General features: G+C 41.6%; 4 protein-coding genes and 1 long non-coding RNA gene across 8 annotated transcripts; 1 reads left to right on the top strand and 4 right to left on the bottom strand.

Annotated features, from left to right (window-relative positions):
- Window positions 1-3163: 3163 nt before the first annotated feature.
- On the bottom strand, window positions 3164-93689 carry LOC132380455 (protein mab-21-like 4). Its single transcript, XM_059949264.1, has 6 exons — window positions 93555-93689; window positions 20890-21460; window positions 13070-13292; window positions 10939-11092; window positions 9138-9503; window positions 3164-5390 (listed from the first exon to the last, which is right to left on the bottom strand). Exons 2-6 carry the CDS (start codon window positions 21401-21403, stop codon window positions 5298-5300), a joined length of 1350 nt encoding a protein of 449 aa, XP_059805247.1. The 5' UTR covers window positions 21404-21460; window positions 93555-93689; the 3' UTR covers window positions 3164-5297.
- A 17764-nt stretch (window positions 93690-111453) lies between these two features.
- Window positions 111454-117875, bottom strand: LOC132380462 (uncharacterized). Of its 2 annotated transcripts, none has more exons than XR_009507779.1 (2): window positions 117834-117875; window positions 111454-112454 (listed from the first exon to the last, which is right to left on the bottom strand). It is a non-coding gene; the product is annotated as an uncharacterized LOC132380462 (long non-coding RNA). The 2 variants fall into 2 exon arrangements; XR_009507778.1 differs by lacking the exon at window positions 117834-117875 and adding an exon at window positions 113059-114891.
- A 44-nt stretch (window positions 117876-117919) lies between these two features.
- LOC132380441 (protein IWS1 homolog) lies at window positions 117920-181919 on the top strand. Of its 3 annotated transcripts, XM_059949240.1 has the most exons (16): window positions 117920-118093; window positions 136249-136364; window positions 141099-141456; window positions 143360-143419; window positions 143686-144298; window positions 154730-154796; window positions 159184-159296; window positions 160058-160208; window positions 165570-165652; window positions 167362-167491; window positions 168347-168464; window positions 169097-169208; window positions 172205-172276; window positions 178776-178832; window positions 179079-179190; window positions 181139-181919. In XM_059949240.1, exons 1-16 carry the CDS (start codon window positions 118057-118059, stop codon window positions 181262-181264), a joined length of 2325 nt encoding a protein of 774 aa, XP_059805223.1. In that variant the 5' UTR covers window positions 117920-118056; the 3' UTR covers window positions 181265-181919. The 3 variants fall into 3 exon arrangements, with proteins under 3 accessions (XP_059805223.1, XP_059805229.1, XP_059805237.1); XM_059949246.1 differs by lacking the exon at window positions 172205-172276 and having other exon boundaries at window positions 117922-118093; XM_059949254.1 differs by lacking the exon at window positions 136249-136364 and having other exon boundaries at window positions 117925-118093.
- Window positions 181920-182062: 143 nt separating this feature from the next.
- LOC132380432 (coagulation factor IX) lies at window positions 182063-221231 on the bottom strand. Its single transcript, XM_059949229.1, has 9 exons — window positions 221192-221231; window positions 203679-203766; window positions 201291-201451; window positions 198702-198726; window positions 197957-198070; window positions 195730-195864; window positions 190008-190195; window positions 187841-187958; window positions 182063-183938 (listed from the first exon to the last, which is right to left on the bottom strand). The coding sequence occupies exons 1-9, from the start codon at window positions 221192-221194 to the stop codon at window positions 183388-183390; spliced, it is 1383 nt and encodes a 460-aa protein (XP_059805212.1). The 5' UTR covers window positions 221195-221231; the 3' UTR covers window positions 182063-183387.
- A 26773-nt stretch (window positions 221232-248004) lies between these two features.
- On the bottom strand, window positions 248005-276407 carry proca (protein C (inactivator of coagulation factors Va and VIIIa), a). The gene is made up of 8 exons (XM_059987257.1): window positions 276341-276407; window positions 275275-275435; window positions 272723-272747; window positions 261947-262060; window positions 258569-258709; window positions 255161-255285; window positions 250581-250698; window positions 248005-249360 (listed from the first exon to the last, which is right to left on the bottom strand). The coding sequence occupies exons 1-8, from the start codon at window positions 276405-276407 to the stop codon at window positions 248810-248812; spliced, it is 1302 nt and encodes a 433-aa protein (XP_059843240.1). The 3' UTR covers window positions 248005-248809.
- Between the last annotated feature and the right edge of the window lie 7277 nt (window positions 276408-283684).

Genomic DNA, 283684 nt, shown 5'->3' with positions numbered 1-283684 from the left:
AGCCCACAGAATTACAGGGGAGTTACTGGTGTGGGTGGAGCATTGGCTGATCAGCAGAAAACAAAGAGTGGGAATAAAGGGATCCTATTCTGCCTGGCTGCCGGTTACCAGTGGAGTTCCACAGGGATCGGTGTTGGGACCGCTGCTATATGTCAATGATTTGGACAATGGGATTAATGGATTTGTGGCTAAATTTGCCGATGATACAGATAGGTGGAGAAGTGGGTAGTGCTGAGGAAACAGAGAGCCTGCAGAGAGACTTAGGTAGTTTAGGGGAATGAGCAAAGAAGTGGCAAATGAAATATAATGTTAGTGTATGGTCATGCACTTTGGTGGAAAAAATAAACAGACAGACTATTATTTAGATGGGGAGAGAACTCAAAATGTGAGTGCAAAGGGACTTGGAAGTACTTGTGCAAGATACCCTAAAGATTAACCTCCAGGTTGAGTCAGTTAAAAAGGTGAATGCGATGTTGGCATTCATTTCTAGAGGTATAGAATATAAGAGCAGGAATGTGATGTTGAGGCTCCATAAGGCATTTGTGAGACCACACTTGGAGTGTGCAGTTTTGGCCTTATTTTAGAAAGGGTATACTGACATTGGAGAGGGATCAGACAAGATTCACGAGAATGATTCCAGGAGTGCAAGGATTACAGTATGAGGAACGTCTGGCAGCTCTTGGGCTGTATTCCCTGGAGTTCAGGAGAATGAGGAGGGATCTCACTGAAACATTCCAAATGTTAAAAGGCCTGAACAGATTAGATCTGGCAAAGTTATTTCCCATGGTAGGGGAGTGTAGCACAAAAGAGCACGACTTCAGGATTGAAGGACGTCCATTTAAAACAGAGATGCAGAGAAATAACTTTAGTCAGAGGGTGATAAATCTGTGGAATTTGTTGCCATGAGTGGCTGTGGGGGCCAAGTCATTGGGTGCATTTAAGGCAGAGATAGATAGGTTCTTGATTAGCCAGGGCATCAAAGGGTACGCGAGAAGGCAGGAGAGTTGGGTGACTGCAAGAATTGGATCAACCATGATTGAATAGTGGAACAGACTCAATGGGCCAAATGGCCTGCTTCTGCTCCTATACCTTATGGTCTTAAGAGAGTGGGAAGAGGGAAAGGAGTACAAGCTGGCAGGTGACACCACCTGAAGGGGAAGGTGGGATGAAGTAAGAAGCTGGGAGGGAACAGCTTAAAGAAGTAGAGGGCTGAAGAAGAAGGAATCTAATAGGAAAGTGGACCATGGGAGAGAGGGAAGGAGGAGGTGAACCAAAGAGAAATGATAGGCAGGTGAGGATGGAGAGGGTTGAGAGGGTAACTAGAATGGGGAGTAGAAAAAAGGGGAGGGGCAGGGGGAGAAATGTCTGAAGTTAGAGTAATCAATGCTCAGGCCATCAGGTTAGAGATTACCCAGACAGAATATAAGTTGTTGTTCCTTCAACCTGATTTTGGCTTCATCATAGCTGTAGAGAAGGCCATGGACAGACATATCAAAATGGGAATGGGAAGTCAAAATGAAATGGCTAGTGAGAAACTATGTATGTAATCCTGGAGTCTTTATTAACTTATAACCTTTGTACCCGACAGTGGCCAATGCAGTGGATTGGTCTTTTGCAGTGGATGGAATGAAGGTGCCCCAGTGTGTGTCGGGCCTTAGCAATGCAGAGGAGGCTGCATTGAGAGACTCAGATACAATCACAAGTGAAATGTTGCCTCACTTGAAAGCTGTAGACATAGACGATGCATTTGTCAGACTTGTAGGGAGAAGTACCAGGAGGGAAATCAGAGAAGATGGACAAGTGGTCAACAGAGTTATGCAGAAAGTGATCTCTATGGAAAGCAGTGGGGAGGGGGGGCGGTGAAGGGAGTGAAATATGTACCAACTGGTAGGAATTGTGTTGGAGATGGCAGAAGTTACAGAGAACAATGTATTGGATTCAGAGGCTCATGAGTTGGTAGGACAAGATAAAAAGAATACTATCCCTGTTCTTACAGCAGGAGGATGGGGTGAGGCAGATGTGAGGGAAATGGAGGAGATGCAGGTGAGGGCAGTATTGATAGTGGTGGAAGGTAAACCCTGTTCTTTGAAAAAAGGAGGACATCTCAGATGTTGTAGAATGGAAAGCCTCATCCTGAGAACAAATGCGGCGAATATGGAGGAACTGAGAGAGGAGATTTTTACAAATGACAGGGTGGAAAGATGTCAGTGGATTGCCAATCTCCAGAGATGGAAACAGTGAAATCAAGAAAGGGGGAGAGGGGTCAGAGATGGACCAAGTAAATCTGAGGGCAGGGTGGAAGTTGGAGGCAAAGTTGAAATTGGGCGCAGGAAGCAGCACCAATGCCGTCGTCAATGTAAGCTATTGGCTCTGCTCTCTCAAAAATGCTAAGTGCACTCGGTTAAGCTCAGAAATTGAGCAATGAATCTCCCTGCCAGGTTTTGCAAAGCAATTATTGGAAAGATTTTGTTATGAATTCAGCAAAGTGACTTTGTTTATGGCTTCAACATTTACAATAGCTGACTTTCTGGTGATCGTGGCACTCCCAGCACTCCCATCCTAAACAGATACATTTAGCTCCAGTTAATGGAATGAAGGAGAGTTATTTAGCATACCAACTATTTGTTCCGCCCTACCTGCACTGTTCACTATGTACGGAGATCAGATTACAAAGAACTATTCTAGGAAGGCAGTGAATCTTTTGAAAATAGTTGCTAGAGATTTGGCTACCTGAAAACATGTTAAATGGGTGATGTTTAATGAGTTTATCAAGGAAATCTAGGAATAAGCTCTGAGATAAAATGCTTATAGTGGATCAGTGGTTATATTGCATTGAGGAGTAGACCAAAGGGGTATCCACAGCCGATTCCTGCTTAGTTTCTTACAGTTTCCAGTTTGTGACGTTAAACAGTCCTGTAATGGCTCTTAGCATTGACTTTGGTATAGTTTATTTAATACATGATATTATATTTATAAAAAATTGCTAGGAAAACCCAAGGACATAAAGAAAGTCACAAAAAAGAACTTCCTACCAATGTGAATTGATATAAGATTCAACTTGTTCTTTTTAGTTCACTCCAGTTACATTTGTTAACTTCGGAATCTTAATGCAAAAATGGCAACATATATTAATACAATATCTTTAATGCGATAAAATGTTTTAAGTTACATGCAGGGCTCAATCTTGTCATTTCTAACCATAGACTAACTGCTAATCATCCAAGAACATTGAAGGTGTTAATACTGCAAGGAATGAGATCGATGTTCCATCTAATCATCAATAAGTTTAATAATGCGCACCAAACTTCAGCCAACAGATTCCAAACTGGAGCAGCTCTCCTCATTCTCACAGCTCTCCTTGTGTGATTCCAAGGATCAAAGCAATGAAGCTTTAATCATTACATTTAGGACACAATAATACATAAGACATAAAAAATAACAAGGAACAGTTTATTTCTACCTGATGCCATACAGATTGTGAGAGTCATAGGGATGGCTTCTCAATATATACAGTGTAATCAGCTTAAAGGAAACGTTTCATTCTATCATCATGATGTGCAACAGGACGGAAGACAGTTCTTACATACATATGTACAATATACACAAAAGAGGTACCAGATAGTTTATGTTTCACGGCGACGGCACCTGTATATGTACAGTAACTACAGAGAAGAGAAATAACTTAAGCCTGCCTGGCAATAGTTACCTTTCCCCTGAATGTCAATTCTTGTACAGTTACATACAAAGCAGGTCCAAAAACTTCAAATAAAAAAAGCTATAAATACTAGAAATACAAAACAAATACCAAAATAAGATTGCTAGAAACAACAGATCCGGCAGCACCTAAGAGAAAGAGATTTAATATTTCAGGTCAAAGACGCTTCATCAGCACTGGGAAAGAAAAAAATACAGAGGAGGTGGGAAAGCAATGGATAGGTCACAAGGAATATCTGCGATAGGATGAGGCCAAGTAACATGGATAGATGAGGACTGTTATTGATGTCCAACAAGTCAAGCCGTGCCAGTGAAGAGAGAAAGAGACTGAGCCAATATCACAGGTGTATGGCTTAGAGCAGAAATGGCCAATCCTGATACAGGCAGAGAATATGAGCTACCTGAAGGTGGAGAATTGGATACTGAGTCCCGCAGTCTGCAATATGACTAGATGATAAACCAGTTTTCCCTCAAGTTTGTTTTAACAGTATAGGAGGCTATAGACAGGTTAGAGTGAGAATAGGGCGGAGGATTAAAATGGCAGGGACACAAACAGTGTCACTCCTGGGAATTGAATGCATCTGTTCCACAAACTGATGGCCCAGTCTGTGACGCAGGGACCCCATTAAGAACATGGAATGCAGTGCACCGGATAAAATAAATGCAAGTGAACCACTGCTTCACTCAGAAAGCCTGCCTGGCCCCTTAATGATGGGAAGGAAAGAGGGGAAAGGATTGATATCTCGCATCCCCTGCAACATAACACTAGAAAGTGGTGGGTAAGAAGAAGATGATTGAGGTTTTGCAAGGGAAACTGTTCCTTTGGAACTCTGGTGATGGTGTGAGGCTGGGGAAAATGGTGAAGGATGAACTGTTGAATGCGGAGGCGGAATTAGTGGCAGGTCGTTACTCGGTCCAGGAGGAGAGAGGGTAAAGGCAGAATTGTGGGGAATAGATGGAATGTGATTAAGAGCTCTGTCCACTATGCTAGATGGGGAACCATGGTTTAGGATGAAGGGACATTTTTTTAGAGGAACCCATTTGGCAAATACGTACTTCTCTGTTCCTCAACAATGCAAGTCATGGATTTGTTTAAGGTACTCTTGGGCGTTTTATAAACTGAGTGTAGATACTCAAACTGATCGATGTCAAATTTCACATGTACAAGCCAGGCCATTATACAAAGAATTTGCAGTATGCTTTTCAAAGGCTGGACATAACTACAGAGTTTGGATTTATCAGCATGAGTATAAACTATGTAGTGAAGGAACAGGGATTGGATGAACAGTCATCATACCTCTTGATATCTTTAATCATTTGTTCAAATATAGTAAGCATTGTTTTAAGAGCTTTTGTGATTCATTGTATAGTAGGAGTGGCCATAGGAATGTGGTATGTTCCACGTGGGGTGCATTCTGTTGTAACTATGGCTGTGGGTAAGTGGTGCAGACTGTAGTAATGTGCCTTGTTTTTAATCTGATCTGTAAAATATGCAGACATGTGGCCTTCTGTAATCAGTTAAATTGAACCACCTTCTTGGGTCGTGATGAACTTTGTTCCTGGCTGACGAAGGTCGATCGTGGCTATGATGAATCATTCACCAGTTTGGTAGTTTTGGACCAGACAAGTTGCATGGCTCCAATTCTGTCAGGATCCTGGACATGGTAAACCTGAAACTAGAGATAGAGAGAGAAAATTAACATTTGAGGTACTCTTTTTTTTCTCACCTGGTAGAAATGAAAACAAATACAGATGACATGTACTGCTCTTGATTCCGGCAAAATGGCCAGAAGGCCTGAAAAGATCCAAAGTACTTCTTTGACACATATTTGTTCTAAGCTCTTTATTCTCAGAGTGAGAGGCAGATTTTAAAAGAGGTGAGTGTCGGGACTCTGTGTTTAGCTTCAGCTTGCAGGAACTGAGAAAAGGCAGGAGAGCAAATTGTTAGCTGAAATTGATGGGTTAATTGGCAGCAGCTGAGGCATTGCACAGATAGAGCAGTGGGAATGGTAGTTAGGGCAGTGGGTTCAACTGAATGGGGTGAGCATGTTGGGCTGTTGCCAGCTCGATCTCTAAATAAACAATGTGTTCGGCTGCAGCACTGTATGGACAACATTTGAACTGAAGCTGGATGACCGACAGATCATTCCAGAGACTGGGGGGGCGGGGGGGGGTTGATAAACAGAATCAGAATTCTGTTACCGGGAGGCAAGCACACCTAGGCTGCAGGAGGTAGCCATCAGGGAAGAGAAAGTCAATAGGCAGACGGTGCGGAGTACTCCTGTGGCCATTCCTCTCAAATCCAAGTATGCTGCTTTATATACCATTGGTGGGGGTGGCCTATTGGGGAAATCTGCATCAGCCAGGCCTCTGGCACTGGCTCTGCGGCTCAGAGGGAAAGGAGGAGTGCGGTAGTGGTAAGGGAGTCACTGGGGGATCAGAGAGGAGATTCTACAGATGTGAAGGAGCCTCCTGGCTGCCTCCCAGGTGCTGGGGTCACAGACATCACAGGCTATAGCATTCTGAAGGGGGGGGGGGAGCAGCTAGAAGCTGTGGTCCACGTCATTACCAATGACATAGACAGGAAGGATGGCAATGTCCTGCAAAGTGAGTCAGGGAGTTAACTGCTAAATTAAAAGACTGGACCTCCGGGGTGGTGATCTCAGGATTGCTATCCATGCCACATGCTAGTGAGGCAAAAATAGGAAGAGAGTGCGACTTAACGTGGTAAAGGAGATGGTGTAGCAGGGAAGGCTACACTGGGATTTTTCAGTCACCGGGCTCTCCTCCAGGCACAAACGGGATGGTTCACAGCTGAACCGGAGGTAGACCATTATCAGGCACACAGCACGAAAACAGACTCTCTTCATTGAATGGCTCACATTCCAAAGCACCTGTTATCTCTAACTGTAACCCAAGCACTGATTTGCTTGTGCTGTTCTGGGAGGGGTAAGCAAGAGATGCAGAGGGGTGGGAGGACAGCAAGTTGAGTGGCTGTGAGAAAAGTAGATGTTAAGCCAACAAGCAAAGGTGGAAATTGAAAGGTTGAGCATGGTGTGACTGATGGCCTCAGGCGTACCTGTTTCAATACGAGGAGTAACATAGGCAAAGCATGGATTAGCATGTGAAATTGTGATGTTGTGGCCATTAACGAGACTCGGCTGTGAGAGGGAAGGGTGAATTAATGGAAAGTGGTGAGGGATCCAGCCAGGAAAGAGTAGGAGCTGTTACTTCAACAATAAGGAATAGATGAGGAGTATAGACACATAGAAAACCTACAGCACAATACAGGCCTCCCAGCCCACAAAGTTGTGCCAAACATGTCCCTACCTTAGAAATTACTAGGTTCACCTATAGCCCCCTTTTTCTAAGCTGCATGTATCTATCCAAAAGTCTCTTAAAAGACCCTATCGTATCCACCTCCGCCACTGTAGCTGGCACCCATTCCATGCACTCACCATTCTCTGCGTAAAAAAAACTTACCCCTGACATCTCCTCTGTACCTACTCCCCTGCACCTTGAACCTGTGTCCTCTTGTGGCAACCATTTCAGCCCTGGGAAAAAGCCTCTGACTGTCCACACGATCAGTATCAGAAATGAAAACCCGTACAATGGAATAGAATGAGTTTGGAATTTCAAAACAATTCTCTGAATAAACTCATCAGCTTTACAACACAGATTTGAATGTTGGTACCCTTCTCAGGGCAGCCAGTGAACAAATGGCATAAACTAATACCACGCTGGCTCTTACTTCATGCACTTTTGTTAATATTGCAATGATTGCTGTATGATCCAGCTAGGTATTAGAATCCTATTTACTGTACCTATCAAGTGGGTAAGAACTACGGAGAAAAAGTTGGGAGAATAATTATAACCCTTTCCGTTTAGCAGAGCCCAGGCAGTTAAAATTGTAAAGGTTGGTTACCCAACAGACTTCTATAGTCTGCATTCTCAAACTGCTCTTTTCCATTAGCAGAAATGACACTTGGCCAGAGCTGGCAGGGCTGTGCTTTACACACACAAGTTCTGATTCTGTTATGTGGTCCCAAAAGCAGTTTTAACTGAGAACTGAGCAGGAAAGTTCAAACCATCCATACACGTCCTTCAATGATGTGAATGCAGGACTTAAAACCTATTTCTGTCTACATCACTGGCTTCAGTATGGACATCTCACACAGAGGACTGTGTAAACCTGCTATCAGGAACAGCCCAATTTCTATCTTTGATCTCTCTTTTTTCCCCTTTCAAGGTTCTTTTGAAGACCCTGACCAGGAGTAAAACGCCGACTTCAGTTCTTTGCGGGAATGGGACCCGCTCTCGGGGCATCACGACCGGCTTCTTTTCGATGTGCCAAGGACTAGTGTGGAAGACTAGTGTGGCTTCAGGGTGCCGGATTTCCATGGCCCCGGAAGCAGGTGGATTTGAGGCTTTGCTGCACGCTCGAGGGCTCGGTGAGGGAGGGGTGCTGATGCTTTTTTGTTGGTGGGGGAGGGGGATCGTCGTTTTGCTGCTGCTTGTGTGTGGGAGGGGGCAGTTGGAGGGTCTTTGGGGCTCTAACATTTAACTGTCATTCATTCTTCGGGGTACTTCTCTGTTTTTGTGGATGCTTGCAAAGAAAAAGAATTTCAGTATGTATATTGTATACATTTCTCTGACATTAAATAACCTATTGAAACCTATTCATGTCCTGTAAGCTATGATGTGTTCAGAAGCTTCTGACATTGATCACTGAATGTTGTTCAGTACCAGCACCTTAAATCATCCATGAATAGCTGAAATTGCTTTTTCCCTCAGCTCTGTCTACCAAAGGACAAATTCCAAATTTAGTGAAGAAGTAATTGTGCTAGAAGGGCTATGCTATTCTGTATGAGGCCCCCACTTTACCCTCCACGGGAATGCAAGGCCAATAGATGAGCTTTACCTTGTTTAATGGTGTTGTGCCTGACTGGGAATGCATGATTGAGTCTAGTGGAGGGAATTTTATTCTGTACCAAGCCTTACAATCTCTGATCTACAAGAGCTTTGATAAAGCATGCATGTTGACAAGAGACAAAGGACTGCTGATACTGGAATATGGACAACAAATGAGAAACTCGAGGAACTCATAAACATGAGATTCCACAGATGCTGGAAATCCAGAGTAACACCCACAAAAGGCTGGCAGAACTCATCAGGTCAGGCAGCATCCTATGGAGAGGAATAAAGAGCTGACATTTCAGGCTGAGACCCTTCATCATTTATGGAAAGAAATGGACAGTTAATATTTTGTGTAGAGACCTTTCAGCTTGGCTTCTCCATATTATCGTCCAGGAGTATCAGCATTCCTTCTCCTCCACCCCCCCCCCCCCACAGAACAACTGAGCTCTCCAGCTTCACATATGTCAATCTACCGGATTATCACCTCAGACTTTTGAAAGACTTACCTTGTTCAGAATAATGTCAAAGTAAGCTGTGTCCCAGTAAAGACCTTCAGTGTCCTGGATTTGCAGCAACTTTTTAACATAACTGTCGACATGCCAGTGCTGCACGGGGAGGAGGTGGGTCAAATGTATCTGGAGGCTTTTCTCAGGGAAGCCAGCAAACTCCTCTACCTTCTTATAGATGGTGTCAAAATCAAGCTGTGGCTGATACTCTTCATAGAAAACGTCGATCTCAGGTATGAAGTAATTGGGGAGTTTCCTGAGCACAAGGCACCGTAACAACACCACCAACATCCGATAAACAGAAGATTCCAGGTCAACCCAATCTTTTGACGATGGAAAAAACTTCATGGCCCAGAGTAGCACCATCTAGCAAAATTAAACAGATAGATGATAACCAGAAAGTGATTCATCTAGGACACTATCATTCGCTGAATTCAGAACGTCCTTGACAAGCATGGGTTTCCTACACGCATGCTGTTCTTCACTGAAAAAGCCATGGCATGATTCCCCTCCTTCTCTCGTTGAGATGGTTTACATTTAAAAAGATTCCCAATAGCAAGTTGAATGGACACCTTCTCTTATGGGCCACGCTAGCAGAATTGGTCACTCTGCTCTCTGCCTTTTCCACAACTATTTTATGCTCAGAGACTACAGTTTCATTTGCCTGACTGACATCCTCCAGCATTTCAGAGATTGATGGGAGAAGCTGGAGAACTGACAGGCCTATGTGTACTTCCTCTCTGCCTCTCCGCTGGAATGGCACGGTAGTGTGGTGGTTAGCACAACACTTTGCAGTACAGGGGATCAATTCCCATCGCTGCTGGTATGGAGTTGGTGTGTTCTCCCTGTGACCGCGTGAACTTCCTCCCACAGTCCAAAGCCCAAATGGTTGGTAGGTTGATTGCTCCAGTGATTAGGCCAGCATTAAATCAGGGATTGCTGGGTAGCATGGCTGGAAGGGCAGAAGGGCATACTCCTCACTGTATCTCAGTGAATAAACAATATAACCAACATGGTATCATCAGGGATCCGCTATCACCGTAATCCTCCTGAGAGCCATCTGAGTTCTTCAGCCAGACCATCCATTAACCCGAGTATCTTTCTGACTTTGTTAGCGGGCTGACCTTGATCACACCTCTGTGATTTGTTATTGACTGCACACCCAAGTTCAAAAGACAGAACTCGGCTGCTTATTGCAATACTGTTTTAAATACGTTAACGTTTTAGCCAGCTCTGCTCAGGTTGTGCATCAAGGCTTTGAATCAGGACTCCATTGTTCCTTCTTCAGCCTGCGCATCTGAGCACAACGTGTTGGCTAAATGAAACATCAAACTTTCTAATAAAATGAAAAAGTGTGAATTTTGTTCTCAGAAAATAGACAGGATTACTTTTCTCCTCCTTGGTTGAAAACCAGCTGTTCTCTGTGCTGGGATCCGGGTGGTCCAGGCTGCTTTGCAAAGGAAATAAGCCTGTGGGTTATGTTGCAATGCTAAGGATCTGAAATGCAGCGATCCCAGCGGTGAGCAAGTGCACACAACCCTGTCAATTCTCCAGCTTCTTCCATCAATCCATGAAATACTGGAAGCAGGACTTAAATCTCCAAGCCTCTTGTCACATGGTTGTGCACAGATAAAGACATCAAACAATTTCACAGGACAAAAACAAGTGACACATCTGGAATTACAGCTGCCATTCTGTGTTTAATCTATGTTTAAGTCCTGGATAATTACGATGGATTTAATTTCAAAGAACTCTTATCACAGAATTGATAAGCACTGCCATGCTGAAGGCAGGCACTCACCTGAAGCTGTTTAAACGTGAGTCCTCTCTTGAATTTCTCTGGAAACCAATGATCGGACTTAATTCTGTCCAGAAGACACAGGCTTTCAAGACGATGCCCTCCGTCGTCATCTGCTTTCTCAAGCAACTTCTTCATTGGTCGCTCAAAACAAAACCTGAATTTGAAATAGATAACAAGTGTTCCTTTTATGGAAACAGCACAGTCTTTCCAAGCCAACAGAGATTGATCTTAAAGTCTATTGGGTCTATGCAGGCAAACAGATGGTACAGCCTGTGGTTACTCAGCATGGCTGTAGACGTTCACTACCACTATTCAGAGTGGCATTGGATACCAACACTACTTTTACTAAATGTGATCTTGGAAATTACTGTTGCTTCACGCTGAGCAGTCGGGAGATGAATAAAGTTCAAAGTACGTAGCCCACAGGAAGTCGGCATGTTTCACTAGCACCATCTTGCACGTTCCACACATTGTGGCACCGGATGTTTCCCCTACGGTTCCTCACAACCAGACAATTACCATGAGTATGGTACTGAACAGCAAGGCAACTTTTCACTACAGTAGTTTTGGAAATCAACATTCCTGATTTGGGCTACAACACTGCAGATCAAAATTTGTTTTGTCTTTGCTTTTTAGCAACATAGAAGAAGCATTGGGAGCGCAAATAATTCCTGAAATCATAGAAATCTTTAGACCAAATGGTGATGAATGGGGTTAGTCGAGATAAGTGGTCTGCATAGATGCTGTGGGCAGAAGACCATGTTTACCTCCTGTATGACTCCACTCACAGTGGTATTGGACATCAACACTGCTATTACTGACTGCAATATTCACTGCAGAACTAGATATCAACACCACAGCTACTCACTAGTACTGGCACTCTACTCACACTCCACTCACCGTTGTCACTGGAATTTTAGACACTGTACAGTGTTTTACAGCAGTACTGTAGAATTGGACATTACCACAACTGTTGCACACTGTGGTTTTGGAAAGTAAATCTATTTTATTCACCAGGAAATTGAACAGCAACACAATTGTTACCCAATGTAGTATTGGACTTCAGATGATCTGTTCATCTTTAAGATAGATTCCATCTGTAACAGTTTATTAGACTACCATGTCATTTCTGAGATTACCTTCAATGTAGCTCTTTGCCATTTCTTGGACTAACTATACCAAGGGATGAAATATGGTCCTTGTAAATGCAAATAACCAGGGTGTATGGATGGAGAACTATTCAAAGTGGAAAGTCCTTCCTGTTAAACACTTAAGGACCTAAGGGAACTCACAATGTTATCAGCATTGATGTCTTTAACCACATCCCATATAACCGTATAACAATTACAGCACAGAAACAGACCATCTTGGCCCTTCTAGTCCATGCCGAATGCTTACTCCCACCTAGTTCCCTTATCTTTCTCACCTCACTTCAAGTCCAAGTAACTCAGCAGATGATGAATTGTTGGGATTGAGTTCAAGGGCTAACCTATATCCAAAATTCTGTTTTCCAGGAAAGAGTTTATGTTTCTGTGGCAATACTGAACTTGAATCATCAAACTCAGGTCAATGTCCCAAAGTGGAGAGCTCTCTGATTGGTTGCATCACAGTTTGGTATGGAGGTCCCAAAGCTGTAAGGACAGTAAGAGATTTCAGAGGGTCCTCTCCATCACGGGCACGTCTCCCCACTACTGAGGACATCTTCAAACGGCAGTGCCACAAGAAAGCAGTGGCCGTCATTAAGAACCCTCACCATCTGGACATGTCATCTTCTTATTACTATCATCAGGAGCCTGAATACCCACACTCAGTGCTCTTACTACCAGCTTCTTCCACTCTGCCACCAGATTCTAAATCGTCCATGAACACTACCTCGCGAATCCTCTTTCAGACTACTTCAGACTTAGGTTTATTATCACCGGCACATGATGTGAAATTTGTTAACTTAGTGGGTTTACTTATTTGTGTTGTAATTTATAGTACTTGTTATGCCTGCAGAGTACTGCTGCCACAAAACAACAGATCTCATGATTAATGTCAGTGACAGTAAGCCTGATTCTGACTCTGACATCTAGATAACTTGACGAACCGATCACTGTAAATCAGTTGCTCTAATTATAGTCACATTTACCTCCAGTGATAGTAAGTTGCATTGCTGATGTCAATGTTCGCGAGTGTTGCCCGACTAAGTGACTCTGGAAAGATTTTCTCAAGCTGGTTTCCATTCCCCAAAAATGTCTCCACGGCTCTCCGAACTATTGGAATGATATTAACTCGCAAGGGCTTTATTAAGTTTCTTAGAAGCAGAGTTATCCGGGGACCATCAATATTTAACAAAGAAGCATCCAGATCTCCTGTGGAGGCAAAAGGTGTACTGAGGTGAGAAGTTACTCTAAACCAAGCAAGGCATTGGAATAAACTTGCTACATTTTCTTAGTCACTCAAACAAAGAGCCATGATATCAAGCCATATTACTACTATAAATTCCTATTAGCTGAATAAAAGACCTAGATTTCACGATAGTTAAGCATTTAAGTTCTAAGGAAAAAATTAGTAAATTTGACCCAAATAAATCTTTATTTTGATAACTGATATAATTTTAAAAATGCTGGAAACATTCAGAAGATCAGGCAGTATTTATGGAAAGAGAAACAGAATTGATATTTAAAGTCAAAGAACCTTTGTCAGAGTTAACTCTGTTTCTTAGGCAACATTTCTATTGTTCTATCAATAGTAAAATGTAATGAATGGCAAATGTCCACAGACACAAATTGAATGATCCCAATGCTAGGAAGTTTTGGCTGTTAGTGATCGTCATGTAGAGTGCAACATTCAGATAAGTTATTATATTCTTCCTCTTGTGCTTTGTGGTGCATCAGGCAGCAACCTTGCCACTTATTTAGCATTTTGTCTGCTTTTGTTTTATGAGACTGAGTTGTTAATTCAATGCTCAACCCAGCATGGATGGAAAGTGTGCAAGGAGCTGGCTGGATTTGAACCCAGGACCACTCGTCATGAAACCCATTGCCCATTGCTGATGCCACTACACTACCAGCTGGCAAGATCATTGCATGGTTTAAGGTAATCCATTTGAGACTCTAAGCATACAAATTTGTTGCTTGTTGGAAAGATTGAGGTAAAAGCCTGGATCGTAGAAAACTTTTTCTGTGTGAAATCATTACCTATGTGAGTCCAGATGCCTTCTGCCCTGAGGTCGTCTGAATTTCCAGCAACATTGAACTTGAAGATTCCATTCAAAAAGTGTTGCCATCAGTATTAACACTGATACACCTACTTACTTCTAAAAGCACAAAATGTTAATTTGGAAATACTTCTGGGAAGTATGTGAATGGTGTCGAAGGAGCTTTGGAACTGCCTTCTAAAGTGCCTATTATTAGCCCAGTGGTTCTTCAAAAGGTGTCCTTCAGAAGGATACCATGGGTTGTGTTTTTTTTGTAGCTGCTGAGCAGAATTCACTTCCTAAAGCCGAGAACTCTAGTTTATATCAAGAATGTATCAGGTGCACATCTGACATAAGGTTTAACTTCCAGTTAAATATACCCAATCCAACTTTGCATTTGACATATTTTCTCCTGGAATGATCATTAATGCTTTTTTGGCTATTAAACTGAATCTTGAATTAATAACACTGGAAAAATAGAGCAAAATAATCCAATTTCTAATTCCTACTCACCTAACTTAGCAGAAAGGAACTTGCTGATGTAATCAATGTAGGCTCTTTAGACTGAAAGTATTTGCCTCAAGTGGAAAGAGGTACTGGAACCAGAAGATACCTCAGAAAGCAAGAGTTTTACTTTTTATTGTTCATTGTTGTTCAGAATAATCAGCAGTATTCCTCTCAGGCTCACAACAAAACTTTTGATTCCCTTTCTCTGATGTTAATTCTCTTCTCTTCTTTCTTGACACCTCATTCTTTGAGACAACACCAATCTTCCACCTCCACCTCCACAAACTCCTGCTAGATTCATGCAGGGTGATGAGGTAGCACAAGGCAGGTATGTATAGTTTCCAAAATTGAAAAACAAAACTGCAGATTTGTAAATCCCAAATAAATACAGAAAATGCTAGAAAAACTCAGCAAGTCAGGCTGTACATATGGAAAGATAAACCTTCAATGTGAATATATCATCAGAATATATGTATGGTTTGTGGCTTCAAAATATGCCCAAAGCAGCCCGTAAGACTAGGTACACAAATAACCCACAAAAAGCAGACACAGAGCAGCATTAACTACCGGTAACTTACAACATAGGTCACTGAGAGTTCCGTGGAGGTAGCCCAGGGCAATATGTACTGAATTTAAAATATGCAGTAAATGGTAAAACCCTTAAAACCACGAATGATCTTGGGTTTCTGTAAAAGTAGCAAAAGTCAGTAAGTAGAAGGTGTTTGGGCCTTGTGGATAAGAGTGACGTTGCAGCTGTATTATGTGCAGTGCTGGTTGCCCTGTACTGGAAGGATGAGGATGCTTTGAGAAGTTCAGGTTGCTGTCTGGATTAGCAAGTATTAGCTTTACAGAGAGGTTGGACAAACTCAGATTGTTTTCTCTAGAGCTTCATAGGCTGAGGATTTATAAAATCCCAAGATGCCTAGATGGGGTAGATAGATTATTTTTCTCAGGATTTAAATGTCAAAAGCTTTGAAGTGAGGGGGAAAGATGATTTACACACAGAGTGGTAGGTGCCTTGAATAAGCTGGTTGGGATAGTGCTGTTTAAGAGTCATTCATAGAGGCATATGAAGACTCAGGGATTGAGGGATATGAAAAATGTGCAGATAGATTTGGTTTAATTTGGCATCGTGAATACTGGGCAGCAAACAAATTATATTGTTAATCAGCACACACGTGCAATGATGACATCACTTCAGGATCACATTTTGTTGTTAGATTTTTACAGGTGGAATTATTTATGAATGAGTTATCTTTCACACCCAGAATGGTGCGTAATCTTTGCGTCACCCTATGTGAAATTCAGTACAGCTGAGTAAGGAGAAATGAATTTCATTACGAGCCATTTCTTAGAACAAAGTTCTTTGTAAGCAGAGTGAAACCGCAGAGCTGATCCTTAGTCAATTTAATCACACCCTGAAAATGGGTTGGTAAGTAGGAAATGACATACATACTCGTTGGCTGAAGAACTCAGTGGTTTGAAGTAAAAGATGATGTGGGGGCGGGGAGAGAAAGAGAAAAAGAGAGAGAGAGAACATAGGAACACTCAATGTCAGTAAGACAAAAGAGCTGATTGTGGACTTAAGGAAGGGTAAGATGAAGGAACACATACCAATCTTCATAGAGGGATCAAAAGAGGAGAGAGTAAGCAGCTTCAAGTGTCTGGGTGTCAAGATCTCTGAGGATCTAACCTGGTCCCAACATATCAATGTAGTTATAAAGAAGGCAAGTCAGTAGCTATACTTTATTAGGAGTTCGAAGAGATTTGGCATGTCAACAAGTACACTCAAAAACTTTTATAGTTGTACTGTGGTGAGCATTCTGACAACAGTCTCTTTTCTGTCTGGTTTGGAGGGGCTACTGCACAGGACCAAAAGAAGCTACAGAAGGTTCTAAATCTAGTCAGCTCTATCTTGGGCACTAGCCTACAAAGTATCCAGGACATCTTCAAGGAGCGGTATCTCGGAAAGGCAGCGTCCATTATTAAGGACCTCCAGCACCCAGTGCATGCCCTTTTCTCACTGTTGCCATCAGGTAGGAGGTACAGAAGCCTGAAGGCAAACAGAAGGCAAACACTCAGTGATTCAGGAACAGCTTCTTCCCCTCTGCCATCCAATTCATTAATGGACATTGAATCTTCGGAGAATACCTCACTTTTTTAATATACAGTATTTCTGTTTTTTGCACTTTTTAAAATCTATTCAATATACGTAATCGACATTTATTTATTTATTATTACTTTTTAATTTTATTTATTACTATTATTATTATTGTTTTTCTTTTCTCTGCTAGGTTATATATTGCACTGAGCTGCTGCTGCTCAGTTTCACGTCACATGCCGATGATAATAAACCTGGTCCTGATTCTGACACACTGACCGCTAAGTGATATAAAGGGTGACGATCCTCGGCGTCTTAAGGTGATAACTTGGATAACCACGGAAACAAAGCATGCATTCAGAGCAGCCATTACAAAATATCTACTAAAAAGTGGGAGTACCAGTAAAAATTTAAAATTGTTACAGATTTACTACCACAATTCTGAAAAGTAACTCCTGAATAAACAATTGCTTTTCCTTGTGCTTAGTTTGAGCTTCGTTACTCAGAGTGCATTACCTCGTTTTGTAAAGTTGAGGAGCTAATAGTTATTCTCAATGAAAGTAAACTTAGAATATTACAGGTCCTTCAGTTCATGATGTTGGCTGACCTTTGAACTTGATCCAAAATCAATTTAACCCTTCCTTCCTACATCCTCTCTAAAGCTTCCATTTCCTTCCTATAATGAGGTGACCAGGACTGAGCACAATATTCTAAGAGAGGTCTAACCAGAGTTTTACTGAGCTGCCACAGTATCTCAAGGCTTTTGAACTCAATCCTTTGATTAACGAAGGCCAACACTTTATACACCTTCTAAACAACCCTATCAGTTTGTGAAGCTATTGGTTAAAAGAAATTTGACTTGGGGTTATTTATTTTAAATGACTTGGAAGCTGTCGTCAGCTTCAACCATATGGATCATAACGCAAATCAAAACAAGTTTGTTAGCTGCCAGTGGTGTAAAAACTTGTTTCAGTAGTTAGACCAGTTTTATGGAGTTGTAGCAACATCTACTGACAGAACATTGATCAGAAAACAATGAGGAGATCCAGAAAAGTTCAGGAGGAAGGGCAAGCCAGAGGGTGTATGTGCTGCAAAATGAAAGAAATGTGCAAATGAATTCACGTGAATGATTAAAAGCAAAAGAAGGTTCTAAGTTTGAAGATGTATTGTCCTCTAAAGCTGTTTAAAATAAGTACCAGGAACCTTTTCATGAAGTGGATCTTGGAGTACACCAGTGAACTGAGTGAAATATTTGGTTAGAGTGTAATTGTACACTATGTGATGTTCCATTGTTTTAGAGGTGGGTGTAGAGCATAAACTCATCAGAAATGTTGGCTGTGGTAGATTAATGATTAGTTAACTATATTTATGGAGGAAATTCATTTACTGGCACTATTTCCCCTAAGGCACAAATGGAAACAGCTGCAGATGGTTGTAAACTCAACTGGCTCCATCACAGGCACTAGCCACCCACATCTTCAAAAGGCGAAGCCTCAGGAATGCGGCATCCGTCATTAAGGACCCTTGTCATCCAGGTCATGTTCTCCTCTCATTATTACCATCAGGGAGGAGGTACAGGTGCCTGAAGACCCACACTCAAAGTTTTAGGAATAGCTTCTTGCCCTCCGCTACCAGATTTCTGAACAGTCCATGAACCCATAAACACTACCTTACATTTTACCCTCTTTGTGCACTGCCTTCTTATTTTTTTTATATTTCTTAATGAAACCGATAGTCCTTTTTAAAGTATTGCACTATACTGCTGCCACCAAACAACAAATTTCAAAATGTGAAAAGCCGGTGGAAGAGGTAAAGGGCTGGAGAAGAAGGAACCTGATAGGAGAGGACCAGAAGACCATAAGACATAGGGGAAGAACTAGGCTATTCTGCTCCATCGAGTTTGCTCTGTCATTCAGTGTATGATCCCTATCAACCCGTTCCTCTGCCTTCTTCCCGTAACCTTTGACACTTGAATCTAACAGCCTTTGCTTTAAATATACCCAATGACTTGGCCTGCACTACCATCTGTGGCAATGCATTCCACAGATTCACCACGATACGGCTAAAAGAATTCTTCCACATCTCTGTTCTAAAGGAATGTCCTTCTATTCTAAAATTGTTCCCTCTGGTCCAAGACCCGCCCACTATAGGAGGCATCCTCTCCAGATCTTTTCTATCTAGGCTTTTCAATATTTGATAGGTTTCAATGACCGTGGACAATGGAATAAAGGAATTTGATGGCAGGTCATTAGGGTGGGGGAAGAGAAGAGAAAGGGTGAGAGTGCCACCAGAATGGGGGGGGAGATGGAAAAAATGTGGGGGGGGGGGGAGTCAGAGGGGAGTGGTTACCATGAGTTAGAGAAATCAACATTTTTGCCAACAGATTGAGAGACTACGCAGATAGAATATGAGGTGTTGCTCCTCCAACCTCACTGTGGCTGTAGAAGTGACCATGGACAGACAAGTTGTTCTGGGTTTGAAAACTCAAATTGAATTGTGGCCAACACGAGGAAATCTGCAGATGCTGGAAATTCAAACAGCAACACACACAAAATGCTGGTGGAACACAGCAGGCCAGGCAGCATCAATAGGGAGAAGCGCTGTCGATGTTTTGGGCCGAGACCCTTCGTCAGGACACTGAATTGAATTGCGGCCTCTCGGAGATCCTGCCTGTTGTACAGACAAAACAAAGGTGCTCAACAAAGTGGACCTCCCGTTTGCGTTGGGTCTCACTGAAGTATAGGAAGCCGTAACGGGAGTACAGATACAGTAAATGACCTTGAGAGACTCACAGGTAAAGTGCTACCTCACCTGTTTAGGGTCCTGAATGGTGATGGAGGTAAGGGCAGATGTAGCATTTCTCACGTTAAGTGCCAGGAGGAAGGTCAGTGCAGAAGGACAAGTGGACAAGAGATTTGCGTAGAGAGAAATCCCTGTGGAAAGCAGACGGAGGGGGAAGCCAAGGTGAACCTGGTTGTTGGATTTTGCTGGAGATGACAAACGTTGTGGAGAATGGATATGGAGATCCACGGCATACTAGGTGAGGACAAGGTGAGGGCAGATGTGCGGGAAACGGAGGAGATGCTGGGGAGAGCAGCGCCGATAGTGGTGGAATGGAAACTCCATTTTCTGACTAAAAGAACCCACCCCAAATGTTCTCAGGCAGTGGAACCTGGGAGTACAATTACTTAGTTCCCTGAAAGTGGAGTCACAGGTAGACAGGGTGGTGATGAAAACTTGAGACAGGGTGGTCTTCGTAAGTCAAGGCGTTAAATATAAAAGTTGGGAGGTTGTGATGCAGTAGTGGAGGACACTCGTGTTCAGATCTGGTCACCCTGCTATAGGAAAGATGTATTAAACTGGAAAGGGTGCAGAAAAGATTTACAAGGATGCTGCCAGCACTTGAGGGACTGAGTTATAAGGAGAGTTTGGTCAATCTAGGACCTATTCCTAAGAGCATAGAAGACTGAGATGGTGATTTTATAGAGGTACATCAAATCATGAGGGGCATAACTAGAGTGAATTCCAGAGCTGAGGTCTCAAGAACTAGGGGGTGTTGGTTTAAGGTGAGAAAAGAAAGACTTAAGAGGAATGTGAGGGCAACTTTTTTACTGATTCTATTTAAGTGGAATGAGCTGACAGAGGAAGCAGCTGAGGCAGGACAAAAAACAACCTTTAAAAGACAGTGGGACAGATACATGGATTAGAAAGGTTCAGAAGGTTATGGGCTAAACACTGGCAAATGACTGTAACTTGGATGGGGCATCTTGGTTGCTATGGATCAGCTGGGTCAAAGGTCCCATCTCCATGCTGTATGACTCTATGACTCTATTTACAGTAACTCTCATGATATATTTACAATCAGGTAATGTAACAGATAACACAAATTAAATAAGGGACGGTGAACGGATGATACATCGTTCTATTAAATAAAGTACACGTGGACGACATAAATAAGGTGACACTTCACAACTCATGGGGTGGTAGCCATTATTATAACATCAAAACTTGGATCGTTGTCCTTCATTCCACTGCCTGTATCCACCAGCACCTTGTACATTATCTAAACCATGGTAAGTCTCAAAGCTCGTTCAAGCCTTTGGCCAGTATTCAGCCAACAATCTGGTAATGTAATTTAAAGTAGAATTCATAAGCTCCTTACCTGGTTTAAGAAATAGGTTCTGCTCACAGTAAACAATGGCTCCTTTAAGAAGTTCTTTCAAGATACTTATGACTTTTCCTGGAAGAATATGCCCACTGTACTGGGATGATTTAGAAAACTGGTAGAATATGTCACTTCCAAGCCAGTTGCTTTCACTTTCCTTTGGTACAGCCAGGTAAACTGACCCCTTTCTTGTATGGGTCTGATGAATGATTCCATCCACAGAATAGGGGGTGTCGCAGCTCTCTTCAATTCTCAAGGACGAATCATTGAATCTCAGAGGCACCTCCATGTCTAATTCATCAAAGTCTGTCCTAAGAGTGTATTCAAAGCAGGCAAGCTCCCTGGAATAGTCTACCTGGAACCTGCTGTCTTGTTGATGAACTCTGTCAAGTATTGTGAAGAGAATATCTTCACATTTCTGTATTTCAATAATCTTCATGTCCTGGTGGGATTTTATCCCTAATAAATATCTCTGGTACCAACCCAAACTATCCCGGTTTGACAGCAACATGTTGACGATCTTTTTGCAGTCTTGATAATGCTTCTGTTCCTGACTTATAAAGTGAGCCTGTGAAATAAATAAAGGAGGAAATTTGTGTGATTCTGGGAGTGGTGTAGGCGTGTTGCAGCTCAACCTGAGTACCGTAATACCTGTAAATTATGCCCAGTCTATTTTGGTGGACAAACAGCTGATCAACAGGAAAAGCAAAGAATGGGTGAATGCAGAAGAACTTTCACATTAATGGATAGACTGGCCTTCCATCTCTAAAATCCAGACCAGATTGCTGGGGATCAAACTCTGTTTTATATGTCTGATGTAATAAGGTAGGGGTCAGAGTTTAAGCATATATTGACAGCCATCACTTTCTTGTAACTGGATTCAGTTTCCTAACACCAAATTAATCCTGCTTCACAACAAATCAAAAATAAATGGTACAGCTTCAGAGGACATTGGAAGCAGATTCAAAATTTGCAAAAAATAGTTGACTATATAATTTACATAAAAATTTGCATGTTATTAAGAAAGAAAAGCTCAGTGGTATAACTTTATAATTCCTTCAAAAAGTCACGACGATGTAAGTGTGAAGTAACATTTTTTGTCCGTCTCAATGAAAGGGGCAAGATGATGCCCGGTATGGGAAATAGGAAGCGTCATGGAGAGATTTTGCTGTACTTATTAAGTAAGACTGAGGAGACAGTAGGGATGGATATCAGGTGCTGCTGGAAGATCATCAGCTTGAAGGACACTGGATTGTCTGACCGAAGCTTGTTGGTTTTTCCACCGCAGTGAGGCGACCGTCGGGGAATGCTGTCCACTGACACAATCAAGACTGCAGGACTACATCTGACCAATGCACTGGAGTTTGATACAGACAACGTAAAGACTCTGTGGGGAATGACCACAGTTCAGGGTCCTTCCACTACTAAATATTGAGAGATTGTTTCTGGCGAGGAAGTTTCTCAGACACTGCAATGGTACATCACCCACTGAGCAACAAGAGGGCCCCAGGCCACTCCATTCAGGACAATGTCCACATAGTACAGTACATGATCCACTGCTCCAGGAGATTGGGTCCCCAGCAGCATTTCTCTCTCTTGGCCAGGAGAAAGCATTTGACCGGGTAGACCACAGTTTCCTGGTGGGTACTCTGCAGGCATTTGGGCTCGGACAATACTTTGTAGCCTGAGTTTAGCTTCTATACTCTGCCACAGTGTGCCTTATTAAGATCCATGGATCATTGACAGTGCCCATTTCCTTTGGAAGAGGAGTAGGTCAGGGGTACCCCATGTCTGGCCAGTTGTATGCGATCTGTGTCGAGCCATTCCTGAGCCTTCTTCTGCAAAGGCTGAAGGGTCTGGTTCTGTGTGACCCAGACATGGAGGTCGTCCTCTTGGCCTACGCCGACGACGTACTCCTCATGGTGACAGACCCCAGTGACCTGCGGAGGATGCGCGAGTCCCAGGAAGATTTCTCGTCAGCGTCCTCCACTAAGATCAACTGGGCAAAATGTTCCAGACTCTCGGTGGGTCAGTGGCAGGTGAACTCCCTGCCAGAGGAGATGAGAGCTTTTGAGTGGAGCATCTCCTCTATCTGGGAGTCTACCTGAGTCCTTCTGGGGAGACCCGGCTGGTGAGCTGGCAGGACCTGGAGACAAAAGTCATGGAATGGCTGCTGCACTGGTCAGGCCTTCTCAGGGCGCTTTCCTATCGAGGCAGGGTGGTGGCCATAAACCAGCTAGTGGTGGCCTCCATGTTATGGTACTGGATGTTCACCTTGGCCCCACCTGCCCCCTTTGTCATGAGAATGCAGAAGAAATTTGTGGACTTCTGGGGTAACAGGAAATTCTGGGTCTCTGCAGCGGTCTTGAGTCTCCCAGTGGGAGAGGGCGGTCGGTCACTGGTATGCGTATGTACGCGACTGGCTCTGTACCTCATTGGGGGGAGGGGTTAAGGGGAGGGGGTATGGGTTATATACATTGTTTTTTCATACTTTGTAACCATTTAAAAATGCAATAAAAAAAAGTTTTAAAAAAAAAAGAACACTGCAGAGATTCCTGTACGCCGAGCACACTCCCAGGTGGCACGTGTTGGCGACATTCTTCCTTCGGAGGGGCTGCTGCCTTCACGAAGAGATGCGGCTACCAGCGAGCGTCAGCCGTGCTGCTTTGCAGAGTTTGCCCGGCTTCTATCTGGACCTACTAAGAGTCTGGAACATGGTTGTCTCAGGCCAGGAATCCCCTCCGCTGGCAGAGGGTGGGGTCCTGACCAACCCTTGCCCTACCTCAACGGATATCAGTGCAGTTCAGGAGTGCACAAGCCACTCAGGCTGAGCTGCTTGTCAGGCCCAGGCCTCAAAACCTTATCCGAGAGCCGAGTCCACACAACTTGAACCTTTTCTCCTCAACACCCACAATCTCATTCAGGATGCAAGTAGGAGGTACCTGTATGGGCTGCTGCTCCACACCCTCCACTTCCTTGCCCTTGTCCACCATCCCGACATGCCATAGCGGGCTGTCTTTCCACCTGGAGGTGAGGGAGGTCCCCAATGGAAGTCCCTTTACGAAGGAGTTCTTCCCATGCACCTGGGGGATCTGAGGTGGAGGCTGCTGCATAGAGCGGTGCCTTGTAATACATTCTTTAGTTTGTACACGGATCTCCCGCCTGCATGTCACTTCTGCGGGCTGGAGGAGACCGTGTATCACATGTACATGGAGTGTGTGAGGCTGAAGCCCCTCTTTTGCGTATCTGTGTGGGCTGCCTCTCACCTTCTGGTTGCATTTTAGCCCCACTCTATTTATATATGGTCATCTAGTAAGGAGGGGTCATGGAGGAATGAGTATGTCCTTGTCAACTTGCTCCTGGGGATAGCACAATCCGCCATCCATGGGTCTTGGAAAAGGGTGGCGGGAGGATCTGCCCGGGTAGACTGCTTGGCAACATTTAGGGAGTATGTTCGTTCCCAGGTAAATATCGAAAAGGAATACACGCAGTCCACGGCGACCTTCGAGGCGTTCCGGGACCGCTGGGCACTGTGGGGGGTTATTGCCATCATTGACAGAGACGGAAACATTTTAGTTTAATGTGCATTGTCTATTTGTAGTGTAGTAATTGTGTTAGTCACTGTTTGTATATATTGTAGCATTGAATTTGTAATAAAGATTTGTATGTACCACAAAGTGAGCAACCAGAGTGACAAAGCTTCTCTGTACAAGGAGTGCTGACAGTATTATGTGCAGAACCATCAGCAATGAATGTACTCCACTCTGCTTTCAAATATATATTTTAAGAATTATGATTGACTTTTTTTTGAAATATGAGCAGAAGTGACAGCAAGAAACTGCAGAGAGTTGTAACTACAGCTCAGCACATCACAGAAACCAGTCTCTTCTCCACAGACTTTGTCTATAATAAATACACAATATTCCTAACCATTCCCGCCCACCTGGCTTCACCTGTCATCTTCCGGCTAGCCTATTTCCCCTTCCCCTTTCTATTCCGGCATCTTCCCCCTACCGTCTCAGTCCAAAGAAGGGTCCCGACCTAAAACATTGACTATTCATTTCCATAAATGCAGTGTGACCTGCTGAGTTCCTCCAGCATTTTGTGTGTGTTGCTTTAGATTTCCAGTGCGGAGGTAAGGGATGTGTCTGGATGTGGAGTTGACAGGTGTGACAGGTAGGGGATCCAATTGGTGATGGAGTTGACGGGTATAAAGTGTGACAGGAAGGGGATGTGACAGGTGATGGAGTTGACAGATATACAGTGTGACAGGTAGGGGATGTGACCGGAGTGGAGTAGACAGGTATACAGTGTGACAGGTAGGGGATGTGACTGGTGATGGAGTAGACAGATATACAGTGTGACTGGTAGGGGATGTGACCAGAGTGGAGTAGACAGGTATACAGTGTGACAGGTAGGGGATGTGACCGGAGTGGAGTAGACAGGTATACAGTGTGACAGGTAGGGGATGTGACCGGTGATGGAGTTGACAGGTATACAGTGTGACAGGTAGTGGATGTGACCGGAGTGGAGTAGACAGGTATACAGTGTGACAGGTAGGGGATGTGACCCGTGATGGAGTTGACAGGTATACAGTGTGACAGGTAGGGGATGTGACCGGTGAAGGAGTAGACAGGTATACAGTGTGACGGGTAGAGGATGTGACCGGTGAAGGAGTAGACAGATATACAGTGTGACAGGTAGGGGATGTGACCGGAGTGGAGTAGACAGGTATACAGTGTGACAGGTTGGGGATGTGACTGGTGATGGAGTAGACAGGTATACAGTGTGACAGGTAGGGGATGTGACCGGTGAAGGAGTAGACAGGTATACAGTGTGACAGGTAGGGGATGTGACCGGTGAAGGAGTAGACAGGTATACAGTGTGACAGGTAGAGGATGTGACCGGTGAAGGAGTAGACAAATATACAGTGTGACAGGTAGGGGATGTGATTGGGGAGGTGGAGTTGACACATGAGGGATGTGATTTGTGTGGATTTGGTAGACTGTGGTAGGTAAATGACAAATGGAGGCAGACAGGAACGGGGGTCAAAGCGAAATAACAGAGCAATGTGTGGGGAAGACAATGTGAAGATGAAAGAAAGCTGGAGGAGGAAGATAAGCAAGAACATAGAGTATTGCCAGAGCTGGATTTGGATAAGTACAGGAAGTGAGAATAGGAGCCATTGTAGGTAGAAGGGAGGGGTGCACAAGTTACTCTGTCTGTCATTGTGTCAGATAGCAGCCAACATTATCAAAGAACCCTCCCCCACCGAAAAAAATCTGTCCATGGCCCCTCCACTGCCCTGTGAGGGCAAACTTGGGCAAGAGGAGAAACTCCTCATATTCTATCTGACCAGCCTTCATCCACATCATGAATATTGATTTCTTCAGCTCCGGTCATTTCTCCCCCTCCCCCTTCTCACATTTTCCATATCCTATTCTGGTTACCCTCTTGACCCTTCTCTTTTACTCATCTGCCCATCAACTCTCTGGTTTTCTTCCTCCTTTCATTTCTTCCAGGATTCACTGCAATGTCCAATCAGCCCTTTATCTCTTCTATCTACCCCCTCTCTGCTTCTTAATTCATCCCCACCTGCAGAACTAAAACGTTGACTGTTGGAGAAGGAAGCCAGTCCTCATCAGAGAATCAGAGGTTGAGAGGGTCAGCAACTTTAAACTCCTCAGTGTAGTATTGAGGAAGACCTGTCCTCAGCTCAGCACGTAAGTACAATTACAAAGGAAGCTCAGCATTTCCTCTACTTCCTTCAAAGTTTGCAATGATTTGACATGACATCTAAAACTTCGACAGAACTCTATAGTTGTGTGGTGGAGAGTATATTGATTGGCTATATCACAGACTGGTATCGAAACACCAATGCCCTTAAACAGAAAATACTATGAAAAGTAGCGGATACGGCCCAGTCCATTATGGGTAAAGCCCTCCCCACTATTGAGCACATCTGCATGAAATGCTGTCGCAGGAAAGTCACAACCATCATAAGGGACACCCACAACCCAGGACAGGCTCTCCTCTCACTGATATCATCAGGAAGAAGGCACAGGAGCCTCTGGACTCACACCATCAGGTTCAGGAACAGTTACTACCCCTCAATCATCAGGCTCTTGAACCAAAGGGGAAAACTTCACTTGCCCCATCATTGAAGTGTTCCCACAACCTCTGGACTCACTTTCACAGATTCTTTTTCTCATGTTGTTGACATTTATTACTTATTATTATTATTATTATTATTATTTATTTCTTTTGTGTTTGCACATCTTCTGCACTCTGGTTGAAAACTCAAGTTGGGCGGTCTTTCATTGACTTTGTTACTGTTATTATTTTGTAGATTTATTGAGTATGCCGACAAGAAAGATGAATCTCAGGGTTGTATATTGTGATGTATATGTACTTTGATATTAAATTTACTTTGAACTTTAAACTTCATCACAACTAGGTTTAGCATTTTGTTCAATAGGGCGTTATTAAATCAAGTCCTGACTAAGTCCTTGCTAGCTTCAGGAATCTACTCACAAGGAATACAGAGAATTTTAATATTAATTCATGAACAAGATATGAAGATGTCCCTGCTCCAGTGCTGTTCACCTTGAAAGGAAATTAACCAAATGTTGTAGAAATCAAATTAGACAAACAAATAATGGGGTAGTTTTTACATTTGAGATCAAAGTACCAAGAGGGAGCTGGAACAATGTATTGAAAAATTTACATTGTACTTAAGCCATGCATGTATCCATAAACTCTTTTATTGTTTCTCTTTTGTATTGCTTCTCTCTTTTATTTCATTTTTCCTCAAGATAGCCAAACTTGTTCCTATATTACATAGAAAGTGACTTTAGTTTGTATTATTCACCCAAAGATTGTCATACACTCCTTTCAGTAAGCTCCAAGACCCTAGCCTCAGCACCTCCTTGTGCAATTGGATATGGGATTTCCTCACTTACAGACCCCAGTCAATTCTGATTGGCAACAACATCCCCTCCACGATCTCCATCGGCACAGGTGCACCACTGGACTGTGTACTTATCTCCCTGCTCTACCTATGACTGTGTGGCTAAGCACAGCTCCAATGCCACATTCAAGTTTGCTGATGACACCACTGATGTGGGCTGAATCAAAGGTGGAGATGAATCAGTGTACAGGAGGAAGACTGAAAATCTGGCTGAGTGGTGTCTCAACAACAACCTCTCACTCAATTTCAGCAAGACCAAGGAACTGATTGTAGACTTCAGGAGAGAGAAAAACCAGAGGTCAGTGAGCCAGTCTTCATCAGAGGATGGAGAGGGTTAGCGACTTTAAATTCCTGAGTGTTACCATATCAGAGGTCCTGTCCTGGACCCATCAGGTAAGTACAGTTGTGAAGAAAGCATGGCAGCATCTCTACTTTCTTATAAGTTTGTGAAGATTTGGCATGACATTTAAAACCTTGACAAACTTCTACAGATGTGTAGTTGAAAGTATATTGACTGGCTGCATCGCAACCTGGTATGGAAACACCAACGCCCTCGAATGGAAAATCCTACAAAAGATAGTGGATTCCACCCAGTACAGTATGGGTAAAGACTTCCCAACCATTGTGCACATCTACATGAAACATTGCTGTAGAAAAGGAGTATCCACTATCAAAGATCCTCATCACCCATCAAGTAGAAGATATGGGAGCCTCAGGACTTGCACCTCAAGGTTCAAAATAGTTACTACACCTCAACCATCAGGCTCTTGAATAAAAAGAGATAACTTCACTCACACATCATTGAAATATTCCTACAACCAATGAACTCACTTTTAAGGACTCTCTATCTCATTATCTCATTACTTATTGCTACTTATTTATATTTGCATTTGCACATTTTATTGTCTTCTGCACTCTGATTGATATTTCATTGATCCCATTATAATTACTATTCCATAGATTTGCTGCGTATGCCTACAAGAAAATGAACCTCCAAGTTGTATATGGTGATATATATACTTAAAGTTATTAAAATTTAATATATTAAAACTTACTTTAAACTTTGAAGCTTCATTTTCAATTTACAGTTCTCTATACATGTATTACGTCAGCACCAAAGCTGAAGGTGGGAAGTTGTGTCAGTTTTCAGATGAAAATTTACAGTAAGGAGCTGAATTTGAGAATCAAACGTACATTTTTGGATGAACAGAGAATCATAAAATTACAGCGTGACAGCGATAACATATAAAAGAGGTTGACAAATATGCACGATAAGCTGTTAAATAGGTTCACGGACTACAAAATGAGTTAATGCACTTAGGTGCAAGGAATAAAGAGCCCTTATAATTCTTTAAAAATGGTGTGAAGAGCCAAAAGAATATAAGGTTACAGAATTAAAAATCAATCAAAGTAGGTCACAGGTTAACAAAGCCTTAAAAAGGCTTACAAAGCATTGCAATTCATTTCTAGATGAATAGAATTCAAAGGCAGGATAATTGTGTTAAATTTGTAGAGAACTGTGGGTGGATGAACTGCTCTGGTCTCCAGAATAGAAAGAAAAGGCTGGAGTAGGGCATAAAGGATTCATATTTTATTTTATGTGACTAGGTGATTACTATCAGGAAAGACTGAGGCTTTTCTCAAAAGAGGGGACTGAGGGGGTGACTTGATTTTTCAAATTATTAAGGAGTTTGTAAAGTGTGAGGAAAAACACAATTAGGTGGCTTAAATATAAAACACTTGGTTGAAGTATGGAATTCAGGGAAAAAACTTCTTTATTTAGAGCAACACACACAAAATGCTAGAGGAACTCAGCAGGTTAGGCAGCGTCTATGGAAAGGAATAAACAGTCGACTTTTCAGGCTGAGACCCTTCTTCAGTACTCATTTTATTTACACAGTGGAAACCAGTTGAGAACATGGAGACAAAAGTGCTACAGGGATAGGATGAAATGAGATCATATTACTGCCATATAACCATATAACCATATAACAATCACAGCACGGAAACAGGCCATCTTGGCCCTCCTAGTCCGTGCCGAACTCTTAATCTCACCTGGTCCCACCTACCTGCACTCAGCCCATAACCCTCCACTCCTTTCCTGTCCATATACCTATCCAATTTTACCTTAAATGACACAACTGAACTGCCCTCTACTACTTCTACAGGAAGCTCATTCCACACAGCTATCACTCTCTGAGTAAAGAAATACCCCCTCGAGTTTCCCTTAAACTTCTGCCCCCTAACTCTCAAATCATGTCCTCTCATTTGAATCTCCCCTACTCTCAATGGAAACAGCCTATTCACGTCAACACTATCTATTCCTCTCAAAAGTTTAAATACCTCAATCAAATCCCCCCTCAACCTTCTACGCTCCAATGAATAGAGACCTAACTTGTTCAACCTTTCTCTGTAACTTAAGTGCTGAAACCCAGGTAATATCCTAGTAAATCGTCTCTGCACTCTCTCTAATTTATTGATATCTTTCCTATAATTCGGTGACCAGAACTGCACACAATATTCTAAATTTGGCCTTACCAATGCCTTGTACAATTTTAACATTACATCCCAACTTCTGTACTCAATGCTTTGATTTATAAAGGCCAGCATTCCAAAAGCCTTCTTCACCACCCTATCTACATGAGACTCCACCTTCAGGGAACTATACACAAAGGTGCAATGAAATTCCACGCTGACAGAGTAAATATGGTAATAGTAAATACTACGATGAGTGCAGAACAGCAGAGTGGTGCAAAGTATAGAGGTGCAATCTGAATCAGTGCAAAAAAATGCTCAAGCATCAATAGAGAATAACGGACAGAGCTCGAATGGGAGTAGCAGCATGTGTGGAAGAAATGGTTCAGAAGTCAGAGGGTAGTGGGGAAGAAGCTGTTTTTAATTCTGTACACACAGACTTTCAAGCTGCTTTCCTGTCATTCCTGCCTGTGGCCATCAAACTTTACAAATCCTCCCTCGGAGTGTCAGACACCCTGTGGTCCTGGACTTATTTCCACTTGGCATAATTTACTTATTATTTAATTATTTATGGTTTTATATTGCTATATTTCTACAGTATTCTTGGATGGTGCGATTGTAACGAAACCAAATTTCCCTCGGGATCAATAAAGTATATCTGTCTGTCTGTCTTTATCTTCTGCTGGAAGGTAGAAGGAGGGAAAGGGAATGGCCAATGTGGCAGGTATTCTTGCCAATGCTATTAGCCTTCCCGAAGAAACCCACATCATGGAGACAAGCAGAATGGAAGGGAGTGATGAGTTTGTGATGGACTGGGCTGTGTTGACCACTCTCTGCAGGTTCAGTCAGGCAAGAGCAGAGCAATTGCCTTGCCAGGCAGAAATGCATCCTGTCGAAACACTTTCTATAGCAACGTCTGTGGAAATTCCAAGAGAATCCTCATGAACATGCCAAATCTTCTTAGGTACTAGGAGGTACATATACTGTGTGCTCCATCAGAGTGGTCAAGATCATGATCATTGCATGAAATGGGATGAGGGAGGACTCACTTCAAGCACAATCACTGGAACTGTTGGACAATATGCCCTGTTTTTTTTACTGTAAGTTTGATGCCTTCTTTATGAACTCACTTTTCTGCTTGTAATGATGTTGCAGAATTTGCATTATAATCAAGCATTCAGATCAATCTATTTCAAAATGTGCCATTTTCCATTCCACTCCCCACTTCCTCATCTGAAGCTTTTCTTTCCAATTTACCTGTGCATTTTGCCTTCAATTCATTTTGACTTTGGACTATTTGCCAAGATGATTATTGAATACTCAAGTTTTTTCTAAACATTTAAATATTATTGTGGTCTTTCTTTCTGAGATACTACAATCAAATGGCACTGGTATGAACTAAGTCTGTTCTTTTCTTGTCAAAAATGTTGAGTTAAAATCAGTAAGAAACAATAATCAGTTCTCTCTCTGGGATATGTGATTTAATTGAGGGCAAGGCAGTGTTTAGTTCACTAAAGTGAGCCTTGTGTTCCTGCAATAGGAAAAGGAACTATCAATAAAATCATGTTGCTGTCATAATTCAGCTCCTTTTACTGAGAAATGAATATGCATCATCGGAGGATAGAATCAAGTCTGGTTGTAATGGTTTGTTGAATGTGCATCCAACACTTCCTGTCCTCTGCTATTCAAGTACTTTAATCTTTGATGGCAATGCTCAATCTGAACAGTGAAACATCAACCCTAAATTCCACCATCTCACTACTCTTCACCTTTAGAGAGGATTTCAAAACTTATACCTTTCAAGTTTGGTTCCTTTGGCTATTTATTCAATCAATCTTATTTCTATATGCATGTCACCCTGAGGTGATGGTGGCAGGTCTTCACTTTAAACCATTGGAATCCATATGATCTTACACCATAGGTTTGAAGGTCCACAACATTGCCCCAGTAATAATGAAAGTACAGTGGCCCATGTCCAAACCAGGAAAGAAAACAAATGTAACTTAATGTGTGAATGAGGAAGTACGGTTCACACTACACACTTAGGCAAAGGTTGATGATCTCGCTTGTCAAATTCCCAAATCATCTGCCCCTCAGCACCCAAGAAGTCAGCTTAAGCTATGGATGTCATGGTTTATCTTATGTCTGCCTCATAGTTGTCCTAGTACAATTTCAACAGATCAAAAATTTACAATTAAGTTATTTTAAGTAACAGGTTGGGTATCACTGTATGTCATCCAACACTTCACCATCTTTATCCAGTCCATTGATTTCATGAATTGGTTGACTTAGTGAAGCAGTCCATGTCATTTCGAAAATATTGTTCCATTTCAGTACTTTGATGGGTGAATTTACAAGTCCACCCTAAGTGGAACTGTAGGTGTTATTGACAGCCAATGCAGTTCAATGAAGGAAACACACAGTTAAACTTTAACAACAGATGTCAGCTCTTTCAGTATTTCCTTCAGCCCACTGACTGCTCCCTTTATTGTCCAATATAGATCCTCTTAATCCCTTGTGGTATGCTGCATTAAATTTAGTCACATTATGCATGAGGGCCACAAAACTGCCTATACATTACAGAGCACTGACCCCTTTAACGTACATTTCATTCATTGTGTTTTTGCTGCAATTGTGGTTAAAGGTTTCATTAAACTGTAAGATAGTATTTATCAGATTTATAGAACTCACTACCATTTGGAGGAGGCATGTGAATACAGTACTGTGCAAAAATCCTTGGCACCCTAGTTTTTTATATAAATTTTGTTCTAGATTATTATTTCTGTCTTCTGCATTATTGTGTCAGTAGAAAAGCAAATATTAGATTTCTAAACATTCATTTTCCAAAAAATTAAATGTTAGAGAATTTTTTGTATTTTGTTAAAGTAACATATTAAGTAATCTTGATTACTTTGAGGGCATTTAGCCCAGTGCACGATTAAACACAGATAACAAACAGGTGCTAATGATCAATGACATTATGAGTTGAATGAACTAAGTTGATTAACTGAAACAGAAATGGGTGTAGAAGGAATCAAACTGGACAAAGGACAACAAAACTGCAAGGTGAGGGTATGGCAGATGTGAGAGTTTAACCTTCAAATAATCAACTCTCACACCATGGCAAGGGTGACCATAGTAACAAGAAACAAGATGGTCAACTTGCATCAGCAAGGTGTCTCCCAGGCAGAAAATTTTGCAGCAGACAGGAGGTTCAAAATGTGGTGTCCTTGCTCTTCTGAAAAAGCACAAAGAAACAGGAAAGGCTGAGGATCAGAAATGCAGAGGACACCCACAGAAACTGAGTGCAGCAGATGAGGGATACATCAAGCTGACATCCCTTCTAAATTGGAAGTCCAGCTCTGCTATCAGCTCTGAACGCACGGAAACCACTGGAACCCAGATATACCGCTCTACAGTCTGGAGAACTCTTGTCAGAAGTGGTCTCCATGGAAAAAGTAATGCCAAAAGCCATTCCTTTGAAGTAGAAAAAAAGCCAAGAGACTCATCTATGTACAAAAACTATACTACTGAATAATGGCATCAAGCGCTCTGGACTGGCGAGTCAAAATTTGAAGTATTTGTCTCAAACAGGAGGTAGCTTATCTGCAGAAAAGCTGGAGAGCACTACACGGATGAGTGTCTGCAGCCAACAGTGAAGCATGGTGGAGATCCCCTGCAGGTTTGGTGCTGCTTTTCAACAAAAGGAGTTGATGATCTGATCAGAATTAATGGAATCCTCAATGCTGAGAAGTACAAGCAGATTCTCATCCATCATACAATACCATCAGGGAAGTGTCTGATTGGTCCCAACGTCATTCTGCAGGAGGGCAATGACTGACGACTAAGGCCATAAAGAACTATCTTCAGTGAAAAGAAAAACAAGGAGTTCTGCACAGGTGCTATTGCCTCCACAGAGCCCTGATCTCAACATCTTTGAAGGTGTCTGGGATAATCTGGAGATCAGAAGCAGGGGAGGCAACCAAAGTATGCAGAACTGTGGCAAGTTTCCCAATGCCTGGAGGAACCTACAAGCCAATTTTCTCATAAAACTCAACAAATATTGATTTGATTTAGTTTTTTAGTTTAATGCTCTTTATAGTAATTTATTGATAAAACATCTTCACTTTACAGAATTTTACTTTACATGTGCCTAAGATTTTTACACAGTACTGTATGTCTGGCAGCATTTCATACTTATGCTCCTTCTCCCATCAGAACGCTATTTATCTGGCTCTTCTAGTCCAAGGTCCATCAAAGTTGAAAGTAAATTTAATATCAAAGTACACATATGTAACCATATACAACCCTGAGATCAATCTTCTTGAAGACATTCACAGAAGAATAAAAAGTACAATAGAATCAAAGAAAAGCTATACAAAAAGTCTTACAAATAATCAATTTGCAAAAGAAGAAGATCTGTGCAAATACAAAACAAATAATAATAAATAAACGATACTGAGAACTTGAATTGTAGAGTCCTGATAAATGAATCCATAGGTTATGGAATCAGTTCAGAGTTAAAGTGAGTAAAGTTATCCACACTGGTTCACGAGACCCACTGTTCCTGAGCTGCTGGTGTGAGATCTCAGGCTCCTGTAAGTCCTTCCCTTTGGCAGCAGCAAGAAGTGTAGCCTCAAAGGTGTTGTGGGCGGGGATGGCTTTGCTGATAGATTCTGCTTTGTTGTTGTAGCGCTCCATGTAAATGTGCTCAATGGTGGCAAGAGCTTTTCCCGTAACGAGCCAGATTGTATGCTTCACTTTTCACAGACTTTTCCATTCTTGGACGTTGGTGCTTCCAGACAAGGCTGTGGTGCAACCGGTCTTGATACTCTCCACTGTGCATCTATAGAAGTTTGCCAAAGATTTCTGATAAAGTAGAGGCACTGTTGTGTCTTCCTTGTAATGGCACTCATGATATGATAACACCAAGGAATTTAAAGTGACTGACCCCATCTACCTCTGATCTCCTATCAAGGACTGGTTCACAGATATCTGGTTTCTTCTTCCTGAGGTCAATAATCAGCTGTTTGGTTTTGCTGAGGGAGATGTTGTTGTGCCACCATTCAAACAGATTTTCAGTCTTCCTCCTATATCCCAATTCGTTACCACCTTTGGTTCGGCCAATGGCAGTGGTGTTATTAGCAAATCTAAATATGGCATTAGAATTGTACTTAGCCTCACAGTCATAAAAAATAAAGTGAGTAGAGCAGGGGGCTAAGCACACAGCCTCGTGGTGCACCTGTGCTGATGGTGATTGTGGAGGAGATATTGCCAATCCCAATTGACTGGAGTCTATAAGTGAAGAAATTGAGGATCCAGTTGCACAAGGAGGTATCAAGGCCCAGGTCTTGGAGCTTATTGAGTAGTTTCGAGGAGATGATAATGTTCAGTGAGAAGCTGTAGTCAATGAAGAGCATCCTGATGTATTCATCTTCACCGTCCAGATGTTTCAGAGCTGAGTGAAGAGCTAATGAAATGGCATTTTCTGTTGACCTGGTGTGATTGTAGGCAAGTAGAGCGGGTACAAGTCACTCCTCGGGTAGGAGTTGATACACGCCATGACCAACCTCTTGAAGTCCATCAGGGTGGACGTAACTGCTACTGGAAGTCAGTCATTGAGGCAGGTTGCTACTTTCTTCTCGGGCATGACTGAAGCCTGCTTGAAGCAACTGAGCACCCAGGAATGCAGAAACGAGAGTTTGAAGATGTCAGAGGGGTAGGGATTGAAGTAAGTTCACTTGGATTGAAATTGCATCAAAGCCATTTGTATCTATATGAATAACCCTGAAAACATACTAATTCTATCAGCCTAATCACCATTTAGTCAATTTTAAAGAATTTACAAGGTGCAGGAATGCTGACGTTCTCCACAGCTTCCATTCATATGTCTTTGCTTCCAGTAGTATGTTGTTGGATCACCTCTGTCACGTGAAGTTACTGTGCAGCAGGTAGCACGAGAATACAGGTATGAGAGCCGCAGTAAATGTTGGAAGATCAAAGGTATTTCTGATGTTGCTCAGCGGGGGTGTGGAGTACACTACTCTCAAATTCCACTGATGTAATGCTGATTGTCATCTTGAGAATGAGCTGGATGAATCCGGTTCTGAACTGCTTGAAGGTTATAATTAGCAGCATACACAGCTTAACCGAACTGGCAGACTGATTATGGAATGAGGGCAAGCAAGTTCAGAGATTCTTGCTAACCCAGCTCTTTAATCATCACTTTAATAGAGAAGTGACACATATTCAATCATCTGGAACTCTAGTTTCTGATATCCCCTTCTCTTCTGACCCTCCTGGTAGTGTGGTTACTGATGCCTGTTTGTGAAACAACAAGATATTTGGCAAAATCTTCTACACAATAGTAACTTAGCAGGAATGTAATAAGTTGTGAAATATTGCATAGCACTGCAGATTAGAAAAGAATTTGCTAGTCAATGTCTCATTGAGGCGCAAGAGATTGCAGATGCTGAAAATTTGAGAAACTCATAAAGACGGAGATACAAGAGATTCTGTAGATGCTGGAAATCTTAAGCAACCCCACATGAAATGCTGGAGGAACTCAGCAAGTCAGGCAGCCTCTATAGAGGGAAATGAGCAGTTGAGATTTCAAGCCAAGACCCTTCATGAGGACAAGAAATGGGCAGTCAATATTTCGTGTCATCTTGACAGACCCAGTCTATATGAAGGGTCTTAACCCAATATAATGCAGTCCATCTCTCTCCCTGAATGCAGCCTGACACATTGAATTCCACCAGTGCTTTTGTGTGTTGCTCTCACTGAACATTGTAGTATTGTCCATTTCTTCAAAACAGTTTTGATCATTGTTACTGATCACTACACTGTTTAGTTCTCAGTGATATTGTTCTTAATACCGACTATTCATTCATCCCTCATGTAGAAATGAACAAAAATTATCTGAGACTACTTCTGAAATGCCATGAGATAAGACAATGGATCTCATTTCTTTCATGGTATGGTCTATTAGTGTTTGGAATACAAAATGTTTCACCTCATTTTGAATGACTATGAACACTAGGAATTTATCGATTTCTTTCTCAGAGTAATCAATGAGTAACTCTTGGAAATGTTACATGGCTCTGCAATTGCCAGATTGGACCTCTGTCTATAAAATCCCTGTTTAACTCTTCACTCAGTTTGTTCCTGACTTTAAACAAATATGAGCATTTAAATCTGTCATAGCAAAGTTGTCTTTGTAAGTCTTTGTAAACTCTTCCATTTGCATCTCTAAGCATGTTTTAATTAACACTACTGAACACCTTTTTCCAAAGGAGCTTCAATTCACAGAGTCAGTTTGTGTCTATTAGTCGTTAGTCATTAGTGAAATCAGACGCAACCACTGGAAGTGTTTTTTTCTGTAAGCACTAAATATTTCATGTGACATTAAGTCTTTAATCATTCATTTCAATCTTTTCACCTAAGAGACTCTAAAGTCACCCAGTTACTTGAAAGTACATAAAATTTGACCAGTAATCTGTATTACCTATCACCCTATGAGCTTCCGCATCTATCACCCCATTTTCCGCCACTCCCGTCATCTTCATCAGGATCCTACCACCAAACACCCCTGCCGACTCACCCACCACTCACCCAACACTCCATTTTCACAGGGATTGCTGTCTCTGTCATTCCCTTGTCTATTCATCCCTCCTCACTGATCTTCCTGGCAACTTATCCCGATGAGTGGAAGAAGAGCTACACCTCCCCATTCGTCTCCTCCCTCGCCTCCATTCAGGGCCCCAAACAGTTCTTTTAGGTAAGTGAGGCAACACTTTGCCTGCAATCTAAACACTTGTCTGCTGGTGCGGCTGATGCAGCCTCCTGTAAATTGGTGAGAGCTGATGTAGAATGGGGGGGGGGGGCCGCTTTATCAAGCTCCCTCGCTCCAACTACAGCAATCAGGATTTCCCGGTGGCCAACCATTTTAATCCCAATCCCTATTCCCATTCTGACACATTGGTCCAGGGCCTCCCTTTCTGTCATAATGAGGTAACTCTCGGGTTAGAGGAGCAACACCCATATTCAGTGTGGAGAGCCTCCAACATGATGGCATAAACATTGATTTCTCTAATGATTATCCCCATCCTCTTTCCTTTTTCTATCCCTCACTTTGGCTCCTCTCATCTCTTTTCTTCTCCTCACCTGACTATCATCTCCCCTGGTGCCCCTCCTCCTTCCTTTTCTCCCGTGGTCCACTCTCCTCTCCAATAAGATTCCTTTTTTTCAGTCTTTTACCTTTCCATCTATCACTGCCCAGCTTCTTACTAAATCCGCCTCCCCCACCCACCTGGCTTCACCTATCACCTTCTAGCTTGTCATCCCTCCCCTCGCCCTGCCTTTCGGCTGGCTTTGGCAATCACTGCTCTGGGCCACGGAACCTACAGAGGGTGGTTAATGTGGCCCAGTCCATTTCAGGCGCATCACTTCCTTTCATCCCATTTATCCTCATGGTGTGCTCCCTCCTGGTTCCATTGACCCACTGTCCCTGTGTAGAGCATTCTAACTGGTTGAATCACTGCCTGGTATGAACATATAGGACTGTAGAAGGCTTCAGAGGGCAGCCAACTCCATCAAAGACGCAAGCCTCCCCAGTCCCACCATTGATCTCACCTTTAGAAGCCAGTGCCTCCCGGTGAGGGCATCCAGCATTAAGGTCCCACACCATCCACAACATGCCCTCTTCTCATTAATGCCAGAGTGGAGCTACGTCAGCTGAAAGCTCACTCTTTTAGGACCAGCTCTTCCCCTCTGTCATCAGATTTCTGAATGGGTTAAAAACCATTGTACACTGCCTTACTATTCCTCTTTTGCACTGTTTATTTATTTTTATAAGACCATAAAACATAGAAACAGAATTAAGCCAATCATCTCATTGACTCTTCTCCATCAATTCATCATGGCTGATTTATTATCCCTCTCAACCCCATTCTCCTGGCTTCTCCCTGTAACCTTTGATGCCCTGATTAATCAAGAACATGTCGATATCCATCTTAAATATGTCCAACGATGGCCTGCACAGCCACCTGTGGCAATGAATTCTGTAGGTTCACCACCTGCTGGCTAAAGAACTTTTCCTCAACTCTGTTCTAAATGGACGTCCCTCTATTCTGAGGCTGTGCCCTTTTGTTCTAGACTCTATCCACTGTATGAAACATCCTCTCCACTCTATCTTGGCCTTTCAATATTCGATAGGTTCAATGAGATCCCCCCCCCCCCTCATTCTACTAAACTCCAGTGAGAACTGGCCCAAAGACTTCAGACAATCCTCATATGTTAACCCTTTCATCCCTGGGATCATTCTCCGGAATCTCATCCGGACGCTCTCCACTGCCAGCACATCTTTTCTTAAATAAGGGACCCAGAACTGCTGACAATACTCCAAGTGTGCTCTGACCAATGCCTTATAAAGTCTCAGCATTACATCCTTGCTTTTATAGTCCAGGTTTCTCAAAATGAATACCAACATTGTATTTGTCTTCCTTGCCTTGCATTTATTACAATGTAGAGTAACTTGTTATGCCAGCACTGTACATCTGCCACAAAGAAAAACAAATTTCATGACTAATGTCAGTGACAATAAACCTGATTCCAATTCTGATTCTGATTCCTCACCTGATTCCATCTTTTTATGCTGGCCAGCTTCTCTCTACACTCCCAGTCCTAGTGCGGTGTCTTGACCCAAAACATGAACCAGTCTCCTGTTGCCTAATCCTGTTCATTTCCTCCAGCAGATTATTGTTCTTTGTGCACAAGATTATAGTAGTTGCAATCCCTTGTTTCTCCAAGAAAATGACCCCAATGCAGTTTCTGTGGAGTGTATTTATCCCAAGCACCTGATTTTCTAACGATGTTCTCCCTGGTCGCTAAACTGTGGACCTGCTACTTTTGATCTAGATAATGAAGTAATTATTTCTCACAGCGAAGTAATGAGCACTCAAGGTATCTATCATAAAGCAAGATAATCAGTCCCCACAACAGCATCCTTGAGGTAATTAGTAGTCAATATCTGGAACACACTGCTAAAGGAGGTGGTGCAATCAGAAACTATTACCATTTTTCAAGAGGCATTTAGACCAACACTTAAGAAGTGAAGGTATAGAAGGATGTGGTCCTAATGTGGCCAAATGCGATTAGTGTGTATGGTTAAAAGCATGGATCTAGTGGGCCATACAACTCTATGACTATATTGTAATAACCCCTGCTGTAACGAGTGGGCAATAAGCCCCCCTCCAGTTCAATACTCAGAATTGACAGAAAAGTTACACATTTCTCACTTTATTACTCAGGATATGAAATAAATACCTTATTTACCCCATTCTTCTTATGCCCTTACCTCCCTGTGGAGCATAGGCCATCGATGACCTCCCATCTCCATCGTTCTCGGCAGGGGATGGTGTGGTTGGAGTTCATCAATATTTCTGCAATCCATTGCATCAGCCTATACAGCTTTACCAGAGCCCTGTCAGCTGGCCCTACCCATTTCCACCTCTCACAACGGGGACATAGCATTGAACTTCCAGAGGCACAAAGTGAGATTTAGAAACTTGGGAGGTGAGGTAACAGCCCCTAAGGTGGTATTGCGTACTTGAGAAGTGAGGTGCTAAAAAGCAGTATGGAATAAATAAATAAAACTCTATTTTGTAAACAGAGACCACAGGTGCCAAGCTGTTATAAGTCTGTCTGACTTTGCTATGGAAAAGTATCCTGTGGTCCCATGTCTCAGAAGTAGGAAGGGCTGGACAAAGTGCTCCATTGTAGTGGTGTGGTGCAACACAGCCTCAGGGAATCTTCAACTCTCTGATTTGCCTACTCTGCCTACTCCTCAAGATAAAGCCGTTACGTATAAGCTAAGTTAGGGGTTCCTAATCTATTTTATGCATGGGCCCCGGGTTGGGAACTCCTGATAAGTGAACAATTACAAATTGGATGGTTGCTTAAACCAAGTCAAATCCAACAAGTTACCAATAATCCAATGGCTGGAATTATTAAAGGTATTATCTCACTGTACGTGTTTAATATACCTCAGATCTGATTTTCCAAACAATTTGGAATGGACCATTGCCCTGGTTTTGGCAGTCTAGAAAGATACGGATAGCACCTCCAATTCTTGAGAGAAGTCTCTGTGACTCTCTTGCTATAACTGTGATTTTCACTCATCTGCAACAGAGCCTGTACCCTCTCCTCACTTACCTTTAGTAAGTGCTCAGTGATGGATGATCTGCTGAGGGCCAGATGAGTTGTGTTTAGGGCTGATGACCTAGAGTTATATTAGAGGCCCAGGTATGACCTCGAAGGCCATTTTGAGAGTGAAGGGCCACTTGCAGACTAAATTGGAATTACTGTTGGACACTTGACAGCTTGCACGATACAACTTCCCAGAAGGTGAGATTGGGCTGCATAAGCAGCAAGGAACCATCACCCCTAGGTGGATGACACATCCATACAAGCCCTCACTCCTCCCGATGTCTCTGTAATTTCAACCTCTGAGGCTAACATCCAGGCATCCTTCAAGATTCCAGATTATTTAGTGTCACTTCCAGTACGCACGTGTAAAGGGGGACAAAGTAATTGTTACTCTGGATCCGATGCAGTACAAAAAAAACACAATAAAATAAACATATAAAATGCTGGAGGAGCATCAGCAGGTTAAGCAGCATCCATGGAAATGAACAGTCAACATTTTGGGCCAAGACCCTTTCTCAGGACTGGAAAGGAAGGGGTAAGACTCTAGAATGAAAAAGTGGGGGTAGGGGGAAGGTGGATAGCTAGAAAATGATGGGTGAAGCCAGCTGGGTAGGAAAGGTAAAGGGCTGGAGATGAAGGAATCTGATAGGACAGTGGACCAGAGGAGAAAAGAAAAGAGGAGGGCACCAGAGGGAGGTGATAGGTAGGTGAGAAGAGGCAAGAGGCCAGAGTGGGGAATAGAAGAAGAGGGTAGGGAAGGGATTTTTTTTACTGGAAGGACAAATAAATACTCATTGTATTTATTGTGGCACAAGAGAAGGCCAAAGACCAGGGAAGTACCATGGACATGTTAGAACAGGAATGGGAGTCAGAATTAAAATGGTCAGTAAACGGGGACTTGTCATTTTGGCAGATGGAGCAGTCCCCCAATTTACGACGGGTCTCACCAATGTGGAGGAGGCTGCATCAGGAGCACCAGACACAATAGACAACCCCAGCAGATCTGCTGCTGAAGCATTGCCTCACCTGGAAGGACTGCTTGGAGCCCTGAATGGAGGTGAGGGAGGAGGTGAATGAGCAGGTGTAGCAATTTGGCCACTTGATGCCAAGAGGAAGATTAGTGGAAGGAACGAATGGACAAGGGAACTACGGAGGGAGCGATCCCTGCAGAATACAGAGAGTGGGGTAAACGTAAAGATCAGTTTGGTGGTAGGATTAATAAAATAACAATATAATAAACAACACATTAAATATACATAAGATATTGATTTATGTACTGTACATAAGTGACGGTAGGTATGGGGGTGTCTGTACATAAGGTGACTGACAGGAAATTGTAATGTATTAGTGGAGGGCTGGATTAGTGGGTGGGGGTGTTGATCAGCCGTACTGCTTAGGGGAATTAAGTGCTTTTGAGTCTGGTTGTCCTGGTGTGGATGCTATGTAGCCTCCTTCCTGATGGGAGTGGGACAAACAGTCCATGGGCAGGGTAGGTTGGATCCTTCGTGATGTTACTGGCCCTTTTCTGGCACCTTTCTGTATACGTGTCCTTGGTGGTGGATAGGCTGTTGCTGGTGATATGTTTGGCAGTTTTGACTACGTATTGTGGAGCTTTCTGTCCACTACGGTGCAATTTCCGTACCAAACTATGATGAAGCATCTGAGGATGCTCTCTACTGCTTATCTGAAGAAGGTGGTAATCATTGGTGTATATATCCCTTTCTCTTCAGCCTCCTCAGAGGGAGGTGCTGCTGAGCTTTACTGACTGTGTTCTGGGACTGTGAGAGGTTGTGTGAGATGTGCACTCACAGGAGTTTGAAATTGCTTACAGTTTTCACCGCTGTGTCACCGATCTAAGGAGGGGTGTGAGTAATGCGAGTTCTCCTGAAGTCAATAACCATCTCCTTTGTCTTGTTGACATTAAGGAAGAGGTTACTTACCCAGCACCAGACCTTGAGCTCTCCACTGTCATGTCATCAGCGAACTTGACAACGTGATTACTCGACTGTTTGGCCGTGTGGTCATTGTGTGAGCAGAGTGTGCACAGCCCTGAGGGGCCCCTGTGTTGAGGATGATGAGGAGGGAGGAGTGGTTGTGCATCCTATCTGTTGCTTAGGAAGTCCAACAATCAGATGCACAGTGATATATTTATGCCGAGGAGTAGGAGTTTGTTGTCCAGGGTCTGTGGGACAATTGTGAAAATGCCAAAATGAATACAGAAACAGCATTCTGACACGAGTGCCCTTGTTTTCTGGGTGCATCAGGAACAAATGCATGACAGCTGCTATGGCATCTTCTGTAAAGTGGTTCTGTCAGAAGCATATTGGTGAGAGTCCAGTGTGGTAGGAATGGAGGTTTTGCTATGTGCCATTACCGGCCATCCAAAACACTTCATGATGATTGGCATCAGTGTGGTGGTCACTTGTTCTGAAGTTGTAGGGATGATGGTGGCTGATTTGAAGCTTGGGTGAGAGAAGTGTTGAAATGTCCATGAAGATGTCAGCGAGCTGGTGTGCACACTCCCTGAGTAATCAGCCTGGGATGTTGTCTAGCCCAGCAGCTTTACAGGGATTGACGCTCTTACACCTGTTGGTGTTCCAGTCGCTGCTCACCTGCGAGGGTGTAGCTTTCATCACTGGTGTTGTGTTGCAAGCCTTGAAGCACGCATCAAAGTTGTTTCGGCAATCAGGGAAGGATATGTCACTGGTACAGTTGATGCTGTTTTGCTTTGTGTAGTCAGTAATGGCCTTGATGAACAGCCACATATGTCAGGGATTGTTATAAGACAGGTATTCCTGAATTTTTTGTGCATAGGTGGTTGCTGCCCTCTTCAATAGCATGAATCAATGAAAGGTGACTATCAGACAGCATAACTAGCTCAGTACTAACGGTCTGTGTAGACCAAGTGGCTGGAGTATTTACGGGCATGTACAGCCTCTCATTTCCCACCTACTTCAAAAAGGCATCTATTGTACCCGTGTCCAAGAAAAGCATGGTGACCTGCCTTAGTGACTACCATCCAGTGCCACTTACACCAACTGTAATGAAGTGCTTCGACAGGTTGGTTACGACACAAATCTGCTCCTGCTTCAAAGGTCACCTTGATCCACTCCACTTTGCTTACCACATCAACTGTCAACAGCAGCTGCAATTTCCCTGGCTCTTCACTCTGCTCTGAACAACAAGAACTTCTACATCTGGCTATTGTTCATCAAACACAGCTTGCCGTTCAACGCAATTATCCCATTCAAACTTATTCAGCTTCAAGACCTGGGCCATCCCCCCCCCCTCTGCAACTGGATGCTTGGCTTCATCAGCAGACCTCAATCATTGAGGACTGGCAACAATGCCTGCTCCTCGCTGACCATCAACACAAGATAGCACCCTGCTCTATTCTCTATGAACACCTGACTGCGCAGTTAAACACAGCTCCAATACCATTTTAAAATTTATTGAGAAAATTATTGTTGTTGGATGAATCACAGGGGTGATGAATCAGCTTACCAGAGTGAGACAGGTAACCTGGTTCAGATGTGCTGTGATAACAGCCTCTTGCTCAATGTCAGCAAAATGAAAGAGCAGATGCTGACTTCAGGAAGGGGAAGGAGGGAGAGCATGAAGCAGTTTACTTGGGGAACTGGTGGTGAAAGAAGTCAGCAGCACTATCTGATGACCTGTGCTAGGCCTAGTATATAGATCCAATCATAAGGAAAGGGGTTAAGAGGATTCAGCTTGACACCAAACACTTAATAGACTTCTATGCATGTGCTGTTGAAAGTAACCTAACTGACTGTACCATGGCCTGGTCCAGCAATTTTAATGTGCAGGAATGCAAGAAGCTACAGAGAGTAGTGGACTCTGACCCATACATCACAGGCACATCTTCCCATCACTGGTCATACGGGGTGTTCCCTCAAGAAGGTGAAGTCCATCATTAAAGTTCCCCAACATTGAGGCCATGCTATTCTTTGAAGGTACAGTTGGGCAGGAGGTTCAGCAGGTTGAAGTCCCATACCACTACGTCCATGAACTAATTCCCTTCGGCTATTCAGCTAGCACAACCATAATCACTATAGTTAGGCAACACTTGTGGCCACTTTGCACTAAAAAGTATTTTTTCTTCCAAAATCGTGTATAATTTATGCTTTTCTTGCGAATGCTGCTCATATGATGCCACATGCCAGAGATGCTGCTTCAAGTAATTTTTCTAATTGCTCATGTGCAACACATACACTTGTGCATATGACAATAAACCCCACTCTGGATAGGAGGAGAAGACTGCTATTTGGGATGAGCACCAATTTCAATGAAGACGGGAGTATCCAAACATCTTGAGAATTTCAGTACATGTCTTTGTAAGAGCTTTCTGGCATGTCTAGAATCTGATTAATTAAAAACATTCATGAGGTACAGTTCTGATATGACAAGAATGGCTGGATTGTCAATGTAACCTCGAAATCTCTTGCTACGGTAACTCAATATGTTCATTCCAAAATGTTCCTTAGAGTACTGCTTCTTTTATAAATTGCTACTTCTTTTAATTGGAGGAAAGCTTTTCAGCTTTCTTTTCTGAATATTACAGTTTCCAAATTCACCAGCTGTGGTTCTGACCCCGAGCAAACAAAGGATTATTGAATTTCATTGTTTGTCTGGTGCTCTCTTCTGTTTATGGATTGCAAACTCTCTGTCCTAGTTGATAAAATACCCTCAGCTGTCAGGCACAGAGGCACAAAGGGAGAATTTCTGGAGTCTTTAGGCATAAATTCATTGAATATGTTTTATCAGTGCAACATAATTACCTGAACATCATAACTATTGATCAGAAAAGAGAATATAAAAGAGAATGCAGTTCCGATGTAATTCTTCATTTATTGCGGGGTACACAGAACAGCAGAGCAGTTGTGGTGGAAAGCAGAAATATATTTAAGGGGGAGTTGGTTAAGCAGGAGGAAATAATATTATACCAATGAAAAATGAGCCATACACACACACTAAATACTGGAGGAACTCAGCAGTCGGGCAGCATCTATGGAGGGAAATAAATAATCAATATTACGGGCTGAGAACCTTTATTGGGACTAAAATGTAAGAGGGCAGAAGTTAGAATAAAATGGAAGGGCACACACTGGCAGGTAATAGGTGAGTCCAGCAAGAGGGGAAGGTAAATGGGTGGGCAGAGGCAGGGGAGGATGAAAAGGAATGATGAGAGAATGGTGGTGCCACATGGAAGAGACAAAGTGCAGCAGGAGAAAAATCTGATATGAGAGGACAGTGGACCACAGAATAAAGGGAGGGAAGTGCAGAGCCAAAGGGAGACGCTGGGTATGTTGTGAGGGTGGTAGAAAGGAAGAGAAGTGGTGAGGGAGCCACAGGAATGAGGAAAACGAAGAGGGGAGGTTAAAGGAAAATAGAAGGGAGTGGTCACTGGAAGTTCAAGAAATTGATGTTGATGCAGTCAGGTTGAAGACTGCATCTGGCCTCGACATGGCAGTAGAGGTGGCCACGTCAGAGAGGGAATGGGAGATCCTGGCTGTTGAAGATCTAGTGAACGTGCTTGACGAAGCAGGTCTCCAATCGGCGGTGGGTCTCACTGATGTAGAGACGCACCAGGAAGGCCAGATGCACCAAATAACACTGGAAAACCTGCAGGTAAAGCATCCCCTCAGCTGGAAGGACCACAGAGTCCCAAATGGTGGTGAGGGAGGAGGCATGGACAGCTACTTAGCACAGTTGCAGGGTTAGGGGCCAGGAGGATGGTCAGTGGAGAGGGATGAGCAGACAGGGAATCGAGGCTAATTCCAGATCTCCAATCACCTGTGTAAACTTTTTTCTGCTAGGCAGAATTTATCTTCACACACTGCAGGAACTATCAACGCTGTTTCCTGATCCTCAAGTCAGAACATACAGTGTGCTGTGTAATTATAGTGACATCTGCTGGAAATCCTCAATAATGATTATACAACATCACAGGTTAGCAGTCTGACCTGTTCAATTAAACGCTCCCTGGGGAAGAGGCCTGAAGCGTTCATCATTTGCTTTCTGTGTATCAATCACCTTGTAGGCTACAGGAGTGAGAAACAACTTTGTTTACAGGTATTCTTCAAATAGAAGCATTTTTTAAAAATATCCTTATAGGATAATAGCCAGTATTGACTGCTTGTTCTTTCTGAGAATAGTGAACATAAGATAATGGAGCAGGAGTGGAGCAGGAGTGGCTGCTCATCTACCTCAGTGCCATTTCTCTTCCCAATTCCCACATCACTTGAACCCATTAATATCCAGAAATCTATTGATCTGGTTTGAATGAATTCAGTAACTGAGCCCAGCCATGTCAGATAGGGAATTCTGCAAGTTCACCATTCCTTAAACATAGAACACAGAAATCTACAGCACATTACAGGCCCTTCGGACAACAATGTTGTGTCGACCATGTAACCTACTCTAGAAACTGCCTAGAGTTTCCCTACCGCATGGCCCTCTATTTTTCTAAGCACCATGTACCAATCCAAGAGTCTGTTTGTATCCATCTCTACCACAGTGGCTGACAGTGCATTTCATCCACCCAGCACTATGTGAAAAACTTACCCCCAACATCCATTCTGTACTTACTTCCAAGAACTTTAAAACTATGCCCCCTCGTGTTAGCCATTTCATCCCTGGGGAAAAAGCCTCTAGCTATCCACACAATCAATGCCCCTCATCATCTTATACACCTCGATCAGGTTTCTTCTCATCCTCCATCGCTCCAAGGAGAAAAGGCCAAGTTCACTCAACCTATTCTCATAAGGCATGCTCTCCAATCCAGGCAGCATCCTTGTAAATCTCCTCTGCACCCTTTCTATAGAATCCACATCCTTCCTGTAGTGAGGTGACCAGAACTGAACACAAGTGGAGTCTGACCAAGGTCTTATATAGCTACAACATTACCCACAGCTCTTGAACTCAATCCCACGGTTGATGAATGCCAACACACCATATGCCTTCTTATCAACACTGTCAACCTGCACAGCAGCTTTGAGCATCCTATGAACATGGATCCCAAGATCTCTCTGATCCTCCACACTGCCAAGAGTCTTGCCATTAATATGTTCTGTCTTCAAATTTGACCTACCAAAATGAACTACCTCACACTTACCTGGGCTGACTCCAGCTGTCAGTTCTGCATCCTATCGATGCCCCACTGTAACCACTGACAATCCTCCAGATTATCTACAACACCCCCAAACTTAGTGTCATCAGCAAACTTACAAACCCACCAGGGGTTTCTTACTTCTTCTTCATCCAGGTCATTTATAAAAATCACAAACAGGAGAGGTCCCAGAACAGATCCCTGTGGAACACCATTGGTCACTGACCCCCATGCAGAATATGACCCACCTACAACCATCCTTTGTCTTCTGTGGGCAAGCCAGTTCCGGATCCATGAAGCAAGGTCTCCGTGGATCCCATGCCTCCTTACTTTCTAAATGAGCCTTACTTGAGGAACCTTATTAAATGCCTTACTGTAATCCATGCCCACTGTTCTACCTTCATTAATGTGTTTTGTTACATCCTCAGAGAATTCAATCAGACTCGTAAGGCATGACCTGCCCTTGACAAAGCCATGCTGACTATCCCTGATCAAATTATGTCTCTACCAATGCTCATAAACCCTACCTCTCAGATTCTTTAATAACTTGGCCCCCACTGAAGTCAGACTCTCTGGTCTACAATTTCCTGGGTTATCTCTACTCCCTTTCATAAACAATAGAACAACATTTACAACCTTCTGCTTAAGGAAGAGATTTCTCCTGTCTGAGTCCTAAAAGGCCTATACTTTATTCTGAGGTAGCGATGTCTAGCTCTAAACCTATCAGTTAGGAAAAGAGCATCCCTGCATCAAGCCATTCAAGTCCTGTAAGAACTTTTAAACTTCAGTGAGGTCTTCCTTCATTCTCCCATTGTCTAGAGAAGACAGGGCAAGTCAATCCAATCCATCCTCAGGGAGGGAACTATCCTCCTTAAAACCAGTTCACTGAATCTTCACTACACTCCTTCAGCTGAATTGAATATGGATTCTTCAATTTTGTGTTTTATGTTCTCTGTTTTTGCTTGTTCTTTCTTTTTGCCATTTGCATGATTTTTTTTGTGCAGGTGTTGATGTTTTTGTTGCTGTTTGTGCAATTTGTTTTTTTGCACATGGGTAGTTGATGTTTTTTTTCTTTGAACAGGTTCCATGCTTTTCTTTATTGGTTCTCTTTGTTTTGTGGAGAAGTTGAGTCTCAGGGTTGTATACTGCATACACATTTTGATAATAAATATATTCAATCCTTGAATCAGTGACAAATAAAGTACATTATTTATTAGGTAAGCAGGTTAAACTTTATATAAAGTACTCTAGGTGCAGTTCCATTAAGGCTGCACACAATTGTAGTAAGATTTCCTTATTCCTGTATTCAGATCCTGTTGTAGCAAAGGCCAACATACCACTTACACCTGCATATTAGATTTTAGTCATGTGTGTACAAGTATATGTAGGTCTCTCTGAACTTCAACACTACCCAATCTTTCATTATATTCTGTTATTTTCACATAGTGGAGGTACAAAGGCTCTGGTTCTGCAACTTCCCAATCAGGATTGTGGGAATGATGGTATTAAATGCTGAGCTATAATCAGTGAACAGCATCCTGACATAACTATTTGTGTTGTCTAGGTGGTCTAAAACCATGTGGAGAGCCATTAAGATTGCATCTGCCGTTGACCTACTATGGTGATAGGCAAATTGCAATGGGTTCAGGTTCTTGCTGAGGCAGGAGTTCAGTCTAGTCATGACCAACCTCTCAAAGTATTTCATCACTGTCGATGTGAGTGCTACCAGGTAATAGTCATTAAGGCAGCTCACATTATTCATCTTAGGCACTGGTATAATTGTTGCCTTTTTGAAGCAAGTGGGAACTTCCACCCATAGCAATGAGGGGTTGAAAATGTCCTTGAATAATCCTGTTAGGTGGTTGGCACAGATTTTCAGAGCCTTACCAGGTACTCCATCGGGACCTTCCGCCTTGCGAAGACAGTCTTTAAAGACAGTCTAACATCAGCCTCTGTTATTAACTATTCATGAAGTTGTATAGCACAGAAAAGGGCTCTTCAGCCCTTCTGTGTCTATATTGAGCAAGGTGTATATTCAAGCCAATCCCATATCCAAACATTTTGCCTACATCTCAAACTCTTGCCTTACCTGTTCATGCACTTGTTAAATGTATCTAATGAACCTGCCTTAATCACTTCCTCTGGAAGCTGGTTCCAAATATCTACTGGCTGCTCTGTATAAAAGTTGCCCCTTAGGTTCTTATTAACCTTTCACTTCTAACCTTAAAACTACATCCTCTCGTTTTCAATTCCCCAGCCATGGAACAAAGTACCGTCATCCTATTTATGCCCCTCATGACGTTATACACTTCTATGAGCTATCCCCTCACTCTGCTGTGTTCCACGGAATAAAGCCCCAGTCTGTTTATATTCTTCCTGCAAGATTCAAAACTGTTTAATGTCATTTGCTGTAACAAGTCTAAGGAGATCAAAATAACTTAATCCAGATACAATGCAGCACAAATAAACCCACAAAAGATAACAAATACAAAAATAATAATAATGACAGAAGATAACTACAAATATAGCTTATATACATAGATATATATGTAGGTCCAAAAAGTTAGTCTCCTGATTCATTGAAAGTCTTTTCTGCAGATTTTCCAGTTTAATCACATCCTTTCTATAACAAAACCAATGCTGAATGAAATGTGGCCTCACACTTGTTCAGTACTAATGTATTGGACAATTACAACTTAACCTCTCAACTTCTATATTCAGTGCCCTGACTGATGAAGGCCAGTATGCCAAAAGCCTTCTTCACTGCCCCATCTACCTGTGATTCCACTTAGAGCCAACTCTGCACCTGAACTCCAGGGTTTCTCTGCTCTGCAATGCTACCAGGGGTCCCTCTGTTCAATGTAAAAATCTGACCTCGATTTGATCGTCCAAAGCATAACACTTCACACTTGTTGTTTCTTTTCGTGACTTGTGGTGCACTGGGCGGCATTTTACAGTTAAATGAATAGAATGCATAGAAAATGAATACATAGAATTTTACCGTTGCTAGCTTGACACTCAACCCAGCATGGATGGAAAACATGCAAGGAGATGGCTGGATTTGAACTCAGGACCATTTGCCTCAAAGTCTGGTGCTGATGCCACTACACCACCTGCCAGCTTACACTTCACACTTACCCAAATTAAATTCCATTTGCCATTCCTTAGCCCACCTACCCAGCCATTCAAGATCCTACTACAATTCTAGATACTCCTCTTCACTGTCAATGTATTTTAATTTCATATGAAAGCTTATTGTCTACTTTTATGTACTCATTCAATTTGCCAACATAGACAACAAATAAAATTGGGTCCAGCACTGAATCCTGGGGCACACCACTAATCCAAGACCTCCAGTCTGAGAGACATCCGTCTGCAAATGTCCTCTGTTTCCTGTCATTCAGTTCATTTCAGATCCAGCTTCCTTGGATGCCATGTGGTCTAACCTTCCATCGAAGCCTACGAGGAACCTTATCAAAACCTTACTAGAAACCATATAAGCTGTAACTATCACTTGCCCCATCAGTTAATCATAAACTCAATTAAATTCATACAAAAGGATCGCCCATACAAATAGCCATGAACTAGCCCTAATGAACCCCTGCCTTTCCAAATCTTACCCTTCAGAAAGCTTTCCAGTGACTTACCTTCCTTATGTCAGGCTAATGGTGGTACAATTACCAGTTCCATCCTTACAGTCCTTCTTAAATAAGCTGCCAACATTTACTATTCTCCAGGCAACTCACCAGAAGATAGTGATGTTGCAAGTATCTTAGCAAAGACTGCCACAATTTCTACTCTACCTTCCGTAGTGCTCTTGGATATTATACCTTATCCAGTCCGGACGATCTGTCTATTTTCATGCATCTTGACACATACAACTCCTCTTCTACTATTACATGAACTGCTGCTAAAACTTCTCATCTTTGTCATGTTCCCGAGTCTTCACATCCCTCTCCATGGTAAAAGCAGTAGAGAAGTAATCACTGAACACTCTGCTCATCTTCAGCATCTCCGCACCTAGATTTCCATTTTGATCTTTGAGAGGCCCTATTCTCAACCCTTAATATACTTTAAAAATCTCTTAGGATTCTCCTTAGTTTTCTCTGCCAAAACTATTTCATGCCTCCTTTTGGCTTTCCTAATTTCCTTCTTGGGTATACTCGAGCATCCTACATATACATCCAGTGATTCGCTTGATCCCAGCTGCCTGGATCTAGCCCAAGCCTCCTTTATCTTTACCAGAGTAACACTATCCCCTGACAGTCAGGGATCCCAACTCCCAACAGGAACATGTAGTCTTTGAATGCTCGGGGCGGTGCCCCGCCAGAAACTATGGCGCTCCCTGCGGTACCCTGCCAGAAGTAGCCTGACAAGCTGAGATTCACTCTGATGACCAATTCTCAGCTCCACATCACAGACAGACAGACATACTTTATTGACCCCGAGGGAAATTGGGTTTTGTTACAGCCACACCAACCAAGAATAGTGAAGAAATATAGCAATATAAAACCATAAATTAAATAATTACTCCATACTCTGTACGTTTAGTGACATCTTTGTGGAGCCTTATTGAAAATTTCTGAAATCCCAAATGCAACACATTCGCTGTACCCCTCCTTACTCACAACTCCTCCTTGCATCCTCAATTAAGTCCAGCAATTTGATTAAATAGATTTTATTTCATAAACTAACTTGTAATAGACTTGAGTCCCTGATTTGGACCTTACTGCCCAATATCACAACTACTACATGGCAGCTTTTAAGTAACTCCTGCCAGTGCTTTCTGCCCTTTTCTTGCTTCTTAGATTCACCTAATCAAACCCTAACTCTACAGTGTGATCTACTAAGCCAAGACTATTTCTTACCACTGTAGTAATTTCCTCTTTTTAATAGTGCTATTCCTTTTTGCCTATCTTTCTCAAAGCTCCCAGCTCTGATCAACCTATTTCCATGATTTTGTGAAGGCATTTTAGTTATACTCATTTACATTGTTTCATTGAATGTTTTGTGAGTGCTGTCAGGATTTAGATTTGCTCTTTAAGTTTCCATGTTCAACAGTAAAGCAAACCTTGATGTCATATACTCCTTGCCTTTGTTTCTGCTGTGAATTTATTTCTACTTCTCATTTCAACTTCAAATTATTTTTTTCCCTTCATGAGTTCCACTTGAGATCCCCACCCTCTCCATATGAAGGTGGTGCATCTGAATGGGTTATCAAAGGCCTGGTCAGCAGGTATTGTCCAAGCTACAGTGTTGGCAGACTGGTGACGGAGTGGGTGTCATGGCGCACACTCACAGGACTGGTCCCAAGCACGGAGAATCTCTCTGTCACGGGGAAGGCTCCGGCTTGACTCAGGAGTGGAGGGTCGACAGAGTCCCCACAAAGAGATAGAAACAAAAGGTTAGGCACAGGAATACCAACGGAGCCTCGGTGAGATGACTGAGCAACACCGTGAGACAAGCCAGTCTCCATAATACAGTAGGACTTGGCTAAAGAGCTACCTACCCTTTAAATACTCATAGAACGTGGGAAACACAGGTCAGTCACAACTAACTTGACCAGATTAAACTGAAAGCAAAAGGGCTTGATGGCTCTAGTTAAGATAAGTTAGTAAATACAGGTGCTTGAGAAACCTAGAAAATGCATGTTCTACAGCAAGCCGTAGAGTCCCGTAGGGCTCACAACTGTGGGTGAATGCTTCCATGTTGAGGGAGAGTAGCTAGTTGGGTTGGGGTTTCCTTGATGCAATTGTGCTTTACTTATGTTAGGGCCATAGAGAGTAACAAAATGAACACAGGCCCTTTAACCCGCTGAGTCTGGACAAATATCAAACACCCATTTACCCTGATACTCAATAATTGCCATGTTATTTCTCCCCACGTTCCCATCAAGTAACCTCAGATTCTAGGGGCAATGTAGAGTCCCCGCCCACCTATACAAGTCTGAGATGTAGGAAGAAATTGGAAACCGCAGGGAAAATATATAAAGAGATGAGCAACACAGGAATTCCAGATCACTGGAGCTGCATTGGAGCAGCTCTACAAGATGTGCACATTGTCACCCCATGTGGCAGTGTGTTCACCCAGAGAAGTCGATGATATTCCGGCATACTCTCGATGTACCTATGGATAGTGGAAAGGCTGGGACAATCAAGAAATGGATCAATTTGGCAGAATGCTCAGTATCTATTCTGCGATTGTATTCATGGTGATTATGTAATTGGGCCAATGAAGTCATTGATCAATGGTGGAGAAGGTGGCGCCCTCCATGCTGTTGGAGAACACTGCTGGAGCACGGTCTAATCGACACAGTTTGAGGATTGGACTCTAGTTCAAGTTATGATGAGTTTTTACTTTTTTAGTCACTCCTTTTTCCTTGCTGCCATTTAGGGTGATTTTAAGTAGGGGTTATCTGCAGATAACATACGCTGAGCTGAACTGAAATATGCCTTTTGTTTCTATGTTTTACATTCTGTGTTTTTTGCTTTTTTTTGTTGCCATTTGTGTGATTTATTTACTTCTGCACAAAAGGGTGGGTTTGATGTTTTTTTCCTTGAACGGGTTAGTTCCACAGTTCTTTGTTTATTGGCTGCCCATGACAAAGTTGAATCTCAGGTCTGTGTATTGCATACATACTTCAATAATAAATATGCTTTAAATACACTCCTTTTTCATATTACAGCAATTAGCTCCACCCAAATATGTCCCCTGTCCACCCACTTTCTGTGATCTGTACAGTATTGCAGGAAATGACTCAGAGTTAAAGCAAGAATTGCTCTTGAGGAATCTAATGTATCCACAAGCAGAAAGGAACCCATGTGCCTGTATAAATGCTGCTGGATTGGATTGTGGTGAACTACATATACCTGTCTGGACATGACTGCTCCTGTGGCTCCTCCCACAGGCCCCGGTATAAAGGCGATTGGAGCCACAGACCATTCCTCAGTCTCCAGGATGTTGTGTGGTGATCACTTGCTGCTTGTGCTTTCTTCCAGCCAATAAAAGCCTACCTTAACCCACGTCTCAGAGTTATTGATGGTGCATCATGGATAAAGGGAGAATAAATATTCCCTATAATATCTCCTTTGTACCTTCTCCAGCAGCACATACACAGCCACACTAGTCCCTTCTGCATGGTGGCACAATGGGAGGGAGTCACTGTTCACAGAGCCAGGTGCTTGGTTTCAGCGATGACACTGGGTGCCTGCATGTTTTCTCTGTGACCACACAGTTTCTCTGGGTGCTCCCCATCCCAAACTCATTTACGGTGACTGATTCATCAGCTGCTTTAAATTGCCCCTGGTGTGGCAGGATCTGGGGAAATTGACGAGTAAGTGAGGAAATATCAAAAAAAGGATTAAAGCAGGATTCGTGTAAAATAGGTGGTTGATGTTTGGTGTAGACATTCAAATGAAGGGCCTTTCCTCAATGATTAATCACAAAAATTTTGGGGCAAATTATTCTAATAAAATATTTTTAATATGTATTTAATCTTTCAACATAATTTGAGTTATCTTGTATATATATTGGCTGATTAAGCATTCTTGTTCACTTAACAGATTAATTACAGGTTATTTGTAAAAATACATTAATTGTATACATCATCACACTATCACATCAACTATTTTGCTTAAGGTAAAGATGAAGTTACACCTGCATTCCTGGGCTCCCATATTTTCATTCGAATTAATCTAATGTTTTGTAGTTACAAAACACAACATTTCCTTTGTCTAGTGTCCTATGGGATTGAAAGTACACCAGGGAAGATATCTGGCACAGGTGACTCATGTACTGATTTTTTTTCTCTGGGAGAAGCAATGGTTATTATTTCACAGTGGAAATTTGATCATGGAACACCTACTGATTCCTTATATGGTAGTAACTATCAATCCTCTGCTCTCTTGTGTTGGCACTTTTAACGATTCACAGTACAGCCCTGTTCATTTTCTAACATTCACAGTTACACATACAGGAGGAATGGGGGCCATTTGGCTTAATCAATTGGCTCTGTATAAGAGCAGCTGAACTAGTTCCATTTCCATCTCCTCAAAGTTCAAAGTAAAACTTATTATTAGAGTACATACATGTCACCACATACAATGCTGAGATTCTCTTTTTGCGGGCATACTTAGCAAATCTATAGAACAGTAACTGTAAACAGGATCAATGGACAACAAGCTGTGCAAATACAAATATAAATAAATAACAAGCATGAAATAACAAGATAAGGAGTTCTTAAAGTGAGATCATTGGTTGTGGGATCACCCGAAATAGAATGAGTGTAGTTATCTCCTTTTGTTCAAGGGCCTGGTGGTGCGAGTCCTGAGCCTCCTGTACCTTCTACCTGATGGCAGCAGTGAAAAAGGAGCAAGGCCTGGGTGGTGAGGATCTTTGATGATGGATGCTGCATTTCTACGGCAATGTTTCATATAGATGTGATCAATGGTTGGGAGGGTTTTATCCGTGATGTACTACGCTGAATTCACTACCTTTTGTAGTATTTTCCACTGAAAGGCATTGGTGTTCCCATACCAGGCCATAATGCAGCCAGTCAGCACACTTTCCACCACACATCTGTAGAAGTCTGCTCAGGTTTTTGATGACATGCCAAATCTCCACAGACTCCTGAGAAAATAGTGGTGCTGTCATGCTTTCTTTGCAATTATATTTATATGAAGTATTCCTCTCCTCTGAATTATCCAGCAGATTAACTTTTAAGGTCCCATTCCCTTTTGAACACTGCAACTATCACTATCACCTCTTCAGTTCTGTTCAAACTCTGTGTGTGCTTTGTTTATTCTTCCTTGTTTACTCTATACACTTATACAGATCAGACTTACAGTTTTATTCATATCTTCCTTATGCTTTTACAGTTCCATAAAGCATAAAACTCCCATAAACCATTGTTTAGAATTCAGTAGTTCAGTATCTGAGGCCCTTTTCTGTCACTTCCTTTAAATCACTGAGCAATGGTTCCAGTGTTCCCTTTAAGGTCACAGGGTACACTAGAAAATGTATAATGTTACTGTCTAACATCAAAAATAAAAGGGAATTAACTGTATATTGGGATATTCAGAGAACTTTAGAAGTTCAGAAAATCTGGCATTTGACAACACCAAAGTGCCAAGGATACATCATTATGGGAATTTTATTGTACCAATGTCCTGTTTATCCTCTCTGTTTATCTCCCTTTTAAAATATTTCCCCTCTCACCTTAAACCTCATGATTTTTAAAAACCTCTAAAAGGTCAGCTCTACGCTTCCTATGCTCGAGGAAAAAAGTCCTAACCTATCCAGTCTCTTTTTATAACTCAAGCCCTCGAGTCCCTACAAAATCCTTGTGAACCTTCTCTGCACCATCTCTAATTTAATCAGTGTAATTTAAGTGTAACAACCAGAAATATGCACAATTCTCCAAGTATGGCTTCACCAACACCTTCTATAGTTGTAATATGACATCCCAACTCTGATAAATGTCCTCACCAATGAAAGCAAGTGTGCCAAATGCTGCCTGCATCACCACTTTCAGGGAACTATGTACTTGTACTCCCAGATCTGTCGGACCTGCACAGAGAGGCACCTTCCAGTCTCCACCCAGCTAACTGGAATTACCTGCCACTTTCCAACTCATCACCTGCAGCCTATTTAAACCCAGCTCTCATCCACAGCTCTCTACATTTCCTGACAGGGTGGGTGAAACAGTAAAGTTTGCTTGCCTAGAGGAAGTCGGTACCAACACGAGACTCATCAGGAAACCATTGATCATCTGCTTTCCACTCTCAGAACACTCCACAGCGGCCAGATCTTCACCAATCTGGATCTATGGAGTGCATACAACCTGATTCACATCTGCCAAGGGAATAAGTGGGAGACAGTGTTCATAACACTCATTGGCCACTTTGAATTCTTGGTGATGCCTTTTGGACTTTCCAAGCCTTCATTAGTGAGATCCTTTGAGACATGCTACATGGCTATGTATTTGTCTGCATCCTCATCTTCTCCACGGACAAACTAGACCACATCTGTCATGTCCATTCAGCCCTTCAGTATCTCCTCAAAAACCAGCTGTACTGCAAGTTAGAGAAATGCCAGTTCCTCACCAGACCCACCAACTCAACCCACATCAAGCTCACTGGGCCCTCTTCTTCAAGCAATTCAACTTCATCATCTCCTCTTGACCTCGCTCCAAGAACACCAAGGCACACACCCTGTCACAACAGTTTGACCCTGCTGAAACAGAGATCAACCTTCAGCCATCATTCCATCCTCACATATCCTTGCTCTGATTATCTGGTATCTTGAGAACCAGATTGACCAGGCCCTACAGCACGAGCCTGCTCCAGCGGTCACACTTGTAGACAGCATGTACCATGCCGGCCACTGTGCACTCTAGTGGGCTCATAACTCCGCCATTCCGGTGCACAATGGACTCTGGATTTTCTGCAATGCCCATCGTGTCGCAGACGTTCATCAGTTCACCACTGCCTGCCCTCAGTACACCCGGCCCAATTCTCCCAAACTGCAGCCCTCTGGGCTCCCGCAGCCCCTACTGGTCCCTTGACACCCCGGTCCCAAATCAGCACTGATTTCATCACAGACAAGTGAAAATCTGCAGATGCTGGAAATCCAAGCAACACACACACACACACACAATACTGGAGGAGTTCAGCAGGCCAGGCAGCATCTATGGGAAAAAGTACAGTCGACATTTCAGCAGGACTGGAGAAAAAAAACTGAGGAGCAGGATTAAAAGGTGGTGGGAGGGGAGAGAAAAAATCACCAGGTGATAGGTGAAACCTGGAGGGAGAGGGATGAAGTAAAGAGCTGGGAAGTTGATTGGTGAAAGAGACAGAAGGCCATGGAAGAAAGAAAAAGGGGGGGTGGGGAGAGCACCAGAGGGAAGCGATGGGCAGGCAAGAAGATAAGGTGAGGGAGGGAAAAGAGGATGGAAAATGGTGAAGGGGGGGCAGTTAGAGATATTACCAGAAGTTTCAGAAATTGATGTTCGTGCCATCAGGTTGGAGGCTACCCAAATAGAATATAAGATGCTGTTCTTCCAACCTAAGTGTGGACTCATCATGACAGTGGAGGAGGCCATGGATGGACATATCAGAATGGCGGAATGGGAAGTGGACTTAAAATGGGTGGCAACTGGAATATCTAGCTAGTTCTGGTTGTTGGAGCGTAGATACTCAACGAAGCAGACTCCCAACCTACATCAGGTCTCACTCACATACAGGAGGCCACACCGTGAGCATTGGACACAGTAAATGACCCCATCAGTAAATATCCCCTCACCTGGAAGGACTGTTTAGGGCCCTGAAAGGTAGCGAGGGAGGAGGTATAGGGGCAGGTGCAGCACTTGTTCTGCTTGCAAGGGTAAGTGCCAGGAGGGAGATCAGTGGGGAGGGATGAATGGACAAGAGAGTTGCATAGGGAGTCATCCTTGTGGAAAGCAGAAAGTGAGGAAGAGGGAAAGATGTGCTTGGTGGTGGGATCCCGTTGGAGGAGGCAGACATTTTGGAGAATTACGTGCTGGATGCGAAGGGTGGTGGGGTGGGAGGCGTGGACAAGAGAAATCCTAAAAATGCCATCCCCTTCTCTCAATCCCTTCATCTCCGCCGCATCTGCTCTCAGGATAAAGCTTTTCATTCTAGAATAAAGGAGATGTCCTTCTTTTTCAAAGAAAGGGGCTTCCCTTCTTCTGCCCTCAACTGCATCTCTTCCAACTCACGCACATTTTCTCTTACCCCATCTTCTCTCCACCCTACCAGAGATAGGGTTCCTCTTGTCCTCACCTACCAGCCCACCAGCTTCACCCCTGCTCCTTCAGGTTTCACCTATCGTCTGGTGTTTCTCTCTCCCCTCACCCCCCACCTTTTAAATATACTTGTCAGCTTTGTTTCTCCAGTCCTACCGAAGGGTTTCATCACCTGTTTGCCACCTTCAGATGGGGCTATGGAGATAGTGACAGTGGTGGACTGGTTCTCCAAGCTGACCCACTTCATTGCCCTCCCTATACTCTCATCAGCCACTGAGACTGTGGACCCGGTTCTCCAAAATGTAGCTTGCCTCCACAGTTTCCCTCAGGACTTTGTGTCAGACTAGAGCACATAGTTCATCTCCCACTTCCAGCAAGCCTTCTGGTCGCTCCATCGCACACCAGTGAGTTTTTCCTCTGGCTCTCATCCGCAGTCAGGAAAAGCCAATCATCCAGCCGTTGCCTTTAACCCTTCCACATGGAAGACGTACTAGCTCTGGGCTGAGCTGTCCCACAGTTCTCACACCTCCTCTGCCACGGGTACGTCACCCTTTAGCTTTCAACCCCCATTGTTCCCCGTTGAGGAGCAACCAGTGGAGGCCCTGTCCACCAGGATCCTGGTTCCCTGCTGCCAGAATGCTTGAAAGAGGGCATGGAAGGTCGTCCTAGCTGCCTACCATGCCTACTGCTGCCAACCCAACTGCTGGTGGTGCCCAGTCAAATAACTCTGGTCTGAGGACTGTGTCTGGCTGTCCACCTGAGATCTGCCCCTGCAAACTGCCCCCAGTTCATTGTCCTTTCAAGATTACCCATTGCATCAACCTACTCCCTTACTGTCCCCAGCTGCCACCATCCCTCAGGATCACTCCTATCTTCCATGTGTCCTGCCTCAAGCCCATTGTTCATGGACCACTTAGCCCACCTGAGCCTGCACCTCCAGATCCCTAGATAGTGGAAGATGATCTAGTGTACACAGTTCACTAGTTGATGAGTTCACATCATCATGGTTGAGCTGGTTGACTGAGTAATGTTCAGCCTGGACGAAAGGAATTTGGTGTCGTCCTGATTCATCTTGGATCCATCATTCACCAAAGAGGTCCACCAGACCCAACCAGATTGTCCTGAGCCAGCTGTAGGTAGGGGGGGGGGTGGGGTTTGGTCCTGTCAGGCACATCCCAGTCTCCACCAGCTAACAGAAGTCACCTGCCACTCGTTTCCAACTCATCACCTGCAGCCTATTTAAACCCTGCTCTTATCCATGGTCTTTTGTCACTCATCGAACCAGGCAGCCTCAACCAGCTTCTGCTAGACTTCAGTGACCTTTTAGCCTGCAAGTATAGTATCTGGCTTTTCACACAGGATCTGTCCCTGCACACCGACTCCTGAAAGCTCTCGCCCCGGTTCATTGGTCCTTTCAAGATTATCCATGTGGCTCCTTGTGGCTTGTTAGTTTTGCAGTTTGTTATTATGCTATAATTCGTCGCTGAATCATCTCCACTGTTCTGCTTTTGTGTCAAGCATCCTCCACATTTCCTGACAAAGTTTCCTGTTCTTCAGCACCGCGCCAGGGCTCTACCATTCACTGTGCATGTCTTCCCCAGTTCCACACTTTGCACTTGTCTGAGTTAGATTCCTTCTGCCATTCTTTGGCCCACATTCAAGGCTGAGCTAGACCCAGTTGTAAACTTCAACCACCATCTTCACTGTCAACAAAACCAACAATTTTGGAGTCATCTGCAAATTCACTAATCATGCCACATACATTCTCATCCAAATGACTATAAATGACAAAAAAATGACAATTGCTATAAATGACAAATAAAGGGGTCATAGCATTGATTCCTGTGATACCCTACCTACAGAGCTCCAATTTGAAAAGAAACCCTCCACTGCCATCCTCTGCCTCCTATCACCAAGCAAATGTTATATCAAAACGGTAAATTTAACTTGGATCCTATGTAATCTAACCTTCCACACCAGCTGGAAAAGCACAAGACTTTGTCAAAGGGATCACAAAAGTCCATATGCACAACATCTACTGCCACCTTACGTTCTCGATAACTTCAAAAAGCTCAGTCAGATTTGGGAGGAACAATGTCCCTTGCCTGAAGCTGTGTTGACTATTTGTAATCAGACCCTGCCTTTCCAAATGCTGATTCATCCATCTATCAAAATCCTCTCCAGTAAATTTCTCAGCACTGATCTTGGACTCACCAACATGTTATTCCCTGGCTTCTCCTTGTAGCCCCACTTAACTAAAGACAGGGCATCAGCCACCCTTAGTCTTCCAGTATCTGCCCCTGACTAACAATGGGACAAAAATTTCTGCCGGGGCCCTGGCAATTTCTTACTTTGCTCCTCCAGCATTCAGGTATACTCTTGGTCAAGCCCCAGCTATTTATGAATCTTTACATGCTTCAAACTACCAACATCTCCTCTTTTATACTGTTGATATGTTTCAGAACATCACTGTGCTCATGAACTTCTGCAACCTCCTCCATGGTAACAAGAGCCACTTCAGACCTTGCCCGTCTCCCCTGGCTCCACACATAGATGACAACACTGATCCTAAATGGAACATTTGTCACCTCTTTGCTCTTAATATTCTGTACTTGTAGAATCTTTTAGGATTCTCCTTTACCTTATCTGCCAAAGACCTATGTCCTCTTTTTGCCTTCCTTAAATCCTCTTTCATTACCTTATCTGCCAAAGACCTATGTCCTCTTTTTGCCTTCCTTAAATCCTCTTTCATTTCTTATAGTCCTGAAGGGATTTGGTTGATCTCAATGCTCCATAGCTGATACATGCCTTCTTCTTTTTCCTGAGCAGAGTTTCAATATCTCTTATCAAGCAAGATTTCCTAATCCTGTCAGTCTTGTACTTCTCTCTATAAGAAACTTGTTAGCCCTGACTTCACTTATTTCATTTTTAAAACCCTCCTAATTGCCAAGTGTCCCTTCACCTGCCAATAGCCTCTCCCAATGTAACTCTGCAAGTTCCTGTCTATTACGAAAATTAGCTTTCCCTTATTGAGAATGCTCAGTTGTAGACCAGTGCTACATTTTTCATAACTACTTTACAGAGTTCTCATCAATGGCTTCAAAGTGTTCTGCCACTAACATATCAGCAGCTTGACCAGACTCATTACTAAAGAGGATGTTGAATGCAGTCCCTTCTCTAGTGGGGTACATATTTCTGAAAAAAAAACTTTCCTGGACACGCTTTAAAAATTCTGCCCTACCTCACTTGTTAGCACTATGGCAGACCAGACAATATTAGGGAAGTTAAAAACACCTTCTGTTACAACCCTACTATTCCTACACTTGTCTGTGATCTCCATTCATATTTGCTCCTATAGTAAAGGCTACTCTTGGAAGCCTGTAGTATTACCCCATCAAAGTGATCACACACTTCTTATTTTTAATTTCTACCCGTATAGCCTTTCTAGATGCTCCCCCAGGAATATCCTTTATAAGTACTTCCCTGATGTTCACCCTAATCAATAATTCAACTTCCCTCTTCTCTTACCTCCATCCCTATCATACCTGTTAGCATCGATATCCTGCAACTATGACAATCCTTCTGATCTCTCAATCATGTTTCTATAATAGCTACAATATCACAATTCCACCTACTCATCCATGTCCTGAATATATCAACTTTAACTGAGAGACCTCTTTTATTAAAATGAATGTTTTAGCCTAACAGACCTTCCTAGCTCCCCATCCTGCTCCATCAATCCTGCCTCCTCTGCTTTCTTGCTTCTATATTTGCTTAATCTTTCTTATCTGTTACGTCCTTGCTCTGGCTATCACCCCTCACCTGTTCCTCCCACTGGTTTAAGTAACCCTAGCAAATCTCTCCACCAGAATATTTGTCTCCCCCAAGTCCAACTCATTCCTTCTTTACAATCACTCCTACTCCAGAGGAGATCCCTATAATCACTTTGATTTGCATCAGTTCTTCAACAGTCATTTGTGCTATCCTCATCTTCTTATCCTTCTCAGTGTGTTGTGTTGCACTGGCAGTAAAACAGAGGTTACGACCCTTGACATCCTGCTTTTTACCCTTTTGCCTAACTCCAAGTTAATACCTTGATCGTTGGCAAGAATATATACAACAACGTCTCACCGCTCATCTCTCCCTTGAGAATGTTCTGCAACCACTCAGAGACACTCTTGGCCCTGGCACATGGGAGGCAACAGCTTCAGAACCCCCTGTCTACCTCCCTAACTGATATTGGATTGTCCCTTGTAGATCAGTAATCATGGGATTTATTACAACACACAGAATATTGCATCAGAAATATTAGACTGTCTTCCATTCTGCCTGCTGACATTGACTATGTGGAAACTATTTTGAGATCCCCACCCTGCCTCTTATCAAACTGGAATAATAGATCCAGGGTGATACTGGGTGCAGCTACCACCTGGAAGTTCCCCACTCAAACAATTAATGTGCAGTACCCTGAGTATTCAAAGATCTTAGTCATGGTGAAAAAAAAACCCTGTGGGATTCAGAATGCACAAAGTTTTCAAAAATTTCCTGGACTGATTTTCAGGTTTATTTTAAGTGGCAAATTACATTTGAGTACCTGTTACTCTGCAGTCTGAAAATGATATGGTTACACACTAAGTAACCCTTACTCTTCCAAAGTAAATTGTGTAGAATTTAACAACTTGTTACCCCAGCAGCAAACTGGCATTATAGATCAGCCACTCAATGTGGAAAATATTGTACAGGAATTGCTGATAGCTATGAACCTCCAGCCCTTGCCACTCATCTCTCAGTTGAAATTTCAAATATTTTCAGTGAATCATATAGGCAATAGCACATTATTGGCAAGAATAAACTTTGACCATAAAAGTGTTAAAACAAAAACTTTAGTGGGTGTCTGAGTCATATCCCTACCAAACATGACTACGAATACATCTGCTCCTCATTAGGTTTTACAAAATTGATAATGTGCCTTTAGGAGATGTGTACTGAGAATACCCAAAAATCTTTTTGCACCTTATGGATTAAAAGGTGACACAATATACATGAAAAGCTGTAGTTAGAGCTGTTGTAACAAAAGCTCTATGGGAGATGCACTATAAAGAAAGGTGAAGGATATGAGGAAACAAGTTGGGTGTATTTCCATGGGGAGTTATTTTACTTCTGCTTTTACAAATTGTTTCTCATCAACGAAAGCTATCTACAGATAAAACAGAGCAGATTATGAGAACAGAACAGCAATCTAAACAGTGACATACACCAAGCTTTAGCTATAGATTGATGCAGGGAATTAAGAATATGAGATGCAGAACACTCCATCGTGTTTAGGAAATACAGTACAACCCTGAGCCTTCATCATGTCTGGGTCAAAATACTGGGAAGCCCAACTACTCAGGATGGGGGTGGGGGGGAATCTTCTGCCACACAAACAGTCAGAGTTCTGAAGTGCGGCTCACCATTGTCATTTAGAGTAATTAAGAATGGGCAAGAAATGAAGACCTTGCTAATAATCCCCACATCCCTTAATTGTTTAAAAATTACTTCTTTAGTCTTGGGCACCCATGCAACATCAAAACAAAAATCACTTACTTAGTCACTTTAAAAACATTACTGTGATGATCAGTTAACAAATGATGCTCAGGATGAGTGGGTAACTTTCTCCTCAGGGCAAAATCCAGAGAGATTGAGCTTTATATAAAGGACATTATTTAATGGTAATTACGGGTGCATTTCAGGGGAAACCAAATAATACTGTATCAGGTTAATTGCACTCACAGTTTAATAGACACTTTGACAGCTCAGTCCAGCCCAACCCAGACCAACCTTGGGGGATGGTGGAGAGGGATGCTGGGTACTAGGGAATACGTATTTGATATCTGTCATAAGAGACTTTTATAAGGACATCTGCCTGAGAACCCAGCTAGATCTGTTCCACGCCTGGTTATAAAATTCCAACTGTGCTTTTTTGTAGATGGTTTCATAAAGAGATTTATTATCCTTCTGTGTTCATTCTACAAACTTCTCAGGGAGTACTCCATTGTAATAAAGGTATGTTCACAATTCTGATAATAGTACTTGAATTTAATATGTTGTTACTCTATTTTTAATACAGTAGCTTATTGGACAATGATCAGTTTGAATAAAGATGATTTATTTTGAAGTATCAACCATATAGCAATACATTTTGTCAGTCTAATGTACATTAATCCACTGGAATGACGGTGTATCACTGTAATCCATTATTATAGCCAGTGGAGTTAGGTAAGCTATGCATTACTTGCAGGCTTTCTCTGTTGGTGTAGTAGAAACAAGCTTCATGCAAGGGCTTTTTTAAAGACAGAAGCTATTGAGCTCAGTTATTACACAGCAAACTTCTTATCAAAAAGCCCTTAGACTGGAGACACTAATAGAAATACATTCGCAACTGCTTCCCAAACAACTTCTGTGGATCTTATTGATGAAGAAAATATTTCAAAATGTTTGACATGGAGTTGAGTGTCAGGGATTCAAATTAGTATAAATGGTGATAATTCCTCTCCAACGTACCAAGAGGCAAAATCCTCTAGAACTGGCTTGAATCAAGATTCATCTATAATGGTCTCTGATGGATAAGACTCCCTCCGTACAAATCACCAATGGATCAGACTCCCAATTCAACTAGGCTTATGAGATAAAACATCATCTGTTTCCCAGGGGAATCAAGTGGCTGGAACTCCTGTCTTAAGAGCAACAAATGGAAAACAGTTTGAAATAGCATGGTTCCTGCTTCTGTGATAGCTCAGCAAATTTCTTCAGCTGTCATACTGTAGATATAAACATAATGGCAAAAAGCTAGAGTGGAAAATCTTTCTTTTTACCTGTGGAATATATATCAGATTATACTGGAATTTTCAAAAAGTTGACTGAACATACTGCATGTTGACTAATTTGTAAGGTAATAGTGAAAAAGCCGAAGTGTAGAAATTAACTGAAGAACAAAGGGTGCCCATGGCCCCTATTTGTTCTAGGATTCTGTGCTTCACAGTCTTATCCTGAATATAATCTTGTTCAAGACTAGTCCATTTTATTTAGAATTTTACAGCACAAAATAAGGCAATTTACCCACAACAGTCAAAATAAATATCTAGGCTATCTGCACCTCTTTAAGTCTTGGCCCATATCCCTGTAGTTGCGCCATTTCTACAACTCATCCAGGCAGATTTTGAACATGACAATGCATTCTGCCTTCACAACTGCTTCAGGGAGCAAGTCCTGGACTCTCACGACAGTGAAAACAATCTTCTCTAATTCCTCTACCACATACCTAAATCAATACTCTGATTGTTGACTTTGCTACTAAAGTAAATAAATTATTCAACTTCTCTTTACCCTCTTCCTTTCAAAGAAAATAACCAGAGTGCAGTCAAAAACTAATATTCTCAAGTCTGAGTAGTTACAATGTAATTCTCTCTTGTACACCCGCCACTGCGATCACTATAACATAGTCCTAGTTTGGGTGAATTTCCAGTTTGTGTTTATGAATGATCTTTGATGCAAACTTCAGATTTTTGTTTTTATTATAGTTTGTGGTCTTGCGTCAGATTCTTGCCTCTGCTTCATTTCAGTTTCACGTACTCAGGATAAAGTCTGTAGTTCTAATTCAGGCATTGCTAGTGTTTTGGGAACAGTTTCTTCTGATTCTTTCAATAGCTTTTGGAACAGCCACATCAGACTACTTGCCTTCCCTCCCTTTATCCACAGAATGTCAGTCTGTGATAAAGCTCCTGAGCTGGATCTCAGGCATATACTGAAGATGAACAGGACAGAGATTTCAATGGCTATTGATGACCTCTTCCCATTTCTACATGGATTGGTGGACCACGACATCATCACAGAGCAAATATTCAAGGTATCAAAATGGTTCATACCCTCCATTTGGTGAAGCTGCTCCATGACAACCTAACTTATTTGTGCAACTTTTGGTACTCATAAGCAAAGCCATATTAGAGCAGATACATGCTATTCAACCTTTGCAGAATGGTAGGTAGAGAAATCAAATTTAGTAACATCCTACATTTATTTACCCTACCGGTTAATCATCAACAGTGCTCACCTTCCATATTTCAATTGCGGCATCTGTCACAGTTTTGACTCAGTTCTATCATCCACTTCCCAGAATATTACCTTCAAGCAGCCCTGACTACAAAGAAATCTTCTGTGAGCTCCACAGCATCTGCAAATGGTGGCTGGGTAGTTGTCAGAAAACATAAACATGGGAGTGAGCCCTCATATATTTTGCAGATATAAAGAATCCTTCATGGCGAGCACACGAAGAAGTCTAACTGAGCAAAGCAGCCCTTCTATTTTGCTGCTTTGCATCCACCTCAGCACAGAACAAACATGGACCATTTCCCATCCAGTGTAACAGACCTGGTTCGTCCATGTTCTTGAGCGTGGCTCTGGAGGAAGATGCATGCCTATTTGAGAAAGCTACTTATTAGTCAACAGCAACTCTTTTACCACCTTACCATAAATTAACTTCATTGCTTAGATCTCCAAATGGGATATGAGAGACAGAAGTTGTGAAAGAGAACATATGTAAGAGAGAGAAAACTCCTGGGGGCAAGAGAATAAGAGTGACAAAGGTGAATAGAAACAAAAAGGAATGATTTAAAAAAAATAAGAACTTGTAAACTTGTAACAGACATAAATAATGCCAAAGAAAATGTATAGGACCAAAGAGAAGGGGGGGGGGGTGTTTTTGTGTGTGTGTGTGTGTGTGTGTGTGTGTGTGTGTGTGTGTGTGTGTGTGTGTGTGTGTGTGTGTGTGTGTGTGAGAGAGAGAGAGAGAGAGAGAGAAATACAAGAATGTGAGAAAGGGGACATTACAGAGCACAATAAAAATAGAAATAATAGAAGATATAGGAGAAAAGGATAGTGAAGATGTGAAAAATGTAGGAGAGGTAGAGTGTGAATTGAATTTTGAGAGAAAAAGTGCAACAAAGAGAAATAACTGAACAGCATAAATTAGGCCATAAGTGGAAGAGCAGTAAGGGAAAAATCAACACACACAAAATGCTGGAGGAACTCAGCAGGCCAGGCAGTATCTATGGAAAAGAGTAAACAGTCAATGTTTCGGGATTAGGCTCTTTATCAGGACTCATCTGAATAGAGTCTTGGCCCAAAACGTTGACTGTTTACTCTTTTCCATAGATGCTGCCTGGCCTGATGAGTTCTTCCAGTATTCTGTACATGCTGCTTGAATTTCCAGCATTTGCAGAATTTTTCATGTAAGTGGAAGAAAATCTTTCATGTTTCAGAAGAATTTACGTATGATTACCAAGAGTAACAGTTTTATCCCTATGCCTATCAGCCCAGATTCTTATTTCTAAGGTTCCCTGAATGGTTTCACTCAGTTAATTCTTCTTCCGCAGGAAACATTACAACTGAAGGAGCAGAAGGGCAGCAACAAGGCCGTGTATGCTGTCCTCACCTGGCTTCTGGAGAAAAGCAATGGCTCCGTCAGTGAGTTCTGGAGGAATCTGTTCAAAGATTATAATTTGGAGCGGTATCCAAAACTCCAGTCAGTCTATCAGAGCTTTTCAAAAGGTAGGTGCAGAAATTCTTCTCCATCATGTGCTTAGCTCATAGAAAACAAGTATGTAATGGGGAGGGTGTGCGGTGGGTAGAGCTAGAAACTCATTACTTGGTTGTTAACACTATGCAAGTAAGGGAGTACTGTCCACCACTATGCTTACTATTTACTGTATCATTCAACTGGCAATCTTTACTCCATGTCCTTATACCACACCATTCCCAGGCTTCTCCTGAGAATTTGCAAAACCTCCCATGGAAATGAATAAATGCTTATATGTGTTGTGACCCATAGTCGCAATAGAATCAGTGACGCGTTATAGTCTCTGACTTCAGCTCCAATAATAATACTGCCTTCCCCTTTTCCTATTCTATGCCCATCAGGATATCAAATATATTGTTCATACTGGTCAAATGATCAACCCACTTGGAACTCTCAAATTCCATGTTTATCTGTTATGTTCAAAGTGAATTTATTATCAAAGTACATATATGTCACCATAAACTATCCTGGGATTCATTCTCTTGTGGGTAGTCACAGTAAATACAAAGAAACACAATAGCGCCAATGAAAAACTGCACACAAAGACAGGAAACACCCAATGTGCAAAGGACAACACATTGTGCAAATACCAAAAGTAAATAAATAAATAAAAGTAAATTAATAAATAAATGAATGAACGAATGAATGACTAGTTAGATATATAAATTATAATGAGAATATGAGTTCTAGAGTCCTAGGAAGGGAGTGCATAGGTTGTGGAATCAGTTCAGAGTTGAGGCAAGTGAAGATATCCACACTGGTTCAGGAGCCTGATGCCTGAAGGATAATAATTGTTCCTGGACAATTTCTCAGGTGTGAGACCTATGGCTCCTGTACCTCCTTCCTGATGGCAGCAGCGAGGAGAGAGCATGACCTGGGTGGTGGGGATCCCTGCTGCTTTCCTGTGACAGTGCTCCTTGTAAATGCGCTCAGTGGTAGGGAAGGCTTTATCTGTGATGGACTGAACTGTAGCTACTACTTTTTGTAGGCTTTCTGTTCAAGGTTGTTGGTATTTCCATACCAGGGCATGATGTGACCAATCAGTATAATCTGCAACGCGCATCTATAGGGTTGTTCACAACCTTGCCTCATCATTCTGATCTGAGGAACTCTATAGCTCTCTCCATTTTCTCTACAGTGGAACCCTTTCTTGTTTCTCCCTCAAGCAGGGACTTGTTAGTGAGAGATCCTCATTGATTAATTTAATTGCATTTTCCTCAAGGTTGTTAAAACTGGGAATGGTAGAGGGGATAAGGTCCCACTACCTATTAAATGCTCCCAATTATATGTGTCTCAAACATGTCCTGCTCCTGGCCTTCACGTGCAGATTAGCTACTAAGTCACTACTGACAGGTGAAGAAGCAAAGGCAGGTTACTGGTGCCTTAAAACCAATTGCTTCAGGCAGGTGGGACTCATCAGGCATGCGTGGCAGCTCATCTAAGGGTAGGAAATCTCTGATCTCAAACCTCTGCTGTCTTGCAATTGTACCCACTCATGACAAAGGCTTTGGGAGTAAACCTTGGAAAAAATCCGGAGCTTGAGTCCAACGCTGACTGGCATGTCCTGTGACACTGCTGGTACCAAACTGTATTGGTCTCTGCTGTTCCTTTGGATTGATCAGCTTCATGAGAAGGTGAGCCTGCTGCGTAGGCAACAGCTTGCTCTCCATATCATATTGCCCTGTCCTGCATTTCATGTAGACAGCTGGGATGCAACATCCATGGTCAACCCTGACTAATGGAAGGACTCAAATTGAGTTTTCTGAAGAGTAGATAAATATATTGATGTAGCGTACATGGCTTCTGCTAAGGTGCCATGTGGAAAATAAATTCATAAGGTTAGAGTTCCTGGAATCCAAGGTAAGTTGGCAAATTGAATGTGGCATGTCCCTGCTGACCTTTCCCAATTTTTATCAATGCACGATAGAAAGAGGCCTGTTGGGATATATTGTGGCTTAGAATGGAAATTGCTCTTCTCATGACTACAGAGTTGTGTGCACAGCCCAGGACATCATCGAACCAGCCACCCCTCCATGGACCCTGCCTATACTTCTTGCTGCCTTAGTAAAGCAGCCAGCTTGATGAAAGGACCCACCCTCTCCGTACATTCTCTCTTCTCCCCACTTCCATTGGACAGAAAATACAACAGCCTAAAAGCACACAGTACAGCTGTTATAAAACTATTGAATGATTCCTTAGTACAATAAGATGGTCACTTGACCTCATAATCCACCTGATTATGATCTTGCACATTATTGTTGACTTACTTGTTTACATAATTGATTTACTTGTTTATTTATTATTATGTTTTATTTTATTTATTATTTTTTTCCTGCTAGATTATGTATTGCATTGAACTGCTGCTGCTAAGTTAACAAATTTCACGTCACATGTCGGTGATAATGAACCTGATTCTGATTCAGACACTGCACGCTCTCACTTTATTCTGCATTCTGTTTCGCACCACCCTGACGTACTGTGTAACGTATTGCTCTGTACAGACAGTCTGCAAAATAAGCTTTGCACTGTGTCTTGTACATGTGACCATAATAAACCAATTCCAATTCGAAGGGAAACTCGGGAGGACAAAAATAAAAAATAAACTCTGCATTGAATTTACAGATCTAGAGCTGAGCAAATTGAGACGGGGAAAGAAGACTCTCAAAGTGTCTCCCGATCAAGTAGCAGCAAAACCGCTGTTGAAACGAAAATCTCCTGAGGAGCTCGCAGAGAGTGCACCCATTACACATGGAAAGTGTGCCAGCAGTAAGATGACAGCAGGTAAGAGAACGTGCAATGTTAGGGGAGAAACGAACTGTGTCTTTCTCTGAGTCACATCAGCTCTACTCAGTCCACAAGTACAAACTTCATAATCCAAGTATTGAACTCATTCCCTAAGGTCTAGCCACACAACTGCGATATTGGTCATGCCATCCCCTAAGGTTTCATACGAAGACCAGTCACTTGCTGAGTGGGGGTTATATGCATATTCTATGACAACAAAGCTGCATTTATAAACAAGAGAAAATCTGCTGCTGCTGGAAATTCAAGCAACACACATGAAATGCTGGAGGAACTCAGCAGGCCAGGCAAGATCCTTAATACGAGGGGTGATTGATAAGTTTGTGGCCTAAGGTAGACGGGGTCAAGTTTAGAAAAGCTAGCGCATTTATTTTTCAACATAGTCCCCTCCTACATTTACACACTTAGTCCAGCGGTCGTGGGGCATACAGATCTTGGACCTCCAGAAAGTGTCCACAGATGGGTGATTGATAAATTCATGACCTAAGGTAGAAGGAGATGAGTTATACAGCTCTTGCTGTATGGACATGCAGGTCAACTCTTTAAGTGATTATGCAGTAAGTTTGAAGTTAATAACTCATCTCCCTCTAACCTTGGGCCACAAACTTATCAATCACCCCTGCTGTGGACACTTTCTGGAGGTCCAAGATCCGTATGTTCCATGACCACTGGACTAATTGTATAAATGCAGGAGGGGACTATGTTGAAAAATAAATGTGCTAGGTTTTCTAAAATTGACTCCTACCTTAGGCCACAAATATATCAATCACCCCTCGTAGATGCTACCTGGCCTTTGAGTTCTCCAGCACTTTATGCTGCATTTATAAATTGCTTAATTTCACTCCCTCCATCCTCCATCCTCACTTCCCCCATTACTCAGCCCCACCTCTGGATGTGCCAAGACACCTGATCCCCAATAACGGGCCTGAAGGTTACCGTTGTACTACACCAAGTGCTCAAACTGCAAATGAGTGTATAGTCTAAATTCCCAGCATGGACGTGATGATTGCAAATATTATTATGCTGGTGTTTGAAGAATGCCATTTTTTTTAACTCTCTATGGAGCTGAAGATCATGGAGTGAGTTGGAGACAGTTCCTTGTGGACTTCACATGCCAGTTTTAAAAAGCAAGTGAGGCTTGTCAGGACTTTTCTGTGGAGCAAGAGATTGCTTGGGTTAGCAAGGGCTAATAAAGAAGCAGGGTTAAAATAGAATGACCATTGTTGGAGTGGCTATTGTAGGAGTGGACAGTGATAGCGTAGTCAGGCTTTGGCTCGAAAGCTTAGGCAAGAACAGGTGCAGGCTAGAACTTAAGTTTGAGAAGTTAGAGGTGTATCCAATGTAGGCTGGATGGTAGTTCAGGCAGTAGAATGCCCCTCTAGTGAGGGGTGGGATTTCAAGGTACCTATCAGTTTCCCTGATGACTACATCTGCAGGAAGAACAGCTCCTGACTGATGAGGTCAAGGGACTGCAGCTGGAGCTGGATGTACTCAGGACCATGCAAGAGACTGAAAACCTCATTGATGAAACTTTTACTGAGGTGGTCACCCACAGAATGCAGACTTCAGACAGTAGAAGGGTGACCACCAGGAGGGGTAAGGGGAGTAAGTAGTCAGTGCAAGGTTTCCCTGTGCCATTCCCCTCAACAACAAGAACAACCCTTTGGATATGGCCGAGGGGGATGACCTATCCGAGCACAGCAGCAGCAGCCAGGCCAGTGGCACTGTGGCCGGCTCTGAGGCTCAGCAGGGAAGGCTAATGTCAGGCAGAGAGATAGTGATAGGAGACTCAGTAGTTAGGAGATTCTATGGCCGTGATAAAAAAGCCAGGATGGTGTGTTCCAACCCAGGTGTTAAGGTCCAGGATGTCGCAGAACAGTTGTAGAAGATTGTCAAGGGGGAGGGTGCGAGGCAGAGGTCACAGTGCACAGTGGTGTCAAAACCATAGGTAGAAGGGGGAGAGGAGGTCCTGCACAGTGAATGTAGGGAATTGGGGAGATGCTGAAGAGCTGGATCTCTAGATTACTCCTGGTACCACATGCTAGTCAGGGCAGGAATATGATAATAGATTAGATAAATGAGTGGCTGAGGAAGTGGTTTCAGATTTCTGGATCACTGGGATCTCTTCTGGGGAAGGTATAAGTTGTACAAAAAGGACGGGCTACACCTGAACCAGAAGGGGAACAATATCCTTGCAAGTAGATTTTCGAGAGGTGCTGGGGAGGTTTTAATCTAAGTTGGCAGGAGGGATGGGAATGAGAGTGATAGGACTGAGGAGGGGGCAGTTGGTATACAAGTGTATAGTGAGACTGTGAGGCAGATGATAGAGCAAGATTGCAGTCAGTGGGATGAGTTAAAAAGTAATGGGCCAAATCAAAAAGGATGATAAATACAGGACTGAAGGTGTTATATTTGAATGCACACTGTATACAGAATAAGGTAGATGATCTTGTAGCGTAGTAAGAAACTGGCAGATATGACATTGTGGGCATCAGATAGTTGTGGTTAATATGAAGCTTAACATCGAAGGATACATATTACATTGAAAGGACAGAGAGATAGCCACTGGTGCTGGGGTGGCTGTGTTGTAAAAACTGAAATCTAATTTTAGAAAGAGGTGACATGGATCGGAAGCTGTTGAATCTTCGTGGGTAAAGACCCTGGTGGGAGTTATATACAGGCTCCCAAAAGTAGCCAGTATTTGGGATATAAATTTCAACAGGAAATATAAAAGGCATATAATAGGGGCAATGTTATAATAGCCATGGGAGATTTCAATACGCAGGTAGTTTGGGAAAATCAGGTTAGTGCTGGATACCAAGAGACGGAATTTGTAGCATGGCTATGAGTTGGCTTTCTTGAGCAGCTTGTAGTTGAGCCCACTAGGGGAAAGGCAATTCTGGATTGAGTGTTGGAGAGGGTTCCGAGGAGGTTCGCGAGAATAATTCAGGGAATGAACGGGTTAACGTATGAGGAGCTTATGATGGTTCTGGGTCTGTACTCGCTGGAATTTAGAAGAATGAGGGGGGATCTCATTGAAGCCTATCCAATATTGAATGGCCTAAACAGAGTGGATGTGGAGAGAATGTTTCCTATAATCTAGGACCAGAGGGTCTTATCTCAGAATAGAGGGACATCCATATAGAAAAGAAATGAGAAGAAATTTCTTTAGCCAGAAGGAGGTGAATATGTTGGTGAAAGAGTGGTAGGAATGTGGAATGAACTGCCAGATGAAGTGGTAAATGCGGGCTTACTTTCAACATGTAAGAAAAACTTGGACAGATACATGGATGAGAGTTGTATGGAGGGATATGGTCCAGGAGTAGGTCAGTGGGACGAGGCAGAAAAATGATTTGGCTCAGCCAAGAAGGGTCAAAGCACAGCTCTTTCTGTGCTGTAATGTTCTATGGTTCTATGTTGAACTCATTGCCAATGGATGGCTGTGGAGGCAAAGTCATTGAGTACATTTAAAGCACAGGCTGAGAGATTCAGGGTGTCAAAGATTTTGGGAGATGTCAGGAGAATGGGGCTGAGAGGGATAATAAATCAGCCATGATGAAATAGTGGAGCAGACTCGGTGGGATAAGTTGCCTAATTCTGTTCCTATGTCGTATGATCTTATGAAGTAGTAGAAAGTCAGTAAATGTAATGTCTTGTCTGACATGCACCAGCACTGCACCATCAACTCATCATTGAGCTGAAGATTACTGAAGCATACAAAATTACTGAAGCATATAAACCTTTTAATCAGAGACTCTAGTGGATATCAGGTGAGTCATCTTGTCGTAATACAGATGCAGAATGTACTTGGCCCTTTCAAGTGATATCACATTAACCTTGCTGTTTTTCAGTGATGCCAGCAAAAGGAAGAATAGCAAGAAAAATGGAGAACACGAACATTCCCAGGTTGCCTCCAAGAAGCGGTATGTGAACTAGTTTTCCAAAACTACCAGACAGGTATACAGAGACACCGTGGGAAATAGGATTATTAGAATTTATTGAGCCCCCAACTATTCACATGCTCATAAGAACCTTTAGTCCTGATGAAGGGTTTTGGCCTGAAAAGTCGACAATACTCTTTTCCATAGATGCTGCCTAACCTGCTGACTTCCTCCAGCATTTTCTGTGTGCTGCTATAAAACCAAAGGAGGAATTCACCCAGTGGACACAGGGGTGTTCTTTTGATTGACTGTAATTGAACAAAATCAGCGTAGACACCTAGTGTAGATAATTGACTGCCGTCAGACAATGTGATCGACGATTGCATCATCCAAATCTTCATTTTCATTGGAACATTCAAGGAGATAACTTCAAATTCTTCATAGTTCCTAACTTGTTAAAGTTGTGAAATCACCTCATTTTTACTCTCGGCTGTTTCTGGCATCTCCAAGACTAAATGCTTGAACCACAGTGAGTAAAGTGGTTCTGAATTGTCTTACTACTTATTTCTCACCAAAAATCTGTGACAAAAATCACTGCTTTTTAAAAACAAACACACACAACTGACACTATTGAAATCTATATGCTCTAAACACAATGTCCTGCCCCATGAAAGCAGCATAGTGTTCCAAATAAATGATGGGAATCCCAGCTATTTTCTTGATTAATCTTTTGTTCTTTAAGAGTTGTCCCAAATAACCAGCTGTCCGGATTAACCAACGGTCCAATTACCAGGAATGCACCGTATTAAAAAAAGTCCAAAAATATTATTGTGTCAGTCAGATGCTACATTGAACTTCCAAAAAATATATTGCTAAAACATATATATATATATATATAGATGAAATGCTCAGAATAAGAATCAGAATCAGGTTTATTATCATTGACATATGTCATGCAATTTGTTGTTTTGTGGCAGCAATATAGTGCAAGACATTAAAATAACTATAAGCTACAAAATAAATAGTGCAAAACTAATGTTCAATGACTCGTGGAATGTTCAGAAATTTAATGACAGAGGAGAAGAAGCTGTTCTTAATATGTTGAGTGTTATCAGAGCTTTTGCCAACATTTGTGCCATTGGCGAACTTATGGATGGCATTTGAGCTGCTTTCAAAGCTGGAGTAGGCTTATTGAGCTATTTCAGTTACTCTGGATCTTGTTTCTTAACTTATTTGCTGTTATGGTAGAAAATTGTTAGTCTAGCTCAGCAAGATATTAGTCAACATTAGCGAGGTATTACTTAGTGTGTTACTGAGATATAAATCTGAACATCAATGACATGTTATTTTGATATGTAATATTGCTCTAACTTTTTACTGTGAATTATGAAAGATGTCTTTTTACATATAATTATACTTGTATTTTCCCTTCTCATAAGGGGCACAATCAACCACTGCCTCAGTTCAGAAAGAAAACAACCATTCAGCGAATGATCCTCCTGTCTCCAGTGCAAAAGGAATTTTCATCAAGCAAGTTTTTGAATCAGGTTACAAGCCAATCAAATTTGACAAATTTGCACATTTAGTAGTATGTTAAAAGAAACCTAAGTTGGGACAAGGAGAAGCTAAAAGCCATTTATTCATGAAATGTAAGAATGACCCAGCAGAGAACGAAAACATTTGGTTCATCTCCATGAGCTCCACGATTAACTCCTTTTCCCTGCTACTTCCTCATAGCCCTCCAAAGTTTTCTCCTTTGTTTTCTATAATTACCAATTTTCTTTTGCAAATTAATATCTCACACCCCACAGGAATTCAGATTATAAGAACTTGTTAGGTAAAAAAATTATAATTTCTTTTGCCTCTGTTTCTTTTTTCAGTATATTATCTTGTTCCCAGCACTCCAACTATTGAAATAGCTTCTGGTTATTAACTCCAATCATTTTTTTCAATATCTTTAACAATGCTAACATAACTCCATTTAACCCATCCTGCTCTAAAAACAGCATCTTTAGTGCTTCACTGTAATAGCAGTCCTGAGTAACTGAGCGTATGATGGTCGGTACAGATTTGGTGGGCTAAAGGGTCTGTTCTATGCTGCACCTTTCCATGTCCTCATGACACGATTGGAAAACAATGAATTTAACACCTTTATTCAAGAAGGAATGCAGACAGAAAGCAGAAAACTATAGGCCAGTTAGCTCAACATCTGCTATTGGAAATTGGTTGGAAACTATCATTTGGAGCACCTAGTAAAATTCAAGGATGTATATAGAGGTTTTGGAAAGGTTGCAGATGAGAATGTTGCCAGGATTAAAGGGCATGTTCGATAAGGAGAGTTTGGGTGAACTTAGGCTAATTCTCTGCAGTGACAGAGGCTGATAAGATTATGAAAGGTATAGATGTAAGGGCAGAGCAGGCCTCTCGGGTTCAAGCCACATTGTCCCACAACCCGAACTAACCCTAACCTAAACATGGGACAATTTACAATTACCAATTAACCTAGCCGGTACGTCTTTGGACTGTGGGAGAAACCTGGAGAACCTGGGGGAAGCTCACACATTCCATGTACAGAGACTTCTTACAGAATTGTGCCGGAATTGAATTCCAAATTCTGGAACGCGCCGAGCTGTAATTATATCAAGCTAAGCTCTACGCTACCGTGGTGCCTGATTTTGCTGCAATAGAAGATTGGCCAGCCAACTGGAAACAGAATAAATCCATCTTTTTGGCAACAAGCAGCAAATGATATCTGGCAAGGATTGGGATGTAGCACTTCAATCTTTTTTTATAATGTAAGAGAGAGAAAAATTACCTGGGAACTATTTGTGAAAATGCTGGCCTCAAGGAACAGTTTGCTGTCAAAATATACATCTTGATCTCATCAGTGTTTGGCACCAGAATGGTAAAACTTTCCAACTCCAACTTGCAGCTTCCTGAGAATTAAGAGGAGCTATCAATTTATTTTATATTCTCCTCAGTAAAGAAACAGTCCTAACCAGCAAACTTGATGCAGCTTTCTTTTTCTGCTTTAAGGTAAACAAATTAGAAAGAGGATATGGAAGTGGGGTGCCCAGGGCATCTGCTGGCCACTTGGACTCTGCTTCAAATATACCAGGCTGGTTTGCATAGAGGATAAGGAAGTGAATTATCTTAAGACAAAGGGATTTGCTGAAGGAAGAGTGACAGGTTTTAAATCAATTCAGATGTTATAAATATGGATAGGCAAAGTACCGTGATCACTACATTTGATGCAAGATAAGTTGTAAACAGGACGTAAGGAAGCTAGTACTTAATATAGATAATCTAAATGAGTGATCAAAGATCAGTCATGTGGGTTAGGAAAATGGACCTCTTCTCTTGTGTTGTGTGTTAATGGCTTGGATCAGAGTATAAAGTATATAATTTGAAAGCTTTATGATCATATGAATCTTGGAAAATGTAGCAACTAGTGCAAAGGATGGTAAGAAACTTCTGTCATATATAGATAGCATGTACAAAAACATAACACAAAGAATTCAATGTGCAAAATGTTCAGTGAAGCGAGGTAGAATTTAAGTGGCGTGTAGGAAGAAGGTGACATAGATTTCAAGCGTTCTGCGAGTTGAATGTGACAGAACAGGTGAAGGAAGCTGTTAAAAAGGCAAAAACTCTGGATTCATAATTGAAGGCATAGAATATGAAACTAAGACAGTCATGTTACATCCTGTATTCCACATTATACAGGCCTCCATGAGTTTGCAAACAAAACAAATGCTCAGAGATGCAGTAGAGGACAAGAATAAAAGATTTCAGGGACATAAAGATAGATTTGTAAATTAGAAGACAAAATTGAACATAAGAAGTGTCCAAATTTGCATTTCGGTAGGAAAGATGACATGAGTTAATAAAATATATTAACTTATATAAACGGTACAATTTTCAGTATCTACGCTTGGTCCGCCAGAGAAAGCAGGATCTCCCAGCGGCCACACATTTTATTACCACGTCCCATTCCCATTCCCATTCTGATTTGTCTATCCATGGCCTCCTCTACAGTCAAGATGAAGCCACACTCAGGTTGGAGGAACAACACCTTATATTCCGTCTGGGTAGCCTCCAACCTGATGGCATGAACATTGATTTCTCTAACTCCATTAATGTCCCTCCTCCCCTTCTTACCCCATCCCTTATTTATTTATTCCCCCCCCCTTTCTCTCCCCTCCTTTTTTCCTTCTCTCTGCCCCTCTCACAATCACTCCTTGCCTATTCTCCATCCCTCTGGTGCTTCCCTCCCCCTTTCTTTCTCCCTAAGCTTCCCGTCCCATGATCCTTTCCCTCCTCCAGCTCTGCATCCCTTTCGCCAATCACTTTTCCAGCTCTTAGCTTCACCCCTCCCCCTCCGGTCTTCTCCTATCATTTCAGATTTCCCCCTCCCCCTCCTGCTTTCAAATCTCTTACTATCTTTTCTTTCAGTTAGTCCTGACGAAGGGTCTCGGCCCGAAACGTCGACTGCACTTCTTCCTATAGCTGCTGCCTGGCCTGCTGTGTTCCACCAGCATTTTGTGTGTGTTGCTTGAATTTCCAGCATCTGCAGATTTCCTCAGGTTTGCGAGTACAATTTTCAGACTGTTTGAAAATGGCAGGACAAGTTAAGAAAACTGGAAAAAATATGGAATTCTTGGTTTTGTTATTAAAGGCATTATTTAGAAAAGCAAGAATATAATACAGAACATTAATATACCTATACCAATATTTAAATCTCAGCGGTTATGTTCTGCCAGTTCCTGGGCTGTAAGAAAGATTTCAAGGCCTTAATAAACTGATATTATCATGACTGTTGCCCATGCAGTCATGTGGAGTTAACTGAGAAGCAGGACTTGCTCTCCCTTATAACAGTGAAGATTAAGAATAGGGCAAAATAGTTTACAGGTGCAATTGGTAACCAGGAGACACAAATATAAGGTGACCAGCGAAGGAACCAGAGACAAGAACAAGCCTTATGATAGAAAAGGATTCTTTAGCAAAGTTTATAAGATTCTCAGGTAACAGATTGAGGGGAAAACATTTCCAAGACTACTTGGCAGGACATGTTATGGGTTACTTACATATTATGACACAGAAAGAGGCCATTCAGCCCATTTGGTCCATGCTGCTGCCTGCACAGCAAAACTATTAGCTCTATTAATGGATTTATTTCTTTAATCCTTTAATATATTCTCTTTGATATACCATCAACTTCCATTAAATCTTTTTTGCTACTTACCTGCACTGAATTATTTACAGTAGCAGATTAATCTACCAGCACAACTTTGAAATGCGTGATAAAATGGGAGCTCTAGGGGACAGCATATATATCGTGACAGAAGAATGTATCAACTTCATATAGATAGTGCCTAAGCAATCTTCTCTCTAACTTGTAATGACCAGTATATGCAAAAATCTTTTGCTTTCCTTTTTATTGCCCAGTTGCAACATGTGCGCACTGAATCTTATATATAGAGGTATTAATTTTAACAGCTAGCAAAAACTAAAATCTGCAGATAAGTCATTGCAAACTCCATATTGTCAACACCGTCCGCATCAGAAACCAGAAAAGGAAATGTGATTGAGTATGATCATGAAATGTACTTTAAATGTCAATGAGGTGGAGGGTGACAACCTTTTGTGCGCAATTTAAATTTTTTTGGGCACTAGTAGTAAAAGATGTGTGCACGTGCATGTGCACACACCTTGGAGGGAACATTGCACCTAAGGTCAGAGTCAAACACGGGTCACTAATCTTGTCAGTCAGCAGCAATAACAGTTGCACCACTGCCTATATTACTGGAGTAGCTAACTTAAAGAGCTGCACGGGCACAATGAACCAAAATACCTTTGAAATTAATGTGATATGTTACATTCCATTCAGGAATTTCAAAAAAAGGTATCAAGGTTGTTGGAGATGCACAAATACTTAACAAGCCCGAGGAACTTGGAGGAAAGAGTAAAAGCAAATCTTGGAAGATGGCTGCACGCTATAGAGGAATAACACTGGGACAACTTATAGGGGTGAGTCAGGTATTACAGAAGGATAGTGACAATTCGGTATATTTAAATCATCTTTAATATTCAAAACAATACAAGGCATGAAACAGAACTATAGGTCACAGAAAGGTGGACACTGAACAAAAAAGACATTGTAAATAACAACAGAGAATACTGGAAACATTCAGCAGGGCCACTGCAACTACGAAGAGAGAAGGAGAATCAGTGATGGCCTACATCAAAAGAAGAGGTTACAGTGAATATGAACTAAGTCAGAAATAACTTTAAAGAGACAGAAATGGGGAGGGTAAGGGGATAGGTACAGCTATAAAAGGTGGGACACCAAACATGAGTCAGAGGAATAGGTGGAGGGGTAAAGCTAAAGAAATTTAAAGGTAATAAGGAATGAGACTATGAGAGTTTAAACATATGGTGAGAAGAACATGAGTTAAAGGAGATTGATAAGGATGGTGGTTAACACAACTGGATGGGTTGTAGGACTCTGGGTGACCTCCCTTTGGAGAATTTAAGCATGACACGCTACTTTGAAGAGCATTCAGATATTTAAGTCTGGAGATGAGAAAGGTTTGGGTGACAGTCTCAAAAGGAAATAACTGGGACTATATTATAACAAAGGAGATGACAGTGCTGAGGTAGAAGTAAGAGACCAATGCCATGTAGAGAAAGCAATGGGATTGTCATTCCAGCTTTTGATAAGGAAAAACATGGAGGATGTGAACAAACTGATATAATCTGAGACAATGGTCTTGGAGAAAGACAGAATCAGTTGGGAGGACCAAAGTGAGTTATTTGTTTACAACTAGATATCAAGATGGCACGTTGAATAAGAAGTTTGATGGCACAAAGGCAGCAGATGCAGAAGGAGAAAGAGTGAAGAGGTAGAAAATAATGTTCAAAGCTGATCTCATTTTCTCAGATGGGGTTGAATAGAGAAGGGCAAGGACCAATCTCAGGATATTAGAAAGAACAAAGCAGTTGCAGAAGAAAAGCCATTGCTGAGATACTTAGGTAGTTAAGAATGGAATCATATGAGTGAAGTCTCAATAAGTTGGACAATGGAGGAAGATGATCTGGATGTAGAGCTGGGGGGGGGGGAGTGAAACCATACTACAGATGTAGTCAGTCATTGACAATATTATTTGTGATTATACTGAGCCTACAAATCTCTGTCATCAACAGAGGGTACACAGGGGCTTGATGCTGCATTGCACTGAATATTTCTAAGATGTAGCAATGCCACAATAATCCATAGAATTATGACTTAAAAGAATCATATTACCAAGGAATCATTGGTTCAACAAGTCCAGCCTTTCATTGTCAAGACATTTGAATTCTAAACCAATCATAACTGGTAATGGATGATGCTATCAACTTAAGACCGTCACAGCCGGGGGAGGAGGTGGATATAAGCTTCCACTTTCTACTAAATGCTTCCAATGGCACGCATCTCAGATAGCCTCTGACAACCAAGTCCAGCTCCTGGCCTTCACATGTGGCTTAGCCTGGCAGAACCATTTCTACTGGCAGGAGAAGGGGCAAAGGGGGATTACTGGCACCTTAAAACCAGCAGCTTCGAGCAGATGGGGCTCATCAGCCGTGGTTGGCAGATCATCGAGGAGAAGGAAAACTCTGATCTCAGACCTCCACTGCCTTGGGGCTACACCCACTCATGGGTAGTCTTCAGGAGTAAACTCCATGGAAAAATCCAGAACTAGAGTCCCTAAGACAGTCTAAGGTTGAATTCAACGTTGAATTGCAGCTCTTGTGATGCAGCTGGTGCCAAATTGTATCAGGCTCTACCGTTCCTTTAGATTCATCAGCTGTGTGGAGAAGGGGAGCCTGTTGCATTGGCAACAGCTTGCTCTCCACATAGTACTGCTCTGACTGGTATACTAGATGGCGTATCACATAGACAACTGGGAAGCAGCATCCATGGACCACTCCAACAAACGGAGATAGTTGTATGATCATTAAACAGGACGGGATGAGAAGAGAAAACTATCATACTTTTCCAACAAAACCAAAGGCAGGGACGGACCCTGCAGTACCAAATTTCCAACGTTCATGTCAGAGCACCAGAGAGTTCACCAGCAACAATGTACTGTTGGAGGAATTCAGTAGGTCGAACAGCATCTGCATTAACTCAGGTGCTACTCAACCCATTGAGTTCATCCAGCAGATTGTTAGTTGGGCCAGATTCAAGCAACTGTGGTCTCTTGTGTCTCCAATACTTCATTAAGTTTGATTTAGTGCAGAGTTAATCAAAACAACTTGGAGATCAAGTTATGGTTGAATAGTTCAATACTAGATTAAAAGATGATGAGCACACGTTTGGTATGAGTGAAACTCTTGAGTTAGTTCAGCTTCAAAGTCTTGGTTTACTCCAACATAATCCTTGCAATATTTTCCTGTTTTCTATTGAAGCAAAAGAACGATGATGAATGTGCGATCTGCAGAGATGGAGGTGAATTAATCTGCTGTGATGGTTGTCCAAGGGCCTTTCACTTAAGTTGCCTTGCTCCCCCTCTTACAGAAATACCCACGTAAGTATAAGGATTGTAGAACCAGCACATCACCTCATAGAATCATTAAATAATAAATGATCAGACAAGGCCATACAGTACTTGTTCCAGGCAACAGAAACAAATTAATTTCTACATCACTTGCTGATTCAGGAATCCTACATCTGATAGAACGAGAAGATGTGGCTTCAACTGATTTTCATATCTAACCAGGGCTTTGTTGATCAGCATCTCTGGAGCATAAGCTACAAAGCCTACCACAGGAACTTAAGCACATAAATTTGACTTCAGTGCAATGCAGCACATGTGTTTCATTGTCAGAGATGTTATCCTTTAGATAAATAAAGGTCATGTCCATTCCCTGAGGTGAATTGAAAAGATCTAACTACTGCAGTTCAAAGCAGTTAATTTCTTCCTCATATGCTGCCTAATTCTTGTCCAATGTTCAGAACATGGCTATCTTGCTAATATATATAGGTTTTCTTCGTGGGATTTTGCTAGGCATGCATCTGTTGCTGTATTTCAGAAGTATATCATTGGTTGAAAATTAATTGTGACTTCTAAAAATGTATTGATAGACACTGTACTAGCCTAGGATTAGGCTATACCAGGGGTGGGCAAACTTTTTGACTTGAGGGCCACAAAGGGTTCTAAAATTTGACAGGGGGGCCGGACCAGGAGCAGATGGACGGAGTGTTTTGGTAATACACCTCATAAGAGAAAATAAAATATCATGGGATATGTAGAAAACATGTGCTTTAATTTCAATTGACAATGAACAAATGCATTACAACAAAATATCTCTTTTAAGTCCCATGGTATTTAGCTATTTATTGAAATGACTTTTAAAACACTGAAAATTAAATGAATAAAATACAGCTTTTTTAAAATAGTAACAGTTATTATTTTAAAGAACTGAAAATTCTGTTATCCTTCAAGATATTATCATCATTACTCTCCTCCTGACTGTCTTTATTTCGAAAACGGTAGGAGATGCAGGTCTACTTGTCCTGCTCCTTCTTATTCAATTGTCCCCTGTGCCAAAACTCAACAACGACCCGCACAATGAGAGCGCGCCAGTATACGGAGCGCGTTTTTTATTTTGAGAACGTACGTGCACCTGCACACTACTCATGTCCATCACTTAACAGAAATGACATGTAACATGTAAGGCTTATTGAAAAAAATATTTTCAAATGCATTTTTTACATTCCACAAACTTATTTTTAATTTCAGTGGGAACAGTGTTGTTGGTCTCCCTTTTTAGCCAGCGCATCAAAGTCTGGATTTAGTTTTGTTGTGGCGATTCTCAGGATGGATCTGAGGTGTTGGTCAGTTAACTTGGATCTGTGGCTGGCTTTGTTGATGTTCATGACGCTGAACGCCTGTTCACACAAATAGGTCGAGCCGAACAACGCCAGCATTTTCTGTGCCGTCCTCCGGAGGTTTGGAAACACCTCTTTACCAAGTGAAGCATAAAAGTCATTCAGTTTAAGAGAGTTGAACTTCTCTTTTAAGACGGGGTCAGACTGAAAGTCGATCAGTTCCAGCCGTAGCTCCTCTGGTGCTGTTTCAGGATCTTGTGACAGGGGACAGGCCACCAACTGAAGTGACTTGTCAATTTTTTCAAAATCAGAAAAGCGACGGCAGAATTCTCTGTGCATCCAGTGACTCGCTGTATTTTTTCACATTTGCGCCGGCCTCTTCCAGCGTGGCTAGTGTGGGAAAATGAGTGAATAACTTATTCGAAATTTGCCTGGAGAAAAAAAGCCAGCTTGGATTTAAAGGCTTTCACGTTTGTGCACATGTCATGCACAAACGGATCCTTCCCCTGTAGCTTCACGTTCAGTTCATTCATGTGTGAAAATATATCTACAGCAAACGCAAAGTCACAAAGCCAGCTCTTGTTGCTCAGCTCAGGAAATTCGCCGGCCTTCCTCAGTAACTCCAAAAATGCACCGATCTCCTCTTTGAGCTCCCATACTCGTTGAAACACTTTGCCCAAACTTAACCAGCGGCCACCGGAGTGATAAAGTAGGTCCTGGTGATCCGCATCAGTTTCCTCCAGGAACGTGATGAACGGACGGTGCTGAAGTCCCCTTGCACGTATAAAGTTGACAAGTTTTACTACAGGATTCACAACATGATTCAGCTGTAATACCGATTGACATAGAGATTCCTGGTGGATGATGCAGTGAAGGAAAATAACATCCTGGTCAGGATTTTCATCTTTCACTTTATTCTGTATTCTCCTCAGCAGGCCGACATTTTCCCCCCGTCAAATTAGGAGATCCATCTGTGGTGACGTTGATAAGTTTACTCCAAGGGAGCTTCATATTTTCGATGACAGCAGACACCCGGTCATACAAGTCCTCTCCCGGTGTTTTTCCTTTCAGAGACTCCATTGTCAAAAACTCCTCCGTTATTTTAAAAGTATTGTTAATTCCTCTGATAAAAATGAGGAGCTGAGCAGTGTCTTTTACATCGTTGCTTTCATCCAGTGCTAATGAATATAACGTGAACGACTCTGCCTTTTTATTTAAGTCACTGGTTATATCTTCATCTATCAGTTCCACACCGCGAGTCACTGTTCTGCGTGATAAACTGATTTTTTCAAATTTGTCTTTGCTCTCCGGACACAATACACCTGCTGTCTCCACCATACATTCTTTTAAAAACTCGCCTTCAGACAGAGGCTTGCTGGCCTTTGCTAATTTGAATGACAGCATAAAACTCGCCTTGGTACTTGACTCATGAATGGCAGTTTGACGGTGAAAAAAATTTTGTTGAGCCTGTAAATTAGCTGCCAACCTCTGAGCATTAGCTTCCCGTTCTTTCGTTGACTGGTTGCTAGCGTAGTTGGCATGTTTTGTGGCAAAGTGACGGCTGATATTATATTCTTTAAAAACCGCCACAGTCTCTTGGCATATCAGGCATACAGCAGTTGATCTGTGTTCGGTAAAAAGATATTTAGTTGTCCACTGCTTATTAAACACCCGACATTTTCTATCCACTTTTCTTTTCTTAGCTCCACTCATCTTTACAGAAGGGGTGAGAGGTTGTAGCGGTGTGCTACACGCAGCGCTAAAATTATGACACGGAGTCAGTAACTGCAGTCAAAGGAAAAAAACTTTATTCGAAATCCCCAGCCTCACTTTTAAGCATCCCTCAACCTGCCCCCCGTGGCGCAGAGGCTCCAAAGCTCTGTGCTCGCAAATCCCCGCAGGCTATTTCCCTTAGCCGGAACGCTGGCTAATTGTGAGCCGGTTCGGATGTGCCAGGAAATGGGTTGCCACAAGGTCACAAAGCAAAGCGCAAATGTGGAGTAATACGCTGCACCTCAACAGAGGTCAATGTATATAGAGTGCGTCATCTATTGGGAAAACGCCAGAATTGCGGGGAAAAAACGTTAACAAGGTTTATTAATATTATTTCATCAAGTTCTGCGGGCCGGATTAAAAAGTTTAACGGGCCGCATATGGCTCGCGGGCCGTAGTTTGCCCATGCCTGGGCTATACTGTTCAATACCATGCAGTTACCACATACAAGGAATGGCCACACAGTAGGGTGCCAGAATAGTACGTAGCTGTACTAGGAAAGTGTGATTTCAGAAAAAGGGTAGAGGTAATCGAAGGAAGATGTGAGATTGCTTTGTTACCTTACAACCATTGAAAAGTCTTTGGTGGGACTTCACAATGAATTTTTCAATGCATTCACTGTTTATAACAGTGTATGCTATTTAAGTTGCTGATAGCGTCACTTAAGTTCCGGTACAGAACCAAAGGATAATTCCCCAAATGGAATCATCGCAGTTCTTGAAGAAAATGTTCAATCTGGTTGAATCCCAGAGACCTCTGTAAGGGATTTGTGTGTCTCCCTCCCCACATGCCCCCCCCTCCCCCTCCACACCCCCCCCCCACCGTGGAATGCTGAGTTTCCTTTGGGTGCTCCAGTTTCCTCCCACAGTCAAAACATGTACCGGTTAGTAAGGTTAAGTTGGTGGGTTGTTGTTGGTGCAGCTCGGAGGGCCAGAAGGGCCTATTCCATCCTGTAAATCTAAATAAATAAACATAGAAACTAATAAACAAACAAATAAATAAAATGAAACAAAGGATCAGTTTAATTGGGCTGAATACAAAAGATAAATAATGACTAGTTTATCAGGAGACATTAGTTTAATCTGAACACTGAGATTATTTACATCAACCTGTAAGGGCAGACAAGGCCTCGTTCTGTCTCATTCACATCTGCCAGAACAGGCAATGAGCCAATTTAAATAATTTCTTGAAGATTCTCATATTTAATCTTTAAAAATGTAATAGATTAAAAACAATGCATTTTGAATAGAGCTGGATCTTCTTAGTTCAGATAGCTTTGGTTTGTCACCTATTGATTTTGGCTTCTTTGTCTGCCCAGAGGTACCTGGAGATGTTTCTCCTGTGCAAAAAAAGATGGTGACACTCGAATCGCATTATCTGCAGGGCCTGAGAAGAGTCAACAATCACAAAGCACAGCTGGAGTCCAAGTAAGTTATCTGGCTGATTGCTGTCATCAGCCCATTCTGTTTTATACTATGAAGTTTTAAAATAAGTAAATAGCAATTATTGCTTGGGTGTCAAGATAAAAAGTATGCTTTGTATTGAAAAAGGAATTACTAACTGAAGAAAACACAGATTGGCCAAGGCCACCCACTTCTGAACAACCCTTCAAGTAAGAGAGTACACTTTTTTTAATGTTTCGCTCCAGATGTTGCTGCAGACCAGTGAAAATGAGATACTCAACCCCAGATGTGGAGTGTGCAAAACCAGTGGAGATCTAAAAGACTGTACTCAGTGCCAGGGAACCTTTCACTCCCACTGCAACTTCTCCCCCACCCCTGATAATATGAGGTAAGTCCATATCGTTAATATTTGGCAACGGGTGCCTAAATTAGCAAAGGCATTCCCTTCAACTGGTCGAACAACTGGGGGCCTTTGGGGTTCTGCGGTTTCTGTCATTTATTCTTTGTGGTTTCTTGTTTTGTGGATGTCTGTGAAGACTAAGCATTTCAGGTTTCATAATGTATACATTCTCTGTTATTAAATTGAACCATTTGTTATTGTCATACTCATGGAACATATCTGTCCCACTCCAACACAATCCTTCAGTGTGACTTATCGCACCAGCAGGACAGACCTACCCAAAGGAGTCACACAGGAGGGAAAGAAACACATATTATATCATTTAGCATAATTATCATACCATAAATTATGGAGGCTTTCCTTAATGTGAAGATGGAATTTTTATCAGCATTTCTACCCGTGCCTTCAAGCACCCAGACATCTCCCTTGGGTAGATTACTGACTAAGAAGTCAGGTGGATTTAACCCTTGTATGATTCACTCTGCTGCAGACCCAGTCTGCTGTCCATATTCCTCGAGATTCATCTAACTCAGAATTGGTGATGATGCCTCCATCATCTAACTCAGAGACTGGTGATGATGCCTCCATCATCTAACTCAGAGATTGGTGATGATGCCTCCATCATCTAACTCAGAGACTGGTGATGGTGCCTCCATCATCTAACTCAGAGACTGTTGATGATGCCTCCATCATCTAACTCAGAGACTGGTGATGATGCCTCCATCATCTAACTCAGAGATTGGTGATGATGCCTCCATCATCTAACTCAGAGACTGGTGATGATGCCTCCATCATCTAACTCAGAATTGGTGATGGTGCCTCCATCATCTAACTCAGAGACTGGTGATGATGCCTCCATCATCTAACTCAGAATTGATGATGGTGCCTCCATCATCTAACTCAGAGACTGGTGATGGTGCCTCCATCATCTAACTCAGAGACTGGTGATGGTGCCTCCATCATCTAACTCAGAATTGGTGATGATGCCTCCATCATCTAATTCAGAATTGGTGATGATGCCTCCATCATCTAACTCAGAGACTGGTGATGATGCCTCCATCATCTAACTCAGAGACTGGTGATGATGCCTCCATCATCTAACTCAGAGACTGGTGATGATGCCTCCATCATCTAACTCAGAGACTGGTGATGATGCCTCCATCATCTAACTCAGAATTGGTGATGGTGCCTCCATCATCTAACTCAGAGACTGGTGATGATGCCTCCATCATCTAACTCAGAATTGATGATGGTGCCTCCATCATCTAACTCAGAGACTGGTGATGGTGCCTCCATCATCTAACTCAGAGACTGGTGATGGTGCCTCCATCATCTAACTCAGAATTGGTGATGATGCCTCCATCATCTAATTCAGAATTGGTGATGATGCCTCCATCATCTAACTCAGAGACTGGTGATGATGCCTCCATCATCTAACTCAGAGACTGGTGATGATGCCTCCATCATCTAACTCAGAGACTGGTGATGATGCCTCCATCATCTAACTCAGAGACTGGTGATGATGCCTCCATCATCTAACTCAGAATTGGTGATGGTGCCTCCATCATCTAACTCAGAGACTGGTGATGATGCCTCCATCATCTAACTCAGAGACTGGTGATGGTGCCTCCATCATCTAACTCAGAATTGGTGATGATGCCTCCATCATCTAACTCAGAGACTGGTGATGATGCCTCCATCATCTAACTCAGAGACTGGTGATGATGCCTCCATCATCTAACTCAGAGACTGGTGATGGTGCCTCCATCATCTAACTCAGAATTGGTGATGATGCCTCCATCATCTAACTCAGAGACTGGTGATGATGCCTCCATCATCTAACTCAGAGACTGGTGATGGTGCCTCCATCATCTAACTCAGAGACTGGTGATGGTGCCTCCAAGGCACATTTGGTGATGCACATTGAAATCCTCAGCCAGAATGCATAGTGCCCCTTGCCAATATTCTTCAACATAGAGAATTCATCAGCTGGATAAAGATGGGAGGTAGTAATTCAGACATTTCCTTGCAATGGTTGACCTGATGCTACGAGACTTTATTGAGTTAAGGACTCATGCAGGTTTGTACTTTTGATGTACGTGTGTGTCTGATGTGCCAATGGTGAAAAGCTATCATCAGTGGGCTTATGACTGAAAACCTTTCAGTCAGAATCCCATCTAAATGCATTACTGTTCAAGTAGCTCAAAATCCATAAGGCTCAGTGGACCAGTAGCAGTAGCAATATACACTACCATAACCTGTCGTCCTTTGGCCCAGCATCTCCATGATCTTACTATTACTGTCAAAGCAGGAGATCAACCCTGGTCAATGAGGAGTGCAGTAGGAGATGCTGAAGAGGCACTAAAAAATGAGGTGCTAGCCTAGAGAAGTTATAGCACAAAACAATGATTGCCAAACAATAAAAACAGCACTCGATAGACAGAATATGATTTCATAATCAACAACCAGATTATAGCCCTGCAGTTTCACCTTGCATAACCATGACAATTAAACAAAAGGATGAATTTCAAGTGTGGCACAAGATCACGAAAGGAAGACAGATATTTCAAAGTTGTAAGCTGGGTTCATTTCTGACCTCCGATGCTATCTGAATGGAAGTTTTACTATCTCTTTGTGACCTTCTGGGCTTTCCCTAGGTGCCCTGGTTTCCTTTCACATTCCAAAGACATTATTTAATCTAACTGTTGACTGCAAGCTGTCCCATGTGCAGGCAACTGGAAAGTTGGGGGTTTTAATGGTCATGTGTAAGAAAACAGTTTTCTCTTCAAGGCAGCATAAGCCTGATAGGCCCAATAGTCCTCTGGTATGTCTCGTGACAAAAAAAACATGACAAAAGAGATGTGTTCATAAGCATGGCTAGCCGGACATGCTGGGTAGATGATCGACCTTGGCTTGCTCCTGAGCTCTCACCGGAGCAGTGAGTACTGCAAAGGGTACAAAAACCTGTAGTAAATCTTTAACCAAGCTATTCCAGTATAAATACAACATTGATACCCACCAAAGAATGTGAAAATCTGCTCAGGGAGGTCCCCTTCACAAAAGCAGGACAAATCTGACAGCTAAATACAGCCAATCAAGCTATTCTCAATCATCAGAAAAGCGATGTAATCAATGGCAACATCAAGCAGCACCTACTCATTTGTTCATTGTTCCCAGACTGGGATTCATTGGGAGTATTCACCTCTAGACCCAACCAGAGTCTTGGTGCCATCATGGGCCAAGGAGCTGAATTGCAGAGATTAGGGTCAATGCTTTTCATATCATGACAGTATTACTAACTGTGACATCAAGGAGTCCTGATTAAACAGGTTAATGGGCAAAGGAAAGTACTCAAGGGTTGAAGCAATACCTTATATTAAGGAGGATGCTGTGGTTGAGATCAGTTATCTCAGTCCCAGGATATCAATGCAGAAATTCTTCAGGGCAGTTTCCTAGGGCCAGCCATCTTTAGCAACACACAAAATGCTGGGAAACTCAGAGAGAATCTATGGAAATAAACAATCAATCAACATTTCAGAATAAGACCCATCTTCAGGACTGGAAAGAAAGGGGGGAGACACCACAGTAAAAAGGTGCGGGGAGGGGAAGGAAGATAGCTAGAAGGAGATAGGTGAAGCAAGAGGGTGAGGAAGGCAAAGGGCTGGAGATGAAGAAATCTGATAGGAGAGGAGAGCGACCATAGGAGAAAGGGAAGAAGGGAGAGCGCCAGGGAGAGATGATAGGCAGGTGAGATGAGGTAAGAGGCCACAGTGGGGAATACAAGAAGAGGAAGGGAAAGGGGGAATCCTGGAAGGAGAAATAAATGTGAGGTGTTGCTTCTCCGCCCTTGAAGTGGCCTCATCATAACAGAAGAGGAAGCCATAGATCAACATGTTGGAATGGAAATGGGAAAAGGAATTAAAATGGTTGGCCACCAGGAAATTCCCCTTTTGGCAGATGAAGTGGAGGTGCTTGACAAAGCAGTCCCATAATTTACCTCGGGTCTCACCAATGTAGAGGAGGCTGGGTGGTAGGTTAGGACAAAAGGAACTCAATCCCTGTTAAAGTGGTAGGAAGATGGGGTGAGTGCAAATGCCTGGGAAATAGAGGAGATGCAGGTAGGACAGCATCAATGGTGGAGGAAGGGAAACACTATTCTTTGAAGAAGGAGGACATCTCTGATGTGCTGGAAAGGAAGGTTCCTCTTGGGAACAGATGCATTGGAGATGAAGGAACTGAAAAAAGGGAACAGCATTTTTACAGGAGACAGAGAGGAAAGAGAAGAGATTGTCAAGATGGCTGCAGGGATTGGTAGGTTTATAAAATATGTCAGTAGGCAGTTTGTCTCCAGAGATGGAGACAGAGAGATCGAGAAAGGGAAGGGAGGTGTCAGAAATTGACCAAGTGAATTTAAGGATGGGGTGGAAGTTGGAGGCAAAGTTGATGAAATTGACAAGCTTTTCATGGGAGCATGAAGCAACACAAATGCATTTGTCAATGTAGCAAAGGAAGCGTGGAGAGCCTTACCAGGGAAGGCTAGGAGCATGGACATTCTGCGTAGCCAATGAAAAGACAGACACAGATGGGGCCCATCTTTAGCTGCTTCCTCAACAATGATGTTCCTTTGCAGACAGGGGTAGAAGTGGGAACGTTTGCTGCTTCACAGCTCAGCAGCACCATCAACATAATTTTCAGGCATTGACAGGCAACAGCTGGGAGCTTAATGTCCAAGGATACAGGTGGTAGGTAATAGTTGCGTTGCTAAATTTGGAGGTAATAACCATGTCCGACAAGAGAGGGTTCTACTATTTATCCATGCTAATCAATAACATTACTATCGCCAAGTGTCCCGCCAAATGTATCTTGGGCGAGGGATAGGGAGAGGCGTTACAAATAATTAGAAATTCCACTGCACTAATCACATAAATACTGAGGTTATGTGTAGATCAGAGTCTTGATTTCATGTGGCAAACAAATCATCTCCTGATATCCCATTGCCTTTCCACCATAAATAAGGCGCAATTCAGAAGCTTGATGCAACCTATTTGCTGGCCAGGAGCAGCACGGTTCCAAAGACACTAAAGCAGCTTGACACCTCTCTGAACGGAGCAGCTTGCTTGACTGGCATCTATCCACCACCTTAAACTCCACCATTAGCACAATGGATTTCTGAACCAGAAGGCCACAATCTGTGCGGATTAGAAATAACATCTCTACCTCGCTGACAATCGACAATGGTGCACCACAGAGGTGTGCGCTTAGCCCACTGCTCTACTCTCTCTACACCCATGACTGTGTGGCTTGGCACAGCTCAAATGTTGTTGGCAGAATCTCAGATGGTGATGAGAGGGCATAGATATACCAGATAGTTGAGTGGTGTTGCAGTAACAAACTTGCACTCAATGTCAGCGAGACCAAAGAGCTGACTGTGGACTTCAGAAAGGGTAAGATGAGGGAACACAAACCAAACCTTATAGAGGGAAGAGAAATGGAGAGAGTGAGCAATTTCAAGTTCCTGGGTGTCAATATCTCTGAGGACCTAACCTGGACGTAACATATTGATGCAGCTATAGAGAGAATGAGATTTCACATATCTAAATTATACTTCATATAATTTATAGTTCTATATTTCATATATTTCATTCAGAGTTTAAGGAGATTTGGTTTGTTAACTAAAACACTCAAAACTTCCGCAGAAGAGAAAATTCTGGCTGGCTGCATCACCATCTGGTATGGGGGGGGGGGGGGGTGGTACTGCACGAGATCGAAGTCAGCTGCAGAAACTTGTAAAATTAGTCAGCCTCTGCAGTATCCAAGACATCTTCAAGGAATGGTTTCTTGGGAAGGTGGCATCCATCATTAAGGATCCCACCACCCTGAACGTGCTCTCTTCACACTGTTACCATCAGGAAGGAGGTACAGAAGCCTGAAGTCACACATTCAATGATTCAGGAACAATGTTTTCCCCTCTGCCATTCGATTTCTAAATGGACATTCAATCCATGAATACTACCTCACTACGTTTTTTTAATTTAGTTTTTTTTGCACTACTTACTTTAACTTTTTAATAGACATATATATACTAAATGTAATTCAAGTTTTTTTCCTATATTTATCATGTATTTCATTAAACTGCTGCTGTAAAGTTAATTAAATTCACGACATATGTCAGTGGTATTAAACCTGATTCTGATTCTGACTATAACTGGAGTGTGCATCTTCTATAAAATACCACCAATGTTAACTAAAATTACTCCATACAAAAGAAAATAATACTCAATGCAGACTGCTTAGCTCAGTGAAATGATGGCTAATGAAGTGAGGACTTCCACTCCAGAGCCTTGATGAGTGAAGATGCTGCTTTTACCTGCATGGCATCCTGCCGACAACATTCACTCATGAAAAGGAGGAAGTTCTTAAATTTTTTGTGGGTTTAGCCTGACCGGCTGCCACTGGCTGCACATTGCCAGTGACGACAAAAATGGTGCCGAGTGAGTAAAGTGAGAGTGAGGAACCTGTTATGTTTGACACTGCTTTTAATTGTTATCCCAATACTTGGAATTACTGGCTGTAATGGTAGAGCGTAATATCCTTTGCTGGCACATTATTAACTTCAATAAAAATGGAAGAGCACAACTGAGTGATCTAACAGCACATGGAGTCACACTTACTTCCACAGATCTGACACTGTTTTCAACACGTTGGAAATCTTGTTAATTTCCCATGCGGTGTGATTCATGCTCCCTTTCCCACTCTCATCCTGCCCGTGGGAAATTGCCAGCGTCCCCACTCCAACAATGGACTGGTTGAAACAGATTGTGTGCTTTGGGAATTGGTGGCAAAAGAGTCTTGGCAGATTGAGAGGAAGTATTCACTGCAAGCATGGTATTCAAATATTGGTGTTATTATTTAAGGATACAAACCATACTGGCAGTTTTGTTTTTGGCTTGTGCTGGTATGCTTCAGTGTACTTATGCAGGAAACTGGAGCATCTGCTATCGCACCCTTGTCCTTTAGGTGGCTAAACCCTCTGGGTCGGAAGATGTGTTACTCGTGGCCTCATTCTGATTCTGCGGTAGCATTTTATATGTTTGTGCCTGGTCGGTGTTGAACCCAGCATGTAGATGATAGCACACTCAACAACAGAGGTATCACAAAAAAAAGAAAATCTGCAGACACTGGAAAACCAAAACAACACACACAAAATGCTAAAGGAACTCAACGGGCCAGGCAGAACCTTCAGAAAAAAAGTAAACAGTGACATTTCAGGCTGAGACCCTTCATCAGAACTGGAAAAACAGAAGAGAAGTCGGAGTAAGAAGGTGAGGGGAGGGGAGGAAAAAGTACAAAGTGATTGGTGATAGGCGAAACTGGGAGAGGAGAGAGGAAAAGAGTGGGGAAGTTGATTAGTGAAAGAGATAAAGTACTGGAGAAGGGAGAACCTATAGGGGGAGGGTAGAAGGAGGGACAGCACTGGAAAGTGACGGGCAGGCAGAGATAAGGTGAGAGAGGGAAATGGGAGTGGAAATGGTGAAAGGGGGTGACAACGACAGTGGTGCTGTCCAGTTTAATGGAAGCAAAAGAAAACAGACAAACTCACAGAGGCAAAGAACGCATTTGTCAGAGAAAAGAATTGTCCTTTCTCTCTGCAGATGATGCTCAACCTGCTGAGTTCCTCCAGCTTTTTGCTTCATATTCTAGCACCTACAGACTCTTGTGTCTCCAAGTCTAATGGAAGGTCAGCCATTAGATGCACTATGTTATCTGACACTCGAAGAGAAATATAAAACCTTTATTCGGTTTTCAGACCTTTACTGAATTCATTACATTAACTGTGCCATAGGTCAGGCAGATGTAACTCGTGTGCAAACGGGGCGATGCTGAATATAACAACTGAGCCTGAAGTGCAACAGAAACCTCCAGCCACACAAATATCCTTGGTGAGTTAATATTACTTCATGAAGCAATGTTACAGGTAACTCAAAGCTCAAAGTAAGTTTTATTATTGAAGTACATATATGTCACCATATACAACCCTGAGATTCATTTTCTTGTGGGCATACTCAGCAAATCTATAGAATAGTAACTGTAACAGGATCTATGAAAGATCAACCAGAGTGCAGAAGACAACAAACTGTGCAAATGCAATTATAAGTAAATAGCAATAAATAAGTAGAACAAGAAATAATGAGATAAAGAGTCCTTTAAGTGAGATCACTGGTTGTTGGAACATCTCAATGGATGGAAAAGTTAGTCTCCGAGGTCCTTGCCACCCTGGTCATGCTCTTTTCTCGCTGCTGCCATCAGGTAAAAGGTACAAGAGCCTCTGGACTTGCACCACCAGGTTCAAGAACACTTAGTACCTGTAACCATGAGGCTCTTTAACAAAGAACTACACTCACTTGCCAATAGAGCCACCCTACCCCTTCTGCCTACCTCCTGTCCTTTCAATGCAATCTGTATCCTTGGACAGTAAGCTCCCAGCTATAATCTTCTTTCAGCCACAATTCAGTGATACCCACAACATCACATGTGCCAGTCTGTAACTGTGTTATAAGTTCATCCACCTTATTCCATATACAGTGGACATTCAAATATAAAATCATCATTTCTGAATTCATCACCCTTTTTGATTCTGTCCCCCTTTTATACTGTTAACTCTTGCCATTGACTGCAATTCTACTCTGTTGTCAGCCTTTCCTTACTAGCAGTTTCACCACATACTACTTCTTTTATAAAACAACTACCCCATCCTCAGCCTTATCACTCCAATTCCCATCCCCTGCTAAATTAACTTCAACTCTCCTGAACAGCTCTAGCAAACCTGTCTCAAGGATATTGGCCCCCTCAGATTTAGATGGAACCATTCCTTTTGTACAGGTCACACCTTCCCCAGAAGAAATCCTGATGATCCAAAATTCTGAACCCTTGCCTCCTGCACCATTTCCTCAGCGACGCATTCATCTTCCAGTGGCGCATGGCACAGGCAGCAATCCAAAGGTTACTACCCTGGAGGTCCTGCTTTCCAGCTTTTTACCTAGCTCCCTAAAATCTCTCTTCAGGACCTCCTTGCCTTTCCTACCTATGTCAGTGGTGTCGATATGTACCAAGAATTCTGGCTGCTCACCCTGCCCCCCCCCCCACCTTTAGAATACCATGGACTCAATCCAAGACAACCCTGACCGCGGCACCTGAGAGGCAACAAACCATCTCGTTGTCTCCGCCGCGTCTGCAGAATCTTGCCTCTGTTCCACTAACTATTGGAAATCTCCTACCACTACTGCAGTCCTCATCATTCCTCTCCTCTTCTGAGCCACAGCTCCATACTCAGTGCCAGCATCCCGGTCACAGCAGTTCCCCCCATTAGGTCTCCCCCTCAATAGTATCCAAAGTAGTTTACTTATTATTGAGCAGAATGGCCACAGTGTACCCTGCACCGGCTGCCCACATCCCTTCCTTCTCCTGTCAGTCATCCAGTTGCCTGCCTCCTGAAACCCAAAGGTGACTACTACCTGCAGCTCCTATCTATCACTTCCTCAGTCAGCTGTAAGAGCCGAAGGTCATCGAGTTGCAGCTCAAGTTCCTTAACAAGTTCTCTGAGGAGCTGCAGTTCGGTGGACCTGGTGCAGATGAAGTTATCTGGAAGGCTGGAGGTCTCCCAGAATTCCCACAGCTCACACAAAGAACACAACACAGCTCCTGGAACCATTCTCACTTCACTAACTGTGCCCTAACAAATGAGGAAAGAAGAAGAAGAAGAAGCCTACCAGATACTTACCTCACCCAAGCCCGATGAACCAAAGCCACTCCACTGGCCCACTCACACAATGGCCACTCCGCTTGCCCCTGCCTAATTTTTATTTGTCCTTTCTAATGAATCCCTATTGTAGTCATGAGCTTAAGTCTTACTCTAGTGACCTAAGGCACTTGATCTGGGCCATGTTTCAGTGCAATGACATTTGTGATAGACATTTTTAAATTGCTCTACAACAGTCTTCCTTCTTCACAAGACAACTATATGCCAACAGAAAACAGGGATGCAACCATTCTCAAACCAGGTGCTGGCATTACACATCTACACATATCAGCTGTTCAACAAGCTGCGCCAGAACTCTTCTTGGAAGGTTTGTTGAATTTGTTAAGTCAGTTTGCGCAAAGGCAAGATGCTGTAATTGGTGTCAGCAATAAGGAGAGAAAATATTTTTGTTCTCTGACCTGTCCAATGAAGGATACTGGAATGAGTTTGATGGGATAGGAGCAGCTGTGACCAATCCCACTATTACATATTCTACTAATATTCACTGACTGCATCCATGCTTGAGAATGAACAGTTGAATGATGTAGCAGCCTGCATCTGTAGATTTCTTTTTAGCAAGAGTTCAGCAACATCGTTAAGAGAGAGAAAGAAAACAGTAGAATTTTTTAAAATGGAAAAGTCAGCTAATTAGCGAAAATATAAGAACTAGATGGATACAGAACCTTAACTATATTACTAGCAATTAACAACTTCAAAGATCTTACTGTGGGAGTTTCCTCTCACAGTCCAAAGATGTACCAATTAAAAGGTTATTTGCTCATTGTATATTGTCCTGTGATTTGGGTTATTTTGGTGGGATGCTGGGTGGCACAGATCGGTGAACCAGAGGGTCTGTTCTGCATGGTATCCTTCAATATAAAAAATAAATAATGTCTACATGTCTGGGAGATAGGTTCATTTCAAGGCAATAAATGGACAGTGTGGACCTAGTGTGTTAGGGATGCACCAATTTCACTGACAGCTCTCTGATATCGAAAACTTGGACTAGGTGAATCAAGCTTGTGGACTGACCCTCACTCACACAAGGAGTAAGAACCCCATCAGCAATTCAGTATTTCAATGATGGTGGTGCTGGTGAAGCACAGTGACATTCTGAGGCAGGAGGGGGAAACTCCAAACCAGGCTGAAACATAGATGAGGTCCCCTCTACCCAGCATCTTGTTAGCAAATGAGTGAAGTTGTTGGAGATTAAAATAGAGGACCTGAGGGCAAGATTGCTGTTTCAAGGGAAATGAGGGATTGTTGTGTTCTATGTCTGAGTGAGACAAGGCTTTCTCCCAGCACACCAGATGCAGTGATCAAACCAGAAGGCATTAAAGTTTACAGAGTGGATTGAACTGCTGATTCGGAAAAGGCAAAAGGTGGAAGTGTGTGTTTTATGATAAACTGTTAGGGGTGCTCTGATGCAGTAGTTTTGTCGAACTCATGATCCCCCAACTTTGAAAACCTAAAGGTCAAATGCTGTCCATTCTATTTTCCTAGAGCATTCTCCTCCATAATCTTAACAGTTTACATACCACCAACGGCCGATTATAATCAAGTGCTTGAAATACTGCATGATGCCATTTCCAAACAAGTCCATTTCGACACATTTCAAATTATAGTTGAGCACTTCAACCAGTCGTTTGAAGAAAACCCTGCCCAATTACCATCAGCATATAACCTGTAGCATCAGAGGTCGCAACACATTAGAATATTGTTATACTAAAATAAGGAATGCATACCATGCCATGCCCAGTTCACATTTCGATAAATTCGATCACTTGGCTGTCCTTCTCCAACCTGCATACAGGCAGAGGCTGAAGAGCAAAGCTCCAAAGATTAGAACAACAAAGAGATGGTCATGGGAGGCAAAGGAGCAGCTAGGGGATTACGTCGTGTTGGTGGATTGGGCCGTGTTCAAGGACTTGTTTGTGGATCTGAATAAATACACCATGGTTGTCGCAGGCTCTATTAAAACAACCATAGACGTGTGTCTCCCCACTGAATCATTCAGTCTTCTCAAACCAGAAGCCCTCAATGATCCATAATCTGCTGAGGGCCATATCGGAGGCATTCAAGTCTGGTGACCAGGGAAGTTACAGGAGGTCCAGGTACGACCTCCGGAAAGCCATCTCACAGGTGAAGTGACAATTCTGGACTAAACCTGAATCAACAAAGGATGCTTGACAATAGTAGTAGGGCTTAGAAAGTTAAATCGAGCAACATAAGTAACAGCAGGGCTTCACTTCCAGCTGAGTGCAATGACTTCTATGTTTACTTTGAGGAACCATCACGAACTCCCAGAGCCCCCGACGATCCTATAATTTGAGTCTCTGATGCTGACATGTGAACATCCCTCAGGAGGGTGAACCCATGAAAAGCATCCGGCCCACACAGGGTACCTGGCTGTACTAAAAACCTGAGCTGATCAACTGGCTGGAGTACTCACTGAGATCTTTAACTGTTTGCTTCAGTAGTCTGAGGTACCCAGCTGTTTCAAACAGGCTTCATTTGTACCAGTGAAAAGCTGCCTCAATGTCTGTCGTCTAGTAGCATTTACATCCACTGTGATGAAGTGTTTTGAGAGGATGGTAATGAAAGATATCGGCTCCAGCTTGAGAGCCAGCTTAGCTCTGCTCCAATTTGTCTTCCAGAGCAACATGTTCACAGCAGATGCCATCTCACTGGCATCTACCCTGGCATCAATGAAACAGATAAAATCCACATTCTGATTTTAAGGCTTCTTCTGATGTCATCAACCCGGGAACATCTACACAGCAAAGTTGCATATGTCAGGACACTATTGACGACAGTTCATCTTTCAATACCATCATCACCTCGACACTAATCAATAAGCTAGAACACCTTGGCCTCAATACCTCCTTGTGCAATTGGATCCTTGACTTCTTACTTGCTGATCCTAGTCAGTTTGGATTGGTAACGATATTGCCACCATGGTTTCCATCAGTTGCACACAAGGATGTGTGCTTAGCTTCCTGCTGTACTCCTGTTACACTTATGACTGTGTGGCTAAGCACAGCTCCAGTGCCATTTTCCAGTTTGCTGACAACACCACTGTCATAGGCCGAAGGTGGTGACCAATCAGCACATCGGAGGGAGATTGAAAAACTTGCTGAGTGGTGCCATAACAACAACCTCTTACTCAGCGTCAGCAAGACCAAGGAGCTGATAATTGACTTCAGGAGGAGGAAATCAGAGGTCCGTAGGGCAGTCCTCATTGGAGGATCAGAGGTGGAGAGGGTCAGCAACTTTTTATTCCTCAGTGCTGTTATTTCAGAGGACCTGTCCTGAGCCTAGCAGATAAGTGCAATTATGAAGAAACTGTGGCAGTACCTCTACTTCCTTAGGGGTTTTTGAAGATTCAGCATGATATCTAAAACTTTGACAAGCTTCCATAGGTGTGTATTCAAAAGTATATTGCATCATAACCTGTTCTGGAAACACCAATGCCCTTGAACATAAAATTCTACAAAAAGTAGTGGATACGGCCCAGTCCATCATGAGTGAAACCCTCCCCACCATTGAACACATCTGCATGAAATGTTGTTGCAGGAAAACAGCATCCATCATCAGGGACCCCCACCACCATCCAGGACATGCTCTCATCTTGCTGCTGCCATCAGGAAGAAAGTACTGGAGCCTCAGGTGTCTCATCACCAGGTTCAGGAATAGTTATTATCCCTCAACCATCAGGCTCTTGAACCAAAAGGGATTACTGCATTCAACTTCTCTTCATCATTGAAATATTCCCACAAGTCTTGGACTCACCTTCAAGGACTCGTCATCTCATGCTCTCAATATTTATCTCTTATTTATTTATAACTATTATTTTGTTCTTTTTCTATTGCAGTGTGTGTCTTTTGCACATCGGTTGAATGCTCAATTTGGTGTGGTCTTTCATTGATTCTATTATGGGTATTATTCTATTATGGGTTTATTGGGTATGCCCAGAAAATTATACAGTGACATATCTGTACCTTGTTAATAAATTTACTTTGAACTCTGCGAGTATTACCAAACTATTAATTCAATATTTCAATTCAGTTGCACTGTCCTTTCCACAACAAAATTCACCTAAAATCAGCCAAGCCAATGTGAAAGATGATTAAAAGGGTTCTTCTGATGAGCTCACCTTCTGTTACGTTAATGGTACCATTTCCATACCTGTTATTCAAATGTTATATAAAATTAAACAGAATCTAAATTACCATGTAATTACATTGGTTCTTGGAAAGTTTCACATTTGGTGAAATCAAAATAAATTGGACATAGAGTAATCTTGACCACCTGGATCAGCATTGCTATATTTTTTGGCCACTAAGTTTAATATTCAGTCTCCTGATTTTTCTGCCTTTACTTTAGATGGCTGTTGATCATGAACCAGAAATAGATTCATTTGTTAATGATCATCTCCTCAACAAGGAAGAATTGGACTCAATTCTCAGAGAGGTAAGCTTAGAAACAACTCCAAAAGTAAAATAAAAATAACAAAATGAATGTAAGAGAGGTGGAGGGTGTAACAATTCTTCACAACTTGTATGATGAACCAAGGCATTGCTCTTTCACACCTCAGGACTAAACAATAGTGTATCAAACTGCTTTTTCACATCGCAGGACTGAATTGGTCAAACACTGTCCTTTCACATTCTGAGATTTGCACAGGTTTATAATATGCCCGTAAATGTATTGTGAATTCTATTCTCTACGTAAAGTTAACAACAGTACAATGAGTATCTCATTAGACAGTAACTTGTAGAGAGGATAGACAATGTGGGAATGAGGTACTATGATTGGTGCCACAGATGCTTAGATAAATGACAGGGACAATAAGATTTTATCTGTGAGTAATGCTAATCCTCATTAGACAATAGACAATAGACAGTAGGTGCAGGAGTAGGCCATTCGGCCCTAGCCAGCACCACCATTCACTGTGATCATGGCTGATCATACACAATCAGTACCCAGTTCCTGCCCTCTCCCCATATCCCTTGACCCCGCTATCTATAAGAGCTCTAACTCTCTCTTGAATGCATCCAGAGACTTGGCCTCCACTGCCCTCTGGGGCAGAGCATTTCACATATCCACCACTCTCTGGGTGAAAAAGTTTTTCCGCATCTCTGTTCTAAATGGCCTAACCCTTATTCTTAAACTGTGGCCTCTAGTTCTGGACTCACCTATCAGCGGGAACATGCTTCCTGCCTCCAGTGTATCCAATCCCTTAATAATCTTATATGTTTCAATCAGATCCCTTCTCATCCTTCTAAATTCCAGCGTATACAAGCCCAGTCGCTCCAATCTTTCAACACATGACAGTCCCGCCATTCCGGGAATTAACCTTGTGAACCTACGCTGCACTCTCTCAATAGCAAGAATGTCCTTCCTCAAATTTGGAGACCAAAACTGCACACAATCCTCAAGGTGGGGTCTCACCGGGGCCCTGTACAGCTGCAGAAGGACCTCTTTACTCCTATACTCAATTCCCCTTGTTATAAAAGCCAGCATGCCATTAGCTTTCTTGGAGAGATATATAGAGAGAAAAAAATCTCCTTCATTCTGAGGTTCTTTTTTTATTTTGCATTTACTATTCTCTTTCATGGGGCTCCTCTGATTCTACCATGGACTTTTCAACACAAATACATTTACAGTGATATACAGTACCTCCCGGCTTGGATTCTATTTATAACTATCATCATGGTTTGTGCAAAGTGAAATATATTGTCTCTAAAACAATCATAACAGAGCATACACCTCACACTTGGGACAGAGATGTCAGCCCACCTAGCACAAGACAGACATTATATTTTGACAAGCTTATCAATTGTACTCAGCGTAGTCTGTGGAGAGTTATCTTGTGCGTGTTCTCCTGCCCCTTCCTTTCTCAACATTTTCCTCACTGAGACACTGGGCTAATGCTGACCCAGTATGACCATATGGTGAGGTGCACCACATCCAAACAGACACTTGTAACTTTGTTCTTTGATTTTGTCACAGGGCTCGATTGACGGCATCTTGCAGTGGGCTCTGCAAAATATCCCCAGGCCCTTGTCTGACAGCCCTGGCCTTATTCATTAAGGAGGCCTTCTTCTGTAGAGAAGCTGACCTAATCTGATCAGAAAGGTGTGGTGTGCAAAATCTTGTAGGTTTATCAATAATTGATAGTGAATCATGCCAGTTAACTGGTTTGACAATGTGTCGCATACTAGGGAAAACAAATCAACATCAGCTTCCCAAAATTCTGAACACCAATATTGAATGGGCCACTGAAAAAAAGTGTAATGGATGATAGTACAAACTGTCTGGAAGTCCGTCTTTCTTTCTTTCTTATCATCATTCAAGGGAGAAGAACAAACAGATCAGACAGCTATGTTCCCGAGTTAAGGGCTGATGAGAAAAACAATTCTGATGGTACCCAATAAGACAGTTGTGGGTTTCCACTTTCATCCTAACCCTACCGTAAAAACATTGAGGGCAGCATAGCAAAGAGACATAAGCTTGTGCGTGCTTGGACCCTGGATCTTACCAGAACAGTAGCAGTGTTTAGGGTGGTAGCTCGGGTTGAGGGGCTTGATGTTGTGGTGTTTGGCGAGCTTGGCAATTAGCTTGCAGACATTTCATCACCAGCCCAGTGACATCCTCAGTGCACTGTTGTTGCTGTTTCTCTCTAGGAGTGTTCACATTTATACAAGCCCCCAGGGCTACCCCTTCAGTTGACCCTTGAATTCTATTGGCTAACTTTTCTTTGGCTCTTAGGGGTACATAGATGGCATCTATTTTGATATGTCTGTTTACGGAGTTAGCAGAAGAGAACCATTCTTCTAAAAATTCTCATCCTTGCTTTGTGTTTACCTGTGCCAGTACCTCCATGATGTCCCAGTAGAAGCGTGGTTCTCTTCTGATAACTCTGTAAACAAACATATTCAAATAGACGTAATCTACAAACCCCTAAGAGCCATAGAAACCTGAGTCAATAGAAATCAAAGGTCAATTGAAGGGGTGGCCAATCAGGACCAAGGCAAGCGAACAGGGGCTATGTACATGTGAGCACTCCCTGGGAGAAATGCCAACAACTGCACACTGAGGATGTCACCTCAAATGGTGATGCTAATTGCCAAATTGCCAAACTCGGCAAACACCACAACATCAGAAGCAGTGTTGCTCACTTTAATTGCCCAGACACACAGGTTAATTCTATGATCAAATGCCTTTGGTGATTGGTATCAATATTACCTTATTCAGTAACTAATGGAAAAGAAAGACAACATGTTGGCATCAAACTAGCAGAATGGAACCTATTAGTTAGATTTCAAAAAGTTTCTGGAGAAGACTGCAAGTTGTATAATGGTCAAAACGGTTACATATCCAGCAGGAAGCAAAATTCTGAGGAAGTGGAAAATGAATATTGGAGAAAGGGCCAGATATTTTGGAAGTTATTGTCTATGGCAGAGAAAGATGAAATTGCTCGCATGGAGATTTCCAAAATTTCAAAAGGATTTGAATGGTCTGTGAATTATCAGTAAAAGAAGAAAAGTGAAGATAAATAATTTATGTCATGCATAAAATTATTGAATACTGGATGCTCTACCTCAAGTAACTTTTCAGGCATTGGTAACAGCATCATTTCAGAGAAAATTGAAGAAATAATTGAAGATATAAATAGTGTAATTTGTTTTACATAGAAAGATTTATTTAGATGTTGTTATCAAATGTACTCTGATCCTAAATTACATGAGGAAGATTATCATAAATGTGAATAAACAATAGGTTTTAAGCAATATCACAAGGGAAAAGCGCAGGGCTAACTGGTGCAAAAGCATGGGTAAGAAACTAAAGAGAGCCAGATTCAACCAGATTGAGATTAACAGCATTTCTTTTGTATGTACTGTAATCCAAATATCTCTAGCAATCTTCCTGGATAGAACAGTGATCTGTCCGATTTTTCCAGCCATCCTTGGAAAATAAATTTCTGTCATACCTGGACTTAGACTGTTATAGTTTTGAGCCTGATGCCTTATACCATCCAATCTCAACATGTGAAAGGATAGTGTCTAATTTACTAATGGTGTCACAGTAGTGTAGCAGTCAGAGTGATGCTACTACAGCTCGGGGCATTCTGGGGTTTGGAGTTTAATTTTGTCTGTAATGAGTTTGTACGTTCTCCTCATAAGTGTGTGGGTTTCCTCTGGGTGCTCCAGTTAACCCCTCTCCGCACCACAGTCCAAAGACATACCTGTTAGTAGGTTAATTGGTCATTGTAACTTGTCCTGAGACTAGGTTAGGGCTAAAAAGCTGGGTTGCTGGATGATGCGGCTCATGGTGTCAGATGGGGCTGTTCTGCGCTGAATTTCAAGAAAAATAAATATATACACACCGAAGAAAATACTGCAGAGATTCTGAAAATATTGTACACAATAGAAGATATTTAAAGTGCATAGATCAGACAGTTTTAGTTTCACTTATTTCCTTAATCAGACAAAATTGTGGTTACAATTGAAAACTGAGAATGTTACAGTCTAACTTTTACCCTTTTTTTTGTCCTGGCATAGGTGCATCTATATTGAAAAGAATTAAAAGACCAAACATTTTTTGACTGATGTGGGGAAAAACTACAGCTCTTGATCAAAGACAGACCATGATTGCTTTGTACTTAGTATTTAATTATCCATCCTGTACACAGTCCTTTAAAGGGAACTATACTGTATTGACATCTGAAGCATCGCCGTGCCTGCCAATTCTGAAATACATTGGTTAGAGGAATGCTAAGAACACATAGACATATAGTACTCAGTTACATCATTAATCTTTGCTCCATTAATGTTGTTGTCTAACTTGTTAATGTATAAAAGAAAATTCTTCCTTTATTAATGCAGTGTTGGTTCTAACATAGAGATAGATTTCAAGGAATTTCTCACAATGAAAATGAGAGTTAAGCTTCCTTAATTAATTATTAACTCAGGGAGGGGTCTCTGCTGGCTCACCTATGACCTGAACCTCACCCAGGTGATGAAGATACAAAACCCCAGTACAAACAATGGGCTTGCATTTGTGTTACCACCAGTGAGATACAGTGATGGGTTGTGATGCAGGAAGTCATCTTGTAGAATGACAGAATGTTGAAATCAAAGCTCAGCAAGTTGTTCCTTGTCAAGCTCAGACTGAACAGGATGAAAAATGGAGACAGAGCCAAGGAAGTGGCATGTATAGCAGACATCTATGTTCCCTCCTTTTTTTTACAGCTGTGCGGACCAACCATTGCTCTGAGCAGGAAATTTTTACATAGCCTGAAAACTGCTCAGCACTTCAGGTGATTTTTTTTTGTAAAATGCATACTATGAATATTTAGAATGAAAATTTTAAAATCACATACTTTTGATTTTATTAATTAAAGAGTATAATAAAATACAGTACAACAAAAAAAATCTCATTTTGTAAACTTTTTGTCATTTGGCTTTATCATAAATTCATTTTCTGTAATTCAGATTAATTTCACGTCCAGATGAAAGATACCTCTTAATCCTCATTAGATTATCCAAATGTTACACTTCTAATTTGTTTGTGGATTGACATTTGATTGAATTCATAAAATTCAATCCATATTTGCAATCAGCACTAGAAGCTTGAAATGTTCCAATAATGTCAGTAAGAATTAACAGTTCTTCAAATTCTTCATTTCTAAGCATGTAGTTCAACATATGCCTTAATTGAATCTGTCTTTTCTTTTATAATTTTAATAAAATTACAACTATGCAAACAATTTTATATAAATGAATTTTTACCTTGTTCTAGCAATTTTTATTTTAAAAGTTCATATTAGGTTATGATTTTTTTGAAAGATGACTTGGAATTTTTCACATCAACCAAACACAAACCACAACGCACACCACAAGTAAATATTAGCAGATAGTCAAACCAACTGACAGGCACAATGACAAAAGTAAAATGTTTTGACTAGATGGCATCACCATTCAGTAGGCTGCTGCTTTATTAATAATGAGCTATCGACTTCCATTCTGTGTTTATTGTTACAATTTATAACACTGTTATAACTTGAAACATTGACAATATAAAAACATTAAAGCCCTTAAACATTTCCAAGTAAAGGTTGTGATACGTTTATTTAGAAAATGTATGGATTATGTTCATTAAGACAAAACTAATTATGTGGTATTTCACTATTATATTAACATAGATTTTGAAATATCATCATTATATAAAAGAACATTGCAGTTGTGTGACAACAAAGACTACTTGCGCAGGAGCAGTTCATTTAGTGCAGGCCACACACCCATGCTGCTTAGAGGGAACAGTGACAGACACTTTGCTTTATACTTCCAAAGTTTGTTTCCATGAAGAAACAAACATGCATAGAAGGAAGGGTCTGAAATAATGTTCTGGTTGGAAGATCCAAGCCTGTAGAGCAAAATGTAATGATATAGTTTGAAATGAATGATTACAGAAAAAAATCCACCTTGTCATTGTTCAAATATCCTGATGTCCACCATTCATTCCACCAAGGCCTTTCTATCCACACTCCTTTTATATTCAGTGATTCCCATCCCACCCATCCTTTAAAATCACCAAAGTCCAGATTTTAGTGCTTCCTGTAAACTCACCAGGGTCTCATTTTCCACAGTCCCATTAAACTTACCAGGAAGACTTCTTGCAGATAGAAAGAATATAACAATATCTGAAGAAAATGAATTGGATATTAATACAGAATCCTATAGTTCAGAAAATCTGTCATTCAGCATTACCAAGTGCTCAATTAATGAAGTTTTAGTGTAATCAATTTTTTGCACTAATTTCACTATATATAAACACAAGAGGTTCTGCAGATGCTGGAAATCCAGAGTAAAACTCAGCAAGGCAGGCAGCATCTATGAAAAGGAATAAACAGTGGACATTTCAGGCTGAAGTCCTGCATCTGCACCAGGGAAATGGACGAGTCCTTGAAGATTGGGTAATGGCCTCTCTTTAGTGAAGGAATCTATAGCTATAGGGCTTAAGGTCTTATTTTTTGAGTTTAGAATTTAGCAGTCAGCAAACCCTGAGGTCATGTTAGACCAAATGTATTATTTTCAAAAGAATTACTATGTAGTAGTAGTCCAATTTGACAAGTGCTGCAACACTCTACCTAGTACTATAAGGCGGAAAAACATCCTGGTTTCTAGCAGTTGCACAGGCAAACGCTAGTCAATATTATGAATGTATTAGTAATGTAGCAGAAATATGGGATACCCTGACTGCTCCTCAGGTTGAACATGACGAATATTTTATTCTTCAAGTCAGAGGCTGGGTGCAGATTAGACAGACCAAACTCCACTGACCGACCTTAACACTTTGATACAGGTGCAGACATTTCAGTGTTAAATCCTGTTATTATTCAAGGTAGTAAACTAGGAGAGATGATAGGGAGAATTAAAACTGTAGCCATATATTGAAACACAGTAGAGACAGACAGACATACTTTATTGATCCCGAGGGAAATTGGGTTTCATTACAGCCGCACCAACCAAGAATGGTGAAGAGCTATAGCAATATAAAACCATAAATAATTAAATAATAATAAGTTAATCATGCCAAGTGGAAATAAGTCCAGTACCAGCCTATTGGCTCAGGGTGTCTGACATTCCGAGGGAGGAGTTGTAAAGTTCGATGGTCACAGGCAGGAATGACTTGCTATGACGCTCAGTGTTACATCTCGGTGGAATGTCTCTGGCTGAATGCACTCCTGTGCCTAACCAATACATTATGAAGTGGATGGGAGTCATTGTCCAAGATGGCATGCAACTTGGACGGCATCCTCTTTTCAGACACCACCATCAGAGAGTCCAGTTCCACCCCCACAACATCACTGGCCTTACGAATGAGTTTGTTGATTCTGTTGGTGTCTGCTACCCTCAGCCTGCTGCCCCAGCACACAACAGCAAACATGATAGCACTGGCCACCACAGCCTTGTAGAACATCCTCAGCATCGTCCGGCAGATGTTAAAGGACCCCAGTCTCCTCAGGAAATAGAGACGGCTCTGACCCTTCTTGTAGACAGCCTCAGTGTTCTTTGACCAGTCCAGTTTATTGTCCATTCGTATCCCCAGGTATTTGTAATCCTCCACCATGTCCACACTTACTCCTTGGATGGAAACAGGGGTGCCTACCTTATAAAGTTCTTGTACAAATATATGGGATTAAATAAACAAAAGAAGTAGCTGTAAAGTTTTTACACTAGCTTGCCCCAGACTGTAGTAGACTAGCGCTTCTAATAGGAACATCGGATGCTTCTTGTTGGATTTGTCAGAAATAATGGCATATTTCTGACCATAGAGGAAAGCAATCCCAAAAAGGAAACTGTAGACAAGGTGCTTTGATAAAAGAACCTTCTTGATTTAACTTGTCAATGTTCAATGTAGCAAAGGCTGACTAGATGATGGTGATTGGTCATCGACTGCACGGTCCTGAATAAACACACACAACCAAAGTCAGCCCAGCAACAAATATTACAAAATATGCAGCAGGATTGACTCATAAATAGTATAAATCTTGCACAGATCTGGCCAATGGCTTGTGGTTACAGCCACTTTTAGAAAGTGACAGGCATTATTCAGCCTTAACAGCTGCGACTCACAGTGGGTCAGACTCACAAGAGTTTCTGGAATAGTCAACAGGTATTTTTTACAGGAGACATTCAGACTCTACAAGGAATGCCAGACATCTATGAGTAAGCTGATGATGTATACTTCACAGTCGACAGACACACTGGATAAGCACTTAACACATATCAGTACAGTACTGTCAAGGTTGAAAGTTTGATAGAGAGAGGCTATGAATGACCAATAAAAAATCTCAATTCCTTTGTACAGAAGTAGATTTCCCAGGCATGACAAATGTCAATCAAGGACCCCTAAGTTTAGACAAAAGTTGCTCAAGTAGGATATCCAAAGGCCTTAAAGCCCTGGGCCTATTGAATTATGTTAGAGCTTTCATACCTGACTATGCTCAATTATCAAAACTAGTATCTGTCAGATGTACACCAAGAAACAAAAAACATTTTGTTTTTACCTCAGATAATCGTGAGGCACTAGATAAATTGATGGATGCAGGTCAGCAAGCAATAGACCTCCAGACAAAAGACCTAACAAAATCTCTTGTTCTGCGAATTCAAGTTTCTCCACAAACTGCTGTGCCACCTGTTATAATGAGGGAGAAGAAACAAAAGCCCCTACACACTATGCCTCAAATAATTTCACCCCAACAGAACAGAAATGTACTGCCTCAGAATGATGTCTCCCTAAGGTATTCCATACATTTATTGCAGTCAGACCACTGCATGGGAACAAAGCAATTATTATACAGTGTATGGGGCTTTGAAAAATGTTAGCAAATTACCAATATTTAGAGCTACCATAATTAGATATGGGAAATGGCAAACACTTTTACAAGACGACACCTTGAAGTGGGAATATGTTCCTGAGCGCTACGACTTACAATCTTTACCTGTCATCGAAGATATATCTTCTCTATGACCGAATCTAGCATGACAGAGCAATTTCTGGAGAAACACGAGTTTGCAGAACAAGAGATTTTGTTAGGTCTGAGGTCCAGGGCTTCATTGCTAGCTGAATGCCATTCATTAACTTCTCTAGTTTCCTTCCGGCAAATCTGTTGAGGAAATAAGAGGAAGGATGGACAAAGGAGAGTCAGTGGAAGTTGTTTACTTGATTTTCAGAAGGCCTTGACAAGGTGCCACACATTAGGCTACTTAACAAGACATTACAGAAAATATACTAGCATGGACAGAAGATTGGCTGACCAGAAAGAGGCAAAAAGTGAGAATAAAGGGGGCCTTTTCTGATTGGCTGCTGGTGACTAGTGGTACAGTATTTCAGAGATTAGTGGTGGGACCATTTCTTTACACATTGTCAGTGATTTGTATGATGGAATTGATGACTTTGTGATCAGATTTGAAGATCAGTGGAGGTGCAGGGAGTATTGAGGAAGTAGGGAGTCTGCAGAAGGACTTAAGACTCCTTGGAGAAACGGCCAAAGAAGTGGCAGATGGAATATGGTGTCGGGAAATATATGGTCATGCACTTTGGTTGAAGGAATAAAAGCATAGACTATGTTCTAAGTGGGATGAAAATTCAAAACACAAAGTTGCAAAGGGATTTGGGAGTCCTTGTGCAGAATTCCCTAAAGGTTATCTTGTAGGTAAGGAAGGCAAATGAAATAGTAGCATTCATTTCGAGGTGACTAAAATATAGGAGCAAGGATGTCATACTGAGGCTTCATAAGGCATTGGTCGGACCACACTGGGGGCATTTTGACCAGTTTGGGGTTGGGTCCCTTATCGAAGGAAAGATATGCTGGCATTGGTGAGGATCCAGAGGATGTTCACGAGAATAATTCTGGGAATGAAAGAATTAATATAAGAGGAATGTTTCACGGTTCTGGACCTGTACTCAAAGGAGTTCAGAAGAATGAGGGGTGATCTCATTGACAGCTATCGAATATTGAAAGGCCTAGGTAGAATGGATGTGTTGGGAGTGTTTCCTATAGTGGGCGAGTCTAGGATCAGAGGGCCCAGTCTCAGAATAGAGGGATGTCCATTAAGAACAGAGGAATCCCTTTAGCCGGGGATGGTGAATCTGTGGCATTCATTGCCAAGTCATTTAAAGTGGAGATTGGTAAGTTGCTTACTAGTCAGGGTGTCAAAGGTTACAGGGAAAAGGCAGGAGAATGGGATTGAGAGGGGTTATAAATCAGCCTTCATGGAATGGCAGAGCAGATTCGATGGACCAAATGGCCAAATTCTGACCCTATATTTTACAGTCTTATGGACATCCTTCAGAGCACTATTCTCAAATACTGTACTGTGATAGATCAATAATTAAAATCCAGAAAGGTAGATCCACTCAAGTATAATTATGTATGTCTAAAACAAGTAAATACAACAGGACCAGTTTTGATAGGTACTGACTCTAATTATTTATTTATTGAGATACAGCATGGATGGGCCTGTAATTTAACCCTAGCCTAATCATGGGTCAATTTACAATGACCAAGTAACCTACCGATCAGTACGTCTTTGGACTGTGGAGGAAAACCAGAGCACCCAGAAGAAACTTATACTGTCACGAGGAGAACGTACAAACTCCTTACAGGCAGCAGTGGGAACTGTACCTGGATCGCTGGTACTGTTAAGCATTGTTCCTATCACTATGGTATGGTAGTAAGAGATCTTCTCATTTGGTCAACTACCGGATGGAGAACACACAGAGGTAAACTGCTTCCATTGTGTCCTGATGAAGAATCTCAGCCCAGAATGCCTGGCCTGCTGGGTTCCTCCAGCATGCAGTGTGTGTTGCTTTGGGCCACGTACACAGCTATGGTAAAACATCAACAACTTGTACAGTTGCAACATAATGTTCCCATTCCTACACTTGGTTCTTTGGCAGTCTGTGAAGACAAGTGTGCCGAACACCTTCTTTACCACTCTATTCACATGTACGGTCATCATACTGTATCTCTGAGCTATAACAATGGTCTTACCATTCACTGTGTAAATCCTGCTGTAGTTTAACTTGTCAAAAAACAACATTGTGCACTTGTCCAAGTTAAACTTCATCTGTCATTCTCTAACCTGCTTCTCTAGTTCACATTGATCCCACTATAATCTTAAATAACCTTCTTCACTGTCCACTACACCTCCAAGTTTGGTGTCAACTGCAAACTTGCTAATCATGTTAACAACATGCTCATCCAAACAGTTAATAAGATTACAAACATTAGGCATTGCTAAGGAAAATCTCAAGTACGATGGAGATATTTGTTTCTTTGTTCTAACCTTCCTCATGTCCGGCCCACAACTCATTTTCCAGGTGTTAATATTTTTCATCTGTATTTAGCATGGAGGCTGAGGAAGTGGACTTAGCATCAACTCCTGTGGCATATCACTGGTCACAGGTCTCTAACCTGAATAACTCTCCAACTACCACCCTGTCTCCTATCCAGCCAGTTTTGTACCCAGTTGATTAGCTCTTCCTGAATCCTATGTGAGCTCTCCATCCAGAATTGCCTAGCATGCAGGAACTTCTTAAAGACCTTGCTAAAGTCCATTTTGACAATATTTACCACCTATTCTTGTCCATCTTCTTTGTTACCTGAATTTTTAAAAATTGGTACAATTTACCTTACATATAGCCATGCATATTATTGGTAGACCTGCGTTCTCACAAGTTCTTCCAATAACATTCTCACCACTTTGATAAGTTCCTTCGCTTTTCTTGCAACCCTTTTTAAATAAAAGCAGAACACTAGTCACCTTCCAACCTTCCAGTATCTCATTCATAGCTAAAGGTGATGCAAAGATCTCTGCAATTTCTCCCCTAGCCTCCCAGGGTCCTAGGATGTAGTTGAAAAGGCCCCATGAATTTATCCACTTTAATATGTCTTAAGACCTTTTGTATCTCCTCTATCTTCATTTAGGTATGGTCCAATAAGTCACTAGTCATTCCCTTAATTCCTTAAGCTTCAATGACCTCTATGAGATATGATCCGTAAAATTGTCATTATACAGAAGCAACCTATCTGAACTGTTTTAGCAAAGGAAAAGTTAATGGGATTCAATGAATGTCAATGGTATAAAATAGTTAAAACCTGTTATATCCTCCAGTTCCGATGAAAGCTATTGACTGTAATTCCCTCTTCTTCAGCCTTTGACTTTTCCCACCCACCTGGCTTCACCTATCCCCCTCCACCATTATATTCTGGCATCTCCCCCCTTCTTGCTCAGTCCTGAAGACAGGTCTCAGCCTAAAGCGTTGACTGTTCACTCTTTTTTATAGATGCTGCCTGACCTGCTGAGTTCAAAATGCAAACCTGCATTTTATAGACAATAGGAGCAGGAGTAGGCCCTTCGAGCCAGCACTGCCATTCAATGTGATCATGGCTGATCATCCACAATCAGTACCCCGTTCCTGCCTTCTCCCCATATCCCTTGACTCCGCTATCTTTAAGAGCTCTATCTAACTCCTTCTTGAAAGCATCCAGAGAATTGGCCTCCACTGCCTTCTGAGGCAGAGCATTCCATAGATCCACAACTCTCTGGGTTAAAAAGTTTTTCCTCAACTCTGTTCTAAATGGCCTACCCCTTATTCTTAAACTGTGGCCTCTGGTTCTGGACTCCCCCAACATCGGGAACATGTTTCCTGTCTCTAGGATGCCCAATCCCTGAATAATCTTACATGTTTCAATCAAATCCCCCTCATCCTTTTAAATTCCAGTGTAAACAAGCCCAGTCGCTCCAATCTTTCAACATATGACAGTCCCGCCATCCCGGGAATTAACCTCGCGATGCACTCCCTCAATAGCAAGAATGTCCTTCCTCAAATTTGGAGACCAAAACTGAACACAATACTCCAGGTGTGGTCTCAACAGGGCCCTGTACAAATGCAGAAGGACCTCTTTGCTCCTGCACTCAACTCCCCTTGTTATGAAGGCCAACATGCCATTAGCTTTCTTCATTGCCTGCTGTGCGTATTGGTTTTGATTAGTTTCTGATTAATCTCTTTCGTGTACACATTACTTCTCTCTCTACGGATATTACCGATATGCCGAACATTTCCAACTTTATCAGTTGCTATCTCTCTCTTCCAGCACGCCCAACGTTTTATTTCTATGAACCCAGAATGCTGACAATTCCCCTAAGAAACTGCAAATACAGTAAAAGTTTAAAAAAAACATTCTGGTTTACTTCACAGAAAATTTGATACCCTAAACGATAGGCCAAAAGATGAAAGGAAAGATATGACTGCAACCGCATTTAAAGAACGTACATTCACCCCGCATCCACGTCCCCGGCCCGCGATAAGTCTGCGCATGCGCCCGCTTGACCTATCATCTCTGGTCACATGACCAGTGACCCCCGAACCTGTGCGCACGCGCAGTATGTTGGAGTATGTAGGCCGGAGGGTCGGTTACCATTTTGCAAATACACATCGGATTAAGGGTGTGTAGGGTTGAGATTGAATTAAAGCGGGCTGATACTTGTCCGTAGGCATGGATTTGGAGGATGAGTACTTTCCAGATGGAGAGGGTAAGAGCTGTGTGGGCTATATCATTGGGTGCTGGGCCACGGGAGATTGCGGAACCATAGTTTCAGCCCCCCTTCCCCCGTGCTTGTTTCTGAGTCTTCTGCTCCAAGATCCCCGCAGTCACAAGTTATACTGGCCTGATGGCTGACATCCCTTATCGGCAAAGGAGACACATTCGAGTGCAGGTGCTGGTATTACACTCAAACTTAGAGGAGTTCGGTCCTAAACGTTGACCGGGCCTTTGCCTCCGCAGCTGCCACTTAACCCGCTGAGTTCCCCGAGTAGTTTGTTTGAATTTTGTTTCAATCATTCGTAGTGTGCATTTTTAACATTACAACTCAGTCATAAGTGGTTAGTCAAGCCATATAAATGAATATCAGGACAAATGATTGGAAGCATGATTTGAGTACCTCGGTTTAAGATGAGTTTAAAAAGGAAGATATTCAGGGGATGCATTGTAAGTCACAATGTTCAGACTACTGAAAGGATGGAGATCTGTTGATTGAAAAGTGATAGAAGAATATGTAAATTCAGAATAGGGCAATAGTGAAACTACATTGGGGATGATGTGTATGTATAGTGTTGCATTCTTGTTTAAAGGTGGTATGTTAATGCATGAGAATCAGTTGTGTGTTGTGGTAGGTGAAGTTACCCATGTTGGTTCAGGAACCTGGTGGTTGAAAGGTAATAATTGTTCCTGAACCTGGGGGTGTGGGACCTAAGGTCTCCTGTGCCTCCTTCCTGATGGCAGCATTGAGAATAGAGTGTGACAGGGCCCTTGATGGATGCTGCTTTCTTGTGGCAGGGTTCCTTGTAGGTGGGAAGGGCCTTTCCTGTGATGGACTGGGCTCTATCCACTACTTTTATTTGTAGTTTTTTCCATTCCGGAACTCTGGTGTTTCCAGATGGGGCAACCAGTCAGGGTACTGTCCACTGTACAGCTCTAATAAAGGCCAAAAATCAGGCCTTTGGTGTTGCTGATGTTGAGTGAGAGGTTATTGTGGCACCATTCAACCAGATTTTCAGTCTCCCTCCTATGTGCCATTTGTCACCATCTTTGATTTGGCCTATGACAGCAAATGGTGCTATCAGCAAATTAAATATGGCATTGGAGCTGTAGTTAGCCTCACAGTCGTGAATATAAATCGAGTAGAATGGGGAACAAGTACGCAGCCTTGTGATGCGCGTATGCTGATGGCGATTGTAGAGGAGATGTTAGTGCCAATCCGTACTCACTGGGGTTTGCAAGTGAGAAAATCAAGCCTCCAGTTGCACAAGGAGGCATTGAGGCCGAGATCTTGGAGCTTAGTTATTAGTGTTGAGGGGATAATAGTATTGAGTTAAGGTGAAATGCCACAACTTGAGGTCAAGAGTTATGATAAAATTAACTGTCAGGAGATTTGTTCAACAGTTTTATTGCAGTAGGATAGGGCTGATCTTGATCCTGGTAGTACATACTTTCTGCTGAATGTCGGGGGGGGGTTTGTGGGAGAAGAAAAGAATGACCAGGATGGTTGAATATGTTGGCTGCTTTCCTGAGGTATTGAGAAATATAGACAGTCCATGAAGAAGAGTTCGGTTTCCACGAGGTGTTGAGTTGTGTCCCTGACCCTTTGTAGTTTCTTGGGGGGGGTCTTCTGTAGTTTCAAGTTCAGTCTATTGTCATTCAACCATACACGTATTAACAGCTAAATGAAACATTGTTCCTTTGGGGCCAGGGTGCAAAACATAATTACATTACAGCACAGTATAGTCACAAAATATTAGCTCAAGACCCTGATTGGTATGGCCTAAAGCAGGGGTGTCAAACTCATTTTAGGTCACGGGCCGGATTGGGCAAAATGCAGCTTCATGCGGGCAGGATCAGTCGGGCGCGTGCGAGCGCAGCTTTCATTGCCTCTGTTTTTTCAGCCTGTTCTCATGTGTCTCAGTCTCTGCTATAACTACAAATTCAGTTTCTTATGAAGAAGACTGCTGAGCAAGCATTATTTTTATGATTGGTATTAACTTTCAATCATAGGCTTCATATCGCCGGGCCATTAATAATTAAAATAATAGATCTATCTAAAATGATCTCGCGGGCCGGATATAATTGTACGCCGGGCCGGATATGGCCCGCAGGCCTTGAGTTTGACACCTATGGCCTAAAGATTGATGGCACACCACTGGGTCAGCTACAGATGAAAGTAATTAAGTTTGTTTTCCAGGGAATGAACATTGGAGAGTAAAATTGACAGGAGATTTCTTGAGGTCTTCTATAGTTTCTTGCAGTCTCAGGCAGAGCAATTCCTTTACCAAGCTGATAACCAACCAATGCCCACTTCAATGCAAAAGCAATTGTAAAACTACCTGTATGGTACTGTTCAAAGATGAGTACAGGATTTTTGTTTTATCCTGACCACCTGATTACTGTTTGCTAGATCTTTCCTTTATCCAGATTGGCTACTGTTTTTTTTTATCTTCCTTTAGAAAAGTATGTAATTGGCACTCGGGTGTTTTAGGATGTGCTAAATTCTTGAAAGTTTTTATGCAAGTACTTTAACTTCTGCTTAAAAAATGCCTTGTGAGTCTAAATATTAGTTGGGTTTGAATTGAAGTGCCCTCTCCTGTGAGGAGCCTTGCTTTCTAGCTTCTTTAGTTGATAATCAGACTGTTTTATAAGCTTGGATACACTAGTAAACTCAGCCACAGTTTGAGTTTTCCATCAATTAATGACTTTTTTACTTAGGTCTTGAATCAAAAACTGTATTTGTTACTAAAAAAAATCTGACAAGTTCTTCTCTGAATCCTTACTGATATTGTGGAGGTAACTGGATAATCCTGTAAAGTTGGCCACCCAGCCTCTTTAAGTGATGGAATTTTCTTAAACAGATGAAAATTGTTCTTTGTGGGCTCAAAGATTCTAGTATAGATTAAAATCATTAAAAAGACACACAGGTTGCTTTATTTATGCAAAGCAAAGAATCTGAAAACAGGAGTTATGCTGGAAATGTAGATAAGACTGGTAGGGTGATGACACACAGTTCTATTCGCCATGTAAGAAATATGTAGTTCTCTTGGCAAGGCTAGGTTTACAAGTACCCGGGTTGGAAAATTCTGCTAGTTGGAAAAGACTGGTTAAGCCAAAGTTGATAGCGTTGTGAAAGTGGTGGGTGAGGAGAGGCTGAATTGCATATAGAAGATCTTGAGATGTCTAGATAAAAGGACCTTCAATCAGTGTAGATAAGAGGACCTTTTCCTTGATAGAAGAGCCTAAACTAAAGAACATACATTTAAATTATGAAAGAGTAAGAAGAAAGATGTGGAAAAAAACTTTTGACCTTGATGACAGTCCAGCTGTAGATGTGGTCAGCTACCTGGGTTTGATTCTGACCTCCAGTGCTGTCTCCCCATGATGTAGGTGCCCAGGTTTCCTCTACATTCTGAAGTTGTATTGGTCGTTAGTTGAATTGTAAACAGTAAATTATCCCTAGTGACATAAGGCATAGGAGACCATTTGGCCCATTGAGTGATTCACTATCTTATGGCTGATATATTTTCACTCTCAATTCCATTCTCTTGCCTTCTTGAAACCTTTGACACCCTTGCTAATCAAGAACTTATTGACCTCTGTTTTAAATATACCCAATGACTTAACTCCACAGCTGTCTATGCCAATGAATTCCATAAATTCACTACCCTCTGACTAAAGAAATTCCTCCTCATCTCTATTCAAAGGGATGCCCTTTTATTCTGAAACTGACAGACATACTTTATTGATCCCAAGGGAAACTGGGTTTTGTTACAGTCGCACCAACCAAGAATAGTGCAGAAATATAGCAATATAAAACCATAAATAATTAAATAATAATAAGTAAATTATTCCAAATGGAAATAAGACCAGCTTATTGGCTCAGGGTGTCTGACTCTGGGGGAGGAGTTGTAAAGTTTGAATGCCACAGGCAGGAATGACTTCCTATGATGCTCAGTGTTACACCTCGGTGGAATGAGTCTCTGGCTGAACGTACTCCTGTGCCTAACCAGTACATTATGGAATGGATGGGAGACAAACTCTGCTCTATGGTGCTAGACCTCCCCACTACGTGAAACATCCTCTCCCCATCCATTGTATCCAGGCCCTTCAATAGTCAGTAGGTTTCAGTGAGAACCCCCTCATCCTTCAGAGTACTTTAGTACAGAACTAGAGCCATCAAACATTCTTCATGCATTAACCCTTACAACCCTAGGATCATTCTTGTAGACCTCCTCTGGGCCCTGTCTAGTGCCAGCATATCCTTTCTTAGACATGGAGCCTTAAACTTCTCATAGTACTCCAAATGTGATCTGGCTAGTGTCATATAAGGATAGGCTTTATAGAATTATATCAGTGCTTTTATATCTTCATCCTCTTTAAATGAATGCTAACATTTATTTCCCTTCCATACTATTGATTCAGTCTGTAAGTTAACCTTTAGAAAATCTTGCACAAGAACTGCTGATTTCCTCCTGCATTTTCTGTTTGTTGCACGGATTTCCAGCATCTGCAGATACTCTCGTTTGTGTTAGGATTCCGAAGTTCCATTTCGCCTCTGATTTCTGAATGCTTTCCCCATTTAGAAAATTGTCTATTGCTTTTACTCCTTTGACCAAAGTGTATGGTTCCCTATGTTGTATTCCATCTGCCACTTTGCCAATTCTGTTAATCTGTCCAGGTCCTTCTGCAGACTCCCTGCTTTCACAACAAAACCTGCCCCTTCACCTATCTTTGTATCATCTGCAAACTGTGAACTTCGTCATCTAGATCACTGGCATATAATATGAAAAGTAATGGACCTAGCAAAGACCCCTGGGTAAAACTACTAGTCACTGACAACCAGCAAGAAAAGGCCACCTTTATTCCCACTGCCTGTCACCTAATCTTCTATCCATCCTAGCAGCTTTCCTTGTTTATCACTTGTGTGTCACCTCATCAAAGGCTTTCTGAAAATCCCGGCAAACATTAGCTGACTCCTTTATTTAACCTGCCTGTTATTTCCTCAAAGAATTCCAACAGATTTGTTAGGCAAGATTTCCCCAACACAAAACCATGCTGACTTTGGCCTATTTTATCATGTGTTTTCAAGTATCTCAAAGCTTTATTCTAAGTAATAGACTCTTACCCTTGCCAACCACTGAGGTCAGGCTAACTGGTCTACAACTTCTGCCTCCATCCCTTAAAAGAGTGGAGTGACACTTAGCAATTTTGCATTCCTCTGAAACAACTCCTGGAGATTATAGTGATTTTTAGAAAGATCACTACTAATGCCTCCACAATCTCTTCAGATTTTCTTTCAGAACCTTAAGATGGAGTCCATTCAGTCCAGGTGACTGATCCATTTTCACATTTCAGCTTCTCTTTAGTAATGGTAACTGCACTCACTTCTCCACCTGATCCTCTGGAACAGCTGGCACTTTTTCTGGTGTCTTCCACAATGTGGTCTCTCGCAATATTATCAGTTTTTCTGTTTCTCTGTTTTCCCCCATTTCTACTTCAGTGTCATTTTCCAGTGCTCTTTATATATCTGAAAAAGATACTTTTGGTATGCTTTATATTATTGGCCAGCTTATTTTCATTTTCATCCTTTCTCCCTTTTTGCTTTGTTTTAGTTTCCTTCTGTTGTTTTTAAAAAGCTTCCCAATCCTTTAGTTTCCTGTTCAGTTTTGAAATGTTGTGTGTCTTCTCTAGATTTTATGCTATCTTTGCCTTCTCTTGTTGGCCACTGTTTCCTTTTACTCTATTTAGAATGCTGCTACTGCTGATTCTTTGGGATGAAATAATTCTACATCTTCTGAATTACGCCTGCTATTGCTGCTCTACTATCATCTTTGCTGGGACCCCCCTTGTAATCAACTTTGGTCGGCTGATCGTTCTTGCCCCTGTAGTTAGCTTTGCTTTACTATACTAATATATCCTCTTCCCTCTGAAATGTAGGGTGAATTCTCTCCTATTATGATCTCTGTCTCTTCAAGCTTTCTTTACCTTAAGCTCCCTGATCAAATCCAGAATTGTTTTTTACCAGGTGGGCATGACCCAAGCTGCCCTAAAAAGTCATCTTGTACTTATTCTATAAATTCTTTCTCTTGGAGTCAAGAACCAACCTGATTTTCCCAGTATACCTTTCCTTTTTCCTATTGTAAGTTGTATCTCACATCCTGGCTACTATTCAAAGTTCAAAGTAAATTTGCAAGAAAAAGTTCATGAACCCTTTGCAATTACCTGGTTTTCTGCATTAATTACTTATAAAATGTGGTCTGGTCTTTATTTGTCACGTTAATAGACAAATTGAATCTGTCTAAATAATAACACAAACAATTGTACATCTCGTCAATACTGAGTGCACCATTTAAACAATCAGTTTAGTTTCAAAAGCAGTATGTGAACCTCTAGGGTAAAGCCTTCTACAAGTCAGGAGCTCCAATCGATGAGATGAAAGTGTGGGTTGTAGAGGCGCTCTGCCCTATAAAAAGGACCCACAGAGCCAGGTTTTTGACAGTGCCTGCTCTCCTCAAGAAAGATCTGTTTATGTGCACCATGCCTTTATCAAAACAACTTTCAGAGAACCTTAGGAGAAGAATTGTAGAGATGTGTGAAGCTGGAAGAGGCTATAAAAGCATTTCTAAGGACCTGAGTGTTAATCAGTCCACAGTAAGAGAAATTGTCTACAAATGGAGGAAATTCAGTGCTATTGCTACTCTCCCTAGGAGTGGGCATCCTGCAAAGATTACACCAAGAGCATAATGTGTAATATTGAATGAGGTGAAAAAGAACCCAAGGGTAACAGCAAAAGACCCACTGAAGTCTCCGTTTTTGTGTCCACTATAAGAAAAACACTGAAAAAGAATGGTGTTCATGGAGGGACACCCCAGAGGAAACCACTGCTCTCCCAGAAAAATTGCTACACTTCTTAAGTTTTTAAAAGTCCACCTGGACGTATCACAATACTTCTGGGGCAACATTCTATGGACAGGTGAGACAAAAGTTAGACTTTTTGACAGAAATGCACAGTGCTATGTTTGGAGGGAAAAGGGCACTGCACTCCAATACCAGAACCTCATCCCAACTGTGAAGCATGGTGGAAGGAGCATCAGGGTTTGGGGCTGCTTTTCTACCTCAGAGCCTGGACAGCTTGCAATCATTAAGGGAACAATGAATTCAAAATTATATCAAGACATTTTTACAGGATAATGTCAGGGTAGTGGTCTGTCACCTGAAGCTTAATAGAATTTGGGTGATGCAACAAGACAATGATCTGAAACACAAGAGTAAGTCAACAACAGAATGGTTTAAAAGGAAGAAAATGCAAGCTTTGGAATGGCCCAGACAGAGTGGACCTTAACCCAATTGAGATGCTGTGGCATGATCTGAAGAGGGTTGTTCATGCAAGGTATCCCAGAAATACTGATGAACTGAAACAAATTTATATGAGGGAATGGTCTAAAATTCCCTTCTGTTGTGCACGTCTGATCAACAGCTACAAGAAATGTTTGGTGGTGGTTATTGCTGCTGAAGGAGGCTCTAGTTAGTAAGTAAAAGGGTCACGTACTTTTTCCAGCCTGGATTGTGAAGGTGTTCAATAAGGATATGAAAAGTATAATTGCTTATGTGTTATTAGTTCAGGCAGATTGTGCCTATTATTGTGACTTATGAAGATCAGAACACATTTTATGAGTAATTAGTGCAGAAAACCAGTTCAGAGACTTTTTTCTTGTAAATAAGTTAAATAACTAGTGCAAAATAAAAATAAAAAAAGTAGGGAGTTAGTGAACAATGTCCATTCAGAAATCAGATGGCAAAGGAAAAGAAGATGTTCCTAAATCATTGAATGTGTGTCTTCAGGCTCCTACACCTCCTTTCTGATGGTAGTAATGAGAACAGAGCCAGCACAAAGATGAGCAAATCCTGTGGAGCAGCGAGCCGAGCCGGACTGGCCATCACCTCCGACACTGACAACCTGACCATTTCAATCTGGCCTGGCGTATGAGTTGTCCAAACCTCATGTTGTTCCTTGCTCTCTGCCACTTTGATATGGCCAATGGGCTTCTGCATAAATCCCAACAGGATCTTTTAATACTTGCAGTTTCTTAACTCATATTTTCATAGTTTCATATTTTACCATAGAAGCACACCATTCCCCTTTGCCAGTCTGCTGCCTGTCTTGAGTGGAGATGGGTGGTATCATAGGGGACAGTCAATGTTGGGTAGAATAGGTTGCATCAAAGAGAGTAGAACTGGGATAAATTTGATAGATTGAGTGGTTTATTTCTGTCTTTTATGGAATATGGGTAGTAGGGATATGAAATCCACTATCTGAAGCTATAGTAGCGGTCAAAACCCTTATCATCTTTTATTGGTACGTGGCTGTGTATCTGAAAAGCTGTGACAAGCAATTTATACACATTGGGCTGATAAATGAGATTGTTTGGCACAGACACTACTGAATGGTAAATTTCCCATGATTTATTTGATTCCAATCCTGCTAGAATATTGATTTAACACAGCTTCAACATAACATAGGTGGAAAGTTGTAAGAAGGGCACCAAGTTTCCAAAGGGAGGAAAGAGGTTAAGTGAGTGAGCAAAAGTAAACCAGATAGATTATAATGAGTACTGTCGCATGAACAACGTCGCAAAGTAAGAGAGAGAGAATTGAGTACATTAATATGAAAATATCAATAGGATTTTGGTGAGGTCACACTTCGAGAATTATCTGTAGTTTAGGGCTACATAATTTAGTGAAAATCTTATTTGCCTTGAAGGCAATACAGCAGAGGTTTACTAAATTGTTTTTGATTTTTCTCATGATTGTAGAGATTTGCACTATTGACTGGATTTTAAAAGAATGAAAATAAAATCTCACAGAGGGATCTGGGAGTACAGATACATAATTCCCTAAAAGTGGCGTCACAAGTAGATAGGGTCGTAAAGAGAGCTTTTAGTACATTGGCCTTTATAAATCAAAGTATTGAGTATAAGGGCTGGAATGTTATGGTGAGGTTGTATAAGGCATTGGTGAGCCCGAATTTGGAATACTGTGTGCAGTTTTGGTCACCTAATTACAGGAAGGATATTAATAAGGTTGAAAGAGTGCAGAGAAGGTTTACAAGGATGTTGCCAGGACTTGAGAAACTGAGTAACAGAGAAATAGGTTAGGACTTTATTCTCTGGAACGTGGGAGAATGAGGGGAGATTTGATAGAGGTGTATAAAATTATGATGGGTATAGATAGAGTGAATGCAAGCAGGATTTTTTCACTGAGGCTAGGGAAGAAAAAAACCAGAGGTCATGCATTAAGGGTGAAGGGGGAAAAGTTTAAAGGGAACATTAGGGGGTGCTTCTTCACGCAGAGAGTGGTGGGAGTGTGGTGTGGAACGAGCTGCCAGATGAAGTGAATGCGGGCTCACTTTTGACATTTAAGAAAAGCTTGGACAGGTCTGTGGCTGAGAGGGGTTTGGAGGGTTATGGCCCAGGTGCAGGTCGGAGGAACTAGGCAGAAAAATGGTTTGGCACAGCCAAGAGGGGCCAAAAGGCCTGTTTCTGTGCTGTGATGTTCTATGAAACAGAAAACTCTGAAGTGGCTTGACGTGAGGTATGCTGTGAAGATAGGTATATGGAGTATTGAATCAGATGCAGAGGCTCAGAGTAGGAGGTAAGCAGTTTAAAACCGAGTTGAGAAAAAAGGTCTTCCATGAATTTTGTGAAACTAAAATTTTTGTCCTGAGAGGTTTGTGGATGCTAAGGTGCTTAAGTCTATCCAAGTCTGACAATTAATGTTTTCGGCAATCATGCAGAAAAATAAAGTCGAGGCCCAAGTTTGGATGAAGCATTATTTTTATTGAGTAGCTAAATGGATTCTATTCCTGCTTCTATTTCTTGTGTTCTGATTTGTAAATAGATATATTGCCTGTAGTAAATTGTTCAAGGCCGATTGTCGGCATCAGAGGCCTACTGAAAGTAGGAGTACAAGTATAAATGGAACAGACTCTGTTAAAAGCTGGTCTTTTTTGGCGGCTCACAGGAGAGGAGTGTGTATTAGGTCGTAGCCCTACAGAAGACAGGAGAAAAGATAAAAGGAGCAGATTTGGGAAAGTCCAGCCTTTTTGGACAGCACAAGTGCGGGAAGTGTGGGTGTCAGAGGCCTAACCTCAGCTGTAAGTCATAGAAGGGAAGCCTCAAGCGGAGTGGCCATTGTCAGTGTGTGCCAGTGATAGTGTGGAGGCTTTGACTTAACAAGCCTTGGCGTGAACAGTCAAGAAAAGGCAAGCCTTTTCCTTTTTTGGTATAAAGTTGTTAAAGATGGAATGTTCTTCCTGTTAGATGTGGGAATTTGGGATACCTAACTATTTCCCTGATGACTACATCTGTGGGAAGTGCACCCAACTTCAGGATCATTCAGGAGGCCAAAGATCCTATAACCGAGCATTATGAAGAGACGGTCACACCCACAGTAAATGGTGACTGTCAGGAAAGGTAAAGGGATTAAGAAGTCAGTGCAGGGTTTCCCTGTGGCTATTTCCCTCAGCAACAGGTATACATACCCCTTTGCCTCTGGGGGGGGTGGGGGGGAGGGTGGAAATGACTCATCAGATCACGGCAGCAGTTGCCAGGCTGGTGACACTGTGTCTGGCTCTGAGACTTGACAAGGAAGGGTAAAGTCAGACAATGTGGTAGTTATAGGGGACTCTGTAGTTAGGGGGGTGGAAAGGAAATTTTGTGACAGCAAAGAAGACACCAGGATGGTGTGTTGCCTCCCTCGTGCTAAGGTGCACAACCTATCGAAGCACCTGTAGGATATTCTCGACGGGGAAAGAGAACAGCTAGAGGTCCTGCTATACATCGGCACCAAAGACCTAGAGGGAAGAGGTCTTGTGCAATGAGTACAGTCGGCCCTCCTTATCTGCGGATTCCGCATGCGTGGATTCAACCAACCGCAGATTGGGAAAACCCGGAAGTTCTCTCTCCAGCCCTCGTTGTTTGAGCATGTACAGACTATTATGTTTACATATTTCCTTAATCTGATCACAGTGGGCATTAAGAGATCTGTACAATTCCACCAGTATGATTGTACCCTTCCCTAGACTTGAGTTCCAGCCAAATGGATTTGGTGTCTGATCTCTCCATTATGACACCTCTGAGTGCAGCTGTGATATTGTCCCTGATTGGAGCAGGGGGCAGGGATTCAGATTTCTAGATCATTGGGACCTCTTTTGGGGCAGGTGTGACCTGTACAAAAAGAATGAGTTGCATGTCAATTCCGGGGAACCAATATCCTAGCGGGGAGGTTTGCTAAGGCTGTTGGGCAGAGTTTAAACTAGAATTGCTGGGGGGTGGGAACCAAACTGATGTGATGGAGGAAAGGGAGGATATGCAGGTTATAGAGAAGGTACGCGCTCAGACCGATGGTTTGAGATGTGTCGATTTTGATGCGAGGAGTATTATGAAGAAAGCAGATGAGCTTAGAGTGTGAATCAACACTTGGAGCCATCACAGAGACTTGGATGGTGCAGGGGCAGGAATGGCTACTTCAAGTGCCAAGCTTTAGATGTTTCAGAATGGACAGGAAAGGAGGCAAAAGAGTGTCATGGCTGCAGAAAAGGAGGAAGTCATGGAGGGGTTCTCTACAGAGTCTCTGTGTGTGCAAATTAGGAATAGAAAGGGGTCAGTAACTCTGCTGGGTGTTCTTATCGACCACCCATTAGTAACATGGACATCGAGGAGCAGATAGGGAGACAGATTCTGCAAAGGTGTAATAATAACAGGGTTACTGTGGTGGGAGATTTTAATTTCCCAAATATTGATTGGCATCTCCCTAGAGTGAGGGTTTTAGATGGAGTGGAGTTGTTAGGTGTGTTCAGGAAGGTCTCTTGACACAATATATAGATAAGCCTACAAGAGGAGAGGCTGTACTTGATCTGGTATTGGGAAATGAACCTGGTCAGTTGTCAGGTCTCTCAGTGGGTGAGTATTTTTGGAGATAGTGATCACAATTCTATCTCCTTTACCATAGCATTGGAGAGGGATAGGAACAGACAAGATAGGGAAACATTTAATTGGAGTAAGGGGAAATATAAGGCTATCAGGCAGCAACTTGGAAGCATAAATTGGAAACAGATGTTCTCAGGGAAACATACGGGAGAAATGTGGCAAATGTTCAGGGGATATTTGTGTGCAGTTCTGCTTAGGTACGTTCCAGTGAGACAAAGGATGGGAGGGTACAGGAACCGTGGTGTACAAAGGGTGTTGTAAATCTAGTCAAGAGGAAAAGAAGAGCTTATGAAAAGTTCAAAAAGCTAGATAATGATAGAGATCTAGAAGGTTATAAGTCTAGCAGGAAGGAGCTTAAGAATGAAATTAGGAAAGCCAGAAGGGGCCACGAGAAGGCCTTGGCAGACAGGATTAAGGAAAACCCCAAGGCATTCTACAAGAATGTGAAGAGCAAGAGGATAAGACGTGAGAAAATAGGACCAATCAAGTGTGACAGTGGAAAAGTGTGTATGGAACTGGAGGAAATAGCAGAGGTACTTAATGAATACTTTCCTTCAATATTCACTGCAGAAAAGGATCTTGGTGATTGTAGGGATGATTTACAGCAGACTGAAAAGCTTGCGCATGTAGATATTAAGGAAGAGAATGTGCTGGAGCTTTTGGAAACCATCAAGTTGGATAAGTCTCTGGGACTGGATGGGGTGTACCCCTGGCTACTGTGGGAAGTGAGGAAAGAGATTACTGAGCCTCTGGCAATGATCTATGCATCATCAATGAGAATGGGAGAGCTTTTGGAGGATTGGAGGGCTGTGGATGTTGTTCCCTTATTCAAGAAAGGGAGTAGGGATAGCCCAGGAAATTATGGGCCAGTGAGTCTTACTTCAGTGGTTGGTAAGTTGATGGAGAAAATCCTGAGAGGCAGGATTTCTGAACATTTGGAGAGGCATAATATGATTAGGAATAGTCAGCATTGCTTTGTCAAAGGCAAGTCATGCCTTACAAGTCCGATTGAAATTTTTGAGGATGTGACTAAACACATTGATGAAGGTAGAGCATTAGATGTAGTGTATGTAGATTTCAGCAAGGCATTTGATAAGGTACCCCATGCGAGGCTTATTGAGGAAAGTAAGGAGGCATGGGATCCAAGGGAACATTGCTTTGTGGATCCAGAACTGGCTTGCCCACAGAAGGCAAAGAGTGGTTGTAGACGGGTTATATTCTGCATGGAGGTCAGTGACCAGTGGTGTGCCTCGGGGATCTGTTTTGGGGCCCCTACTCTTCATAATTTATATAAATTACCTGGATGACTAAGTGGAAGTAAATTTCCTGATGACGCAAAGATTGGAGGTGTTGTGGATAGTGTGGAGGGCTGTCAGAGGTTATAGCAGGACATTGATAGGATGCAAAACTGGGCTGATAAGTGGCAGATGGAGTTCAACCCAGATAAGTGTGAGATGGTTCATTTTGGTAGGTCAAATATGATGGCAGAATATAGCATTAATGGTAAGACTCTTGGCAGTGTGGAGGATCAGAAGGATCTTGGGGTCGGAGTCCATAGGACACGCGAAGCTGCTACGCAGGTTGACTCTGTGGTTAAGAAGGGTTACGGTGCATTGGCCTTCGTCAACTGTGGGATTGAGTTTAAGAGCCGAGCGGTAATGTTGCAGCTCAATTCTGGTCTCGTCACTACAGGAAGGATATGGAAACCATAGAAACGGTGCAGTGGAGATTTACAATGATGTTGTAAATGATTTGTGGATTATCAGAGGCTTTTTCCCAGGGCTGAAATGGCTAGCACGAGAGGGCATAGTTTTAAGGTACTTGGAAGTAGGTACAGAGGAGATGTCGGGGTAAGTGTTTTACGCAGAGAGGGTGAGTGCCTGGAATGGGCTGCCAGCGGCGGCGGTAGAGGCAGATACGATAGGGTCTTTTAAGAGACTCCTGGATAGGTACATGGAGCTTAGAAAAATAGGGGGCTATGGGTAAATCTGGGTAGTTCTAGGGCAGGCATGGGCAAACTACGGCCCGGGGGCCATATGCGGCCCGTTAAGCTTTTTAATCCGGCCTGCAGAACTTGATGAAATTATATTAATAAACCTTGTTAACGTTTTTTCCCCGCAATTCTGGCGTTTTCCCAATAGATGACGCACTCTATATACATTGACCTTTGTTGAGGTGCAGCGTATTACTCCACATTTGCGCTTTACTCTTTGTTCGGCTCGACCTGTTTGTGTGAACAGGTGTTCAGCGTCATGAACATCAACAAAGCCAGCCACAGATCCAAGTTAACTGACCAACACCTCAGATCCATCCTGAGAATCGCTACAACAAAACTAAATCCAGACTTTGATGCGCTGGCTAAAAAGGGAGACCAACAACACTGTTCCCACTGAAATTAAAAATAAGTTTCTTCGTTGTGTTATGTAAAAAATGCATTTGAAAATATTTTTTTTCAATAAGCCTTACATGTTACATGTCATTTCTGTTAAGTGATGGACATGAGTAGTGCGCAGGTGCACGTACGTTCTCAAAATAAAAAATGCGCTCCAGATCAAATAAAGCGCTCCGCATACTGGCGCGCTGTCACTGTTCTGTCCTTGTGCTGGTTGTTGTTGAGTTTTGGCACAGGGGACAATTGAATAAGAAGGAGCAGGACAAGTAGACCTGCATCTCCTACCGTTTTTGAAATAAAGACAGTCAGGAGGAGAGTGATGATGATAATATCTTGAAGGATAACAGAATTTTCAGTGCTTTAAAATAATAACTGTTACTATTAAAAAATATTTTATTCATTTAATTTTCAGTGTTTTAAAAGACATTTCAATAAATAGCTGAATACCGTGGGACTTCAAAGACAGATATTTTGTTGTAATGCATTTGTTCATTTTCAATTGAAATTAAAGCACATGTTTTTTACATATCCCATGATATTTTATTTTCTCTTATGAGGTGTATTACCAAAACACTCCGTCCATCTGCTCCTGGTCTGGCCCCCCTGTCAAATTTTAGAACCCTTTGTGGCCCACAAGTCAAAAAGTTTGCCCACCCCTGTTCTAGGGTAAGGACATGTTCGGCACAGCTTTGTGCGTTGAAGGGTCTGTATTGTGCCGCAGGTTTTCTATGTTTCTACTGTATTTGCTACTATTTTTGATTCTGCATCCCAAATGCATTGATACTCAACCTCTTGGCTGTAATTTTGTCCTGTTATCTGCTGCCCTTCCTGACTGTCTGACTGCATGGTATCTTTGCTTTTTTACCGTACATCCTAACCTGAGTCCCTTCACTCTGGTTCCCATCTCCCGCCAGATTAGTTTAACTCCTCTCCAACAGCTCTAACAAAATGCCTGCAAGAATTTTGGTCCCTCTTGGGTTCAGGTGTAACCTGTCCCTTTTGTACAGGTGATATGTCCCCTAGAAAAGATCCCAATGATCCGAGAACCTGAAACCCTGTCCCCTGCACCAGCTCCTCAGCCGCACATTTATCTGCCAAATCATCCTGTTTGTAGCCTCACTGGTGCATGACACAGGTAGCAATCCATAAATTACTACCCTGGAGGCCCCACTTATCATCTTTCTGCCTAGCTCTCTGAATTCTTTCTTCAGGACCTCTTTGCTTTTCCTTCCTATGTCTCTGGTACCAATATGTACCAAGATATCTGGCTGCTCTCTCTTCCCCTCCAAAATGCTGTAGACAAGATCCGATGCGTCCCTGACTCTGGCACAGGTAAGATATAGGTGAATTCCAAGTGATTCTATACATGAAGAGTAAAAGGATAACTAGGGAGAGGGTGGTACCATTCAAGGAATGTAAGTGAGGTACTTAGTGAGTACTTTACTTCAGTTTTTACCGAGGAAAAGGATATGAAGGACCAGGAGATCAGATCATTACTGAGTGTATAAATAGGTTAGGGCATTTAGAGGTCAAGGAGGAGGAAGCATTGGGCCTCCTAGGGAGTATTAAGATGGATAAGTCCTCAGAGCCTGATGGTATTTAATGCAGGTTATTGAAAGAGACAAGAGATGAGATTGCAGGGCCCTCAACCAGTATCTTTGTGTCCTTTCCAGCCACGGTCAAGCTCCTGGAGATCTGGCAAGTAGCTAATGTTTTACCTCTATTTAAAAAGGGGATAAGGGAAAGTCCTGGGAGCTATAGACCAGTGAGTCTTGCATCAGTTGAAGGGAAGTTGCTGCAATGGGATATATGAGTGTTTGGAAACCCATGGAGAGCCAGTAGAGCTTTGTGTGTGGTAAGTTGTGCCTTACCAACTTGATTCAGTTTTATTTGACCAGGTGAGGAGAGAGATTGATGAGGGTAGGGCAGTGGATGTTATCTACATGGATTTTAGTTAGGAGTTTATAAAGTCCCTCATGGAGGCTAATCCAGAAAATTAAGATGCTTGTGATTCACGGTGAATTGGCTGTTTGTATTCAGAGCTCTCTTGTACATAGAAGAGAGAGGATAGTGGTTGAGGAGACTTGGTCTATAATTAGTGGAGTTCTGCACTGGGACCTGAAGGAGCTTTATAAGATTATGAGGGGTATAGATAAGAGTGGACAGAGTGTATCTGTTTCCCAGGGTTTTAATGTATATAAATGACCTGGATAAAAATGTAGATGGATAGGTTGGTAAATTTGCAGATGATACCAAGATTGGTGGAGTTGTGGATAGTGCAGAAGACTGGCAAAGAATACAGCACAGTAAAAGTGAGGTGTTGCAATGCAAAGAGACAGTACACTGTTAGGGCAGGGGCCTTAACAGTGTTGCTGAGTAGAGAGATCCAAGATCCATGTTCATAGCTCCTTGAAAGTGGCCGTGCAATTCGATAAGGTAGTTAAACTAATGGAATACTTGCTTTTATTAGTTGAGTTATTGAGTTCAAAAGTCAGAAAGTTTGTTGCAACCTTATGAAATTTTGGTTAGAACACTTGTAGGAAGGATGTTGAAGCTTTGTGAGGGTGCAGAAGAGGTTTACCAGGATGCCGCCTGGTTTAGAGGGCATGTGCTATCATGAGAGGCTGGATAAACTTGGGCTGTTTTCTTTGGAGCGTCAGAGGCTGAGAGGAAATCTGGTAGAGGTTTATAAGATTATGTGAGGCATAGATAAAGTGGACAGACAGTATCTGTTTCCCAGGGTTGATGCGTCTAATACCCAAGGGCATGCAGTGAAGGTGACATTTGATTTGCTTTTTATCCGGTTTGGCACAACATTGAGGGCTGAATGGCCTGTTCCTGTGCTGTACTTTTCTATTATTCTATAATTCTTTGACAAAATCTGGGGTGAAACTTATTGCCAAACAGCATTGGAATACTCTCACAATGGAGGATGCTTGCTTTTTCTCACTAAATCTTAGCCTTGCCAGCAAAGGTCAGACAATTATCAATGCTCATTAAATCCCTATTTGTCCACATAAATGATACCATGATATTATGTAAAGTGCAGAAACTTTTCTTGTTTGTTTTGCAATTTTATGACCATAGTGCAATCATAAGGCATTTTGGAATCAGTTGGTTTTTTAATGTTTTTCATAAAGCATTAGTTGAATTACTATGTTTTTAGCAAGATTGAAATTGTAGTTTTACTAACATATAATTTGCATTTTAACTTGTATTTTTCACAATATATTGTGTTAGATTCCACCTACAGGAGGTAGAGTGATATAACAGTTACGTAACGGTTTATCATCTTTCCTTATTAGTTATGTCTTGAGCGTGCTATTGTGTGTCTTTTAATTGTCATTTGTTTATCTCAGGAGTGTGGCCTTATCTCAGTATTCATGTATCAGTCTCTGCAAAAATTACCATCTTTGTTCTTGTCTTTGTCTTTATCCTTGGTTCGTTTAAGTTTCTTGTGCACTGGGTCTGTTTCTTTGTTTAAACTTTAAATAAACAATCATAAAGCAGCAAGTTTTCAACTCATTCTTGGACTCCCAAAACAACTGCGGATCGAAAATCATCAGATCCGACAGGCAGTTTGGCACATTATGTTCAGTGAGTATTGGTTCGCCCTTCACGTGTTCAATAGATCACAGGGAAAGAATGGAACTTGTAGTTCAGGGCATTCCAGAATAGCTATACAACCAGTGCAGTATTTTTGGCTATGTGGAGTTCAGAGGTAGTGTGCTACAGTGGTAGTAACTGTTATTTTACTTTCAATAGATGATGGTGGAGCAACGCCAGTACAGGATGAACATAATTCAGGCTCTGATGATCAGGAAGACTCAACTGAACACTGTGCAGCATCTGAAGGCAGCAGTATAGGTCATCATACTGAGGTGAGAGACTTGCCATCTTGATCCTATCGCACTCTGCTCCAGCATTGTCATCATGTCAAGCAACACGGGAGGCTGGAGGAGTTCGGGAGCTCTGGCACCATGAATAGAAAGAAATGAACAGTTGACATTTTGGGTCAAGACGCTTCATCGGGACTGAAAAGAAAGAAGGAAGATGGCCTATGTAAAAAGGTGGGGGGAGGGGTGGTGCAAGAGCTAGTAGGTCCAGGTGAGATGGTCTTGATAGGCAGGTGGGGGAGGGGGAATAATGTAAGAAGCTGGGAGGAGATGGGTGGAAGTGGGAAAGGCCTGAAGAAAATCGTTGGTAGATGGCCTCTCTCTGAGATACTGTTATCCGCACAGTTGCTCTTGAACATACAAATGCACGAATTAGAAGCATGAATAGACTACACAACCACTCAAACCTGTTTGCCATTAAGTAAGATCATAGTGAAATAATTAGGTTGGGGTTAGTGGGTTTCAGGCATGCTTTATTTATTTATTTATTGGTGCCCAGCAACCCCGGACTTAACCCCGACATAACCATGGGAAAATTTACTATGACCTATCTGGTACATCTTTGTATTGTGCGGGGGGGAGGGACCAAAGCACTTGACAAAAACCCACATATCATTATAGTCACCTTGTCTGTGCCTTATCTCGCCAATGTAGAGGAAGCCATATTGAGAGTATTGAATGCGACATATACAAATGAAGGAAGTGTTTCCTAATAGATTTTTTTCTGGATCTGCATTTATTTTTTGTCAGATTAGTCCTCTGAGTATTCCTTTGGAATGTTTTGTTCTGTGAAGCACTCTGTTTTGAATTTGGGCAACATATGCTTTGGTTCTTGACATATGTTTTTACAGCTTATTTGGTTACTAAAACTTTAAGCATGGAACATGTATATTTAGAGGAGGAAAATTTTGCTACTGATAAAGGCATTACCTGCTGTACTGTGTGGATCAAACATGCTCAACCCTGTTTCCAATAACTAATATACTTTGGTCCCTCGTGACGCTGAGGGTGCATTCCGTGGAGGTGGAGCACTATGTAAGTCCGCGCTATGCGGGGTCATTATAACATTACGTAAATGGACATGTCTGCCTGATGTTTTTTTTAAAGTCAGATCCAAGATGTATGACATATTTTGTGCATGCATTTGGATTCAGTTTCGCAATTTTTAAAATTTTAAACAATTTAAGTTGTCTAGTTTATTATATCGAAACTTTTCAATTAAATTTTCAATAATCTACCCCACTTTTCTCCTATGGAAAAATAAAGGGATCCATTTTTTTACAGATTTATTTTGTGATGGTCAATTGATGACTTTTGAAGAGTTAATTAAGAAATACTCTCGCTCATACACATTTTTTGCAATATTTTCAGGTTAGAAATTTTTTACAACAATATTTACCTAAGTTTCCATATTTACAAGAATCTGATTTGTTGGATACCATTCTGAAATTGAATCCCTTCGTGAAAGGTTCCATTAGCAGAATTTATTTTGTTACAAAAGAGAACCTATCACTAAAGATTAAACAAGATTGGGAGAGAGAACTTAATATGACCTTTGTGAATGAAGATTGGGTTCGAATTTTGAAAAATGTAAATTCTTCTGCTATATGTGCCAATGACTGTTTAATTCAATTTAAAATTGTCCATCGTTATTATTTAACAAAGGAGAGACTATCTAAAATATTTCCTAGTGTAGATAATTACTGTGATAGATGTGAAGTAGCTACTTTGTCACATATGTTCTGGTCATGTTCTTCATTAAAACTGTTTTGGAAATCTTTATTTTCTACAATCTCTAAAGCTTTGAAAATTAACTTACAACCTAATAGACTAACTGTTCTATTTGGAATACTTCCGCATCATATTCAGGGTATTTCATCTTCAGATCAACATGTAATTGCATTTGTTACATTGTTGGAAAGAAGGGCTATTTTATTAAAATAGCAAGATATCTCTTCCCCGACATTAATTGAATGGTTTTCTCAAGTAATGTTATGTCTCAGCTTGGAAAAAATTAGTAGAACTTTTGAACCTCGATTTGATTTCGAGAGAAGATGGGGTTCTTTTGCCAAATATTACCAGTTAATTTGAATTATTCTATATTGTTTCTGTTCAATTTTATTATCTTTTTTTAAAAATGTGAATTGGCAGTTGATGACTTTTTATTTATCTAGATCAGGGGTCAGCAACCTTTACCACTGAAAGAGCCACTTGGACCCGTTTCCCACAGAAAAGAAAACACTGGGAGCCGCAAAACCCGTTTGACATTTAAAATGAAATAACACTGCATACAATGTTTTGTTTTGCCTTTATGCTATGTATAAACAAACTATAATGTGTTGCATTTATGAAATTGATGAACTCCTGCAGAGAAAACGAAATTACATTTCTGCATGCAACAAAAACATTTTGACCTCCGAAAAAAAGACGTTGGGTTGAAGGTTACTTTTAAGTAAAATACTCAATGTCTATTTGAGTCCTTCTTGTATTTATGAAAAACACCAAACTTAAATTTGCCGCCAGCAGCAAACCAAAAATAACGTCAGCCAGCTGTCAACCTGAAAAATAAAAGGACTATTTCACTGAACAATGAAAACATATGAATGTACGCAAAATAATAGGCAATTAAAATATTTATCAACCTTGTTCAGGTTGACTCACACCTGACAATGCAGTCGTATTCAGTAGGGATGGATCGATGCTTAGGGGAGTGACCGGGAAGGATAATGTGTTTTTTTCCTCTCTGAACTCACAGAAGCGTTTCCCAAACGATGTTTGCATTGCGATGATTGCAGAATGTAAATACTCCGAATTTATCAAGTCGTGACCTTGTTTGAACTCTCTCAAATTGGGGAAGTGAGACAATGTGCCTTTCTGTAAATCTCTGGCAAGCACTGTCAACTTGCGCTCGAATGCCAAAACATCCTCCAACATGTGCAGGGCTGTACGTCCTTACCCCGTTGAAGAGCTGTGTTCAGCGTGTTCAGGTGCGCTGTCATGTCTACCATGAAGTGTAGCTTTTCCAGCCACTCTGGCTGTTCCAGCTCAGGAAAGGTGAGCCCTTTGCTGCCCAGGAAAGTTTTCACTTCTTCCAGACACGTGACAAAGCGTTTCAGCACCTCCCCTCTGGACAGCCAGCGATTAAAAACACGTTGTAGCGGTGTGCTACACGCAGTCAGTAAACTGCAGTCAAAGATAGCTTTATTCGAACTAAACAGCCTTGCTTTTAAGCCTCCCTCAACCCGCCCCCCATGGGCGCGGATGCTGCAAAAGACACGTACTCACAAACCCCCGTAGGCTATCTCCCTTAGCCTGAACGCTGGCTAATTGTGAGCCGGTTCGGATGTGTCAGGAAATGGGTCGCCACAACGTCTTATTTAGATTGTACAAGATCACCATAATCTTCAAATTTAGATTTACATTTCAAAAACTAACAAACCAACATAAAATACATTTTAATTAAATACTGACCATGTAGCGGTGTGCTACACGCAGCGCTAAAATTACGACACGGAGTCAGTAACTGCAGTCGAAGGAAAAACTTTATTCGAAATCTTCAGCCTCACTTTTAAGCCTCCCTCAACCTGCCCCCATGGCGCAGAGGCTCCAAAGCTCTGTGCTCGCAAACCCCCGTAGGCTATCTAATTGTGAGTCGGTTCGGATGTGCCAGGAAAAGGGTCGCCACAACCAATTATTTCTCAAAGCAACAGGGAGCCGCAGCACAGACGTAAAAGAGCCACATGTGGCTCCGGAGCAGCGGGTTGCCGACCCCCGATCTAGATGATGGTTAAACGTATTGCTTCCGGGGATTGATTCCTAATGGTTTTTTTTTTTCCTTAGATGGGGTTCTTTCTTTTTCTATATATAACTTTTTTTTCATTTTTATATATTACAATTAGTTTTTTCAGCTCTATTGTATACATATTAATTTTTTGAAGTGTATTATTCTATAGTTGTAGAAGATTATATATTAAAAAGATTCTAAAAATGAAAAAAAGGCATGTTTAGGTTTATTTGTTCAAGGAGAATGAGTGATTATATTTGAATATACAGTGTGTTGTAAATGATTTGTAAATTAGATTCTGAGAGATTTTCATCTTGGTGGAGAGTCTAGAAATGGGATGTATGGAGTTAAAGGACAAGGTGTAAACTTGTTAATACTAATTTCCTTTGTGGAAGATTAAGATTTTTTGCATTTTCTATAACTGGGCAATAGATATTCATTTGTTGGGTATACTTAAGACCACTCATTTTTGCGTGTTAGGGGGATCTAGGTATTGAGCAGGAAAGTGAGCAAGTGGATGATTAGCCAGGCTCTTGTGAGAGTGTAGGCTTACAAAACTGAATGGCCCAACTCTCGTTTTTATTTTAGTGTTCACCCTCGTTCTGCCTTCAATCTTTTCCAGCCTTTTATCTTGTCCTCCAGCAATGTTCTTTGGACATTTCCACCTTATCTTCTTGTCTCACCAGTGACTGCAGCATATTAATCTCTGAAGCTCCTTGGCTAGACACCTCTGTTTCTACATTTACAAGTCTTAACTAATTCATTGTTTTAGCAAAGATTTGATATTGCTCTTCATAATGTTCCCTCTGATTTCTCTTCCCCACCCTCACATTCTTTTTGTTTTTTCATTCTCTGAAATAGCATATGTTAATTATGTTAATAGATCTTTTTTAAAACCCCAATTATTGTAAGTTTTGATTTTGGTCTTGTTTCAGGACGAAAGTCACAAGGAAGATCAAAGTGATGCAGAAGACAGTGATGGTCCAGGCCATCCAGAAAGCAGAGGGGAAAATAATGTTAGCTCTGATTCTGAGAATGAAAAGAACAAAAGTGGTTGCAATATTGAACAATCAGATGATGAAGCAGGTAGCGATAAAGAGAATCACTTCACAAATGAAGGAAGTGGAGGAGAGCATGAAGAGAACCACGATCGACTGAATGACACAGACAGTGAAAAGGATGGACGAATGTCACCTGCACAACATGAGAGCAGAGGAGCCAGTGATAATGACAGTCCTGGCCCTCTCAGGGCTTCCAAAAGTGATGATGAGCAGGAGGAGAATAAAAAAACAGGTACTTAATGCTGTTGTTTATATTATTGCTGAAAATGGAGAAGATATTTTCTTCCTTCTACAAACCATCCTAAGGCCTGGATGTCTCCTTCATTTTATGGTATCCTAAATTCTATCTTGATGAGGTTCTGTAATATGTTCAGCAGTCTGTTATTTAGAGTCATTCTGATATGATGATTTAATATTCTATTATTAAATTTGTTATACTGTTTCAGTAGAGTAGTCACATAAATAGAATCTATGTAGATTGTATTTTTATTTTCAATATGTTGTACCAGTATTTCTCAGCTTAGCTTATGGTTTCAAAACAGAATTTTGTCTTTTCTGTCCTTAATGCTTAACTTGTCCCTTGTAGTATCATAAGTTAAATTAAAATGGATAATAACTATAATTGTTGAATATTTATGCACTTCAGAAGTACACAGTAGGCTAGCATAGATTTATGGTCTCAGGATTTATGTTTGAATATTTTATGTTGTCCCTGGATCTAAGGTAGGTAAAGTGTGACCTGCTGAGTCTGCATTGGAGAGAAATAAAAATGCTGATTGTCAAACCAAGTGGTTTTTTTGTAGGAGATCTCATTATGTTCAGTGAGAATAGCATTGGCTCTATGGTAGTGTGCTCTATTCTTGTACAGAGAGCCCATCTGTCAAGGACTCACTTGGATGAAGCATTGACATTGCCCCTATTTTCAGATGTCAGCAGATCAGTTGTGGCTTTACACGTATTTAGTTTGGAGCATGGTATAATTTCTACAGCTGGTGTGAAATTCATAGTAGAACCTGTGGCTGCTATTCGAAAAACAAACCACTAAGAGATTGGGTGAGGGAATTAATGATGTATGGCATGCTTCCAGATAATCAAGTTCCAAGTTGGGGTGGGGGGGAAGTATATTTGATCTTTCATTGCAAAACCAGCAAAGATGAGCAATATTAACGATAACAGAATTAGCATCACCAAACACTAAAAGGATTAATTGGCTCATAATTTTCTTAAGCTGTATGTATATCATTGCCTTCTAGTGCCTCCCTCAGTACTGTTAAACCTACGAGTGAAGCCCAACCAATTCCTTAATCCCTCTTATAATTGGCGAATAAGTTCTGTCAAGGGCTGCAGCCTAGAAGCATGTTTACTTTGAACTGAGTTGATTCACTGTCCATAAGTTAAATCAAACATGCTTTTGAAGCATGCAAGCAGAATTTAGATGCATTTGACATTTAGTGATTTATTTTATTGAGCTATTCATAAACATAATGTATCTATTGAATATACAGTTGCTTGAGGCAGTAAACATTTAATCTCATTTTGATAGGTATGAGAATGTGTATAGGCAATTCAGAGATCTGTGAAGTTGTAGGTTCCAATATCATTTTGTTTCTATCCATTACTATCCATTATCCATTGGTCATTATTACCACTCCAATTTTCTTAGTGCCCTCCAATACCAAGGGTAATTGCAGCAGCCGACCAGGCCACGTTTGAAATGTGAAAGGAAACTTGACCACTCTGGGAGAAACCTGGTTAACACAGGAGGTGCAAATTCCACAAGATAGCACCAGAGGTTAGGATTAAATGTGATTTCTGGAGCTGAGTGGCAGCAGGTCCGTTAACTGTGCCATCGCACCGTCCAAAAAAATTGTGCTGAAGACCAAGAATTCTCAACAGATTTTTTTTCTCTCTGATTCTAGCTATAGTATCCAGTTTCCTTACTGAGTTCAACTTACTGTTGATCAAGTCTTTGAATGTAGTTGTCCAACAGTTCCGTTTAGTTACCTTTGAAAATTCAACTAAAGGATTTTGTATCAGAAAAGAGAAGGGGAAGTGGATTTTATGAATGATGTGATAAAGTGATGGTCTGAATACCAACCAGTTCCATGTCTAAATGTATTGCTTTTCTATTTCAGTGAAAAGGAAGAAGTCAGTGCTTCCTGATAGTGAGGATGAGAAAGAAGTAGAGAATAAATGTGAGTATCCAACAGGGATGACGGCAGCTTTTATATGCATTATTTAAAATAAACGTTTATCAAATGATTATGTGTGGAACCTTCCATCACTCGCTATAGTAACAACTACATCTAAGGATGAATAATCTTTTGAGAAGGCTATGTGGTGAGCCCATCAAAGTACTTTCTTATCATCCAGAGAACAGTTAAGTCTTTGAAATGGTTAACAACCTGCTGCAGTTAATAGGGCTAGTCTAAATAAGATGCTATATTTCTCCCCCCCACAGCTGCAAAGAAAACACGTTTGATGTCAGACAGTGAGGATTCGGACAGTGACGTTGCTCCCACCAAGAAAACTGTCAATGACTCTGATAGGGAGGAATTGGATAGTGAAGCTGGTGACATAAAGAGAAAGCAGGCTGTCTCAGGAAGCCAGGAGTCAGACAGTGAAGCCGAAGTTGCTCCAGTAAAGAGGATCATTTCAGACGACGATTCTGACAGCAGTGCTAACACTTCAAAGGCCAAGCAAATAGCTTCTGATGATGACTCGGACAGTGACTCAAACACTCGTGTAAAAAAGCAGGTTGTTTCCGATGCTGAGGATTCTGATAGCAATGTGGGTGTAAGGAAAAAGCGGGTCTTCTCTGATGGTGATGGTTCAGAAAGCGATTCTGCTCCGAAGGAAAAGCGCATTGTTTCAGACGATGAGGACTCCAACTCAGACAGTGATACAGGTGCTAAGAAAAAACACATCCTTTCTGCTGGTGAGGATTCCGACAGTGATGCTGCACCAGGAAAAGAGTCCAAGGCTATCTTATCTGACAGTGATGAGGAAAATAAGCAGCCCTCTCAGAAAGCTGAATCTGGTCTGTTTGGCAGTGACAGTGAATCTGAGGATGAGTAAGTGAAAAGTGTTCTTAAAGCTAGGATGGCAGTATTGTTGATGAATGCATTATTTCCCCAATTCTCCATCCTAGATTGTTTTGGAATGATTTTAATAAATGCTGATGACTCTTTATAGTGTGTATTACTGAACCTTGAAGAGCACTCAGTACTATATAGTCCAGTGCTGAGAGCTTCTGAACTGTACCATATAACACCAGGCTATAGTCTCAAGGAGTAACAGTAAGTTACAGTATGTTATCCTTTATGCTACCAGGATAAGTCAGTCATTGCAGAAAAAGACACATCATACTTTGAGGTATTTTGTTATAAACAGTTTCCTTGCTGTCTATTGACTAACTCATTGGGAGAAAAAGCATTCACTAACTCATGGTAAATCATTATCTGAAACTGTCTGCTTTGAGTACTGAATTTTAATGCTTTTATAATTTGATGTGAACCCTTTAATTGCGACCAATTAAGTTAAAGGTGTACATTATTCGTCGCTCTGTATTTTCTTAACTCATTTATTGAATTTGCAAAGTACTCTTTGCTGCTTATGCCTGCTTATTTCTCTCATCCTGAGACCGAAGTGTCATCATTTATACAGGAGATCTAATAGAACTGTCTTTTCAGCATCTCTTTTCTATTTACCCCATTCCTTATTTAATGACCTCTTATTGCCTGTTGGCCTGTATTTGTGTTTTTCTTTCTGTTGATGGTATGGTCAAAGATAAATAACTCTATTGCAAGAAAGCTGTTGAAACTTCCTCCTTTGAGGAATATGTCAAGACTTACAATGACTAACGCGTTTTTAAGTTCCTCGATGGTTATCCTTCTTGCTTCTCCAACACCTCACATTATGTTTCCTTTCCTTTTTAAGTTTTTAATTTGCTTATCACTTCAGTTAACACCATTGTAATGTTTCAAAGTGTTGTTTGCTCTTTGGCTAATCATTTGGCATTGTAGCCAAATGGTCTACATTATGGTCAAAAAATGAGTTGGGATGCATGATACTTGAGTGCAGTTATGTTTAACCTCTTCCAGTTCTTAATCTGTAATCCATTTAGCTTTCACATACAAGGCAAACTCTTTGCATCTTCACAATTGTTCAGTATTCCATTAAGTAAAGACTCATGTGCAACTAGTTTCTAACTTGCTGGTATAGTAAAAATGTTGCATTGAAAATATTGTATAAACAAACAGCTGTATTCCGCCTGTAGAAAAGCAGGCAAGGTTTCGCCTGATAAAGTCAAGGTCAGAATTCTCTTGCTACATTTGGGATGTTTGCTGTGAACTTGATGGGCTAAAGAGCCTACTTCCTGATGTTAAATACCTCACAGCAGTGGCTTGTATCTTATGAAATTACCCACCGTTACTTTATGGAAGCAGTGAAAAGCTGCCATTTAAGTAGTACTTGAGGTTGTTTAATGTCATTTCCTGTATACTGATGTAAAGAAGAACAAAATAATTGTTACTCCAGATCAGATGCAACACAAAAAACCACAAAAGATAAAGAACACAGTGATAGTTAAAAAACACAATCAATATAAATATCTAAGGGTATATACATATGTTTACTGACTTTAGGCAAATTAGGGTGGATAAATCCCCAGGGCCTGTTGTTCCCTTGGACCCTGTGGGAGGCAAGTGCAGAAATTGCAGGGGCCCTAGCAGAAATAGTTACATCATCTTAGCGACAGGTAAGCCAATGTTGGAGAATAGCCAATGTTGCTACCCTCAGCTGTTCAAGAAAGGCCCTAAACATAAGCCAGGAGATTATAGGCCAGTGAGCCTGATATCAGTATTGAGAAAGTTAATTGGAAGGTATTCTAAGGGACTGGATATGAGTCTCTTATCTGATATCCAAATGGATAGGCATGGACTGATTAGAGATGGTCAACATGGCTTCATGTCTGACCAATGTTAAGGAGTTTTTCAAGGAAGTTACTAGGAAAGTTGGTGAAGGCAAGGCAGTGAATGTTGTCTACATTGACTTTAGCAAAGCATTTGACAAGGACCCACATGGGAGGTTGGTTAAGAAGTTTCAGTCGCTCGGCTTTCAAGATGAGGTAGTAAATTGGATTAGACATTGGCTTCACAGGAGAAACTGGAGAGTGGTAGGAGATGGTTGCTTCTCTGACTGGAAGCCTATGACCAGGAGAATGTCACGGAGATTGGTGCTGGGTCTATTGATTTTATCATCTATATCAATGATCTGGATGATAATATGGTTAACTGGATCTGCTAATTTGTAGATGTCACCAAGATTAGGGGTGTAGTGAACAGCGAGGAAGACTATCAGAGCTTGCAGCGGGATCTGGACCAGCTGGAAAAATGGGCTGAAAAATGGCAGATGGAATTTAATGCAGACAAGGGCGAGACTTTGTACTTTGGTAGGCCAAATCAGGGTAAGTCTTGCACAGAAAGCGGTAGGGCACTGAGGAGTGCTGTACACAAAGGGATTTGGGAATGCAGGTCCTTAATTCGTTGACAGTGATGTCACAGGTAAATATGGTTGTAAAGAAAGCTTTTGGCACATTGGCCTTCATAAATCAAAGCACTGAGTGTAGGGAATGGGATGTTATGTTGAAGTTGTATAAGACACGTGAGGCTTAATTTGGAGTATTGTGTGCAATTTTGGTCACCTGCCTCAGGAGCAATGTAAACAAGATTGAAGAAGTACAGAGAAATTTAGAAGGATGTTGCTGGGACTGGACGACCTGAGTTATAAAGAAAGATTGACTATGTTAGGATTTATTCCTTAGAATGTAGAAGATTGAGAGGAGACTTGATAGAGGTATACAAAATTATGAGGGGTATAGATAGGTTAAATGCAAGAAGGCTTTTTCCACTGAAGTTGGGCATGATTACAATTAGAGGTCATGGGTTAAGGGTAAAAGATGATAAATTTAAGGGGAATGTATTCACTCAGGTTTGTGAGAGTGTAGAATGAGCTGCCAACACTAGTGGTGTATGCGAGTTTGATTTGAACACTTAAGAGAAGTTTGGATAGGTATGGAGGGCTGTGGCCCTGCTGAAGGTCGATGGATGCAGGCAGTTTAAATGGTTCGGTGCAGACTAGATGGGCAAATGGCCTGTTTCTGTGCTGTACTTTTCTTGGCTCTGTGACTCTCCTTAGATTGGTTGTATGTCCATAAACTGGGCACGGGGGTATCCTGTCCGTAAGGTAGCTGACAGGAAATGATAAAGTATCGGTGACTGGGATGGTGTGAACTGTCGATCAGCCTTGCTGCTTGGGGAAAGTAACAGTTTTTGAGTCTGATGAACGTAGCCTCCTTGAGGAGAGTGCTACAAACAGTCCATGAACAGGGTGGGTAGGATCATTCATGATACTGGTTCTTTTCTGGTACCCTTCTATATATATATGTCCTTGATGGAAGGTAGGCTGATGCCAGTGATGCGTTGCGGAGTTTTGGCTACCTATTGTATAGCCTTCCTGTCTGCCATAGTGCAATTTTCTGACCAAGCAGTGATGCAGTTTGTTAAGATGCTCTGGACTGCACATTTGTTGAATGATATGAATGTGGATGTGCAAAGTCCAGCTCTCTTCAGAGAGTAGAGACATTGGTGAGCTTTCTTCAGCATTCTTCCTTGAAGCTTCCTGTTGCTTCATCAAATTTTCCAAAGTCTTTTGTGGAAAAAAATAATCTTAATTCAGTCATTGTTTTATAGGCAGCTGATCAGAGTAGAAGATACACAAACAGCCATGAGTTAATAGTTAAACTGCTTTAGCACCTTTGATGGAAGAATAATTGTATGCAGTTCAACAAGAGAGCAAGTTCACGAGATGTTTAATGACTGGCCAGAGAATCTCACTAGGATTTGTTTAAAACCAAAGGCACCCAACACACACTTGACACCTAACCTCCAATATAATCCTCCTTCACTATTATAGCAACCTGAATTATGTGCTGGTGTACTTGAGTTAAGGGTGAGCCATACTACTCAGGAGGTCATGGTGCATAATGGCAATGTAGTTTTCTGCTACCAGCTGGATGAATTGTAGGTTTTTTGTAAATATCCACCAGGATCAGGAGTCAAGATATTTCCACCATTTAACCAGATGCATGCACGATAGAACATAGAACAGTACAGAATAGGAACAAGCCCTTCGGCCCATGATGTTGTTTTGAACCATGCTAACAAGTAAATGAAAAATCTCCCAAAAATGAATCCCTCCTCTGTACATAATGTCCATTTCCCTCTATCTTCCTCATATTCATGTGCGTATCTAAATGTCCCTTAAAAGCCTCTAACGTATCTGCCTCTACCACCATACCAGGCAGCTGCATTCCAGGCATCCACCATTCTGAGTAAACCCCCCCCCCCCCCCCCCATATCCCCTTTTCACCTTCAATGCATGCCCTCTGGTATTAGACATTTCTGCCCTGGGGAAAAAAGATAATTTCTGTCTACTCTATCTATGCCTCTCATAACCTTTCAGATCTACCCTGAGCTTCAGTTGTGTGTTGCTTGGATTTCTAGCATCTGTAGATGTTCTGTTTTCAAGTTTGCCCAGCCTCTCATAATAGCACATGCCCTCTCAACCAGGCAGCATTGTCTCCCGTACCATCACCACCCTTATCAACTCCAGAGACCTTCCATCCTCAGCCAAAAAACTCATAATTCCCACACCCTGCACTGCTCGGTTTTACCTCCTCCCCAAGATCCACAAGCCTGACTGTCCTGGTAGACCCATAGTTTTGGCCTGCTCCTGCCCCACTGAACTTGTGTCTGCCTACCTGGACTCCATTTTGTCACCCATCATTCAGTCCCTCCCCACCTACATCCGGGATACATCCCATTCCTTCCACCTCTTCAATAACTTCCAGTTTCCCGGTCCCAACCGTTTCATTTTCACTATGGATGATCAAACCTTATACACTTCAATTCCCCATCAAGAAGGCCTGAAAACCCTCTGCTACTTTCTGGACAATAAACCTCACCAGTTTCCCACCACCATCACATTTCTCTGGTTGGCAGAACTGGTGATTACACTTATAACTTCTCTTTTGGCTCTTCCCACTTTCTTCAGACCAAGGGTGTAGCTCTGGGAACTTGCATGGGCCCCAGCTATGCCTGACTCTTCGTTGGTTATATGGAACAGTCTATGTTCCAAATCTATACTGGTACTGCTTCCCAACTTTTCCTTCGCTATATTGACGACTACATTGGTACTGCTTCCTGCACCCATGCTGAACTCATCAATTTCATCGACTTTGCCTCTAACTTCCACCCAGCCCTCAAATTCACTTGATCCATCTCAGACACTTCTCTTCCCTTTCTCGATCTCTCGGTCTCCATCTCTGGAGACAGACTGTCCACTGACATCTTCTATAAATCCACTGACTCTCATAACTACCTCGACTGTACCTCTTCCCACCCTACCACATGCAAAAATGCTATTCCCTATTCCCAGTTCCTCCGTCTCTGCTGCATCTGCTCCCAGGATGAGGCTTCCCATTCCAGGACAGCTCAAATGTCCTTTTTCTTTAAGGATCATGCTTTCTCGTCTGCCGTTATCAATGATGCCCTCGCCCACATCTCCTCCATTTCCTGCACTTTGGCCCACACCCCATCCTCCCATCACCACAACGGGGACCATGTTCCCCTTGTCCTCACCTACCACCCCACCAGCCTCCGGATCCAGCACATTATCCTCCGCAGCTTCCGCCACTTTCAACAGGACCCCGCCACTAAGCACATCTTTCCCTCTCTACCCCTCTCCGCTTTCTGCAGGGATTGTTCTCTTCACGACTCCCTGATCCACACGTCCCTCCCCACAGATCTCCCACCTGGCACTTAACCCTGCAAACATAAATGCTACATCTGTCGCTACACTTCCTCTCTTACCACCATTCAGGGCCCCAAACAGTCCTTCCAGGTGAGGCAACACTTCACTTGTGAGTCTGTTGGGGTCATCTATTGCATCCGGTGCTCCCGGTGCAGCCTCTACATCGGTGAGACCCGACGCAGATTGGGGGACCGCTTCGTCGATCACCTCCGCTCAGTCCGCCACAACAGACAGGATCTCCTGGTTGCCACCCACTTCAACTCTGCTTCACATTCCCATTTGGGTATGTCCATACATCCTCTACTGTCATGATGAGGCCAAACTCAGGTTGGAGGAGCAACATCTCATATACCATCTGGGTAGGCTCCAGCCCCTTGGTATGAACATCGTATTTTCCAACTTCCGGTAATTCCCTGCCCCTCCCCCCATCCCATTTTCACTCTGCCTCCTCCAGCTGCCTATCACCTCCTTCATGGTTCCGCCACCTCCTACTACCGATAGTGCTTTCCCCTTACATTCCTCCTTCACCTCTACTGCCTACCCCCCCCCCCCCCCCCCCCCGCTTCCCCTTCCCCACCCCTTGATCTTTCCCCTTACTGGTTTTTCACCTGGCACCTACCAGCCTTCTTCCCATCCTCCCCCCCCCCCCACATTCTTTATAGGGCACCTGCCCCCTCCCTCTTCAGTCCTGATGAAGGTTCTCAGCCCGAAACGTTGACTGTTCATTTCCACAGATGCTGCCTGACCTGTTGAGTTCCTCCAATGTGTTGTGCATGTTGCTTTGACCCCAGCATCTGCAGAGTATTTTGTGTTTAACATTCTAGTAAACCTCTTTTGCACCCTCTATAGTGGAATGACCAGAATGGTATGCAGTACTCCAGATGTGGCCTGATCAGAATTCTTTGCAACATAACCACTTGACTTTTGAACACAATGTCTTGACTAATAAAAGCAAGCATTCCATAAGCCACCATAACCACCTTATCAATAGACAATAGGTGCAGGAGTAGGCCATTTGGCCCTTCTAGCCAGCGCCACCATTCACTGTGATCATGGCTGATCATCCACAATCAGTACCCCGTTCCTGCCCTCTCCCCATATCCCTTGACCCTGCTATCTATAAGAGCTCTATCTAACTCTCTCTTGAATGCATCCAGAGACTTGTTCTCCACTGCCTTCTGGGGCAGAGCATTCCACATATCTACCACTTTCTGGGTGAAAAAGTTTTTCTGCATCTCTGTTCTAAATGGCCTACCCCTTATTTTTAAACTGTGGCCTCTAGTTCTGGACTCACCCATCAGTGGGAACATGCTTCCTGCCTCCAGCGTGTCCAATCCCTTAATAACCTTATATGTTTCAAACAAATCCCCTCTCATCCTTCTAAATTCCAGTGTATAGAAGCCCAGTTGCTCCAATCTTTCAATATATGACAGTCCTGCCATTCCGGGAATTAACCTTGTGAACCTATGCTGCACTCCCTCAATAGCAAGAATGTCCTTCCTCAAATTTGAAGACCAAAACTGCACACAGTACTCCAGGTGGGGTCTCACCAGGGCCCTGGACAGCTGCAGAAGGACCTCTTTACTCCTATACTCAATTCCTCTTGTTATAAAGGCCAGCATGCCATTAGCTTTCTTCACTGCCTGCTGTACCTGTATGCTTGCTTTCATTGACTGATGTACAAGAACACCTAGATCTCGATGTACTTTCTTGTTTCCTAACTTGACTCCATTTAGATAGTAATCTGCCTTCCTGTTCTTGCCACCAAAGTGGATAACCTCACATTTATCCACATTAAACTGCATCTGCCATACATTTGCCCACTCACCCAACCTGTCTAAGTCACCCTGCATTCTCATAACATCCTTCTGACATTTCACACTGCCACCCAGCTTTGTGTCATCGGCAAATTTGCTAATGTTACTTTTAATCCCTTCATCTAAATCATTAATGTATATTATAAACAGCTGCGGTCCCAGAACCAAACCTTGCGGTACCCCACTGGTCACAGCCTGCCATTCCGAAAGGGACCCATTAATCGCTACTCTTTGTTTCCTGTCAGCCAGCCAATTTTCAGTCCATGTCAGTACTGTGCCCCCAATACCATGTGCCCTCATTTTGCCCACTAATCTCCTATGTGGGACTATATCAAAAGCTTTCTGGAAGTCCAGGTACACTACATCCACTGGCTTTCCCTTGTCCATTTTCATACTTACATCCTCAAAAAACTCCAGAAGATTAGTCAAGCATGATTTTCCCTTCATAAATCCATGCTGACTCGGACTGATCCTTCTACTGCTATCCAAATGTGTCGTAATTTCCTCTTTTATAATTGACTCCAGTATCTTTCCCACCACTGATGTCAGGCTAACTGGTCTATAATTCTCTGTTTTCTCTCTCCTTCCTTTCTTGAAAAGTGGGACAACATTAGCCACCCTCCAATCTGTAGGAACTGTTCCTGAATCTATAGAACATTGGAAAATGATTACCAATGCGCCCATGATTTCTAGAGCCACCTCTTTAAGTACCCTGGGATGCAGACCATCAGGTCCCGGGGACTTATCAGCCTTCAGACTCAACAGGCTATCCAACACCGTGTCTTGCCTAATATAAATTTCCTTCAGTTCATCCTTTACCCTAGTTCCTTTGGCCACTATTACATCTGGGAGATTGTGTCTTCCCTAGTGAAGACAGATCCAAAGTACCTTTTCAACTCGTCTGCCATTTCCTTGTTCCCCATAATAAATTCACCCATTTCTGTCTTCAATGGCCCAATTTTGGTCTTAACTATTTTTTTTGCTATTCACATACCTAAAAAAGCTTTTACTATCCTCCTTTATATTCTTGGCTAGTTTACCTTCGTGCCTCATTTTTTTCTTGGCATATTGCCTTTTTTGTTATCTGTTGCTCTTTAAAAGCTCCCCAGTACCCTGTTTTCCCGCTCATCTTTGCTATGTTATATTTCTCTTTTATTTTTTTACTGCCCTTTACTTCCCTCATCAGCCACAACCACCCCTTACTCCCCTTAGGATCTTTCTTCCTCTTTGGAATGAACCGATCCTGCACCTTCTGCATTATTTCCAGAAATACCTGCCATTGTTGTTCCACTGTCTTCCCTGCATGGGTATTGTTTCATTGAACTTTGGCCAGCTCCTCCCTCATAGCTCCCTTTGTTCAACTGTAATACTGACACATCCGATTTTCCCTTTTCCTTCTCAAATTGTAGGTTAAAACATTTCATATTATGGTCACTACCTCCTAATGGTTCCTTTACCTCGGGATCCCAGATCAAATCTGGTTCATTGCACAACATTAAATCTAGAATTGCCTTCTCCCTGGTAGGCTCCAGTACAAGCTGTTCTAAGAATCCATCTCGGAGGCACTCCACAAACGCCCTTTTTTGGGGTCCAGTACCATTCTGATTCTCCCAGTCTACCTGCATGTTGAAATTCCCCCATGACAACTATATCATTACCTTTGCGACATGCCAATTTTAACTCTTCATTCAACTTACACCCTACATCCAGACTGCTGTTTGGGGGCCTGTAGATAACTCCCATTAGGGTCTTTCTACCCTTAGAAATTCTCAGTTCTATCCATATTAACTCTACATCCCCTGATTCTGTGTCCCCCCTCGCAAGGGACTGAATATCATTCCTCACCAATAGAGCCACCCCACCCCCTCTGCCAGTCAGTCTGTCCTTTCGATAAAATGTATATCCTTGAATATTCATTTCCCAGGTTCTGTCCGCTTGAAGCCATGTCTCTGTTATTCCCACAACATCGTACTTGCCAATTTCCAACTGAGTCTCAAGCTCATCTACTTTATTCCTTATATTTCGTGCATTCATATATAATACTTTTAATTCATTACTCCCCTCTCCTTTCATATCAATTCCTATTTCACTTGGCCATACTGTATGATCTCTTCTTGAGCTCTCTACTCCATTGATTCTGTTGTCCTTTTTAATTTTTCTTATTTTCACTTTCCCTTTAACTCCATCCTTATATTTCCAGTTCATCCCCTCCCCCCGCCCACTACTTAGTTTAAACACATCCATGTTGCAGTGGCAAACCTGTCTGCCAGAATGCTGGTCTCCCGCCTATTAAGGTGCAACCCGTTCCTTATCAAACTGTGTAGCCTCTTTCAAAGAGCTATAAACTTGGACCCCAGGATCTCTCTGCTCGGACTGTCTGCATTTTCCCTACCAAGATGCAACACCTCACATTTATCTGGGTTAAACTCCATCTGCCATTTCTCTGCCCAGATCTGCAATGATCTAAATTGTGCTGTATTCTTTGCCAGTCTTCTACACTATCCAGAACTCCACCAATCTTGGTATCATGTGCAATCTTACTAATCCACCCATCTATATCTGTATCCAGGTCATTTATATACGTCGCAAACAACAATCAGTTGTTCTAAATTTTAGTGGAAATTAATTTCTTTTGGAGATGTGCCATATTAGGAAATCTCCATCGGCCATAACAGGGTATGTGCGGATGCTCAGTGGCGTTGCAGCTGCAGTGGAATATGAGAATATGCCCTCACATATAGATAATATTTCCTATTAATGGGACAAATGTCTATGGGTAACCTGGTAACATTGTCCTCTGCTTCCTCAAAACAGGACTGGTGTTGGAAACTTGATAGCTGACATTTTTGGTGAATCGGATGATGAAGGGGAAGAGTTTACAGTACGTATAGAGTTGGTTTGTAAGCACTGTGGTTCAGCTGATTTATTACTGTTTTAAAAACAAAAAAATACCCTGCTTATTGTTGTAGACTTAAACTCTGTCAAAGAATATTTGTAAAATAATAATGTTAACTTAAATAATAAATGCTTGTAACCTTTCCAAGGAAAGGTATTTGGAGGGCAACGTACAAAATATTCATATCTATTTAAATAACTCTTAAATAGTATTTTCAATCTGACACTTGGCCTGTTCTGAAAACCAAGTAAACTCAAGTTATCGTAAAAGTTTATAAAAGAAGCCACTTTAGCCTACCTTGTAAACCATAAAAAAGATTCTTTAGACAAAATTTTGTAACTCGTATGTTATAGCAAATAGAATGCTGTTCCAGGTCCTATTTAAAATAGAATGAGGGTTTCTGCCTGTATACTTGTATAAGAATCAAACTCCCATAATTCATGAGATGGGATAAAACCTCATTCTTCATAATCCTACATAATAACTCAAATGTACTCATCTGTTATTGATATCTTCTAGTGAAAAAGTATTTCCTGTTCAATGGTTCCAGACATCTTGTAATTTTATATACCTTTATAAACCTTTCTATAGTTTATCAACCTTGACCTCCTATCAAAGAATTTATTTTGGATCCAAACTATTTCATTCCTTGGGATTCCACAGGCTTTTAATTCTTCATTATTCTGTCATATAGGCTGTATCATCAGGCCTTCTTATCATCAATTCGACTGTGCCTTAACAAAACTGTATCAACTTGATCAGTATGTACCTTTCTGAGTGCATTCCTCAGATGTTTACTAATAATTTGCTTCCTGTGTGTTTGTCTAGTGATACTTGGTCTATTATTTTTCTCCTTTTTTGAGCTAAAGTGCCACGTTAAGTACTTTTCCAATTTTCCTGCACTTGTTCACCCTCCATGTAATTAAACATGATTTATGCCAACACTGTTCCTTCACTTACTTTTTCAATGGCCTGAGATATATATTTTCTGGACTTGGTGATTTATTTACTTACAAAGCCCTTGAATATTTAATGTTTTAGTTCTAATAATTGGGTAGAAGTTTGCTTTTCAAAGTGCCTATAGCCTAGACTGGTACGACTGAGAGCTAATGATCAGAAATTTCAGAGTGCTTAGCCAGTAAAGATACATGGGCTACAAATTGCACAGTACATCTATTTGGGAGAGAAGGCTGTGTTGACATTCAGCCAGTGTTCAGTTCACGCTGTACTACACATCATAGATTGTTTCTCAGTTCTAGCCACTGCCATATTGCTGGATACATTGGTTATGATCAAAGAGAAAAATGGCTGGAGACGCTTAGCCCTTTAGTGCAAGGATGTGTATAAAATTAGAGAAAATAGTGAAGAGTAACCTGTCAATATCTACAGAAGTATATCTACCAAAAAAAAAGCAATAATAGCTTTACTACTTTTGCCCAGTGTGAGTTTCCCTCCTTCTTAATACATGTACAAACAACATTACTAAAGAAATAGAATATTTCACCATGTATGGCATGAAAGACATCATAAAGCCAACCTGAGTGCTTCAGCCCAGTTTAGAACCTATTATGAGAATATATCAGGGAAGACAGTGAAGTGCACACCCTTAGTGCAATGACAACAGAATGACAAGGCAGAGTGACAAGTGTGTGTGGAGTACATCTACCGAGTGTTCTCGCTCACACGTATCTTTGTAATTGAAACTTCATTTTGGGCTACTTAGTCTCATGAATGTTTACAAAGCACTAGTTGGCCCATCATATCCTAACTAGAGAGATCTAAAATTAACTCTGTCCTGTGTGTCCAGTAACACTGTGTTTCAAGTGAGTTGTATATTCTTAGTCCCTCTGGATTTATGCTCGACACTTGTAGATGAATTCTCAGAACCTGTTTTCCTATTGTGGCTTTCCCATTAAACCAAATCAAGTATTTTGCTGCCCTTCCAGCATCACTCACCTAATTGAGATATCTGTAGTGCTTCACAATCGTACATTAAGTTTGCCTGCTGCTTTGTGAACATGTTGAGTACAAAGCACTTGACACAATTAAACGAGTGTTCTGGTCTTACTGGTTGAAGAAAACTGGATGTCTAAGATAATGAGAGGATCTCCCAGCTGAAAGAGCATGTTGCGTCATATCAGTACGAGGACTTATCCAGTGGAGTCAAGATCACTTCAGTGGGTTCAGTTCTCATTCCTCGTAAACTGGAAAGTGGCTAAAGCACATACTGCAAGCCACTGGAACTATCACACTTCAGGATTGTTTAGTGTTCCACAGAGGGCATTTGGAAATGCATTTTGTCTAAGTGGTGTGTTTTTAAGCTATGGCAAATTCAAGTACCTTTAAAATTCTCTTTACAGCCACATGGCAGAAATTTTTTCAAAGCTTGGCATTGGAGTTGTGTTCCACAATGGCTGCGGACAATGGCTAATAATGTTTTCAAAATTTCTACAATCATCTCCATCTATTATTGCGATGATCCTGTACATTTAAGCTCGGCATGAGGTAACTGCCAAGATTCCACTCTTGGGAGTTGGGGGATTGTTAAAAGTGTAGTGTATTTTGTTGAACAGAGGAGCAGTTAAGGAATTTGCTTGTTGTCGCACCCTCCTCCACTGCAAATTTGGCAAATTCTGGTTTAGAAAATAATTAAAAGAGTGAGAGAATTGTGCATTTTTGTGGTAATGGAGATGTGGAATGGATAGATTTTCTGATTTAATAGCTAATAAAACTTAGGAAGAGTATTCGTTTAATTAAAAGAATGATAATAGAGCAGGTCATTTATAAGGAAAATGTGTACCTTTTATGTACTTGTGATTTTAAAAAAAGAGCATTGGCTGGTTAGATGAAAGTGAGTTAAATTTAATTTCTTAGATGCTGTCTGTTTTGGTCCTACACTCCTATCACAAAATGTCAATTGGCAGATTGGACATGCACATGAAACACACATTAGCCTGTTCATTTTACAAGGGAGTAGCTCTGTTACTTAAAGGCATGGTTTATGATTTTACTTGACTGGAAGTTGGTAACACTGATGTATGGTAAAGAAATGCACAGGGGATATGTTAACCATAATATGAGATTTACTAGTACTTCCAAACCAAAGAAAATAAATGAGATGATCCAGGAGTTGTAGCAGTGGTATTACTCAATAATCAAACTCACTTTTAACCAAGTTATTATAATTTTGTTTATATACTGAATTGAGCAAGTTTGCTGCTGACCAAACCATTCTGAGAAAATTGTCAAATCACTATTCAATCGTTATTAGTATAGTAAGCATCAGTTTATTGGACCAAAGAAAAATGTGGTATGAACTTTATGGCAGGTATGCTTAATGAAACAATCAAAAGGCAACTGTTTGTATGCCATGCCCTCTCTGACTTGGAATTGATTTGTTGGTGGTATAGAGGAAACTATACTGGTAACAGAAGTTTGACCCAGGAGTTTGATGCTAATAATGCTCTATTTAAAATGAATTAGATTCACGGTAAGTATGTCATTTATTGTCTAACCTATCTGATTTATAGTGGCTCTGAGAAAATAAGGTGTTGACTATACTGACATTCAAAGTTGCAATAGACTTCAAACTGAGTTTCCAAATAGATTTTCAAGATCAAGCTTATGAGTTAATAGACAATAGACAATAGGTGCAGAAGTAGACCATTCGGCCCCTCGAGTCTGCACCGCCATTCTGAGATCATGGCTGATCATTCACTATCAATACCCAGTCCCTGCCTTGTCCCTATATCCCTTGATTCCCCTATCCATCAGATATCTATCCAGCTCCTTCTTGAAAGCATCCAGAGAATTGGCCTCCACCGTCTTCCGAGGCAGTGCATTCCACACCTCCACAACTCTCTGGGAGAAGAAGCTCTTCCTCAACTCTGTTTTAAATAACTGACCTCTTATTCTCAATCCATGCCCTCTGGTACTGGACTCTCCCAACATCTGGAACATATTTCCTGCCTCAATCCTATCAAATCCTTTAATTATCTTAAACGTTTCAATCAGATCCCCTCTCAATCTCCTCAATTCCAGCGTGTACAAGCCCAATCTCTCCAATCTCTCTGCGTAAGACAGCCCTGCCATCCCAGGAATCAACCTAGTGAATCTACGCTGCACTTCCTCAGTTGTTTGTTTTCTTCAGGGTAAGTTTTCAACTTGTTGCTGTAAGGTCATTTCAACTGTGTTCATAATATAGTTGCACACTATAACACACATGTAACCAACAGGCTTTTAGTATCGAGTAGGGTTTATGGGAAAGAGCTTATAAACCTTGATTGAAGCATGCTCCTCCTATCCTTTGTTTCATTTCTGGCTATGTTCTGGAGAAATTATCCATAACTCTGAAGTTTATTCTTCTGCTCAGGGTTTTAACCAGGAGGATCTAGATGGTGAAAAAGCCGCACAGGAAGCAGAGAGAAAGAAAATAGTTGCTGAAGAGTCAGACTCGGACAATGAAGTTAGAGGAAAGGGGTTAGAGTAAGTACAAGCATTGTCTTAAAATTCAGATTGTACAGCATCATCTTACGCTGGAATGTGATTTTGTTGAAGTTTATGCAAAGCACTATTATTGTTATCATTGACATAGATTTTTACAATAAGTTCTAAAATCACCTTGATAAGTAGAAAATGCTAAACAGAATTCCACTACACCAGAAAGGAAAATTTTTGCTTCAAAAGTTGCAGGGGTGGAGCGAGATTAAGCAATAAAATAGTAAATTAATGACCCAATCAGATTTTAAAGAACCCCACTCTGAAAATGCACTACTATGCATTTGGGATTGGTTTATTTATTTATTGGGATACGGTGTGGAATAGGCCCTACTGGCCCTTTGAGCTGCAACCCCAACAATCCGATTTAATCCCAGCCTAATCACAGGATAATTTACAATGACCAATTAACTACCAACTTTGGACTGTGGAAGGAAACCGGAGCACCCAGTGAAAACTTGTGCAGTCATGGGGGCAATGTACGAATTCCTTATGGGCAGTGCTGGGATGATCATGCTCTTTTGGCAGAGAGTTATGGTTCAGATGGCCTGATCGAATGACTTAAAGCTTCAAATAATGGAAGTGTGAAATTACACATTCCACTATCCTTTGGAAAATTCCACATGCCAAGGGATGTACAGACCTATCCATGTATTACTGGAATTTTTAATAGAATTGGGCTTGGTTGCTGAAGGTGTACTCTCTCTAGTGTAATCGTTTATACATTGATGGGTTTATTTCTGTTGCAGTTCAGACTTTGTTTCTGATTTTGAGATGATGCTACAGAAGAAGAAAGATCAGAACCGGAGGCGGCGGCGAAATCGAGATGGTGGCACTTTCATCAGTGATGCGGATGACGTGGTTAGCGCTATGATCACCAAGATGAATGAAGCAGCAGAAGTGAGTCAACTGCTCGCAAGGCAAGATGGGGATTGGGGAATTGCTCAAAGACAACAATAAACTAGGAGCAGGAGTAGGCTGCCTGTCCTGCCAGTCAATAAAATAATCACAAATTACCCAAGACCTCAACTCCTCCTCTATGTCACATCCCCATAGCTCTCAATCCCATGGTCTTCTATCTCCCTTCATGTTAAATACTGCTAATTAACTAGCCTCCACACACCAAGGTATCGGGAATTTAAAAGATTCACTACCCTCTACGAGAAGAAATTTCCATGTAATTCTTTTTATTGTGACCAACCCCTTATCTTGAAACTACTTGTGTCCCCTCGTTTGAAGCTCTTCTACCAATGAAAACTTTTCTACATTTAATCTGTAATGCCCCTTAGCACGTTTCAATAAGATCATCCCTCATCCTTCTGAACAAGTAATTTATCTTATTTAGCCTTTCCACTTAGGGCAATCCTGTCATCTCAGGAATTAGCCTGGTGAATGTCTTTTGGATTGCCTCCAATGCTACTATGAGAGGAACCAAAAATATGCGCAGCACTCCATGTGGCCTTGCTAACAACCTAACAAATTTCCCTATAACTAAATTCTTGCCATTTGGCAATAAGTATGCCTCTTGCCCTTTAAAGTAGAACACTTTCAATTAGAAAGCTTAATGATATGTTTGCAGTAATTGGAAATGAAGTGCATTGTGACTAAATCCAATTTGAGGCCCTCCGTTGGTCAGGGTCAACTGTGGATATTATGTCCTAGCCATCTATGCAAGCCAGGGCAGTAGGATGTAGAGAGCAAGCTGTTGACCATGAAGCAGGCTGCTTCTCTTCTTGCAGCTGCTGAACCCAAAGAGATGGTAGAGACCGATACAGTTTTGCACTTGCGGCATCGCGGGTGTCCGTCAGCATTGAACTTAACATTGTACTGCCTTAGGGACTCCAGCTCTGAATTTTTCCTTGGCTTTTACTCATGAAACCTTTTTCATCACTGGGTATTGCAGGTTTGAGATTGGAGTTTTTCTTCTCCTGCATGAGCTGCCAACACAGTTGACGAGCCCCATCTGCCTGAAGCGACTGTCTTTACAGCACCAGTAACCCACCTTTGCCCTTGCTCCTGTCAGAAGAGATGTTTCAGGTGGACCTAGTAGAAGCCACATGTGGCCAAGAGCTGGACTTGGTTATCAGAAGCTATTTGAGATGTACAAGATAGGGAACATTTAATAGGTAGTGGGAGCTTATGACAACTATGACAACCTCCAGTCCAACACTAACGTACATTTTGAAAATATTAGTTTGGGGAGTGTAATGCAATTGGTTTAAAATTATTAAACAAAAAGTTATAAAGTAGGAGTATCCACCTGGGAACATTAAAATGTGAAATCTTAGTTGTAAGATGAATCTATTCAGCTCATTGAATTGTCCAGCCAAAATAGTCCAATTTATTCCCCTTCTAAATTTCTTGTGTCTTCTATCTCTGTTTTGGATTTTGAATAATAGGCACTGCACTCTAGGGACAAAAAAAATGTAGCTCGTTTGTTTGGGATTAACAGTATCAGTATCACCCTGTTCCCTGTTCTTTCAGAAGATTTGCATTTTAGATTTTGTAATATATTCCATGTCAGCCAGGTAGCTGATTGGTATGCATAGTTTTGAGCAGATCATTAGCTTGTAGATAACCAGGTCAAATGGGAGTAATCACCAAAAAAGCAAAGAAGAGTGAGTGGAATATATTGCAAAATCTAATGCTCAAACATTTTGTATTGCCAAAGTAAAAATAATTGAAAATGCTGGAATTTTTTTTTAATACAGAAAATGTTGTAAGCATTCAGTAGGTCTAGCTGCATCTGTTGAAAGAGATTAACTTCCAGGACTTTTTGTTAGTGTTCCTGGATTTGCTGTTTACATTAAAAGACCATTTGCCAGTAGCAATTCCGTGATAGTGAAGTGTGTGACGTAGTGACAGAATTACTAGGTTTGCTAGGTTACTAGGTTTGTGATTCTCTTTGTCATTTAAAGGAAGAGGAAAGGAGCCTAGAGGAGAGAATGAAGCAGGTTGGAAACCATGACAATCATAAGGGAATAGTAGATATTTTACTTCAGCAATTTCAGTCCAGGTATTGCCTTGCTTGGAATTGCCTAATTCTTAGCATATAAACATGAAAGAAGTATATGACTGGCAGTTGAATACTTCAGGGTATAGAATTTTCAAGTGTACTATAAAAATTTAATATAAACCAGAGTGAAAGAAGCTGAGGAATACAGTACTGTGCAAAAGCTTGTGGCACCCTAACTTTTTTATATAAATTTAGTTTTAGACGTTTATTTTTTGCCTTCTGCATTAGTGGTTCAGAAAGTAAAAGCAAATTTTAAATTACCAAACATTCATTTTCCAAAAAATGAAGTGTTACAGAGAACCTTTTGTATTTCATTAAAAAGTAACATGTTAAATAAGCGATCACTTTTCAAATACAAGCTTATTACTTTGAGGGCATTTTGCCCAGTGCATGATTAAACAAAGATAACTAACGGGTGCTAATAATCAATGACATAATGAGTTGAATAAACTCAACTGATTAACTGAAACAGAAACGGGTGTAGAAGTAATCAAACTGGGCGAAGGTCAACCAAACTGCAAGGTGAGGGTGTGGCAGACGTAACAGCTTTGAATTGAATTGACTTTATTACTTCCTTCACATACATGAGTAAAAATATTTACGTTACGTCTGTCTAAATATGCAATTTGCGATTTATAATCATTTGTAGTGAATAGTATGTACAACAGGACTGTCATTATAACAAAAATACAATTGTATCAGCATGAATTAATCAGTCTGATGGCCTAGTGGAAGAATCTGTCCCGGAGCCTGCTGGTCCTGGCTTTTATGCTGCAGTACCCGTTTCCTGGATGGTAGCAGCTAGAACAGTTTGTGGTGGGGGTGACTTGGATCCCCCATGATCCTCCGTGCCCTTTTTACACACCTGTCATTGTAAATATCCTGAATAGTGAGAAATTGACATCTACAGATTCACTGGGCTGCAGAGTCCTGCGATTGAGGGAAGTACAGTTCCCATGCCAGGCAGTAATGCAGCCAGTCAAGATGCTCTCAATTGTGCCTCTGTAGAAAGTTCTTAGGATTTGGGGGCCCATACCAAACTCTTCAACTGTCTGAGGTGAAAGAGATGTTGTTATGCTTTTTTAACCACACGGCCGGTATGTACAGACCACATGAGATCCACGGTGATGGAATTTAAAGCTCTCAACCCCAGATCCATTGATGTCTATCGGGGTTAGCCTGTCTCCATTCCTCATGTAGTCTACAACCAGCTCCTTTGTTCTTGCAACATTGAGGGAGAGGTTGTTTTTTTGACACCACTGTGTCAGGGTGATAACTTCTTCTCTGTAGGCTGCCTTGTTATTTTTTTAGATTAGGCCAATCAATATATCATCAACAAATTTAATTAGCAGATTGGACCTGTGGGTGGCAACACAGCCAAGGATATACAGAGAGTAAAGGAGGGTGCTTGGGACACAGCCCTGGGGGGCACCTGTGTTGAGGGGCAGAGGTGAGGGAGCCAGCCCACTTTTACCACCTGCTGGCGATCTGACAGGAAGTCCAGGATCCAGCTGCACAAGGGAGGATGAAGGCCAAGGTCTCTGAACTTCTTGTCGTGCCTGGAGGAAATTATGGTGTTGAATGCTGAACTGTAGTCCAAGAACAGCATTCTCATAAGCATCTTTCTTCTCCAGATGTGTAAAGACTGTAGAGCTGAGGCTATTGAATCATCTGTCTGTCGGTTGCGTCGGTAGGTGAATTGTAAGGGATCCAGTGTGGGTGGTCACTTGCTGCAGATGTTGTCCTTAACTAGCCTCTCAAAGCATTTGCTTATTGAGTTTATCATCAATTCTTACACTATGGCAAGGGTAAGCACAGCAACAAGACACAAATTGGTCATCTTGCATCGGCAAGATTTCTCCCAGGAAGAAATTTTGCAGCAGGCAGGAGTTTCAATTTGTGCTATCCAAGCTCTTCTGAAGCAGCACAAAGAAATGGGAAACGTGAAACACAGAAGTCGACCACAGAAACTTTGTGCAATAGATGAGAGGTGCATCAAAGTGATGTCCCTTCTAAATCAGGAACTCAGCATCATTTGCAAGTCTGAACTCACAGAAACCACTGGAAACCAAGTACACCCCTCTACAGTCTGGAGAAGCTGTCAAATGTGGTCTTCATGGGAGAGTTGCTGCCAAAAAGCCATTTCTTCAAACTGGATACAAATGCAGAGATTCACCTACAAATCCTCTGGACTGATGAGTCAAAATTTGAAATTTTTGTCTCAAACAGGAGGCAGTTTGTCCGTAGAAGAGCTAGAGAGTGCTACATGGATGAGTGTCTGCAGCCAACAGTGAGGGACTGCAGAGGCTCCCTGCAGGTTTGAGTCTGCATTTCTGCATATGGAGTTGGTGATCTGGTCAGAATTAATGGAATCCTGAATGGCGACAGTATACAAGCACATTCTCATTCATTGAGCTGTGCCGATCAGTCCCAACTTCATTCTGCCGCAGGACAATGACCTCAAATGTCAATGTGATAAAGAACTACTTTCTGCAAAAAGAGCAAGGTGTTCTGCAACAGATGGTATAGCCTCCACAGAGCCCTGATCTCAACATCATTGAGGCTGTCCAGTGCTATCCACAGAGACAGAAGCAAGTGAGACGGCCAAAGTCTGCAGAAGAACTGTGGTAGCTCTCCAAGATGCTTGGAACAACTTACCAGCAGATTTTCTTATAATACTGCACAACAGCATACCAAAGATAATTGGTGCAGTTTTAAAGACAAAGGGTGGTCACACCAAATTTTGTTTTGGGTTTAACTGTCTACTGCTCTTCATAGTAATTACTTGGTTATTTAGAAACTTCTGATTTCATTATTTTTGAAATAATCTTTGCTTTACAGAATTTTTTTTATATGCGCCCAAGACCTTTTTTTCAGTTCTGTATATAAAATTATGAAAGGGATAGATGGAGCAGATAATTTTTAAGAAAACATTTTTTCCCAGGTTTAGTGCCTAATACAAGAGGACACGGTTTATAGTAAGAGGTAGGAGATAGAGAGGGGCCTGTGGGAGAACTTTATCACATAAAGCAGGCTTTGATTCTGCATTGTATTTCTATGTGATGGAGGCCAGCACTCAAGACAAGTACTTAAATTACCAAGACAGAATTAATATCGCTAGGTATAATGGGCTGCATTGCCCTCATAGGCCAAAAGACATGTTTCAGTACTGTAAAACCCAATAACGTGCTTGCAATCACTGATATCTTTCTAAGCCCAGCTATGTTCCCTTTTATTTTTGGCAGGAAGATAGACAACTCAATGGCCAAAAGAAGCCAGCTTTGAAGAAACTGACCCTACTGCCCACAGTCGTAATGCATTTGAAAAAGTAAGTAGTGATTCAACCCTGTTCATCTTTCTAATTCCAGTGCTGTGTTTCTTGTGTTGGTTCCCATTACTGGTGCATCCGCTGGTATGAGTGCCAAACTGTACAGATAGTATGAATGCAGTCTGATATCTTGCATGTATGCATAATCCACAGGTGCTCAGTGATCTTGTTGTCGTGAGAACTGGAGAGACTAGGTTGGTAGATATGAAAACTAGTTGATACACACAAATAAGCTGACTGGCTTTTGGAGTCATGAAAGAGAGAGACCCTTTTGGAGCAGCAAGTCTGCTTCACCTAACACTACAGGACATTTTATATGCCGAAGATCAAAGGACAATTCCACATTTATAATGCTTCCTTTGAACTATACACCACCCTCACACCTTCCTCTTCATACCCACACTGAAGACATCCAAATACACATCTTTGCATCTCCCTCTTCACATCCATACTACAGACATCCAAATACTGAATTTAAATCCGCATTGTCTAGTCTTCCAATTAACTGTGGTTTACAGTTCTTGGGAACCAATTGTTCAGAACTGCATTTCAGTTTTAATCTACAGTTCATATTCAGATCTCAAGACTAGGGGCCAAAATAAATTGCTGAAGTTATTTGCTATATGTCCTAACCCCACAAAAGTTCTAACAATCTTGCCTATTTAAAGTGATAGCTCAGTTGAATGGTCAGAGTAAAACCAAACAACACCAGGGTTGAACTTGAGGATGGTGTTGGTATTTTCAGGAAAAACAAATAAAGAGCATTTTGAGGTGAAATGCTTCTCACAGGTGAATTGTATTTTACAAGTTCTTAATGTTTGGGCAACCCATGGCATTAAAAGAACTATTATGTAATCAATGCCAGGGGTTGCCATCAATTGGAATTAGTTTTCTGAATAGAATTTTTTGTTATATCTGTTAAGTTTAATTTGTTAGAGATAAGTTTACCAAAGCCACATATCCCCTTTTAGAAACTGTAGAAGTTTGTGTCTAACATGCTCATATTTTCTGAAAGCTGCAGAATCCTGAATCCATCAGTACTTAGCCAAACTAATTTATATTTTGACATGAAGAAAATGTTATAAAAAGCTTTTAAGAAGCATCTTTTAAATGTTGCTTGCACATTGTGAAAGAGAACAATTGATCATGTGTTAACTGTAAAATACAGTTCATTCAGCAGGAAACAAAGCTCTTCAGCTACCACATCCATACTGATAATCAGACACCTCATTCCTCTAATGCCATTTTCCCTCTTGCACCACTACCAATTCCTCCTCCTTCTCCCCCATTAACTTACCTGTCACCCAGTTTTAACAGGGGAACTTTAGGGTAGCCAGTTAACCTAGCAACCAGACTATATTTGGCATGTTGGAGAAGAGACAAGTGTATAGAAAGCTCACTTGGTCATAGGATGAATATGTAAACTACACACAGCCAACACCCAAGGTCATGATGGAGCTTGGGTCACATAGAATTTCATGATATTATGCATTCTGTTATAATCCTGTAGGATACAGAAAATACTAATAAAAGACGAGTATTACTGGAGCTAAGTTATGTGGAATAAGGGGTTACTGAAACAGCAGAAGGTTTAAAAGATTGTTAGAAGTTCTCAGCCTAGAAGAGCTCAAGTAAATATTTGACAATAATCGTGACTAACAGGTAATGTTTCTTTTTGTTGATGCCGACTGTCCTATTAATTCTTGCAGGCAAGATTTGAAGGACACTTTTATTGATAGTGGGGTGATGTCTGCTATAAAGGAATGGCTCACACCCTTGCCAGACAAGAGTTTGCCCCATCTCAAGATCCGTGAGGAGTTGTTAAAGATACTACAGGAGGTAAGCAGGCATGCCTAGCCCTAAGATAGCATAGGGTTGTAGCAGCTTGTGTTAACATATGTATTTCAACAGCTTTTTTTTCTCCACATAGGGAGGGTTTTCATCCCTTGCTCTTCCAAACCTGTAGTCGTAGGAGTCTTATCAAGACAGTATTCAGCACATATTGTATTCTTTCAATACCCTGCTCATTTATATTTTTGCTTTAATTACCAAAACTTTCAGGAAAAAGTATGTCTGGTACCTGATAAGTTTAAATTGTATTTAAGGAAATCCAGTAACCCTCCTTAAGATGCATTTATATTCAGTTACACCTATTTTACTTTGGTCTTACTGGGCTGGCAGATGAATGGACATATAGTTGAGCTACCATACAGAACAAGAGTTGGTACTTGCAGGGCAAGAAGTAAAGGATGGCCTGAAAGTGCCTGTGCACTTTGTTCAAGCATTAACAAAAACCATCAGGTAAACCATGTCTTCACTGCTTTCATCGGAGATCAGTACTGTGAGGTTATTGTGTCAGTTGCATCTCTAGAAATTGTTGCATTGTAGAAATGAAAAGATGGATTCATGAAAATTTTCTCTGTTCCATTCCTGCCCACAAGCAGTGAAACACTCAGGGTTGTAGGTTCACCTGTGCTGTATGTCTCAGTACCTCAGACTGTTGTTAAGAAAATAATCACAGCCTTGTCAGTCTTTCCTGATCACTTCCTCAATTTTGTAGTGGATCACCCTTGTATCTTTTCTAGGGTTGTGGTAACCAGAACTGAATATAGTACTCTGTGGTTTAATTCAACGGAGTTCTCTCTTTAACTTGCCTTAGTGTCTTTGAAAGTAACTGACTGTTTTTATGTACAGTTGCCCAGTGTGAGTCAGGAGACTCTGAAGCATAGTGGGATCGGACGTTGTGTGATGTACTTATATAAACATCCCAAGGAAAATAGAAGCAACAAAGAACTTGCTGGAAAGCTCATCAGTATGTTTGCCTTAATTCTTACTTTGTTTTCTTTTTTGTTGTTGTTGTTTACGACATTTATTGGGATATATTACATGAGTTAGTCATCTTCCTATGCTGTTGTTAAAGATGAGTCTGAATAGTTATTCATATTGCATCAGTGTGATCCTTGTTCTGGTTCCTCCATTTTGTTGTGCCGAGATCAGAGAGATCTATTTGTGTAATCCAGGAAGGCCTATTTGAAGACATCGACTCTGCTTGTATATAAATGAATGATAGAGTTGCATCTTGGCTCTGTTGGGATTGAATAGTCAGTGAAAATCTTTATATAGTTTAATGTATTTGACAGTGTTGAACCCTGTATGTTATTTACAAAGGTTATTTTCAACCCACACTGAAAATGTCTGTAGTTTTTGCTAAGGTGTTTCCACTGCTGCTCAATTCCCGTGCTCATCCTCTCATGTAATTGGTCCAAGCATCTGCCTTTTGAGTTGCCAGTATTGGCAGGTTGAATTAACACTAAATCATGAAGTGTTCTTACTCTGTGTCACTGCTTTTTTTCAACGAGCATCACTTTGAAGATCACTGAAAACTGAGCAAAGAGCTTTTACTTTCTGGCAATCTAATTGTGTAGTTGTTCACTTTTCTACCAGATGAGTGGTCAAGACCTATTTTTGGCCTGACATCAAATTATAAAGGGATGACGCGGGAGGAACGAGAGCAGAGAGACATTGACCAGATGCCAATGCGACGCCGTCTGAGCAGGTAGTTGACCATGAATTATAATTTTGATATGTATTACTAGAGCATACACTATAAGTCTGTCCTTTAGCTTCCTTGTGAAGAACTGACAAATGTATATTTTCTTCGGAACTCACTCCAGAAAGTGTTTAATTAATCAAATGTGACTGGTGTAAAATACCATTGTTACACTGGAAAAATGAATTACAGTTGTTGGGGTTGACAGGAAAAAATAATTAGTCAATATGTGAACAGTATTATCTGCAGAACTAACATGTGAACTCTCCAAGATTTACCCTTACACAAGTGTATGTATGTAACAGAATTGGTGAATTCAGCAGGTTTAAACAGGATGGCCTTTATCTGAAATAGAAATGATAGCTGATCTAGACTAACTTGTGTGTTTTCAGAAACAATTTGTTTTGCAAGTGTTACTTGGTCTCAAGTTTAATCAGTGACTAGTTGATGTACCTTTAAAATAATGAATGCATTACATAAGTGTGTCACTTCCACTTATTTCTATGCTCCAGTGTAGTGGTCGCCAACCCGTCGATTGCGATCGACTAGTCAATCTTTGAGAATTTCCCAGTTGATCCCAAAAAAAGAAAAGAAAAGTAAATACACAAATGCTGTTGTGAGATTGTTTCCGGATTGCAGGGTTTTAGTTCCGTTCTTTCTTCCCAGTGTGCACGCGTGTAGCTCCCCCGCACAGTGTAATTCAGTGGTCCCCAACCACCGGATTGCGAGGAAATGATACGAGTCAGCTGCACCTTTCCTCATTCCCTGTCACGGCCACTGTTGAACTTGAACCCACGCAAGGTCATCAGTCGCCGAAACGCAGTGACACCCTCGCGCCAGGGGTCACTGGTTGACCTCGGGCGGCCAACGGGAAGTGCCATTGCTACTGGCCTGGAGCGCTGCCTCTGAACCTGTTTACCACACCAAGTGTTCGTGAGGAACCCGGTGCTAAAATATTCGCAGACAACCTAATTCAGGCACAGCATTTCGTAGGTAGCAGAGCAACTATCGTGCTGTGATCTACTGAAACAAACTTTTGTCGGCCGATAGATCGAACAAGGGGGGCGGGCAGGCACTCTGTCGCACTCCCCGCTCAGTCGTCTGCTCACTCCGGACTGTGACTGACGCGGCCCCGGTATGGGGACCTCCGGCCCTGGCCTTGTCCTCTCACCCCACCCACGACCAGCCACACCTGTCAAAGGTGGCTGGTGGCGGGCAGGCAGGAGGCTGAGTTCAGGCCCAGAGGCTGTCTAATGAGGCAATGTCTCAAAACTGCTTCGGTACCCTGAGTCCAAGCACCCTGCACTTAAAGACAAACCCGCTGAGTTTTTTCAGCGGAAAAAAATGTGAGAAAGCTGGACAGAAGCCGAGAGCCGCGAAAGTTAAATTGTAGAATACACTGGACATAAGGAGCCTGCTTTGAGTATCGCTATATTCCCATCGTGTTTAACACCCCTCCCCGGGTCAGCTGGTCTGCAAGAATATTGTCAATATTAAACCGGTCCGCGGTGCAAAAAAAGGATGGGTACCCCCGGTGTTTATACATTATTTCCACTTCCGGTCTATTCTGCCCCTGTGCGCATGCGTGTAACTAATTGATGTGGGGTCAATCTTGCCTTTTACTAAGGCCGAGGTAGGGGATCTTGGGCTTAAAAAGGTTGGTGACCACTACTGTAGTGTATCAATCACAGCAGGAGCACGTGAGTATAGTATGCAATGTGATATTTTGTCCAGTGTGCTTGGTGTAATGGGGTCCATGAAGGTTTAATTTTCCAGGCTAGATTGATTAAGATAGCAATATTCAGGGATTCCTGTGGATTCACAGACTGAGCTGGAAACAACATGTAATAGTGTTTAGACTGATGTAGGTGGGGTTCCAGTGTAGTTAATTGTAATAAATTTTGATTTGTTATATATTAAGCTTCTCTGATGTTTGGGATCCACATAAAAATAGGAACCGCTGACAAAATGGAGTAAAATTATCCTCAGGAATGTTTCATCAAAAAACTTTTCTGCTCGTACCTTCCCATCTGCTGTGTAGCAACTTCACTCAGTAACATGCTATTGTCATGTTCATCAAACTTTCAAGATGACTAATGTCATAAAAACAGCATTATATCTGAAACCATTGTGTGTGGTAGAGAAAAGTGCTCTGCTTAGGTCTCCCAATCCCAATAAAGACACTGTGCCTTTTTTATCCTTCACAAACTCCTCTATGTCAGCAATCCTATTAGCATGAGGAAACTGAACATCTTTTAAAGAAGGAAGGAAGATTTACCCACTATATGTAATTCAGTATTTCCTGGTAAACACTTGAGAAAAGTTCTGCTACAGGAGAATGTAACGCTTTGCCAGATTTCACCTTGGAAGGTAAAGATCACTACTTGGGTTTTATTTTCAATTAAAATGTTGGTGTCTGGGTGGTTCGTTTTGAGACCTTTTTTCATTTCTTTGTACTTGCAAAACATTTTATTTATTTATTTAAATGTCCACTGTTGGGCCAAAGCACTTTCACAACATTTTAAAGGAAGTTTGCTGCACAAGTTACTGGTAATTGGTGAGCACATGGTACTTTTCTATATCACTGGGAAGTGTGTGAGCATCTGTGTTGCCAGTAATCATGAGGGCATATGCTTTTAAGAAGCAGATTACTTCTAATTGTATTCTGGGAAAGACTACCAATAAAGTTCTTAAAATAGTAAGACCAGCTTGCTGGGTGAACGGAACAGAATGGCCCTTCACAAAGAATCCATGATGGACACACATCACTCCCCACTCCACTCTGTTATATCACTAAGCACATCCATATTGATTCTTGCTCTCTTTCCATCACCTGACTATCTATTTCAGGTTAGTCTTTTGCCACGCTGCTTTGCATTATTTTTACTGCTCTGTGAATATCCAGTTAACAGAGTTTCCTTGACGTTTGCAGTCGGCTTTTACTCCATTGTGACTGCTCACCCTGTCCCCTAAACGTTGCTTCATTCATTTCATTTATTAAGAGATTCTAGGTATGAAGACAGTGAGGAAAACGAAGCTGATGCCTTCTCCAATGATCAAGAACACTACCCCAGGTTTCAGTTTTAGTTATTTTATTACACTTTATTCTTGTCATTCTAAAATTTTACACATTTACTGTCATTTAAAAATTGATTATTCAAGGTTTCCCAAGTCATTGATTAAAATCTATTTGAACTATTCTGAACAACTCAGGTTCCCCTGTTTATTTCCTGTAGTTGAATTCTTGGGGAAAGCTTTGAATATTAATGGTTTATCCCCATTATCTGTAACAGATTTTTACTGTTTCTGAGTACATGTGGTCATAATATATCAATCAATTTAATTACTATGAAACTATATGAAAACAATCTTTGATGGTTTTAATAATTTTGTTTTGCTGTCCCTTAATTCAACATTGTATAATAAGATGCCACTTTACTGGTTTGGGAAACCATGTTTTATTTATAAAAAGAACCATTCTTATAATCTCTATAATGATAAAACATATTTTACTGTTTAATTTCATCGTGGTTTTAAATGAAAAATTAGTGTAGTTCAGTCTACCAAGTCAGTTAAATATGGGAATAGAGCAGGACACTTGCATCATTCACCGCTTTATCAAGATTCAAAGAACATTTATGTATGCAGTACACAACCCTGAAATTTGTCATCCCCAAAGACAGCCATGAAACAGAAAACCATGGAACTACAGTTCCAAAGAAAAGCATCAACCCCACCCACCCCCCACATGCAAAAAGTACAAATCATGCACACGGCAACAAAAAAGTGATCAACAAACACAGTAAATAAAACACTAAATTGAAAGAGTCCAGGCATATGTTCAGTTCATCCCGCTTCATTATCTGCAGGTCGCCCGATCAAAATTGTTCAAATTGGCAACAAAAAGAGGAGCGAACTGAAACATATCATAATGTGAACTACAGAGTCCAATCCACAAATTTTGCCTAAGACCCAGGACTCCAACACCACCATCTGACAGTACTGAGGGAAAGAGAGAGACCATTCGACCACAAGCGGCTTCCTCTCGGAGCAGCAAGCAAGAAGCTGGTAGATGGCACTGAACACCCGCTCACCTTGAAGATCTCAATCTAATCGACAAGAAATTGGGTCAATCATGGACACACTTCACTCGAAGCTTCACAGGACCCTCTTAGAGATAGCAAAGTCCAAGATCGCTCAATCAGCCCAAAAACACGCCACCAGAATGTGGAGCACAGATATTTCAGTACCTTGTAAATTTGCTTTGCTTTAGCGGGAGATTGTCTCCTGTCTTGTTCTAAGTAATTTTCTTTTTCCTTCACATTCACCATCAAGGGCAGACATTCAGTGGAAGATTGTATGAACTTTAGACTAAATAATAGAGAAGTTTGTATTTTTTGCCTAGAACTGATAAATCTGATCAGTCCTGACGAAGGGTCTCGGCCCGAAACATCGACAGCACTTCTTCCTATAGATGCTGCCTGGCCTGCTGCGTTCCACCAGCATTTTGTGTGTGTTGTGTGCACTTCAGCTGTCTTTGAATTTTATTTCATGACTGCTTGATGCAGTAAGTAATACCAGCATTAATTCCTTGTGGAAAAGCTTGGATGAGTTTTGTTTCACAAGAATTAAAAAAGCTATGTACTGCTGATTTTTTTTTTCTGAACTTTAGACTAAATAACAGAGAAGTTTGTATTTCTTGCCTAAAACTGATCAGATAAATCTGATCAATCATTCATATCAGTTGTCAGCAATTTTGTTGTAAAACAGAGGGTCTTTGCTTTCAGGTACATAGTTCACTGAAAGTGGAGGCGCAGGTAGAGAGGGTGGTAAAGACTTGGCATTAGTATAGGCACCAGGCATAAGTTGTGAGGTTATGGTATGGTTGTACAAAATGTTGGTGAGGCCTCAAGAGTATTGTGTTCAGTTTTCGTGACCTAATTATAGGAAAGATGTCATTAAACTGGAAAGAGTGCAGAAAAGATTTACAAGGATGTAGCCAGAACTTAAGATCTTTGTTAGAGGTTTGATGGGCTAGGCCCTTTTCCTTGGAGTATAGTGATCTTATAGAGGTGTGTATAATCATGAGGGGCCTAAATAGGGTCCAGAACTTAAGGGCAACTTTTACACAGAGAGTGGTATAATGTAGAATGAGCTGCCAGGAAGGTTGTCCAGGCAAGTACAAAAACAATTTTTAAGCAGCAATTGGACTGGTAATGAAAAGGCAAGGTTTAGAAGGCTATTGGCTTAATGGGAGTAGCATGGATGGGTATCTTGGTTGGTATGTACCAGTTAGGCCAAAAGGACTCTTTCTGTGCTCTGAGACTCCATAAAACATAGGGGCAGAATTAGACCATTCAGCCCATCAAAGTCTGCTCCGGCATTCCATCATGACTGATCCTGGATCCCACTGAACCCCTTACACCATCCTTCTCACCGTATACTTTGATGCCCTGACAGATCAGGAAACGGTCAACCTGTGCCTTAAATACACAAATGGACTTGGCCACCACCGCTGTCTGTGGCAGAGCATTCCAGAGATTTACTACACTCTGGTTAAAAAAATTCCTCCTTACCTCTGTTCTAAAGGGTCACCCCTCAATTTTGAGGCTATGACCTCTAGTTCCAGATGGCCCGTGTAGGAAACATCCTTTCCAAATCCACCCTATCTAGTCCTTTCAACATTCAGTAGGTTTCAATGAGATCCCCTAGCATTCTACTAAATTCTGCTGAGCCCAAAGCTACCAAACGCTCCTCATATATTAACTCCTTCATTTCCAAACTCATCCTTATGAACCTCCCCTGGGCTCTCTCCAATGAGAGACGGAGTTCAAAACTGTTGACAATATTCTTGTGTGGCCTGACTAATGTCAGCTAAAGGCTCAGCATTATCTCCTTGCTTTTATATTCTATTCTCCTTGAAATAAATGCCAACATTGCACTTGCCACCTTTAGCACAGACTCGACCTGTAAATTAACCATCTGGGAATCTTGTAAAGGACTCCTAAGTTCCTCTGCACCTCTGAAGTTAGAACCTTCTCATTTAGATAATAGTCTGCACTAATGTTCTTTTTACCAAAAGGCATAGTCATACATTTCCCAACACTGTATTACATCTACCACTTTTTTGCCCATTCTTGCAATTTGTCTAAGTTCCACTGTAATCACATTGCTTCCTCAGCACTACCTACCCCTCCACCTATCTTCGTATCATCCACAAACTTTGCTGCAAAGCCATCAATTCCATTGACAAGCAATGTGAAAAGTAGCAGTCCCAATACTGACCCCTGAGGAACACCACTAGTCACTGGCAGCCAACCAGAAAAGGCCCCTTTTATTCCTACTCGCTGCTTCCTGACATTGGCAATCTTCCAATCCTCTGGGACCATGACTGAATCAAGTGATTCTTGAAAGATCATGACCAGTGCATTTGTTATCTCTTCAGCAACCTTTCTTAGGACTCTGGGATGTAGTCCATCTGGCCCAGGTGCCTTATTCACTTCAAGACCTTTGAGTTTGCCTAGCACTTTTTCCTTTGCAATGGCACTCACTCCTGCACCCTGACACTCACAGACCACTGGCACACTGCTAGTGTCTTCCACTGTGAAGAAGACAGATGCAAAGTGCCCTTTAAGTTCATCCGCCATTTTTTTGTTCCACCCACTACCTCACCAGCATCATTTTTCATTGGTCCAATATCAACTCTCACCTCCCTTTTACTCTTTATTTGGCTGAAAAAAACTAAAAACTTTTTGGTATCGTGCTTTATATTATTGGCTAGTTTGTCCTCATATGTCTTCTTTTCCCTTCTCATAGCTTTTTTTAGTTGTTTTTTGTTGGATTTCGAAAGCTTCCCAATCATCCAACTTTCCACTCTCGTTTGCTACCTTATATGCCCTTTCCTTGGCCTTTATGCAGTCCCCAACTTCCTTTGTCAGCCATAGTTACCTACCTCTGCCATTTGAAAACTACTTCCTCTGTAGGACATATCTATTATGTGCCTTGTGAACTATTCCCTGAAACTTTAGCCATCTCTGCTCTGCCGTCATCCCTGCCAGTATCCTCCTCCAATCCACCTGGGCAAGCTCCTCTCTCATGCCACTGTAATTCCCTTTATCTCATTGCGATACTGATGCATGTGACTTGTGCTTTTCCCTCTCAAGTTGCAGTATGAAATCAGTCATAGTATGATCATTGCCTCCTAAGGGTTCCTTTACATTAAACTCCAATCTAAGATGGCCTTTTCCTGAGTAGACTCTAAAAAACCATCTGGTAGGCATTCAACAAGTTGCCTGTCTTGCGATCTGACACTACCCTGACTTTTCCAATGCCCTTGCATATTGAAGTCCCCCATTACAATTGTGTCATTACCCTTATTACATGTTTTTCCCAGTTTACTTCGTGATCTCAATCCCACATCTTGGTTACTACTTGGAGGCCTATGAATGATTCCCATTATGTTTGTTTTTACTCTTGCAGTTTCTTACTGCAACCACGAAGATTCAGCATTCTCTGACCCTTTGTCTCCTCTTTCTAAAGATATAATTCTATTTCTTACCAACAAAGCCACACCACTGCCTATGCCTTCCTGCCTGTCCTTTCGATAACAAAGTATATCCTTTGATATTTAGCTCCCAACTATGGCCTTCTTTCAGACATAACTCAGTGATGTCCACAATGTCATACCAACCGATCTCTAATTGCACCACGAGTTCCTCCACCTTATTACAAATGCTATGCGTATTTAAATACAGCACCTACAGTCCTGCATTCTTCATCCTTTTGAATTTTACCTCTGTGGTACAATTTAACTCTTGGCTTTGTCTGTATTTGTACACAATCATTTGGCTTGTCCCTCTTTACGTTCATGTTACACCCATCATCTACTTGTAAACCTGCTGGCTCATCCTCAGCTCTATCATCCTGGTTTCCATCCCCCTACATATTAGTTGAAACCACTCCTAACAGCTCTAGTAAATCTGTCTGCAAGAATATTGGTCCCCCTTAGATTCAAGTGCAACCTGTCCCTTTTGTTCCTTGTCCCACTTGCCCCAGAAGAAATCCCAATTATCAAGAAAGCTGCATCCCTGCCACCTGCTCCAATTCTTCAGCCACACCTCATTCTGTTCGTCTCCTCACTGTCACATGGCACAGGCAGCAATCCTGAGATCACTACCCTTGAGGTCCTGTTTCTCAGCTTCCTTCCTAACTCCCTATATTCTTTTTTCAGTACCTCCTCCCTTTCTCTTCCTATGTTGTTGTACCACCACTTCTGGCTGCCCACCCTCCCTTTTCAGGATATTGTGGAGGCATCCAGAAGCATCTTGGATCCTGGCATCCGTGTTTCCTTTTAGCATCCACAGAGTTGCCTATCTGTTGCTCTTGACTATATCTCCATTTCCCTAACGTGGTCTTTAAGGAGCTGCATCTTGATAACCTGGTGCAGATGTGGCCATCGGGGAGGCTGGGAGTCTCCTGGAGATCAAGCATCTGATACTCAGAACAGAACACTAATTCTGTAGAGAGACCCCCTACTCTCTCAAAAGTTGAATAAGACTCCATGACTCTGTCACCTGCTCTGTGAATGTAGCCTATGCTAAAAGCAATTGTATTGTCTAGCCTTTAATTTACATTGCTTAACAGTCATGGCAGCTGTGATCCATTTTGTGGCTAAAATTTAAATATATTTGGACCTAAAGTTAGAAGGCCCTTAGTGCAAGACTGATATGTCAACGTGGTGTAGATGGAATCAAAATGGTATAGGTGAATCCACTTGTAAAGGCATTTATCCAGAGGTTTAGTTGTTTCTCTGATATATTGGCTGGCTTGTTCTTTCAACAAGCATTGCCATGATAATTTTAATCTGCTTTGTGTTAATTAGTAACTGCAATTGCTTAATAACAAAATGACAAATTGATCTGAAGCCCTTGGCAACATCCTGTGAATGTAAAAGCATCATTAGAATGGATGTTTGTTATTTAAATGCTCCTCATTCTCATTACGTTGGTTTCCCAATTAGCCAAAATCTCATATGGAGGTTAAACTATGTTTGTATTTTTAATCTAGGAGAAAGAAGTGTGTTTTGCAAAGGCAATGAAAGATATCAAAAACATCAAGTAGGACTTTGTATGTGCAGATGAACAAATCACTGTAAGAGGAAATATAATGCTGGGGAAAACTTGTGGGTTTTGGGAATGCAAGCATCTATTTTACTAGCATCAATGTTTACCACACACTTTCAACTCTAGTCCCTGGGAAATGTCTGAAAAATATCCTAAATACTGGTTTTGCTGTGGTAAATTCTAGTAGATCATTCAGTTGTTGTAGCAAATCTTGAAATCCATTCCATAACAAATCTGACGAAGGGTCTCGGCCCGAAATGTCGACAGTGCTTCTCCTTCTAGATGCTGCCTGGCCTGCTGTGTTCCACCAGCATTTTGTGTGTGTTGTTGCCATAAGAAATCTTCTGAGTTACATTGGCTTCCCTGAATGCAGTGCATGTATCTGTGTTCTGCTTGAAATACCTTTGCACGTTGTGAAAGGAATTAATCAACTGTTTTTGTTCCTTCATAGTTCTGGTGGACAGACCCCTCGCAGAGATCTGGAGAAGGTGTTAACAGGAGAGGAAAAGTAAGTGAAGAACAGATTGAAGGAGGCTGAAAAATTGGACAGAAGCAGATGTTGCAGCTGAAGTAGTTATGTGGGAATCTAGAATTTACAGCTATCTATACCCATCATTCCCTATACTGGTGCTGCTTTTTAAATAACCAAAATTAGGAGAATGAGTGGAGATTAAAAGTATTTTTAAAAATTCAAAAAAACTCTGATCTTTACAGATCCTTGACATAACCTTTCATTTGCATCTTTCAAATTTAGAGCACTTCGACCTGGTGATCCTGGATTCTGTGCAAGAGCCAGAGTGCCATTACCATCAAACAGGGATTATGTTGTTAGACCAAAGTGGAATGTAGAAATAGAGGCTAGCAGGGTGAGTAAAGAAGGTTGAATCGATGATATGACTGTCATTTTAAAAAAAAGTAAATTTCCAGAGAAAATCTTCCATCAGTGATAGTGTTAATGTGCTACGAACTTGGATCCTATTTTTTAATATCTGAACTGAACCACATGAGTAGGCAGGTTCTCTTTTGCACTTGATATGATAGAAGGTAAGGGGGTAATTGTGGTTTGATTCCTGCTGAAACCTGAAGTCAGGTCGAGAAGGGCTCAGTAGGAAAAGGTAATGTAATCAACTTTTAGTTGCATACTTGTCTCCTGGGATTGGACACAGAATAGGATTCTTTCTTTCACAGAACATCATGGAATATATTTTGTTTTGGTAGTAATGTAATCAAACACAGGCTCAGCGTGTAATTGTAAATGTCAGTGAAAGGTTCTGGTGATATGTTACATGTATCTTTGAGTCTTGCAGTTTTGTAATTATTATTGGACGATGCCAAACCTATCTCTGGCAGTTTAGATGTAAAACTTTCTGTTCCCAATGTGTCTATGATGTTATTTACTTCAAGCAGGCCGTTTTACAAGCTCTGGATAGTCTGGCCTCTGACTGTGCCCCAGGGAACTTGAGACTCCAAGGTTTTCATAATATACCTGTCAAATGGAAGCCCAGTTCCACTAGGATTCTTGAGCCACAGTGGGAGGCTACTGACTGTGAGAGCTCTGGCCTGTCCTGCCTTGCTTTATGATCCCCAAGTGGGATGAAGGGAAATTACATTTTTTTAAATAGTGTATGTCTTGTTTCATTAGTCCAGAATAGAAGACAGTAAGTCAATTTGGGCAATTAAGTGAAAATAGAAGCTGATCCAAGTAGTTTTAAAATTCCCTGCTGGTCCCCGATGATTTGACAGAAGTCCTGGTGATGTTTCTCTGCTTTTTTTTGTATTGGGTTGGGTACAAGGCCACTGTCCACTCCAGATACACAAGGCCAAGAGACAGCAATGCATCATCAGGTTCCCATGTCAGTTAACTATGAAAGCAAGGAAGTTGTATGATCATAACGTGCAAGAGCTGATCATTTGGCTTCCCCAGCATGTTGATAATTTAGTGTGGGCTGAATTTGGTTGATCTTCAGTGTCATACGTTGCAATTACATTGTCAGCCAAATCAGGTTAGACAATCTGGCTTCTGGTCGTCGGTGATGATGGCACGGTTTGATTCTGTGTACTTGAAAGGGCTTTGTTCAATATTGTGGGATCTAGTATGTATATCTTCATTTAAAGCAAAAAGGGACATCTTGGAATTGGATCCTTACTTTCTGGAATTCAAAAGATTGAGGAGAGGACCTCATTGAAACCTGTCAAGTGTTGAAAGGCCTCAGTAGAGTGGATGTGGAGAGGAATGGGGGGGGCGGGGGGGGATGTGTGGCATCAAAGACCAGAGGACACAGCCTCAGAATAGAGGGACGCCCACTTAGAACAGACATGTGTTGTGAAATCCTTATTCTGATTCTGCGTGATTGAGTGGAATGAGTGAAGGAAGAATGTCTTTGTCATTTCCTGCCTTGTGGATCATTAAATGATATTGGATCATATGCAGGCTGTACACACAATTTCATTGCATCCTGAAGGTATTCTTATTAGGTGAGTTGTTTTCTCTTATTCATAAATCTACTTTTATGCACTGCTTGATCGTTAAAATAACGAAAATCCCCAGTTAGAATGCTGTCCGTTTCAACATTCTGATCAAAATATTAGGTTATTCTAAGAACACAGTGAAGCCTCGTTCTAAGATATTTCCTTCAGCTCAGAATCAAATACTAAAACATTTTAATGAAGACTCTCAATTGCAATTCTGCAAACTTTTCAGGTTGTTTAAAGTTAAAAGAAGAAAATTTGAGGGCTCATCAGTATATGCAGGGAAGTACTGTACTTGTGCAAAGTGAACTGATGTGTATCAATCTTCTGCCTCGTCCCTCACAGGGAGCAGTAAAGAAAACATTGAATCGTCTTGACAAGCAAATGCGCCGATTTCAAGACATCAAGAAAATGACCAAGTCATCTCGGGCAGTAAAGATCAGCATTGAAGGCAATCGCATGCCTCTGTAATGCATATTTATTAGTCACTTGGAGCTGGGTAACATTCGTGCAACAGCTTACAAACACAATTGTGCGCTGCTACCATCCAGCCCAATGGAATCAACATACCTCCTCTGCTCTCTTCTGTTTTCAAGCATTCTTTTCAAGAGATTTTTTTTTAAAAGTCTTGAAATGGTGAACTAACATTTTGTCATATCTGAGCCCCAGATATCCAGTCAACATTTCTGACTACAGCATATTTGATGAACCCAGTCTGCAGATTGAATGAATGAGTTTACATCACTGAAGACTGCATGTATAGAGGTTGATCAAACTTCTTTTACAAAAGTACATCGGTGCCCAGTAGAGGAGGAACACAGCTGCCTGGCATTAAGCCAAATTGCCCAATTAAGTTGAAAACAGGGGTAAAAAGGACTTAATTAAATATAGACATGCGCTGTGTTTGAATTTATGGCTTGAATCATGTGCTGTCTCTGCAAGATCAGTGCAATCTCGCATCGTTCTGGTCTTTTAAATCTTTCAGTAAGCTCTGGGTAGGTCTGTAAGTGGATATCTATGTTAAAGGTTGGGCTAATCGTCTTGTTCAAACATAGATTGTGATGAAATATGTAATTGTAGACACAAGTTGTATTTTTTAAACAAATAAACCCCTCTTTGTAAAGGTTTTCACTTCTCAGTAGTTGGTGGCTATTTACAGATATTGGTCCTCTTGTAACCTTGCTCGTTTGGTAGTTGGAAATGACCTAATCAGAAAGTTATCTTAAGAAAATAATCTCATGCAATTTATTATTGGGGGGGGGGGGGAGCTGAGAACAACTGTGAACTAATTTTCATTATTTCCGAGCATCTCTCAAAGAATGCTTTCTTTTATAGTATGCTGCAAACTGGGTAAGGAATAATTATGAGAAATTCTACAAAAGAAAGATGAGTAGTGCTTAATTTAAAAATAAAAATCAAATTAGAAGAAAAATTAGAAATCACTATTAGGGATGTGGGTAAGAGACAGTGTAAGGTTTCAGACTTCAGGTAGAAACCATTTTAGTGGGAACAAATGACACAATCAGTGTCACAGGTAATTCATAATTGATTCAAAGGACTAATTCAAACTCTTAAAGGTGTAATCAGTGTAATTTGTAGCAAGTGTCTTGGCTTAGCAGGTTTATTCAAAGAGATGCAAGCTTTTATACATATTTCAGAAAACTAATGACAGTAACTAGCTTATTTTTAAACCCTGCTAATAATGATTTTACATGGGGAAAGCCCATTTGCTAGATGCCCTGGGTGAAGGAAGTTTCTACTGTTCCATGCCTCAAGGTCCCAGTTTAGAGTGAAAGGAGTAGCTACGACACTTGGAAATTTGTGCTTCGTGTCTAACTGTGTCTGAGCAAAATCACAGTGTATTTGCTTTCTGGATGTAGATCTGTTAACAGTAGGAAAATGAGACAGTTCTCTAATGTTTGAATAGAGGTAAAGCTTAAATGACTTTCGATGGTGGGGGGGGAGAAAACTTTTCCAAGATATATACAACTGAAAAGTTACTGGGCTTTAGGCATTGTTTGTAGTTTTGCATATTTTGTCTGATTTTTATGTAATAGATTAAAAGATACCAGCTGTCCAATATGGGGAAATTCAGTTGTCAGCATTTGCAAAGGAGTTTATTTATTAAACATCCAAAACTGTAAGATAATTAGATAGTGGCAGATCGTGTACTGCCACATGGGCTTCAAATCCATGTTTGAATCTGGTTCTAACCCACAGCTTCACTGAAGACTAACTCTGAGAGAAGTTTGTGATCAAAATATAATCTATATAACTTTTTTTTTAAAAAAATGTTCAAATTTGATCATTTCTGTTAGTTTCATGCAGTCAAATGGTAGCATTTTTGTTAATATATTTGTCATTAGTGTCCAATGAGCATTCAGTAACACTGGAGTAATCAGTAATCTCTAGGCTGCAATATGACCAGCTGAAACATCTTAAGCAAAACTGCTAGTTTAGTTTGAAACTGGTTCTACATAATCTTTTCAGTTTGCAAATTTATTAGCTATTTGTTTAGAAAACCACCCAGTGTCATGATGATTATTCACAATCAGAGCTTATTCTTTCTATGATGCCATTATGGTGGTTGTAAGTCAGTAGCTGTGTTGCAATAAATTATCATGTATCCATGATAAGTAAGCTGGCACCCTAGTATATAATCCATACTTTCCTGCATTTGCACAGCCTTCACCCCAACTAACCACACCCGTCAGATACCACGTGTCTTGATATAAAACTGCGTACGGTCCCCCACTATCCCCTCTGCAGGAATCCTTGTATTCATCTGCGTATCCAGCACAGAACATATTATCTGTAACTTCCAACTTTGTTGACTTCATGCAAGTGGCCTGTTCAATGTAAGGAAGCTGCACTCTGTGCAAGAATCGGGATAGTCTGCCTCTTTGGGAGGTTATGCCCCAACCACTTACCATTCCTGCTTTCCCACTTTGCAGTAGCAGCTTGCCCAGGTTGTGATTGGGCAGACAAATTGGAGCAACAGCAAAAGTAAAATTCACAGACTGATTCAAATACAACAGGGCAATATCATTGTCATATGTTACTGGATTATACTGAGGGTGTGTCAGAAACTTCTTCACCAAAACATTCTGTTCCCAGGTCTCTGTCCGGAGCTTATCAAATTCACCTGTGGGGATTAACAACAAAATGTAAGAACCAGTCATTTAACTTCTACAGTTTTTATAATCTGATATGTTCAGAATGGGTATTGGAACCAATTCAAATAGACATTCTAAACAAGAGAAAATCTGCAGATGCTGGAAATTCAAGCAACAAACACAAAATGTCAGAGGAACTCAGTAGGCCAGGCAGCATCCTGATCCTTTCTGAAATGTACTACGAAAAAGGAGTGAAATAATAGAACTAGTAGATCATTCCCTCAAAAAACTAGAATGTACACTATTGTTTAGGTGGTCTCATGCTATAATAGGTTTTGTTCAAATCTAAAGCAAAAGCTTTACTTTAGAGCAGTGAAATCAACTGGTGAGAATCCATTTGGATAAAAATAACTCTAAATACAGGAAATCTGAACTAAAAGCAGAAAATGCTGAAATACTCAACAGGATGCAAGCTGACAGATAAAGGAGAGGAGTAACTAAAGAGCTGAGACAGGATGAGCAGAAAATGCCTGAGTGAGATTGTAGAGTCTGAAGTACTAAGGAGAAAGGCAATTAAGAGGGAAATTAATACAGCTGAAGTCAAGAAAATGAGCAAAGGGAAGATGGAAATGAGGGAGAAACACTATAAAAACTGTTCAATGTCTACTTTTAATATTTTGGAAGAAGTGGATACTCATATCACAGTACAACTTGTATACTTTGTGTTCCTGTAATAAACCATAGCCTAGAAATTGGATCAATTTGCAAAAATTTTTTTGTGTGGAAATCACACTTGAAGGTAATGCTACTCAGCTGAGATCATGCTCATGATGATTTTCCAGTGTAGTTAAGCCCACAGGAAATTGGTCTTGTCACTTCCATAGCTGTACACAAGTAAAATAATGCGTACAGGGAGTCAGATGCACAAACAGTGCAAACAGTGATACCCATAGCAGCCTTAAAGCTATTACAGCCCCAGTGGCTTGGAGTCTGTTCCGTGCTGTCAATAAGGAGTTTGTAGTTCTCCCTATGACATTATCTGTTTCCTCCAGGTACTCTGGTTTTCCCCACTCCCCCCCCCCCAAAAAAAAAATGGACAAGTTAATAGGTTAATTGGTCACGTGGGTGTAATTGGGTTTTTGCTCATAGGGCAGGAAGGGCCTATTATCAGGGCCTGTTACATTGTTTCAGAGGGATAAGAAGGTGAAGAATGGCATCAAATCAGTAGAAAGATGTGACATAAGATCGGAAGATGTTGAATCTTGTGGGTTGAGTTAAGAAACTGCAAGGGTAAAAGGACACTGATGGCCGTTATATACAAGCCTCCTTGCAGTAGTGAGGATGTGAACCACATATTACAACAGGAAATAGAAAAGGGCAATGTTATGATAGTTTCAACATGCAAGTCAATTGAGAAAATCAGGTTGGAAATGGATCTCAAGAGAGTGAGTTTGTTGAAAGCCTGTAAGTGGGCTTTTTAGATCAGTTTGTCATTAGAGGATCAGCTACACTGTAATGAACCAGAGGTTATTAGGGAGCTTAAGGTTAAAGAACCTTTAGGAGGCAGTGATCACTATGATTGAGTTCAACTTGAAATTTGATAGGGATAAAATAAAATCTGATGTGGTAGTATTTCAGTGGAGTTAAGGGAAATTACAGTGGTATGAGAGGGGAGTTGCCAAAGTCAGTTTGAAGGAGGTCACAGCAGGGCAGCAGTGGTGTGACTTGATGAAAAAAATTAAGGTGCAGGATAGATGTATTCTAGAAATGAAGAAATGCTCATGGCAAGATAGTACAACTATCTGATAAGGGAAGTCAAAGCTAATGTAAAAGCAAGCGAGGACATAGAACAAGGCAAAAATTAGTGGGGACAGAGGATTGGGAAGCTTTTAAAACCCTACAGAGAGCAACTTAAAATAATCATTGGGAGGGAAAAAATGAAATATAAAAGCAAGCCAGTAAACAATATCAAAATGGATAGTAAAAGCTTTATTAAGTATGCTTAAAAAATATAAGGAGCAGGAGTGGATATATGACCGCTAGAAAATGAGGCCAGAGAAATAATGGGGGGCAAGGAGATGGCAGAATAATTTGTATCAGTCTTCATTGGAAGACACTTGCAGTGAGTCATGTTGAAAGGTGGAAGGGAAGAGAAGTGAGTGCAGTTACTATTACAAGGGAGAAGGTGTTCAAAAAGCTGTAAGACCTATGGGTACATCAGTCATCCAGACCAGATTAACTGCATCCTAGGGTGCTGAAAGGAGTAGCAGTAGAGATTGTGGAGGCATTAGTAATGATCTTTCAAAAATCATTGGACTCTGGCATGGTGCCAGAGGACTAGGAAATTGCAAATGTCACTCTTTAAGAAAGGAGGAAGGTAACCGAAAGGAAACTATAGACCAGTTAACCTGACCTCAGAAGATGTTGGAGTCAGTTGTTAAAGATGAAGTCATGGAGATTACACATAGGACAGATGTAGTGGATCTTGTATATATGGACTTTCAGAAGGCCTTTGACTAGGTGCCACGCATAAGGCTGCTTACCAAGTTAAGAGCCCATGGTATTACAGGAAAGTTACTGGCATAAATGGAGCATTGGCTGATTGGTACAAATCTGAGTGGGAATGAAAGGATCCTTGTCTGATTAGTGACTAGTGGTGTTCTGCTATTGATGAAGCCTCATCTTGAGTATTGTGAACAGTTTTGGGCTCCTCATTAAGAAAAGATGTGCTGGCATTGGAAAGGATTCAGAAGGGGTTCACAAGGATGATTCTGGGAATGAAAGATTTATACAAGGAACGTTTAATAGTTCTGGGTTGGTACTCACTGGAATTTAGAAGGGTGAGGGGCGATTTCATTGATATCTTTCAAATGTTGAAAGGCCTAGACATGGTAGATAAGGAAAGGATGTTTCCCATGGTGGGAAAGTCCAGGACAAGAGGGCACAGCCTCATTTAAAACAGATGTGGAGAAATTTCTTTAGCCAGAGAGTGGTGAATTTGTGGAATTTATTACCACAGGCAGCTGTGGAGGTCAGTTTGCTGGCTGTATTTAAAGTAGAGCTTGATAAGTTTTTGATTGGACACGGCATCGAAGGTTATGGGAAGAAGGCTGGGAAGTAGGGGAAAAAAGGATCAGCCATGATTGAATGGTGGAGCAGACTCGATTGGCCAAATGACCCAATTCTGCTCCTATCACTTGTGGTCTTATGCTGATTCTCTAATTTAAAAAAAAAACTGTCAGGATTATCTTTCCTCTATTGCCAGCATAAATGGAGATTTGGGGGCAACCTTCAACCTCTGGTCACTCACAAACAAAGCTAGAAGCATATCATAGGATTAACAATTTTCAGCAAAATATGACAGTTCTGTTCACAGCACATCAGCCTTTAACAGACATGGTACTGAAAGTCAGTCATCTCTTCACTATTAACATCAGAGCTGCAAGCAGCATTCTCTCTCCCCAACCCACCCTTCACTCCCCCATTTTATTCATTTTTGACTCCAGCAGCATTTTATGCAGCTGTTCAGTGAACACACTCTATCTCAAGATTCAGCAGTTGTCAATGAGAACATCACAAAGCTCATGGTTCTGTATTCAAACCTTCTTAGTGCTATTTCAAATGTGTTTTCAGTTTCATAGATTTCCATGGAGGGGCCAACAGGATGCAGTGCTTTATATACAGCTCTCCACTTAACACACCAAAGAACGAGTGCAGTTTCTAGGTGCTTTTGTTGATGTGTTCTTATATTCATCTTTTACTCAATGTTGCTTGAAGCAATTAAATTTTAAAACTACCAAAAGTTAATTTCAATGAAGAGGAAAGCCACTTGCATCTGAGTGTGACTAACAAACCAGATTAATGGTCAATGCTGATTTTTTTTTTTGTTGATGTTTAAATCTTTTTCTAAAATACATTTACTGCATCTTACCTACTGTAACTGAGTGTGGATGTATTGTATCAAAGCAATGAGCAGCCGTCACAACCCAACGATTGTTGATCAATGTTCCACCACAGAATCCGTAACCATTCTTCATCTGTATCAATACCTAAGAACAGCAAAAGCAAATACATGAGATGTGTGTAGTTGTAATAGATTTTATTCCGTTTGGAGCTTTGCATTACAGCCACGAAGGTTAAAGCTGATTTGCCTAATTTTAGATAATGCTGTATCACTAATGATTTCTTTTGCATAGTGAGATAGCAATGAAATGCCTGAAATTAAAGGTAATTACAAAAATAAATTCAGTGGCCACTTTACCAGGTATACCGGTACACCTGCTCGTTAATGCAAATATCTAATCAGCCAAGCATGTGGCAACTCAATGCATAAAAGCACGCAGATGTGGTCAAAAGATTCAGACGTCGTTCTGGCCAAACATAAGAAATGTGATCTAAGTGACTTTAACTGCAGAATGATTGTTGTTGCCAAACAGGGTGGTTTGAGTATCTCAGAAAAAGCTGATCTCCTATGATTTTCATGTGCAGCAGTTGAGTTTACAGAGAATGGTGCAAAAAAACAAAACTCTCCCAGTGGATAAAAATGCAAATAACCACGTAACAACTGTGGTGTGCAGAAAAGCATCTCCAAACGCACAACATGTTGAACCTTGAATTGGATGGGCAACAGCAGCAGAAGGCCATGAACATGGCCCCTTTATTAGGTACAGGAGGTATCTCTGAGAGACTGTGAGGCTCGTAGAGTGTGAGATACTCGGGCATACTGAGAATTACTTGAGCAACAATCAAACTAATTCCATGAAATTATATTCACAGTACAATATTGAACAGATCTCATTGGGGTACTTTCATCCAGATTAGATCACCTTCTGTACTACTTCCATGGCCTTAGTTTAAAAAACAACAGTCTGGAGAATCTGATTGCATGACTCCCTTTCTTCACTGATGGGTCTAATGCCCTTCATGGAGGATCATTCTCAATGCTTGCAACAGCCATGCTTTCAGAACATCTCTGCTTGAAGTGGGGGGTGGGGTAGGTGCAGCAGTTCAGGGGTTACTTTTAGAAGGTCCCAGTCCAGTGATGGGAATTCATCAAGTTCTAATTCAGAACAGAACAGCAGAGCACTGGAACCCACAATGTAGTGCTGAACCAGCTGCTAAGTATATCAAAAACATCCAAACACTAATCCCTCCTCTCTAAATCATACCCATACCTCTCCATGTGCCTATCTGAACGTCTTTTAAAAGCCTCTAATGTATTTGCGTCAAACACCACACCAGGCAGTGCTTTCTGAATTAAAAAAAACTTGCCCGTCACATCCTCCTTGAACCTACTAACCCCCCCACCCACCTTCAGTGCATGGCCTCTATCTGGTTAAAATGTCTGATAATACTGTCTATCTATGCCTTTGCCTCTCATATAATCTTACAAACCTCTTCCTGATCTCCCCTCAGCCTCCGGTGTTCTAGTGAAAACAACCCAAGTTTATCCAGCTTCTCATGCTGCCTCTTAACCAGGCAGCGTCCTGGTAAAACTCTTCCACACCCTCTCCAAAGCCTCAACTTCCTTCCTATAGTGGAGTGACCAGAACTGTATGCAATCCTCCAGATGTGGCCTAACCAGAGTTTAATAAATTTGCAACATAACCTCTTGACTTTTGAACTCAATGCCTTGACTGATAAAAGCAAGCGTTCCATAACCCTTCTTACCACCTTATTGACAGATGTAGCCACTTTCAACAAGCTATGAACTTGGATCTCAAGATCTCTCTGCTCAACAACACCGTTAAGGATCTTGCCTTGCATTTGCCCTACCAAGGGGCAACACCATCTCCCAAGGAATTTGAATTTCTTAGTTTTGCATTCTCACTTCCTGTTCCTCTTTGTACTGTGTAGATCTCATCCCAGTGATCCCACTCTGGATATTCCAGCAATCCCTATTTCCAGACACCTCTGTGTGTGCACAATTGTGCAGCAGCAGGCCCTGGGAAGAGGTGGTTAGTGGTACTCTTTAAATGCCAAGTTTATGAAAATACCATTTACGTTTTATAAAATAGCAAAATACAACCGGACTTCACACATTCCAATTGTATGTCCACAAAATTAAGCTTATTTCTATGGCTTGCTGAGTTACAAACCTGCCAAGGACAAAATCCCCGTCTGCAAAGGTCTCCACCAATAATTCGTATCCGAGCATCTGATTCAGAGTAATTTAACTTTCTTAAGTGTTCAAAGTCTGTATCTGTATCGTTGAGGGAATATTCTTCCTCAATGAATGTGCGAGTTGGTGATCCATATAGAGGTATTCTCCCACATGGGTATTTCACTGGAAAGTAACAAATTCAATAGAACATGAAGGTTCCATAAAAAATAAGCCAGGTGAAATTCAAGAAGCGTTTGAAATGTTTTACAAAACTCGGTATTCCAAAGTTCCGGGGGAAGCATAACCCAGATTGACACCTTCCTGAATTCTTTAGAGTTACCCACTTTAAGCAAAGAACAAAATAGAACGATGACTGCAGACATAACTGAAGCTGAACTAAATACTGCAATTAGTAGGCTTAAATTAAGCAAGTCACCAGGATCAGATGGGTATACGGCAGAGTGGTACAAAGAATTTAGAAATGAGTTAATTCCTGTTTTACTCCCCACACTGAACTGGGCTCTAAGAAAGGCACGAATGCCACCTAGCTGGAAGAAGACGATAATCTCAGCTATACCGAAAGAAGGCAAGGATAAAATGGAATGCGGGTCATTTAAACCAATATCTGTTCTTAATGTGGATTATAGAATATTTACCTCAATCATGGCCAAACGATTAAAAGAGTTTCTACCCACACTGATACATAATGATCAGACAGGTATTATACAATGCCAAACACAAGACAATATACGAAGGACACGTCACGTTATGGATCATATACAAAAAAATTAAATTGAAGCATGCTGAAAAGGCATTTGATTCGGTTAATTGGAATTTTCTTTACAGAGTTTTACATAGTTTTGGTCTACATGACACAATTATTAAAACTATACAGGCACTATATGACAATCCTACTGCTAGGATTAAAATCAATGGATATCTATCTAATAATTTTACCCTAGAAAAGGGCATGAGACAGGGTTGTGCATGGTCACCACTACTCTTCGCATTATATCTGGAACCATTAGCTCAATACATCAGACAAAATGAAGATAGCAGGGGAACTACTATTAAAGGGACAGAGCATAAATTGGCTTGTTATGTGGATGACATTCTGATCTATCTAGGGCAACCAACATACTCTTTGCCTAAATTTATGCAATCCTTTGAACAATATAGCCAATTATCGGGATACAAGATCAACATAGGTAAAACTTTCATATAACTATAGGCCACCGAGAGAAATTGAAAGTAGATATCCTTGGGCACAGCAAACAGAGTTTTTTAAATCCTTGGGCATAGCAAACAGGGTTTTTCAAAGACACTACCAATAGAGATTAACTAAAATCAATTTAATGAATGGAACAAGATGCTATCAAGATATATATGGCAAGGAAAGAGGCCATAACTCAAAACTTTGCAATTAGCCAAGGAAAAAAGGGGGGATGGGAATGGGGCCTACCCTCTCTTAAAGATTATTATTTTGCAGCACAGTTGAGAGCTGTGATATGTTGGTGTAACCCATCATAGGATGTTCAGTAGAAAAACATTGAGGAGAGGATACTTTCCATCCCCATACAGGCAATTTTGGCTGATAACAACCTACGAAGTTACATAAATACTATTGATAACCCGGGGGTGAAAGGACTCTTAAAATATGGAAAACTATTATAAAAGAATATAAACTAGAGAGATACATTGCAATTCTTAAATGGTGTGCATATGACTCAGATTTTACGCCGAATGAACTGGATGCTAGATTTAAGAACTGGACAGCTAAAGGAATAACTGCTATTTGTAATATGATGAAAGAATGAGCACTATTAAGTTTTGAAATGCTCAAAGAGAAACATTTATTAGAAAAACAAGACTTTTATCAGTATTTACAGATGCGACAGTATGTTAGTAGGATGGTTAAAAATGTAACCAAGGCAAGTACATGTCTGATAGAGCTATTTAGAAAAGCATTTAATTCAGACAATGGTAGCAGAATCATTTCAAGCATGTATAAGGGTTTGTCAAATCCTAAAACTCATTTGACTTCATATGTTAAAACAAAATGGGAGAAGGAAGGAGGGATAATTATATCTGAGGAAGAATGGACAATAATTTGGAGATATCAATGGAAGTGTACCAGTTCACAGAAATGGAGGGAGTTCGGATGAAGAAACTTGATAAGATATTTTATTACACCCTCTCAGAAATCCCATTATGATAGTAACATCCCTGTTTACTGGAGAAGTTGTGGAAATCAAAATGTAAACCATTATCATATATAACGGGGAATACCCCGTTATCAAAGATTGTTGGAGTGGGATACATAATGCCCTACAAGACATCTTTAAATGTGAAATACCCTTAGAAAGTAAGACCATATATTTTGAGTATATACCTCAAGAATGGTTGAAAAGACATAAATATTTAATGAATATACTCTTGGTGGCTGGTAAAAAGGCCCTTACCAGGAAATGGTTATCACAGGAGAGCCCAGCTTTAAATACATGGATGGAAATTACAAAGGACATTTACAAAATGGAGAAGATAACAGCATCTGTTAATCATAAATTGGAACAATTTGATTCATACTGGGAAAAATGGTTTAACTACATAACACCTCATAGGCCTAGTTTTATTCTCACAAGTCAATAAATATGTTGTAAAAAGAAAGATCACTCCCTACTTGTACGTAGTTTTCTTATTTTGATTGTTCTTTCTCTCCTCTCCTTTCTATGAGTGAATACCTCAGATAACTATTATGTGGAGATTTGTGACAAATATGATTAAATGATATATATGTACAGTATCTGAAATACATCTATGGAAATGTATGTTTGATGATAAACTTCAATAAAAATAAATTACAAAAGAAGAATATGAAGGTTCCACTAATAACTATTTTTGAAGTATTATCTAGGAGGTTAAATAAATTATAATGATTCATATATAATCATAATAAACTGCAGTTGACTGAAGATTAAGATATTCCCACAGCTAACTACAGGGAACAGACTCTGCAGCAGCAAGTATTTGAGTAAAAACTGGCATAGAGCAAGTAATGAGCTTCCTGAACTTACTTACCAGAAGTTCAGGAACTGTCATATTCCATGAAGTGTCAGATCATATGTACAGTGAGCTTACAAACACATCAAGGTTAGAACACATTAATACTTTAGACGTGTTCTGTTTTAATGGTTGAAGGTTGAAATCAATAGATTTACAAACCCCATCATTTCCTCCTTTACCCAGCGATATCAAAAGTTTCATGGAATTTATAACTGCTTCTAGGAAACCTTTGGAAGTATATGTCAATGTGGTCCACACCCTAATGGGACATTTCCTGAAAGAAAAGCTACTGGTTGACTCTGTGGTTAAGAATGCATACGGTGCATTGGCCTTCATCAATTGTGGGATTGAGTTTAGGAGCCAAGAGGTAATGTTGCAGCTATATAGGACCCTGGTCAGATCCCACTTGGAGTACTGTGCTCAGTTCTGGTCACCTCACTACAGGAAGGATGTGGAAGCCATAGAAAGGGTGCAGAGGAGATTTACAAGGATATTGCCTGGATTGGAGAGCATACCTTATGAGAACAGGTTGAGTGAACTCGGCCTTTTCTCCTTGGAGCAATGGAGGATGAGAGGTGACCTGATAGAGGTGTATAAGATGATGAGAGGCGTTGATCATGTGGATAATCAGAGGCTTTTTCCCAGGGCTGAAATATCTAACACGAGAGGACATTGTTTTAAGGTGCTTGGAAGTAAGTACAGAGGAGTTTTTTTTTTAATGAGAGTGGTGAGTACGTGGAATGGCTGCCGGTGATGGTGGTGGAGGTGGAAACAACAGGGTCTTTTAAGAGACATGAAGGTTAGAAAAATAGAGGGCTATGGGTAACCCAAGGTAAATTCTAAAGTAAGGACATGTTCGGCACACCTTTGTGGGCCAAAGGGCCTATATTGTGCTGTAGGCTTTCTAGGTTTCTATGGTGTCCATCCTAGCATGCCCATGATGTTTAGAAATTGGATCTCATTCATTTTATTACTTCAAATGGATGTGACATTTACTTACAGTAAGTCAGGGGTCACCTCAATAATGTTGAGAAACTAAGATATCACCACTTTCATGGTCTTCTCCCATACTTGTATATTTGCAGTTGGCTGCTACCACAGAAATGAGGGAAAGTGTAGAGGGAGTAGAGAAATTAACAGGAGGGAAAAGAGAAGGGGCTTTTAGAGGATGTAAGAGTTAATATATGTGCTGAACAAACACTCCACATCTTGTAGCTGCCCAATCAAGCCATTGCCATATTGGTCATTATGGTAATAGATGCAAGGGCCTTGCAGCAAGGTACTCAAGCCCTGAGACCTTTATTAGTGATGCTTGTCTGCAGCATGTGAAATCAATGTGCTGTCTCAGTACTGTTAACATTGCTATTGCATCAGGATCTTTTAAATCATAAAGTTCCCAACTTGCCATGTGGTTTGTTCATTGTTTCACTATGAGTGAGAAGTGAAGATTGTAGGCCATGAACTTCTATATAATTTCTGCTAGGCAGGTTGATGACAATATTATATGCACAAAATGCAAAGTAAAATGACGTGTGCTTAAGTGAATTAGAGAGTGTCTTGTCCAATTTCCAAATAAATAATACCTGCTGGAAAAGATCAAACAATACTGGTTGTCTCACTATAGGAAGGATGTGAAAGCACTGGAAAGGATACAGAGGAGATTTACCAGGATGCTGCCTGGTTTAGAGAGTATGCATTATGATCAGAGATTAAGGGAGCTAGGCTTTACTCTTTGGAGGGAAGGAGGATGAGAGGAGACATGATAGAGGTGTACAAGATATTAAGAGGAATAGACAGAGTGGACAGCCAGCACCTCTTCCCCAGGGCACCACTGCTCAGTACAAGCGGACATGGGTTTAAGTAAGGGGAGGGAAGTTCAAGGGGGATATTAGAGGAAGGTTTTTTACTCAGAGAGTGGTTGGTGCGTGGAATGCACTGCCTGAATCAGTGGTGGAGGCAGATATACTACATTAAGAGACGACTAGACAGGTATACATGAATTTATACAATACAAGGAATTTAAGGTGGGGTGTTATATGGGAGGCAGGGTTTGAGGGTCGGCACAACATTGTGGGCCAAAGGGCCTGTAATGTGCTGTACTATTCTATATTCTATGTTAATACCTTTATGTGCGATTTTTGATAAAAATTGTAGATATTTCATATAATCCGATTTTTAGTCTGGAATTTCTCGAGCAGAAGTTCACATCCCAAGTTGCAACATTGGCTTAAAGTTAATTTGGGCACTTGGCTGAGGAGTAAGTTACTGAATTGATAGCTTTGAATTAATTGCAAGACTGGTTGAAAGTCACTCGATAGGCTAGAGATATTAATTTGGAGACACCATTTTCAATCATACCATGGAATTTAAATTAATGGAATTAAGTAAATTTGAAATAAATGCACTATTGACTTATTGGCATTTAAAAATCCATCTGGTTCATTTGTTTTTGCTACTGTCTCCCAGAGTAGGAAATCTGCTGGTCAATGTGTAACTCAAAACCCACCAATTTAGTTGACCATTATCTGTCCTTTGAAGTGATATGGCCACTCTGTTCAAGGAGTATTTGGGAGTAGAGAACAATGTGATCCCGTCAGCATTAGTAAATTTTATATATATATTTGTGTGTAAAAATAAGAAATGGTAACTAGTACCACTTGCAGAACAGTGCTGTTGATCTTGATTTAGCTGATAACCTTCAGCGCAGGAACACGTTGGCATTTTTGTCGTTCTGTTGATGCTGCAATACTGTTGACAGAAGCCATTCTTATATTCACAGTTGAGGTTTTCTGAATTAAAGAACAACACAAATAAAGAATACATGACTCCTTTTGGCCACTGAGTCAGGGAAGCCCAAGTGAATAACAGTGTGACAGTCACAGTGCTAAAGAATGCAGAACATAACGATGGACCGCAATTCTTTCAGATTAAAAGGAAGCATGTAGTGGTACCCCTGAGGGGCTAAGTTTAGAACTTTTGCTCATTTTTTGAGATATTGACTTTAACATTCAGGACAGAATTTCAGAAGTTTGAAGCTCAGCCAAAACTTGGAGATGGAGGAAACTGAGAAGGATAGAAGCACGTGTAAGAAGAACATCGATATAGATTTGTCCAACGTGCTACACGGCAAATTAGCCTTAATGCATAAAAGTGTGAAATAATGTGTTATGAGGCAAACTAAGCCAAATGATGTAACATTAAGGAGGGCTTGGAAACACTCTGATGAGGGGTAAAGTGGCAATATGCCTTAAAAAGGCCACATAGAAGCACAGAGCACAAAAATACTTTGTTAAACTTCCTTGGGTTATCTCTATAAACCATTTGGAGTATTATGCCAACTGCAATTTAGAAAGGATGGCAAAATCTTAGAATATACATAGAATGATACCAAGGATGTGCAAATATATTTCATGTAGAGACTAAAGAAGATGTAGTTGTTTTGAGGCAAAAAGTTTGAGCAGATTTAATGGAGACACAACACTCACAAACCTGTGGAGGAACTCAGCAGGTCAGACAGCATCTATGTAGGGAAGTAGGCCAGGAGCCTTCAACATTTGACCCAAAACATTCATTTCCCTCCTTAGATGCTGACTGGCCAACTGCAGATAATTTTATTTTTGTTTTTATTTCAGACTTCCAGCATCTGCAGTGTTTAAATGTTCATTTGGTGAAGGCTTAAATATAACCAAACTTCATTCTTTCTTAAATTCTTTCTTAAATCCAATATGACAGTGAATTTCTGTATTAACTTTAACACTACTGACACTGCTGAATTAACTATTGTGAAAAGATGAATCTTTGCAGTGGGTGAAGGAACAGGAAAAGGTGAATGAACTTCATTAGTGTCTCCCTCTGATGCAGGACAAAACCAGCAATGCACTAAATCTCTCTTGTTCCATCTTCACTTGTGAAGTTGAGATTTCAATAACCCATATCATGCAAAATGTGCAGGAAAATCTAATTGCATCACCCAATGAAAAATATTAATAGAAATTATGCCTACTTAGAGGAGGAAACCTTGGGAAAAAATCACACCCACTTGCTCTCCTACATTCCTGATCCTGCTCCCTCTCTTCACAGAGCATGGCAACAGTGAAATTCCATATTAACTGTTGCTGCCTTTGCTTTGTTATGCCATTGAGGAGTCAAAGGAGTGAGTCCAAGAATATCAGCTGGATAGAACAGTGTCCATCTTCTAGGTTTAATAGCTGGATGGCGTTTGGAACACCAAGGATCTCATCTGGAAAGTGGGGTGTGATAGGTTGGGGAGAGTCTAAGAACTGAAAGGACCAACCAGTAGTTCGTGATTTCACTGGTCATTGAGACGTTTGGACACTTCCAGTATCTGGCATTATCCACAGTTCTTGGAACTGGTTAGGTTGCAGATGCACAAGGTCAACATTGTTTTATGGGCACTTTACAGCTTTAATGGTTGTTATGAAATCATTGTGTCTCTCAAGTGATGCTTTTGAAAACTCTGGTTTCTCTTTCATGAGAATTACTTGAACAGCCTTCTGAACTATAGCATACTCTACCTTATTGTCCTACAAAATTTCTAACTTTTAAGATTAAAACAACAAACATAAAACCTCATAGGGAGTATATTATTCACTGATGCGCATATTTTTTCGATGTCATTTGGCACGAACAGTAGAGCTATCACCAACTATCTTCTTTGTGCTTTTGCCTGGAGTCTAATGTATATCCATAAATTTACTTGTGATGTGAGATGCTGCCCATCTTGTCTCAATATTGGCTAGAAAAGTTTCCACAAAGAATAAAAAGCGATAAGCTAAATACATGCATGCTACATGTACACTGCATGACCAGTGACACAGGGAAAGGATAGGGAGGATGTACACTTTAGAAACAACCACCAACCTGATTCACAATTCTTCCCTTTCCACAGGGGAGGGCAGAGACAGATATACTTGTAGTTGTCGAGTCTACATAAACCACCATTCAAGCATGGATTGGATTTACAAGGATTCAAATCTGGGTGTGACAGACATAAAAGCATCAGAGAGATATTTGGAGAATATGTTCATCAGGATTCAGTAATATGGATTTCATAGATTTATGTAGCATGGAACCAGACCATTCAGCCCAATTAATCCATGCTGACCATTAAGAACACAATGACACTTTCCAATATTAATCCAATTCATCATTCTTCCCACATTCTCATCAACCTGCCCAAGATTCTACCACTCACTAGGGGCATGTTTACAGTGGACAATTAATCTAAGAACCTGGATGTGGAAGGAAACTGGAGCACCCCCAAGAAACCCACATAGTCTCAGGAAGAACGTGCAAACTCCACACAGACAGTACCCGAAGTTAGGATTGAACCCAGGCTTCCAGTGCTAAGAGGCATTGGCTCTGCTAGCTGCCATCTTGTAGAATCATAATCTCTAAGGATTCTGGTTAATGGATTTGGCTTGAGAAGAATTGAAAAAATATCCCTTGGTTTAACCTGCTTCCAGCAAATTCCTCCCATTTCTGTAAGAAATTTGGTTTCCTCCTTCCAATCTTGCTATGTCAATTACTAACTTGCAAATTCTAGAGCTAGAAATAGCATGCAATTACTTCACATTCAAAATCACGAAAATGTTACATCACTTACTTTTGTAGGAAAACCAGAACTCCATCTGTTAATAAAATAAAAGTGTTAAGATTCTATTAGTGGAGGTTATCAGACAGCCATCACTTCATGATTTTCAAAGAAACTCGTTTTGCAGTAGTTAATTAACTTATTGTAATTTATAGTTTTTTTTTATTATGTATTGGAATGTACTGCAGCTGCAAAAAAAAACCACATTTCACGATATATGCTATTGATTCTGATCCTGAGTGGAGCACCTAGAGGAAATCATGCTGCTCATGGAGAATATGTAAGCTGCACACAGATAGAGTCAGCAGTGAACCCAGGTTACTGGAGCTGATAAGTAACAAGCTGTACTAGCTGTGCCACTGTAGGAATGGGTGGAAGGCATTTGCTAAGACGCTTTGGGAAACTAAACTAAAAGATATGATAGTAATAAGCAATGGTGAACATTTAAGGAAATAGTTTATGCTTTATCACAAATATATAAGCCCCTTGAAAAAGACCAGTCAACTTAATGATACATGCATTACAGAATTAAATTATAAGCTTAACAAGTTCCCAAACGAGCAATGAGCCTTGTGACAGATGATCTTAGAATTCAACAGATAATTCCTGACAGTGAAAGAGATGCAAAACAATTGAGGAGCAAGGCGAATCGAATAGATTATAATCTTCCATTGCATGTGGAATGGGATTAGCAATGGAAAACGTTCCACCCCATTTAATCAGATTTACCAGTACTCGGTCCATGGCCTCTATGTTTTGGTGATTCAGATTCTGCAGTGATATCAAAGTTCCAGTGAGAGTGATGACCTTAACAATATGAGTGTCAATAAAGAAAAGGTATTGGACCGATTAATGGGAGTAAAAGCTATCTGAAAGTCTCGTGTAGTTTAACAATATTCTTTACAGAGATAGTAAATTGGTTTTTGATCACTCAGTATTGGTCATAGATTAAAAAAAGATAGCAAATGTAATCTAGATATTTCTGAAAGAAGGAAGAGAGAAAATAGAACATGAAGAGTATCATAAGAAAAGGGAGAAGAAATATACCCACCAGCTCCACAACTCATCAATATCATGGCCGACACTCAGGCTCAGCACAATTTTCCTGCACTATTCTCAAATTTCCTTGATTTCCCTAACATCCAGAAATTTCGTTTTTTCTTTGAAACTGAAACTTAATGACTGACTCGCTGCAATCTTCTAATGGAGAGAATAATAAAGACTCTGCTACCTGAGTGAAGAAATTTCTTCTCACTTCAGTCTTGGTTGTCAAATGTCACAATTTATTGTTAGGAATATGGTACAAAGACAGTAGGAAATGTAAAATATGACTGAACAAAAGTCTATATGAATTTTTGGAGAGAAATTCACATTTGGTAACTCTGATCAAGTTTCTTGAGATTGTAACTAAAGGGGTAGTTATAGTAATTAGAGAATTTTGTGTCGTAGCTCAGTACCGTACCACTCAAGACGGTAATGCACAAATCCAGGACTAATTGGGTCACTTAAGAGAAAACATAGCGTGGAAGTGATTGGATTCATTTTGGGCTGGTATATGACAATGCTGTAAGAATTGGTGTTTGAGCCAATTTATATAATTTTTAACAGTGACATGGATATGGGGTCTGAAAGTAATCTGTTTATTAATGATACTGTAGCGATGTGCTACACACAGCGCTGAAATAACGACACGCAGTCGGTAAGTCATTTCGAGACTAGTTTATTAAAACTTGGCTGCGCTGGCATTTAATCCCGAGCGCCCACCCTCTCCGGGCGGATATGACGTCAGAGTCCAACCCCCCCCCCCCCCCCCGCGCGCTGGCTATTTGTGAGCCGAAAGTGGGTCGTCGCAAGACTTTGGTAAAGTAATTTATGAAGAGGCTGTAAAGCTCCATCATGATATTAGGGCAGATTAATTAAGTACGCAACAACATAACGGGAGGCTACAATGAGGAGATGTTATCTAACAGGATAATAGAGAAATGGAATATTTTATTTTTAAAAGGAGAGATCAGGAAAGGATATTCAGAGGGATTTGGAGTCCTTTTCTATAAACTGCAGAAGGTTAACAAGGGTGTAGTAAGTAATGAGAATAGAAAATTGTACTTTTGTCTGGATAAGACAGCTTTACTGAAATTGGTTTACAGTGCATATCACTGTACTTCCCATTCTTTCTTGTTGCCATCTGGTGAGGTGCGGGTTTGGGGGTTTGATGTTCTTGTTGCTGTTTGCATGTATGTTTTCCTACATGGGGGGAGCGATGTTTGATGTTCTTGTTGGCATTTACACTTATTTTTATTTCACGTGGGGGTTGATGATCGGGTTGGGGGGGGGGGGTCAATGTTTTCCTTTGAATGACTTCCAGGGTTTTCTTTGTTTTGTGGCTATCTGGAGAAGACGAATCTCAGAGTTGTACAATGAGTATATGACAATATATGAAATTCTGAACTTTATTTTATATATACAATTATATCCTAAATCAGACTCACATGTATAAACCTATATAATATGTCCCCATAGAAGACACAGCCATGTACGGAACACTCATATAGAAGCACACTCATCTACAGTGCATGCATTTATTAGAGTACAGATGCTTACTGTGTTCTCGCTGGATTTATAAATTTCCTGTGCTTCCTCGAATGAACAGGTTTCCTCGTAGCATTCTCGCTCTAGGGACCCTGGTTTAACCTCTTCCCAGAACCAGTTTGCTCGTTTCTGAACTTTCAGCACCCTTGCTGCTTCATTCTTCTGGAAAAACACTAAAAATGTTGTGGAGGGTTGGGTAGTGGGAGTGAAGGTGGAGTGTGAGGAGGGGAATTCAGGGAGGGGTTGACATTTAAAGACTGAGGTCACAATTATTAATCCAGACTGGTTCCAGGACTGATCAGGATTCAAATCATTAATAAATACAGACCAAGGTTTTTTGTACAATGCATGTTGCCCTGCAAGTTGTACCTGAACTGCTATACCTGGTCAAACACTGAACAAAGAATGAAAAATAAACAGAGGAGAGTGAAATCTGCCCACTGCATCTCTTCCCAGAACATTTCCGATCTCTGTCCTTTCTAAACCATCTCATGACCTGCTCAGTAACTTACTAGCAATCCCATTAACGTCTTTCTCTCAAGCGATGGGAATATGAAAGTGTTTCTAACCATTACTGGGCTTGGGATGATTCATATTTGTTTATATTGGGCTCAATAGTTGACAGGTTTTTCAGCTAAAATCAGAATTTATTGTTGTAATTTTCAACTGATGTGCGTTTGGAATGATCCACATCCTGATAAAAGTTTGGGGGCATCTCTGCCATTGGACTAATCACCGGAAGTGATAAATCCAAGTACCACCTGAAGCAAACAAGCTGGTGTCCTGGAGCAGAATGACCTCAAAACCATGGAGATGCAGATAGCCTTCAGGAAAAATGAGCCTCCTCTCCACCCTCTCATCACCACAGTTAGCTCCATCACAACCTTCAGGTTCCTTGGCATCACTTCATAGAGCCTCCTGTGGGAGAACTGCATTTGCTTCATCAACAAAATGCTCCGCAGGGGATGTACTTCTTGTGGTAGTTGGTAAAAATCCATCCTTCTCAGAATGTACTGGTGTAATTGTTTGATTTGGTGCAGCAACCTCTCACAATATATGAAATCTGCAGTAAACTGTCAGGTCAGCAGAAAAGGTCATTGACTGCAATCCAACAGGACAAAGGTGCAGGTAGGAAAAATCATTGTGGACACTACCCACCCTGCAGACTGCCCTTTCCAAAATCTCCCTTCTGAAAAGTGCCATAAAACAAAAGCTGCACACTATTTTGAAAGCTTCTTCCCCCAGGCAGTTAATCTGATCACCCATTCTAGTTAGACCACTCACACCCTTATCTATTACCCCTGTCACCTCATTACTTCATTGTAAACACTTAAACCACTGTCTCCAAAGCTGTTTACTCTGGGACTACGTGCTGGTATTTATGCATTTATGCACAATTTATTCCCTATCTGCACTTTAACCCCCAACTTTATTTTTGATGTAATTCTTTATCATTGTTAAATGCTGTTGTTTCTTTGTCACAGATCACACACCCTGCCCAACACCCTGTAGCAAATTCCTAATACATGTAAATTATACAGGGAATAAAGTTGATCCCTGATCCAGTCTCTGGTAGCCTAGATCAGTACACTCCATTCTCAGTTGCTCTGCATTTAGTCAACTGCTCTCCTTGAGTTTAGTGAGCTGGGCTATTAAAATAGCCTGGTCTTACTGCTGGACGCAGTTGCACTGGCAACTGGAGTTGGGGGCCACTAGGTCTGAAGCCTCGAAGAGAAAAGAAATACCTTTCCCTTTCAGCTTCAACTTGATGTTTCACCAGCTTGAGAAGGGCCTCTCATGTAAATCGCCACCATCCTTTGGAAGGTGACGTTGCCTTTTAGAGTCAGTCTGGAAACCCGCCTCCTAACGTCTCTCAAGCTTTCTCTTCAAGCCTAGTTTAAGCCTTTGATAGCAAGGCCCAAAGTAGTGAGAGCGAATTCCCTGCAAAGTAATGGAATGTGAACAACGTGCGAAGTTTAAGTATAAACTGGATAAATATTTCATGGAACGACATTAAAGATGAAGAATGTTGATTTTCAGTAAATGGCAGACGGAGGAGGACAAAGAAGGGGATGCCAGCAAACAAGATGGGTTGTAAAAAGGCACCTCAATGCAGCAACCTTGAAAGGTACATCAGCTAATCCATCAGGTCTCCAGCAGTTGAAGACCAAGCAAATGGTTCTTGACTGAAGTAGACTCAATTTGCTTTATGTTCTTGACATGTTACAAAGGATTTGCCTATTGGGTGCTTGGGTGAAGTAAAGAGCTGGGTAATTGATGAAAGAGATAAAGGGCTGGAAGAGGGGCAATCTGATAGGAGAGAGTAGAAGATCATGGAAGAAAGGGAAGGAGGAGGAGAATACAACATTATACATGGGATAGTGTGATCTTGGCACCCACCTGAGCTCTCAACACTCACAGCCCAGCTGACTATCAGTGTCACAAAACACCAGCAACATCCCAGCATTTTCAGGGTCCGAATGCAAACCTGGTTGGGTAAAAGATAGAAAAGTCAGACATTAGAATAAACCTTTCAGTGAACTCCCTTGGAACTACTAGATTTCTCAGAACTGCAACTGACAAATGATGACTCCGTATAACATGTCCTACTTTCCACTGGAGCAGGAGACTCTTCCAGATATTTGGGCCCCATGGTAGCATAGTGGTTAGCATGACATTAGTACAGCGTGAGGCAACGGAATTTGGATTATCATTCTGATGCCGTCTGTAAGAACTTTGTACGTCCTGCCCCCATGGATGCATGGGTTGCTCCTTCATTCCAAAGTCGTACCAGATAAAGGTTAATGGTCATTGTAAATTACCTTGCAGTTAGGGTTAAATAGTTGGGCTGCTGGACATCCAGGCTTGTTTTGGTCTGTATCTTAAATCAATAAATAAATAGTCACACCTGTTTTTGATGTGAGTTAGTAAACAGTCAAAGACGTTCATTCTATAAAGAAGGGTTGCTGATTCAATGCATTTATAAACATATGATCCTGTTCTGAGATAGTAATTTTAGGGATACAAGTCACTGAATCAGCTCCTGGTAGTAAAAATCTCTCTTTTGCATTCCTATTCCAAAATGAGTTATTCTTGAATACTGGGTGCTCAATTACAAATAGTTCGATACCACCTCCTGATCAATCAGTAAGTTCAATGTAAGTAAAACTTTACAAAAAGCTTAAAATGAAATTTTGAGCAATTTCTTTGAATTTCCCTTCATCGGAGGAATATTCTGAGAAACCCCGTTTGTTTAGTAAATGCAGCTCCATTCGATGTTTCTGGACATCTGCTGGCTGTTCTTTCTCTGAGAGACCTCCCTCATGCTCATACCCATGCTGATGGTTATCATACTGGGCACAGACTAAACTTAAGGTGCTAAGGATTTGGAGCAAGAAGGCTGCGAGTGAACGGCTAAGGATTTCAGGGGTGAAGGCAGTTTACTACTCGGGGGTAAAAGAGAGGCAAGACTGCGCAGGTGCGTGACGTCAGCCAGTAGAGTGGGAAAAGTTTAAAAAGAAGACCGTCATATCCAGTGGGCAGCAGAGTAGACGTAGCAGGGTGATAGGGCTTTGGCTCAACGGGCTTAGGTGGTAATAGGACGAGATGAGGTAGGTTTCCCTGTGTAATTGCGGAAAGGAAGTATGTGTGTGAGGCTGGTGTTCTGTGCTCGGTGTCAGATATGGGAGGTCCTGGAGTCTCCCAGCCTCCCGGACGGCCATGTCTGCACCAGGTTTGTTGAGCTGCAGCTCCTAAGGCTGCAGTGTTAGGGTACTGGAGTTGCAGCTCGATGACCTTCGCCTGGTCAGGGAGAGCGAGGAGGTGATAGAAAGGAGTTATAGGCAGGTGGTCACAGCGGGGCCACAGAAGACAGAGAAGTGGGTAACAGTCAGGAGAGGGAAGGGGAAGAGTCAGGTATTAGAGAGTACCCCTGTGGCTCTACCCCTTAACAATGTGTACTCCTGTTTGAGTACTGTTGGGGGGGGGGGGACTGCCTACCTGGGGGAAGCAACAGTGGCCATGCCTCTGGCACAGAGTCTGGCCCTGTGGCTCAGAAGGGTAGGGAAAGGAAGAGAAAGGCAGTAGTGATAGGGGACTCTATAGTTAGGGGGTCAGACAGGTGATTCTGTGGACGCAGGAAAGATACTCGGATGATACCCAGGTACCAGGGTCCAGGATGTTTCTGATCGCGTCCAAGAGATCTTGAGGTGGGAGGGAGAACAGCCAGAGGTCATGGTTCATATTGGTATCAATGAAGTAGGTAGGAAAAGGGAAGAGGTTCTGAAAAAAGACTACAGGGGTTTGGAAGGAATTTGAGAAGCAGGACCGCAAAGGTAGTAATCTCGGGATTACTGCCCGTGCCACGTGACAGTGAGTATAGGAATAGAATAAGGTGGAAGATAAATGGGAGGCTGAGAGATTGGAGCAGGAATTCAGATTTCTGGATCATTGGGACCTCTTTGGAGCAGGTGTGACCTATACAAAAAGGACGGGTTGCTGGGACCAATATCCTGGCAGGGAGGTTTGCTAAGGCTACTGGGGAGAGTTTACACTAGAATTGTTGTGGGGGTGGGAATCGAACTGAAGACCCTGGGGAAGAGGCGGCTGGCTCACAAATAGAGAAAGCTTGGAAACAGTGTGTGAGGGAGGATAGGCAGGTGGTAGAGAAGGAATGTGCTCAGATGGGCAGTTTGTGATGTGTCTATTTTAACACAAGGAGTATTGTGAATAAAGCGGATGAGCATAGAGTGTGGATCAGTACTTGGAGATATGACGTGGTGGCCATTACAGAGACTGGGATGGCTCAGGAACAGGAATGGTTACTGCAAGTGCCGGGTTTTAGATGTTTCAGAAAGGACAGGGAGGGAGGCAAAAGAGATGGGGGCGTGGCACTGTTGATCGGAGATAGTGTCACAGCTGCAGAAAAGGTGGACGCCATGGAGGGATTGTCTATGGAGTCTCTGTGGGTGGAGGTTAGGAACAGGAAGGGGTCAATAACTCTACTGGGTGTTTTTTATAAGCTGCCCAATAGTAACAGGGATATTGAGGAGCAGATAGGGAGACAGATTCTGGAAAGGTGTAATAATAACAGAGTTGCTGTGTTGGGAGATTTTAATTTCCCAAATATCAATTGGCATCTTCCTAGAGCAAGGAGTTTAGATGGGATGGAGTTTGTTAAGTGTGTTCAGGAAGGTTCCTTGACACAATATGTTGATAAGCCTACAAGAGGAGAGGCTGTACTTGATCTGGTATTGGGAAATGAACCTGGTCAGGTGTCAAATCCCTCAGTGGGAGAGTATTTTGGAGATAGTGATCATAATTCTATATTCTATCTCCTTTACAATACCATTGGAGAGAGATAGGAACAGACAAGTTAGAAAAAGGTTTAATTGGAGTTAGGGTAATTATGAGGCTATCAGGCAGGAAATTGGAAGCTTAAATTGGGAACAGATGTTCTCAGGGAAAAGTACGGAAGAAATGTGGCAAATGGACGGACTTCCGGTAAGATGGTGATTGCTTAGCCGCTCCGAACTTTTGCTCCGTCATTTTCCCTATCTTTGCACTATATGTCTCCATTCTTAAACCTTAGTTAGGAATTTTATTAGGTCTCTTTTACTTGCCTACGAACACATCTATCTTATAATGTCTACCAAAAGTTCTAAATCCGGGAAAAAGGAAGCTACGGCTCTGCCGACTGAGATCCTCGCTGTTCTGGAACAACATCGTGACGATATTTTAAAGGAATTTACAACTTCTTTCAACCAGCTGGATGCCAAATTGGATCGGATCAATGCTGGAGTGGACGAACACGCGGAACATTTATCTCGCATCGACTCGACCTCTGAAGATTTAAAACGCCATGTCCAATACCTCGAGACCCTCAGTTCCAGCTAGAGGAGAAGAATAGTAAACTTTTTTCCAAAATGGTGGATCTTGAAAACCGGAGCAGACGTTGCAATCTACAAATTCTTGGTTTGCCAGAGGCCACCGAACAGGGTTCCCTCGTGAAGTTTTTTTCCGATTTTCTCTGTGAGATTTTTGGGAAAGAATTTCTTCCAAATCCACCTGTGCTTGAAAGGGCACACAGGGTCTATGTTCCCCATGCAATTCTGGGATCCCGCCCACGGCCGGTAATTTTGTGCTTTCATCAATACCAGGTGAAAAACCGTTTGATTATGGAGGCATGCCGCAGAGGTACTTTTGCTTTTCAAAATTCAGTCATTCGTTTTGTGGAGGATTTTGCCCCCCAGGTTCTGAAGAAGCGTGCTGAGTTTAAAGGTGTAATGAAAGTGCTTTTTGATCGTGGACAGACCCTCCCTTCGTAACCCAGTCGACCTTCGAATTACGCTTACTACTGGAGAATATAAGTGGTTTAAGTCAGTGAAGGAGGCTGAGGCATTTGTTGGAAGTCTTCCGGCTATCCAGTCTTCTTCGGAACCCAGTCGGACCTCCTAAAATGGTGGATAAGTACCTCTCGTAGTAAAATTATTTTTTCCAGACTCACACTTTACTTGAATAACTCAGACATTATCTATTGAAACTCTAAGGGCTGTAGACAATCTCTCCCTGGACTTGGTGCGTTTTTTCTAAATAGATATTCTGTGCTTAATGTTTCCCTGCGGACGTTTAGATTGTACTTGTGTAATCTATTTTATTCTTGTATAACCTTATCTATAGAGTTCTACAACTGACTTTAACTTGTTTTGGAGGTTTGGAGTTTTTATTGAAGGCCTCCCTGTTGGTTGATTCACAGTTTAAGTTTTGCTGCTTTTTTTTTCTGTAAATGGTTGATAAGTACTCTCCTCAAATCTATAATTTCCCCCTTTTCTCACTCCCTTTTCTTTTTCTCTTCTTTTAATCTTCTATAATTTTTCGCAGGTAGGTTAGTTTTGGTTTTCTCCTGATTTTCTTTGTATTAAGTTTTATACTTCTGCAGAAGTTGTTCCTATATGTAATTACGTTTTCTAGTGCATAAACTAGTTACCATTTGCTATAGTATTTATACGGAACTGTTGTTAATGACACAGATCTGGAAGTCATATTTGGGTTAATTTTTTTGGTAGAGCTAGCTGCTTTTTTTGGTAGCCGTCTAGTTTTGGGTTGCATGGGTGGGGTGAGTTTTCCAGTTCTAACATCACTCACTGTTTTTATTGCTTTCCTTTGTTACTCAGGACATGTTTATGTTTTGATTCTACGAACCTATTTTTACATTTCTGCTCCCAGACTGTTATTGTATTGCTTGACTTTTTATATGCTTGCTGCCTTCTATGCATTAATAATTGATAATGGCTAGTACACTTAAATTTGTGAGCTGGAATGTAAAGGGATTGAATCATCCTGTTAAAAGAAGGAAGGTATTCTCACATATTAAACAACTCAAAGCTGACGTTGCTTTCCTTCATTGTTTTGATAACTCCCAGCTTTTGTCAAAGTGGGCGGGTCAGCATTTTCATTCATCCTTTGCCGCTAAAGCTGGGGGGGGGGGGTCTCCATCCTTATTAACTCAAATATTCCTTTCGAACTCCATAATAAGATATCTGATACAAATGGCTGTTTTATTATTGTTTCTGGTAAACTATATAATACTAAAGTTGTACTAGCAAACCTGTATGCCCCCAATTTTGATGATGTTAATTTTTTTTGAACGTTTTTTTTCCTCACTACCAGACTTAAACTCATGCTGTCTTATACTGGGTGGTGACTTCAATTGTTGGTTAGATCCTAATTTGGATCGATCGTCCTCTGTTACTAGACCACCTACTAAATCTGCCTTAGCTATCAAGTCGTTTCTCTCTAATTATGGTATCTCTGATATATGGCGTTTCCTTTATCCTACTGAGAGAGATTATTCTTTTTTTTCACATGTTCACCATACCTTTACTAGAATTGACTACTACTTACTCGATAACCAACTCATTCTATTTGTCTATTCTTGCGATTATCAGAGTATACTGATTTCTGACCATGCCCCAATTATTCTCTCTTTAAACTTTCCTGGTCTCCCTCAGAGGAATAAACACTGGCGGTTTGATTCGACTTTATTATCGGATGATGATTTTCTAAAATTTATTAAGGATCAGATAACCTTTTATTTTAACACCAATACATCACCTGAAGTGTCATCCCAGATTGTCTGGGATGCCATGAAAGCATATCTGAGGGGTCAAATAATCTCCTATACAGTAAATCTTAATAGAAAGTCCTGTGCAGATCGATTAGACCTCATTAACCAGATTAAAGAATTGGATCAACTGTATGCTCAAACTAAGAATCCTGAACTATACAAGAAGCGTGTAGAACTTCAAACTAAATTTAATCTTCTGTCTACTCAACCTGTCGAACACCAACTTCTCGAAAGTAAGAGTCGCTTTTACATTCGTGGTGACAAATCTGGTAAATTTCTAGCCAATCAGCTGAGGCGTTCCAAAGCCAAACAACATATTACAAAGATCCAGAAGGAGAACAGAGACTTTACATCAGATCACTTAGAAATTAATGATCCATTTAAAAATTTCTATTCTCGACTTTATTCCTCTGAATCTTTGAATGACAATATCTCTGTTGATCATTTTTTAAATAATCTGAATATTCCTTCGCTTTCATCTGATTCTAAAGCCAAGCTTAATGCGCCTATATCATCAGAAGAAATATCTTTTGCAAATTCTGCACTGTCCTCAGGGAAATCTCCTGGACCTGATGGGTTCCCCGTAGAATTTTATAAATCATTCTCTTCACTTTTTTCTCCTCAGTTATTCTCAGTATTATCTGACTCGTTTAATTACGGCAAATTTCCCCCCTCTTTTAATGAGGCATCTATTATTATTTTATTAAAAAAGGGTAAAGAGCCAACAGAGTGTTCCTCGTATAGGCCGATTTCTTTGTTTAATGTGTTGATGTTAAAATCTTGGCTAAAGTTTTGGCTTTTTGATTAGAAATTGTTATTCCCTCTATTATTTCTGATGACCAAATTGGTTTTATTAAAAACCGTCTTCCTTTTTTTTTACATTCGACGTTTATTTAATTTTTTATATTCACCTCCAACTGGGATCCCTGAATGTGTTATTTCCCTCGATGCGGAGAAAGCATTTGATTGTATAGAGTGGAACTACCTTTTTGCAGTCTTAGAAAAATTTGACTTCGGTCAAAGTTTTATCTCTTGGATCAAATTGCTGTATTTGTGTCCTACTGCCTCTGTTTTAACTAATTTTCAGAAATCCCAGTTATTTAACCTCAAACGTGGCACCCGTCAGGGATGCCCTTTAAGTCCCTTTCTCTTTGATTTGGCTATAGAACCTTTGGCGATAGCATTTCGAAATTGTCCTGAATTGACCGGGATTTGGAGAGGAGGTGTTGAGCATAAAGTTTCTCTTTATGCTGATGACTTATTACTCTTTCTCTCAAATCCGTCTACATCCTTACCTCCAATGTTTTCACTTCTTGACCAGTTTAGCCAGATCTCTAGCTATAAACTTAATTTACGTAAGAGTGAACTTTTCCCAATTAATAAAGAAGCACAAGAATTAACATTTCGTGATCTCCCTTTTAAAGTAGTCCATAATCAATTTACCTATCTTGGGATTACAGTCACAAGGAAGTTTAAAGATCTCTTTCATGAAAATTTTGCCAATCTTTCATATACTATAAAACAGTACAATGGTCACCTCTATCTATGTCTTTGGTAGGTCGTATTAATGTTGTTAAAATGTATGTTCTCCCTAAACTTTTACACTTATTTCAATCAATCCCAATTTTTATTCCTAAATCTTTTTTTGATTCCTTAGTCTCTATTATTTTGTCATATCTATGGAAGAATAAGCACTCTAGAATTAATAAAGTCTATCTCCAAAAACCTGAAAAAGAGGGTGGCATGGCTCTACCTAACTTTCATTTATATTATTGGGCAGCCAATATACGTTGTGCTACCTTTTGGTCTTTTTTCCATGGCCAACCCGAGTGCCCTAATTGGGTGGCAATGGAGTCGAGCTCCACTAAAGAATTATCTGTCTCTGCACTCCCTAGTAGTTTGTCCAGATTAATAGCTAATCCTCTTGTTAGACACACTTTGCGTATATGGGCTCAGTTTAGGAAATTTTATGGTTTCCATGGTTTTTCCGTTTCCAGCCCTGTCGTACATTATCACCTTTTTTTACCTACTACGTATGACTCAGCATTCCATGATTGGTATAGGAAGTGCATTAGACATTTTGAAGATCTTTTCATTGATAATCGCTTCACTTCTTTTCAACAGCTCGCTGCTAAGTTCAATCTGCCCAGTGCTCATTTTTTTAGATATCTCCAAATTAGACACTTTATTGTTCCTTTAATTCCTAACTTTCCTGAAATGCCTGAGAAAAATGCTATGGACTTATTTCTTTCCATTAATCCACTAGGTAAAGGTTTAATATCAATTATTTGAGATAAATTAGCAGCCTTATGACGTGCCCCTGTGGATAAAATTAAAATGGCATGGGAGCAGGATTTAAATACCTCCTTATCTGATGAGATTTGGGACTCGATTCTCAAATCGGTTAATTCAACCTCTCTTTGTGCTCGCCATTGCCTTTTACAGTTTAAGATTGTTCATAGAGCCCATATGTCTAAATCTAAACTATCTCGATTTTACCCTAACATTAGTCCACTTTGTGATAAATGCAAAAGGGGCGAGGCCTCTCTCATTCATATGTACTGGTTTTGTCCTAGCTTGGAGAAATTTTGGAAAGATGTCTTCATAACGTTATCGTATATTCTGAATCACCACCTAGAACCAAACCCTTTAATTGCTTTGTTCAGTTTCTGGGGTGAGACAGATTTACGTCTGAGTTCGACTAAGTGTCGAATATTATCTTTTGCCTCTCTCCTGGCTAGACGTTTAATCCTCCTTAGATGGAGAGATGTTGCCCCGCCCACGCATGCTCAATGGCTTAACGATATTATGGCCTGCTAGGACCTTGAAAAAATTCATTATTCAGTTCTTAATTCGGATTTAAAGTTCCATAAGGTCTGGGGACCTTTTATTGAGTACTTTCATAACCTTCCTCTTAACTAAGGTTTTTTTTCGGTCCCTTGCTTTCAGCTCCTTTTTCTTTTGGTAGTAGGCACTATTATCTTCTGTTGCTAAGTGTATTCACAGTTTGGGGGTTTGATTGTCCTGATTTATATTCTCTATATTGTGTTGTGGTTGGTCTGGAGTTTTTTTTTTGTGTTGTGGTGCTTGGGGAGGATACTAATTTTACTTGTCTTCAATTTGGGTGCTTTTTCAATTATCTTTCTTTGTATCATATTGTTATTGTATGCTTATTTTTGTACTGTATCAATGTTCTTCATTTTGATCTGGGGTTTTTTAAATCTGTAGTTATGTAGAAAATATATTAAAAAACTAAAAAAAAGAAATGTGGCAAATGTTCAGGGGATATTTGTGTGGAGTTCTGCATAGGTACATTCCAATGAGACAGGGAAGTTATGGTAGGGTACAGGAACTGTGGTGTACAAAGGCTGTAATAAATCTAGTCAAGAAGAAAAGAAAAGCTTACAAAAGGTTCAGAGAGCTAGGTAATGTTAGAGATCTAGAAAATTATAAGGCTAATAGGAAGGAGCTTAACAAGGAAATTTGGAGAGCCAGAAGGGGCCATGAGAAGGCTTTTATGGGCAGGATTAAAGAAAACCCAAGGCATTCTACAAGTATTTGAAGAGCAAGAGGATAAGACTTGAAAGAATAGGACCTATCAAGTGTGACAGTAGGAAAGTGTGTGGAACCGGAGGAAATAGCAGAGGTACTTAATGAATACTTTACTTCAGTATTCAGTATGGAAAAGGATCTTGGTGATTGTAGTGATGACTTCCAGCAGACTGAAAAGCTTGAGCATGTAGATATTAAGAAAGAGGAAGTGCTGGAGCTTTTGGAAAGCATCAAGTTGGATAAGTCACCAGGACCAGATGAGATGTACCCCAGGCTACTGTGGGAGGCGAGGGAAGAGATTACTGAGCCACTGGCGATGATCTTTGAATCATCAATGGGGACGGGAGAGGTTCTGAAGGATTGGAGAGTTGCAGATGTTATTCCTTTATTCAAGAAAGGGAGTAGGGATAGCCCAGGAAATTATAGACCAGTGAGTCTTACTTCAGTGGTTGGTAAGTTGATGGAGAAGATCTTGAGAGGCAGGATTTATGAACATTTGGAGAGATATAATATGATGAGTAGTCAGTATGGCTTTGTAAAGAGCAGATCGTGCCTTACAAGCCTGATTGAATTTTTTGAGGATGGGACTAAACACATTGATGAAGGAAGAGCTGTAGATGTAGTGTATATGGGTTTTAGCAATGCATTTGATAAGGTACCCCATGCAAGACTTATTGAGAAAGTAAGGAGGCATGGGATCCAAGGGGATATTGCTTTGTGGAACCAGAACTGGCTTGCCCACAGAAGGCAAAGAGTGGTTGTAGACGAGTCATATTCTGTATGGTGGTTGGTCACCGGTGGTATGCCTCAGGGATCTGTTCTGGGACCCCTACTCTTTGTGATTTTTTTAAATGACTTGTATATGGAGGGATGGGTCAGTAAGTTTGCTGATGACACAAAGTTTGGAGGTGTTGTGTATAGTGTGGAGGGCTGTCAGAGGTTACAGTGTGACCATTGATAGGATGCAAAACTGGGCTGAGAGGTGGCAGATGGAGTTCAACCCAGGTAAGTGTGAAGTGGTTCATTTTGATAGGTCAAGTATGATGGCAGAATATTGTATTAATGGTAAGATTCTTGGCAGTGTGGAGGATCAGAGGGATCTTGGGGTCTGAGTCCATAGGATGCTCAAAGCAGCTGCGCGGGTTGACTTTGTGGTTAAGAAGGCATACAGTATAATGTTGCAGCTATATAGGACCCTGGTCAGACCCCACATGGAGTACTGTGCTCAGTTCTGGTTCCCTCACTATAGGAAGGATGTGGAAACCATAGAAATGATGCAGAGGGGATTTATAAGGATGTTGCCTTGATTGGGGAGTATGCCTTATGAGAATAGGATGAGTAAACTCGGCCTTTTATCCTTGGAGTGACAGAGGATGAGAGGTGACCTGATAGTGGTGTATAAGATCATGAGAGGCATTGATTGTGTGGATAGTCAGAGGCTTTTTCCCAGGGCTGAAATGGTTGCCACAAGAGGACACAAGTTTAAGGTGCTGGGGAGAAGGTACGGAGGAGATGTCGGGGTAAGTTTTTTACACAGAGAGTGGTGAGTGCGTGGAATGGTCTGCCGGCAATGGTGGTGGAGGCAGCAATAATAGGGTCTTTTAAGAGACTCTTGTATAGGTACATGGAGCTTAGAAAAATAGAGGGCTATGGGTAAGCCTAGTAATTTCTAAGGTAGGGACATGTTTGGCACAACTTTGTGGGCCGAAAGTCCTGTATTGTGCTGTAGGTTTTCTATGTTTCTATGTAACACATTTCACACTCTAGAATTATGTTCATTGTCCACCAGGAATTCCCGGATTTGCTAACAGATTACTTTCAAATGATGTAGCTGAACAAATAATTTTTAACCTGGAATTACACTATCTAGAACAGGGGTGTCAAACTCATTTTAGGTCACGGGCTGGATTGAGAAAAATGCGACTTCATGCGGGCCGGATCAGTTGTGCAAGCGCGCGTGCTCCCACAGCTTTCGTTGCCTTCATTTTTTCAACCTGCTCTCATGTGTCTCAGTCTCTGCTATATCTAAAATTGTTTCACTTTATGAATTTCGTTTTTTATGAAGCAGATTGCCTAGCAAGCATTCTTTTTATGATTGGTATTAACTTACAGACGTAGATTACAAGAAAGTAGGCAGCAAGAAAGAAACGATGCTATTTCGGCTAAGATTGTTTTGGGAGCCATACCTCTTCCATTAATAAACCGTTTGAAATCAAGCATTAGCAAACACAAATGTAGACCTAACGCAGGGGTGTCAAACTCAAATACACAGTGGGCCAAAATTTTAAAAATCGGTACAAGTCGAGGGCCGGACTGGTTCAGCGTTTATTGCAAAACTTATTGAAATGAATTTATTACACATATTAACCTGGAACTAACAAAGCTTAGGTTATTGCCTACAAAAACAACATTGAACATTAAATAAATAAAAAATCAGTTGCATTTATTTCTTATGGCTTTATCTGCAGCTTTTCCAGAGTAATTTCTAATGAAAACATTTTTCCACATAGTGATTCACACTAGTCTAAGCCAGATACTTGGCATCTCATCTTGGATGCAAGTTCATCAATGTTTGGAGTCAGGCTCTGAGCTGAGGAAATCCTCAGAATTGAGTGAAGGTGTTCATGAGAAAGATTTTGTTTATCTTCATCAAAGAGGACAGTTGTTCACACAGATATGTGCTGCCAAACATAGAGAGCATTTGAGCAGCTTGGGTACGCAGCTGGGGCATCGTGTCGGGAATGAAACGTAGAAACTGTGCAGCGCCCACCGAGTCATACTTTGCCTTGAGTGTGTCACTACATTGGAGTTCAATCAGCTCCATTTGTATGTTGGTTGGTGCGCTTTCCACGTCAGCTGCAAATGGATTACTGAGCAGTTCAAACCTGCTTTTTTGGGCTTCAAAGTCGGCAAATCGCCGTGTGAAGTCGGCACCAAGTATGCTAAGTTTTTCAGCAAACTTTGCACGTGTGAACACTGCGGTAGAAACCTGCTCTTTCATAGTTTGGCAACACGGAAAATGGCTCAAGTTTTATTGCTGCACCTGCGTCTCCCACAGGCGCAGCTTGGTTTTAAAAGCCCTCACTGCAGCGTACATGTCTGTGATCACACGACCCCGCCCCTGAAGCTGCAGGTTGAGCGCATTGAGATGGCTCATGATGTCACACAGAAACACCATTTCACAAAGCAACTTTTTATCACGGAGCTCTGTTATGTCTTTCCCTTTGCTTTCCATGAACTGACAGATCTCCTCACGCAACTCGAAACATCTTTTCAGCACTTTTCCTTGGCTTAACCATCGCACCTCTGTGTGATAGGGCAAATCATTATATTCTGAACCCAACTCCTCCAGAAACGACTTGAACTCGCGGTGATTTAAACCTTTGGCTCTTATGAAGTTAACTGCTCGTGTTATGGTGCTCATTATATGTTCCATTTTCAAGGCTTTGCCACACAACGATTCCTGGTGTATGATGCAGTGAAAAGCTGTCAGCTCACCTGCGCCGTTTTCCTCCTGCATCTTCTCCCGGATCCTGCCCACCAATCCACTCTTTTGACCGCACATCGCCGGCTTCTGTTTCTTGTCCAGATGCTTGTATTTGTCGTGGTGTTTCGTTTCATAGTGTCGTCTTACGTTATATTCTTTAATTACAGCCACACCGTCTCCGCACACAAGACAAACAGGTTTGCCCTTTATATTTGCGAACATATATTCTGCCTCCCACCTGCCTTGAAAACCCCTGTTTTCAAAGTCCACCTTTCGTTCAGCCATTTTTGGGGTGAGGGATAGCTGAAAGTTGACCACACGTGACTAGCGCCATAAGGATGCTGATGAGAGAGTAAGGCAAGTGCGAGCAATACACTGGCAGTGCATTGTGGGATTTGTAGTATTAGTGGTGCATGCAATATACCAGCGGGCCTGCTCTAATAGAGAAAAAAATTATTCATTAATGATATTCAGGAAATATTCAGGGAAACCGAATAAACACTAAAAACCCTGAAAACCTGGTACCTGAATAAACTCAGCATTAGCCATAGGCGCTTCGATTACTGGGGCCAGCTTTAATAGTAATTAGATTATCTTGCGGGCCAAAGATAATTCCACCGCGGGCCGGATTTGGCCCGTAGGCCTTGAGTTTGACATATATGGTCTAGAATAACAAAGAAAATCACAATCATCATTTTATCTGACAACATGTAAAGTTGCTGGATTTAGATGTTATTCATACACTGAATTCCAAGCTCTGTGCATATGACACAGATCTTGAAACTCAGTTTCTGGACAACATGTTATGATCCTTCAGCTTGTTCTGTTGGTCCATATGCTGGCTCTGTTTTAAAACACCCAAGATCAGCATCTGAGGCCTAAACATTATAAACATTGTGACATTTATTGCTGTGATGTTGTCTACTTACTCTGGATTTCAGAATTTAAATTTGGTCTGCTAAAATGCTACTGGAGATCAGTACATACAATATAGAATATAGAACAGAACATTACAGCACAGGACCAGGCCATTCAGCCCACAATTTTGTGCTGAACCAGCTAAAAGGCAAATCAAAAACACCCAAACACTAATCCCTCCGACCTACACCATGTTCATATCCCTCCATCTTCATCACATCCGTGTGCCTATCTGAACGTCTTTTAAAAGCCTCTGATGTATTTGCGTCTAACACCACACCAGGCAGTGCTTTCTGAATTAAAAAAACTTGCCCCTCACATCCTCCTTGAACTTACTGACCCCCCACCCACCCACCTTCAGTGCATGGCCTCTATTATCAGACATTTTAACCAGATATTCTCTGTCTACTCTATCTATGCCTTTGCCTCTCATATAATCTTACAAACCTCTTCCTGATTTCCCCTCAGCCTCCGGTGTTCCAGTGAAAACAACCCAAGTTTATCCAGCTTCTCATGCTGCCTCTAAACCAGGCAGCGTCCTGGTAAAACTCTTCTACACCCTCTCCAAAGCCTCAACTTCCTTCCTATAGTGGAGTGATCAGAACTGTATGCAAACCTCCAGATGTGGCCTAACCAGAGTTTAATAAATTTGCAACATTACCTCTTGACTTTTGAACTCAATGCCTCGACTGATAAAAGCAAGCGTTCCATAACCCTTCTTACCACCTTATTGATGGATGTAGCCACTTTCAACAAGCTATGAACTTGGATCTCAAGATCTCTCTGCTCAACAACACTGTTAAGGATCTTGCCCTTAACGGTGTACTGGCTCCTTGCATTTTCCCTACCAAGGTGCAACACGTCACACTTATCTCGGTTAAACTCCATCTGCCATTTCTCTGTCCATATCTGCAGCCGATCTATATCATGTTGTATTCTTTGCCAGTCTTCTATGCTATGCACATCTCCACCAATCTTGGTATAATCCATTAATTTACTAACACACCCATCTGCGTTTTCATTCAGGTCATTTATATACATTCCAGCAGCAGAGGTCCCAGCACAGATCCCTGTGGAACACCACTAATTACAGACCTCCAGCTCGAATAACTCCCTTCAACCACTACTCTCTGTCTTCTATGCGTAAGCCAGTTCTGGATCCAAACAACCAATTTGCCGCAGATCCCATGCACCTTAATCTTCTGGATCGGCCTCTCATGAGGGACTTTGTCAAACACCTTACTAAAATCCATGTAAACTTCATCCACTGCCCTACCCTCATCAATCCCTCTTGTCACCTTGTTGAAAAACTCAGTCAAGCTGCTAAGACACGACCTGCCATGCACAAAGCCATGCTGGCTCTCCCTAATTAGGCCATGGGTTTCCAAATGCTTACATAATCAATCCCTAAGAAGTTTCTCCAACAATTTCCCTACAATTGACATGAGACTCACCAGTCTATAGTTCCCAGATTTTCCCTTGTACCTTATCTTAAATAGAGGGACAACATTAGCCTCTGGGACTTTGCCTATGTCTAGAGAGGACACAGAGATACTGGTCAAGGACCCAGCAAATTCACCTCCTACCTCCTTCAAAAACCTGGGATAAATCCCATTGGGCCCTGGGAACTTATCCACCTTAATACTCATTAGGAAGCCAACCTTTGACCTTTAATGTATTTATACATTCAACAGTGATCTCCTGGTCCTCCACATCCTTTTCCTTAGTGAATACTGAAGCAAAGTACTCATTAAGTCCCTCATTCACATACTCCACATCCAAGCACATGTTCCTCCCTTTACCCTTGAGTGGTCTCTCCCTGTCCCCAGTTATTCTCTTGCTCTTGATGTATGAGTAGAATGTCCTGGGACTCACCTTAATCCCATTTGCCAAAGACTTTGCATGAGCTCTCTGGCTTTTCCTAATTCTCTTCCTCAGTTCTTATCTAGTTTGTTTATAATCCTCATGTGCTGTTTGATCCTGACTTCAGAAGCTTTTCATACTTCCCCTTTTCCTTCTCTGGACATACAAGGTTCTCTTATCTTTCCACCACCCTCTTCCTTCCTTCTAAAAGGAATATACCTTTCCTGTGTTCTGTACTCTTGATCTTTAAACACTCTCCACGTGTCTGATGTGGACGTGCCAAAAAAAAGGTGTTTCCCAATTATCTCCTCTTAGTTCCTGCCTAATGCCTTCGTAATTTGCCCTACTCCAATTGAAAACTCTCCCACAAGGATATTACTTATCCTTATCTATAGCTATCCTGAAAGTTAAGGAGTTGTGGTCACTGTACCCTAACTGCTCACCCACTGACAGGTCAGTCACCTGGCCAGGCTCATTACCCAACAATTAATGCTTGTATGTCTGTTTAATTGGGGTAATATTATTACACCATTCCTAGTTAAACCTAGCCTAGGTCAGATCAGCAAGCCTGGCAAATACTCCCAGCATGACATCTACAGGAAGTTGGTCATCTGCCCAGAAACTATAATGAATATTCTAAAGAATCTGCTAACCTGTCTGGTGGTAAAAAATTACTGATGTAGCTTCACACAATCCCATTGATCTGGCTTCTTCCTGATCCCTCCAACTCTGTGGAGTTGGCATGTTCTCATTCTGACTGGGCAGGGTTCCCTTGAGTACCCTGGCTTTCCTCCCCCATCCCAACTATGTGCTAGCTGGTCATTTTAAATTACCCCAAGGGCAGCAGGTGGTAGGAGAATGAAGGGATGGTGTGCAAGAACGGTTATAAGAGAAGGATGTGCAGGAATGTGATTAATGGGACTGCTTCTGAGAGCAAGCATGAACAGTTGATGTGTCAAAAGGCCTCCTCTATGTTCGATAAGAGCACTAGTGTGTTAGAGTTTCTGTAGCTTTCTCTCAGTGGTGCTCACAAAGACATGCCAGCAGATCACTCAAAGACTTTTTTTAAACAAGTTACAGATATATCAAGTGCTTTGTGACTTGTGCATTTGTATTCTTTCTCTATTACACTGGCAATCGGAAATCAAGAACAACACGTCTTTCACCTGCACGTGAGGCAGAATAATAAAACCTTCTAAGCATCTAGTTGTGTGCTTTACTCCTGGAACGGAGCTGTCATTGATCGGTGTATCAGAAAGCAGTCAATGTATCATTAATTTCTTTAAAATGGCACTCAAAGTAAGCTCACGAAAGAAGGCAGCTTTTGTTGTCCGAGAACGTGCACTATTTTTAAAATCCTTGACAAAATGGAACTTACTGATTACGCCGATCCTATCAGCAAGTGGTGCGCCTGGCTTTGCTCTCGATCTCGAATTCTCAGGAAACCAAGAAAGAGAGAAAACACTGAGGGTGTAAACACTATACCTGCCCCAATAGAAAGAGAGAAACACTGCAAAATGCACCAAAAATCCAGGGACTCAACTGTAAAATACAAATGAGGAAATTAATTAACTATCTCTGCATGAGATTGAAGAAGCAGGTTTTTATAGCGTGCAATTTGCTTGTTAAATGTAAAGATGAAGAAAAACCTTTAACTTCCTATTTTGCCAACAAAACCAAATGAAACTCGAAACCTGGACACACAAATCCTTATAGTGTTCTTAAGTGGATCATTGACATTAAAAGGTCTCTGTAAAAATAAGAAACCTTTTGGCTTTCCAATCACAATAGTCAAGTGATTCATAAGAATACAAGAAGTCCTTTAAGTTTACTTGGGACTGTTGTTAAAAAACATATAATTTGGTTAAACATTTATCTTTTGAAAATATCAAATGTATTTTATATTTGATATAACTGAATTCTAATATTCTATCTTGATCGTTCAAGTTTAAGCTATTCTTCACTTACCATGTCCTTGTCCCTTTGCTAAATTCCACTTCTTTCAAACAGTACACTAGTTGTTAAGTAACTAATTCCAAATATTGACTCAGTTAACCAATCATTTGGAATTCCAGTTTTTTTCCCGATGACAGCAGATACAGACCTGAATGAAACTGGTTCAGTGTGCTTTAAATTTTATCCCGGGTCTGCTTTGAGCTCATAGATTAGAATCATAATCAGCTGAAAAACAGGTTATATTGAATATTTAGAGAGAATAAAATATTCATCTTTTATTGCCACCTGATTGAAAATCTGCTCTTCACCCACCTCTTGTCTTTTTTGTTTATGAAAGAAGTCTTCTTTCTCTTTTTTTTTGCATATTATTTTCACTCAGTGTCCCTTAGTTCTTCACCCACTCAATCAAAGAGAACATTTTTTCTCCAACTATTCCCCTACATGATCTCAAGTATCTCAATCAGACCATCTCACAATCTCTTCTGATTAAAGGAGTCAAAGCCTAGCCATTCCAGTCTATAGAACCTGTCATTCCTAAAATCTCTTCGGTATGCTCTCCAAATCCTGCACATCTTTCCAAGAATATGCCCCGCCGGGACTGGGGACAACATTATAATTGTGGCAGTGTTGGTGTTTCATGAAGGTTAATCTTTATTTCCTTACTCTTCTGCCCTACACTCTTTTTATAAAGCCAAGGATGCCATGCGCTCTTTTAACTTCTTTAGATATTTGGACAAGTATGTGCTTTCGAAGAAAATATGCCAAACACGGGCAAATGGGACTATTGGTCAAAGCAAAGCAGATGGACTGAAATGCCCATATCCATATTCCGGAACACTTTAACAGACTTTCACCGTTAACAACCCCACCTGTCTTATAACTGTTCCGGTTATAGAAATTCTCCTTCATAGAATCCACAAATCACTACCCAAAAAATTGTGATCGGGAATAAACTTGAGATATGGAATTAAATTCATCTTTGTGGAATTTATTTAAAAAAACTAAATAAATCAACTCGGTTTCTTAAAACTGATCTTTCTTGACCCATGTGCGGACGACTTACATTCACATATAAGAAAATTGTGACGCTGACTGCTTTCTTGGAACATCTCCATAACGCGGGGGGGGGGGGGGGTCACCTGTACTGAGCAGATATAGTAAATCCCAATCTCACTGTACTTGTCCCTCTTCTGCAGTTATGCCCATTAATTTTATTTCACTTTCCTTATCTTTGCATTACAGTTTTTCCAAATTAAATTTCATCGGAACCAAGGCATCTCCTTGCACAAGACCCTGGATCCCTGTAGGTAGCAGTGTGAGTAGATAAGGTGCTGAGTGCACGACATGTGATTGTCACTTGCATTAGTCAGAGCACAGAAGAAGCATGAACTGAAAAGTTCAAAGTAAATGTTATTACCAAAGTACATATACAACCCCGAGATTCCTTTTCTTGTGGGCATACTCAACAATTCTACAGAATAACAACTGCAACAGAGTCGACGAGGGACCGCCCAACTCGAGTATTCAACCAGAGTGCAGAAGGCAGCAAGCTGTATAAACGCAAAATGAAGAAACAATAATAATAAATAAATAAGGAATCGGTAGCATAAGAGTCCTTGCAAATGACTGTGGGAACATTGGGGCAAGTGAAGTGATGAAAATTCTGTGGAAACTCAATAGGTGACACCTGTGAAAAAAAGGTGAAAGACTTTGGGTTCAGGACCTTTAGTCAGAACTGAGAAAGAGAAAAGCACGTTAGTCTGGATTGCAGAGAGGGTGGTGGGATGTCATAAGAGGAATAGAGGAAGTTTCTCTGATCAAGTGACAAAAGGTGGCTATCAAGGGGCAGTTGAACTCCTTTGTGGGTTCAGTCAAGTGGATACGCCCAGCAGTGAGAGTGTACAAATGGAAAAAAAGGGGGGAAAAATGAGATGGCAGACAAAAAAAAGGTCAGTTCTGTTACAAACAGAAGGAAAGAGCAAGTTAACTTAAATTGGAAATTTTGATTTGAGACCTGCTGACTGCAGCTGTAGATAAAAGTGTTTTTAGGTTTGCATTGGACCTTGTAACAGCACAGGAGACCACAGACAGCGAGGTCAGGGGAGGATGGTGAATTAAAGTGGCAGGCAACTGAAAACTCAGGCTGTTCGTGCACAATGATCACCCAGTCTGTGTTTCATTTCCCCAGGGCAGGGGAGGTCACACTGTGACACAGAATGCAGTACCCTCGATCACAAACAGTGCAAGTGAAAACACCTACATCTGGAAAGACTGGGTCAGGGGTGGTGGGAAGGGAGGAAGCCAAGGGCAAGTGTTGCCTATAATGCAGTTGGATAGGAGTATTGGTGCCAGATAATGGGGAGTGGAAGACAATCCAAGGAGCACAAAGAGAGAAATGCCCATGAAAAGAGAAAGAGGAAGGGATGCGAATACTTGATTGGTGGTGGAATGGGTTCAACTCACCCATCACGCTTCTCTGTCTCAGTTCTCTGGACTAACTTGTCTTTTTCTTTCACAAACAAGAGAAAATCTGCAGATGCTGGAAATCCAAGCAACACACACACAATGCTGGAGGAACTCAGCAGGCCAGACAGCATCTATGGAAAAGAGAACAGTCGACGTTACAGTCAATCAAGACCCTTCAGGAGGACTGGAAAAAAAAAGATGAGGAGTCAGAGTTAGGAGGTGGGGGGAGGGGAGGGAGGCAGATAAGGTGATACACAATGAAGGGGGAAGGGGGGGAAGAAAAGAGCTGGGAAGGTGATTGTGAAAGAGATACAGGGCTGGAGAAGGGGAAATCTAATAGGAGAAGACAGAAGGCCATGGAAGAACGAAAGTGCGGCGATGCACTGGAGGGAGGCAATGGGCAGGCAAGGACATAAGGTGAGTGAGGGAAAAGGGGATGGGGAATGGTAAAAGGGGGAGGGGCATTAACAGAAGTTTGATTAATCAATGTTCATGGCATCAGTTTGGAGGCTACCCAGATGGAATATAAGGTGTTGTTCCTCAGTGTGGCCTCATTGCAATAGTAGAGGAGGCCATGGACCGGATATGTCGGAATAGGAATGGGAAGCAGAAAGGGTGGCAACACACACAAAATGCTGGTGGAACACAGCAGGCCAGGCAGCATCTGGAGGTGAAGCACTGTCGACGTTTCGGGCCGAGTCCCTTCATCAGGACTAACCGAAAGGAAAGATAGTAAGAGATTTGAAAGTAGTGGGGGGAGGGGGAAATGCGAAATGATAGGAGAAGACCGGAGGGGGTGGGATGAAGCTGAGAGCTGGAAAGGTGATTGGGAAAAGGGATACCGAGCTGGAGAAGGGAAAGGATCATGGGACGGGAGGCCTCGGGAGAAAGAAAGTGGGGGGGGGGAGCACCAGAGGGAGATGGAGAACAGGCAAACAACTAAATATGTCAGGGATGGGGTAGGAAGGGGAGGAGGGGCATTAACGGAAGTTAGAGAAGTCAATGTTCATGCCATCAGGTTGGAGGCTACCCAGACAGTATATAAGGTGTTGTTCCTCCAACCTGAGTTTGGATTCATTTTGACAGTAGAGGAGGCCATGGATAGACATATCAGAATGGAAATGGGACGTGGAATTAAAATGTGTGGCCACGTGGAGATCCTGCTTTTTCTGGCAGACCGAGTGTAGGTGTTCAGTGAAACGGTCTCCCAGTCTGCGTCAGGTCTCACCAATATATAAAAGGCCACACCGGGAGCACCGGACGCAGTATACCACACCAGCCGACTCACAGGTGAAGTGTCACCTCACCTGGAAGGACTGTCTGGGGCCCTGAATGGTGGTGAGGGAGGAAGTGTAAGGGCAGGTGTAGCACTTGTTCTGCTTACAAGGATAAGTGCCAGGAGGGAGATCGGTGGGAAGGGATGGGGGGATGAGTGGACAAGGGAGTTGCATAGGGAGCGATCCCTGCGGAAAGCAGAAAGAAGGTGGGGGGGGGGGGGGAGGGAAAGATGTGCTTGGTAGTGGGATCCCGTTGGAGGTGGCAGAAGTTACGGAGAATTATACATTGGACCCGGAGGCTGGTGGGGTGGTAGGTGAGGACAAGGGGAACCTTATTCCTGGTGGGGTGGCAGGAGGATGAGGTGAGGGCAGATGTACGCGAAATGGAAGAGATGCAGTTGAGGGCAGATTTGATGACGGAGGAAGGGAAGCCCCTTTCTTTGAAGAAGGAGGACATCTCCATTCTGGAATGAAAAGCATCAGCCTGAGAGCAGATGTGGCGGTGGTGGGGGACATGCGAGACGGGGATGACATTTTTACAAGTAACAGGGTGGGAAGTCCAGGTGGCTTTCTTACTCAGTTCAAATGTCCTGATGAAGGGTTCCAAAGTAGAAACATTAACCATTGCTGCCTAACTTGCTGAGGTCTTCCAGCATTTTCTGTTTTTATTTCAGAATTCCTGTTTTTTTTTACAGAATATAGTAGAGAGGGTGCGGTACAAATGCTACAAAATGTAATTCAGGCGAAAGGTGGAGTACTTGGTAAATTAGGGTTGCCATAAGCTAGGGAGGATGAAGTTACACTGGAGAGACAGCTGAGGGAACACACCAGGATGGTGGATGGGTTGAAGAATTTCAGTTGTGGGCAGAGACCAGATAGTGTGGGCTTGTTTTCCTTGAAGTGGAGAAGGCTGAGGGGGGTTATAACAAAGCTACACTAATTATGCAGTGAAGTGCATTGATAGGGAGATAGTAGGAATCTTTTATCTAAGGCAGAGGCAGCTAACACTAGAGGGTTTACCCCTTCAAAACGCTTCTACTGTCTGTTGCACTGCGCTTTTACTGCACTGCGCGTGGCCAAGTGATTAAGGCATTGGTCTAGTGACCTGAAGGTTGCTAGTTCAAGCCAAGGCAGCGTGTTGTGTCCTTAAGCAAGGCACCTAACCACACATTGCTCTGCGACAACACCAGTACCAAGCTGTATCGGCCCTTGCCCTTCCCTTGGACAACGTCAGTGGTGTGGAGAGGGGAGACTTGCTGAATGGGCAACTGCTGCAAGTGCTGATAATCCGAATAGGACATACATGGTAAATGGTAGGGCATTGACGAATGCAGTAGAACAGAGTGATCTAGGAATAATGGTGCATAGTTCCCTGAAGGTGGAATCTCATGTGGATAGGGTGGTGAAGAAAGTTTTTGGTATGCTGGTCTTTATAAATCAGAGCATTGAGTATAGGAGTTGGGATGTAATGTTAAAATTGTACAAGGCATTAGTAAGGCCGAATTTGGAGTATTGTGTACAGTTCTGGTCACTGAATTATAGGAAAGATGTCAACAAAATAGAGAGAGTACAGAGAAGATTTACTAAAATGTTACCTGGGTTTCAGCACCTAAATTACAGGGAAAGGTTGAGCAAGTTAGATCTTTATTCTTTGGAGTGTAGAAGGTTGAAGGGGGACTTGATAGAGGTATTTAAAATTATGAGGGGGATAGATAGAGTTGACGTGGATTGGCTTTTTCCATTGAGAGTATGGGAGATTTAATCAAGAGGACATGAGTTGAGAGTTAGGGGGCAAAAGTTTAAGGGTAACCCAAGGGAGAATTTCTTTACTCAGAGAGCGGTAGCTGTGTGGAACAAGCTTCCAGCAGAAGTGGTAGAGGCAGGTTCGGTATTGTCATTTAAAGTAAAATTGGATAGGTATATGGACAGGAAAGGAATGGAGGGTTATGGGCTGAGTGCCGGTCAGTGGGACTAGGTGAGAGTAAGCGTTTGACACGGACTAGAAGGGCCGAGGGCCTGTTTCCGTGCTGTAATTGTTATATGGCTATATGGTTATAACTGACGGTCTACCATACTACCCTGCCCAGCCCTACACCCTGGAAACTTTCCAGGTGCAAATCCATGGTCTCTCGAGACTAACGGATGCCTATATTACTGTTTAGGTACATTTTTGTCAGCCTGCATTAAATTCCAAATCTCCCATCCCCTATTTACTATAATTACATTGAAATTGATCCTTTTCCAATTGACCACTATTATCATTTTGTGAACTTTACAATATTACGGTTGATTTTCCCTGGATATTTGCCCCATATACTTGTTTCCTATATAGTACAGTAACATAGCAGTTAGCACGGCGCTAATACAGCTGGGGGTATTGGAGTTCAGAATCCAGTTCTGGCGTCAACTGTAAGGAGTCAGTACATCCTTCCTCTAGAATGGGTGCGTTCTCTCTGGGAGCTCTGGTTTCCTCCCACGATCCAAGGGCATACTGGCTAGTAGATTCACACAAGAGAAAATCTGCAGACGCTGGAAATCCAAGCAACACATACACACACAAGATGCTGGAGGAACTCAGCAGGTCAGGCAGCAGCTACAGGAAAGAGTAAACAGTCGACACTTCAGGCTGAGACACTCCAAGTTCCTCCAGCATTTTGTGCGTGTTGCTCCGCTTAGTAGGTTAATTGGTTGTTGTAAATTTCCCGTGATTAGGCTAGGGTTAAATCAGGGGTTGCTCACATTAGAGCTCAAAGAACCAGAAGAACCTATTTCATGCTGTATCAATAAAATAAATAAATATAATTGCAGGAATCTTTTAATTGTCTAGCCTAAATGCATAGATTTGCTTAAATCAAATGCTTAAACACTCATTTATTCACCAGACTTCTGTTTTTGTGTTCCTTATATCTTAGAAATATGCCTCAGGAGTAAACATTCTGACATGTTACTCATTATTTATGTGTACAATGTCCTGTGTATGTTACTCAAAATGGCCTCTTTGGTTTGTTACAAGTAGGAATGCTTCTTTGTCGGATAAGTGTTTCTCTCGCCGTTGTTTCACTTTAGAATGGCTGATATGGTAATTGTATTCATTTGTTAATCAATGGGGAATGTTATTGTGTCGTGACGCTGGGAACTTGGGGGAGGGGTTTTCGCGGGTTTTTTGGTGGGAGGAGAGTGCGGGAGGAAGACGTCGAGGAAGGTGGATGTGCGCTGCACTGCTCGGAAAACCCCCGGGCGTGGTCTTAGGTGCGAAGACGTGGAGGTCGGAGGCAAGCGACGAGGGGTCGAATGGTTCGTTGATTGAGCTCCAACGAGTGCACTAAACAGACTGAACTTTGATAAGTTGGCGCCTTTTGTTTTTTTCCTTGTATATATATATATATATATATATTGTATTGCCTACTACTCTTTTAATTTTAGTAAACTCTTTAAAGTGTATTTCATAACGGTATTTGTTGTGGGTTTGATACTGTTGGCGGGCGCGAGGCATAAAACTCGATTCTCACAGCACCTGCGTGTACGGGAGGTGGGATTGGTGTGTGGCTGGATCTCCTTTTCCCCTAGACATATACCAGCCTGTTGGGTAAGTGTTACATATGCAAATGATTTGGATATGAAGGTATATAGCACAATTAACAAGTTTGCAGATGATATTAAATTAGGGGTATTGTTGATAGTGAAATAGGAGTGGCTATTGGATTTCAACTTAGATATGTGAGAAGATGCATTTTTGACAGGCAGACCAGGGTTGATTTATACAGTGAAAGGCAGGGCACTGATGAGTGCTGTGGGACAGAGGAACCTGATATTACAAGACAGGGCGGTGAAGAAGCTGTTCAGTATTTTATCAATCAGGGCATTGAGTTTAATCATAGGGACACTGTGTTCAAAGTTCAATGTAAATTTATTATCATAGTGCATGTATATCAGCAAAGATGGGAAAAGGCTATTGAAGGACAATGATGACATCAATTCTTGATGGAAGGAACACTTACAGGAGCTCCTTAATCGTAACACCACTGTTGACATTGAAGTCATCAACTATCTCTCACAATGACACATGAAGGAGGACATGAGTAAGCCTCCTTACAGACGGCTTACAAGAAATTGAGGAACAACAAGGCCACTGGGCCTGATGGAATTCCAGCAGAAATCCTCAAGGAAGGTGGCTCAGAATCTTTAAGTCATACTCTTGGCTTGCTTGTCAAGATCTGGCACCAGGAGAAGATTCCAGCTGAACTCAGGGATGCCCTGATTGTCACATTCTCCAAAAAGAGTGACAAAGCCGACTGTGGAAACTATAGAGGCATCTCTCTCCTCTCTACAACAGGAAAGGTATTCACCTGAATGTTCACCTTTCACCTCTCACAAAAGGTCTCATGCCTGAGTCTCCATGCGGCTTCCGTCCAGCCAGAGGAACATTTGAAATGATTTTTACAGCACATGTATTGCAGGAGGGAACCAGGGAACAACATCTCCCATTTTATATGGCTTTCATAGACCTTACAAAAACATTTGACTCTGTAAATCGTCCTGCCCTTTGGGAGGTACTGTCCAAAATCATGAGCCCGAAGAAATATCTCAAGGTCCTGCTGCTCTTACACAATGATATGAGTGCAACAATCATCAGCAACAGCAGCTCTGAAACGGCACCTTTTAAGCTCGAGTCTGGGGTCAAATGAGTGCATCATTGTCCCAACTCGGCTTGCTGTTTTCATTGCTACCTCCCTGGCCAAGACCTCCCACAAGGAGTCCAGATTCTCTTTTGGACAGATGGAGAGGCTCTTAACAGGTTTAAGGCAAAGAGCAAGGTGTCAACTACTTCAGTCATGGAGTTCCAATATGCAGATGACAATGGCATCGTAGCTCACTCTGAGGAAGATCTGCAGTGCTTAAAGGATGTTTTTCTAGAGCATACAAGCTCCTGGGGCTTGATCTAAACATTAAGAAAACCCAAGTCCTGCACCAACCTGCTCCAGACCAAACTCCTAAATCTCCACCATCCAAGTTGACAACAACCCTCTGGAGAACACTGAGCATTTTCCATATCTTGGCAGTCTTCTTTCTTCAAGAGCCAACATTTGAAACCAACATTTTGAATACTGGGATATCAAGACTAACACTATAGCTTCTGGACTCTATAGTCCTCCCTTTCTTGCTATATGGAGCAGAGTCATGGACAACATCAACACATACAAAAGCTGGATGAACTCAGCAGATCAGGCAGCATCTGTTGAAATGAACAGTCAACTTTTCGGGCTGAGACCCTTCATCAGGACTGAAGAAGGAGGGGGCAGAGGCCCTATAAAGAAAGTGAGGGGAGGGTGGAAGGTGCCAGGTGAAAAACCAATCAGAGGAAAGATCAAGGGGTAGGGGTGGGGGAGGGGAAGCAGGGAGGGGATAGGCAGGAGAGGTGAAGAAGGAATGTAAGGGGAAAGCACAATGGGTAGCAGAAGAAGGCAGAATCATGAGAGAGGTGATAGGCAGCTAGAAGAGGAGGCAGAGTGAAAGTTGGATGGTGGAAGGGAGAGGAAGGAGGAGGGAGGCCAAACTCAGGTCGGAGGAGCAACACCTCATATACCGTCTGGGTAGTCTCCAGCCCTTTGGTATGAACATCGAATTCTCCAACTTCCGGTAATTCCCTCCCTCTCCCTTCCCCCATCCCATTTTCACTCTGCCTCCTCTTCCAGCTGTCATTCACCTCTCTCATGATCTCATCTGGAAGCAAAACCTTGTCACATATATCACTTAATTTTACTTTGTAGTAGGTGATAGCAATCAAGCCCTGCCTCAGCTGTCAAGCATCCTTCTGTGATGCCATTTTGGACTGGAGTTGCTATTTTGCTTTCTGGAGGTTGTGCCTGGAACTTGGTCTCCAGACCTGAACACCCACGAGCTGGCCCTCAGCAGACTGTGGATCTCTTGGCTCATTCAACATTTCTGGTTGAGGGAGATTCTGAATGATTTTGTGGGGATTTGAAAGGCACTGGGGTAGACTGTTTCTGGTTTGCTAATCACAGTATTTGATACATTGATTGCTTGCTTAACACTGGCTTTCAGCAGTATGTAGATTGCAGTCAGGATCAAGGAGGGGAACTCTCTCAGTACCTAGAGGCAAAGGAACTTAACCATTCGGGAAAACAAGAGTGCAACAAGACCACCACATCCAAGGACCATGAAGAATTTATCATGAAACACAGACCCTGACCCCCACACGTCTTGCCCTTTTTGAATCAGCAGTCCAATCCATCTGGTGGATGGAGAAGCCATCGAGTCTGATTGCTGAATCTGGCATGTCTGATGTGAGCCATGTCTTTATGAAATAGATAATACAGCAATCCCTCATTTCTCTCCAATACAGCAGTCTTGCCCTTAAGTCTTCTATCTTGTTCTCCAGAGGGAGTACATTTGATAACGTGATACTGGGTAGAGGAAGCTTTACATCTGAGTTATAGGGAGAGGTTGACCATGCTGAATCTGTGTCCCTGGAGTGCAAGAGAATGAATTTATAAGATGATGAAAATATGGATAAGCTGCAAGGTCATAATCTTTTTGGCAAGGTTAAAGAATCCAAAACTAGAAGGCAAAGATGCAAGAGGGGAAAGATTAGAAGGGATCTGAGAGGTAACTTTTCACAGACGGTAGTGAGTATCTGGATTGAGCTGCCACAAGAACTGGTCAATAGACAGTAGGTGCAGAAGTAGACCATTCGTCCCCTCGAGTCTGCACCGCCATTCTGAGATCATGGCTGATCACTCACTATCAATACCCAGTCCCTGCCTTGTCCCCATATCCCTTGATTCCCCTATCCATCAGATATCTATCCAGCTCCTTCTTGAAAGCATCCAGAGAATTGGCCTCCACCGTCTTTCGAGGCAGTGCATTCCACACCTCCACAACTCTCTGGGAGAAGAAGTTTTTCCTCAACTCTGTTTTAAATAACTGACCTCTTATTCTCGATCCATGCCCTCTGGTACTGGACTCTCCCAACATCTGGAACATATTTCCTGCCTCAATCCTATCAAATCCTTTAATTATCTTAAACGTTTCAATCAGATCCCCTCTCAATCTCCTCAATTCCAGTGTGTACAAGCCCAATCTCTCCAATCTCTCTGCGTAAGACAGCCCTGCCATCCCAGGAATCAACCTAGTGAATCTACGCTGCACTTCCTCAATTGCCAGAATGTCCTTCCTTAAACCTGGAGACCAAAACTGTACACAATATTCCAGGTGTGGTCTCACCAGGGCCCTGTACAAATGCAAAAGGACATCCTTGCTCTTGTACTCAATTCCCCTTGTAATAAAGGCCAACATTCCATTTTCCCTCTTCACTGCCTGTTGCACTTGCTCATTCACCTTCATTGACTGATGAACTAGGACTCCTAGGTCTCTTTGCATTTCTCCCTTACCTAACTCTACACCGTTCAGACAATACTCTGCCCTCTTGTTCCTGCTTCCAAAGTGGATAACTTCACATTTATTCACATTGAATGACATCTGCTAAGTATCTGCCCACTCACCCAGCCTATCCAAGTCTCCCTGTATTCTCCTAACGTCCTCTTCGCATGTCACACTGCCACCCAGTTAAGTATCGTAAACTGTCAATACTATTTGGTCGAGGTGGATACAAATGCACATTTAGAAGGCATTTGGATAGGTACCTGGAGGGGAGGGGCTTGGAGAGTTATGGGCCAAATATGGCAACTGGGACTAGCAGGGAGGACACTGTGGTTAGCATGTACCTGTTGGGCCAAAGGGCCTGATTCATGCTGTATTAACCTATGACTATGTATAAAACTGAATTAAATTCCATTTGCCACTCTTCTGCCCACAGAACGTCCATTAATATCTTCCTACGAGCAGAAAATGTCTTCCTCATTATGAAGCATATGGTTACTCTTTACTTATCATCTCATGCCCACAAAACATCAAGCTGCTGATCCCAAGCCCTCATTCATGGCTATGTTTCTTTTTTCACATTTTCTCTCTTTTTAACTATCTTTATGTGGATGAGGCACTGTGAATGTATTTGAGATTGCTACTTTTTGCTAACTGCTTAGAATTTGTCTATAGGATTACATTAATTTATTTTTGCCCACTCCATTTAAACAAATATAGCCTATAAATTCTGTCTGTTAACTTCCTGGCACATCACCTTCCTGATACATTTGACTCTGATACCAGGGAGGGAACGGACCATCCTAAAACATTCCCATCGACAAATCCGTTCCTGAATTTTGTCCACCACATCTACGCCCCAATAGTCCAAAGGACCTGCCTCTGTGTGAAAAAGTTGACCAAACTTTGATTAAAACGTCTACACTTGAGCAGATAAAGTACCCAGGGTTGCTGGTTACCTGGTCCTGATCATTCTCCAGCATCAGGATCAGATGAACCTGAGATGTGGCATCTTCTACACTCCATATAATTAATACATTATGGACAATCACTATCTGGGGTAGAATGTCTTGAGTTAGAGTGTTTCAGCTCATTCTCACACCCATCATGTTCTTAGTTACAACAATAGTAAAAGGCTTGAAAACTTAGTTAACAGTATTAACCAGCTGACAAAAAAATGGGGAAGGTGATAGTGGAGGACACCCACTGTTTCATGGTGTTGTCCAGTTCTCTACGGATATGCAGTCATTAATGAAGGACACAGAGGGAAGAAACAATGTGCATCATCAAAGATCCCTAAAGCAGCGTTAGTAGTTAGTGATCACAGACCAGAGCAAGTAGTGGCATAGGGAGTATCATGTATTCATTCAACCTGGTACCAAGCTGAAGAGCAAGTTAATGCTATTTGGGAATCCTGTGTTGGTGTCTGACTGCACTAAAATTGCCTTTTATTTTTGTCTGATCAGATGCCTCTATATAATCTGCTAAACACCGATTCACAGTATTGTTCTCTGTGACTCTACAGCAATCCACCAAGGCTACAAAGTGTGAACTGTGGCTGTAACTGAGTGATTTGTCAGCAGGTGGCATATTACATTCTGAATTAGGTCCTAAACCACTGAAAACCAAACTTATCCTTAAAATAGTAATACATGTATCAACCAGTGGACTAGTACCAAAGACAAGTTTAATTCTTAATAAAACCATAAGACGTAGGAGCGGAATTAGGCCACTTGCCCCATCAAGTCTGCTCTGTCATCCTATCATGGTTGACTTATTATCCCTCTCAACCCTATTCTCCAACCTTCTCTCAGTAACCTTTGACATCAGATTAATCAAGGATCTATCAACCTTCGCCTTAAATATACCCAGTGACTAGGATGCAATGCATTCCATAGATTCGCCACCCTCTAGCTAAAGAAACTTTTCTTCATCTCTGTCCTAAATGGACGTCCCTCTATTCTGAGGCTGTGCCCTCTGGTCCTAGTCTCTCCCACTATAGGAAGCATCCTTTCCATATCCATTCTATACTGGCCTTTCAATATTCGATACATTTCAATGAGACACCACCCCCCCCCCCCAATTCTTCTAATCTCCAGCGAGTACAGGCCCAGAGCCATCAAACACTCCTCAAATGTTAAACCTTTCATTCCTGGGATCATTCTCATGGACATTCTCTGGACCTTTTCCACTGCCAGCACATCTTTTTCTTAGAATAAGTGGCCCAAAGCTGCATAGAGTTATCAAATGCTCCTCTATATGCACCCTTTCATATCCAAAATCATTCTCGTGAATCTCCACTGGACTCTCTCCAATGCCAGCTCATCTTATCTGAGATAAGGGGCCCAAAACTGTTCACAATACTCCGTGTGGTCTGACCAATGCCTTATAAAGCCTCAGCCTTATATTCTTGCCTTTATATTCTGGCCCTCTTGAAGTGAATACTAACATTGCAGTTGCCTTCCATACCAACGACTCAACCTACATGTTAACCTTTATGAAATTTTGCATGAGAATTCTCATGTCCGTTTGCACCTCTGATTTTAGACTTCCCTCCCCATTTGGAAAATAGTCAGAATCAGGATCAGGTTTATTATCACTGGCGTGTGACGTGAAATTTGTTAACTTAGCAGCAGCAGTTCAATGCAATACATAATCAAGCAAAGAAAATATAATTACAGTATAATAATAAAATTAAAAAATAATAAATAAGCAAGTAAATCAATTACGTATATTGAATAGATTAAAAAACATACAAAAACAGAAATACTGTATATTAAAAAAAAGTGAGGTAGTGTCCAAAGATTCAATGTCCATTTAGGAATTGGATGGCAGAGGGGAAGAAGCTGTTACTGAATTGCTGAGTGTGTGCCTTCAGGCTTCTGTACCTCCTATCTGATGGTAACAGTGAGAAAAGAGCATGCCCTGGATGCTGGATGTCCTTAATAATGGATGCTGCCTTTCTGAGACACCGCTCCCTGAAGGTGTCCTGGGTACTTTGTAGGTGAGTACACAAGATGGAGCTGACTAGATTTACAACCTTCAGCAGCTTCTTTTGGTCCTGTGCAGTAGCCCCTCCATACCAGACTGTGATGTAGCCTGTCAGAATGCTCTCTATGGTACAACTATAGAAGTTTTCAAGTGTACTTGTTGACATGCCAAATCTTTTCAAACTCCGAATAAAGTATAGCCGCTGCCTTGCCTTCTTTATAACTACATCGATATGCTGGGACCATCAACATGTAGTTTACTCCTTTATTCATTCTACCAAAGTACATGACCATACACTTCCTTACATTGCATTCCACCTTGCACTTCTTTGTCCATTCCCCCAATCTGTTCTTCGGCAGACACCCTGCTTCCTCAACACAACCTGCCCCTCCACCTATCATCGTATTGTCCGCAAACTTGGCCACAAAGCCAATGATCCTTCATCCAGATCATTGACATATAATGTGAAAAGAAGCTGAGCTATGCAGTGGTGGATAAGCAAGTTCAGCCTCTGGAAGTAGTTGGGGAAGGGAAAGGTTTGGAGATGCAAAAGATGGCACTTGTTGGAATCTGGAGCAGCTCACAAAAAGTGAGAGGAGCTCAGTCAGTCAGGGAGCATCTAAGGAGGAAAATAGACAATCAACGGTTCAGTTCATGGGGACTGCAGATGAGGGAATAGATTTGATGGTGATAGAGTTTTTGCTGGTGTCAGAGAACTGCAACCACTAAAGCAGATTTTTTTAAAGCAGGTACTGCATTATATCATCAATAAGGAAAAACATGTTGGAAATCTGGTGTTAGCCCATAAACTTCTCCATTTAGAGTCATAGAACACGGCAGTACCAAAACAGGCCCTTTAGCCCACCTAGTCCACACTGAGCTACTCCCATTGACTTGCACGCCATACCCCACCCATTCATGTACTTAACCAAACTTTTCTTCAACGTTGCAATCACACCAGCATCCACCACTTCTGCTGTGGTTTGTTCCTCACTTGCAATGTCCTCTGACTGCAGAAGAACCCACTCAGGTTCTCCTTGTGGGGCAATATGGTAGCATAGTGTTTGCTGTACACTTTACGGGTTCAATTCCCATCACCGCCTGCAAGGAACTCTCCCCCATGATTGTGTGGGCTTCCTCCTAGTGCTCCGGTTTCCTCCCACAATCCAAAGACCTACCGGTTGGTAGGTTAATTGGTTATTGTAAATTATCCTGTGATTATGCTTGCAGTAAATCAGAGGATTGTTGGTTGGCATGGCTCAGAGGGCTGAAAGGGCCTGTTCTGCAATGTATCTGAGTAAAATAAATATTTCATCCTTCACCCTTAACCTATGAGCTCTAGCTCTAGTCTCTCCCTGCTTGCATTTACCCTATTTATATCTTTCATAATTTTGTATACCTCTATCAAATCTTCCCTCATTCTCCTACACTCCACAGAATAAAGTCCTAACCTATTCAATTTTTCCCTATAACTGATGTTGTCAAGTACCATCAAAATCCTTGTAAACTTTTTCTGCTCTCTTTCAACCCTATTGACATCTTTCCTGTAGGTAGGTGACCAGAACGGCAAGTGAAGCTTTAAAGCAAACTCGTCAGACTACATTAAGGATGATACCATCAGGAAAGTTTGGGACTTTAATAACTGTTGGGGTTTTCCTAAGCTTCCTGGTTCTACTGTACGTCAGCTGAAAAGAGGCAAGCAAGTCTGTATGTTCATAGCTACATTATTCGTCAATAGCTTATAGCTACCTTCATCAGGACCTGAGTTACAGGGAAGGGTTGAATATGTTAGGACTTTATTCCCTAGAGTGTAAGACAATGAGTGGAGATTTAATAGAGTTATCCAAAATCATGAGGGGTATTGATTGGGTAAATGCAAGCAGACTTTTCCCACTGAGGTTGGAGAGACTAGTAAGTTTTGAAGAGCTAACTTTGTGAACTGTGCTGTTTATTTTCTGAACTGTTGTCTAGTTCCCTATGAACGTGCCATGGTTAATGGAGAGCTACTACACAATATAAAGGGGGAAGCAGCAAAAGGCTCAGAAGCAGCACTGGGTTGGCCCTCATACACCGGCCGAAGGGAAGGGTGAATCTCTGGCCATCTCTTGAACACAAAAGGCTATACCTGTCAAGGTAGCGGGGCATATTGATATATGTTGATACTATTAAGATGACACTACTGGAGACCAGTGATAGCTCACCGGTAGTTCGAAAGGCAAGGAATTATTAATAACAGTTTTCCTGAAGTAAATGTGTGTCACTGCAAACAATGAAGAGACGAGCGAAGGTGAGGTGAATTCGAGGGATGAGCCATGCTGGTGTGTTTGCAAAATCGATGAAGGTGGAGTTGGAATGACTGATTCGGAGGGACGGAGTTTCTATACCCATCCAACTAATCCGGGTGTGAGGCTGCATCGCTTTAAATGGAAGGCCGATTTGGAGAGTCAAGAATGGCTTCAGGCTGGGTAGCAAGGTCTAGGCCTAGAACGTATCACTGGGTGGTGTGGTCTAGACCTGGAGCACTTCACTGCGCTGGGACCAAGGTCCTGAAGAGGGAGATGATCTGCTGTTTTGACAATTTAAGTGCCAGCCCAGACAGAACTGGACCAGTCAGGACCAGGTGTGAACATCAGGCCAATTTTGTTTAGTCTCCTGTGATGTTCACTCCTCTCTCTGCAGCATTAAGGCTGTGGGACTGCCTTGGCTGCCATGCTTCATGTATGCGAGCTTCACAGTGATTTGCTCCATTAGTATGATGAACTGAGACTGAGGCTTTGGGCCTACTCCGGACTGCTCTGGAGACACAGATCTAAGTACTTAATTTGGTTTGGAATGCTGTTATTCACTTTTATTGTTTACATGATTTGTGTTCTTTTTTGTTTTCTCTATGCATTGGGGGTTGGTCCTTTTTTATTGGTTTCTTTCAATTTCTTGTTTTGTGGTTGCCTGTAAGCAGCCAAATCTCAAGTTGTATAATTAATATATTCTTTGATAATAAATGTACTTTTGATCTTGAATCAATTATGAATAGAGGAGTGAAAGTGTAGATCCTTGGGATGTAGGTGAGTTACAGTGGTACAACATGCTTTTGCAAGGACAGAGTTGAGAAAATAAGCAAGGGAAATATTCTCAGGTGGGTCATGAAGGAAAGGTGTTGAGGAAGGATTGTATGGCCTAATATATCAAAGGTTGTAGATGGGTCAAGGAGACAAGGATAATGGATCACCACTGCCCATGATATCTTTGTGTAGGGACTTCTCCGTTCTGCAAGCAGAAATCAGATTGAATGGGTTCAGATACAAACTACTTGCAAGATAGATTTGGATTTAGGAAGCAGCATGTTTAAGGAATTTCAAGAGAAAAGGAAAGTTGATGGTGGAATGCAGAGAGGAAATTGAAGGCATGATGAGCTGCACTGCCACGCTCATTGATGTTGTGCTTAGTGGCTAAGACATTGTTGTTTTTTTAATGTTCATAGGGATGGTTTTGGGATCAGAGTGGGGAGTTGGGAGTTAGAGCTTAGGGATGGAGATGAAGAGGTTGGAGGTTAGGGGCAGTAAATGAAGAGACTGGGACCAAGTCCGAGTCCGGGTCAGGGCGCTTCATGGTCGAATGTCATGTGACCCTGGAGGCCTGATCAGCAGGCACTGAGGAGACTAGCAATCCCTAAATTGGCAAGTCCTGGCTCCGGTCCATAACAGCACTGTGTTCCAGATATTCTTTCAGAACTCACAAAGGCCAATGGCCCACTCCACCCCCAGGTCACCAGGGTCAGAGAACTGTGTGAGTCTGGAAATCGAGGCTCAAAAATGAAAGCAGTGATTAGTGAGACCTGGAGTTGATAGCTGGACATCAGCGAAGTACGGTGGGCAAAGCCGAAGGTCGATGCACTGAACCCAGTGAGTCTGAAACTTGAAGGTCAAAGGCAGAAGATAGAAGCCTGAAGGAGTCACAAGGGCCCAGGTCACCAGGAATGTCTGTGCAAGTCTAGAAGTCAAGGGCAGAAGGTCAGAGCTGTGATTGACTTGCGCTGGGGCAAAATCCAAAGCTGGAAGCCTGACATCCATAAATCTGAGAGTCCAAGGTCAAGGACTGAAGGCCTGGAGGTAACCGATCCTAAGGCTAGTGACCTGTCTTTGTGTGTGAGGGACAGAGGTGGTGAGTGGGTGGGTGGGAGGCTGGGAGGGGGAAAGGGGCTTGTTTTGCTGGTGTTGCTCTGACAAATACTGTGGTCATGATATGTTGGCGCCGGGAAGTGTGGCAACATTCAAGGGCTGCTCCCAGCACATCCTTGGCTGTGTTGGTTGTTGACGTATTTCACTGTTTGTTTCAATGTACACATGATAAATAAATGAATCTGGATCCGCATTATATCACGGGTGAGAGTTTTGAGGAGGTGATGTCTATAGATATGTAAAAGAGGGAGATGGTATCAAAGGAGAAGGAACTATTAATAACGTCAGCTAAATTTTGGCCAGGATTAAAGGCAGCATTCATCTAGTAAACCAAGTTAGTATTTTGTACATATTCAATAGCATCTGTCAATATTTGGAATAAGTTAATTATCATCTTGTGTGTTGTTTGATTAGACAACAGTTTACCAGGGAACCGAATAGCCTATGAACTCAGTCTTGTGAGGTACCAGCAAGGAAAATGCTGGATCCATGTTTCTGTGGAAAATATGTGACATTAAGGCCTCTGTCAGTGAGGGCTGGCCATGGACATTGTGTCCTGGTTATCTAGATCCAAACTCTGGGCAGTATGCTATGGAGAGCAAGCTCCCCCTCTCCACGCATCTGATAAACCCAAAGGAACGGCAGAGACCGATACAGTTTGGTACCAGCAGCGTCGCAGGAGTTGCCAGTCAGCATTGAACTCCATGTAGGACTGCCTTAGGGACTCCAGCGCTAGATTTTTTCCTTGGCACTTCCCGAAGCCTTCCCCATGAGTGGGTATAGCCGCAAGGCAGCGGAGGTTTGAGATCAGAATTTTCCTTCTCCTGGATGAGCTGCCAACCACGGCTGTCTCCACTTGCATCTGCTTCATGATGGCATGCAAGCTGTGATCTAAAACAGCAGAATCAATTACAGTGCAAATCATTGTCCAGCTAGTCTTCATCATCATATACCCAAATAATACAATTGAATGGACTCTTGCCCTCACAATCTAACTCATCCTGGCCTTTCCCCTTTTTGTCTTTTCTTTGGAACTTTGTTTCTGCTGTTGACTTTCTCTAGAATTATCTTGATGCACAGACGTGAATAATCCATATGGATGGAATATAATGCTGGATATGTACCAGCCAATTTACACAATGTGACCTCCTGAAAAGAGCAATGGATAATGAATAGATAATTTGCTTTGAAATATTGAGTAATGGAATTCTGTGTTCACATTTAGATAGTTAATGCTCCTTCTGTTCACCTTAAAATTTTATGCATCTTAATTAAACATCCTTTCATTTACCTCTGTCTCAAAAACATGCCAACAGAGTTGTAGAATCCTAAAGCACCATAGCTCATTAACAGGCCCTTCAGCCCACCTGATCCGTGCTCAGATGTTATTCTGGCACATCCCATTGACTGGCATCTGGACCGTAGTCTTCCTTACTTATCCAAAATTCTCTACTAAAGTTGCAATTGAGCCCATATTCGCCTCTTCCACCTGCAGCACATTCCACATTCACACCATCCTTTGAGTGAAGAAGTCCCTCCTTGGGTTCCCGTTAAGTATTTCACCTTTCACCCTTAACCTATGACCTCTAGTTCTACTCTCACCTAACAGTGCAAAAACCCTGTCTATACCCCTCATAATTTTGTACACCTCTATCAGGTCTTCCTTATTCTCCTATGCTCTAGGAAATAAAGTCCTATCTTAATCAACCTTTCCCTATAACTCAGGTCCTCATATCTCAGCACCATCCTTGTAAATTTTCTCTCTACTATTTCAATCTTATTGCTATCTTTCCTGTAGGTAGGTGACCAGAAATGCAGGCAGTACTTCAAATTTGGCATCACCAACATTGTATACAACTTCAATATAACATCCCAACTCTGTACTCAGTACTTTGATTTATGAAGGATATGACTTTATCTACCTGTGATGCTGCTTTCAAGGAATTATGGATCTACTCCCCAAATCCCTTTGTTTTACCACACTCTTCCATTCTCTGCAGCTCACTGTATTAAGTCCTACCCTGGTTTGTCCTCTCAAAGTGCAACATCTCAGACTTTTCTGCAATGAATTCCATCTGTCAATTTCAGCTCATTTTCCCAACTAGTCCAGGTCCTACTGCAAGTTTTATAGACTGCCTGCCCTCTCAGTCTTGGTATCATCTGAAAAATTGTTGATCTAGTTTCTCACATTATCATCCAAGCCATTAATGTAGATGACAAACAACAATGGAACCAGTACCGATCCCTGCAGTACGCCATTAGTCACAGGCCTCCAGTCAGAGATGCAATTATCTATGCAACACACACAAAGTGCTGGAGGAACTCAGCAGGCCAGGCAGTATCTATGGAGAAGAATAAACAGTTGACTTTTCTTGGCCCGGAACATTGCCTGTACTCTTTTCTATAGATGCTGCCTGACATTCTGAGTTCCTCCAGTATTTTGTGTGTGTTGCTTGGATCTCCAGCACATGCAGATTTTCTTGTGTTTGTGATTGGAGGCAACTATCTACGACCACTTCTGGTTTCCCCTGCTAAACCATTGTGACTCCAATTTTAGTAGTTCAATCTGAGCGCAAAGTGACTGAACCTCTAGATCAGTTTCCCAAATGGAATTTTGTCAAAGGCCTTGCAAAAGTCCATCAAGACATTGTCCACTGCCTTTCCTTCATCAACTTTTCTGGTGACCTCATTGAAAATCTGTGCAACATTGGTTAGACATGACCTGCAGTACACAATTTTCGCTTTCGGAGTTGACATATCCAGGATCTAACAGCACCCTCCTTGAAATGTGCTGAGCAGGACTGTGGCATAGAATCACGATCAGGCCCAATGGCTCCATGGTTAAACAGCAGGAGAGCTGGCTTTGTTTTCTGTCGAGTAAAGCTGTCTGAGAAGAGCTTTGGTAGAGGCATGAAAGCTCTTGACTGGTTTAAGTGGGGTGATCAGAAAGAAGAGTTTCCATTAGCCAGTGATTCAGAGTGCAGGTATACAGATTTAAAATTCTGGGCAAAAAGTCCAAGTTTAAATGTGAGATAATTTTTGTTATTATTATTGTCTAAAATAGCTTGGTATCTGGAATTCACTGCCTGGAGGAGTGCTGGAAAGATCAATTGGTGCACTTCAAATGGGAACTGAAGACGTATCTTTGGGAGAATCATTTCTTGGAAAATGGTGAAACAGCAGAGAAATTGGACCGATAGGATTACTTCAGTGGAATCCAGCATGGATTTGATGAAAAGAATGGCCTACATTGGTGCCATAATGATGATATGCCTGAACAGCATCTCTGAACTAATTCTGTTCTGTTCTCCTATTTCCCACACCTACTTAACATTAACTATTTACCCTCTTTGAAAGTCTTTTAAAGATGCTGCACTCATTGTTTATATTTGGAGCATTTCTCATCCTAAATCACTCCATATTACATAATTCTTATAACCTTCCAATTCTATTAGAAAGACTCTGCCATCTGATTACTGAGGGTGGCTAGTAGAAATTATTTTTCCATTTACATGATTATTATTAAAATTATAATTTTTAAATGCTTTTACAACTCTTTCTAACACTTGTTCTGATGAAGTCCCAATTTTCTGGGGCCTCTTCTTTATTCAAATATTGCACTGATGGCAATATTTTAGTGAATTTCTTCTGTATCCTCTCCAGTGCCTTGACATTCTTCAAGTTGTAGAATGCTGAAGCCGGACATGATATCAAACTGTACTTCTCTTTTGGTTCAGTATTCTAGTTATCATTGAAGATGGTTTCAGCAATGTCATTCCTTCTTTCAAGAGTTGGACAATTGCAAATACAACCACTTGCAAGCATTTCTTCCTGCTCCTTAAATAACACTATATGACACCAAAGTTTGTTACCCCTCTCCACAATACCACCAAGGAGGTTTTAAACTATATTGGCAGGGGTGAGGTGGGGGGGGGGGGTAGGTCTCAAGAGAGTGAAGGCAGTGAGAAGATGAGTACAATTAGCATCCAAAGCAAGAGAAACCGAGCAACCAGGACAGCCATGTTTCAGTAAAAAGGCAGATAGGACCACTGCTCTAAGTTGCATCTATTGCACGGCACACAGCTTAGCAGGCAAGGTGGACATACTGAGGCACGGAATGCCTCTCAGGACTAGAAAGTTGAGGTTATAACACAAAAGTAGCTGATAGAAGGGCAGGACTGCCAGCTTAATGCTCCAGGATGCTGACACTGTTGGTGTGACAGAGGAACAGGCAGGAGTGAAAGGGTATTGCCTTTTTAATAAGGAAGGGCATAACATCAGCACTTAGAGAGGATCATCTAATGAATTCATTTGATTAGAAATAAGAAGATACCCTTATCAAAAGGGTTTAATAGCAATCATTTATGATATGATTATGAAGATACAGTCAGATATATCCGATAAAATTAAAAATGAATGGGAGAAGGAACTTGAACTTTCTTTACCTATAGAGAAATGGGAGAAAATTTTCCAATTAGTTAACTCTTCTTATATTTGTGCTAAACATACATTGATTCAATTTAAAGTGGTGCATAGGGCTCATATGTTTAAAGATAAATTAGATCATTTTAAATCTGATATAAATCCAATCTGTGATAGATGTCATTCTGAGGTAGCCTTTTTTTTCCATCTTTTTATCTCTTTGTATTTTGTCTATATTAAGGGTTTGGGAGGTCATTTATATTGGTGTTACTTATAGTTTCTACTCACGTGTGTTAATTGCCAACAATGTAATCCTATTCCCTTTGTACTATTATGATCGCTATGTATTTGTCTTTGAAAAATTCAATAAAAAGATTGAGAAAGAAAGAAAGAAGTAAGAAGGGGATGGTCACACTGTCAGGGCTGTATTATAAACCACCTAACAGCTGGTGGGAACTTGAGAAGCAGAGGTGTTGAGAAACTGCATGCCATTGTGAAAATACTAGGGTGCTGTTCCCAGTATCGACTGGGTCACCCAGCAGGCAAAAGGGTCAGGATAGTGCGGAATATGTGTGGTGAGTTCAAGACCCGTTCCTCACTTAATATATAGAGAAAGCTACTGGGGAAAGAGCTAAGGAACGAGGCAAGCCAAGTAACGAATGTAGCGATTGGGGAGCACTTTGGGTTCAGTGACATAATTCCTTTAGTTTTCAAATAGTTATGGAAAAAGTTAAAAACAGATCAAAGTCCTGAACTGAAACAGAGCCAACTTCCAGTGCATTAGGCAGTGTTAAGCTGGGGTCCACTGGGAGACTCTACTTAAAGGTAAAACAACAGTTGGCAAGTGGGAGACTTTTAAAAGGGTCATATCAAGAGTCCAGGGGCAGCATGTTCCTTTTAGGGTGAAGGGTAGACACACCAAGTTCAGTGAACCCTGGTTGTTGAGCGATATTGAATCCCTGGTCTGGATTTTTTTTCTTTTTCATTGCTTTTAGGCAGCTGGGCTCAAATGTGAAATGTATAAGAGCAGGTTTAAGGGGGAAATTAGCAGGGCAGAAAGAGGGTATGAGATGCAATCAATAAGCAGAAGAGACTGCACATGCTGGAAAACTTGAGCATCAACTACAAAATGCTGGAAGAACTCAACAGGTCAGGCAGTATCTCTGGTGGGGAATACACAGTCGGCAGTTTGGGCTGAGACCCTTCTTCAGGATCTGAAAGGTTGACTTTATTCCCCTCTTTAGGTGCTTTCTGACTTTTAACTCTCTATTTCTCCTCTTGTTTACTAAAGAGAATATCATCGATGCTTAAAAAATGAGGGTAATAGGCAGTGAGTTCTTGAAACATGCATTTTACAAGGAAGAAGTTATTCGTAGCCATTAAGGTTCCCCAGGGCCTGACTGAATGCACCCCAGACCTTATGGGCGGTCAGGGAAGAAATTGCAGAAGCTCTTATAGAGATTGTTGCTTCATCGTCGGCTACCGTTGGAGTTCTGGAAGACTGGACGATGGCTGATGTTCTTCTATTGTTCAAGAAAGGTAACAAGGACAAGCCAGGAACTACATACCACTGACACCGATTTCAATTGTGGGGAAGTTACTGGAGGGAATTCTGAGGAATAAGATCGACAGTCACTTAGATAGTCAAGGCCTGATCAGGAGTAGTCAAGCATGGCTTTATAGCTGGGAAGTCATGTCTAATGAATCTTGTGGAATGTTTCAAACAGGCAAACATGGGGATAGATGAAAACCAGACATATGGACTTTAGCAATACCTTTAACAAAGACCCACACGGCAGACTTATCTGGAAGATTAAGTCACATGGGATTTAGGAGGAGCTATTGAGATGGATTCAGAACTGGCTCGATGATAGGGAACTCAGGCTGATGCTTGAAGGTCGATTCTCTGACAAGAGGCCTGTATCTAGTGAGATGCCCCAGGGGTCAATGTTGGGACCTCTGTTATTATTTATGTAAATGATTTGGCTGTGAACACTCATGGAACAATTAGCAAATTTGCAGATAATATTAAATTAGGGGTTCTTGCTGAAAGTGAAGCAGGTTACAAGGAATTACAAAGAGATCTTGGTAATTTAAGGAAATGAGTGATGAAGAGCAAACAGATTCCAACATAGATTATGCATGAAGTAATGCGGTTTGGATATTGAAACTGGGGGAGGACCCGTACAGTGTATGGCCATTCGCTGATAATGGAGCAAAAGTACACAGGGTGGTAACAAAGGCATTTCGTATGCTGGCCTTCATCAGTTAGGGCATTGAGTTCAATAGTAGGGACATTTTATTGCAGTTTCACAAGTTGTTGAGACTGCACTTGGAGTTCTGTGTTCACTTCAGGTCACCCTGTCATAGGAAAGACGTTATCAAGATGGCAGAGGTGCAGAAGCAATCTATAAGGCTGCTGCTTGGACTAGATGGCCTGAGTTATAGGCAGAGTTTGGCCACCATGGATCCTTGCTCTGTGGAGAGTTGGTAGGCTTTGAGGAGACCACATAGAAGCTTATAAATTGATGCATGGTATGGGTAAATGTCTTTTCTACAGGGCTGGGGAATTCAAAGCCAGAGGGCACAAATACAAGATAAAGGGGAAGAGACTTAAAAGACCGTAAAACATTGGAGCAGAATTAGGACTTTGGCCAATTAGGTCTACTCTGCCATTTCATCATGGCTGATCCATTTCCCTCTCAACCCCATTTTCCTGCATCCTCCCCGTAACTTTTCACACCCTGACTTATAAAGAATCTATCAATCTCGGTGGACTGGCCTCCACAGCCGCCTGTGGCAACAAGTTCCACACATTCACCAACCTCCGGCTAAAGAAATTCCTCCAAATCGCCATTCTGAATGGACGTCCCATAATTCTGAGGTTGCACCCTCTGGTCCTAGACTTCCCTACTTAGGAAACATTCTCTCCACATTCAATTCAACAAGCCCTTTCAATTTTCAATTGGTTTCAATGATATACCCCTTCATTCTTCTAAATTCCTGCAAGTGCAGGTGCAGAGCCATCAAATGCTCCTCATATGATAAGCTTTTCAAAACCAGAATCATATTCGTGAACCTCCTTTGACCCTTCTCCAGTGTCAGCACATCCTTTCTTAGATAAGGGGCCCAAAACTCCAAAGTGAAGCCTCACCATTGCCTTATAAAGATGAAGCCATCCATCTTCACTTTTCTATTCTCCTCCTCTTGAAATAAATGCTAACATTGTATTTGCCTTCCTCATGACCAAATCAAACTGCAAGTTAGCCTTTAGGGAAACCTACACAAGGAATCTGAGTCTCTTTGCACCTCAGATTATTGAACTTCCTCCCTGCTTACAAAATAATCTACACTTTTATTCCTTCTGAAGATTGGTGCAAAATACTTACTTGGTTTATTGGCATTCCTTGTCTAAAAGACCTCTTTACACAGAGGGTGGTGAGCATCTGGAATAAGCTTCCAAAGTAAGAGGCAAAGGTGAGTAGAATTGCAACGTTTAAGGGGCATTTGGATAGGTACATGGAGAGCAAGGCTTTGGAGGGTCCTGTAAAAGAAAAGATTATTTCTGAAGAAGAATAAGAACATAAAAAATAGAAGAAGAACTAGACCATCTGGCCTATCGAGCCTGCTCCACCGTTCAATAAAACCATGGCTGATGTGGCCATGGCCTCAGCTCACTTACCTGTCTTTTTCCCAATACCCTTAATTCCCCTGCTACGCAAAAACTTATCTAACTGTCTTAAATATATTGAATGAGATAGCCTCTCGAATGCAACAAGGAGAGCTAAATAGTGCAAATGGTGTGCATAAAATGACTGTTACTAAGAATAGTTTTGTCTTTGTACAAGATAACTGATGCATGCAGTATTCTAGACAGTGTTAACGTAATGTGGTATTGTAGGAATTATTGGTCTTTGGTGAATGAATAGAAGTATAATTTCTATGTGAGCCATGAACATATTATTTTGCATGTCTTAACAATGCTTCTTGTCACACTTCTCTGAACTTTGAGCTCTATTCAAAACATGATTTATTCCTTTGAGGACTTGGTTTACAGTGTATGCTAAGTCAAAAATGCAGCAAGAAAATCAAATTGAAACTTGAAAGATAGGTTTATTATGTCGAGTTTAAAATGTGTCAGAGCTAATACTCTAATTGGCAGCCAAGTCCATTTAACCTTTTTGACCATGTTGTATTCAACCCAGTTTAATCTTTATGTCCAAACCTGTATAATCTTCAGGGATTTTTTCCTCTTCCATATGCACTTTTCCTGGTCTTACACCAATTCCTCTCTGGAACTAGTTCCCGATAGTATGAAGCAGAAAAAAAATATACATGTTGGTGCCTTTCTTGCTCCTCTCTTGGGCCCCAGTTAGCCTTAACGAAGAGACTCTGCCAAAGGCAGAACTAAACTTAAAGAGTTCAATCGTGGATAATGAGAAACACCGCATATTAACCAGATGAATATGACAGTGTACATTGATCAGCTGTGTACCATATCGGCAAAACCCCAGAAAGACATAATATATTTTAAATGATTCAATCAGCACTTTCAACATATACATTTAAGAGAATAGAAAAATTCATGGAACAAACTAAGAAAGCAAGCAGAACAGAAATCTGAACTGACTACATTTTTCTTTGTTGAGATTTAGTTACTATTCTTTCCAGATTATTGGCATAAGTCATAATGCACAAACTTTATCTGAATATTAGTCATAATTTATATTTAATTATGGTAGACTATCACTGAAGTAGTACAACATATTTAGCACCTAACATCTCAAGAACTTATTTGTCCAATATTATTTAATACATTTGTAGTTGAATTGGAAAGAGATGATAAAGATAACTTTGTCCTGTAGATCAATCAGAGAGGAGCAGATTTGGAAAAAAAATTAGATACCAGTTTCTGAATATATCCAGTCTAGGTAATTGGACACTTTTGTGTAAACACCAAATTTATGGAACCGGCCACATCCTTCTCCCCAGCTGACCAGTCCTATCAGAAACCACGTGCCTTTCTTTACAATGACCATTGGTCCACCGCTATCACCTTTACAGGCATCTCTTCTGAAACTTGGGTCTCCTGCGCAGATCATGTTGTATGTGATTCTGTGTCCTAGCATCTCCTGGCACTGTTTATGGGAAACCAATGTAATGTCGATGAACAACAGAGTGGTAGGGCGGATTGTGTCATCGTTTTCATCCACTGCTCCCCAACCTGTGACCAATACTTTGTTTCCCGGAATGAGTAATCTTTCCTCTGCCATCATTCGGCTGGGGAGACACACTGGGAGGATGTAATCACTGAAGATAGCGGGTACAGATAGCTGGAGGAGAGCGATATCATTATCCAATTTACTGCGGCTGAAGTTGGGATGGATGGTCACTGCACTTATGATGATAGTATCCTCTGTTTGCTCATTAACTGTCCGATTATGCTCACCTGAAACATAGATGGGCATTACGTCATGTGAACATTCAATATCACTCGCAATACACACAGCACACTGGAGGAACTCAGCAGGTCAGGCTGTGTCAATGGAAATAGACCCTTCTTCAGGACTCTTGTCTCACTGTCTGGAATCAGTATCACTGTCAGACTGCCTCCTCCACATGCTCTTAGTGGAAATGACTGTGCTGATTTCCCCCACTGGACCCCACAATGAAGCAATCCAATAAGAAGAGAAGTTTGCATTTGTTATCTGAAGCTCAGCAGCAGCAGCTTGCGCTGGAAGTTCAGAGCAGTAGACTGATAGTTCCAAGGCACCAGGGTCCTCTGCCTTGAGAACTTGTCCTGATATTGTACTCTTACTTCTTTTGGGTAGAGTTAAGATCCCCACAGCCAACGTGGCCTGCAGCCCCACAGATAGGTCTTACAAACTGTCCCTTTGTTTGTGTATGTTGCTGAGCTTTGAAGGAAGGAAAGGGGGAGAAGAGAATCCAAATTCAGCCCCTTACCATTTTCAGACCCACTTCTGTGACATTACTCCAGGGACAGTGGGGGAGGGGGGTGGACTTGATGTAATGGCTCCCTGCTCCCATTATCTCTGCTATGCCTCAAAATAAAGCATTCCCTGGAGAAGAGGCAAGTAAAGTTAACAAACACTCAGCACCAAAGATTACAAAGTCTGGCTTACAACTGCACAACTGCACTTTGCCAGTGTGAGATACATGCCTCCGAAAACTACAAGTTTGAATTCCGTTCGGTGAGACAATAATAATTTGAATTTATGTCATGTTTTTAATGAAGAAGATGTTTTAGATATGGTCATTTTAGATATCTTCAATAGTGGCCTCAAAGGCGATGGGGGGCAGTGGGGACTGAAGATACAGCTGATTGAGCAAATCTCAACACCGAAAAACATTGTCACATGGAGAGATTAAGGCAACGCAGAGTAGTGTTGATGGGTTCAAGCTAGCTGCTACAGTAGCAGTATGCATGCAAAACTGAAGCCTTCTTTGAGTGACCTTGTCAACAGAAAACACATTAATGAGGAATAGAAGTCCAATAAGACGAATGTGGGCAGCAAAGAGGTACTGGATGCAACTCTGTGCAGGAACTAGAAATTGTGTACTGTACTCAGGGAGGAGCACACTGCACCATTTGTACCATGCACCTGGAACAGCCGTGAGCTATAGCAAGCATGACTGGATTTCCCATACCAAGTCTGACTTTAAATCGACCTCCTCCATCAACGCAATGAGCGGCAGTCAAGATCCAAAACTGATGAATTAGAACTCCTCCACACTTGAAGTGGCCACCTGCATCCATAAGTAGGATCTGTCATTAAAATACAGAGTAACCTCATAAAATTAAATACAACTCCAGAAACGAGACATTCACAAGCTTCAGCAAACAAACCCTCCACCCATAGACCTAAAAAACAACCTCACTACAAACCCAGTCACTAAACCAGTAGGATCAAGTAAAAGCAGAATGCCCCAAGGTTGAGTCTAGTTTTAAAACATCTTAAGGATTTCCCAATGATATAAAGAATAAAACTAGTATCAAAGATTCAACCTGATAATAATTGATTATGGATTGGAGAGGGAAATAAGGCTAATTTTGCCCATCTGCATGTATTTCCAGAGAAAGATATGATTGAGAAATAGAGTTCGACAACAAAGAAGCATTGACTAACGACATCCAAAAGCACTATCAAGTCCCTGTCCACACTAAATCCATTTACCAGTACCAGGTTTATGGCCTTCTATGCCTTAATGATTCAAGTGTGCATCCAGATACTTTTCAAACGTACCATCTTTGAGGGCAGTGCATTCCAGATTGCAGCCACTCTCTGGGTGATACAATATTTCTTCAGATGCCTTCTATCTCTCTTAATATTCACCTCAAGCCTATCCCTTCTGGCTCTAGGTGCCTCCATAATGAGGAAAAGTTTCTCACACTCCACCCCACCTATGGCACTCATAATTTTGTATTACTGTGTTGAAGGAAAAGAAACCCAGTCCAACCAGCCTATCTTCATAATTGTAAGGTTCCACCCTGGCAACATCATGATGGATCTCTCTGCTTCACCTTCCCCAGCGCATTTGGCAGCTGGTACTCCAGCGGTAGGCCATTGCTAGAGTAGTACTCCAGCTATGGCCTAACCAAAGTTCAATGACTTCCATGCACTTCAAATCTATGCCCCAGCTAATGACAGTCTGCAACTCTTATCTCTTCTTTGACATCTTCCTTTTAGCAACCTATTGCCTGCACATGATGATCTCACTGTGCTCCATTGGAACGTATGTCCTTGTTGGACCTCCCAATTTGCATCAACTCACAGTTACTACAAAAAAGTTCCATCTGCCATTATCTGGTCAATTTACTGGCTGATCAGTATTGTTCTATAAACTAAGACTATCTCCCTCTCTATCTACAATGTATGACTTTTTTGTATTGGCTGCAAACTTCCTACACTCATATCCAAATTATTATTGTACATTCAGTGGCCACCCTATTATGTACACCTGTTTGTTAATGCAATTATCTAATCACCCAAGCATGAGAGAACAACTCAATGCATAAAAGCATGCAGACATGGTCAAGAGATTCAGTTGTTGTTCAGGCCAAACATCAGAATGGGGAAGAAATGTAATCTAAGTGAATTTGATCGTGGAGCAATTGGTGCTGCCAGATAGGGTGGTTTGCGTATCTTAGAAATTGCTAAGCTCCTGGGATTTTCACACACAACGGTCCCTAGAGCTTACAGAGAATTCTGCAAAGAAATGAAAAAAATAATCCTGAGAGCAGTAGATCTGTGGGTTAAAATGCCTTGTTAATGAGAGGGGTCAGAGGAGGATGGCCAGAATGGTTCAGGCTGACGGGAAGGCGACTCAAATAACCACACGCATAACAGCAGTGAGCAGAAAAGCATCTCTGAATGTACAATATCTCAAACGGTGAAGTGGACGGGCTACAGCAGTAGAATAACCATGGACATCCAGGAGGTAACAAAATAAAGTGCCCAGTGAATGCATTAACAACAAATCCCCCAACATTAATATCTACAGCGCACCAGATTTGCAGGCTTCCAATTACAAAGGCAGCTCTCCGTAATCACCTTGTTTCTCCTATTACCAAGCTGATCTGGGATCCAATTTACAACACACATGGCATCAACTGGAATCCAATGGTTTAGGCCAGCCATACATGAAGGACTTGTCAAAAGCCTTTCATCAAGTCCATGTAGATATCATTAACCACAAGGCCCTTGTAAATATATTTTTCTATTTCTTCAAAAGAATTCCATTAGATAGAGCCATCCACCAACAAAGCCAGGAATTGAAATCTCCCACCACTCTAATCATGCCTGCTCTCCAGTGGCAAAGCTTCACTACTCTACTGTTATGCTGTTCCTGCACTCAGTGCATTCGTGCTCAAAGATCTGGGGATGCTCTTTTACTGCTATAGCTGCGGCTTCCCTCGCTGCAGAAAAGGCCACTGCTCCACGTTGCTCAAACCATGAGAAAAGATCGCAGTTCCGATTCCCTGCAATGATGCTCACAGTCCTAGGGCTGTTCTTACACCTGCAGTAATGATAAGAGATCTGGAGCTGCTCTCACTCCAGTGATGGAGACACTCTGGTGCCAGCTCTCCTACTGGTGTCACAGCTGTAAGGATTACAGTCCTGCAGCTGCTGTTACTATGGCAATGTCGATCGACAGCAATGCCGATTAGGAGCTGCTCTTAGTGCTTGTATTTGCACTGGGATCAGCACTGAGAGAAATCCCATATCTATGACCATTTTAAGAACAGCCTCATAACTATCATCACTGCAGCAAATGGAGCAGCCCACTATGTCTGATCAGAGTATAAGAGAATTGATCACGATTTGTGATCAATACTCTTATCTGTTGTAGCAGAAACTCCAAAGAACTTCTTCCATTCTGGCGTACAGCAGTCACAGTGTGGTTTTCTCCACAGTGGAGTAAACAAACACCGATTAAGCAACTGCTTTGTGGAAAACCTGCATTCAGTCTGCAGGCTCTGATCCTGAGCTTCCTGCCAGTATATTCCACATTCCACTGCCAATCTGTGGCTTCCTGTGTTGTTATAATAAAGCTGGATGAACATAATGACACCCCTCACTCTACATTGGTACATTGGACTCAATATCAGACTTTCTCTGCCTTTGTCAGCCCATTTGTGATACTGGCTCAGTTTTCATTGCTTCTCCGTTAGCACAGTCTGACCAGTAAAGAACATCCTAGAGCTCAGCATACAACAATTTTGATTCTGTTCTCATGCTAACTGGCCTCATTTCACAGTTTTTAATGTTCATTTGATTGGGCTCTCCCTCAAACTATCCTCGTTAATCCATTGAGCCAATGGCAACCCCAGTCACAGCACTCCCTTTGCCATATCCATCCCTATCCAACACTCTGCCACATGAAAGCAGCTCAGTTTCTCCCTTTCCCAGTTCTGATGAAGTGCCTTTGACCTGAAATTTAACTCAGTTTTTCTCACCAAAAATACTTCCTGACTGGATGTTTCCCACATTCACTAGAGCACCAGCCAGCACTGACTTTCCAGCTGCAATGCTTCCATTGGTGCTGCTTTTAACTGGAGCTAGACTAATGAAAGTAACAGTGAATTCGCTAATGAATCGTCCAACAGCCACTAGTACCTGCAGTGGCACAGTTGGCACAAATGCCCTTGCATTCTCTCATTCGCATGATAGTAAAATCCCTCTCGTGCCAGGTTTCTCGTTGTTAAGGAGAGGAAACTGCCTGTGCACAATTGCTTCTAGTGTCAGATAGACATTTCATAGAACATAGAATAGTACAGCACATTACAGGCCCTTCAGCCCACAATGTTGCGCCGACCCTCAAACCCTGCCTCCCCTATAACCCCCTACCTTAAATTCCTCCATATACCTGTCTAGTAGTCTCTTAAACTTGGTTTCACACCAACTCCCACCCAAAGTTGACAGAGCAAGGCCTCGATGCAGGAGCAAAGAGGGCCATGGTGAACTGAGTCTAGGTTCTGCTGTACGATTATTAATGCTCACACACCTACGTGTGCACTGTGACCATTACTGAGATACAGATTTAAAATAACTGGCAAACCAAGTCCGGATGAGGAGGAGTAGGAAGGAACCTGTTCACTCTGAAATTCAGTGAGTGGAGGGGCAGTGGAAACAGACTACATTTCAACTTTCAGAAAGGTAATTCACTTAATCCTTAAATGAAATGATTAGCAGAGAAAGCCCTGGGAAGCAATAATAACTGGTAGTTCTTTCAGAGCACCAGCACGGGCTGAGTGCCTTCCTTCCCAATGGTTCCCAGTCTTCCTCCTTATCATTCCCTTTCTAAATATCTGGAGCAGTTTTTGCTTGCTACTTTTCTTTAATCCTTCAACATTTAACTTACAAATATGACAGTTTCATGTTAAAAGAGGCTGGGGAACGTAGAGCCTATGGGCCTCTGTATAGAAATTCTTGAAGACAGCAAGACAATTTGAAGAAGTAGTTAAAAATACAGACAGATTACATGTCTTTACCAACACCAGTGCAACATTACAAAATCAAGAAAGCTATTATAAGTACTTGTAAGTCACTTGTTTGGCCTTGGCAGGAGAAATCACATGCTTTAGTACAAATATTATGGTTGGATTATTTATTAAGACCCAAGCACTACATTAACAAAAATATTGATTGAAACGAAAACAAGCAGCCCCAGAATTCAGTTTTCTGTACACAGAATGCTCACTAGATCACTACAGTAAAGCAACTCACCTGCCAGGGGCTGCTTCCTTTCTTCATCACCTTCCCCCCAGTGATTCGAGGGTCTGGTGTTGAATTTTCCATGCCTTGAGAACTTGATTTTTTTTTTACTGTTCTGAGGTATCCACAACCATATTCTGCAATGTATATTGTACTTCAGTTCAGTGTTATGCAGAGGAGAGTACAGCGTAATCGCAATCCCAACACACTGTACACAACCACAACTCTAAGGATTTAGGGCAGTATCCAGCATACTGTCACTTACAGGCAAACATCATCATTGGAACTCACTTTTTTTTTGTTTACTTAAACCTGATGACTTACTCCCATTCAATTTTCAGTTTAGCATGTTTAATTCGATAACATCTCCTCTACTGATCTCTGTACTTAACCCTCTGAGAACTCCATCTCCCATCTTCACCTCCCTTCACTTTGCCAGCCACAAAGTTTATGGCTTCCTGTCCAATACCTCTTCCTGACTCAGTAGTTGAGTTCCTTTGATCCACTTGGGAACGCTGTAATGGACAAAAAGTGCTATATCAACCAAAAATTTTTTTTCGGCAGTTGACAAACACAGAAACCTTGCATATTGTACTGGGCATCACTGTACAAAGGTATTCCAAAATTTAAGTTGTCATATCATTCTCGGCACCTGAAGACTGAAAACTCAAGTGACTCTTGATAAATCAAGTAATCACAGTTGCCTAAAAAAACTGTTAGTTCAAAACATTGCTTGCTTCTTCAGTTTTGAGATGAAGGTGTCCTCACCGTGTTTGAAAATTGTTACCTCACATAGTAGAAATTTCCACGATTCAAAGATGAAGGTTGATTATACACTCAGTGGCCACTTTATTAGGTATACTTGTACATCTGCTCATTAATCAGCCATTCATGTGGCAGCAGCTCAATGCATATGGTCAAGAGGTTCAGTTGTTATTCAGACCAAACATCAGAATGGGGAAGTAATGTGATCCAAGTGACTTTGATCACATATCTCAGAATCTGCTGATCTCCTAGAATTCTAGCAACATTCACTAGAATTTACAGAGAATGGTGTGGAAAGCTAAAAGCATCCACGGGCGGTAGTTCTGTGGGCAAAAGTGCCTTGTTAATGAGAGGTCAGAGGAGAATGGCTAGACTGGTCCAAGCTGACAAGAAGGTGACAGGAACTCAAAAAGCCACACATCACAACTGTGGTGTGTAGAAGAGCATCTCTGAATGGACAATGTGTCGAACCTTGACAAACTTACACTCATTGTGCACTTGAACTTAAGAAATTGTTATGCCTTGGATGTGCCTTTAATTCAGAGACCTCAGGACACTTCCAGAAAGCCTCCCAAACTCTGGAATCTCAAAAAAACCCAAAACAAGATACCCCAGTAATCCACAAATACACCAGAGTACAGATAATCCAACTTGTGATATCTACACACAACCTAATAACATCAATAACAAAAAAACCTGGATTAGTATTATATAATGTTAGCAAACAAAGTTTGATACCAGGGCATGTGAGAAGCTAAAGCAGATATCTAAAACTTGCTGAAAGAGGCTGACATCTCTTTTAGTGAATTGCTTTGTTACGTCTCCCCACTCTCTGTGAAACGGGGACACGTCTTCTTTCCTTATTAGGGAGGGAGGGAGCTTGTGGTATGTTGAATTACCGGGTGAATGAGTAGTCTTTGGGTTACTGCAAGTCTGTGTCTTTAGTGATGCTTTGTTGCACGCTTGAGTGCTCTATAGGGGGTGTCAATGCTTTTTTACTGGTGGGGGGGGGTCATTGCTTTGCAGCTGCTTATGTGTAGGGGGGGGCTTTGGGATTCTAACTTTTACCTGTCATTCATTCTTTGGGGCACTCCTCTGTTTTCATGGATGTTTGTGAAGTAAAAAAATTTCAGGATGTATATTGTATACATTTCTCCGCAATTAAGTGTACCTATTGAATCCTATTGAAAGTTAAAAAGGGCAGGAAGGTAGAGGGCTTTAGGGATGGGATTCTAGAGTGTCAAACATAGGCAGATGAAGACATGATGCAGCCTATGCAACTTAAGAATGTGCAAGAGGCCAGCATTTAATAATGTGCTTTACCTGTTTCTTTAAAGCCAATAACTATTGCATGCTCTTGTGATAGAGCCCCAATAAATGGCAGGCACCCTCAGAATTTTAATTTGTTTCCATTGTAGTATGAAAAATGGTAGGAAGCATGCTACCAATTTGCACACAACAAGCTCCAGTCTGACAATGAACAGAAGATCTGTTTGTGGCAAAGTTCATCGGGAATCTGGGGAGAACTCACTGCATTTCTACAAAATTACAGTAAAACTCCTCTAACCCATTGAGAATTTCCAGTGCCAGGTACTGTTTCTTGCACTTTGTTTAAACTCACTGGAGCCCCATTCTGTGCTCTCCCTTTAAACTCACCAGGGCCCTCCTTCTCAAGCTGCTTTTAAACACATCAGGACATTCCTTAATTGTGCTCCTTTTTAAATCCATCAATCCCCCCCTTTCCCACACTTCCCCAGCCTACTTAAGTTGGAAAATTTATTGCACTATCATATAACATCTTCAAAAGGGTAAGTAAAAATAGTGTTGGAGTGTTAACAGAAATAAAATTCAGCAGGGTGGAAAATCTGTGAGTCCTGCACCACTAAAATCTTGAGGGTGCCTGCTAGATATCAAAGCTTTACTAGAGAAGCATGAGATAGTTTGTATCCAGCCAAAAGAGTAGATGTGGGCCTGGATTAGCATCTCATTCAGAAGACAGAACTCCCTTAGTATTAACTTGGCATATTGGCGTAGTTTATAAGATTGGATCTCTGGAGTGGAACTTTAATTCAGTCTTTTTCTGCAAAGATGAAAGTCACAGCAATGGAAGCTATTGGCGGATTTGCACAGCTTTCATGCTATCGGAGTTGTTGAGCTGAGGAAGGTCAGACAAGTATTGAGATCAATAACTCATGCATTCAATAAATGCAGATACTTGAGGAAGTCTAGATTCTTTAATAAAAGTACAATAAGACCAAATAAGCCTGGAAACTGGTAATCTATAGGCCCATCTCCATTGGATTTTATATTATATATGGTACATTTTCTTATTTTAGAAAAGAGAGACATTCTCTTTTCTCTATGCTCTCTCTCATATTGTTCCCACATGCCCCATTTTTCTTATTTGGCTATGAGCTATTTTCTTCCTTTGCCCAACACACCCCATTTTTCTTATTTGGCTATGAGCTATTTTCTCCCTTTGCCCAACTGCTCTGTTGGGTTCACCTTATACCCGTTCACAAGAAGGGTCATTTATAGAAGCCAATCTAGCACCCATGTACTTTGCATTATTGACTTGGTACTATTTAATGTCAGTTCTCAAAGAAGGAGCAGAAATATGAAGAATATTACCCTTAAGACTGGGAAACTCCTCACCTTTAGGAATGCAGGAGAAGCCGTCATCACTTAGATCGTAGCTGTTCACACATGAACATTCCCGCCTATTTCTCAAAGGAATTTCTTTACAGATATGTGTACAATAACCATAATTGTCAGAGCAGTTTGTTGCCTTCAGTGCTGAAATCATTAAATATTGAAATTAAACTTTATCCATGGATGACTCAGGATTGATTAGACCAAGTAACAGTGCTGAACAAACAAACTGAAAAATTACCTCAGCAAAGGAAACACCTATACCACACATGCATTATTCCAAAGAGTTTATTAAGGGCTATGGCATGGAATTATACCCTTTGAACTGGTCAGTTAAAGACAAATTCTCAATTTTCTCTTTCAAGTACACAAGTATATAATTTTTATGTGAGGTACAAGAACTTGTATTAGTGAATCAGATGAATCTGTCAATCTTCTATTAATGCAGTTCCTTTAGGGTGTTACCATAACGATGGGACAGGTAACTACTTGTCAGAGAAGACCATAAGCAGCTGGAGAAGCTGAAATTTGATTGATTTGTAAACAATTAAGTATTGGCTTTCTCATTTCCTCCAGCGGGTATGCAGGCTGGAACAGGACTGTAGCCTCACACAGAAGTCCATATACTGTGTTCAGAAGCAGCCACTCCATAAAACACAATTCCCATTTGCAAGCAGGAACCATTGGGTGAGGGAAGAGTACGGTGAAATAATTGGAGCGATTTACAGTACTGTGCAAAAGTCTTAAGCACATATATATAACTAGGGTGCCTAAGACTTCTGTAAAGCACTGTAGTAATTTTATGTATTACACTGTATTGCTGCCACACAAAAGAAAAACAAATTTCATGACATTTGTGAGTGATGATAAACCTGATTCTGATATGGGTTTATGTTGTGGACTGAGAGTGGGAAGTGGGAATCGTGGTTGGAAAGGAGAAGGAAGCACCGGAGAGACATTCGGTGATGATCAATAAACAAATTGTTTGGAACCAAACAACCTTGCCTGGTGTCACAGGGCTGGGTGTGTCCACACCCGCGGCACTCTACCCTTATCCTTCCCGGAATCTTCTGCTCCCACCAGGTTTACAAACTTACTGTCCGTTCCACATTGACAAATACAGCACCGTCCAAAGGTCTTAGGCACCCCAGCTATACATGTGTGCCTAAGACTTTTGCAGAGTACTGTATATTTTTGGCCAGGTCACTAAAGGTGTTGTTGGATTTATTAAGCAAGAGCCTCATTAGGGTATGTACTGGTGTGGTCATGCTTCACATATAGTTAAATAGCCCTACTTCAGAAATTGAGATGGATTCTCAATGAGTGGTGCACCACATGGAAGATCTGTTGTGCCCCTTCAGCAGTTTTTATTGTCTTACACCAAACAGAAGCCCTGCTTAGTCACAAATTTGATCTGAAAGGCACTGCTGGTGTTTCTAGGCTATGACATTTAGCTGTTCTAGAAGGAAAATTGGGGGTTTAGGGTCACTAGTGAACAGCACTGCAGAATTATGCTGGGGGTTTGGACTTCAAACACTTCAGATAAGTCAGTGCAGACTCTCTCTAGGCCTTGATGACCGACAATGCATTAACGTCAAAGGAGAAAATCTGCAGATTCTGGAAATCCCAGCAACACTCGCAAAATGCTGGAGGAACTCAGCAGGCCAAGCAGCATTTAGGAAAAGGGTACAGTCGACGTTTCTGGCTGAAACCGTTCGGCAGGACTGGAGAAAAAAGCTGAGGGGTAGATTTAAAAGGTGGGGAAGAGGAGAGAGAATCACCAGGTGATAGGTGAAACCTATGAAAATGAAGTGGAGAGCTGGGAAGTTGATTGGTGAAAAAGACAGAAGGCCATGGAAGAAAGCAAAGTGGGAGGAGCACCAGAGGGAGGCAATGGGCAGGCAAGGAGATAAGGTGAGAGTGGGAACAGGGGATGGGAAATGGTGAAGGTGGGGGTGGTGGAGGGGAGGGGGGAACATTACCAGAAGTTTGAGGAACTGATGTTCATGCCATCAGGTTGGAGGCTACCCAAACGGAATATAAGGTGTTGTTCCTCCAACCTAAGTATGGCCTTATCCCGACAGTGGAGAAGGCCAAGGATGGACATATCGGAATGGAAGTGGGAAGTGGAATTAATATGGGTGGCCACTGGGAGTTCCCGCCTTTTCTGGCAGACAGTGAGTAGGTGCCCGGCAAGTGGTCTTCTGTCTCTTTCACCAATCAACTTCCCAGAACTTTACTTCATCCTTCCTACTCTAGGTTTCACTTATTGCCTGGTGTTCCACTTTTCCCTCTCCCCATCTTTTAAATCCACTCCTCAGCTTTTTTCTCTGGTCCTGCCGATGAGTTTCGGCCCAGAACATAGTCTGTACTCTTTTCCTAGATGGTGCCCGGCCTGCTGAGTCCCTCCAGCATTTTGTGTGTTTTGAACACATTAATGTGTTTACGTCAGTTTTGCTGTATGCTTTTAATGGGCAACAATGGGGCTAACTTTGAGTTCCAGACAGTAGAGTTAAAAATTAAAATAAAAGAGAAACCCTTCCCTGAATGCCTGTTTTCAGTTTATACAAAATGGGTTTGGCGCATGTGACAACTGTGCTAACTCATTTAGCTTTGTCAGTAAGTCTTTGACCTGAAATATTTACTTTGTTTGTTTCCCTGCAAATTTTACTCTGACTCACTGAGCGCTCTGGAAATTTTCTGATTTTATTTTGTATTGCCAGTATCTACAGTTTTGGATTTCTATACTTAAGTTATTTTAGTGAGACTGTGAACCACAAATGTAACTACAATATTTTTCCTGGGGTAAAATTGCCCCCTTTTACTATGAGAAGTTTCTGTACTTCATTTTTGCTCTGTCATTTAAAAAGGCACTCTTTGCCCAGAAAATTGGACATTAGATTTTTTGCAGTGAATCACATGTCTCTCCCCTCATAACTTATTTATTAACAGAGAGCTGTCATTAAATATACCATAACTGGAAAACCTTTGGGGTAGGTTTCCCAGAGCTCAGGTAATCAAGCAATTGAAGTGAAGTCACAAAGGCCGAGTCCATCAGTTACTCTATTGCTCTCGGGCCCAGAGGAGCAGGGTGTTCCCTCGCCAGCCCAAAAACCAAATCTGCTCCTTTCCTTCAGCTTGGTTACAACATTCCTGACATTGCCTACAGTCCACAACCTCTCTCGATAAGGTCATAGGGAAGATTTTCATAGATCAATACATGGCGAACTATGAGAGTTCTGATGGCTGATTCAGACTGTAAATGCATTTATATTGTTTGATGCTCTCATTTTAATTTTATTAAACACAAACACAATAAACAACAATGCATGGAAGTGTTGAACAAGGACATCAGTTCAAATGAAAAAGATTAAACGTTACCGTATTGACATTGTGGCCCATCTCGACCCTGAGGACAGTGGCAATAGTAGCCCCCAATCAGATCCTGGCAAGTTGCATTGCTGGCACATGGATTAGGTTTACACTGGTCACCGTCTATGATGGATCACAGAGACACTTGAAAAATGTAAACTTCCACTCTCATTAACTTCATCAACTACTCTGAGTAAGCTCTTGCTCAAATATGATACACAATTTCAGATATGGATTGATACACACATCCCATAAACATGATAAACTCAGAGACAACATTGATGAAGGTCAGTATGTAACTGGAATCAGATATGTTTATGTTTTAATAACATAGATCTGCAAACATTCTTAATCTATGTGGTAAATGAGGAACGGAAGGCTTTTAACTTGTAATTTCAATACTGAGGATACTGTGTTAACCTTTGATTGTTTCAATATTTTTCATTCTGATTTCCAAAGGAAACCGTATTAAGATATTAGGATAAAAAGCATTAGGTAGTCATGTAATGATCTTAAAATTTAAAAAAAATTAATTGAAGAGGACATTGTCAAGGAGTAATCTAAAACAACTTAAATTGTAAACCTTAATGCTCAAATAACATTTTCAACTCAGAGTGATAAATTTATGGGCTAGTGTACTTTGCTGTAGTACTGAAGGAATTCTGCATCCAGAAGTCTTGTTTCTCAGATGAGTTATCAAACTAAGACTCCTTCTGCCCTCTCAAATAGGCAGAAATAAAATTATGGGGAAGTGTAGTGGGAGGAGCAAGTGTCAGGAAAGGCCGAATATTAATTGTTTGAGAGTACAATGAATTTTGTTAAGTCTGGGAGTAGATTGAGCCACATATGCCAAAAATAAACTTTTGTCATGTAAACATGATGAAATATTGTGTGTGTGTGTGTGTGTGTGTGTGTGTGTGTAATTAGTTTATGGTATAAGACTCAGATATTGGTGAAGGCACTACGGATAAATCTCCCAGTCTTCAAAATAGACAAGTAGACAAGGAGGATCTTTTGTAACACCAGAGATGACAGGGCAACTGAAAGCACTATCTGTCAGCCAGAAGTCAGCATACTGGACAGTGAATCACTTCCGTTGTTTAAGTTGTAATGTTAGTCTTGATTTCAAGTGTGGCTCGAGCCTAGGACTTCTGTTGTGAATGCTGGAATAGAACTGTGGGTGACAATTTGGTAATTAAGATTCTTTTCAGGTGGAAAAGGTAGCCCCAGACTTCCTGGTTGTGGAAGCTCTTAACTGACCGAAATGTCTAATGGGAACAGTAAGGATGGCTGAATTATTGAGGTCTACAACAGTCCACAATCTCTGCAGGTAAATGACCAGTCAGTCCTGTGGGAGTTTGTGTGGTAAGGGTGGTACTTTTCCACACAGTTCCACAAAATTTTAATGAAGGTGTTATGTTGGTGGGACCAATCAATTTTAAGTTTATTACATCTGCCAGACTGTGTAATTTTAGCTTGTTAAACTCCAAGATCACCCATACTAGAAAAACACTATGCTGTCTGTAGCCTATCTAACTAAGAGAATTTCATCGGGGCAGATGGAAATTCTAAGTGACTGACTGGTTCAGGTTTTCAAACATGCTAATGCTTTCTTTTGTTTCAAGCTCCTTCTATTCTTTAAAAAAGTCTGGAAAAGATGTGGCACTGGACAGGGTCCAGAGGGGGTCAACAAGAATGATTCCAGGAATGAAAGGAGCATTTGTAGGCTCTGCGTCTGTTCTTAGTTCTGTTATTTTTCATTACTTATTTTAACTTAATAATTTAATAGACATATATACTTAATGTAACTCATTTTTTTCTCTACATTTACTTATCATGTGTTTCATTGTTCTGTTGCCGTAAAGTTAATAAATTTCACGACATATGCCAGTGAGATTAAATCTGATTCTGACTCTGAACTTGCTGGAGTTTAGAAGAATGTAGGGGGTGGGGGGGGGGGGCGATCTCATTGAAACCTATTGAATACTGAAAAGCCTATACAGAGTGGATACAGAGAAGATGTTTCCTGTCATAGCTGACCCTAGGACCTGAGGACACCGCCTCAGAATAGAGGGACATTTACTTGGAATAGAGATGAAGAAAAACTTCTTTAGTCACTGGGTGGTGAATCTGTAGAATTCATTGGCACATACGGCTATAGCCGTCAAGTAATTGGGTATACTTAATGCAGAGTTTGATAGGTTCTTGATTGGGGCTGTCGAAGATGGTGGGGAGAAGGCAGGAGAATGGGGTTGAGGGAGTTAATGAATCAGCTATGATGGAATGGCGGAGCAGATCTGTTGGGCTGAATGGCCTAATTCTGTTCCTATGTCTTATGGGCTAAAACTGCTGAAAGGGTCAAGAACTATTGTGTCAGACTTTACACTGAGAAACAGCAGGCAGAAGAGGTACATCAGGAAACCACGGTTACGGTGTTCCAAAAGCCAACAGATCATCTAAAGAAGACAGAATAGAGTTCCACATTTTTTGACGGCTTGCAGAAGTGCAATGTAGTGAGAGGATTAAGTTGTTCTTTGTTAGAAGATAAAGTACTTGAGGCTGAGAAGAAAAGAGAAGTTTTTTTTTAGTACAAAAGGGGAAAAAGGGCTAAATAGTGGCAAGTTTAGCTATGTTGAAGGAATGTTAAGTGCATTAAGGATACACAATGAAATTAATAATTTGACTGGATGAAGATATATGGTGCCATGATTCAAGAAGCTTTTCTGTAACAGGAGCTTAGACTTTTCAACTGGTGTTCAATTGGTACCTATTCATTCTGAGTAAGCTAATACTGTTAATAAAATGACATGATTTGAATTTATAGGCTTGTGTCTGCTTCATTATGGGTCAATTGTGACCCAAAAGACATTTTTGGTAGGTTACTTGGCAAAAGCAGTACAGTATCATTGACTCTCAAGAATAGATGTAACATCTTTAATTGATGAGTTGCAAATATTATTAGATACTGTGAGATTATCAGTGGATATACCCTCTTCTGACATCCTCATGGTCCTGATGAAACAGCTGAAGATTGTTGGGCCCAGGACACTGTCCCTGGAACTCCTGCAGTGATGTCTGGGGGCTGAGTTGACTGACTTTTAACCATAACGATTTGCAGCAGTGACAGATATGAATCCAGCCAGTCCAGAGAAGAAACCTGGTAAAAGTTTTGTTCCAACAGGGCTCATTAATTAATTTTTTGTGTTGCAGGATAGAAATTTCAAAAGAAGCAAGCGGGGGCAGTCAGGAAATACGTGCACACATTGCTAGGAGACGGATTTTGCATAGTGAGAGATTTGAAAAGAAGCAACTGGGGGCAGGCGGGATATTCTACGTTTCACACATCGACAGGAGACGTTGGATTTTGAGTGGTGGGAGAGGGATTTCAGAAGAATCGTGTGGGGACTGTTGGGGCATTCTGTGGACCACACTTCGAAAGGAGAAATTGGATTTTGCATAATTAGGCATATGGAAAGGGCCAATAAAAATAAGTTAGGTTTAAGCAGAGTGGCTTGTAGGTGTGGCTGTTGTGTGAGAGGGCCAGTGTTAGATAGGCTTGGCTCATGGAGGCTACAGAGAGGAAAGGCTGTAGGTAGATCTTTTCAATCAGTATCTCTTTCTTCTTGCACGGTTATGGAAGCTGTGGTAAGGTAACAGTTAACAACAACATCCAGGAGAGAATGGCTGCAGTGGTGTGTAGGCAAACCCAGACAAAGGAGATCTTTGGAGTGAAATCACCAGAGACACCTCAGATGAGATAGGTTGGGGGTGATAGCAGTAGTGCATACTCAAACCAGTGAGGCCTCTGTCATGAGGCTTTTCCAGAAAGATCTTCCTAAAACATAATACCCAGGGGTGCAGTGCTGCCGGAGCACAGCTCTGGCACCTCTGGGTGTGACACATATATAGAGAGGATATAGGAAATGGCAAGCATTTTATCAGCTCCGGCACCTAAAAAATTAGCACTGCACCCCTGATTGGGGGTATAGTGAACAGTGAAGAAGGCTATCATAGTTTGCAGAGGCATCTAGACCAGCTGAAAAAATAGGCTGAAAAATGTCAAATGGAGTTTAATGCAGACAAGTAGGAGGTGGGAGGACATGTTGTGAGTGATAGAGCACTGAGGAGTGTGATAGAACAGAGTGATCTGGGATGCAGATCTATAGTTCTTTGAAAATGGTTGTCACAGGTAGATAGGGTCATAAAGAAAGCTTTCAGCATATTAGACAATAGGTGCAGAAGTAGACCATTCGGCCCTTCAGCCTGCACCGCCATTTTGAGATCATGGCTGATCAATTACTATCAATACCCTGTTCCTGCCTTGTCTCCATATCCCTTGATTCCCCTATCCATAAGATACCTATCTAGCTCCTTCTTGAAAGCATCCAGAGAATTGACCTCCACTACCTTCCAAGGCAGTGCATTCCAGACCCCCAAAACTCTCTGGGAGAAGAAGTTTTTCCTTAACTCTGTCCTAAATGACCTACCCTTTATTCTCAAACCATGCCCTCTGGTACTGGACTCTCCCAGCATCTGGAACATATTTCCTGCCTCTATCTTGTCCAATCCCTTAATAATCTTATATGTTTCAATCAGATCCCTTCTCAATCTCCTTAATTCCAGCATGTACAAGCCCAGTCCCTCTAACCTCTCTGCGTAAGACAGTCCAGACATCCCAGGAATTAACCTCATGAATCTACGCTGCACTTCCTCTACAGCCAGGATGTCCTTCCTTAACCCTGGAGACCAAAACTGTACACAATACTCCAGGTGTGGTCTCACCAGGGCTCTGTACAAATGCAAGAGGATTTCCTTGCTCTTGTACTCAATTCCCTTTGTAATAAAGGCCAACATTCCATTAGCCTTCTTCACTGCCTGCTGCACTTGCTCATTCACCTTCAGTGACTGATGAACAAGTACTCCGAGATCTCTTTGTATTTCTCCCTTACCCAACTCTACACCATTCAGATAATAATCTGCTTTCCTGTTCTTACTCCCAAAGTGGATAACCTCACACTTATTCACATTAAATGCCATCTGCCAAGTATCTGCCCACTCACCCAGCCTATCCAAGTCACCCTGAATTCTCCTAATATCCTCATCACATGTCACATTGCCACCCAGCTTAGTATCATGAGCAAATTTGCTGATGTTATTTTTTATGCCTTCATCCAAATCGTTAACGTAAATGGTAAACAGCTGTGGTCCCAATACTGAACCCTGTGGTACCCCACTAGTCACCACCTGCCATTCCGAGAAACACCCATTCACCGCTACCCTTTGCTTTCTATCTGCCAACCAGTTTTCTATCCATCTCAATGCCTTCCCCCCGATGCCCTGAGCTTTGATTTTACCCACCAATCTTCTATGTGGGACCTTATCAAATGCCTTCTGAAAATCGAGGTACACACTCGCTGGATCTCCCTGTCTAACTTCCTGCTTACATCCTCAAAAAACTCCTTGGTAAATCCATGCTGGCTCGGCCCAATCCTATCACTGCTATCTAGATATGCCACTATTTCATCCTTAATAATGGACTCTAGCATCTTTCCCACCACCGATGTCAGGCTGGCAAGTCGATAGTTCTCTGTTTTCTCCCTCCCTCCTTTTTTAAAAAGTGGGATAGCATTAGCCATTCTCCAATCCTCAGGAACTGATCCTGAATCTAAGGAACATTGGAAAATGATTACCAATGCATCCGCAATTTCTAGGACCACGTCCTTTAGTACCCTAGGGTGCAGACCATCTGGACCTGGGGATTTGTCAGCCTTCAATCCCATCAGTCTACTCATCACCGTTTCCTTCCTTATGTTAAACTGTTTAATTTCCTCTGTTACCCTATGTCCTTGGCCCATCCATACATCTGGGAGATTGCTTGTGTCTTCCTTAGTGAAAACAGATCTAAAGTACTCATTAAATTCTTCTGCCATTTCTCTGTTTCCCATAATAATTTCACCCAATTCATTCTTCAAGGGCCCAACATTGTTCTTAACTATCTTCTTTCTCTTCACATACCTAAAAAAGCTTTTGCTATCTTCCTTTATATTTCTGGCTAGCTTGCGTTCGTACCTCATTTTTTCTCCCCGTATTGTCTTTTTAGTTAAGTTCTGTTGTTCCTTAAAAACTTCCCAATCATCTGTCCTCCCACTCACCTTAGTTCTATCAAATTTCCTTTTTTTTAATGCTATGCAATCTCTGACTTCCTTTGTCAACCACTGTGGCCCCTTTCCCCCCTTTGAATCCTTCCTTCTCTGGGGGATGAACTGATTTTGCACCTTGTGCATTATTCCCAAGAATACCTGCCATTGCTGTTCCACTGTCTTTTCTGCTAGGCTATCCGTTCAGTCAACTTTGGCCAGCTCCTCCCTCATAGCTCCATAGTTTCCCCTGTTCAACTGCAACACTGACACCTCCGAGCTGCCCTTATCCTTCTCAAATTGCAGATAAAAGCTTATCATATTATGAGCACTACCTCCTAATGGCTTCTTTACTGCGAGATTGCTTATCAAATCCTGTTCATTACATAACACTAAATCCAGAATAGTCTTGTCCCTGATTGGCTCTCGTACAAGCTGTTCCAAGAATGCATCCCATAGGCACTCTACAAACTCCCTATCCTGGGGTCCAGCACCAATCTGATTCTCCCAGTTCACCTGCATGTTGAAATCCCCCATAACTACTACGACATTGCCTTTGCCACATGCCAATGTTAACTCCCTATTCAACTTGCACTCAATATCCATGCTACTGTTTGGTGGCCTGTAGACAACACCCATTTGGGTCCTTTTGCCCTTACTGTTCCTCAGTTTTATCCACACAGATTCTACTTCTCCTGACCCTTTGTCCCCCCTTGCAAAGGACTGAATCTCATTCCTCACCAACAGGGCCACCCCACCCCCCTCTGCCCACATTTCTGTCCCTACGATACCACGTATACCCTTGTACATTCATTTCCCAGGTCTGATCTCCCTGCAGCCATGTCTCTGTTATCCCAACAACATCATAGTTACCCATTCACACCTGGGCTTCAAGCTCATCCGCCTTATTTCTGACACTTCGTGCATTCAGATGTAGAATTTTTAACCCATTTCTCCTCTCTCTGTTTGAATCTCTGCCTATTGTGCTTAACCCAGCTCCCTGAACTCCCATAAAGCCTTCATAAATCAAACAAGTATTGAATACGGGAGTTGGAATGTTATGTTAAAGGTCTGTAAGACTTTGGTGAGGCCTAATTTGAGCATCGTGCCCATTTCTGGTCACCTAACTACAGAAAGGTAGGTACAGAAAGAATATACAAGTGGGCGTTTGGGCTCATTCCGACGGCCCAGTCAGCAGCAGGAGCAGGCCACAGCGATGCGGTTTCTTGTGGGTCAACGACACCTGTTGAAAAGTACAGAAGGGACAGGCGGGTCAGCCATTATTAGGAGTAGGCCAGTGGTGAGAGTAGGAGTGTCAGGCTTCGGCTCAAGAGAGGCAGTGGCTCTGGGTAAGTTTCTGTTAATTTTCCCTTTTTTTTATCCTACTGTACCTCATGCAGTAAATGACTATTGTGTGTTCTTCATGCCAGATGCTGGAGCCCTGGGAGACCCAGAGTCTCCCGGGGAACTACATCTGTGTGAAGTGCATCCGGCTGCAGCTTCTTAAAGACCATGTTAGTCAGACAGTCAGGAAGGGCAGACAGATGATAGGACAAAATTACAGCCAGCAGGGTGAGTATCAGTGTATTAGGGATACAAAATCAAAAAGGGTAGCAAATACAGTACTCAAAGTGTGATATCCCAATGCACAGTGTATAAAAAATAAGGTGGATGATGTTGTGGGAGCTGAATGTCCAATGTTACACATTGTATCGGAGGGATAGGAAGGTAGGCAGAGGGGGTGGCATGGCTCTGCTGGTGAAGAATGGCATCAAATCATTAGAAAGATGTGACATAGGATCGGAAGATGCGGAATACTTGTGGGTTGAGTTAAAAACTGCAAGGGTAAAAGGACCCTGATGGCAGTTGTATACAGGCCTCCCAAAAGTAGCTGGGATGTGGACCACAGATTACAACGGGAAATAGAAAAGGCTTGTCAAAAGGGCAATGTTATGATAGTCATGGGAGATTTCAACATGCAGGTCAGTTTGGAAAATCAAGTTGGTAATCGATCTCAGGAAAGTGATTTTGTTGAACGCCTATGAGATGGCTTTTTAGAGCAGTTTGTTGCTGAGACTACTAGGGGATCAGCTATACTGGATTGGGTGTTATGGAATGAACCGGAGGTGATTAGGGAGTTTAAGATAAAAGAACCCTTAAGAGGCAGTGATCACAATATGATTGAATTCAGCTTGAAATAAAATAGGGAAAAAGTATCAGCATTTTATTGGAGAAAAGGAAATTACAGTGGTACGAGAGAGGAGTTGGCCAAAGTAAAATTGGAAGGGGATGCTGGCAGGCATACAACAAAGCAAAAATTAGCTGGAAGTTAGAGGATTGGGAAGCTTTTAAAAACCTACAGAAAGCAAATAAAAGAATCATTAGGAGGGAAAAGATGAAATATGAAAGCAAGCTAGCAAACAATATCAAAGTGGATAGTAAAAGCTTTTTCGAATATGTAAAAAATAAAAGAGAGATGAGAGTGGATATAGGACCACTAGAAAACTAGGCTGGAGAAATAATAACAGGGGCCAAAGAGATGGCAGATGTACTAAATGGGTATTTTGCATCATTCTTCACTGTGGAAGACACTAGCAGTGAGCCAGATGTTGGAAGGAGAGAGGGAAGAGAAGTGAATGCAGTTACTGTTACCAGGTGCTCAAAAAGCTGAAAGATCTAAGGGTACATCAGTCACTTGGACCAGATGAACTGCGCCCTAGGGTTCTGAAAGAGGTAGCAGTAGAGGTTGTGGAGGCATTAGTGATGATCTTTCAAAAATCAGTGGACTCTGGCATGGTGCCAAAGGACTGGAAAATTGCAAATATCATTCCACTCTTTAAGAAAGGAGGAAGGCAGAAGAAAGGATGTTATAGACCAGTTAGCCTGACTTCAGTGGTTTGGAAGATGTTGGAATTAATTGATGAGGTTATGGAGGACTTGGTGACCCAGGACAAAATAGGAAAAAATCAGCATGGTTTCCTTAAGGGAAAATCTTGCCTGACAAACCTGTTGGAATTCTTTGAGGAGATTACAAGTAAGATAGATAAAAGGAATGCCAATATGTTGTATATTTGGACTTTCAGAAGGCCTTTGACAAGGTGCCACACATGATGCTGCTTACCAAGTTAAGAGCCCATGGTATTACAGAAAACTTACTAATATGGTTAGAGCATTGGCTGATTGGTTGGAGGCAGGAAGTGGGAATAAAAGGATCCTTTTCTGGTTGGCTGCCACTGACTAGTGGTGTCCCACAAGGGTCGGTGTTGGGACTGCTTCTTTTTATGCTGTATATCAATGATGTAGATGATGGAATATTCATATCAAGTTTGCAGATGATACATAAATTGATGGAAGGGCAGTTAGTGTTGAAGAAACAGATAGGCTGCAGAAGGACTTAGATGAGGAGAGTGGGCAAGAAAGTGGCAAATGAAATACAATGTTGGAAAATGCATGATCATGCGCATTGGTAATGGAAATAGATGTGCAGACTATTTTCTAAACGGAGAAAATCCAAAAATCTGAGCTGCAAAGGGATTTGGGAGTCCTTGTTCAGAACACCCTAAATGTTAACTTGGAGGTAGAGCCAGTGGTGAGGAAGGCAGATGCAATGTTAGCATTAATTTGAAGAGGTCTGGAATGCAAGAGCAGGGATGTGATGCTGAGGCTTTATAAGGCTCTGGTGGGGTCTCACCTTGAGTATTGTGAACAGTTTTGGGCTGCTCATCTAAGAAAAGATGTGTTGGCATTGGAGAGGGTTCAGAGGAGGTTCACAAGAATGATTCTAGGAATGAAAGGGTTATTATACGAGGAACATTTGATGGCTCAGGGTCTGTACTCGCTGGAATTTAGAAGGATTGGGGGCATCTCATTGAAACCTTCCGAATATTGAAAGGCCTAGACGGAGTAGATGTGGCAAGGATGTTTTCCATGGTAGGGTGTCTAGGACAAGAGGGCACAGCCTCAGGATCGAGGGGTATCCATTTATTATCCATCAGGACGAAGGGTCTTGGCCCAAAATGTTGACAGCGTTTCTCCCTATAGATGCTGCCTGACCTGCTGCGTTCCACCAGCATTTTGTGTGTGTTGCTTAAGTAACTTCATAGCCATGATTTTAAAAATCCATTACTAAAATTACTCAATTCCACTTAACACAGGAAGTCTTACCATTATATGTAATATAATAAAGAGAATAAAATAATTTAATAATGGAATTACGTGATAACTGAATTCCCCACCATAGAAATGGCCTAATACTGGAAAGTAAGACCACCCATTCTACATCATTCTAATGAACATCACCTACAGGAACCAATGTGGCATGGAAAGACATCAACGGCCTGTTTAAAAATCTGCATGTTACTAGAGTAGGATGGGAGCAGAAAAATTGGGACTATAACACATCCAGCAAAACACAGCATGGGACGAAAGGGTGGAATTTTTGTTTGATGGCAGAACACTATTCTATTCTGTTTGTAATACTGGCTGATATATGGAGGAATATCTCACATTGAAGCTAATTGTAATCTTTTAGCCATCTTAAAGAAAATCACGGTTTACAATGAACATTAAAAACAAACGTTACTTTAATATTGTTTATTAATTCCTTTTTTTAATTTACTCCTAGCTTGTGAGAAAGCAGTTTACTCACCGACATGCTTGTTCCAAAATATTAACTGTCAAAAAAGTATACAGTTGATTAGATGACTTAGTTAAATACCAAATACAGTAATCTCAGATCCTGTGTGAATGCAATTAACTTGAACACTTTTGTACTATATACCTAATGACAAGAACAAAACAATTTGGCAGATAAACTCCATCAAAAGCACATTGTGCAAAAAGCCTGTTCACATTTAAAAAAAATTAATCCCTCTACCACCATTTCATACAATTATGCTTACTGAACATATTATTATTTTCCATAATCGCAGTTCCTAAATTCCAGAATCCCACTCACCCACGTCCTTGTCAAATTCATCAACTCAAGCTTTTCTCCATTTCCTTCAGTCTATTTTTTCTAGGCTTTGAACTCTTCATCATACTGAACTCATTTCTACATGGTGCTCATGTGGTTGGAAATGCTATTTAAACCAACATGAACACTTTTATGCATATTCTCTGATCATATTCCTCTGGGTTGAGTCTATGCTTAAGAACAATTTATACGATTGTCCAGTAACTGAAATGAAAAATGTTATCTTTGATGCTTGCTTGCTTTTCAAGTTCAGAACCAAATGATAGTCTGTTAGTGTCATAGAATCATAAGAGCTTAGAAACAGGCCCTTTGAAGCAATTCATCCATGTCATCAGTGTTAACTGGTTCCATTTGTCCTTTTGGCTCACAGCCTCATAAATCTCTTCTATCCATGTACTCCATTTTAAACATTGCTCATATGCCTGTCTCAACCACTACCTTTGGTTGCTCATTTCAAATACATATCAGTTCTTGTGTGAAGAAGATGCCCCTGATCTTAAATCTACACCGACTTCTTGTTAGCACCCAGTCCCTGGGAAAAATGCCTGTGTGGACTATGTGCTTTCAACCTGTCTAAACCCTCATGACCTTATATTCCTCTATCAGGTCACCCTTCAATCTCCTGCGTTCCAGAAATAAATCCTAGTCTATACAAACTCTGCTGGTAACTCAGTCCCCCAAGTCCAGGCAACATCCTAGTAAATCTTTTCAGCACTCTTTTCCAGTTTTGTAACATCTTTCATAGTAAAGTGACCAAAACCGGGCGCAATTCTTCAAGTGTGGCCTCACCAATGTTTTACATAAGTGCAACCTAACTTCCTAACTCCTATATTCAATATCCTGACTGATGAAGGCCAATGTAGCCAACACATTCTTCACCATCCTGTCAATCTGTGATGGTGTTTTCAATGAATTACTCACTTGTTTCCCTTGGTCCCTCTGTTCTATTCCATCCCCTGGGGCCCAAGCATTCATTGTAGAAGTCCGACCCTGACTGATCTCCCAAAATGCAATCCCTCACGTTTATCTGAAAGCCTCAGCCTACATACCAGCTGATCAAGATCCCTTGCAATTTTTCATAAAACCATTTGCAAAAACACTTCAAAGTTCAAAGTAATTTTATTGTCAGACAACATATATCTCACCATATACAACCCCGGGATTCATTTTTTTTGTGTGCATCCACAGTAGGTGCAAAGAAACACAATGGAGTCAGTGAAAAATTGCATACAAGACAGACAAATGCCAACATGCAAAAGACAACAAACTTTGAGAATATGCAAAGAAAAAAATAATAACAACAAGCAATAAATATCGAGAACGTGAGATGAAGAATTGTTGAGAGTGTGTCCATAGGTTGTGGGAACAGTTTAGTGATGGGGTGAATGAAGTTGTCCCTTCTGGTTCAAGAGTCATAGTTGAGGGGTAATAACTGTTCCTAAACCTAGTGGTGTGAGTCCTGAGGCTCCTCTACTTCCTTCTTGATGGCAACAGCGAGAAGGGAGCATGAAGTGGGTGGTGAGGGTCCCTGATGATGGTGCTTTCTTGTGGCAGTGCTACATGTAGGTGTGCTGAAAAGCAGGGAGGACTTTGCCTGTATTGGACTGGGCCATATCCACTACTTTTTGCAGGCTGTTTCATTCAAGGTCATTGGTGTTTCCATGCCAGGCCATGATGCAACTAGTCAATATATTCTCTACCACGTATCTGTAGAAGTTTGTCTCATAATTATACCATGTGTTACATGTTAAAGATTCACCAGATGGAGACACCATGATATGTGCTCAGTCTCCAAGGAGCCAACATACTTTAATTCAGAAATATGGAAGGGTTGGGTTTCTACCCTATACAATGTGGTGAAAATCTGTTCCAAGGGTAAATACTGCAACTGAAGCCCCACTATCCAAACAATTCCCAGCAGAGGCCCCTCTAAGGAGGAACTTCAGTAAGTTGTGAAGGTGAGCCAACTGCAGGACATCTATTGTTGCTTGAAATTAAGTAACTCATTCCAAAGAAGGTTGTGCAGAAGGGATTCACCAGAGGTACAAGGTTAGATATTCCTCCAGTGAAAGGCATTACAACACCAATTGTTTTCTCATGCATTAGTGTTACAACCATTCTGCAGAGATTCAAAGTATGTAAGTCTTTCCCTCAGTGCCTATATAATTATGACTGCTTTATTAAGGCAACCGGGATTCTATGTCGATTGACTGCAGGATACTTACAGCATCATCTGTTGTTGGGAAAATCTCTTTTACTTCTTCAAAATCACAAGTTTCTTCGATACACTCTCTTTCTAAATTTCCAGCCTTGAATTCTTCAAAGAAGGAATTGTGCCGTTTCCTAATTCTCAAGACTTCAGAGGCTTTTTTTTCTGATAAAAATACTGAAAAGGAAAATAAAGAATCATCTTAATTATTGCTCTCTGCAGGACATCTTACCAATCTGACATGAATTATGGCATTAGTACCAAGGCAGTATATCCTCCATACTAGTATAGCACTTGATCTAAACAAGGACAGTGCATCGTCTGTGTACAAAATGTTGGTGAAGATAAACTGGGAGCATTACACATACAGGACTGGGTTATGCGAAGGACATTATTAGACTGAAAAGAGTGCAGAGAAAATTTACAAGACTGTTGCCAGGACTTGAAAGACTGAGTTATGGGGAGAAGTTGGGCAGGTTAGGACTTAATTCCTGGGAATGTAGGGACTGAGGGGAGACAATATAGAGATTTATTAAAATCATGAGATGAATGCACTTAATCTTTCTCCCCAGGGAAAGGAAATCTAAATCTGGTATTTCCAGACAGGAAACCAATCTACGCAAATGTTACTGAGATAATTGTGTAAACTACTTAGAGCAAAATAGGATTATGGGCAGCAGAGTTCTGGGTGAATGACAAAAGGTGTGCTACTTTAAGAAAAGAATTGTTAAGTTTAGAATTAACTAAGCTAGGTATGAGGGTTTCAGCAGGAAACATGATGGAACAAAGTCAATGCAGATTCTACAGTTAGAAGGTGGCGATTTAGGTAATGAAGCAGGTGAGTAGCTCGAAACTGATTTCTGAGTCAGAGGAGCACACAATGTGCACCAGGGTAATATGAACTTTGTACCCTGGACAGTGTACAGTCTTACCAGAATGATGAATCACCTACAAAGAAAGGCTGCCCCCGTTTCACCGAAATGTAGAATGGACGGAAGGGAAGGTCGTCGACGGACATCTGTCTCAGGGGTAACTACTTCCTGAGCATTACCGCAGCATAGTTATTTAAATTTCATACTGACCTGAGTAGCTGGGCAGCACGATATGAGCAACCGCAAGAAATATTAAGCAACAGCAAGCCTTCACCATTGTGCAGTCACGTTAATCAAGCCCCTCCTACAAAAGGAAAGCAAAATTCTAACACGCACTGGGGTAGCAGTTAACCAGGTAATTCCCTGAAGGTTTCAATTATTTTCTTCAGTCTTACAGCAACCAAATCCTTCTTCTCTGTGTCTTTTCTTTTTAAATTAATTCCCCTGCTTATGGATTGCCAATCTCTAATTACTTTTGAACCCAGTGGCCTTCTAGACCTCTTCAAGGCAAACCTTGATTGTACTTCCAATTTTTACAGAAATATCATCATTAAGCATGCCCACCTCAGCATCTTGACAAACTTACCAGAGGATTCTTCACTTCAAACTTCTGGGTTTTGCCCTCTCTTTGCTACAAAGGCAAATAACAAGAAGGTCAAATCAGCAGTCAAATTCATGAAACAAATCATAAGAAGATCAAATAAATTACCAATTACTCTTGCACAAAGACAGTCACATGCTGATTTTCCATTCCTGATGTTTTTGCCCTATTTGAACATTTGAAATCAGGTTGAGGACAATTAGTTCTTAGCAGAGGCCGAGGCTTCAGACTCTAGTGTTTTAGTACCAGAAGCAACATGCGTATTCCTGGTCCTGAGAGATACCAGGACTCTCTCTTGTGGAATCCAGGTACGTTCCTAGAGTATACCTAGGCCTTCATTGGAGTACAGACTTTGGGAGCGTTATGATATGCTAGAGGCAAAAAACTGTGTGTTGGTATTTATTTTGTTCCTGTGGGATCAGAGTTGTCATAAAAGACACGGTTATGGTGGGTTGCAATGGAGGAACTGATCAGTCATTCAACACTGGATGGTGTGGACTCATTGGAAGCAAAGTGCTTGCTGTTACTTCAGCTTTCTGCCAGGCTGTCCTGCGTGCATTCGTGAATGCAGGTCAGTAATGGAATCTCAAAAGTGAGCACGTGAGTGGACTGCAGCTTACGCCTGTTGGCCTATCCTTCTGGCCTGACTTACGCACTCTTGTTCCCGGTGAGTAGCCATGAGAAAATTCCTCACTGAGAATACGTACCTTTATCTCATCAGGTGCTTGTGAGAAATCTAGTAATGGTCTACTAGTCTTACCCTATGCATTAAAAGGCAGTAGAACTTTCAGCAGTTAAAAGAAAGGGGACAAGGGATGGGGTGTGCCAAGGGAGAGCAGACACGTAGCTGTCATAGTGTCATGCAGAGCTTGTGGGATGACCTGACTGGAAGAACACAGTTTGTGCAGCTTCAGAGTTGTGTGCCAGACATGGTTATAAGCAGCACTGGGGTCCCACAGGGGACTATATTGGCTCCCTTCCTGTTTGCCCTGTAAACCTCAGACTGTAGGTGCAACACTGAGTCATGTCATCTGCAGAAATTCTCTGACTCAGCAATAGTTGGATGTATTAGGGGAGGATGGGAGGATGAACATAGGGCCCTGGTGGAGGACTTTGTCAAACGGTGCAAGCTGAGTCATCTGCAATTCAACATCAGAAAGACAAAAGAGATGGTGATGGACTTTAGAAAGACTAAGCCAGCATTGCTCCCTGTTACTATTGATGGTGAGGGCATGGATGTTGTTGAGGACCTGCAAGTACTTGGGGGTGCAACTGGATGACAGGCAAGTGGAGCATCAACACAGAGGCTGTGTACAAGAAGGACCAGAGTTGCCTCTACTTCCTGAGGAGACTGGGGTCCTTTGGAGTATGCAGGCCTCTCCTTCACATGTTCTACTAGTCTGTTGTCCCCAGTACAGTCTACTATGTGGTGGTGTGCTGGGGCAATGGCATCAACATGGGTGATGCTAACAGGCTCAATAAATTGATTGGAAAGTCTGGCTTTATTATAGGAGTCAAACTGGACACACTGGAGGCTGTGGTAGAACAAAGGACCCTATGGAAAATCCTGGCAATTCTGGACAATGTTTCTCACCCTCTGCATGCCACCTTGACCAAACAAAGGATCACTTTTAGTAATAGACTAAGACGACTGTGCTACTCCAAAGAGCGTTACATGAGGTCATTCTTACCCTTGGCCATTAGGCTCTGTAATGAGTCAACCTATAACTGGGGAAGTGATGACCCCTTCCTGTTAGACTGTTTGAGGTAACTTAATTTTTTATTCTTTCTACTTCTCTTCTAATATTTATATCTGTGCATTTGTAATGCTAGTGTGACACTGTAATTTCCTGTGGGATCAATAAAGTACCTACCTATTGAAGCAACGCACACAAAATGCTGCAGGAACTCAGCAGGCCAGGCAGCATCTGTGCAAGAGGGTACAGTCGGTGCTTCAGGCCGAGAACCCGCGATGGTTCTACAACATTGGGTTGTAGACTATCCTGGTGGACTATAATTTGCCATTCTAGTTTGCTTTTTACCTCAGTCTAGCAAACTACATAAACAACACTTCATTATCTCTCTCTCCTTCCTATTCATCCTTGGACCTCCCATTTTAGTCTCCTTTCCATTCCCAAAAACACTTTCCAGCAGCCTCCACCCTCAAATCCCCACTCAATTTCGTCCTTCTTCCTATCCTGGCTCCATTCACACACTGCACATATACCTTACCTACCAGATCCCCTCACCCATCTGGTTCCATCAACCTACTATCCCTTAAATCACTCTCCTTACTTCATATTTTGGCACCTTCAGCCCTGACTTCCCCACATAACCCTCCATTCTCTGGCTCACTGTTACCCCCACTACCAGGTTCCATATTCCCCTTTTATCTTACTTTGTCTGCTTCCACCTATCATCCCCCCTGCCTCGGTCTTCCAACTCATCCCTCCTGGCCCCATCATTTCTCACCCTCCGTGGTCCATCTTTCACTCTCCTCTTTATATTCGCTGTTTTTCCTCTCAGTCCTGATGGAGACCCAAAACATCAACAATTCCTTTGCTCCACAGAAGCAGCTCAACTCACTGAGTTCCTCTAACAGTTCTATTTTGCTCTAGTTTACTGCAGTCTCTTGAATGTTACACTGTCAATAATTCAACTATTTGCACTTCCTTGGTTTCCTTCGATATTCCCGAAATATGAAAACCCTGTTCTCAATTGGCTTGCTTCAAATTTAGAAGCTTGCTCACTGTGAACTTTAAACTGACTTGCTTACCATGCTCAATACCATCCATTTTTCACTCAATAATGTCTCTGAATGCATTGTGCTTTGTTTGAACATGATTGTGCATCATTTCTACATTTACAAATTAAACTAAACTCAGTGACCACTTTATTTAGGTATCTCTTGTACCTGATATAGTGGTCACTAAATGTAAGTTCATGGTCTGTTGCTCCTTTTGATTGCTATCAATTTAATAAATTGTATTGCCTGCTCTACCTGCGGTCTATTTTGGATGCAGGGCCACCCACTGATACTTCTTCATTTTAGCTTTCTGTGTTTTATTTAGTTTCTGGTGTAATTCATTCTGTTTTGTATCTGATTTATCTTTTTGTGCCTAACTGCCTTAACATTGACATTGATTTTGGCTTTGTATTCTTTTTCTTTCTTTTTTTTTCTAAATCTTTTTATTAATATTAGTAATATGGACAGAATACAGATGATATATTGATAAAGAAATTACCAACATACACATTCCATTACATATGAAAAAAAACATACATAATAGTTACAATATAAATGAGTTTACCAAGACATAAGCCATAAGATATATGTATGGACATAGTAAATCTAAATATTTCATAATGTATAATATAAAAAAAACAGAAAAAAGAAAGAAAAAAAAACAAAAAAAAATTTATATAATGCAAAACTAACTAATCTAATCTAATAACTATAACTAATAAGTAATATAAAAGAAAGAAAAACAAACAAAAGAGAAGGAGAAAAAAAAAGTGGGCTGTTTATAATATCTCACAAAAATAAGTATTCATCAATGCCGTCACTTCCGGTCCTCTCAAAATACATAAGCTAAAAGCTAGGAAATCAAATGTACTTGGCACAGGGTCATATTACATCATATGAAAATGTTGAATAAATGGTCTCCATAACTTTTCAAATTTAATAGAAGTCTCAAAAGTACCACTTCTAATTTTTTCTAAATTTAAACATAACATAGTTTGAGAGAACCAATTAAATACAGTGGGAGGATCAATTTCTTTCCAATTCAACAATATAGATCTTCTAGCCATCAGAGTTAGAAATGCAATCATTCGACGGGCTGAAGAAGATAAATGCTGTGAATCTAACATTGGTAAACCAAAAATTGCGGTAATAGGATGAGGTTGTAAATCAATATTCAAAACCGCAGAAATAATATCAAAAATATCTTTCCAATATTTCTCCAAAAATGAACACGACCAAAACATGTGAGTCAAAGACGCAATTTCAGAATGACATCTATCACAAATAGGACTTATATGAGAGTAAAAATGAGCTAATTTATCCTTGGACATATGGGCCCTATGTACAACCTTAAATTGTATTAGTGAATGTTTGGCACATAACGATGATGTATTAACTAATTGAAGAATTCTATCCCAATTCTCACTAGAAATACTAAAACTAAGCTCTCTTTCCCAATCCTGTTTAGTCTTATAAAGGGGCTCTGAACGTATGTATTCTTTCCAAAATGGAAAGCAGCACAGCATCAGGGCAGAACTTCTCATGAGGTCAGTGAGATTTCAGAAAAGGGATCAATGCTCCTGATTGGCTACATTATAGCCCCATATTATATGAGATAGCACATCATCAGTTTGAGGTACAAAACCCATTATAATTGGCAGATTGTTAGAGAGCATAGGGTCCCACATAAGTGAATTGAAATATGATATATTGACAGCATGGCATCTGGTTTCAAAAGCTGATATCCTATGCTTCATTCTTAAATTTGTTATATTTTGATAATATGCATTTCTTTTAACATTAATTGGTTTTATTGAGCAACACAGAATTACAAAATATCCCAAACTACTCTGCATGTATATTTTCATGAGAAAGGAATATCTTGGTACTTCAGGTTGGAAACAAAAACTCTGCAATTATCTGAAATATATAGTTGCTACCCTTACTTCAAATACGCTCCAGATAATTTCTCAATTTATTTGTGAACTTGATTATATAACTCTCTTCTTGGCAGGTTATCACAAAATTTTTAAACACATTAAAAAAAAAAGTCAAACTGACATATTACAGCTAAGATTGGAGAATGTCAATGCACCAGCATCCAGCCCAGGGATTATCAGAGACCCCACACATAGGCCAGGGAACATTTCAGACCCTACACATGGACCAGGAACAGCAGTGACTCAACATATGGACCAGGAACAGCAGTGACCCAACATACGGACCAGGGAACATTACAGACCCTACACATGGACCAGGAACAGCAATGACCCAACATATGGACCAGGGAACATTACAGACCCTACACATGGACCAGGAACAGCAATGACCCAACATATGGACCAGGGAACATTACAGACCCTACACATGGACCAGGGAACAACAGTGACCCAACATTAATGGACCAGGAACAGCAGTGACCCACCATACGGACCAGGGAACATTACAGACCCTACACATGGACCAGGGAACAACAGTGACCCAACATTAATGGACCAGGAACAGCAGTGACCCACCATACGGACCAGGGAACATTACAGACCCTACATATGGACCAGGGAACAGTAGTGACTCAACATTAAAGGACCAGGAACAGTAGTGACCCAACATACAGACCAGGGAACATTACAGACCCTACACATGGACCAGGGAACAGTAGTGACTCAATATACGGACCAGGGAATACAATGATCACACGGATCAAGGCACATTAATGTGCCTGCTCAGGCCCAGTGAACATCATTGACCTGATACATGTCCTAGGTGTGGTTAGCCAGTCAGAAATAATTATTAATCCAGCACTTGAGCAAGTGATCTGTGTTGATCAATCACAATAGCAGCAATCGTCAATGACCCACCCTCACAGGCCAGGTATAGTTAATGCCCCAGTACACCAGGGCAGGTATAATTAATGGCCCAGCCCACCATCCACCTTAAAGTAACTCATTACACAGATGTAAAAAAAAATGGTCCACTCTACAGGCCAGGGTCTACCTCTGTCTCACTGCAGAGGCCACTGTGACATGGGATCAGCACTGAACAATCGTCAGGCCAGGGTCTACCTCTGTCTCACTGCAGAGGCCACTGTGACATGGGATCAGCACTGAACAATCGTCAGGCCAGGGTCTACCTCTGTCTCACTGCAGAGGCCACTGTGACATGGGATCAGCACTGAACAATCGTCAGGCCAGGTACTTCTGCTGAACCTTCACAGACACTGAGATGCATTATTTACCCACCACAGAATCCAGGAACAGGCACTGAAGAATGGCAGGACTTGGGAATCTGTTGGCTTGTGTACTAGGTCTCTGGTGAACTGAACTTTTGGGGCTGGAATCACTGCAAAGGTTAGGGATCTGCACAGACCCAAGATCATCAGAGGCCCACTGTACAAGTGACCCAGAACACAGGCCTACTGACCCAACCCCTGGGTCAGGGAGCAAACAGTGATCCGGCACAAGGGCCACAGATTGCTACTGAGTTACAACACACACCATGGACACCAGTGACCAGCACACTGTCAGGGAATACCAGTGAACTAGAACACATGCTAACGGCCATCACTGTCTAAATACACATATCGGAGATTGTTTGTGACTCTTGGTAAAGCTGAGGAACATCTGCGACCAAACCTACAGCACAGGATACATAATCAATCCATCATAAAGTGACCCACTGCACGAGCAAGGAGAGTCAGTGGTCCATGGTAGAAGCTAGGAAGAGACCAATTGACTGCAGTAACCTGAGAACAATATTAATCCATCACACAGGCTGGCCCTAATGAAAAATCTAGGAACCAACGCTAAACTCACTGCAAATCCCGGGAACCAATGCCGACCCACTACAGAGCTCCAGAACCAACACCGGCTCACGGCAAATCGCAGGAACCAACCTCCAACCCTCTGCAGAACTCCGGAACCAACACCGACTCACGGCAAATCCCAGGAACCAACAAAGACTCACAAAAGAACTCATAAATCCACATGGATCAGTTGCCAATCCAGGTAAAAGAGTGTGCACTGCAGAGGCTTGAGATCAGCGCTGACCCATCATAAAGGTCAGAGTTCATCACTGACCCGCTGTAGAATCCAGGGATAAGCACTGTCGGGGTCAGCACTGACTCCCCTCCAGAGGCCAGAGGTCAATGCAGACCCACTGAAGAGGCCAGGTATCAGCACTGACAAAATAAAGATGTTTATTTTTCAAA

The sequence above is a fragment of the Hypanus sabinus genome, chromosome 2 (genome assembly GCF_030144855.1).
Source record: "Hypanus sabinus isolate sHypSab1 chromosome 2, sHypSab1.hap1, whole genome shotgun sequence".
NCBI lineage: Eukaryota > Metazoa > Chordata > Chondrichthyes > Myliobatiformes > Dasyatidae > Hypanus > Hypanus sabinus.
Note: the sequence above shows the minus strand (reverse complement) of the source record. Positions and strands in the feature narration are given on the sequence as shown.

Excerpts from the sequence above, each read along its gene's own strand:
- LOC132380455 (XM_059949264.1), bottom strand. The coding sequence starts at position 21,403 with ATGTTGCTGTCAAACCGGGATAGTTTGGGTTGGTACCAGAGATATTTA. Across the intron at positions 11,093-13,069 it reads GCAACTTACTATCACTGGAG|GTTTTGTTTTGAGCGACCAA; the intron begins GTAAATGTGACT and ends TTTCAAATTCAG. Across the intron at positions 9,504-10,938 it reads TCACGTTTAAACAGCTTCAG|ATGGTGCTACTCTGGGCCAT; the intron begins GTGAGTGCCTGC and ends TAATTTTGCTAG.
- LOC132380441 (XM_059949240.1), top strand. The coding sequence starts at position 118,057 with ATGGATTTGGAGGATGAGTACTTTCCAGATGGAGAGG. Across the intron at positions 118,094-136,248 it reads GTACTTTCCAGATGGAGAGG|ATGATGGTGGAGCAACGCCA; the intron begins GTAAGAGCTGTG and ends TACTTTCAATAG. Across the intron at positions 159,297-160,057 it reads GTTAGAGGAAAGGGGTTAGA|TTCAGACTTTGTTTCTGATT; the intron begins GTAAGTACAAGC and ends TTTCTGTTGCAG.
- LOC132380432 (XM_059949229.1), bottom strand. Across the intron at positions 195,865-197,956 it reads AGGGAAGAATTGTGAATCAG|AAAACCTCAACTGTGAATAT; the intron begins GTTGGTGGTTGT and ends TCTTTAATTCAG. Across the intron at positions 190,196-195,729 it reads ACAGCACTGTTCTGCAAGTG|TGAAATACCCATGTGGGAGA; the intron begins GTACTAGTTACC and ends GTTACTTTCCAG.
- proca (XM_059987257.1), bottom strand. The coding sequence starts at position 276,407 with ATGGTGAAGGCTTGCTGTTGCTTAATATTTCTTGCGGTTGCTCATATC. Across the intron at positions 272,748-275,274 it reads TCCCAACAACAGATGATGCT|TTAATATTTTGGAACAAGCA; the intron begins GTAAGTATCCTG and ends CTTTTTTGACAG. Across the intron at positions 262,061-272,722 it reads ATTTTGGAACAAGCATGTCG|ACGGTGACCAGTGTAAACCT; the intron begins GTGAGTAAACTG and ends GATCCATCATAG.